The 288358-nt window shown below is 42.6% G+C and overlaps 2 protein-coding genes and 2 long non-coding RNA genes across 5 annotated transcripts; 3 read left to right on the forward strand and 1 right to left on the reverse strand.

Annotated features, from left to right (window-relative positions):
* Positions 1 to 7046: 7046 nt before the first annotated feature.
* LOC132531091 (uncharacterized) lies at positions 7047 to 15480 on the forward strand. Its single transcript, XR_009544009.1, has 6 exons — positions 7047 to 7097; positions 7897 to 8322; positions 8696 to 8834; positions 9354 to 9940; positions 12462 to 12929; positions 15326 to 15480. It is a non-coding gene; the product is annotated as an uncharacterized LOC132531091 (long non-coding RNA).
* Positions 15481 to 15928: 448 nt separating this feature from the next.
* Positions 15929 to 23296, reverse strand: LGALSL (galectin like). Its single transcript, XM_060168642.1, has 5 exons — positions 22799 to 23296; positions 21937 to 22008; positions 21708 to 21796; positions 20877 to 21054; positions 15929 to 19032 (listed from the first exon to the last, which is right to left on the reverse strand). Exons 1-5 carry the CDS (start codon positions 22832 to 22834, stop codon positions 18889 to 18891), a joined length of 519 nt encoding a protein of 172 aa, XP_060024625.1. The 5' UTR covers positions 22835 to 23296; the 3' UTR covers positions 15929 to 18888.
* LOC132531090 (uncharacterized) lies at positions 22109 to 76413 on the forward strand. 2 transcript variants are annotated; one of them, XM_060168643.1, is made up of 2 exons: positions 22109 to 22673; positions 76162 to 76413. In XM_060168643.1, exons 1-2 carry the CDS (start codon positions 22255 to 22257, stop codon positions 76217 to 76219), a joined length of 477 nt encoding a protein of 158 aa, XP_060024626.1. In that variant the 5' UTR covers positions 22109 to 22254; the 3' UTR covers positions 76220 to 76413. The 2 variants fall into 2 exon arrangements, 1 of the variants encoding a protein (XP_060024626.1); XR_009544008.1 differs by lacking the exon at positions 22109 to 22673 and adding an exon at positions 57713 to 57841.
* Positions 76414 to 84486: 8073 nt separating this feature from the next.
* LOC132531214 (uncharacterized) lies at positions 84487 to 205145 on the forward strand. The gene is made up of 13 exons (XR_009544044.1): positions 84487 to 84623; positions 106489 to 106550; positions 114577 to 114654; positions 124746 to 124807; positions 130209 to 130305; positions 182832 to 182968; positions 184488 to 184738; positions 184835 to 184875; positions 186080 to 186142; positions 192997 to 197506; positions 198041 to 198211; positions 200133 to 200282; positions 204950 to 205145. It is a non-coding gene; the product is annotated as an uncharacterized LOC132531214 (long non-coding RNA).
* Positions 205146 to 288358: the final 83213 nt, after the last annotated feature.

A 288358-nucleotide genomic window follows, 5' to 3' on the forward strand; every position in this document is an offset into this window, starting at 1 on the left:
TTCTCCAGAGGTGGTCTCATCCACTGGTTTGCCCAGCGCAGCATGCTGCACCGCAAGGGGAAAGAAACAGAAGAAAAGTCACAGTTCAGAGAGATCAACACACTTTTGGAATTTGGAAAGCTGATGTATTTTTGCAGGAATTGCCAAATTTTTCTGTAAAGTTCTGGATAGTAAATGGTTCAGGCATTGTGGGTTACTGTGGGCGCCGTCAAAATTGTTCAACGCTGCCATTATCACAGGAACGCCGCCAAAGACAATATGGGCATGGCTGTGTTCCAATAAAACTTTATTTACAAAAACAGGCATGGGTTGGATTTAACCCACAGGCCGTTTGCCAGTCTCTGGATTATTGGTTCCATGGCAGCAGGCCAGAGACAACTCCAAACAGGAGTTGGGGAAGAAGGGCTGAACAATGGAGTCAGGGACTGCTATGTTCACTAGCATTTCCTTTTCCTTATGGACATGTAGGTGGCCTATATTTTCCCAGCCTCTCTCATAGTTAGGTGGGGCTACGTGACTGAGTTCTGAATGCTAGTGGCATATGAACGGAAATAAAGTCTGCCATTTTCAGGCCTGGATTCTTAACAACATCCCAGGAGATCTCCGTGTTCTCACTTGCTCTTCCCTTATCTGCTGGCTGGGTACAGAGGATCCGGTGGAGAACTCTGAGACTCTGGAAGTAAGATATGCCAAGTGGCAAGAGCACTTGGTAGAAGAAACCTAGGTTCCCAGATAACAGGGTGGAGCACAGCTTCCTTGCCAACACCCTTGAACTTTGACAGGAAGTGGGCATTAAATTTTTATTTTGCAAATCACTGAGAATTGGGGGCCTGTTGATAGAGCAGCCAGGGTTATCGACTGTAATACAGAATCCAAGGATCATGTTACTTTGTGGTACAGCAACTCCCCTCTGAAAACCCAGACATTGAATACAACATGCACTTTTGAACATGTGGTGAGGGTGGGATTGAAATCAGCAGAATTTTTTGAATTTGGGGATTAAAAAAAAACAGTCAGAACCTGAGATCCTGCCCTAACTGCAAATTCAGGAGTCTTTTAAAAGGAGTTTTCAAATGTTTTGTGTAAAATGAATCTATCTGATTTTCATAGAAGCTTTGTGAGCAAGGGTATTCATTAGAGCTCTTCAGTTATGAGAAGCCGAGACCATTTAAGCTAGCATGAGTAAAATTGGGGAATTTATGGTAAAAAGATAAAAGCATTTGCTTAGACTTGAAGATAGGCATAAAGCTCAGCCTCAGGCCAGGCCAGGCCAGGGTTCAGGAACTGGAAATCCGTCAGGATTGTCTCTCAGCTCTGCCTCTCCCAGCAAGCTGCTCTGTTCTTCTGTAGCCCAGCTTCTTCTCTGGCCAGCTTCCTTTCTGGCCAAGCCCAGAAACTAAGGTTTTTCATTTCTTCCTTTCAAAAAATCAACCCATTCATCTGTCGATGGACATTTAGGTTGCTTCCATGTCCTGGCTATTGTAAATAGAGCTGCCATGAACATTGTGGTACATGACTCTTTTTGAATTATGGTTTTCTCAGGGTATATGCCCAGGGGTGGGATTGCTGGGTCATATGGTAGTTCTATTTTTAGTTTTTTAAGCAACCTCCATACTGTTCTCCATAGTAGCTGTATCAATTTACATTCCCACCAACAGTGCAAGAGGGTTCCCTTTTCTCCACACCCTCTCCAGCATTTATTGTTTGTAGATTTTTTGATGATGGCCATTCTGACTGGTGTGAGGTGATACCTCACTGTAGTTTTAATTTGCATTTCTCTAATGATTAGTGATGTTGAGCATCCTTTCATGTGTTTGTTGTCAGTCTGTATATCTTTGGAGAAATGTCTATTTAGATCTTCTGCCCATTTTGGATTGGGTTGTTTTTTTTTTTTTTGATATTGAGCTGCATGAGTTGCTTGTATATTTTGGAAATTAATCCTTTGTCAGTTGATTCATTTGCAAATATTTTCTCCCATTCTGAGAGTTGTCTTTTCATCTTGCTTATGGTTTCCTCTGCTGTGCAAAAGCTTTTAAATTTCATTAGGTCCCATTTGTTTATTTTTGTTTTTATTTGCATTACTCTAGGAGGTGGGTCAAAAAGGATCTTGCTGTGATTTATGTCATAGAGTGTTCTGCCTGTGTTTTCCTCTAAGAGTTTTATAGTGTCTGGCCTTACATTGACAGATGAATGGATAAAGATGTGGCACATATATACAATGGAATATTACTCAGCCATGAAAAGAAACGAAATTGAGTTATTTGTAGTGAGGTGGGTGGACCTAGAGACTGTCATACAGAGTGAAGTAAGTCAGAAAGAGGAAAACAAATACCGTATGCTAACACATATATATGGAATCTAAAAAAAAAAAAAGTTCTGATGAACCTAGTGGCAGGACAGGAATAAAGATGCAGACCTAGAGAATGGACTTGAGGACATGGTGGTGGTGGGGAAGGGAAGCTGGGACAAAGTGAGAGAGTAACATTGACATACATACACTACCAAATGTAAAATAGATAGCTAGTGGGAAGCAGCCGCATAGCACAGGGAGATCAGCTCAGTGCTTTGTGACCACCTAGAGGGGTGGGATAGGGAGGGTGGGAGGGAGGCCCAAGAGGGAGGGGATATGGAGACATATGTATACATACAGCTGATTCACTTTGTTATACAGCAGAAACTAACACAACATTGTAAAGCAATCATACTCCAGTAAAAAAATAAAATAAAAAGGTTGGGATGTATTAATAAAAAGAGTAAAGTTAAAAAAAAAAAATCAACCCAGACTGAGCCTGAACCTCCTGGTGCTTATTCTAAAATCCCAGGAGAGGAAGTCTGATTGTGCCTGGGTGAGGGTGGTGTCCACTCCCAGTCCAACCAGCTGTGGCCACGGGATATAAACATGGCCCATCCTGGGGCGACTCCCCATGCAGGTAGACAGGGCAGATATGTTTTCCTCTTTTCATACGATTAGACATACAGGCAGGGCAGACGTTCCCACAAGGGAAGTGTGGCACAGAGACGTTAATGACTTTCTGAAAGCCACCCAGACGCCTCAGCAGGGCTGGTACCACAGCCACCCTTTCTCTTCATCCCATTGTTCCATTTCTCACCACAGGTATCCTGCTTTCCACAGAAATTAGTAATGCCTTTTGATATTTAACAAAAGTATAGCCTTCTCCAAAAGCAGGTCTTGCTTTCCCTACTGCCCTGCCAAAGCTTTTGCTTGGTTTGTCATGACAAGCAGGAATAGGGTGTGGGAGAAAGAGGCAGGAGGGCCACGGGTTTCAGCACTGCAAGGTGCTTTGTAGACTAAAACGTTTGGAGAGCCTCTGGTATAACTCACCTTCTGGACTCTAGACTGAAAATTACCTAAGTAGTATGATTAGTACTATTTGTACTATAGTACTAAATAATACAATTAAAAATTTAAAAAAATTGTACAAGTATTAGTAAACCAAAAGTTCTGGTGGACAGGAATCTTATCTCTCAGTTCCAACCTAGCACAGGCCTTGATACCTAGTAGTTACTCAATACATATTTGTTGAAAGATTGAATGTATTTATGTTTCCTGAAGAAAAATTAATTAAAAAAAAGAAAGAAAAGAAAAATTAGAACGTACTGAGCAGTAAAAGGAAGACAATAAAATTTACACATAATCCCACAACTACCTCTTGAAATGTGTCCTTCATACATTTTTACAAAAATAAGATTTTATGGTACATACTATTTTGTTTGTTTCCTGCCTTCCTCTCCCTCTCCTCCCACCTTTCTTTTCTCCTTTCTTTCATTTTACAATATTTTGGGGCATCACTTGTAGTGGCAGCCTAGGTAAGATTCATCTTATGATCACACTTATTTATTGAAGCTGCTCTCCTTTAAGTTGTTTCCAGCCTTTTCCCTATTCTAAACAGGCTGTAACGTATTCCCTGGCATCTCAGTCTTTAGGCATATCTTAGACTGTTTCCTTGGGGTAAGTTCCTGGAAGTGGAATTCCCAGCTCAAATGGCAGATGCACTTTTGATGCTTTTGATACTTTTTGCCAAATGTCTTGCCAACCAGGCTCTCCAATGCACGCTTCTCCTAGCGCTGTTTGAGAGTGTCTCTTTTTAAAGGTCTGATTTTTAAAAAGTGTTCTCTTCTGCTTTATCAAATGCTTTTAGGAAGCCTGTCTGTTCTTCCTGTCCAGGTGAGACTCCTGACTGGAAAGACTGGCCCGGGCATCTTGGTGCTTCAGGAGGCTGTGTGCTGGCAAGTCCGTGGGAAGCTTGTCAGGAGGGCTTTAATCTGGAACAGCCTCTTGGCCCATCAGCTGCCCTTTGCATTTCAGAAAAGGAACAGAAGAAAGGAAGTCTCAGTGTCCACACTCTCTGAAGCTTACAAAGTGTTGTTTGACAAGCAGAGAGATTTCTTTTTACAGTGTTTTCAGCAGAAATTGAACCCTTTTGAGACCAGAGGCCACAGGATACTATGGCTACAGGTATTTCTCGTTGATCAAGTGAGTGTAGCGTGAGTCCGAGGACCACACAAGGCTGCCACCTGGCTCCTTCCCACCTGGGAATGGAGGTGAGCCTGAGTCCTGCTTGGGCCAAAGCCCTAGATGACCAGGCTCATTACCAATGACCTGAGAATCACCAATGAACTGAGAGCCAGAATGTGTTACGCCTGATGACAAAGCCTACATCTTTAAAAATAATTTTTTAATATCTTTATTGGAGTATAATTGCTTTACAATGGTGTGTTAGTTTCTGCTTTATAACAAAGTGAATCAGCTATACATAAACATATATCCCCATATCTCCTCCCTCTTGTGTGTCCCTCCCACCCTCCCTATCCCACCCCTCTAGGTGGACACAAAGCACCGAGCTGATCTCCCTGTGCTATGTGTCTGCTTCCCACTAGCTATCTGTTTTACGTTTGGTAGTATATATAAGTCCATGCCACTCTCTCACTTCGTCCCAGCTTATTCTTCCCCCGCCCTGTGTCCTCAAGTCCATTCTCTATGTCTGCGTCTTTATTCCTGTCCTGCCCCTAGGTTCTTCAGAACCTTTTTTTTTTTTTAGATTCCATATATATATGTGTTAGCATACGGTATTTGTTTTTCTCTTTCTGACTTACTTCACTCTGTATGACAGTCTCTAGGTCCACCCACCTCACTACAAATAACTCAATTTCGTTTCTTTTTATGGTCAAAGCCTACATCTTAATGCACACTCACACTGAGGATAATTTAATCATCACAGTGACCAAAATCAAGGCCACAGAAACAGTTCATAACATGTATGAGGTGTCCTAGGTCACACGGCTAGAAACTGGCAGTTTCAAAAGGGGGAATCAGTCTCCTGAACCTTTGTTGTTTGGCTTTGCCACTGCCCTGTGCTGAATATGCTCATCCTCTCTATCCTTGATTACACCATCTTCAACAGAACCAACTCCAGAATGAGAAAGCTAGGTCCATTTATTGAGTACTTACTGCCAGGGTGACTGGTGACTTTCTAAACAACGGAGGCTCCATCAGCCTGGATCTTTGAATGAAGATGATGCAGAGCCCAACACTCTCCACCGACCTGAGAGAGACATGTAGTGATGAGCATGATGTAAACCTTTGTGTTTTCAGTCACTAAAACTCAAGGGCTGTTTATGGCTGCAGCACATGGTCTAAAGTGAAGAGGGCCGGGGGAGTGGGTGGGCTGCGATGGAGAGAAAGTTCCCTAGCAGCAGAGCCAAGCCAGGTTCCGCTTGGCCTTGGTGTCTACTACTACCCACAACTCCCACATTAAATTACTGGTCTGTTATTGGAAGGAGGACACTCATCCTCTTGGGCGTGTGGTGGTGAAGAGGCGGCCAGAAACTGGAGGGTCTGGCTGTGAGGACAAGAGTCTACCTCGCAGAACCATGCGTGCCCCAATAGCAGGTATGTGGCACTGCAGAACTCAGTGCCCCCTCTCTGTTCTCCTCAGCCTTCGTGATGGTCACAGATGCCGCAGGCTTGACTCTGCAGTTCAGCCTCAGTTCAGCTTCCTGCCCACCAGGGAGCCAAATACATGCACTGTCCCTCCTCCACATGGACTGTTCAGGTACCTGCTTCAGCGTATGAGTGCGATCCCAATACATTTAGGGGAACTTGGGGTCCAGCATCCTCATCCTCCTTATTGTCCCCACTCCATTCCTCTCATGGTCCATATTCCCATTTGCTGACCTAATATGGAGGCCCTTATGGACTCTTGCCCTTCCCCATTTCATAGGGATGAGCAGTCCTCTGCAAGGTGGAGAATCTCAGGACCCATGGGTGAGTCATCCCTGCAAGCCAATGGCTGTTGGGAGTGTGGGTGGTGGGCATGCCTCGCAAAGTTGGCCTTTGGCACCTGTCTTTGGATAACCATGTCATTCTTAGATACCACAGATGATCAATTTATCTCTATTCACTTAAAACATACTTTCTGCTGGAAACAGCTCTATGGATCTGAACTGCCTGCAATTCTTCCATCAGACTACTGTATTTGCATACAGCCTCCCAAGGTCACCAGACAGTACTTCATCTCAGCCCTTCTCTTTTTTGGGCATCTAACTAAATTGAATAGGCCCTTCTCTATTTCTGCATCTTTTTTCCTTATGCTTGAAGCAAAATTCAGTTTCTTGGAAGGTTGCCTTCATTATCCTCCCTAAACTGGGATAATCCCTGGAAAACACGTGAAGTATCTGGAGTGCCCAGCTCCCTGCCTTTCAGTGCCTCTCCAGCAGCCTCGGAAACTCCCATCTCACCTCTACTTCTCATGCTGCCTTCTCCTGCTCCTGGTTTTTCTCCTGCAGAGTCCTGGCCTAGGAAGCAGGATTATGGCAAACTGTGATTTTAAGCAGTTGACTTCATCTCCCTGGGCCTTAGTTTTCTAAAATGGCAATATCTGATCACTTGAAGAATGATCTATGCCTGCTGTCAGTTCCCTCTCTCACCTCAGAACCATCCTTCTAAGTCCCAGTCCTGCAGGGCGAATATGCTGTCCTTCCAGACATTTTCTTTGAATTCTTCCCAGGTGCCTTCTAGAGGGAGGGCCACGTCTCCAGAGTGACTCTCCTGGTGGGAACAGCACACCCTGCATCAGGTGGGTGAGTGATGTTGTGGAGCCTGACTTTGTGGTGTCCACCACTCATTGCAAGCAAGCAGCCGCCCAGAACTTGCTAGTCTCAGTGGTGCTCTCCTGGTATAGACACGCCACTTGTACAACTTCATGCATAAGTAGAAGTTTTCCCTCTTTTAGGCCATGGGTGGAGTGGGCTGGACCTTGATCCTATTGCAGTGTGAACACAGATCAACTTTCTCTTTAACTTTCATGGTGGTGTCTCATATACAGAGTTGTTCATAAAAGCCTGTTCAGAGCACTCCATCCTACCCTTCTGACCTAAAAAGTGTCCAGTGTTTTGTTCCTTGCTTAACCAGGGAGTTACTTTTTCTGGGAAAGAGAAAATCTGGCCCCTTTCTCCTCTAGAGCCCTGGGTGGTTTGTCATAGGTTCTAGAATGGCTTCAGAATAGAAGTGTGTGCTCTTTGGGTTAAAGATGGAAGCCATTCAGGTGAATGGAAGGCAGTCTGAACCCCGGCGAATGCAAACCGTCTCATAGTCTCACATTTGCAAATGGCCGAACGTCTACCCAGAAAGTAGGATGTGACAGCCTGGTTGAATAATCAAAGCAGGAGCCTGCCCAGTGAGGAAAACCGTAAAAAATGTAAATGAACAACCCCCCTCCCCACAAAACACCATAACAAACAAAAAACAAAACAAAACCTAGAAAACCCAAACAACAACAATAACAAGACGGGATGATTAGTAAGGCTCTCAAGATTCCCCAGAATCACAGCCGAGCAAGCTCATTCAGGCCTAAGTGGTTGTTTTGCCTCTAGCAGTAGCTGCTGGTGACCCTCCCTTCCTGAACTGATTCCTGCCCAGTGTCCTCAGAGAGCCCTGCTCAGGATCCCAGCAAGCAGTGAAGAGCAAAGCCACACCGTGGACAAGCCCCCTGAGTGCTCTGGACTTGTTTTTCTCATCGGCAACAAGAGAACCTTGCCAGCTCCACCATTCAGGTAGCCTCAGAACTGCTAAGCTGAGGTCCAGAGTATAAAACATCAGGTGAGGGAGACGTCACTCTGATGTAGTTCTAACAGCAACCATTTATGGAGCTCTTATTACACACCGGGCACTCTGCCTTATGAAGCTTCTTTTGCTTAATCCTTACGAGTGTCTTGCAAAGAAGATTTGTGCAACCCCATGTTACAGAAGAGAAAAATGAGGGTCAGACTTGTCAAAACTTGTACAAAGAGATCATAGAGCTGGTAAGTGGTGGGATCTTAGAGCTGGCAAGGCCCTTCTGTCTGTCCTAATGCTCTTTCCCTTTGCACAGTACCTCTGAGTAAAGAGAAATTGATTCCCCTCAAAAATGTTTCCAGATACAAAGAAGGCACTCATTATGGAGCCCCAACCAAGCCTTCAGATGACTGCAGCGCTGGCAGGTAGTTTAACTGTCACATCGTGAGACACCCTGAGTTAGAAACACCCAGTAAAGCTGCTCCTAGATTCCTGACCAGCAGAAACTGTATGAGATAATCATTGTTCATTGTTGTTTTAAGCCTATAAATTTTGGGATAATTTGTTGCCCAGCAGTAGATAACGAATACTGCATCTGTCTACTATTCATTCATCTGACAGACATCCATTTATTATTTATTGTGACAAGCCCCAACCTACGTGCTTGGGATGCAGTAGTGAACACGATCAGTATGGTACCTGCCCTGACGGAAATGATCATTTGGCAGGAGAGATGAACATTAAGCAAGGAGACAAACAGGTAAAAGAACATTGAGAGCCAGGAGGCATCTTCTTTAAAATTAAGTTGTTGGGGAAGTTGCAGAGGAAACATTAAACCTGAGTCTTGAAGATAGAAAGAGCCAGAACGTTCTGGCATTTTCCTCCCCACCCGTCTTGATGTCCTCACTTTTTGGCTGCCTTGAGTTCTTCTGGAAAATGACACAGGGTGTTAAAGAAACTAGAAATTGAAATGATAGAGAATTCTTATTTCTCTTAGGGGCAGAATCTCCCCTGTGGAGGAAATGACCTTTGCTGGATGAATGCTTTAAAAATCCCCCTGGGAGAGCTGGTACAGGTCAAATAGCTCTGCATAGGAAGGGAATTAGGGAGATTTAAGAAGCAGCCAAGGAGAGGGTTGGAGAAGGCTACAAGCTAAAGAAGAATTTGGGGAGAAAAAATATCTAACAGGGATTTTTATTCCTTTGTTTCTCAAGTAATGTGTGGTAAAATGCTCTTCCTCCCAGTAAAATCTCTTGCTTTCTGATGCTTTCTGGAGTAGGTTGGCTTTTTGAAGATAAGACAAAGGAGAATATGCCTTCCTTCAAGACTGACTTCAGGTCAACCCAAGGCTGTTCACAGGAGACCAGCCACTTACAGGTTAAACAAACACATAAACACAGTGGTGTTAATCATAAAAAGAAAAAATGCTTCTGATCATCACTGCAGTTCCGAAATGGACAGCTGTGCCCCTGACGCTCGTCAGTGGCATCAGTGTCACTGCTGACAACTGTACAGAGGTTGCTGAAGGCTGAGGCCCAGGCAGGTGCTGCAGCAGCTGTCAACGCTGCTGGCATCTGGCACCATGCCTGGCACTTAGGAGAAGCTCAGGAAATGTTGGCTGAATGGGTGACTGAATGCTGCCTGCGCTGCCGCTGCCTTGTCCTTCAATGCTCCAGGGAGTGGGGTTCACGGGGTGCAGGGTGTGTATTGTAGCCCCTTGTTCTGAGATTCAGGAATGCCTCCATTGAGCTGGGCCTGGGACAATGTCAGTGACAACACAGAAATGACCACAGAGCTGCCACTTTCTTCTGAAGCTTGCCTGTCTTCTTGAAACAAACCACCTTGTGGACATTTTTTTCCCCTGGGGTGAGTTCTTTCCCAAGGGCACCTTGGTCTCTTCTATGAATAGGCCTCCACTACTCTACTAGCCTTGAGGAGGTGCCTAGACTTTCCTGAATTTGAGGGTGAACATGGCTTAGGTTCAAACAGGAACTTCTGCTACCTACAATATTCCCTGAAGATCTAGACCAAACATAAGCCCAACAGGGCCTGATGTTCTAGACCTGAACTGTCCAATATGGTAGCCATGAGCTACATGTGGCTCTTTAAAGTTGTTAATGAAAATTAAGTAAAATTTAAAATTCAGTTCCTCAGTGGCACTAGCCACATGTGAAGTGCTTCATAGCCCATATTGGACAGTACAGATTATAGATAGAACCTCTCCAACACCACAGTTTTATTCAACAGACCTGTGTCTAGAGCCAGAGCTCATAAAATGGATTCTGCTATCAAAGAACTAACCATTATGTATAAACAAGAAAACTATTCACTAGGGATAAACAGAAGTCTGTCTCTCTCATGGGTTAGGCACAAAAGTCAGCATATAAGGCAAAAATGGCTTCATGTCAAATTTTCCCTTGAAAAATCCCTTAGGAAAATGTCACTTTGGAGACAAGCTCTCAGTAAATTCAAGACTGCAGTACTTCATCCAGCGTTGGAGCAGAAGAAGAAGGATCTGATTTGTAGTTAGGAGCAATGCACAAGAAAGATCAATGGTATCTGTGAACACGGGTGTGACACCGCAGGGAGCTAGCCTTCAGCTGTGAGAGACCCAGAAGCACCTGAAGGCACATCTGAATCACATCTGCATTCTCAGGCTCTCTGCTACTTCCATGGGATGACGGGTGGAATTGCCCACAGCATTTAAGGGTCCTCTCTCTCTCTCTCTCTCTCTCTCTCTCTCTCTCTCTATATATATATATATATATATATAAAATTAATATATTATTAATATAAATATATATAAAATATATATTTATATATATATATATATATGGTGTTTTTTGTTTTATGCTTTGGTGCCAAATGTGTAGAGGTGAAGTTGAGTACGTTAAACATATTTACAATACGATTTCCCCACACACATTCCATGAGGCCGTCCGTTCTTTGCTGGGGGCTTGGTTAAAGGAAGGGACTCCCCTCCACCAGAGACCCATGTGTTTTGTAATTAAAGAACACCAGGTTTCTCCTTGAACTCTTTCTTTGGGAGGCCAGAATTTCAACTACATCACTGAACTTTGGAAAACACAACACTGGCCCTCAGATCAAACCTGAAGTTGTTCTATATACTGGGGTGTTTGGGGGCAGCACAGAGGGCAAGGGGCATTCAGGCCCTTGGAAGCCCAGCTAAAATCCTTTAGACCCAGATGCCCTCCTGGGTCACCCCAGCGAGCGGCAATCTCTGTCCCCGGGAACTCCTGTAAGGTGCAATGTTCTGCCCGCTTGGTCTGGTCCTATATATTGACAGTCATCTTTATGTATATTTTATACATACAACTGTCTTTCCAGTTTGATCATAAATTCTTCAAGGGCAGATGGCATAGGTCTTTTATCTCTTTTTATAACCTACAGTGTCTAACACGGTGCCTTCATATAAAAGTGCTCCATTCCTATGTAGCTTCATTAGCAACAGTTACGAGTGATTCTCTCAGGATATGAACTAACTCTATAGACATGCTTTAAGAGTACCAAGTACATGAAAAGGCCAGTATTTGCCCTTTCAACTTAGGAAGGTGAATTTTTAAAATCATTTATTTAATTTTGAAGTTGAGGATTGCAAGGGGGTTCCCAAGTCAGGAATTTACATCATTTGCAAAAGCAAAGAGAATGTTAGTTGCCTTAAAAAACCCCAAACGGTGAGGTAACCTCAATATTTGACATTAATCAAAGCCTTACCAAAAAAGCAGATCTGTTTCTAACCTTCTTAAAGAAAGAGACTGTGGTCTTGTATGTGGTTTTTTGTTTTGTTTTGTTTTTTTCATTTGAGGATTTAAAAAAAGCGGATAAATGAATGATTAATTAGAATCTTAGAGTAACAGACCACACAACTCCAGGAAGATTCTCATTTGAAAAAATTATTTCTTTTCAGTAATTTCTCATCATGTTGTGCATATCTTCCTTGTTCACCTTTTAACAACATTAAAAATCATTTTATGCTGAACTAAATATCGTTTTTATTGCATTAGGAGAAACCCATGCTTTCTAATGTTGGAACAGCTGTAATAATTCAGAGTAAAAAATCTCTGAGTACGTTTTACAAACATCATTCTAAATATTGCCTAATACACTGCTAATTTTGGCTAGATTTTAAATAAAATAGGCTTCAATGAAATGATATGAAAAGCATGTTCCAATGGATTAGACACAGTCTCAAGGATTAACTCTTTTAATGCTGTTTCATTACAAAATCATGGAAGAGTATTGTAGAAATTGGTATCATGATTATTTTAACTTTGGCCTTATCAGCTGTAAGAAATGTTTTACTCCGTTGTCACCTATGGCTCTCCAAACACAGCGTCACAAGTTTCATTATTTCCATTTCCCACAGGAGGCAAATTAAGACTGGAGATTTAAAGTGTGCACCTGGGACTTCCCTGGTGGCGCAGTGGTTAAGAATCCGCCTGCCAATGCAGGGGACACGGGTTTGAGCCCTGGTCCGGAAGGTCTCACATGCCGCGGAGCAACTAAGCCCGTGCGCCACAACTCCTGAGTCTGCACACCACAACTATTGAGCCCGCACACCTAGAGCCCGTGCTCTGCAACAAGAGAAGCCACCGCAATGAGAAGCCTATGCACCGAAACCAAGAGTAGCCTCTGCTCACCACAACTAGAGAGAGCCCGTGCGCAGCAACGACGACCCGACGCAGCCAAAAATAAATAAAATTTATAAACAAAAAAAAATAAAGTGCCTGCCTGAACACACACAACAAATCCCTGAGGCCCAGGTGCCTCTTCCTTCTCACCTTATCACAGCCTCACTGCTTCTCTTCTTCCCCTTTCAAGACCAACTGTTCAGGTAAGCTTTGATTGTTTGCATCTGTCTTTTTAGAATTAATGACAGAATACTGACAAAAAGGGAGGTGCTGGAGTTACTGACAAATGTTTATTATTGTTCTTACTCATGAAAGCTTGGAAGGTCCCCAAAACCCCATATCATCCCCAAGGTCTGTGGCTGGCTTGCCACTTCCCGGAGCCCATTATTTAGAACTGTCTGTGTTGTCCTATCAAACAACGATGCCTCCTTACGTTCTGTGTTTGCTCACCTAGTCACCATCTTTCCCTGGGAGATGGAAGTGTATATCCAAGCAAGAGAAATGGTCAACAGCTATTTCTTCCCCTTCTCTCTCTCTCGGTTGAATATTGCTTCGGCACCTTGTATATACCCATTTAAATTCATTATGAAATATATGCCTTGCAAGACAGTTCTTTGCCTTTTGCAGGAGACTTTTTCTTTTTTAGGAAAAAATCATTGTGAAATTAACATGGTGATTAGGAAGCAAGTTAGGCATGCAGTACCTTGTACAAACTCAGCTGCATTTAGTGAAAGGAAGACTTGAAATTCATTTCCGAAATGCTGTGAAAAGCTCATTTGGGCCATTACCACTTGCCCTCTGCCCTCTTCACAAGTTATAAACCACCTTGTGTATGTGCCTTGCAGAATGTTTGGGAACCACCGTGGTGATTCTGCAAACGAATAACTAATTGAAATGCTTACGAACCTTAATCTTTCTCAGAGAATCCACTACTTACAATAGGTGTCAGGGTTCTACTGAGATCCTAAACCAACCCCAATAAGGAGGATTCTTTACAAAACTCGACTGAAAGGCACTTCCTTTTACTACAGTGTTTGTATTGAGGTAGGGGCGGGAGTGAGGAGAGGTTACATCAGGGGTGAAGACACTTAGTTGTAAAGTTATAATGAAAGTTGCATGATTGTCTTTTGGCAGAGCAGGATGCCCCAGTGTTGAAATGAAATTCCCACAGAAAGATATCCACAGATCAGAATCCCACAGCCTTGGCACAATTCAAGTTTGAGTCAGTGAATGTTTTTGGAATTCGCAAAGTCAGAGCTGCTTAATTTGGGATCTGGGACCACCAACACCATACAGGGTGTTTCTTAAAAATACAAACTCCTGAGACCTTCTCCAGACCTACTGAAACATAATTTCCCTGGGTGAGATTGGACTTCTACTCCTGGGTGATTCTTAAGCACACTAAAGTTTTTTTTTTTTTTTTTTTTATAATATTCTTTAATTAAAATCTCCTTGGGAGTGGATGTGCATTCACGTTTGTTGCAAACACACACACACACACACACACACACACACACACACACACACTACAGCTAGTACAGTGTTCTGCACATAGTGAGGATCTGACATGTGCAGTTAAATGAGAAATTATATGCTGTTAAGCTCTTGTAAAGAGGTAGCACCTTGCATTTAAGTAATAAAACAAAAAATGAAAATGGTGTCTTGAAAATTTAAAAATCCAAATTTTTAAAAGTGTTTTTAGGGCTTCCCTGGTGGCGCAGTGGTTGACAGTCCGCCTGCCGATGCAGGGGACACGGGTTTGTGCCCCAGTCCAGGAAGATCCCACATGCCGCGGAGCGGCTGGGCCTGTGAGCCATGGCCACTGAGCCTGCGCGTCCGGAGCCTGTGCTCCGCAACGGGAGAGGCCACAACAGTGAGAGGCCCGCGTACTGCAAAAAAAAAAAAAAAAAAAAAAAAGTTTTTAAAATTTTTATATTTTTTTGGCCATGCTGAAGCACACTAAAGTTTAAAAACACCAGGGTCTGTTTCACTCACTGATGTATCCAAGTACCTAGAATGGCAATTGACAGAGCTCAATAAACACCTGCTGAATGAATGAAGGTCCTAAGTGTTTGTGGCACTCGGAGGCTCCAGTTATACATATCTTCCAGACTGTCTAATTCAAAATGCTGTCATAGGACAAGTATAATGTTATATCCCACAGGGGCGGGGGAAGCTCTCCTATCTCTGCCCAACAGTCTAAGCAAATTGTCCCCACTTTGACAGGACTTTCCCTGCCTATACTTCACTGCAAAAGCTGTGACAAAGACTGGCCTCACAGCTTTGCTTCCTTAAAAAATAAAAATGAAAAAAAAAATAAAGGAAAGGATTAATAAAACCAACTAAGGTATAAGTAGGTACCCTAAATCCAGCATATTGAGTAAATTATCTCCGCTAAACCACCCATAACTGAAGCTAGGCAAAATTCTATAAGCCAGTTTTATTTGTAGTCAAAATAGCTAAGGGATCAAGTTTCCTTCCTAATCATTCAAACCACAGGAAAGAGAAGGCAAGAGAAATGCAATATTGCTTTTGTATATACACTGTTGTAATAAGACTATATTAATGATTTATTAAGAACCGACTGCATCCTTAACAGGTGAATGAATAAAGAAACTGGTACATCCACACAATGGAATACTACTCAGCAATAAAAAGGAAAAACTTGATACACACAACGTGAATCTCAAATGTATTACGCAAGAAGCCAATCTCCAAGGATTATATATGGTATAATTCTCTTCAAATGTCATTCAGGAAAAGGCAAAACTACAGGCAGGTGGAATGGGTCAGTGGTTGCCTGATTAGTGCTAGGAGTGGGGGGCAAGTTTAACTACAAAGGGGTAGCCCAAGGGAATTTTTGGGGGGTGATGGAAGGATTCTACATCCTGATCGAGGTGATTGTTACGTGAATCTATGCATGTGTTAAAACTCGTAAAACTGCACACCAAGAAAAATGTGAATTTACTGTATGCAAATTATACTTTAAAAGAACCCATTGCACACACAACATGAACTCATTAGGTCTCTGAGGGCCCTCAGACACTTTCCTTCCCTTGATCAGTTTATTAATGTTGGCAACACACAAACAAGTGGTCTTGGAGTGTGTGCGTGAAAGTGAGGGAGGATTGCTCTACCATACGGTCCATGCTAAGTACATTACACCCTGTGCCAAATTTAGCACCTTATAAACTGGAAACCCTTTTGTAGAAAATTCCTTTATTATAGTGCAAATAACTTTCAGCAGTGACATAATAATGTAAGAACACATTTAGCAACATTTTACACCACGCAGTAAATAAGAAAGTGTTTCTTCGAAAATATGTCATCATAGGAACATTATTTCTACATTGATAATGTAGCTGGAAAATGCCAAGGCTGTTTCTCTCAAGGCAACAGGGCTCCCTCCCTCTTTTTGGATATTTGCTTTTTAATACAAATGAAAGGACTTGCCATTTTAACAAATCACCAATAATTCTAAGAGTCATCTCTTAGGAGGTTTTGAACTGAGGTTGGCAAGATATGAAATGGGGTTTCAAATTAAAAAAAAAAAATTAAGACAATTCTGGGATAGCCCAGAAAGTAGAAGTCACTTCTATTAACTTTTAAGTAGATATATACATTCACTCCAATTTTGATGCAGAAATGAACAGATTGTCTAAAGCCTGCCTATTATTCCCCCAGAGCCTGATTGTTATCTATGTTCCTTGGTTTTGGTCATATTGCAAAATTAGGGCTCTGGTCAGAAATAACACCTTACATACCCAAATGCTTTCCTGTGAAGCTTAAAATTGCACTTTCCATCCTGAATTCCCACCTTAGACCTCGCATGCTGATGAGAGGATGTGAACATTGTTTCCAGTTTACAGCTAATGATTAGTACAGCTGGATTAGCCCCTTGCTAATTTAACTATACCTGAATCAAATCATCACATCATTTAGATTAATTCCAGTAGGCTTAACCAAGAGGTTCCCCATACAGAAATGAAGGGTTAACAGTGAATCTTTACATTAGGCTGCTTAAGGGCTTGGCTGCTAACCAGTTAGCTGATAGGTAGAGAGAACAGTGTCAGTTCCAAACAGTTACACTCCCAACTCCTCTAGTTTCCGCTGAATTATGCAGTGGGTGGGAATGGATGGCCACTCAAAGGAAACCTCCTGTGGGGGTCTTCCACCATAAGGAGAATCAAAACCCCTACCAATATATTTCAGGGTGCCCTCTAAGTCTCTCTACAAACACACATCAAAACCTAGTGGCTCTACAAGCTAATCACAGGCTCAAAAATAGCCGGAGCCACAGAACAGCCCTCCTGGCTGAATATGGCTGCTTAACTCAGCTGGTACATATAGCTTTTCAATACTCAGCCAGCCTTGTTGGATAAAGCATCTTCTTATATAACACAGTGGAACTGTGCTAAACAGTTTAAAAGTTGAGAAGAATCCAAATATATCACCTATAAAAAATTCATGATTTTAGTTTGCTTTTTCTTAGACTTTGGTACCGAAACACTGTCTACATTCTCGACACATGAATATGACATGGTCACTTCAGTGCCTCTGCATGTTGTGTAAAGAAACTCAAAAGCAAAGCAGGAGAAGGACGTGTCATAACAAGACGCAGTATGCTCTACAGACAAAACCTAAATTATATATAAATACACACCCCACCCCAGCACCCCCTCTTCTCCCCACCAGCTGACCAAAGCAATGCCAAGGGTCCTTCTCTCCAGGGCCAGTAGAGTTTGTGAAATCCAGCACCCAGGACTCCAACCATCCCTTGCTGTGCGGTGACATCTGTATCACTGCAGGCTTCTCCTAGAGACTCCCTGCTGTCTAACCAGTTCCACAAGTACAGGGAAACACCTAAAGCTTAATTGGGAGCATTCACACTATTGGCTGGACTCAAAGACCTAGAGTCCTGGGAGTTAATTTTTCAGATAAACTAACTGGATCATTTCCTAATTTGGATCCTGTCTTATCCTAATATCTCAGCAGAGCCAACACAGTAGGAAGCACCCTCTACTCCGAAGCTCCAAAGGCATTGCTTAGGGATATCAGTGAGGGTCACATAATAAAAGTGATACAATGAGCTAACAGCTTAAGTTGATATAAATTATTTCCGGGTAAGTTATTTGGGGCCATTTGCTTCTGCTTTCCATTGCATTCCAGAATCATTTTCATACTGTACTTTCAAAAGTTTATATAATAGTCATTTAAAAATTGTCTATGCAATCACTTCTTACGTGTTTTCAATTAGCTTAATAACAACTTAACGAGCTATTATGTAGGTCTAGGGAAAAGTAGTTAGTCTTAAGGAAGCCAATACGGTGCTAATTCACAGTAAGGAGAAAAAGCAATGTAAATAATCATCAATAACTTGAAAAGCAGTCTTATGAAACGTTGCAAAGCTTTCCCAAAAGCACTTACAGCAATTTATATCAAGATATCCTAAGTTTAGGGGTATGGAGGATAAGACTCAACTCTTTAAGGTAGAAATTCACCTTTATCATGATGGAATAGGTAATTTTCCCCCCAGACCTAAGATAATTGTACATTCAAAAGTTCGTAACTTGCTGTTCTTGAGACATTAATCATTCTCTCATACACTGAGTAGAAATAAATAACTACAAGAAAGCTTTAAAAATCTGAATTAACATTATGCTGTGCAACAAAACAAAACAAAACAAAACAAACCTTGAACAACCTACATTCTATGTTAAATACCCTGACTAAAATGTCGGTTGTGCTACACAATTCCACTTCAGTGCAGAAATGAGTTGACTTCTGTGTACCGTCTTTGTTGTTGTTGTTGTTTTAAGTCTTTAGCACTTTTGTTCTAAACATCAGCTTTGAAACGATGAATAACTTACTACCAAATCACAAATCCAGTTCAGTTTAGTCTGAATAAAATCCAGCGTAAGCGTATTACTTTGTTCTGGAAATAATGGCTCGGTGTCTTTGTTCCGACAGCTTCCTAAGGGCAAACCACCGTTGAAGTCATTTTGGGTTTAAACCGCACAGAAAGAAGAGACAGTGAAGTTTCCCTTTTCGTTTTTGTTTTCTTTTTAAGTCTTCAGATCTTGCTAGGACACTTCTTCCAGACCAACAGTCATACAGTTGTGGCACCTGATGCTATCTGAAACAGACGTGGTTTAAACAACGTCAGCCAAGCTTAGTGATCTGGAGGTCCCCGTTTATCTTTATGGTGTCGATTGCAGATAACGTTTGAATGCGGTGGTAAAAATCAAAAAGTTGGTGTCCATCCACAAACACTCTGAAACGTGGGTGCTCACAAAGGATTTCCACCTGGAAGAAACAAAATAATAACCTCAGTTCATAATTTCAATGAACCCTGCTGGGGAAAACGAACAAACAGTACTTCATTTTGGAGAAAGGCAACATCCTCAGTGGTTCTCAAACATGGGAGTGCACTGGGATCATACAGAAGGCGTGTTAGAACACAGATTGCTGGACTCCACCCACCAAAATTTCCATTTAGTAGGGCTAGGGTAAGGTCTAAGAATGTGCTTTTCCATCAAGTTCCAAGATGATGCTGGTGTTGCTAGAATAAGGAACACACTTTGTGAAGCACTGCTCTACACTATTCAATGTCCTTTAAAGATTTAAAATTGCTTTACTCTTTCTCCCTTCTCCTTGCATGCCAGAAAGTGATGGAAAGTGGCAGAGATTTATTTATACGGCACTTAATGTCTCCATCCTCATCCCCTGAACAATTCTATCCCACCTTCAGAGAAGCCCCTCGCAAAGCAGAACTGGTACCCATTAGTAGCATGTAATAATAGTCTAGACACCCCTAAACACTAAGCAGAGAGAAGGTTACACAGTAATTACCATTCGACCAAGGATGTGTAATTAACAAGGCCTTGCTAAGCCAAACAGAAATACTGATTCCATATGGTAAAAGCTTTTTCTTCCTCCTTTTTTGAAACTTAAGTAATTCACCATAGAGTTTAATCATTGGTTCTGTGCTATGTATTTATTAAAAGCATTTGTATTCATCATGCAAGGAGAGACTCCGTATGTGATATTAGTCACATTTAATTCATATTATTACTAAAATTATATCACCAAGAAGGGGTGATTTCATTTCAGTTTTGTTGTTGGGGAGCACTATTCCTCCTGGCAGAAGCTTTGGTTACTCACACTCACGAGCTCTGCATTAAGATTCACCAGTAAGAAACTGACACAGTTCAGGGGAGCCTCAGGGTCATTACCATTCTAGAGAAGGGTAGGGGTGTCTTCCCCAGGCTACAATTAGAAGGGCAATTAGTCTCTATTCTATCATTGATGTGACAGTCACGGATTCTTGCTTTCCCAGACTGTAAGATGGGAAGAAAAAGTATGACTTATTCATAGGCCCCTGTAAATTTTTAGACGAGGAGCAACAGGTTAAGGGTAGTTCTGCTTTGTTAGGTGTTTATGCAACAGGGAGCTTTTAACTGGGTTGTCATTATTGTGATGTATGTTAACAAGGTGTAATGTAGACACTTCATCACCAGGTCTGACATGTCAGTAAATTCTTTCCTAACACATTACTGACTTGCATCTCTTACTTGGTATTGTCCTTCATAGAGGAAGGTGCTGCTAATGCTGCTTGATTGAAATGGAAGTTTGGGCTGTGCTTCCTGTCTGACAGATAGTGGGGAGCAAATCTATACTCATCCAGGCCCAAGGGAAGGAATCTGTCAGCCACAGAGACTGTGACAGTGAAACAGACTGAGGCTACTTAACCCAGAGAGGGAAACAAGGACATGACTAAGTCCTCACTAGCAAAGGGAACAAGAGAAAATAAAATGATAATCAACTAGATTCTTAAAAAAAGACATAACTGATATGGTTTGGTGCTACTTAAAGGTTGAGAAAAAAATGAGGAAAATTCTAGATACTTATTATTATTTATTAATCAAATATATTTTGGGACAGGTGTCTATTATATGCCTAGTACTATGTTAAATACTACATAGAAAAGTATTTATTTTTAACAATATAGACATGTAAATATGGGTTTATTTACACATATTGGCTAAATAGAATTGCAAAAATTCTGGCTTAAAGTGTTCTTGGCACATACTAGATGAGAACATCACCATCCTGCCAGTGGTTGGAGCGGAAGCACTCGAGGCACTCACCCTGAATGGTTGGTCTGGGATGAATGGGAAGTAAGGGATCGCTGACTGTTCTTCACCCCTTTCCCCAGATATACAAGAATTTCTGAGTAGCTGCCGATCTGTGAACACAGCTTTGAGTTCAATTGCCACATCGGCGGGAGGATCCTCCGAATCACCACAGGTCAGGCTGATGGCAAAGCTGAAAAGAAAATCATCTCACTTATTCACGGTTGAGCAAAACAACATTAACAATGACCCAGGCTCCCATTTCCTTCTTCTTCTTTGGATTTGTCAGCTTTTAATGGGCCACTACTCTTCATATGGGGGCAGGCGTTGGGGGGTTTAGACTATGGAGAAATAGGATTACAATCAAACTGGTTTGTTATCCAGAGGAGGCCCTGGTGAAAACTTCAGTGGAGAACTAACTGTAGACATTTCATATACCCCAAACTACCCACACATCTGTGTCTTAATCCATTTCAGAAGACTCAAAAACAGCCCCATTAATTGACCAGGGGAAACGATATCTCGTAAAGTTTGGGTCTCATTTATATTGATAGTTCTTACTCCAAACACCATATTTGGAAAAAAAAAAATCCTTTCGCCTCCCTAAGGGTCAAAGAGAAAATGATGTGGGTCTATATTTATAATCTCTGATATAAATAGCTGTCTAGAGAAATGATGGCTGGGATTCATACACATTCTTTTCATGGGAACATAGTACTTTCTTGGCACTTCAAACTAGCAACACTGGCCACAGGGGTGGGAAGAGGAGGGGCAGTAAACCACAACAGGAGTGGGCAGGACCTTGTAACTGCCTGATAGGTCTAGGTGACAAGGACTCTGCCTTACCTCTCAGGGTTGAGGTCTACGATGCCCATCACTAATACCTTCTTGCCTGGTCTCATGCCACCTTTAATGTGCCCACAAAATGGCACGATCTGCAAAGGATGAGAGGAGAAACAGAAAGTTTACAGCCTGTTAGGGAAGAGCCAAGGCCTCAGATCCTTAGGACCTGACCTAAGGAAAGAAGAAAGAAGAGGGTACAGGCAGACACAGAGCACAGAACAAAATCATTTACCAGTCGTGGGAAGTACACGTCGGCTTGAACTGGAGAGCCCAAGGAGTTGTTTAAATGCCCATCATCTAGTTTCTAAAAATAGAAGCACACAGATTGGCTTTCCAAAAGCTTTTGGAGGGGGGTGTTAGAGGGAGCGGGGAAGAACCTACACATATCTGGAGGAATCCAGCAGTCCTCCATAGAACACAGGAAGCCTCTGCAAAAGCTCCCACCTCACAGCCCACTGAATAACCGCATAAACTCCCGGAACAAAACCCGTCCTTTCCACCAGGTAGCTAAGCCTCTGATGATCCTCAGACCCTTCAGATCTAGATCAAAATGAAGGTCGAGGCCCACTGGGGAGCCAGAGCCCCGCGCCGAGGGAGGGAAGGCCCCTCTCCAACCGCAAACGCCCATGGAACCGCCGTCGCCCAGGCCTGTCCTCGGGGACATGGCTGGAGTGCAGCGGCCGCGCTCAACTTCTCTCGCGAGCCCCTGGCGCGGACCCATTTCCAAGGGGGAAATCCCCGGAACGGCGCGGGGCGGGCGCGGGGCGCGCGCGCCGGACACACACAGGCGCACACTCACACGTGCAACATGCACACACCTGGCCGGAGGCTGCACAGCGCGGAGGGAACTGTCGGTCACCCCCCACCCCACGGGCCGCCCCCAACACCTCCCCTCAGCCAGCGGCCCTCCAGCTGGGGCACCCCTCCGGCCCCTCACGTCCGCCGCACACAGCCGGCTCCCGCTACCAGGTACTGGGGCGCCTTCTCACGCGTGGGGCGCGGGGCTGGGCCTCTGCCGAGCCGGAGCCGGAGCCGGCGAAGGGGCCGTGCGGGCTGCGGGAAGGGGGCGCCTCGCGTGTCCCCGCCGCACTCACCACCACTGCATCGCTGTCGGCCACCGACCCCGCCATCTTCTCGCGCAGCGCGGCGGGGTGCGCGGCTGGCGGCCGGGCGGTGGGGGACGTGGGACACGGCGCGCGGGCTGGGCTTCAGAGGCGGTCCTGCGCCGGGCGGGGGCGCGGGTCCGAGACTGGCTCGTGCGCGCACACACACACGGGCGCGCGGGCGTGCACTCCCGGGGGCCCGGCGCCGACCCGGCTGGCGGGGCCGGGGGGAGGGGAAGGAGAAGGCGGAGGCCGGGAAGGCGGCGCGGGCCCAGAGGTCGGAGGTGGCCGCCGCAGCCCGGACCGCGCTGACGAGTCGAGGCTGCTTTCTTCCTCGGGGTGCTGCTGCCCGAGGAAAAAGGAGTCGAGGGTGCGCCGTGCTGGCCCTGGGCTGCATTTAAAGGCTGCCGGAGCCCGGCTGGGGAACCGGGAACAGGGCGGGGAGCCGGCTGGGCTGCAGCGGCTTGCTCAGCTTGCCCTGTCCCTCGGCCATTGGACGGTGGCAGGAGGCTGGGGCGGGAGGGACTGGCCTACCAGGGTCGGGGCGTGCGGGAGGGCGGGCGCCCGGTCGACACTCTTCGGCGGCAGGGTGGGTGGGGCTGGGGCCTGCCAGGTGACAGGTGCTGGTGACATCACCGCTCCTCCTCTCCAGCCACCTCCCCGCCTTCCTTCTCAGGTTGTGTCTTGGGGCAGGTGGGACAGTGGAGGGCGAGGTCAAGGGAGGATTGGAGGTGGAGGTGATATTCCAGAGTTCGAGATTTCTTTCAGAGAATGCCAACAAAGAGCGAGGAAAGATTCATTCGGCTTTCTAGGGTAGAAAGATAATGAAAGGCTTGCATAAATAAATATTTGACCTAAAAGCAGGAGGCAGAGAGGACTCACAGTAGGGACTTTTATATTTATACAGGAGATGTACAGAACACACCTCCCTCCCCTGTGGAAAGATGGGCAAGTCTGGGGGTCCCTGGAGGCTCTCTCAGGCAGGGGTCTGGTTAAGTCTTACCAAATTGAACTGGGCACAGTGACTGCTCTCAGAAAGTCTTCATTGGGCCGATTTTTACAAGTCACCTGTCCAGTCTAGGCTAGTGAATTTCACACTGAAAATCTCCTGATATCCTTTGTGGAGTAATTCCTAGGGGGTCCACCTCTCTTTATTCCAAGGCACAAATTCCTTTATGGCGTTTCCACAGTAGGACGATTATGTAACTTCTCAGGTAAAGCTGTATCAACATAGCCTCTATTAGGTGACATCTTGGCTTAAACATTCCATTGTGTGAATCACCCTGGTGTTTTATACTAATAAGCAGGGAGCATGTGTGACCTGCTGCAATCCCAGAGGGGCCCTCAGAGGCTCCCTTCCTGCCACTGTTGCTGGCTGTGTGGCCTGGAACATCACTGAGGCTTTTGTGTCTTAGCTTTCCCTTTATGGACCAGAGCTAATCATGGTAATCTCAGTTGAGTAGGGAGAATTACCTGCACACGCTTGTAAACCAAAGTCATATCCTTTGTGTGCTCTGAATTTGAGTGCAGCACAAGTGGCTCACACTTTTGCTCTTGTTTACCAGTCTTAGCTCAAAATCATACCTTATTGATTATTTTAAAATGTTAGGCAGTCATAGGAAGCAACTGACATTTTGAAAGCACACTTTGATATATCTCAATTTCTGAGAGTTTGGTATAGGGGACACTCATTGAAGTATTTTTTTGTCATTAGCTAAGCTAAGAGTGACAGAATACATCATGGTGGTTAAAGAACGTGTGCCCTAGGTTCAAATCCTGGCTCTACAATTGACTAGCTGGGTGATCTTGGACGTGTTACTAAACTTCTCCGTGCCTCAGTTTCTTCATCTGTGAACCAGAGATGACAGCAATGATGACAATAGTGCCTATCTTGTGTTATTAGGAAGATTAGGTAAATTGGTTCCTGTACCTTCCTTAGAATAGTAGCTGGCACTTAGTAAGCGCTACTCTTCATATGTACAAACATCTTGAGGGCTTGCCATGTACCAGGCACTGGGGAATACAGGGGGGACATTTTTTTGTGCTTCTACTTTATTATTATTTTAAAATTGTTTTTTAAATTGAAATATAGTTGATGTACAATGTTGTATTAGAGTCAGGTGTACAGCAAAGTGAGTCAGCTGTTCTTTTTCAGATTCTTTTCCATTTTAGGTTATTACAAGTTATTGAATATAGTTCCCTGTGCTATACAGTAGGACCTTGTTGTTTATCTATTTTAGATATATTAGTGTGTATCTGTTACTCCCAAACTCCTAATTTATTCCTCCCTACCCCTTTCCCCTTTGGTATCCATAAATTTGTTTTCTATGTCTGTGGGTCTGTTTCTGTTTTATAAATAAATTCATTTGTATCTTTTTCTTAGATTCCACATATAAGTGATACCATATGATATTTGTCTTTCTCTGTCTGACTTACTTCACTTAGTATGATAATCTCTGGGTCCATCCATGTTACTGCAAATGGCATTATTTCATTCTTTTTTATGGCCGAGTAATATTCCATTGTATATACATAACACATCTTCTTGATTCATTTATCTGTTGATGGACATTTAGGTTGCTTCCATGTCTTGGCTATTGTAAATAGTGCTGCTATGAACATTGGGGTGCATATATTCTTTTCAAATTAGAGTTTTTATCTTTTCCAGATATATGCCCAGGAGTGGGATTGCTGGATCATATCGTAACTCTATTTTTAGTTCTTTAAGGAACCTCAGCGGGGATTTTTTTTGTTGATCTTACATTCTAATGGCAAAAGGCAGTTAATAAACACATAAATATATAATATGTCAGGTGGTAAAAGTATTAGAAAAAAATAGTAAAGCAAGTAAGGTGAAAGAGAGAGGTAGGAGGTGGGGCGATGCTCTTTACAGTGTTATCAGGGAAGCCACCTATGGTAGAGTGAGTTTGAGGACATCTAATGGGAGGGAGGGAGTGGGGGAGGCATTTGGAAGTCTGGAAGAAGAGGTTGCTGGCAGAGGGAACTGCAAGGGCAAAGTCCCCAGGGTGGAGTAAGGGAAGAAAGTGTTGGGTGCAGCTGGGGTGCAGAGGCGGAAGAGGTAAGTAATTAGAAATGGAATAGGCCATGTAGACACTGCGAAGATTGGCTTTTCCTTGGGAGAGGTGGGAAGATATTGGAAGTTTCTGAGCAAAGGAGTGACATAGCTTGCCTTCTGTTGTGGATGTATCCCTCTGGCTGCTGTGTGAAGTGGTCTCTGTGAGGAGGGCAGTGTGTAGGAGGCAGGTAGAAGCAGGACTTAGGAAGCTCCTGCAGCAATCCAAGCAAGATATAATGGTGGCTTAGACAACGGTGGGAATGATGAAGATAAGAGAAGCTGTGCGCCCTTGAAAAGTCCTAGCCATTGTCATTACATAGCTCTGAGAGTTCAAATTGACTTCTAAGCCTCAGTTTCCTCACCACAAAATTAAGAGGTTGGGCTCATTCATCATTCCTTCTTAGCTCTTAGAAAGTTCTGGGGCTTCCCTGGTGGCGCAGTGGTTGAGAGTCCGCCTGCCGATGCAGGGGACACGGTTCGTGCCCCGGTCTGGGAAGATCCCACATGCCACGGAGCGACTGGGCCCGTGAGCCATGGCCACTGAGCCTGCGCGTTCGGAGCCTGTGCTCCGCAACGGGAGAGGCCACAACAGTGAGAAGCCCGTGTACCGCAAAAAAGCTGTGTAAATGCCACCTAAATTTAAATGGTAGGTGCTGCTGAATGAAAATAATCTTGGGTTGAATCTTTCAATAAGTGGTTTTGTAGGGTGAAGAATAACCCTTTGATTTACATTGTCAGTGGAGTTGAAGATACTTGGATTGCTTGAGATGTTCTTTACATTCCTAAAATTCTTAATTTTAGGAATGTAAAGAACAGGAAGGTACTGAACCTGCCCAGAACATTTTAAACTGGAAAATTGCCTTTTATTCCAAAAATGCTTTGTTCCTTCTCAGTCATTCTATAGAATAGTTCATTTTCAATATGGAGAGCAGGGAGAAAGCCTAAATGAATTTTTTGTTATAATTAAAGCTGAGCAGAGTCAGACTACCCCTGACAGGGAAATTCATTAGCAAATAAATGAATTATAGAGCTTGAATTTTTAAAAAGTTGTAGAGAGAAGGACAGGCAAACTTTGCTCTGGGCTTTGATTATGGGCATTTTTGTCTAAAAAACATTAACCAAGATTGTGACCCTTTTATGAAATGCAACAGTGAACTGTATTACTGCTAGAAACTACTAAAAAGGCTAAAGAAAGTCAGCATCGAAAAAGAAATATACACAGGTCTTTGAAGATAGACTTTGCTAAATGATCTTCCCAGATGAAAATAGTAGATCACGTCCTTCTCTCCTTCCCATTTAATATGTTTTATTCAAATGTAGGCATGCAGAATTTCTAATACTGTGGGGAGAATATGGCATTGACGTCAATTCGGCAGCCATGTTATGAGCATTGTGCTGTGATACCCTGGACCAAGAAGAGATATATGAAAATGCATGGGTCTTGTCCTGAAGAAGGTCACAACTCACTCTGGGGACCAATGTAGAATGCAGTGGGTAAGATAATAAAGGCCTCAGATCTACAACCTGAGCACTGAGCGGGGAGAGTCACTCCCATTGGGAGGATTAAGGCAGCTGTCTGGAGGAACTGGCATATCTCTGACCACAAGCACGGCAGCCCCTTCCACCATCCCACCAAAGCAAGTCTGCAAAGACTGCACAGCAGCTCTATTCGTGGCCCGAATTCTAAACGCACTCCGCCTGGTCTGGTCACCAGCTGAACCCCTGTTTCCAGAGGCTGGTTTTGTCTCCTGCCCTGGTCCGGGTAGATATGTGCCTTCTTCCTTTACACTGTGACTGTGGGCCCGGATCCCCGAGGCCTGCCTTTGACTTTCAGACCACTTGTTTTCTGCGTATATATACACATTGGCAGCAGCAGGGTTTCTCGTCCTCAGTGCTATTGATATTTTAGGCTGAGAAATTCTTTGTGGTAGGGAGCTGTCCTGTGCATTGTAGGATGTTGAGCACTAGATGCCAGTAGCTGCTCCCCGGAAATGGTGACAGCCAAAAATTCCTCAGACATTGACAAGTGTCAAATGTCCCTGAGTGGGGTGGGGAAAACTTGCCCCCAGTGGAGAACCAGTTATCTAAAAGGTGCTTTAAGATTCCTGTTACTCATATATATGATATGAAATCCATCTGATCTAATCTGGAGTAGAAACCTGCACATCAGAAACATTTGCCTTTTTATTTGGCAAGTCATTGCTTCCTGATATTATGGGAGCACTTTACAAATGGTTCCACAGAGAACCCCCTACAATGAAGGAGGACCTGTGAGGACCCCTGTGGATGTAGCTGGCAGCTCAAAATGTCTGTAATATTGAGAAATTTGTGTGACTTTTGCACTCTGTTCAACAGTATCGCCATGTTTATTTTTGATATAAACATAATGTGCTCCCCACACCCATAAATACAGCAAAATTAAAGCATCTAAATGTTTACCCTGTTCATCTTGTGGCTTGATTCCCTCCCTGCCCCAGACCCCAGAAGGTGGCTACAGCCCACTTTGAGGAAAAAGATAATGCACCATTTCACGGGCTGGTCAGGCTTTCATCTCTTCATAATTGTTTTCATCAGGCCAGTCTCTGCTCAGGATAAATATTCACGTAGGCAGAAAATATACAAACTCAGCATTCTTTGGTTACCTCGTTAGGTAGGAGGTCAAATAGTTATCAAGCTATTTTTCTGTATTTCAGTACATGATTAAAGTTCTTAATTATTCTAGGAACTATGGTCACGGTTATCAAATATTATTTTAGACACACACACAAATTTGTGTTGTACCAGTGTAATTAGGGGACAACCATAAAACTTGGCAGTCAATGCCAGTAGCTAACATTTCATTATTTTCAGTTTATTTATGAGGAAGCTAGAACCAGACTCCTGCTTGCGTTTTAATTACTTAGCACAGGAAGGACTGATTGCAGAAAACCTCCAGACTGAAAAGGGTACTAATGAGCCCATTTCCCAGGAGGAGTTCAGGGCTTCAAAGGTATGCACTGCTTCCTACCCTGGGGATGTCACTGTGGGCCCTTTATCATGTCTGAGATGTCGCAGGAGCGCACCCCGAGCTGGCTTACTCCTGTGGAAGGTAGCAAGAACCCTCGCCCAGAAAGAAGCACAAAAGAATGCTGCTTCCAGTCTTTGGAACTGGCAGCATGAATGAAAGATATTTTAAGATACAGGGCTTTGTGCTGGGACTGAGAGCCAAGGATGTGCTTCTGTGCCTCCTCTCCAGCCTTACCTTTCAGCAATTCCAAGAGGCAGATCTGTGCTCAGCCAGCCTTGTACCAGTAAGGAATGGGACAGACCTACGTGGCGGAGCCCCGGGCCGCATTTCACTCTTCTCATTATGCTTGATGTTTCTGTTTTCATCTGCTGGTTTATAGTCCTCCTTTTTATTGCCTCTGTGATTTTACTTTCTTGGTGTCCAGTGGCGTAATGGATTTCTTAGTTTGGTAGTTTCGTGGAAACTCGTGTGGCTTGGCTGCGTGGAAGGAGACGAAGATTCAGAATTAACAGTCTGCTGGAAATCCTGACTAATGGGCAGGAAAACTCAGGAGTCAGGCTGCCAGGTGGTCATTTGATTTTTAGAGGAAATGTGTTTGAGTGACACAGATTTCTAGATTTCTTAAAAGGTGAACCACACAGAGAAGGGATTAACACAGACAGCTTCTGAACAAACCACCATCCAGGAGGGACCTGGGAATTTACGCTTGGCATCCAAATTTGACTAACCAAAGAGATTCAGAGAAAACAGACTTCATTTATTTATTCAACAATTCTTTATTGAGCTGGGCTCCATTTTAGTTGTGATTATGATCTTTTTTACTTTCTTAAAAGAGGCCCAAACAACCATATACATATTTGGACTTAAAATACTTGCCCTCCTTTCCCATATGAGTTTCTTCAGGGCATCTCTACTTCCTCATATTGTAGATTCCTCCCTGCACACTGCCTGTTCCATCTGACAATATTCAGAATGGGTCTAAGAGCTCCGCTGCCAACGTGGCAGCATAGCCTCAAAAATAAATATAAAGTGTTTTGAATTCAGAGGCTGGTTTAATTCCACCTCCAAATGATTAATTTATTCCATAGAGAAAGATTAATTAAAGAGTTGAAGAAAAAAAAAGAGTTGAAGAAAATATTCTAAATTGCAGAAGTTCAAATTGGTAATCTACACTGATTAAACTCATCACATTTCATTCATTCACAACCTTGGCCTTGGTTGGCTCAGTGTTACTCTTAAACTTAAGAATTAATCGGAACTCTATAAATTCAGGGGGCTTTGGGGTTAGGCATGATTTTTCAAGATTGCCTGGTGTGTGTTTGTGTATGTGTATGTGTATGTGTGTGTGTGTGTGTAAGGCCAGTTGGAGTGGGGAAGGAGGGAAAATTCCACCTTTTCTTAAAAGCCAATCCCACCAGGAATAGATAAAAGTAACTTCGGGGGCTTCCCTGGTGGCGCAGTGGTTGGGAGTCCGCCTGCTAATGCAGGCGACATGGGTTCGTGCCCCGGTCCGGGAAGATCCCACATTACGCGGAGTGGCTGGGCCCGTGAGCCATGGCCGCTGAGCCTGCGTGTCCGGAGCCTGTGCTCCGCAACCGGAGAGGCCACAACAGCGAGAGGCCCGCGTACCGCAAAAAAAAGAAGGAAAAAAAAAGTAACTTCGGGAGAGGAAGCAAAGTCGTTGTCTGTGCTTGTTTTTGATTCCATTGATTTTAATGCCAGCAAAAACTCCATCAAGAGAAGAACCTCATACTTTTTTTTAGATGAGTGAGGCAGAGATACAAGTATTAAATTTTTATTCTTTGACACTTTCTCTGCTAACAGGGGTTCTCCTTGACACTGGTCTGGAATCTTCCCTCACACGACTCGATTCCCGGCCAGTTATGCCCACTTTAGACATCAGCCTTATGGGCACTTTCCCCAGTAATGCCAGCTTCTCCCCTCGATAGGCTCCCCCACTTCATTGCCAGCCCAGACTCCTCCCCACTCCTTCCATTCGCTCTGGGCTCTCCTCTTGGGCAGACTCCTCCTCCACAGCATGTCTTCAGTGAGTAGACTCTCACGAGCCTGAAAGAGAAAATTTAAAACAGATAAACAGATTGCTTTTACAAATGGTCCTTCTCTGGAAGGCAGGAGTTGCTGTTTTTCAGGAGGCCAGTATGCATCGTTTTCTCTCTTAGTCACTGTTGACAGACTGGTGCCATAGCCAGGACAGGCCAGAAAATGTGTCATTCATTTCAAGCCAAAGTGATACAGCTAACAGTTATTCTAGAGAAGCTACAACTAACGGTTGGCTTTAGATGATTTATACAGATTATCCAATGTCAGGTGATATTCTATAATTAGAAATAAGAAGGGATGAGCTTAGTGAGAAGAGAGGATGGGTGGAATTTCTAAGTATGCGAAGGATGGGTGTTTCTTTAGGTCTAGTGGATGGTTTTAATCTACAATGTCGTTTATTCTCAGTGCCCTGATAGCAGCTTATAAAACAGCCACAGTTCACCCAAAAGCCCTTAGAAATTACTACACAGTGCTAAAATAAGGCATCGCCCAGGAATCTGAGAGTACCCACATCTTTTGTAAACTGTAATTCAACTCCCTTCTTCAATGTTGAGTTCATGTTAAGGCAGCATGGTCTCTTAAAAACATAAATCATGTACCATCAACCCTTCTTAAAATCACCTGGTGAGGGCTTCCCTGGTGGCCCAGTGGTTGAGAGTCCGCCTGCCGATGCAGGGGACACAGGTTCGTGCTCCGGTCCGGGAAGATCCCACATGCAGCGGAGCGGCTGGGCCCATGAGCCATGGCCGCTGAGCCTGCGCGTCCGGAGCCCGTGCTCCGCAACGGGAGAGGGAGAGGCCGCAACAGTGAGAGGCCTGCGTACCGCACAAAAAAAAAAGGAAAAAAAAATCACCTGGTGGGTTCTCATGGTATTTAGGATGAAACCCTAATTCCTTTCCATGGCTTTTAAGGCCCTGTGGGGTCTGGCCCTCTTTCTCCACCTTCTCTTGGAGGCCGTGCTCCTCTCCCTTGCTCACTCTCTTAAGCCAAAACTGGCCTCCGTGGGGTTTTCCCAACAGCCGAGCACACTCATTCCTCAGGGTCTTTTCACTTGCTGGTCCTCCTGCCTGGAGCGTGCTTCCCCAGGCACTTTTTTGGTTTCTTATTCTTAAATTCTTCACTCAAATGTCACCTTCTGTGAGAAACCTTCCCTCATATACGCCCCTGCCAGGGTTCTTTTAGCGCATCCTCATCTTCTCCACTTCTTACCTCAGTCTTTAATTGTCTTGTTTATTACCTGGTGTGATCTTTCCATATCAGAGGGTAAGAGCCTTGAGAGCAGACTCTTGTCTTTCTAATTCATGAAGTGAAGTGAAATTGGGAGCAAAGATTTATTGACTGAATGAATGAATTAATGAATAATGCACAGCCACACATCTGCAGATGAAATAAAACCTCAGAGCTGTTGAGGACTCCAGGGTCCCAAGGCCAGAGTCCACTCATTTCCCTGTTACACAGCCTGAGAACAATCCTCTTTGGGTTGACATATAAAGACTCTGCCCTGAGATGTCCTTTCCACCACTGAGGAGTCTTGATTCTAGATGCCATATGGGTTACATATAAATTCGTCCTAGACATTAGGCAAGGTTTTTGACCCTAAAGTTTAAATGTTAACTTATAAAAATGAAAAGTTGAATTGGTAAGATCAAGTACAGGAAAGATAATAGTGAAAAAAAAAATCCCAAAGCACAAGCATAGCAATGTCAATAGCTTTATTAGCAGTATTATTGTTTCCTCATCCTGATTAGATAGACGCTTAGGCTCTTTAAAGTAACCTGATATTGAACATTAACTATAGCTTCTTCTCTAAGAGGGGTGAGCAATGAAGGTGCTGCCTTTCCCGATTACTTATTTAATTTTATTTAACAAGCACTTGTAGAATGTTCATCAAGCTCCAGGTACCTTTCTAAATACTTGACAAATGCTGTCTCGGGTTGAGTTCATTGGAAGCTATAGTGGAGACAGAGTTTGGGGTGTAAGGTGCTTATTAGGGATTAACACCTTTGAAGAGGAGGCAGAGAAAGCAAGAGGTCAAACTGCACTACAGGCTCAGGGAGTCTGGGAACCAGGCAGGGACTTGAGGCATGTGCTGCCTGTCAGAGTGTCCTGCATGGGACTGGAATGGCCTGCCTTTCTACCCCCACCTCGTTCAGGCATCAAATGTGGGCTCCCCCAGGAAGGGCATGGCCTTGGGCAAGGCTGCTGTGTAGCGGAGGCACACTGGAGTTGCTGAGAGCTGGAGTTTGTCTGCTTCCCATCCTCCCTGCTTCTGGGCAGCAAGTTCTCCCTTGAAGTGCACCTCTGGGTCTGCTCAAATATTAACTCATTTAACCCTCGTGATAACCCTAAGAGGTAGGCCCTTTTATTAGCCCCATTTTACAGATGACAAAGCTGAGGCATGGAGAAATTAGTTCACTTGCCAAACTAGGTCAGGTAGCAGAGCTTAAATTTGACCCTGGAAGTGTGGCTTCAGAATCAGAGTTCTTAACTGCTCAGCTATTCTGTCTGAGCTGTTGCTTCATAGAAACTGTTGATGATAGCCTAAGAATAATAACAGTGACAATATTGGTTGTTATTTAGTTATTTCTAAGGTAGTGTGTGCATGCGTGTGTGTGCGCGTGTGTTTGCCTCGTATTGGTGCATTTCTTAAAAACAGCATCAAAAGAATGATCATTTTGGGTTGCCTACCGTATTTGAATATGAAATCCTGCCTGTAAAAATCTAAGTATCCAGACTAGATGCTGAGGGGTAATGACTGGGTTTGAATTCCAGTACAAGGTAGCCTGTGCTGAAATTCTCATGTTGGCCTGGAAAAGGCCAACCCCTTTGGAGTTTAGGTCAAGAGAATTGAGTAGATGGAAGAAAAGCTGTAAAATACAGGGCAAGGCCAACCAGTTCTGTGCTCTGCCAGTCACAGGAGTGAGGTGTTAGTTAGATAAGGGCCTGAGGGAAAAGCAGGTGACACCTTGGGAAGAAGGTAAAGAAGGAGAGGGGAATTTAACATATGTGAGCAGGGTGGGCCCGGAGTGCTCTTGAGAGGGTCTGGAAGACAGTCCAACACTGAGAAGAACCAGGAGGGCCGAAGAGGAGGTAAAAGGAGTCCAGGCTGCTCCTAGAAGGGAAAGAGAAAACCCAGTGGCGACAGAACATTTTTTCCATCCCTGTTTTTGGACTTATACATATACATGATCTTTTAAAGATATTTAAAAACCATTTCCCACTTTACATAATTAGATTTCTTAGTTCTAAAGACCAGGCTTAGGTAAGGAAGGAATCCAAGGATGACAAGTTTTATTTTGGATGATGTAGAATACATATTTCCCCCGATTTGCAATTCTCTTTTTGTCTGTAAGAGTCCAGGCAATAGAAGTCATTATCCTTTAGACTTTTCATTCCAGTGGGATTAACTGGTTTCACATTCTTTTTCTGAAGTTTGGTGAAATCCCCTCTTTAAACACAATAGAGAAATTCTGTTTTAACCCCTCACTATCTTTATTTGTATATAAAAACATGTTCCAAAAGGCTGGAACAACATCTTGGTATTAAGGGCTCTTTGCAAAAATAGTCAGCAGGGATAAAATTCAGCAACAGGACATGTAAACTTCCCAGCAGACCAAATGTGTCCTCTGAGCCAGAAGGATTAAAGGATTCTACCTGGGATATTAATAAAGGTCATTCTGGCTGCTGAACTGATTACGTCGCTATTGTTGACCCTTAATGTTAACAGGTTTTTTTCCCATGTCACATACTCTATCTATGGATATTTCAACACAGTTTGCCCATTTTCGTAACACATAATGCCGTCTTAGAAACTTACTCTGCAGCCCACAGAATAACAATGCTCTAAATAATTCACAAAGCAAAGCAAATATGTAGATGTTAAAAAGTAATTTACAACTGCAGGAGAAATCCCTGGCGGTTCAGTGGTTAGGACTAGGTGCTTTCACTGTCACAGGCCGGGGTTCAATCCCTGATTGGAGAACTAAGATCCCACAAGCCGCGTGGCTCAGCCAAAGGAAAAAAAAAATGTGATTTACAACTTCAGGAGAACTCACGATGCCAAGTACGGTTCTTGCTTAGAGTACATACTCAAACTCATCTATTACGCTGTGCCAAATTGGGAGGATTTGTATCTGGAGCATAGTATATTTCTAACGCCATCCTCTTGAAAATGAGCATGGTTTCAGAGAAACTTAGTTGTTTCCTGGAGTTAAATGGTTTGTATTTGGGTCGGGGGACAAATAACTTCTTTCTGAACTCCAGGATTTTATTGAAGAACGTTTTCCCCATACACGACAGGCTTTATGAAGGCAGAAGCAGGAATAAGTGTGGAAGGTCAACCGTTGAGTGGTAGGGATTGGAGTGATGGGAGGGAGAGGAGATATCTTGGAATTCTTCATGCTCCCTATTGACCCTTTGACAATTCTGACTTGCCTTTCTGCGGTCATTTCTCAGCTGGGCATCGTGCATGGGGCCCAATGAAAATAAGCCCTATTTTAGGGAGCACTCAGAAGGTGGGTTGTTTTAGGACATCGAGGTGCCTGTATTCAATCTTTGGACACTGCATTTGGAATCCACTTCTTCTAGGACATCTGTCTCTTCCAGAAGCTGAATTCAGTATCAAAAAGTGATCTATTTCATAGACTATACTCACCAGGAAAATCAGGACACATTCTTGTGAAAAATCAAAGCATTTGACTATTTAGAGGTGAAATTGCTTGATTATAGGGTACTTGCATCTAGCAGTTTTATAGGTGCCGCTGGGCCAACTAAATACATTTTCTGCTCTCATGTGTGGTGCATCTCCACTCAGCTGAACCAACCCTAGGATAAATTTATTTTCTTCTTCTAAAAAACAAAGACAGAATGCAACATCCAGGTCACCAAAATTCAATCTCTAAAAGATATTTGGTCACAGATAGATCTAAAATCAATTCGATGGGCATCTGATATCGACCCTTGGCCCTGTGCCTCTCCCCTGTGATGCAAGCCACACACACACACACACACTCTTCAGCCTGGTGTTGTCCTAGAATTAACTGTACACCTCTTTCATGAGATGACATTCAAGCCACACAAAGCAAGGTCAGTGAGTGCTGGAAGGGAAAGTGAGCATGGTTCATAAAACCAAGAGGCACTTATCATTTAACAAGATTAACAAGTGCTGTTGAAAAGAGCTACCCGGCCTGAGTCACAGAGGGAGAAGGATGCCAGCTCAATTCTCTGGGCTTGGCTGTCACACCACATGAGTGCAAAGCTCCTGAAAGCCTTGCATGAAACTGCAATAAAGCAATTTGGAAAATGATTGTATCTTTTTTTTAAAAAATAAATTTTATTTATTTATTTTTGGCTGCGTTGGGTCACACAGTGACAGTTCGTTGCTACACACAGGCTTTCTCTAGTTGTGGCGAGCGGGGACTACTCTTTGTTGCGGTGCGCGGGCTTCTCGTTGCGGTGGCTTCTCTTGTTGCGGAGCACGGGCTCTAGGCACGCGGGCTCAGTAGCTGTGGCTTGCGGGCTCTAGAGCGTAGGCTCAGTAATTGCGGCACACGGGCTCAGTAGCTCCGCAGCATGTGGTATCTTCCCAGACCAGGGATCGAACCCAGGTCCCCTGTGTTGGCAGGTGGATTCTTAACCACTGCACCACCCAGGGAAGTCCCAATGAGTGTGTCTTTAATGATTATTTCTTTGGGATCTTTACAGAAAGAATGAGTCGTTCCTTTTCACTGGCCCAGTTATTTGCTGTTAACATTTCTTTTGTCTGCCTTGTTAGGAAGTTATGTCTGAAGCTTGCCCAAATTCTTAAATCCAAGTCATTTAATACATGGTCAGCTCACACTGGACTCTTTTAAAACATCTTCTACTAAAAAACTATAGTGGATTCAGTAACAGCAAGGTAAGGAAGACAGTTCTTCCCCTCTTCATGCTGTGTGTCAATGCATGAATTAGTGGTATTCACTAAAAAACTTGTCACTCAAATGTCTATCAATCTTTTTGTCCCTGGGCAAAAGGAGTTCTTCCAGATCAGCTTTTATAACAACTTCAATTTTCAGAACACACTATGCTTTATGTTTCGTTTGCTGAAAGTTTATTTTAAATGTTTAGTGACTAGAAGATCTCAGGAATGTTCAGTAATCCTTATGTAAGCAATTTGCTAAATGTTATATATAGAGAAGGAACTCCTGAAGATAAGCTGGGTGTGTGTGCACATTGCAATACAGGCAGGTAAATAGAACCACACATTTATTTAGATGCTTTTTAGATGCCTGATTTTTGGGGTTATATCCATATAGAGATTACAAGAACTTTGCCTGCTGGTGCAGGTAGCTTGGTGCTTCCTTTACATCAGACACTTCCCACTGATTACCTAATATCTATCCCCCCTTTTTCTCCTTTCCTTACAAAAAGAACCTATTTGAGGTGAGCGGCTACTTGCCAGCTATAATGCTCTATTCCCCAGACTTCCTTGTTGTCAAGGTAGTCATATAATGTCCGTGTGATTTCAGTGGAAGCCTCATTGATGGGGCATTCAGAAAAGCCACTGTTTTCCCCATAAAGAGCTGGCCAGTGCCTTTAGTTCTTTGTTCTCCCTCCTTCTTTCTTACTGGAGCATGGACATAATGAGGGCAGAAGCTACACGCTAATCATGGCAGAGCAGAAAGTTAGGAGGAATCTGGTCCTTGATGGAATCAAGGACCCTTGGATGGCTAACCTGGAGTGCCATCCCCGCAATTTTTATGTAAGGGAAATAAGCTGCTTGTTTTAGGCACTGTAATTTGATTTCTGTTTCACGTGATGGAAGCACTCATACACGTTGCCTAATTTCCTTATCATGGGTGCTTCTCTAAGGAGCCTGGTTCGAAACAAGGGTGGCTCAGTTGTCCCAAGAAGTCACTGCATTTAGGGTTTGAGGGAGATCAAATTTCAAATATCCTGAGGATTTGATTAACCACGAGAAAGAAAGAAAACTCTGAAATTCCTCTTTTAATCCTTAAGTTGTTTTCAGTGGTCCCTGTGACCCAGAAGTCAAGGAGTTATTTGTCTGATGGTCTCAACTTTGCAGAGATTGAATGGAAGAAGATAACTTTATGGAGTCTGTCTGAGTAACTCCTGGTAATATTTATGTCATTATTTCCCAACAATCCAATAAGTTTCTCTAGTAAACAAATAAGAATATCAAGGACAAAAGTCAGTTCCATACCCTGCAGCACCAAATAATCAAGACTTCCTTAGTGTGTACACATTTGTGAACGTGCACGTGAGCGTGTGTACACATGCATCGTGGATACCATTTTTTGGTATAGAAGGGAAACCTGGCCTTTTTTTTCTAGTTAAAGGTCAGTTTAAATTGCATAAACATACATTTTAGTTTGGTAAGTAGAAATGGGCCTGTGATTGAGAGGACAAGAACCCAGAGTGGTGGACTTCTGTTTGACTGTCATGATAAAGCCCTTTCTACCTCAAGAGAGAAAGAACAAGATGTGTTGATAGAAGAGTGAATGGTTCATTCTGGGTAGGGTATTTGGAAGCTGTGCGTGGCAAGGCTGGAAAGGCAGACTTGCGTTTGACCACAGGCTGACTTGGGCCAGGTTCAGGAGTTTGGAATTCATCCCGTGCTAGCCTTTCCCAAAGGCTTTCTTAGAACCCTAGAGCAATGAGATGTTTCGCAAAAGAAAGGTTCCATGGTCAGATACATATATCTCTCCTTGAACATTCACAATGTATAATTGTTTATTAAAGGCTGAGAAGTTCTGCTTTAAAGGAACAGGACTCCTCCCACCCGCCTTCCGTCATAACACCGGATAGCAGGAAGGTGCTGCCGGGGCAGTGGGGAGCCATTGGAGTTCTTGAATAATGTAAGCAGATGCTTTAGAAACATTTCTGAAAGCAATGTACAACCTGGATCAATATTTGGGGAAGAGGGTGCTTCAAGAAAAAACTAGAGGCAAGGAATCAGTAAGTCAGGCGCTCCTCAACCTGTCTACATATCAGAATCACTTGGAGATTAAAAAGAAATTCCCAACTTTATTGTACCTCGAAGGGTTCTGATTCAGTAGGTGTGCCTTGGGCCTGGGAATATGTGTGTATATGTACTTCTGATGCAAAAACTAGTGAATTTATGAGTCCAAACAAATTGTGAGGATTATGACAGTCCAGTTGAAAGTTTATGAGACCAGCACTTGGAGAGAGGCAGTGGGAATAGGAAAGGTGGGGAAGGATGCAATAAGCAAAGTGAGGCCAGAATCTACGTGCCTTGGCAAGTGATGGAATGTGAGGGAGGAACAGGGAGGAATTCAAAGAGGTTTTACACCTGGGTCACTGGGGAGAATGATGGTATCATAATGGAGGTTGAAGGTTAGGGGGTAAGAAAGTACTTTGAAGGTAGAGGATGCTCTGGTCTTGGATGTGTTTAGGTTGAGACGCCAACATATGTGAAGGCCTACCAGGCAGTTGGAAATTCAGGTTTCAAATGCAAGAGAACGAAGGGGTCTGGATCTACAGAGAGATGGAGTTACAGCTCTAGGGATAGTTCAGTGTTCTAAGGGATGAAGTCTAAAGAGGGGGAAAGCCAAGAATAGAACTGTGGAAATGCCTTCATTCCAGGCTCATGCTCTTGGGATTCAACAGGGATGGTCAGAGGAGAACAGTCAAGAACTGTACTGTGAAAGTAGGGGAAGAAGGCCTGTAGAAGGGTGCATTGGGTCAGGGGCCAGATCTTATAGCAAACAGTGCTACTGCAGGCTTTATGGCTGACTCTCTGCTCCACTTCTTATTTTCATGGTGTTCTTGAGCCAGTTTACTTAACCTCTCAGGGCCTCAGTTTCCTCATGTATGAAATGAGGATTACATTGCATCCATGCTATAGGTAAGTGCCAAATGTAATACCATGTAGTATGGTATATAATGGTGTATAATAGAGTATATTATATTACTGCAATACATACTATATTGTATACATATTATTATCTTAGTGAGGTATCCTTTGACCCCTTAAAAATTAGTTATATAGACAAAATCAGTGAAATGAAGAAATACTCAACCATAATTCTATCATCTTAAAAATCAATTCTTTTTATTTTAATGGTTCCATTTTAGTCCTTGATCACATGTATTTATCATTTTACATAGTTATAGCATCATTACAGTTTTGAAGTATGCTTTTGAACTTAGCATTATACCCTAAGAATTTCCTCTCATTTTTAATTTTCTTATCATTAATTTTCTTAATTATCATTTTCTTTACTCAACAGTTTTTCAATCAGTAGACATCTAAGTCATTTCCAATCTTGTTTTCTGCTTTATTTTAAATAATTATCTAAGTAACTTAAACATTAATATAGCCCTTTAATTTTTATAAATTATCTCCTCTTAGATGAACTATCAGTGGCAGAATTATTGTGTCAAAGGGTATGAACAGTGAATGATTTTCAAAATATGTTGCTGAGTGGCTTTGTAAGAGTTGTATCAATTAACACAGTTTCCAGGGGTTATACCTGTTAACAAAGTATGAGTGTACCAGTCCCTGCATCCTCACCAGAACTAGTAATCTCATTATCTTTTATATTTTTGCCAGCATAATGGGAATTGACCAGCAGAAAACAAAGTTCATTGTTGCTTATTGTTTTGATAACAATTGAGGCTAAATATTGAATATTTTCCACATGCTCATTTTACTAATTGTACCTCCTCTCATAGAGAAATCCTGTTGATACTTGTTTAAAGGTAAACTTGTTGATCACACATTTGTTCACTTTCTAAAATGAAAAGCTTATAGAAGTCGCCCTTGGAATGTTGAAAGAAAACACAGAATTGGGTAGGATATTATGTCAGTCAAGGTTTTACTCTTCAGCATGGTCAGGAGTGCTTAATAAAGGGGATATTTTCAAAGGTGTGATGTGCCAAGGGAAGCTAACAGGGCATGGTGTAGTACCCAGGACTAGCAACAATGGCACCGTTTCTAGGGGGGACCCAGATAGAACCCAGAGACCGCTGTAGGAAATGGCTGCCTGCCAGCTGTAGACCTTTCAAAGGGAGACACAGTCAATCCATGGTGACCCAGCAGAAAGGGAACAGGAAATGAATATCCTGACCTTGATGAGTTCTACTCACTCTCTGATTTCCTGGGGTGCTTCCCACTGACCCAGTCCAACAGCCAGAGGTTAGTTAATGCAATCCGTAAAGGTCAATCTCCTGAAGCCCTCAGCAGGATGAGAAAGAGAGGTAAATGGATATGGAAGGACAAATGGAAAATATTCAGCATAGGTATTATGGCATTAAGATATTTTAGAGTGGCCGGTAATATGAGCCTTCACAAATAGATGCAAGACGATGGATCTGAGGTCTGACTTAATTCAACTTTTGAATGTTATTAAAAATCATTTAATTTACATAATTAAGCCTTCAAGTGGAAACAAAACAGAATGTTAATGCCATTACTTGATTTGTTTTTAAGGAATCTGGATAGGAGAATTTATGCTTCACTTGAAGGAAGTTTTATTAAACCAGAGTTTCAGAAACAAGTAAGAAAGAAGCATTCTAAATCATAGAAGTCAGTAAGAAAGCAAAAGGATAAGCAAAGGGGAAACAGTCCAGGAATGTTAAGAATGAAAGGGATTATATTGAGTCTACCAAAAACTTTTTGATTCAGTAGGTTGATGGGTCCTGGAACTTTGTAATTGTAACAAGGGCTCCAGCTCATTCTGATGGAGCCAGTAGACTGTCGTTTAGAGCAGCTGGACAACAAAAGCTTTAGAAAAAAGCTTCAAAATCTACAACCTCACAGATGTTAGTGGAATCGATCCAAATGGAAATGGAAAACTTGAAAATGATAAAACAACTCACGGGCAACAGGGATTTCCTTGCATTAAAAGCCAGCGCTTGGACCCACAAGTGTATATGACAGTTAATAACAGTGATGGTTCTAACATTAAGCACTTCCTACAGGCCAAACCCTCTGACAAGTATTTAACATTAATTTTCTCCCTGAATCCTCTTAACCTCATGAGGTACTATTAGTATATACATTTCATAGATGAGGAAATATAGGCTTATGAAGACTAAGCGTAAACCAGAGGACACACCACTGTCACTCCTCAGGCCCTGAGGTGCCTAGCCTGTTTGCCTTCTTCTCTCTACCTTTCAGAGTTTTCTCATGTTTGGTTTACATATAATATCCAGAGTTTTTAGAAGTACCTAGTGGGAGGAATAGAGAACAGTATGTCTACTCCGTTTCCCTGGAGGCAAAAGTACTTTAAAATATGTTTTAAATAAAAAGGGTCATCATATTTCCCTCCAGCAGAATTACTATTCTCATGCTTCCGTAACTCCCCAGTCTTTGGCCATATATAAAAGTACTTGTGTAAAGTTATAATCACAGTTTCTAGCATTATGATGGAGCAGTTAAGACCTTGGACTCTGGAGACTAAGATACTTGGGCCTGAGTCCCAGCTCCACAACTTACTAACTATGGGTTCTTGGATAAAGACCACATGGGGAGCCTGGACTTCTACCTCCACCTAGTTATAATTAGGTACCCATCCCCCTCCTTGCTGGGGTGGTATCAGAGGAGGCCTAGAGAAGAGTCAGGACTTTCACCATCACACAGCAGTGATGAGGCCATCGCCACCACAGTGTCAGTGATGACCATGTGAGGACCTGGAACTCCCACCCCTGCCCAGCAGTAACAAAGAACACCGCCCTCCCTTTTCACTGGCTGAGTGAGGGAACCTGGACTTCTACCTCCACCCAGGAGTCATGAGACGGCATTCCTCTCTCACCTGCTAGAGTTGTGTCAGAGAAAGCTGGCTAAAACAGGTTTAAATGAGATCCAGTCTCATAACATAATATGAACACGTCTAAGATTCAATCAGAAACCACTCGTCGTACCAAGAACCAGGGAGATCTCAAACTGAATGAACATAGATGTCAACACTGGGATGACAGTGATTTTTAGAATTATCTGACAAAGATTTTAAGCAGCCATGATAAAATGTATTTCAACAGCAATTATGAACACCCTTGAAAAAGTGAAAAAAAAAAAAAAGAAAACCTCAGCAAAGAAATAGAAAGTCTCAGAAAAGAAATAGAAGCATACAAAGAAGAAACAAATGAACTGAAAAGTACAAAATGAAAACAAAAAACTCACTGAGTGTACTCAACAGCAGAATGGAAGAGACAGAGGAAAGAATCAGTGAATTGAAAGAGAGAACAATAGACATTACCCAGTCTGAATGACAGAGAGAAATAGACTGGAAGGAAAAAAATTAATAATGCAAGAAAAGGAAATAAAAGGCATATGGATCAGTAAAGAAGAAATAAAACTGTCCCTATTTGCAAATAACACGAGTGACTGTGTAGAACATCCCAAGGAATCTATACAAAAAAACCTTCCCAGAAGCAGTAAGTTCAGCAAGGTCACAGAATACAAGATGCACATGATACAAGATGCAAAACAACATGCAAAAATAGATTGTATTTCTATATGAAATATAAGAACCATGGTCACTGAAATTAAAAATACAATATTATTTATAATTGCTCAAAAAAAGAGAAATGCTTAAGTGTAAACCTGATACGATACATTCAGGACTTTATAGTGAAAACTACATAGCACTGATGAAAGATATCAAAGAATATCTAAATTAATGGAAACATGCCATCTTCCACGGATGAGAAGATTCAACAAAGTAAAGATGTAAATTCTCCCCAAACTGGATACAGGCTCGGCGCGACTCCTATCAAAATCTCAAAAGGAGCTTTTATAGATACAGCAAGAATATTCTAAATTTTAGATCAGAAGGCAAAGGAACTAGAATAGCTAAAATAATCTTGAAAAAGAAGAATTAAGTAGGAGGACTCAGTCTGCCTGATTTCAAGATTTATTATATAGCTACAGTAATCAAGACTATGTGATAATGGTGAAGGAACAGAACAGAGAACCCAGAAATAAGCCCACACAAATATGTCCAACTTATTTTGGAGAAAGGTACAAAAGCAGTTCAATGATGGAAAGATAGACTTTTCAACAAATGGTGCTGTAGCAATTGGACATCCATAGGCTAAAAAAACTGAACCTTGACTTAAGTTGCACATCTTTTACAAAAATTAACTTAAAATGGATCATGGATTTAAAAGTAAAATATAAAACGATAAAACTTTTAGAAAGAAACATAGGGTAAAAGCTTCCGGATCTTGGGCTAAGTAGAGAGTTCTTAGACTTGTCACTAAAAGCACAATTCATAAGAGTAAAAATTGATAAATTGGACTTCATCAAAATTAATTTTTGTTCTGCAAAAGGCCCTGGGAAGAGGGTGAAAAGACACATTACAGAGTGGGAGAAAAAATTTGCAAACCACATATCTGACAAAGGACTAATATCTAGAATATATAATGGGCTCTTGAAACTCAATAATAAAAAAACAGAGAATCCAATTAGAAAATGGGTAAAAGACATGAAGAGACATTTCACTGAAGAAGACATACAGATGGCAAATAAACATCTGAAAATATGTTCAGTATCAGTAGCCATCAGGGGAAGGCAAATTAAAACCGCTGTGAGACATCACTACACATCTATCAGAATGGCTAAAATAAAAAGTAGTGACAACACTACCAAATGCTGGCAAGGATATGAAAAAACTGGGTCCCTTGCTCATTGCTGGTGGGAAAGTCGATTGGCATAGCCACTCCAGAGAACAGTTTGGTGGTTTCTTAAAAAAAATGACATGCAGCTACCATACAATCCAGCAACTATACTCCTGGGCATTTATCCCAGAGAAATCAAGACATGTTCACACAAAAACCTGCATATGAATGTGTAAAACAGCTATATTTTATGTAAATGCATGTTCAAGTCCCCTGGACTAATCTCTTTTTAATACAATTGACACCTCTTATATAGAAATTCTGGAGTCACTACTTCTGCCTTTGTAGGCTGAAAGCGAGAAAAAAATATATAAAATAAAACCAAGTGAAGACTTCCGGGAAGATGGCGGAAGAGTAAGACTCGGAGATCACCTTCCTCCCCACAGATACACCAGAAATACATCTACGCGTGGAACAACTCCTACGGAGCACCTACTGAACGCTGGCAGAAGACCTCAGACCTCCCAAAAGGCAAGGAACCCCCCACGTACCTGGTTAGGGCAAAAGAAAAAAATAAACAGAGACAAAAGGATAGGGACGGGTCCTGCACCAGCGGGAGGGAGCTGTGAAGGAGGAAAAGTGTCCACACACTAGGAAGCCCCTTCGCGGGCGGAGACTGCCGGTGGCAGAGTGGGGGAGCTTCGGAGGCGGAGACTGCGGGTGGCGGAGACTGCGGGTGGCGGAGTGGGGGAGCTTCGGAGCCGCGGAGGAGAGCACAGCAACAGGCGTGCGGAGGGCAAAGCGGAGAGATTCCAGCACAGAGGATCAGGGCCGACCGGCACTCACCAGCCGAGAGGCTTGTCTGCTCAGCCGCCGGGGTGGGCGGGGCTGGGAGCTGAGGCTCCGGCTTCTGTCGGAGCGCCGGGAGAGGACTGAGGTTGGCGGCGTGAACACAGCCTGCAGGGTGTTAGTGCACCGCGGCTAGCCGGGAGGGAGTCCGGGGAAAAGTCTGGACCTGCCGAAGAGGCAGGAGACTTTTTCTTCCCTCTTTGTTTCCTGGTGCACGAGGAGAGGGGATTAAGAACGCTGCTTGGGAGAGCTCCAGAGACGGGCGCGGGCCGCGGCTGGAAGTGCGGAGCCCAGAGACAGACATGGGCCGCTAGGGCTGCTGCTGCCGCCACCAAGAAGCCTGTGTGCGAACACAGGTCACTATCCACACCCCCTTCCGGAGAGCCTGTGCAGCCCGCCACTGCCGGGGTCCCGGGATCCAGGGACAACACCCCCGGGAGAACGCACGGCGCGCCTCAGGCTAGCAGCATCACGCCGGCCTCTGCTGCCCGCAGGCCCGCCCCGCACTCCGTGACCCTCCCTCCCCCCCCAGCCTGACTGAGCCAGAGCCTCCGAATCAGCGGCTCCTTTAACCCCGTCCTGTCTGAGCAAAGAACAGACGCCCTCCGGCAGCCTACACGCACAGGCGGGGCCAAATCCAAAGCTGAGCCCCTGGGAGCTGTGAGAACAAAGAAGAGAAAGGGAAATCTCTCCCAGCAGCCTCAAAAGCAGTGGATTAAAGCTCCACAATCAACTTGATGTACCCTGCATCTATGGAATACATGAATAGACAATGAATCATCCCAAATTAAGGAGCGGTGTGGATGAAAGGCTCTTGGTGCTGCAGCCAGGAGTTAGTGCTGTACCTCTGAGGTGGGAGAGCCAACTTCAGGACACTGGCCCACAAGAGGCCTCCCAGCTGCACATAATATCAAACGGCGAAAATCTCCGAGAGATCTCCATCTCAACGCCAGCACCCAGCTTCACTCAACGACCAGCAAGCTACAGTGCTGGACATCCTATGCCAAACAACTAGCAAGACAGGAACACAACCCCACCCATTAGCAGAGAGGCTGCCCAAAATCATAATAAGTCTACAGACACCCCAAAACACACCACCAGACGTGGACCTGCCCACCAGAAAGACAAGATCCAGCCTCATCCACCAGAACACAGGAACTAGTACCCTCCACCAGGAAGCCTACACAACCCACTGAACCAACCTTAGCCACCAGGGACAGACACCAAAAACAACAGGAACTACGAACCTTCAGCCTGCAAAAAGGAGACCCCAAACACAGTAAGATAAGCAAAATGAAAAGACAGAAAAACACACAGCAGATGAAGGAGCAAGATAAAAACCCACCAGACCTAACAAATGAAGAGGAAATAGGCAGTCTACCTGAAAAAGAATTCAGAATAATGATAGTAAAGATGATCCAAAATCTTGGAAATAGAATAGACAAAATGCAAGAATCAGTTAACAAGGACCTAGAAGAACTAAAGATGAAACAAACAATGATGAACAACACAATAAATGAAATGAAAAATACTTTAGATGGGATCAATAGCAGAATAACTGAGGCAGAAGAATGGATAAGTGACCTGGAAGATAAAATAGTGGAAATAACTACTGCAGAGCAGAATAAAGAAAAAAGAATGAAAAGAACTGAGGACAGTCTCAGAGACCTCTGGGACAACATTAAATGCACCAACATTCGAATTATAGGGGTTCCAGAAGAAGAAGAGAAAAAGAAAGGGACTGAGAAAATATTTGAAGAGATTATAGTTGAAAACTTCCCTAATATGGGAAAGGAAATAGTTAATCAAGTCCAGGAAGCACAGAGAGTCCCATACAGGATAAATCCAAGGAGCAATATGCCAAGACACATATTAATCACACTGTCAAAAATTAAATACAAAGAAAACATATTAAAAGCAGCAAGGGAAAAACAACAAATAACACACAAGGGAATCCCCATAAGGTTAACAGCTGATCTTTCAGCAGAAACTCTGCAAGCCAGAAGGGAGTGGCAGGACATATTGAAAGTGTTGAAGGAGAAAAACCTGCAACCAAGATTACTTTACCCAGCAAGGATCTCATTCAGATTTGATGGAGAAATTAAAACCTTTACAGACAAGCAAAAGCTGAGAGAGTTCGGCACCACCAAACCAGCTCTACAACAACTGCTAAAGGAACTTCTCTAGGCAAGAAACACAAAAGAAGGAAAAGACCTGCAATAACGAACCCAAAACATTTAAGAAAATGGGAATGGAAACACACATATCGATAATTACCTTAAATGTAAATGGACTAAATGCTCCCACCAAAAGACACAGATTGGCTGAATGGATACAAAAACAAGACGCATATATTTGCTGTCTACAAGAGACCCACTTCAGACCTAGAGACACATACAGACTGAAAGTAAGGGAATGGAAAAAGGTATTTCATGCAAATGGAAACCAAAAGAAAGCTGGAGTAGCAATTCTCATATCAGACAAAATAGACTTTAAAACAAAGACTATTAGAAGAGACAAAGAAGGACACTACATAATGATCAAGGGATCGATCCAAGAAGAAGATATAACAATTGTAAATATTTATGCACCCAACATAGGAGCACCTCAATACATAAGGCAAATACTGACAGCCATAAAAGGGGAAATCGACAGTAACACATTCATAGTAGGGGACTTTAACACCCCACTTTCACCAGTGGACAGATCATCAAAAATGAAAATAAATAAGGAAACACAAGCTTTAAATGATACATTAAACGAGATGGGCTTAATTGATATTTACAGGACATTCCATCCAAAAACAACAGAATACACATTTTTCTCAAGTGCTCATGGAACATTCTCCAGGATAGATCATATCTTGGGTCACAGATCAAGCCTTGGTAAATTTAAGAAAATTGAAATTGTATCAAGTATCTTTTCCGACCACAACGCTATGAGACTAGATATCAATTACAGGAAAAGATCTGTAAAAAATACAAACACATGGAGGCTAAACAATACACTACTTAATAACGAAGTGATCACTGAAGAAATCAAAGAGGAAATCAAAAAATACCTAGAAACAAATGACAATGGAGACACGACGACTCAAAATCTATGGGATGCAGCAAAAGCAGTTCTAAGAGGGAAGTTTATAGGAATACAATCCTACCTTAAGAAACAGGAAATATCTCGAATAAACAACCTAACCTTGCACCTAAAGCAATTAGAGAAAGAAGAACAAAAAAACCCCAAAGTTAGCAGAAGGAAAGAAATCATAAAGATCAGATCAGAAATAAATGAAAAAGAAATGAAGGAAATGATAACAAAGATCAATAAAACTAAAAGCTGGTTCTTTGAAAGGATAAACAAAATTGATAAACCATTAGCCAGACTCATCAAGAAAAAAAGGGAGAAGACTCAAATCAATAGAATTAGAAATGAAAAAGGAGAAGTAACAACTGACACTGCAGAAATACAAAAGATCATGAGAGATTACTACAAGCAACTCTATGCCAATAAAATGGACAACCTGGAAGAAATGGACAAATTCTTAGAAAGGCACAACCTGCCAAGACTGAATCAGGAAGAAATAGAAAATATGAACAGACCAATCACAAGCACTGAAATTGAAACTGTGATTAAGAATCTTCCAACAAGCAAAAGCCCAGGACCAGATGGCTTCACAGGCGAATTCTATCAAACATTTAGAGAAGAGCTATCACCTATCCTTCTCAAACTCTTCCAAAATATAGCAGAGGGAGGACCACTCCCCAACTCCTTCTACGAGGCCAACATCACCCTGATACCAAAACCAGACAAGGATGTCGCAAAGAAAGAAAACTACAGGCCAATATCACTGATGAACATAGATGCAAAAATCCTCAACAAAATACGAGCAAACAGAATCCAACAGCACATTAAAAGGATCATACACCATGATCAAGTGGGGTTTATCCCAGGAATGCAAGGATTCTTCAATATACACAAATCAATCAACGTGATACACCATATTAACAAATTGAAGGAGAAAAACCATATGATCATCTCAATAGATGCAGAGAAAGCTTTTGACAAAATTCAACACCCATTTATGATAAAAACCCTGCAGAAAGTAGGCATAGAGGGAACTTTCCTCAACATAATAAAGGCCATATATGACAAACCCACAGCCAACATCGTCTTCAATGATGAAAAACTGAAAGCATTTCCACTAAGATCAGGAACAAGCCAAGGTTGCCCACTCTCACCACTCTTATTCAACATAGTTTTGGAAGTTTTAGTCACAGCAATCAGAGAAGAAAAGGAAATAAAAGGAATCCAAATCGGAAAGGAAGAAGGAAAGCTGTCACTGTTTGCAGATGACATGATACTATACATAGAGAATCCTAAAGATGCTACCAGAAAACTACTAGAGCTAATCAATGAATTTGGTAAAGTAGCAGGATACAAAATTAATGCACAGAAATCTCTGGCATTCCTATACACTAAGGATGAAAAATCTGAAAGTGAAATCAAGAAAACACTCCCATTTACCATTGCAACAAAAAGAATAAAATATCTAGGAATAAACCTACCTAAGGAGACAAAAGACCTGTATGCAGAAAATTATAAGACACTGATGAAAGAAATTAAAGATGATACAAATAGATGGAGAGATATACCATGTTCTTGGATTGGAAGAATCAACATTGTGAAAATGACTCTACTACACAAAGCAATCTACAGATTCAGTGCAATCCCTATCAAACTACCACTGGCATTTTTCACAGAACTAGAACAAAAAATTTCACAATTTGTATGGAAACACAAAAGACCCCGAATAGCCAAAGCAATCTTGAGAACGAAAAACGGAGCTGGAGGAATCAGGCTTCCTGACTTCAGACTATACTATAAAGCTACAGTAATCAAGACAGTATGGTACTGGCACAAAAACAGAAATATAGATCAATGGAACAGGAGAGAAAGCCCAGAGATAAACCCACGCACATAAGGTCACCTTATCTTTGACAAAGGAGGCAGGAATGTACAGTGGAGAAAGGACAGCCTCTTCAATAAGTGGTGCTGGGAAAACTGGACAGCTACATGTAAAAGTATGAGATTAGATCACTCCCTAACACCATACACAAAAATAAGGTCAAAATGGATTAAAGACCTAAATGTAAGGCCAGACACTATCAAACTCTTAGAGGAAAACATAGGCAGGACACTCTATGACATAAATCACAGCAAGGTCCTTTTTGACCCACCTCCTAGAGAAATGGAAATAAAAACAAAAGTAAACAAATGGGACCTGATGAAAGTTAAAAGCTTTTGCACAGCAAAGGAAACCATAAAGAAGACCAAAAGACAATCCTCAGAATGGGAGAAAATATTTGCAAATGAAGCAACTGACAAAGGATTAATCTCCAAAATTTATAAGCAGCTCATGCAGCTTAATAACAAAAAAACAAACAACCCAATCCAAAAATGGGCAGAAGACCTAAATAGACATTTCTCCAAAGAAGATATACAGATCTCCAACAAACACATGAAAGAATACTCAACATCACTAATCATTAGAGAAATGCAAATCAAAACTACAATGAGATATCATCTCACACCAGTCAGAATGGCCATCATCAAAAAATCTAGAAACAATAAATGCTGGAGAGGGTGTGGAGAAAAGGGAACCCTCTTACACTGTTGGTGGGAATGTAAATTGATACAACCACTGTGGAGAACAGTATGGAGGTTCCTTAAAATACTACAAATAGAACTACCATATGACCCAGCAATCCCACTAGTGGGCATATACCCTGAGAAAACCATAATTCAAAAAGAGTCATGTACCAAAATGTTCATTGCAGCTCTGTTTACAATAGCCCGGAGATGGAAACAACCTAAGTGTCCATCATTGGATGAATGGATAAAGAAGATGTGGCACATATATACAATGGAATATTACTCAGCCATAAAAAGAAACGAAATTGAGCTATTTGTAATGAGGTGGATAGACCTAGAGTCTGTCATACAGAGTGAAGTAAGTCAGAAAGAAAAAGACAAATACCGTATGCTAACACATATATATGGAATTTAAGAAAAAAAAATGTCATGAAGAACCTAGGGGTAAGGCAGGAATAAAGACGCAGACCTCCTAGAGAACGGACTTGAGGTTATGGGGAGGGGGAAGGGTGAGCTGTGACAGGGCGAGAGAGAGTCATGGACATATACACACTAACAAACGTAGTAAGGTAGATAGCTAGTGGGAAGCAGGCGCATGGCACAGGGATATTGGCTCGGTGCTTTGTGACAGCCTGGAGGGGTGGGATAGGGAGGGTGGGAGGGAGGGAGACGCAAGAGGGAAGACATATGTGAACATATGTTTATGTATGACTGATTCACTTTGTTATAAAGCAGAAACTAACACACCATTGTAAAGCAATTATACCCCAATAAAGATGTTAAAAAAAAAAAAAGATGTGGCACATATATACAATGTAATATTACTCAGCCATAAAAAGAAACGAAATTGAGCTATTTGTAATGAGGTGGATAGACCTAGAGTCTGTCATACAGAGTGAAGTAAGTCAGAAAGAGAGAGACAAATACCGTATGCTAACACATATATATGGAATTTAAGAAAAAAAAATGTCATGAAAAACCTAGGGGTGAAACAGGAATAAAGACACAGACTTACTACTAGAGAATGGACTTGAGGCTATGGGGAGGGGGAAGGGTAAACGGTGACAAAGCGAGAGAGAGGCATGGACATATATACACTACCAAACGTAAGGTAGATAGCTAGTGGGAAGCAGCCGCATAGCACAGGGGGATCAGCTTGGTGCTTTGTGACCACCTAGAGGGATGGGAGGGAGGGAGACGCAAGAGGGAAGAGATATGGGAACATATGTATATATATAACTCATTCATTTTGTTGTGAAGCTGAAACTAACATACCATTGTAAAGCAATTATACTCCAATAAAGATGTTAAAATGAAAAAAAAAAAAAAACCAAGTGGTACTTGATTTGAAGACTTGATACTAAGGCCTCCAGGGAAAGGAGAAATTATACACTCTGTGAACCCCAAGGAATTACAGTGTTGCTGTTGTAATCATTGCTCTAAATCTGGACACTACTGGACATAATTCAGAGTACTGAAAAAATAGAAGGTTTTAAAAGTTTAATGAATATTTACTGAGCATGTACTATGTGTGAAGCATGAGATTTCTGCATTAAAATAACCTGTGTACCTAATAATTATCCCCATTTCACAGATGAGCAAATCTGGTGCAGAGAGGTTTAGATTTAGGTACTGCTCTGTGCCAGGCACTTTGATATTCAGCCATTATCTGATTTCATTCTCACAGTTAGTCTTGGTCAAAGTTTCCAACCTCCCGTTTCTCAGGTCTTTGGTCATCATTAAGAAAAGTATAATGGGAATGCTCTGAAATTAGACCCCAAAATTAGGACCATGAACCTTGAAGAGCTCTACATTAAAAAGTACAAAACAAGGGGTTCTTGAAATATTAATCTTTGTGCTGTTCTTTCTCCCCTTGCATTCTGGGTTCTTCTTTTAGTGGGCTTGTTATAGTAAGAATACAAAAAGAAGAAAATACTGATATTGAGGTTATTATAAACTTCCAAACCAGGTTTTTGCAAATCAAAAGATAGGGCTCCGAGGACCTAGGTGCACAGAGTTTATGCCATGGCACAGACAAGAAAGGTGAGAAAGGGGAAGCCATCCTTTGCCCAGCCCCCACTCTCCAGGGAGACTACTCGGGGATCTCCTGCCCTGGAGGGGGAGAGAGCTGGGGTGCCTTGCTACGAGCGCCATCCTGCACCATTTGACTGGGAATATCACTTGTGTGCCAGGCAGGTCTTCTCCTGTTATTATGGGCTGAACTGTGTCCCCTCCTCTCATTCATATGTTGAAGCCCTCAATTTGAAGATAGGGCCTTTAAAGAGGTGATTAAATTAAAATGAGGCCATTAAGGTAGGCCTTAATCCAATCTGACTGGTATCCTTGTAAGAAGAGAAAACACAGACAGAAAAAGAGATACCAGGCATGTGTGTATACAGAGGAAGGACCATGTGAGGACACAGTGAAGAGGCAGACATCCACAAGCCAAGGAGAGAGGCCCCAGGAGAAACCAGGCCCGCTGACACCTTGATCTTGGACTTCTAGCCTCTAGAACTGTGAGAAAATTAATTTCTGTTGTGTAAGCCACCCAGTTGGGGTATTCTGTTACGGTGGCCCTAGCAGACTAATGCACCTGCTATTTGGCGAGGGTCTCCCATCAACCATGGAAAAGAAGACTTCCCATGGCCAAGACATTTGCTGAGCTCCATCTGCAGCTCGGCAGACTCCTTCAACAACAGCCCGGGGCGCTTGTAAGTCCCCCCCACAACAGAAGGTCCTTGGCCCTGAGAGGGGTGAGGATGGTGTGGAGAGGAAGATCCATCAGAGGAACTGAGGTGGGGCCGAACTGGGGTGGGACGGAGTTGCGGGGAGCTTTCCTGGTTCCAGGTGCAGAAGTTCCTCTTGGTGGGCAGAGCTGCGTCTCTATGGAAAATGATTAACCTGATTGTGAAGCAGCCCGAGCTCCTGGGAGACGAGGTTGAGGGGAAATTAGTTTCTTTCTCTCGCTGGGCCCAGGATTCAAAAGTTGACTTGATGCGGACGTGCCTTGTCTAAGCAGACTCAGGGCGGCCGGGAGGAGCCGGTGATGAAATGGCCAGTGACTGGCAGGGCTTCTGAGCGGCACCATCCATGGAGAGACCCATGGGTTTGCCTTCCTGAGGCGTCCCAGGATGCCTTGGATAGAGGATCCAATGAGAGGCCGGCCTCCTGGATACATGGTTCAGGGGCTCAGACACTGTCTCTTGGGCCCCAAAGTGAAGGGTGGCATCTGAGTGATGAGAGGTTTCCCGTGGCCTACATTTTCTCACTTTGCTCTGCGCCTCAGCTGCCACAGCATCTTTATCCTTAGAGTTTTGGGATCTGGATTTGGTGCTCAAATTGAAAAATAAATGACGAGACTGCATGTGTTGGGAGCAAAAGGAAGCCCATGGTTTTCTGCATGGGTAATGAGAGGAAGCAACAAATTCCTTCCTTTCTTTTTCTTTAAACTTAAGTCAAAACAACAGTCGCACAGATGAGTGTATGTGTGTGACTGCGGCTGAAGTCTCAATCAGAGTGGATCTTTCTAAAACTCTAGGAGAGGCACAGTGAGGGCTTCCCTAGCACTGAGATGGGAGGAAAAAGCTCCAGCCTCCTACTTCTGGCTAAACCCCATCTTCTTTGCCTATAAAATAGAGGGGTTGGATTAAATGATTGCAAAATATTATAATTCTAGGATTTGTAATTTTACTTCGGTTCTTACAAGTGTTTAAGTCAAACCCTACATATCACTGTGTTTCTCTTTCCAAAGGTTAAATGGCTGTATGTGCGTGTAGTGTGGGTGTAGTGTAGTGTGTATGTGCATCATGTATATGTGCTGTGTGTATGTGGCCTATGTGTGCCACGTGCGTGTGTTGTGTGTACAGTATGTGTGCGTTCGGTGTGTCATGCGCTATTTACTCTTGCTGTCCAGAGTGACCCCCCATTTCCCCATCTATGCTAGATTTCCAGATCCTTCAGAAACCCTGTCTCCCACCCCCAGCCAAATAAGCAAGAACACATGTGAAAAGCCTTTCTTATTCCACTGCCTCTTGAGATGCAGCCAAACAGCTGGAATTACATGCTTTGTAGAGAACCAGGGACGTGGCATGGCAATAAAAAATTCAGTTTGTGTTTGAAAACCAAATTCCTTTTCCCAAACCTGAGAGGACAAGAGAGGGTAGAGACTGGGCTACCTCTTGCTGGCAGCTAAGGTGTGTGTGTGTGTGTGTGTGTGTGTGTGTGTGTGTGTGTGTGTGTGTGTGTGTGTGTGTGTGTGTGTGTGTGTGTGTGTGTGTGTGTGTGTAGGGGGTATCTTACATTTAAATCTCTGTCTTTTCTAGTGTTCCCCCATTTACACGTGTATTTGCATTTCAGGCTCCAATTTAAAAGTCAGCCTCTTCTTTCCTCTGCATCTCTTTCTCTAGTTCTTTTGTTCTTCATGCATCTCTCCAGCCCCCCTGCTTCCTCTTTTGCCTTGGAACAGCATGTCAAGCTCCTTGTGACAGCAGCTCAGTGTTCTTAATCTGCTGTGTGGAGGGGGCCCCAGATTAAAGCAAGGAAGGTTAGAATGGCTTATAATTGCTAGGATGCTGGGCGTCAGAATCTTTAACACCTCCACCTTCCTGGCCACAGAAGGGTTTCCTTTTGATTCTGGGGATGTACAGAGCTGCCAGGGTCCAGCTTGCCATTCCACGTGTGTTCCAGTTCTGTATTGCTGCTTAGCAAGTCACCCCAAATTAAGTGGCTTGAAACAACAATCATTTGTTTTGCTCATGAATCTGGGATTTCAGCATGGCACTTGCTGGGGTAGCTTGAAGGTGAGGGGTGACTCCACAGTTGGGGGTTGGAGTCATCTGGAACTCATTCATTCGCGTGTCTGCTGTTTATTGCTGGCTGTTGGCTGGGACCTTAACTGGGACTGTTGGCTGGAACGCCTTCATGTGGCTTTTCTATGAGACTGGTGTTCTCACAGCTTGGTGGCTGGGTTCCAAGAGAGAATGTCTCAAGAGATAAGGTGGAAGTGCATGTTATTTTTATGACCTAGTCTCAGAAGTCATTTAGTGTTACTCTGTCATAATCTACTGGCCAAGGCAGTTACAAAATTCTGTCCAAGAGGGGGTGACATAGACCCCACTACACATTAGGAGGAGGGTTCAATGTCATATTGTAAAAACAGCCTGTGGGGTGTGTGTGCATTCGCGCACTCTTGTAGTGTACTATGTACTCTATTGTAGTAATGTAGTGTATATGTGTTAAGTGTATTAAGTGTAGTGAACATGCACTATGTTGTGACAGCTGTGTTTGAAAGTTCAATCTACTACCTCTCTTTCCACATTCACCATCACTTTCTTTGCCACTTATAGTCCTAGTGGTTTAAATTTATAGACAGAGATGGAATTTGTAGTAAGGTTTGTGTAACACATGGATGTTAAAGCTTACACTTTTGCTTGAATCATGTAGTAGGAAGAATGGCCTCGAGATGGACCCCAAGATTCTGCCTCCTGGTGTACACGCCCCTCCCCTTAGGAGTGTGGGGGACCTGTACATATGATGGGATTTTACTGGGGTGATTAGGTTATGTGAGATGGCAAAGGTGAAGGGATTTTGCAGATGTAATTAAGGTCCCTAATCAGTTACTTTGGGTTAATAAAAGGGAGATTGCCCTGGTGGGCATGACATTATTAGGTGAGTCCTTTAAAGGACGGTCAGGTCTTCCCTAAATTAGAGAGAGATTCTCCTGCTGGCTTTGAAAAAGTAAGATGCCATGTTGTGAGAAGGCCATGTGGCTACAATATGAGGGTGGCCTCTAAGAGCTGAGAGCAACCCCAAACAACAGCCAGTAAGAAAACAGGGGCCTCCGTCCTACAACTGCAAGAAAATTCTGCCAACAACCTGAGTGAACTCAGAAGAACTCCAGATGAGAACATAGACCAGCTGACATCTTGAGACCCTGAACAGAGAACCTAGCTACTCCATGTCCAGGCTCCTGACCAACAGAAACTATGAGATGACAAATGTGTGTTGTTTTAAGCCACCAAATTTGTGGTATGTGTTATACAGCAATAGAAAACTCACACGAGGCGTGACCATGAGCTCCACCGGCAAGAAAACGTTATCGAATGGGTAATTGGAGAAACACTCAGCAGATCTAGTAGCGAGACTGTGCACACGCTGTAAGACCCAGCTCAAATGTCACCTCCTGTAAGATCTTCTTGGAGTCTCTTCAGCTAGAAGTAATCTCTTGCATCTGAAATCCTATAGCTTGTTTGTCCCTCTTTTGTGGTACTTCTCATATTCTATTTGTGTGAAACCAGTGAACATGTTTTGACTCCCTGACTGGATTGTAGGGTCCTCCCGATGGAAATTGTGTCCTATTTTTTGGCACCAAGGTACTTAGCATAGTTCTTTGTGTATCAAAAAATGTTCTTGATAATTTATTAGGTAATTTTCTCAGTGATGGAACTTCAACTTCTTTTTGTGGAGGCAGTCTAAGAGTACATTTTGAAATAAGGAAATTCAAGAGATGGTATTCACTATTGTTTTAAGGCTGTTAGTTTAAAATATCAAAACTAGCCAAGCATTCTGGCCGTCACTGCAGTCAGTGAGAATGTTTCTGTCATTTGAGATTCTGAAATTAAGCCTCTGAATGTTCATCCAATAGACTCTGGTTCCCAGGCTCTGAAACTCTCTGCCAAGACAGAATCACAGATCTATCTGAGTAATCTTTATTTTTATCCTGAAAACGGAGAAAAGAACTTCCTAAACCACTGGGACAAGCTGCTGTTCAGCTGTTACCCCTAGAATCAGGACCACTATGTTCATGCAGGTAAGGATGACATTTCTTCTTAGAGCACTAACTACACGTCTATTTAGAGAAACACATAGACTTTAGGTTCTCTTTTGAATTTAGTCTGGGGACACTGAACGCAGAGGAAGAAGAAAGGCCAAAGGACATAAAAAAGTCACGCTTTTCATATAGCAAAACTTCTGTAGCAAAAGAAGCCAACAGTTCCTGGGGGCTGGTTGGTTTGAGCCCCAGAGGTCTCTCATGTCTCAGGGGTGTGAGAACCTGAACACCACAGGGTACTGTTTTTGGCAAGCTTGATTACTAATAACAAAAAGCATTGCCATTAATAGTCTTCCTTGTAGCTCTTATAAAAATAGAATGGTATTACTGTGAGGGTTTCTTTGGGTCAAGTTGTTAGTCAGGTCTACACTTAACGTGCTTGAGGGGAGCACCAGCTGATTACTCTGGGCTCAGGAACACCTTTCGAGGACTTCCAGATCTGGGCCTTATAAAAATAGTGAATAGAAACACTGCATTTGTACTGCTTCTGAGAATTGGTAAAGAGTTTCATATACATTATTCCACTAGGAAAAAGCTGCCCTCTGCTAATAACTTGGTCTACCAGGGGCAGGTGAAGTTCAGGGACCATGATTGTTAAGGCCTCAAATGGCATCCACTTTGTTTGGAAATTAGGAGTGTGTGTCCTGTTCTGGTTGCCAACCTCATGAGGCCCCAGATATCTGGAGCTGACAGATCAGATCACTACTAGTTATCATCAAGATGGTGTTAAAGGCCTGAGTCAGAACTTAATCACACCAGCTATTCTCTGGTTCACCCTGTGGTTATCCCCATGGTCAGTAATGAAACTGGATATGACAGGTCCAGCTTTTACATTTCATATGGAGGACAAGTAAGCATTTGTGAAATCTACCGGGAATTATTTTGCAAAACTCCTGGTATGGGATCTGTGGTCTATTTGCTGTTTAGACTCTAGATAATCCTTGAGCCTCACTAGGTATTTATCCTTATAAATGGTTGTAAGCTAAAGGTGTTAGGAAAAAAGACCACAGTATTGCGTACAAGCGTGTGAGTGAGTGTGTGTGTGTGTGTGTGTGTGTGTGTGTATATCTGGTGGGAGGTGGGACAGTAAGAAACTAAGAAGAGGGCTTCCCTGGTGGCGCAGTGGTTGACAGTCCGCCTGCCGATGCAGGGGACACGGGTTCGTGACCCGGTCCGGGAAGATCCCACAGGCCGCGGAGCGGCTGGGCCCGTGAGCCATGGCCGCTGAGCCTGCGCGTCCGGAGCCTGTGCTCCGTAACGGGAGAGGCCACAACAGTGAGAGGCCCGCGTACCGCAAAAAAAAAAAAAAAAGAAGAAAAGAAACTAAGAAGAGACCTGGCAGCTGCCGCTCCTTTCCCAGTTATATTGGGAGATGTGGGGACCAAGAGGAAAGAGAAAGTGTAGGATTCGAGAAATAAGAAGGTTGGGATACTTGAACTAGCCCCATCCACCTCTGCCTTAGCTTCACTTAGAGAGGTTTTTTAAAACGTAGATATTTAGACCTAGATTTAATGAATTACAATTTCTGGGAGTGGGGCCCAGGAAACTGCATTTCAAACAGACAGGTAATTTTGATGCACTAGTTTGTTTGCAAACCACTGGAATAACAAATAGATTACAAGTAACAGTGTAAAGAGCACTGGATGGGGAGTCAGGGTGCTGTGTTTAAGTTCTGCCACCAGCTTGCTGTGACCTTGTGAAATTCACTTTGCCTCTTTGGGTCTCAGTTTCCTCATCTGTAAAATGGGTGGTGGTCCAAATAAGTGGTAACATTCTATCCAGCACCCACATTATAATTCAAAGACTGTCTATGACACAAATGTCTGAAGCCACTCAGGGGTTCTATGAAGATCACTATGCAGGTGCAGGGAAGCAAGACACTGGGAAAGAGGCACGGGTATGAGAGACAAGTGGGGAGAGAGTCTCATGCAAAGGGCCTCTCCGTTGGGGGAATCCGCGTTTTGCGGGGCTTGACACATGTAATTTGAAGTGTCCTCTTTAAGAAAAAGAATGCAAAATTACCATGAAAATTTAGTATAAAAGCGAATATTTGCTTATCCAGAAAAAAACCATAATATCTTTATTAGTTTGTTGCCTGACATACCTTTGTAATACTTTTTTTCCTATAGCTTTGGTCTTCATACATTTTGATTTTCTCTTCATGTGACAATAATTTTACACTATCACTTTATTTGGAGAAAATAGAAAGACAATTGTCTTTAATGTGTTTGAAATTTTTTTCTAAGCTATTGATAGTTTAGCAAAGTTTCTTTCAGCTTCACAACTCATTATTGGTCATGTTGTATACAATGTTAGGATTATAGTCAAATCTGGGAAAACCTTAATCAAGCTTCTTTCGTATTAGAGCTGTAAGAGTTGGAAGAATTTTTCCATGTACTAGCTTCCACCTTTTAATCCTTGTTTTTTCTCCTTTACCTGGATAGTTCTGGTGCTGAGCACTATGGTGCTGGTGCCAGGTTCATAGCACAATGTCTGTCCCCTCTGCACCTTCAGGTTGGGACACTGGGTGAGCTGGCAGAGAGGGCTGTCGAGGCCATTCTTACAGTGGGACGGCTCACCATCACTGAACTGCACGTGGAAATGAACACAAACATTCCCCTAAATGCACACCAAGTGTATCTCCAACTTGAATTCTTCTCAGCGAGATCCCCCAAATGCCCATGAGCACTCCAGGGCTGCCTGACCTCTGAGGGATGCATGATAGAGGAGGAGGGAGAGTGGAAAGAGACTGTCATCTTAAATTATGGTTGTCAGAACTATATATATTTATATATGTATATTTTATTGTTTGTAAGTTATATAGTATATATTTCAGGTGGACCCTGTGACTTGTATATAATATACATACTATATGTATCAATGATATATAATATATATACACACTATATATACAACTGTTATATATCATACATTAATAATATTATATATTATACTATATACATACACCATATAAATTGGTATACACACATATATATTGCCAATTTTACAAAAATATATGGGCTGTATGATCCCATTGCTAGGACCCTTCGAAAGCCAGGGAGGAGCCAGTGCAAGGGGAGTCCCAGGATTTTAGAGCTTCGTTAGCTTTACAGTAGATCCACACCTGCTTTGATACTGGGACAGAGACCAGGGTTGATTGTGGGAATCACAGGGCTGAGATATTTCCCCAAGGGTGCGGAGAGTTTTGAAAGGCTTGGGCACATACCTCTAGGGTGAAGTGCTGTGACTCTGACTGCATTGTTGGTATGGAGTTCATCTGTATTCCTTTCCTCTTCTCCTCTCATCCCCCCACGTAGGAAGGTTAGTGTCACGCCTGTGCAGGTAGCTGAGCCGACATTCCACAGTTAGTTATCCTCGCTGCCCCGCTCCCCATGAAAAGGTGGAGGTTAATCTTTCAGAGGAGTGGGGAGGAGAATTCTGGGATAAATAACGTATTTTGGAAAAGGGCTGAGAAACAGAAGCACTTCCTTGGAGCCCACTTAAAGAGAGCATGGGCAAAGCTAGATTGTCAGCAGAGGATCCTGCAGAGAATACGGTTGGCTGTGTCATGTTAGGAGCAGAGCAGGCAGGAGGCTTTAGCAAAGACATAAGAGGGAACTCTGCTGGGGGATGGAGGAGTGGGATTGGGCAATGAAGGTGCCTGTCTGGGTGATTGACTTCAAGAGGCAGGAGGTAACTGGAGACCTGCCAGAATCCTCAAATATGTGAATACCCAAGAGTATACACTATACACATTGTGGAATGTGGACACAAAGGCAGTAGAGAACAGTAAAGTCCCCTTGCAATGCGGTTGCTGCACAGTTGGCCAGGTTCACTCACACTAGCTAAGTGACATTCTGGAGCACCAAGCTTCCAGAGGGAGATAGTCACAAGTGAGCCTCATGCAAAGGACACCTGCATCACAGGCATTCTGAATTATGAAGGACTAGTCAAACCCTCATCATTAAATTAATACCATGAGCCTGCTTTATAGTTTTGCTCAGAATTCTGCAATGGCTTCCTTTTGTAACTAGGGAAGGAGCAGTGTGGGGCAGGGAAGTGTACCTCAGCTGGGGGAAGACTGAGGTAATATACTAGAACCCAAATCCTGGGAACCCCTCTTCGCTGGAGGCTCAACTGGATGCAAGACTGGTGAACGGAGGGACACCTTCTTCAGAAGGGATCCTTCTTCAGAATTCTTGCTCTCGTTTGGTTTTCTTCTTATTTTTAAAAATTTCAAATCAGAGAATATAATATATACAGTAAAGTGTTTATAGAGCATTAACCTTATGTGTACAGCTCAATGAATTTTTGTCTACATGTATATGCATGTGCCCACTACTCAGATCAATATATAGACATTTTCAGCATCCCAGAAAGTAACCCTTGCTCCTTCCTAGTTAATTATCCTTCCTTTACTGTAGAGGTAACTAATATTCTGACTTATATTACCATTGATTAGCTTTTCCTTTTCTTGAACTTCATAAAAATGGAATTATTCAATATATTTTCTATATTAGTATTCTACTGTGGTATAACAAATAACCATAAATTTAGTGGTTTAAAACAACACACGTTTATCATCTCACATTTTCTGTGGGTTAGGAGTTAGGGCACAGCTTACCTGGGTTCTCTGCTCAGGATCTTACGAAGCTGCAGTCAAGGTGTTGGCTGGGCTGTGTTCTCATTTGATGGCTTGATGGGGAAGAAACTGCTTGCAAGCTCATTCAGGTTGTTGGCAAAATTCACTTCCTTGTGGTTGTATGACTGTTTGCCAAAGGCCACTCTCAGTTCTTAGAGAATACCTGTAGTTCCTTGCCACACGGCCCTCTCACAGGCTCTCTCACAATATAACAGCTTACTTCATGGAAGTAAGGGAGAAGCTCTCTAGTTTACAAAGACAGAGTCTTGAATAAAATAACATAATCATGGGAGACGTGGTATCCCATCAATTGTGACATATATTATAACCTAATCAAAGAAGCAGCATCCCATTACCTTTGCTGTATTGTATTTGCTGGAAACAAGTCACAGGCTTTGCCTGCAATCACAAGGACAGGATTGTATAAGGATGTGACTTGTTGGGGGGGGAGGGTCACTGTAGAGTGTGTCTGCCACATTCTGGGTTTTTTTTAAAAGAAATTTATTGATTTATTATTTTTATTTTTGGCTGCATTGGGTCTTCGTTGCTGTGCATGGGCTTTCTCTAGTTGCAGCAAGCTGGGGCTACTCTTCGTTGCAGCGCGCAGGCTTCTCATTGTGGTGGCTTCTCTTGTTGTGGAGCACGGGCTCCAGGTGCGCAGACTTCAGTAGTTGCAGCATGTGGCCTCACTAGTTGTGGTTCATGGGCTTAGTTGCTCCACGGCATGTGGGATCTTCCCGGACCAGGGCTCGAACCTGTGTCCCCTGCATTGGCAGGCGGATTCTTAAACACTGCGCCACCAGGGAAGCCCCACATTCTGTTTTGTGTTTGACTGCTTTGGTTCAACTGAACACCTATGAGATTCACCCATGCTGATGAGTGTATCCATTGTTCATTCTTTTCCATCATTGTGTAGTATTCTTCTACATGAATAGACCACTATTTCATTATCTGTTTTCCTACTGATGGATGTTTGGGATGTTTCTACTTTTTGGTTATTATGAATATAGCTGTTGTAAATATTCTTATACATGTCTCTAGATGAACGTGTGCATTTGTTTCTCTGGGATTTATATTCAAGCATGTTTAGTTTTTTTTTTTCCCCTGTAATTTAATTCATTCAACACTTATTTACACTAAGCCCTTCTTGTTGCAGTTTTAAAAATCATGACTTAGGATCAGGCTGGAGGATTAAAGAGGGGTTGACTTTTGATGTGACAGTTATGATTCACCTCCTCCCCCCTTGCCAAGGGCGGTGATGATTTGATCCCTATTTTATGGAAGCTTTCCTGATGATTCCTCCCTCCTCCACCTTTTCTTTCAGCAGCCAATAAAACGTAAAACAGCAACCACCCACCCTAACCCTGAGACACTGCATTGTGGTTGCTAATCTGGTTTCAGTGGGATACAGGTCTCCAATACTCAGGGACACCACTTTTTGTGCTTTTCTCTGTGCATGGTTTTCAGCCTTAGAGTCTTAGACAACAGAGGAGCCCTATAGAAGCATGCGGTATCCTCCAAGGGGCTAGAGCCTAACTCTGTAACCTTCGGAGGACTGCCAGAGTCAGGCCCCACTCTCTGAGGAGCCTTTCGCTTTACAGTGCAAGGAAATGGAAAGATTCAGTCATATATGAAAGGAAAGTCCAGGTAATGAATAAAACTTAGAAATACACAAAAAGAGGAACACATCTGCCTTTCCTTATAGTTTGGAGTTGAAGAGGGAGGAATTAGATCTCTGACTAATACAACCAGGGTGAATGGTGGTGCCATTTACTGAGAAGAGGAGGGTCAGGGAGGAGCATATCTGGGGTGAGAAATAAAAAACTCTTGATCTATTAAATTTGGGATGCCCATTAGACATCTGAGTGGAGATGTGGAATAGGCAGATGGCTATAACAAGTCTGAAGATCGGGGGAAATGTAAGAGCTGGAGGTATAAACTTGACAGTCATGTGTATATTAGTGGATTTGAAAGCCAGGGTGTGAATGAGCTCACTTAGGGAGAAAGGGCAGAGAAAGGAGTTGCGAGCCTTGGAAGACACCACATTTGGATATATGGCAAAAGAGGAAGGATCAAGAAAAGAGACTGAGAAGGAGTAGCCAGCAGGGTAGGAGGAAAACCGGGAGTCTATGGTGTCAATCAAAAGAGAAGAAGGTTTAAAGAATGAAGAAATGGTCAACTGTGCTGAATGCTGCTGAACAGTTGAGTGGGATGAAGATAGGAGAGTGTTCCATAGATTTGCCTACGTGGAGGTCGCATTGCCCTTGGCAAGAGCACTAGAGCAGTGGTTGCTGAGACAAAAATGAAGTGGATTCAGAGTGAATGGGAAGTGAGTAAGTGGAGATAAGATGTGTAAATATTGGCTCTTAAAAATTTGGTTTTGCAAACAACCCAATCAAAATATGGGCAGAAGATTTAAATAGACATTTCTCCAGAGAAGATATACAGATGGCCAAGAAGCACATGAAAAGCTGCTCAACATCACTAATTATTAGAGAAATGCAAATCAAAACTCCAATGAGATATCACCTCACACCAGTTAGAATGGGCATCATCAGAAAATCTACAAACAACAAATGCTGGAGAGGGTGTGGAGAAAAGGGAACCCTCTTGCACTGTTGGTGGGAATGTAAATTGATACAGCCGCTATGGAGAACAGTATGGAGGTTCCTTAAAAAACTAAAAATAGAATTACCATATGACCCAGCAATCCCACCCCTGGGCATATACCCAGAGAAAACCATAATTCAAAAAGACACATGCACCCCAATGTTCACTGCAGCACTGTTTACAATAGCCAGGTCATGGAAGCAACCTAAATGCCCATCAACAAATGAATGGATAAAGAAGATGTGGTACATATATACAATGGAATATTACTCAGCCATAAAAAGGAATGAAATTGGGTCGTTTGTAGAGACGTGGATGGATCTAAGAGACTGTCATACATAATGAAGTAATTCAGAAAGAGAAAAACAAATATTGTATATTAACGCATATATGTGGAACCTAGAAAAATGGTACAGATGAACCAGTTTGCAGGGCAGAAATTGAGACACAGATGTAGAGAACAATATGGACACCAAGGGGGGAAGGTGGCTGGAGGGGCGGTGGTGATGGTAGTGTGATGAATTGGGAGATTGGGATTGACATCTATACACTTATATGTATAAAATGGATAACTAATAAGAACCTTCTGTATAAAAAAGTAAATAAAACAAAAATTTTAAAAAAAGATTTTAAAAAAATTTGGTTTAGGAGAGGAGTAAAGGATGAGGCAATAGCCAGAGGGGTTGGACAGCAGAGAGTGAGGAAGAGATTGGTGTTGCAGGAGAGGGAGGAGAGACATGAAGGATTGAAGATCTTCTTGGGGAGGACAGGATGAGATCATGAGTGCCCCTGGAAAGACTGGGCTTTGGCAGGAGGAGGGATACTTCCTCCTCACATATTGGGTTGGAAGGAGATGCTGGTGGATTTAGGCTCTGATGCCTTCCATTGTCTCAAAGAAGCAGGAGTCAGGACATGAGCTGTTAGGAGGAAGAGAAGGGAGTTGTTGAGAAGAGAGAAGAAGGGAGGAAAAGAGCCAGTTTAGAGAGTGCTGTATTGGTCTAGGTCTTGCAAGAAGTAGATGCCAAGACAGGAGTAAACATGCAAGGATTTTATTTTATTTTATTTTTTGCTTTTTTTTTTAAACATCTTTATTGGAATATAATTGCTTTACAATGGTGTGTTAGTTTCTGCTGTATAACAAAGTGAATCAGCTATACATATACATATATCCACCTATCTCCTCCCTCTTGCATCTGCCTCCCACCCTCCCTATCCCACCCCTCTAGGTGGACACAAAGCACCGAGCTGATCTCCCTGTGCTATGCAGCTGCTTCCCACTAGCTATCTATTTTACATTTGGTAGTGTATGTATGTCCGTGCCACTCTCTCACTTCGTCCCAGCTTACCCTTCCCCCTCCTCGTGTCCTCAAGTCCATTCTCTACATCTGCTTCTTTATTCCTGTCCTGCCCCTAATTTCTTCAGAACCTTTTTTTTTTTTTTTAGATTCCAGTTATATGTGTTAGCATACGGTATTTGTTTTTCTCTTTGTGACTTACTTAACTCGGTATGACAGACTCTAGGTCCATCCATCTCACTACAAATAACTCAATTTCGTTTCTTTTATGGCTGAGTAATATTCCATTGTATATATGTGCAACATCTTCTTTATCCATTCATCTGTCAATGGACACTTAGGTTGCTTCCATGTCCTGGCTATTGTAAATAGAGCTGCCATAAATGTTGTGGTACATGACTCTTTTTGAATTATGGTTTTCTCAGGGTATATGCCCAGTAGTGGGATTGCTGGGTCATAAGGTAGTTCTATTTTTAGGTTTTTAAAGAACCTCCATACTGTTCTCCATAGTGGCTGTATCAATTTACATTCCCACCAACAGTGCAAGAGGGTTCCCTTTTCTCCACACCCTCTCCAGCATTTACTGTTTGTAGATTTTTTGATGATGGCCATTCTGACCGGTGTGAGGTGATACCTCATTGTAGTTTTTTTTTTTTTTTGCGGTACGCGGGCCTCTCACTGTTGTGGCCTCTCCCGTTGCGGAGCACAGACTCCAGATGCGCAGGCTCAGCGGCCATGGCTCACGGGCCCAGCTGCTCCGTGGCATGTGGGATCTTCCCAGACTGGGGCACGAACCCGTGTCCCCTGCATCGGCAGATGGACTCTCAACAACTGTGCCACCAGGGAAACCCCTCATTGTAGTTTTGATTTGCATTTCTCTAATGATTAGTGATGTTGAGCATCCTTTCATGTGTTTGTTGGCCATCTGTATATCTTCTTTGGAGAAATGTCTATTTAAATCTGCCCATTTTTGGATTGGATTGTTTGTTTTTTGACATTGAGGTGCATGAGCTGCTTCTAAATTTTGGAGGTTAATCCTTTGTCAGTTGCTTCATTTACAAATATTTTCTCCCATTCTGAGGGTTGTCTTTTCGTCTTGTTTATGGTTTCCTTTGCTGTGCAAAAGCTTTTAACTTTCATCAGGTCCCATTTGTTTATTTTTGTTTTTAGTTCCATTACTCTAGGAGGTGGGTAAAAAAGTATCTTGCTATGATTTATGTCATACAGTGTTCTGCCTATGTTTTCCTCTAAGAGTTTGATAGTGTCTGGCCTTACATTTAGGTCTTTAATCCATTTTGAGCTAATTTTTGTGTATGGTGTTAGGGAGTGTTCTAATTTCATTCTTTTACATGTAGCTGTCCAGTTTTCCCAGCACCATTTATTGAAGAGGCTGTCTTTTCTCCATTGTATATTCTTGCCTCCATTATCAAAGACAAGTTGACCATATATGTGTGGGTTTATCTCTGGGCTTTCTCTCCTGTTCCATTGATCTATGTTTCTGTTTTTGTGCCAGTACCATACTGTCTTGATTACTGTAGCTTTGTAGTATAGTCTGAAGTCAGGGAGCCTGATTCCTCCAGCTCCGTTTTTCTTTCTCAAGATTGCTTTGGCTGTTCAGTGTCTTTTGTGTTTCCATACAAATTGTGAAATTTTTTGTTCTAGTTCTGTGAAAAATGCCATTGGTAGTTTGATAGGGATTGCATTGAATCTGTAGATTGCTTTGTGTAGTAGAGTCATTTTCACAATGTTGATTCTTCCAATCCAAGAACATGGTATATCTCTCCATCTGTTTGTATCATCTTTAATTTCTTGATCAGTGTCTTATAACTTTCTGCATACAGGTCTTTTGTCTCCTTAGGTGGGTTTATTCTTAGAAGGATTTTATTAGTAGAACCATCTGTGAGAGAAAATGGGGAGGGAGCCAGAAGAGGATGGGAGAGCTGTAAGACAGTGATGCAGGTCTGACTCCAAGTCAAGAGAGAGGAAAGGAAGGGTGGGTAGAAGTGTACTAGACTGCCATGAAATCTAGAGAACTTTCAGTAGGCCAATGGGAAGCCAAAATTGGCCATCAGAGGAGTTCCCTGTTTCCTTGTTGTCCCTGCTGAGCTCAGCCATTGGGAAGCAGCACCTGGGAAGGTGGTCTTAGCTACAACACAGTGATGGATTTCAGAGCACAGCTGCTGGGGCCTTAGGCTAATTATGCTCCCTGTGAGGCATTCTCATGACTGCAACAATGGGGAAGATGAACTTACTAGAACAGATGTAGTCATGCTGCCAGGCAGTGTTGGGCACCCATTTGAAGTTTGTGATTATGAATTTAAAGTGAAAGCCAGGGCTCCCCTGGTGGCACAGTGGTTAAGAATCCACCGCCAATGCAGGGGACATGGGTTCGAGCCCTGGTCCAGGAAGACTCCACATGCCACAGAGCGACTAAGTCTGTGCGCCACAACTACTGAGCCTGTGCTCTACAGCCCGCAAGCCACAACTACCCACATGCTTCTACTTCTAGAAGCCCATGCATCTAGAGCCTGTACTCCACAACAAGAGAAGCCATTGCAATGAGAAGCCCGCACACCTCAACGAAGAGTAGCCCCCGTTTGCCGCAACTAGAGAAGGCCCATGCATAGCAACGAAGACCCACCACAGCCAAAAATAAATTAATTAATTAATTAATTTAGAAAAATAAGGTGAAAGCCATCTTTCCTTGGAAACTCAAATTTAAACGCTTCATGAATGCATGGCTAAGCTCTGTGGCTCTAGTGGACAGTTGGCAACTTCTAATGTGAACAAAGTTTAGGCCAACATCAGTGTGGCTAGTATTCCATGGGTGAAGGTTTGAGATCTTGACTTCTCATTGGTTTGTGTTCTGGATTGGTCCCAGCATATTTGTTGAGACAAAGTTCATTCCTTCAGTTGTACTGCCCCAGCCCACCTTCGGACAGAGATGGGATTGTCATTGTTCAGGAGAGTCATGGTCAGCTATTTAATTCTCATAACAGGTGCCAACAGATATCTTCTGACAAATTGATTTTTATAAATATTTTCCCAATAGCAAAAGTAATATACGTAGAAAACTTGGAAACTGCAGTGTCTGTCATCTGCCCATATTCCTCAGTCCGTCCTGGAGGTCCCCTACAGTTGATGCACAGTTCCCTTATCTGTCAGTGACTTCCTTTCTTCAGCATCTCTGTCACCTTTGGGAGGACTTTATCTTCTTGAGGCCACAGGGTCCTGTTTGGCCTCCACACAGGGCAGGTCGAAAGTGCCGGGGAGTTAACACCTCAGGAGCAATCCTCAACAATGGGGATGAGAGTGGGTAGGTAAATACCCCAGCTGTCTGAACCTTAGTGCCAGACAGCACTGAGGTATGTTCCACATGGCCTCTCAGAGAGTCCCTGGGGATTTCATTCCAGTTGCTTACACTGGCAACCCACTCACCAATGCACTGCTTTTTGGCTTTCTTCCCTTCTCTGTTTCACTTTCCCACTTCCCTTCTAGTGCTTCCTGGGATTATCTCCAAACATACTACCTGCACCCAAATCCTTGTCTTAGGAGTGAGGAGAACCCAAACTATGCAAGAGCAAAGTGGTAGGAGTCTACTACCTAGAGAGAGACAGTTAACATTTATACTTTCCTTCTACTCTTCTCTCTCTCTCTCTATCTATATACACATTTTTCCACTTAGAAGTAACCAGTTAATATTTTATATCTTTCCTTTTCCCAGGGCTTCATGCTATACATCATATTTTGTTACTGAATTCTTATCTAACTGTAGTATTACGGACATTTGTCAGATCGTGAAAATTATGATATAGAAAATAATCGTTAATGACTTTCTAGTGTTTCTTTGGATATGTGTTAGATTGATTTTTAAGATTAATGATTTGCTTTTAATCAGTAATAGAACATTATTCTAGCTGGGTTCTTTTCAAATAATATAACTTCTAATTATGTATGACTCAACTTTTAACAAATATTTACAGAGGATTGCTTGAAAGATATGCAGTCCAGTCTTTAGATAAGGTAGATCTCATTCGTGGATCCACATCAGGTAAGTCTTATACCATGGGTAAATGTGTTTGGCTTTCCTCCTCTATCACCTGACAGAATTGCTGTCCTAAATTGAGCTTTGGAATATCTGTCACCCTCAGTGACCCTACGGAAATTGCCATAGAAACTTAGTGTTGCTTGGATTTCTGGAAAGCTGTTGAGGGCACTGGGAAACTGCCCTTTATGAGGACTTGGAGGAGAAAGATCACTAGAGTCTCAGAACAAAGAAGAGTAGAGTATTCCTGAGGAACTGGGTTTTGATCTTTTGTGCAATGTCAATTTTGTTACTTTCACATTTTCATTTTTGCTGTGTTTCATAGGAAGCTCACAACCTAATTTAGAGCCTACTTTTGAAAATTTTATAAGATCAGTTTAAATAACTGAGTACTGACTTTCCTTCTACATGAATCTCCTTTCTTCTACCTCTCCCCCATTTTCTCCTTATACCTTATTTCTTTATCAAATTTAAAAAGATTTTTTACAGTGGGTAGATTTTGTAAGTCACCTGAAAAAATATTTTAATGATATGCGGTATATCCCCACCATTCGTATCATATAATGATATGCATATTTAATGATAGGCGGTATATCCCCACCATTCCTTCCTCTCTTGTGTGGCGTCTCAGAGACTATACTTCTGGGGTATTTTTGGAGTGGGAGAGCAGTGAGGGCTGTCCTAAACCGTCATCTCAGCCAGTTCAGACGGAGCTCAACAGTTTCAGGACCCACGTGCCCCTCCTCCCTGGGGTGGGCTCCTCCCCCTGTGGTGTGGCCCCTCCCACTACTATGTGACCCCCCCGCCCCCCGTCCAAAGCACTCAGCCAGCTGTTGATGTGTAACTTCAACCCTTTCTGCCCTGGCGTGGAGATCTGCTGGTGGGAAGACACTGAACTGGCCGCAGGTGCGGGCATCATTTCTGCCCCGCCTCCTAGTACTCAACATGCTAGGCGCTGGCAGTCTGTCATGCAGACTCTTCCGCAGGCCGCCTGCATCTCCAGCCTCCCTCTGTGCCATCCCCCACGTCGGTGGTGGTGGGGGGGCTGGGGGGGCGGGGCAGGAGAAGGCCCCCTTGGGAGGGTTGTCATCTGCCCACCCCTCTCTCCCCTCCTCTTCCAAATTCAGTTCCCTAGAGCCTTCCTTATTGATTCTCAAGAGCATCGTTTGGAAGAAAGGGAAAAATACCCCAAATGAATATTAACTATGTTTTTCTCTTTATATTTCTGCTAAGAGAATCATAATTCTGGGCAATGTGCAGGCTTCTGACTGAAAAGGAGAGAGTGAATAGAGGAAGAAAAGCATAGTAACTGATTTATCTAGATTTATAGGGGTGAAATATATGCAATATGTATTTCAAGTGTGTATACATTTAGAATAGATATTTTAGTTTATTTTATAGATATCTATATGTGTATATGTGTGTGTGTAGTATATATGTATGTATGTATGTGTGTGAGTGTATCTCTCAGATCTGATTATGTCATGCTTTAAAAGCCTTCCATAGTTCCCTCTTGTAATAGGACAAAGTCTAAACTCTCCTTGGCACCTCCTCCATACATACCCTCCTCCTCGTCAGGCCACCCCCACCCCCACACGGCAAATACTCTTTGGCCTGCTGTGAACCTAGCCTTTTTTCCTGTCTAAGCCTTTGCACAAGTTATTCACTCTGACTACCCAGCTCCCGGCTCCCTCCCCATCAGGTGCCTCCCTTGGAAAGTTCTATTCATTTATCTCAAATAAGCTCACTGTCCCTCCTGAGCTAAGCCTGTTGAGATCCCAGTGCCTAGCACAGTGCAACCAACACTGGATGAACTCTCAGATCTCCCCCATCCCCAGGGACACTTGAGTGCCTTCCTGTCTGCCCCAGACACTCAGCTCACTAGTCCCTCCGTGAGAGCATTTCTTAGGTGCCTGCGTCTCCCATTACAGCCCTCAGTGCAGGGCCCATGCTCCTCCTCCACAAGAGCATTCTCAGCATCCTGCACAGGGCCTGGCACATGGTTGCCACCCTGTGCATGCTCCTTGAATGAATGTGTACTTATAGATCACTATCCACGTGACAGAAAAGCTGGAAACTGAAAGCAAAATGTTGAAGGCCTTACCCAAGAAGCAATAATCAGGAACAGTGGTAAAGGCTCCCACCCAGGTGACTAGTTCACTGTGGAAAACTTAATTTGGTTTGCAAAGACGTAGACACCACCACAGCTCTCAAGGAAGGCAGTGGCTGTTTCTTTTTGGGTCCCCCCCTCACCCCCACCCATCGTCATGGGCGACCTGTGGGTATAATGGATTCATAGTTCCTGTAGCAACCAGAAAAGCAGCACCAGGGAGGGAGGTCAGGGGCCCCTCCCCTGGTCTGGGGGAGACTCTCTAACTGCCAGCTGCCCCCCAGACGTGAGCAGGGGGTTCTGCTGCTGCTGGGTCCAGGGCCCACCCGTCTAAGCTTCAGATGGCTCGCGTCCATACACGTGTTGGGGAAATTCAAAGCTACACTTCCAGTTTCCCACTCCCATTAGCCGTTACACTCTGGGCAGGTTTTTCGGCCTTCTTGATTGCTAGATCTGGGCTTCAGGCCTGGTGAGCCCTGGATGCACCTATAAGATTGCAACAGGGTCAAAGGATATTTTCATACTCTGGGACTGAGCAACCTTCTAATTATTCTCTTTGTTATCATTTTGCTGACTTCCTGTTCCTTCTTTCCTTGTATTAAATTTCTAACATCTCTCAGTGCATAAGATCCACGACAGCACAATACTGTGAACAGCAGCTGGTACATGGTAGATATCTTGTTGGACAGAAAATGAATGAATGAATGGCTGTGTATTGGAACAAAATGAATGAAGGCTGTAGGTACTCCTTTGGTTGTTTTTTCAACTGGACTATCTCCCTGTAATCTGTGCTGGCTTAAGTCTTGCTCTGTCTGAGGGCTAGATGAGCTGGTCTAATTCTTCTGGCCTCAGGATTCTAGGACAGTGAGGCAGGGGGAGAAGGAAATGAGGGGCCTGAGAGAAGAGGTGGCTGGAAGGCCTTTCGGGAGCCTCACTGCCCAGTGAGATTTCTTCTGGCAGCTTACCCCCATTGGCTGGGGGCCTGCGCCTGCCCACTCCACGGAAGGAGCTTGGCTGTGGTTACACTGTCAGGCTCCAAAGTCAAGAACAGTGAAGGAAGGAGGGGCCTGCTCTGTGGGGCCAGGGGTTGGGAGGGGGGTTGAAGGGCAAGGAGTCCAGGCTCCACGTGGCATCCGGTTTTAAACGACTTTACTTAGAAATAGAAGAAATCCCTCCGGAAAATGGGAGGGCTCTGGCATGCTGCCCAGGCCTGAGGAACAGTAAGTTCCTGCCAACTTGTGACGGAAGTGGGGGATTTGTGGGAAGGGCAGAGGGAAGAGGGCATTGAAGGGAGTGGACACAACCCAGCAACATTTTTCCTGGTTAAAAACCCTGTTCGGAGGTAAACATGTTTCTGAAAATGAAGAGGGTTTTTATTCTTCCAGGCCAGCCTACTTCCTAGGCTGGGAATAATGCAATTATTCCCAGGTGTGTGTGTTTGTTTTCAAAGGACTATTATAAACTATTCACGGTCCCTGCCTGAGAATGCTTTGGAATAACGGAGTGCAAAAATCAGCCCCACCTCTTCGTGTTTCTGAGGCATGAACATGCCTTCTAGATTTTCTCTTCCAGGACAAGGCTGGGAAACTCTTCTGGGAAGCTCCTTTCCAGCCCATTAGAGCCAGAGCCAATCATGGCCTCTTCAGGGCTTTTTTAGGCTGGGGAGGGTAAGGGATACAGACGTGCAGACAATCTGCCTTGGCTGACTGCTCCGGCAAGGTGAACTCAGGGAAGGAAAGCTCTGAGGGGGGGCAAGGGGCCTTGATGAAGAGGGAGAAAGGAGTTACACATTTATAACTGCAGAGAGGTGTAAAATCAACATGGTTCCAACGAGACCCAAAGTGGATAGTCTGCAATAATTCATTCTCCTGTCCAGAACCCCAACCCACAGCTGTCCCTGGCGGGTTGGGGCATTTCATAATCTCTTTGACTTCAGAGCCTCATGGTGGCCTCCAGAGCCAAGGGAGCCCCCTCTTTTCAGGAAGTGGACTGTTAATCTGGTTCACTGGGAAGCCCACCTGGAAAACCTGTGTGAGGGCAGGGGAAGGCAGAGGGGGAGGAGTGGATACTTTTTAAACCCACCCCCTTCACGAGGCTTTCTGAGAAGGTGGATCGTCTATGCTGCTATAGGAACTCTCAGGTGTTGGTGGTGGGAAGGTGACTTGGTACAACCACTTGGGAGAACTTGTCGTGTTATACAGGGAAGACGAAAATGCAAAACCAACCCAGAAATTCCATTCCTAGTTATTTGTCCTAGAGCAGCAATTCTCAAACCTTTTGGTCTCAGGACCCCTTTTCACTCTGAAATATTGTTCAGGACCCCAAATAACTTTTGCTTGGATGGGTTATATCGACCAATATTTACCATATTAGAAATTAAACCTAAGAATTCAAAAACTTATTAATTCATTTAGAAGTAACAATAAAAACTCATTACACACTAACAAATAATGTTTATGAAAAATAAACATATTTTCTAAAACAAAACAGTGGGAAGAGTGGCATTGTTTTATAGTCTTGCAAATCTGACTTAATAGAAGACAGCTGGAATTCTCATATCTGCTTCTGCATCTGTGTGTTGTGATATCTCGTGTGGTGGAAAACTCCACCATTTACTTATGAGAGCTTGAGAGTAAAAATGCCAAAAAAACCCTTTGTATTATTATGAAAATAGTTTTGACTTAACAGACCTCCCCTGCCCACCCCCCCCACCCCCCGGCTGAGATCATCTCAGGGGCTCCCAGAGGTTCTCTGCTATTCCAGAGAACATTTCTTACTTCTATCCCAGTAGATATATACGAGCTGTTCAGAGTGGTATTATTCATAACAGCAAAAAGAAACTCAAATGTTTATAAATAGTAGAATTGATAAATAAATTGTGAAATATTCATAGTATTGCTGAATCTCACAGACAATACTTTACAAAAAACAATAAAATATGATTTCATATTTATAGAGATCAAAAACATAAAATATATTATTCAGTGATAAAAATATATGGCAAAACCTTAAAGAAAAGCAAGAATAATGTTTATCTCTGGGGAAGAGGGAAAGGAATACCACTGCCAAAGGATATACATGAAGTTTCAGAGATATTTCTGTTTCAGTTATGATGAGCTAGTTATGCTTCAGTAACGAACAGCCCCTGAAATCTCAATGGGTTGGATACAACAGAGGTTCATTATGGGCCAGCTAATAGGGACTCCACCAATTGGTGTGTCTCTAGTAAGTGTGGTGGGGGGAGGGAACATGACAAGGCATGCACTGGCTCTTAAAGGCCATCCAGGAGAGGCACTTGTTGCTTCTGCTTACATCCTATTGGCCAGAGCAAGTCACATGGCCATGTATAACTTCAACGGAGTGGGGAAGTGCCATCTGATCATGTGCCCAGAAGGAGGGAAACTGAGACATTCGGGTCATTTGGTATTGTTCTATTTCCTTAGGACCATTTGGCTTTAAGTGGAGTGGTAGGTTCATAGGTATTTGCTTAATTGTTATATACATATAAATTTATAGATAAACTTATGCTTATTATTATATACTATATATGTATATATGTCTTATTTAAATATATATGTATCTTTATTTCTTTTTTAGGTATAAAATATTAGAAAGAAATGAACAAAAAGGGAGAGAAAAAAGAAGAAGCCTTTAATTGTGATGTACAAATTCATATATTTGGATAAAGGAAAATAGAGACCAAGAGAGGAGAGTGTGAGAGCTAAATTGAAAAACATTTGGAATTCCTGGAGCGGTGGTCTTTAAACTGGGGTAAGCATATTCCCAGGGTCCATGAACACATACTAAAAGTTTCCAATACAGATTCTATTAAAGAATTAATTTCTAGATGCTCACTTCCAGATGTCCTCTTTACTGAAACTCATCTCCCTGAGAATACTCCTGTGTTTGAGCTATTCTCCTTTCCCCTTTCCTCTTTTCAAAGTGTCCTTTTCCCATGTTTTTTCAGAAGAAAGATGTGGTCCATCCTGTCATTTTGTCATTGGTAAAAATCTCCAGACTCCAACCAAAGAAACAATTCAAAGTACTGGTTCTAGCTGAGAAAGTCAATTACTCTAAAGATAGGATTACAAATCCGTTTGCAAATCAGATATTATCCCATCATTTTAACAAAGGTGGAGGAGAAGCTAATGAACATTTAATAATATCACGTGATAAATGATTAATAATAATATTGTCATTATGCATGAACTCGGAAAGGGTTCAGAGAATCAAATAATACCACTACAATAAAATCCCTCCATTCTGAACAAGTTTTCTTGGCACTTATATTTTTAAAAGTGAAAAATTAAAGCTAGAATGGAGGCTGAACCCACTCTCATTCTAGAGAGAGTAGTATTCATCCATGGATATATGGATAAAACAGCACCAATGCTTTCTCATTAAGACAAGCATTTCCTAATAAAATTCTTTGGGATAATAGTATTTTATCAAAATATTTAGTAATTGTGTGATATATTTATGTTATTTTGATGAATTGTGTGTTACTACTAATTGTAATGATAACTCATTCTGGAAGAAAATCTTCATGCTGTAGACCAGCGCTGTCCAACAGAACCTTCTGTGATGATGGAAATGTTTTCCATTTGCTCCATCCAATATAATTTCCATACATCACGTGTGGCTATTGAATGCCTGAAATGTGGCTAGTGTGAATGAGGAACCGAATTTCAATTTTTATTTAATTAAAAAAATTTTAATAGTCACATGTAGCCAGTAGCTACAGTATTGGACAGCACAGCTTTAGAGCTTTATGGCCACAGAAAAGGAAAAAAATTAAGTTTGAATCTGTATACATTTTTGTTTTTTTGTATTTTTAATTTTTTTTACATCTTTATTGGAGTATAATGTATACATTTTTAAGAGAACTATGACAAGGTGATTAATAAAATATTTAAATCATAAATTTATGTTATATTAGGGTAAAGTTCTATGGGGAAGAGAAATGGAAATACAAATTCAAGGAGATAAAGAAATAATGTAAAATTTCTGACTGTTAAAGGAGAGAGCATTCATGATATTTTTAAAAGGATGATGGAGGGTATCAGTTACTTTAGTGTTTAAATTCTATTTGGATACATTTAAATGAGTGACAATAGTAATTTTTAAATGTTTAAACTATTAAAATATTTCACATTTACAATGGGCTTTAATCTTTTGCAGTTACTTAAACTTAAGATGAAAAATTTTAGATACCAACATAAAAATGTTTGAGGGGAGTGCATAGTGTCTCACGATTCTTTTGAGGGATATGAAAGCAAAATGCTTGAAGACCCCTGAACTAGATGGTGTTCATTGTTCCTTTCAACTCTTTGGATTTTGTGCATGTGGTCTAAGAGATCACTCTAGGGAGTGGGCACTGTAAATAACATAGGAAAACAGCCCCAAAGGTAAAGGTTCCCTTACAAACAGGAGTCCTAACAAAAAAACAAAATCCAAGCAAACAAACCAAAATACAAACTCCTCTTGTCTCTCTCTTACGCGCACACATGTACACACACACACACACACGCACACACACACACACACACACACACACACACACACACACTCCCCCCAGCAGACCCCACTTCCACACTGGGAATTCTGGTGCAGGCGGCTCATGAACCACACTTTTGAGAAACATGGTCTTGATTAGCAACGTGGGGTGGTCTGGCCAGTGAAAAATCTCCGGAGGTGGGGCAGCCTCAAAGAGGATCATTAAAGATCAAAAATTCCTTTTGAAGTCGTTTGAATTGCTGCAGCCTAAACCCCCTTGGTCTGAATAGAACCTCAGCAGACACACACAAAGGCCTCCCATGGGTGGTTGGTTTGGTTTTGGTGGAAATTGAAGCAAGGGCCTGAGTTCCACATCTGGGTGCAGACCCAGGACAGTGCACGCAGGTCGCAAAGTGACTCGAACTGAAAGAATCCGGCAGAAGCAGAAACTAGGAAGCAGGGGTGATCCCAAGAACAGAAGTCTACTCTCCCCCTCCCACCCAAGGCAATAGCCTTCTCATGGAAGTGGGCCTTAGGTTGGGGTTCACATGCTTTGCGTTTTGTGAGGCAGGATGAGCCCACCTTGGTTATCCTCATTCTCGCATGGCATCCCTGCAGTGTTGCTCAACTCCAGGTGTCAGGAATGGTTCAGCCCATTTCCAGTGGCAGCAGGAGGGCAGGAGGCACAGAGGAGACTGAGCAGGCAGGGCTCTGAATGACCTCAAGTCACCACAGCCACCACCCCACCCTGGTGCTGAAGGGAATGGGAAAATATTCCTGTGACCCAGTGAGTGCTTCCCATGCAGGTGAGCGCTGACAGCCGGAGAGGGGCTGCTGGGTCATCCTGGCAAGTGAGTGGTGGGGAGAGTATCGTTACGTTGTGGGACTGGGATTCCAGATTGGCAGCTCTGACTCAGCCTCCAATTGGCAAAAGTCAATGGGCCTCCCTTTCCCAAGGGCTTCCATTCTCAGCTGGGCCCTGCCCAGGTCAGGCAGGCGGGAGGCCTGGTGCTCAGCACTGGCCCTGGGACCAGCTCCCAGGAAGCAGCAAGGGACACAGGCAGCCTTGGCACCATTTTAAAGGCTGGCTTCATACGCTTATCAGTGGGCTTTTGTATAAGGCCCAGGCTGAGGTTGCATAAGAATGTGCAAAATGCCAGGGAAGTCAGAACTGCTTTTTAAAAATAAGGCTCAGACCCTAGGCAAGGTGCTTCCACACCACTTGGGCCTTAGTGAAGGAAAATGCAAACATTAGCCCAGAGGTGGAGAAAGAAACAGACACTACCCTGTAGGAAAATGGGGGGATGACTCCAAGAGACAGGGGATGCAGAGAAAGGCAGGGTCGGCACTTTTTTCTATGACTGTTGTGCCATTTGTCATCTCTGAATGCCTCAGAGCCTGGTGTCACATCACATGGTGAATGCTCAGGATAAGCTGAAAAGAGCTAAGAGTCAACAGCAGTGCTGATGGCCACTATGGAGAGAATTCTGGAGATTTGAAGCTATGGTGACAAGGACAGGGAGGCATGCATGCATTTAACAAACATTGAATCCTTGAAAAAAATCTAGAAAACACAGTCATTCTCAACCTTTATTTTAACGCAACTCACATGACCTTTACCTGCATGAGTCACCCCATAGACACTGCCAGATTTTGACACAACCGTCAAATTTGTGTGCAATCCCTGCTCTAGCCCGCATTCCATCTCTTCCTCTCCAGCTTAGGAGCTCAGGAAGAATGCATGTAAGAGTATTGGCATTATATGGTAAACTTGAATTGCTCTAATTCATTAAAACAGTAAATTCTTTGCAAAACTGAGAATGAAATGAAGTTGCATCTCTTTCATCAGTTCTATTACTTTGGCTCCAGCTTCATCCCCTCTATTGTAAGGATGACCTTCTCTCTTTCCCCAGGTCACTTGTCCTGCGATAAGCCCAAGAAGTCCAGGTTCCCAGGATGATTACCTGGAACCCAGTGGTCACTCCTGGTCTCTTGGGCCACTGGTGCCACCTCAGATGCATGCCTTCAGGCTGGGGGCTCCTCAGTTACTGCCAAACCCAGGGCTCTTGGGTGGCCGCCAAAGCCAGAGGGGCCAGAGCCTGGGCAACAGCTTGTACGGTTGCTGCTGTTGCTGCCAGTTTGTAATTCCATGACCTTGTTTGAGCCCCAAAGCCTGTCCTGGTTGCTCACACCTCCTCTAACCCTGAGACTGGGACTTTTCTTGTTGCTGAACAAGTTTGTGGCACAGCCAGCAGCCCTGGTGCAGGTCCCACTGGCAATTGTCCTTTGAGCCCAGGACAGGACAATCCCTGGCCCCTCGAATGCTACGCTCAGCTAAAGCTACTGCCCAGCTGGAGCCATGGGGAGCCACTTCCCCTGGGCAGGCTGGGCCAGGACAGCATATGGGGACAGGTTCCCGTGTCTGCCCCTGGCTGACTGAGGACCACAGTTCCATTCTCCTCTGCATTCCTACAGCCCAAGCCCACAGCCAGTTCCTATCACTGAATGAGTTATGTGTCTTTCAAGGAGACAGACTCCTCTGGGTTTCCTTAGTAACAAAGTCCTTGGAATCCATCTCATAGCCAAGGGGTTGTGATTCAGTCTTTGAGAACTGCTGAACTTGGAGATGGGCCCTCAGCACAAAGATCTACTCATCCCTCAACCAAGCCAAGCTCTGAAGGCATCCTCCGTCTTGTTCTCAGAGGACCGTGTCTTGTTCTCAGAGGACCGTGTTGCAGTGGTATCATGCTGTGACATCAGCCATGAGTATCGGCCGCAGGTCATGTTAGTCAGCGTTCCACTAGCTTCTGTAACAGTTAAACCCCGATTTTAGTGGTTTAACACATTAGAAGTCTACTTATCACTCATGTAAGAGTCCAGTGGCAGATTCCCAGTCAGCAAGTGGCTTTTTGTCATGTGGCTATTGCCATCATGTGGCTCTTTCCATCCTAGGACCTGAAAGTCCTCTGCATCTAACTGGCGGATGTAGAGAAATCACATCCTCTTCTTTTTTTTTATTGTGATAAAATATACGTTAAATTTACCATTTTAACCATTTTTCAATGTACAGTTCAGTGGCATTAAGCACATTCACATTGTTGTACAGCCATCATCACCATCCATCTCCAGAACTTTTTCGTCTTCCCAAACTGAAACTCTATACCCATTAAACACTAACTCCCCATTCTCTGCTCTCCTCCAGCCCCGGGCAACTATCATTCTACTTTCCATCTCTATGAATTTGGCTACCCATATAAGTGGACACATACAATATTTGTACTTTTGTGACTGGATTATTTTGTTTAGCATAATGTCTTCAAGTTTCACCCATGTTGTAGCACCTGTTAGAATTTCCTTCCTTTTTAAGGCTGTATAATATTCCATGATATGTGTAAACCACATTTTGTTTATCCATTCATCCGTTAATGGACACTTGGGTTGTTTTTACCTTTTGGCTCTTCACACCCTCTTCTTAGCCATCTTAACCTGCAAGTGACACCTTTCATTTGATCACATTCCTTAGGAGAACCTATTACATGGTCCCACCTACATACAAGGAAGGGTGGGAAACGTAGTCCCTGGCTCGGTAGCCACTTCCCAGAAGTAATTAAGCCTGTGGAAGGTGAGGCACAATTTGTTGGTGGACAACTAGCCGTCCTTTCCATCCCTTCACCCTTGGACTTCCTATAACAACTATTTAGCATGGCTCAGGAAAAATGTCTTTTTTTCCAGTTTCAGTTCCTAACAGGACGAAGGTTTTGAAGTCTAAATGCGCTTTCAGTAAATAACTGTAGTAACATTTGTGTAGTCTTTTGCATTTTTCCATGTCTTTTTCATATGGTGTAGTGGTTCTGATTCTGTCTCTATTGCTTTCTCACCGGCTGATATTTATAGAGCCCGCAGTGCTACAGTAAATCCAATAAATAGTAATTATTAATCTTCACGGCAACGTGAGGTATGATTATCTCCCCATCTGTACAGATGAAGATACTGAGGCTCAGAGAGATTACGTAACATGTTCAAAGTCAGCCAGATCGTAAGTGGCAACTCCATCTCTCTGTACCTCCTGCTTAGGGAGCCATCCTCATGGATTTGAGAAACAACCTTGATTTCCTTCAAAGGACACTTTGAGCCCCCAAACCAAACTCTGCCCCCAGAACACCCTCCTTGCACTAGAACTGATGGACTGTCTCCTGCAGGACCCAAGCTGAGCCCCTTTGGAGAATGTGGTAAGAGAGGGAGGAGAGCCTGTCCTGTGTTCCTGGTCCTGAGGAGCTTCCCAGGGCCCTTGGAGCACAAAAAATATCTTCCAATGCTGCTGCTCTCATCACTTTCCAACAACATCCCTGGAGCATCTCCCATGTTCCAGGCCCCAGGGATGTTCATAGGGATGCGAAATGATCCCTCTCCTCCAAAGAGTACATTGTCCAACCACCATGAGACAGACAAGGGAACGAATGCTCTCATATCATATGACAAGCAATATAGGCAGACAGAATGCTGCTGTGGGAATTTGGACGAGGGAGGAATGAATTTTGCTTTGTTGTGGCAAGCTACAGCAAGAAGGTGACATCAGTGGTGGCTGTAGACAGCTGGGAGAGGATTGGGGAGAGCTCTTTTAGATACAAGGGACAGTAAAGTCTCGATGGTGTCAAAGAGCATGGTGTGTTTGAGGATAAAGAGTAGGTACTCTGAGGGTAAAGCACGAGTGGAGACAGGGTGGAGGAAGAGACTTGGGGAGATCGGGTGGGTAAAGGGCCATGATTCTGCAGATGAGGCAAGGAGATTATTAACTGGGGGCTAATACCACCAGAGCCATCTTATACAACGCTTCCTCTGGCTGGGATGAACAATGAGAAATGGAGCTGGTCACCCATTTCATTCCAACCGCACTCATTCTCAGAGGGCAGGCTCAACCCAGCCATCCTGGGGTCATCCCAGACACCACGTACCAGGGTCATTCCGAGCAAAGGCCAGCAAAGAGACCACCTGAGGACATCTGTAGTCCCATAATGACCCTTCTCCCTTAGTCTATAGGTGAAGGACTCGTGATAGACGTTCTCTCCCTAGTTGGCTTACAGGCCCAGACTAAGCTGAATCCTAAGTTGGTTGTCTTGAAGCCAGGGTCTCTATCTGATACCTGCAAAGACAGGATTGAAGCCTGGGGCATGCCAGGACCACTATGGCTTCTCTCCTGCCCCAGGGACTGAGTGTGGAGAAGGAAGCAGAGGGAGGCAGGAAAAAAGGTGGGGGAGGTGACAGAAGTATAGTGTCAGAACCCAGTTCACCATCCACGGCAGGTACTCACCAGCACCCCAACACATGAGGCCCGGCTTTCGCACCCCCCTTATGTCAGAATGGGATTCCCAGACACGTTTCTCTAAGTAATTTACAACTAGAGGTGGAAAGCAAAGGGATTCTGGGTTGACAGTGAACCTGTGGTGAGAAATCCAAATCTGAAGGCAGCACCTGCCCCGCCTAAGAAGCCGAAGCCCTTCTCGCACGGAGGCTTTGGGCCAGAGATGCTTTACTGAGAACCCACCTGTGCCAACCCTGAGGGTACAGCGATGAAGGGGACATGCTTCCTGCCTCCAAGGACTTCACAGTCTGGTGGCAAAGGCAGACAGGTACACAGCTCCTAGCCTCCCAGGTGCCATGCATTGTGTAAACTGTGATGAATTCTAGTCTCTTCAAATGGAAAATCTAATCAAGGTACTGGGTTATCTGGGTTCCCCTTCCACAAACTGGCCCTCAGTGGGATCATGTCTAATATTATGAAAGACACACTATATCATCCTTAACTACTCATAAATGACCCTGTCAAACGGATACAAAAATCTATTCAGAAAAACAACTCAGATTGTCTCATCAACACATGTCATTCTGTTGGCAAAGGCTGTAATTAATTATTTTATTTTCCTCTCCAATTTTGTTCTAGTCTTCAAATGACTTTATACAGCAAAGTTCTGGATTCCTTAATTCCCCTGAGCCCTGCCAGGTCTGGGGCTGTGGTAGTGTTCAATGGTACGGCTGCTGAAACATTCAAAATTCAAGGCAGGCCCATGACTGGGCTTCATAAGAAACCACAAGTCTAAGCTGCTGATACCTTAGCAGAGCAAGTTTTTTAAGATCCAGGATCTATTTTGAAGGAGTGGAATAGAGGAATTTAAGAAATGACATTGATAAGGATAAAAGGATCTTTGGATGAAAGTTATAGGGAAGTGGGTTTGGGCTCAAAACAAGGAAGAGTTTACCATAGTTGGAGCCATCCAAGACTGGTGGAGGTAGTGGGCTTTCTGTTGTTCACAGAGGCCAAGCAGAGGTGTGATGACAGTCAGAGGTTCTTATACTGGGTGGGAGGTTGAATGAGATAAACTCTACAGCCCTTTGTGCTGAACTTAAGTCTTCACCCTGCTTTCAGCTGATGGAATAAACCTGGCCTGGAAACATCACCTCTCCTGGGCTCCATTTTATCATTGCTGAGCTGGAAAGAGGGAGCAATTGTCAGATCCCTTGCTGGCCACTGTGGGTGAACCCCAGATCATTAACCCTGGACCTCAAAGGTGAGTGAGCATAGTCTTGGGATCTCTGCATCCTCAACTCCATCTGGTGACTCCGAAGTTCCTTCAGTCCTCAACACTTGAGACCAGAAAGCCTGGTTTGTCTTGTTCTAATTATTATTTAGATGACTATTTGGCTCACTCCTGAGCAAGGCTTAAGTCAAGTCAGACCTGTTAATTGAATCAAGGTTATATAATCATATTTGGGCATTTAAATGCAAACCAGTTATGTTGGAGCCCAAGCATCTTATATACAAGGAGGGAGTTCTATTACATGTCAGGAATGTATGATAATACACAAAGCCTAACCCCGAAAGTGGAGGGTGGAGTACTCCAGGGCACTTCTGTTTCAATGACGTTGTTGTAATAGTTATTGCTCTGGGCACGTTCTGGGAAGATACTGGAAACATCTCAAACAAGTATGACATTGACATTACCCCATCTTGTCAAACCCATTACGTTTGGAACGTGCCTCTCTGTAGCATTTGTCTTGGCATATAAATGTGTTATCAAAAATTGTAGGAGGCATTACAAGGAGCCCTCTCATGGCCTTTCGGGTCCTCAGCATTCCCTCCTCCTCTCCCTTGACAAACATATGCCATAGGACCCAATTAGGCATTTCTGTTTTTCACTTGGGCCTCTTTCTAGTTTCCAGGCTGAGTCTAAAAGCCTCCAAATCTTGAAGTCCTCAAATATTAGCCTCCTCTGCAAAGAGAGAGGAAAACACGGAGGAGTAGGTAGGGAAGTCACTGACGAGTTGAAGGGGGGACTAGTAACATAAAGCAACACATCAGGAAGAAGGCACCAGACTCAAGACTGAAGTGTTTGTCCCTAAACGCTCTAAGATTCATCCAGGCATAATAGCCTTGTGGGGCCTCTAGCTCAGAGGCTCTCGTATATTCATCCAAGCTCCATGCTTGGATGGTGAGATACCAGATGCCTGTTTTCTGTCCAGTGTTAAGAACTGAGCTGGCAGGCTTTGTCAGGATCACTCAGCCTGAAAATCAATCAGATGCCATCAGTGGAGATGAGGAAGAGGCATTTTCTGCTCTCACATTTTGTCTATTTCTCTGACACGAAAGCATCAGTTGCCTCTGAAGAGAAGCATTCTGGGGAAAGTTTCATCTTCACCACCATCCTGGTTAGGGAGCTCTTACAGCCTTAGAATTGCAAAAGTCATGGAGGGGCCGCTCGCTAGAGGTGGGGACCTTGCTGCAGGTTTCATCGTAAACACATGGCTGAAATGTGTCACACGTGGGCAGGCATGCTAGTGTGTCCAAAATCAGCCTCTAGCCAGAGGACACTGACTTCAGCAAGACCAAATGAAACAGAAAGCTGATTTTTTCCAATAGGTTTCATCAGACCCACAGAGGACTAACCCTAAACCTGATTTTGGATTACGCTGTTCTTGCTAGGAATTATATTAAATGATTCTGTCTGGAACTGAAGGTCTTGATAGACTGGGGTAGCTTCTCAGTCTTTTGAGAATCCGCTATCAAGGGCTCATACTTATCCCAGGTCAGCCCTTAACCCCCTCCCCCGCAGGGCACCTGTGACACAGGCAAGTGCGTGATGTCTGGCAAGGCTGGCAGGATTGTTAACTTTAGGCGAGAATGTGGGTGTTACCACGTCAGAGTAGATCTGAGAAAATATTCCAAACCAACCTGGCCACACTGGGAGCTCAGTCCCTAAGAAAGAATCAAGATAAGGGCGAGCATCTTACCTCTGAGAGGGCAGTGCAGGGTAAAGGCCACGCCTGCAAAGTGCAGAGCTCAGGGAAGACGGAGGCTCAGCTGGGCCCTGCTCAGTCACTTGATGGACTTCCATAAATGCTACACTGGAGACTAGGACGTGTGAAGTAGGAAAGAACACCATCTCTGCCCTGAGCTCTGAGATGGTGGCTGTAAGCCCCCAAGATGCCTGCAGAGCTGAAAGGTGGCCTACATGTTGCTTGGCTGAAGGATAATGGACTCAGGCCTAAACTTATTTGCCTCATTCACCCAGAGAGCTCTGACCAGGAGCTACTTTCAGATGACATAGATCCCCACAAGGCACTTGTCTCTCTCCTGTGACACTTCTAAGAGTGACTCTTGCCACATGACTGTAGTGACAAGTAGAGCTTTTCTCCAATGATGCCATTGAGAATTCCAAACTTCCCCAAAAGGAAAAGGCTGTGACTGGGAATACAGACTTCCCAGTGTATCCCACTTCTTACACTCCCAGACCTGTGGGTATAAAAGGAAATCTTAGAATGATGAGTATCCTGAAAATGAAAAGAAAAATACTTTTCAAGTTATGAAATCTAGTTGTTATCATTGCTAGTTTTAAATATGTGGTGTCGCTTAAGTTTCTAACACAGGAGTTGACCAGATTCAGAGTTCGAAGTACCTAAGTGGTTGTTTTGGAACAGGTGTTTTAAGGACATTTAGTGGAGAATATTGGGGCAATAGGTTGGTAGTCACTTTCGCAGCAGTGCTCTGAGGTCTTGGGTTTCATAAAAGATAATTTCTCCTTTTAAGGAAAATTGAGTCTAAATGTAGTTTTTCCTTCCTCTAACTCCTTATTTCTTAATCCTATCCATTCTTCAAGACCTAGCTCAAATGCCACCTCCTTTCATAAGCCTTCCATGATTAACTTTAGTTGGAATTTCCCTCTCCCTTGTCTAACTCCCATGGCCACTTTGATCTACACCTCTTTGATGGCCACTTTCCACTTTCTATAAAGTAAGTTACACACTTGTTTTATGTTAATACATTTCAAAAGATTGAAATCTTACAGAGTATGTTCTTTGACAGCTATGGAATTAAATTAAAAATTAATAAAATAACTAAATAATTCTAAGTATTTGGATATTAAATAACATACTTCTCAATAACCATGGGTTAAAGAAGAAATTTTAAGAGAAATTAGAAAATATTCAAATTGAATGTTAATGAAAATTCAATATTACATTTCAAAATTTATAGGGTGCAGGTAAAGCAGTGCTTAGAGAGGAATTAATAGCACTAACCTGATCATATTAGAAAAGAAGAAAGGTTTAAAGTTAAATATCCCAATTATCACTTTAGAAAGAAAAACAAATAAGGAAATTAAACCCAAAGAAAGTAGAAAAAAAATAAAGACAAAAAATCAATATATTAGAAAACAAACTGTAGGGATTTTTAACAAACTTGAAAATTGGTTCTTTGAAAAGTTTCACAAAATTTATAAACCCCTAGCAAGACTGATCAATTTTTTAAAAAGAGAGAAAATACAAATTACCAATATATGGGATGGAAGAAAGGCTATCATTACCAATCCTACAGGCATTATAATGGTAATAGGGAAATACTATGAACAACGTTATGCCAATAAAGTTGAAAACAGGTGAAATGAACAAATTCTTTGAAAAATACAACTTACCAAAATTGACACAGAAGGAACAGAAAATCTAAATAATCTATGTTTTATAAAGAAATTGAATTTCACTGTAAGAAGCTTGCCACAAAGAAAACCCTATGCCTAGATGATTTCACTTGCAAATTATTGATTAAGGAAAAAATATAAATCTTGCATAAACTCTTCCAAAAAGGGAGAAAAAGGAAAAGTTTTCAAATTCATTTTATGACGTCAGCATAACCCTGATATCAAGACCTGACAAAGGCATCTAAGGAAATGAAATGACAGACCAGTATACCTGTGAACATAGACACAAAAATCCTTAACAAAATATAAGCAAATGGAATGCAGCAATACATAAAAATAATAATTCATTGTGACCAAGTGGAATTTATCCCAGGAATATATATAAAATGCATAAAACCCCTCTTTAGTAAATTTTCTTTGAACTTTTAAATGTATGGACATTTTTTATTATATTGGTTTCTAGCATCTGTTAAGAACCAATCTCAGGAGTACATAAAACCTCTTTTACTATTTTTGTAATTTCCTGTGTCTATAATTATTTCAAAATAAAGAGTAAAAAACAAACTAATCAAAAACAACAACCAAGTTTAAGAACACCATAACAAATCTTTATTGCAAAGTTATACTTGAATTAAGTATTGCATTTCTTGTGGAAATCAGCTCTATTACAAAATTTAGAAACCATTTAAATATGGGTTTGAAATATCTGCATATTGAACAATACTTATACATGTATGAAATAACATTATTTTCCCCAAACATGTTCTTTTTCTTTATTTCCCATATTTAATCCTAGTTTTAAATGCCATTTAATTTCAAAATTATCCTATCTTCGTAAGATAAAATCTGAAAATTTAATAGTTTATTTCTTTTTGAAACATAATTTTCAAGCCATAACTCAGGGAGGGGTAAAGCTCTGAACGCAGGTCCAGCTTGCTGACTTCTGTAAAAGAGGCCACAGCACAGCATCCCCCCATATTCCCTTCTGAACTGGCCCCCTGCAGTGGCGAGAGTAGTTTGTTGGGTCATCGCTGTGATCTGGTGTCAGTGGAATTGGGGGAGAGAGTGGGAAGATGGGAATGGGCCCTGTATTTGTGGCTAAGGTTAGTTGGACTTCATACTCCAGGCAAAAGAGAGTCGCTAAGGCTTTTAACAGTGAGAAACACCATTAATCTCTGTTTAGGAAGGTACCACATTTCATCTAATCTAAGGTACCTGATTGTGTAACCTACCATTATTATGAGTACCTACCATTATTATGAGTACCTTTAAAAAAGAGGAAAGTGCAGCTCAGAGAGATTAAGTCACTTGCCCAAGGTCACACAGGTAGAAGCTGGACTTTGAATTCAGGTAGTCCATCTCCTGAGCCAGCACTCTTTACTGCCACACTATTATTCACACTCACAAAAGGCAAAGGAGGCTGCCAACACTGTAGGGATGTCAAATAAGATTAGGTCATCCATGCCCGGCACAGGAACAATTTGTAAAGGGAACAGTGTGGTGGGCAGAAACCAGGTTGCAGCGGGTGGCGGAGGGACTGGGTTTGAGGAAGTAGAAACACCACGGTGGACCTCCTTCATGAGGTGCAGCAATTAAAAGGAGTTGGTGGTTGGATTTTTTTTTTTTTTTAGTGTTGGGAAGGACTTGGGCGGCCTTATTGGTTGAGGAGAAGGAGCCAGGGCAAAGAGAAAATAACCAAGGCCGGGAAATCTGCGGAGGTAACAGGAATAGGAACAGGAGTGGAGGTGAAGCCTGGAGGAGACAGGGGACACGTCCTCTTAGGCTGAACACATGGACCCAGGGCTCTTTGGAGATACCGGCACGTTTACGGGAGCAGGAGGTCGAGGGGCTCATACACTATTTCCTTGGTGGAACAGGTGGTGAGGCCATTAGCTGAGAGTGAGGGAAATAGGGCCTTGATGATGAGGTGCTTTGGTATGGTGACTATGGAAAACAGGAAAGAAAGGGACAAGGAGCTATATACCCCACATTCCCCCAGGAATGTCCTCCAAGACTTTAGCCATATTATGCATTTCCAACTCATTCCACAAAGCCACCTCTGACCCCAAATGCCTGACTCCTCCTGGCCCATCTCATCCTGAGAGGAACAGTCCACATCTCACCTGTGGGAGTAGCTTGTGGACATGCTTGGCTGGTGCCATGGCATTACTGGAAAGCAGATTTGGTTCCTTTCTTTAGGAGGAGCGATTAGAAAAGAGTATAGTTTCTAGATTCCTAGATTGAATCCTGGCTCCAATATGCCCCAGCTGTGTGACTTGGAGTAAGTGACTTAACCTCTCTGTGCTTCAACTCCTAATCTGTACAACAAGGACAAAAATAGTGCCTATCTTATAGGAGTGTTGTGAAGATTAAGTGAAGTTATATATATGAAACATTTTAGAACTATGCCAAACACATAGTAAGTGCTCAAAAATGTAAGCTATTATAATGAGATCTTATTCTGATCTCTTATCCTAGTTGGCCTTGAAAGAGGCAGAGAAAGGTCTGGCTGAAGGTATAATGGACCAATACTCATGGGAAGGCTCTAGAGGTCACTTATTTTTTCAACCAGCCAATGCAGATTTTTCTCTAGCTAGTGTCCTATCAATTATGTGCCAGATGCCAACGCAGGGTGCCTGGCTTGCACTGACTGCTCTGGCCCCACCCCTCCTCTCTGCCATCTCCTCTCTAGCGTCCAAACATTTCTCCCTTTCTCAGGCAGAACAGTTTTCCAACCCTAATGGTCCCAGGAGAAGCTCAGAGTCTGCTTTTAAGTGCCATGTCGATGAATTTCTTCCCTCCAAATTCTTTTCTCCTTCATATCATTGTGATTAACTCCTTTATGTGTGTGTATATTTTTTCTTTTGAATGAACTTTCAAAGAGTGAGATCACATCTTTATTCCTATGGCCGCTTTGCTTTCTTAAGTTGGCTGTACTCAGTCACAACATCCAAGGGATTTTCATACACAACAGTTAGTTCTCATCAATATGTAGACCAGGAAAAAAGACCACTCCTGAGGGCACCAGCCTGGCCACTCTTAGACCATTTCCCTGAAAGTGATGATACTTCTCTAGACTCGAGGTGACCGTCCATCTCAAATGTGTCATCGTCCACATTCATGCATTCCACAAGCACTAAGTGTCCACCCGGAGCGTGGAACTGTGCTGTGTGCTAGGCTGAGCGTTACAATGGTGTGCAACCAGCATGGTGATCTCTGCTTTCTGGCAATGTGACCCATGCATCTTCCCCCTAAAGTAACCACTACTATGACATCTGTCACCATAGCTTAGTTTTGCCTGTTTTGGAACTTTGTATAATGGGATCATAGAGTATGTGTCATTTTGGGTCTAACATCTTCTACCCAGCATTACCACCATGAGCTGCACTGTATTGCTCCCTGTAGCAATGGTCTGTTCTTTTCTATTGCTGTCTAGTAATCCATCAACCAATTATACCATAATTGATTTATGTACCCAAGCTTTTATTTGTTACTCCTTTACTGGATTGATGTGAACAGATGAGAAATAGCTTATGAGCATGGAGGTAGAGAGAAGCTTGAGGAAGTTCATTGTTAGGAATTCACAGAATTGAAGGGGATTTTTTGAACTCTCAGGGGCCTTGAACTGGATTTTGGGGGAAACTTTAAGTCTCTAGGGAGAAGGGATGCTTCTGTGTTATACTGACTGTGTGGCAGACCCTCTGCTAAGTGTTTGACCCTCTTTACTTCAGCTAGTCCTCAATAACAACCCCTCTAAGTATTATTAGCTGCATTTTAAAGATGAGGAAACTGAGGCTCTTTGAGTTAAATGACTTTCCCAACAACTGCAATACGTATGTAGAAATATGGGGAAGCATAATTAGAAATTTTAAAAGTTGAATAAATTTGTAGATAAGATTGATAATTATGGGTACAAAGACTTGAAGGGATAGATATATAAAAGATTCTTCTTAAAGTTCCGTTAAAGATTAGTGAAATCACAGAAACTTAAAATTTTCTTTCACTATTATATTGATTTTTCAATGAAAAAAAGTGATTTGGAGGGCTTCCCTGGTGGCGCAGTGGTTGAGAGTCCGCTTGCCGATGCAGGGGACACGGGTTCGTGCCCCGGTCCGGGAAGATCCCACATGCCGCGGAGCGGCTGGGCCCGTGAGCCATGGCCGCTGAGCCTGCGCGTCCGGAGCCTGTGCTCCGCAACGGGAGAGGCCACAACAGTGAGAGGCCCGCGTGCCGCAAAAAAAAAAAAAAAGAAAGAAAAAGTGATTTGGAAAAGCAATTTGAATCCTTCTTTGCACCTCCCAAACCACCATGCTCAAACTTTGCGACTCAACTTAGCCTCCTTCACCTCACTCTACTTTTCTCTTTCCCAGTCTTCAGATCAGATAAGACTGCCTATCTAAATTACCATATGACCCAGCAATCTCACTACTGGGCATATACCCAGAGAAAACCATAATTCAAAAAGACACATGCACCCCAATGTTCATTGCAGCACTATTTACAATAGCCAGGTCACGGAAGCAACCTAAATGCCCATCAACAGACGAATGGGTGAAGAAGATGTGGTACATATATACAATGGAATATTACTCAGCCGTAAAAAGGAACGAAATTGGGTCATTTGTAGAGACGTGGATGGACCTATAGACTGTCATACAGAGTGAAGTAAGTCACAATGAGAAAAACAAATATCGTATATTAACGCATGTATGTGGAATCTAGAAAAATGGTACAGATGAACTGGTTTGCAAGGCAGAAGTAGAGACACAGATGTAGAGAACAAACATATGGACACTAAGGAGGGGAAAGTGGGAGGGTGGTGGTGGTGGTGGTGGGATGAATTGGGAGATTTGGATGGACATGTATATACTAATATGTATAAAAGAGACAACTAATAAGAACCTGCTGTATAAAAAAATAAATTAATTAAAAAAAAGCCTGCCTATCTAGTTTCTCCTGTGATCTTACATTCTCTAAATATACTTACACACTGTTTTGTGAGATGAGGCTGCTTTTTGGAGTGTCAGCTCTTTGCTTAGGAAGCCTTGCTCTGGTTTGATAATTTTCTGCTTTACACTCATAAAAACTACTGGGACATTTATGGTTCTACATAAATAAAATCATTAGCACCCTGTTGTGGAGATGGGCCCCTCCCCACCTCTAGCATGTGAGTCTGGCTTGTGCAGCCTGGTGCAATGGTCTTCAGAAACCTCCGACATCACACAGAGACCGAATCGGCCCCTTGGCACATCACAGCTTCTGAGACGCGGACAGGCAGCTGTGCCACTGGCAAACCTCTGTTTTCTAGGTTGATTTGCCCACTTATTATTACAGATATTGACCCAGCTGTTGTAATGAAGACATGACATAACAGAGACTTAAACCAGGCAGAAGTTGATTTCTTTCTCCCCTAAGCAATCCAGGATGGATAGAAGGGCTCCATCTTGTTGGGGACCCAGGTTCCTTCTATTTTCTCGCTTTGTTAAACTTCAGTTATTGCCTTCACCTGCTTTCTCCAAGGTGGCCTGCCACCATATCTACATCCCAGCCAGAGAGATGGGGGAAAGGGGTAAGGAGGCCATGACCCTCCCTTTAACATCCTGACCAGGTACTGCACCCATCAACCCTTGCTTACGAGGTAGAGCTGCACTGCAGGAACATGGTCACAGAGAGTAGTGGTTAAGCACTTGGACTCCAGGGCCAGGCCACTTGGGTTTGAATCCTGGCTATACCACTTGATAGCTAGTTCACCGTGGACAAATTATCTATTTATTCAATGCCTCCGTTTCCTTATCTATAAAGTGAGGCTAGGGCTTCCCTGGTGGCGCAGTGGTTAAGAATCCGCCTGCCAATGCAGGGGACATGGGTTCGAGCCCTGGTCCGGGAAGATCTCACATGCCGCGGAGCAACTGAGCCCGTGCGCCACAGCTACTGAGCCTGCGCTCTAGAGCCTGCAAGCCACAACTGCTGAGCCCACGTGCCACAACTACTGAAACCCGTGCACCTAGAGCCCATGCTCTGCAACTGCAACAAGAGAAGACACCGCGGGCTTCCCTGATGGCACAGTGGTTGAGAGTCCGCCTGCCGATGCAGGGGACACGGGTTCGTGCCCCGGTCCGGAAAGATCCCACATGCCACGGAGCGGCTGGACCCGTGAGCCATGGCCGCTGAGCCTGCGCGTCCGGAGCCTGTGCTCTGCAATGGGAGAGGCCACAACAGTGAGAGGCCCGCGTACTGCAAAAAAAAAAAAGACACCGCAATGAGAAGCCCACGCACCACAATGAAGAGTAGCCCCTGTTCACCTCAACTAGAGAAAGCCCGCACACAGCAACGAAGACCCAACTCAGTCAAAAAAAAAAAAAAAAAGTGAGGATAATGATGATGATAATAATAGTACTTTCCCCTCAGCATTGTTGAAGCTTAAGTGGGCTATTATGTGAAGCTTTACATTTATATGCAAGTTAAATTTATATAAATTATATATAAATTTGTATTTCAAATGTGATGCTTAAATGAGCTATTATGTGGAAAGTGCTAAGAATAGTGTCTGCCATACTATAGGAGCTTTATGTATGTATATACATATATACATGTATACATTAACTAGTATTATTATGGAGGCTTTTTTTTGGTGTAGCATGAAGTCGTGGTGGTGGTTGTTGTTGTTGGTGGTGATGATGGTCATAATGATGGTGGTGGTGGTGATGGTGGTTGTAGTAGCAGTGGTAGGAGATGAGGAACCAGGTCATGTAGGTCCTCATATGCTATGGTAAACAGTTTGGAATTTATTCTGAGTATAATGGGAAACTGTTGAAACCTTTTGAGCAAGGCAGTGGGGTGAACTGATTTATAATTTCAAAAGATCTCTCCGGCTGCTGTGTGCTGAACAGACAGAAGAGAAGCAAGAGTAGAAGCAGGGGGATTAGTCAGGAGGCCCCTGCAGTGGTGCGGGGTGGCTTAGACCAGAATGCTAGTGAAGGAGAGGGTGACGACAGTCAGGTGTCACCCAGAATGGGTCAAGCTCATTGGGGTCATCACACAGCCTTTGCATGGCTGTTCCCGAAGCCTGGAAAATCCTTCCCCCAGAACATCCACTGACTCACCTCCATCCCTTTATTCATGTCTTTGTTCAGATATTGCCCCTCCCAGAGGTCTTCCCTGACCATCCTAGCTAAAACAATAAATTGCCCTACCCTGATGTATTATTCTTTATAGTACTTATCTAAAGTCATGTGATTTATTTTTTCACTCACTTGTTTGTCTCTTTCCCCCACCCTATAACATAGATTCTGTAAGAGAAGGGACTTGCTTATCTCCCGCCACACCTGACATATTTTAGGTGCTCAATAGATGCTTGTTGAATGAATAAATAAGCGAAAATTCAAAGTGCTGGTGAGAAGGCTGGAAAGCATCACCTCCAGAGGCAGCTGCACTCGCAGGAAGAAGGAGCCATTGTATCAGCCACCCCTGCTGGGTGGGGGTAGAGAAGACATGTAGGTGGTTTCAGTTTAGCTCCGAGGTCAGGCTTTATGATTTATTTATTTATTCGTACCCCACCTCATTCCACAAAGGATTAAATGTGGCTTATAGGAAATGCACAGTGCTTAGTGAAATATAAATGCAGAATAAAATTAGGATGAGGGGAAAGACCAATCAGAATAGATTCTCTGGACGACAGGGTCTTATACACCTGAGATATCTGGTAGCAAATGTATCTCTGAGTTTTCTGGTGGCCAAAAGCAGAAGGCACTAAACTTCCTATGAAACTAGGTAAGGACACAGAAATGAAAGTAGGACTGTGGCTGGTGGGAGATTGTCGGTGGTTCACTGTGGATCTCATTAGAGGAGCTGGGTTGGTGGACCCGGTCTTACATTTCCTCTTGCTCCAGTATTTTGGGGGTGGAGAGGAAGAGAGGGCTGGGAGGGAGGAATCTCTTAATGTCTATTTAGGTCTTCTGCCCATTTTTTTGTTTGTTTTTATAAATTTATTTAGTTTTGGCTGCGTTGGGTCTTCGCTGCTGCGCGTGGGCTTTCTCTAGTTGCAGTGAACTGGGGCTACTCTTCGTTGCGGTGCACAGGCTTCTCATTGCAGTGGCCTCTCTTGTTGCAGAGCATGGGCTCTAGGCACACGGGCTTCAGTAGTTGTGGTGCATGGGCTCAGTAGTTGTGGTGTGTGGGCTGTAGAGCGCAGGCTCAGTAGTTATGGCACACGGGCTTAGTTGCTCCACGGCATGTGGGAATCTTCCCAGACCAGGGCTCGAACCCATGTCCCCTGAATTGGCAGGCGGATTCTTAACCACTGCGCGACCAGGGGAGCCCTGCCCATTTTTTGGTTGGGGTTTTTTTTTGCTATTGCGTTGTATGAGCTGTTTGTATATTTTGATAATTAAGCCCTTGTCGGTCACATGATTTGCAAATATTTTTCCCAGTCTGTAGGTTGTCTTTTTGTTTTGTTTATGGTTTCCTTTTCTGTGCAAAAGCTTATAAGTTTGATTAGGTCTCATTTGTTTATTTTTGCTTTTATTTCTGTTGCCCTGGTAGATTGACCCAAGAAAGCATTGGTACGATTTATGTCAGAGAATGTTTTGTCTATGTTCTCTTCTAGGAGTTTTATGATGTCATGCCTTATATTTACATCTTTAAGCCACTTTGAGTTTCTTTTTGTGTATGGTATGAGGGTGTGTTCTAACTTCATTGCTTTACACGTGGCTGTCCAACTTTCCCAGCACCACTTGCTGAAGAGGCTGTCTTTAGAGATGTATTCTCTTGAAAGAGATCACATTCTAGGAATGTGGTGATTTAGACTAATGAGTTTAAGATAAGACACAATCAGAAGTGTGTTTCTGTGCTTTCACTATAAAATTCCTATCAATAATTTAACATGACTAGAAAACAAATTACTGTTTACATTCATCTGCATACTCTGAATAAAACTTCCATTTGTGGTCATCATCAAGGAAGCACAGAACAGCCTTTGAGAGAGTGATTGGCAGCTGGTGGCATGATGAATGATGCAGCATCATGAGTAATGATATAACCAGTATTAAACAACAGTATTAGGGAAGTAAGAAACCTGTACTGTTTAATTACAAAGGTTTCCAAAGCACCATGGAACTGTGAGAAATAATTGTGTTGCTACCCTTTTGGGTGCTTGAACTTTACAAAGAATCTTCGGGTAAGCAGCTTTACTGATTGAACGATAAGCACAAACAGAAGTACCTCTTTCCTACCCATTATTCTAAATCTTCATGGATACATGGCTATATCTAACACGGACCTGTGAATTTAGTAATACGTTTTTAAACCATATGTTTTTTATAGACAGAGACCCCGAGGGGTGGCCCTGGTATCTCCTCTTATCTGTGCCAAGCTTGTTGCCTTGGTTCAAGAAGCAGCTGCCCACAGCCAGGTCCCCCAAGTCTCTCATGAAACCATTCTCCTCAATTCCTGCAAGTGCCTCTCAGCACCAGGAAGCCCATTCCCGTGATGATAGTCCCCAAACCAAGGAGTACTCTTCGCCAAAGGTGAAAAGAAGTATCCACCTCTAGAGGCTAAAAAACCCCTGGCACCTTTAAGGTAATGGTCATTTTCCAGGCTCTTAGCCCCGCCACGAGCCCACCCCACTTCCTTTCTTGTCATTCCAGTTTTAAAATCTTTAAATCAGCCTCGCCACTCTGTGTATGATGAGTGTGTTATCGACAACTTTTGAAGTCAAAAACATTTCTCTCAAAACCTAATCACCATCTTGCAGGTATGTAACCTCAGGACATCTACTTAACTGAAGCTTCACTTTCCTTTTATATAATATAAGGACACTTCTCTTTATTTTGGTCTGAGAATGAAATGTGTTAACATTGAACTACCTAGTACAGTGCCTGGCAGAGAAGGCTAGATGTGTGATTAACCTCAGTCCCCTTATCTTTCTTCTCTTTAGCGACAGCAACTTAAATTGTTTCTCAGCAGGTGAAGTTTGCCTATTTGGATTGTGAAAAACACACTTTCCCAAAGGTGTTTTACATCCTCTGGGCTCCACTGGGTCACGTTGTAGAGCAAGTGCTGGGTTGGAGGTTCAGGGCTGTAGTTGCAAGGGAGGAGGGAGAACAAACCCAGACTGATTGTTTTTGCTGAAGCCTCCTGAGACAGAAGCAGAAAAATCACTGCTAATTTAGAAGGTTCAAAGCCAAGCTCATGAAACTTTCCCATAACTGCTAATAAAAGTCTTAATGAGGAGAAAACAATCATGTTTTGGGAGACAGATTTTTCTACAAATATAGAGGTTCTCCAGGTTCAATATTCTCTCCGTGACAGGACAGGATGGAGGGCAGAAGGATTAGAGCTACAGTAATAACAACTCTCATTAGTTCAGCACTTGAGGGCTTAACAGCGTTTCCACCACACTTGGTCCTACAACTGCGTGAATCAAACAGGCCACGTATTATCTTCATCCCCAAAGAAGACTTGAGCCCTGGTGTCAAAATGCTACTCTTTCTGTTCTACCCTCTCCCCAGCATAAAGTTCTTGCATTCATTGGTTAGGAGAAACTGTTCTTTTTCCGCTTGTACGGCAAGCTCAAGAAGACAAAGACACACTGAGAAATCAGCCCACTTCTTCATGGACCTGGTTTCTAACTGGGCTTGAGATATAAGTGTGCCTTCACTGCATCAGACAGACTGAAGCTGGTGAGGGGAGTGTACCTGGCAGGCACTTTCTACAATTTTGTTTGAGCTCTTCTCTGTGCTGGGCACTGCCCCCAGCTGCAGTGCTTAGTTCCAGCTCACAGCCTAGCAGGGCCAGACCCGACAAGGGGAAATAAGTATTACATAGGAGAGCAAAGGGGAATTGGAGCCAGGCTGGTCACGAACTCCACCTGCCATTTCTTAAGTCTGCAACAGGATCAGGGGGATCTTTTCAGGCTCATCTTTGTTCACCTTCCCAGGAGAGAGTCTCATAAGAAATGATCTTGCTGGACACTGTGGGAGGAAAAGAAAGACCAGGCCGAGTGGATGGGCAAACCAGTATTGACAGTTCTGTCCAGCGCGGCTGGGGCTACTGTTCATTGAGGATGGAGAATCTGAGAAAGCACGTGGGCATTATTTTCTCAATGACAGGGATAGACTGTTGGTCTCTGATTCTATTAGACCGACCTCAGACAGAAGGGGGAGAGATGAAAAGAGAAAGACGTTGTCTTTTGAGACTGCAAAGATGAGAACATTTCTAGGCAGCGCATGAGGGAAGCAAGGTTGCCAGGTCAGAAGCTAGATTATAGGGAGCCTTTGTATGAGTTAGGAAAAGGTGTCCCTTCTAGGTACACAGCCCAGTGAGCAAAGAGGGGTTTTGTGCAAAGGAATAAAAAGGATGCAGTCTCATACCAGAGTATATGGCTTGGCAAAGAAAGCTCTGGCTGAGTTTCAGCCTCCACTCATCCCTTCAGCAGGGCAAACTTGTGCAGTATGCCACCTACACAATAGTCCACAATGGCCCTAAGGGTCAACTGAGTTATTACTGAGAGAATCTGAAGTTACTGCTTTTCCTGAATGGAGAGAAATGTATCACTAGGAACTCTACCTTTCCTGCTGAAGATTTTCGCAGCCTACTCTGAGGCCTGAGTTTGGCTGTGGGAAGTATCAGTGGAAGTTCTGACGAAGGAGGAGGAATTGTACACTACCTTAGGACCTTCCCAGACTGAGAGGAGGAAGCACGTTCCTGGTTCATGATGGATAAACACCCACGAGTGGAGGATAAGCTCCAATGAAGGCCACACCTAGCATCACCCAGGGAGGGAGAATTGCCAAAACTGCAGGAATGAGGAAGAAGGCAGGAGACAGCATCCCTCTGGGGCCAAGGGAGAGACTCCTCTCCAGAGGTGAAACAGCTGTTCCTCTCCTGCGCAAGGCTGTGGAGGGAAGCAGCTGCATTCTGCAGGCAGCAGGTCACAGTCTCTGAGCAGATGTGGAGTGAGAGTCGAGATGATTTGAGCAGGGGAGGGGCCCACCACTGTCAGCCAGGTCTCAAGGCCCTGTGGTGCTCCACGTTCTTTCTCCCAACCCCACCACTTTTCCTGTGACCTGAGCTGGTGTTTATCTGGGTCAGGCTGCCAGATAGGGCTTTACTCAAGCAGGAAAACGCAGGCACCCCAAAGTCTGGCTTTACAACCGGCCTCAAGGCCCGGTCACCTGCCTCGACCCAGCTGGCCTTGACTGAGGTCAACGCACGGTTGAGAGAATACAGGAAGGGTGTGTGTGTGCATGCATGTGTGTGCATGTATGTGTGTGTGTGTGTGCAGGGGGTGATGTGGAATCTCCAAAGAGGGAGTCCTAATCACTGTGTGTCTTCTCATCAGAGTCTTTGTACCTGAAACTCAGGGAACATGGCTCCTCAGGTGAGGTAACCCCCGTGGGAATCACCACCTCCTCTCACCTTAGTGTGCCATGGTTGGCAGGAGTAGGATTTATTGAAGGAAGAAAAGGCTCATATTCAGTGTCTGTCCCAGTTGCGGGCTGAGGGCTCTGCAGGTGGCCTAGAGGGGTCTGACCTTCAGTGAGCAGACTGCAAGGCAGTGGCCCCAGGTCTAGCTCCACTGATGAATGGGAGACCCAAGAGGACTTCCTCCTCAGTGTTCATCTTGTTTCTCTCCCAAGAATATTCTCCCTCACCTTTTCTCTATCCTTCAGGAGTCACCTCGTTTCCCCTCCTCTGTTCCCGATAACTTGAGCCCCTCACATGCGTGTGACATGGGAATGAGCAGGGCAGGAGAGCAGAGTCCCTTCTCTGAGAGGAAGGCCCACAGCCACCCCAGAAGTCGTAGCTATGTGCAGTCGTAGACAGGCGCTCCTGTGGGAGGGGTGAAAGTCGGTCCACGTCCCTGCCCTGCTCTCCAGAAGCTCTCCCTCTTCCTTTAGGGGTTCTTTGACCCACAAATGTCCCTGGAGCCTCAGGCTTGGCGTGGTGTCCTGTCAGCTCAACTCAACTCAGCCTCCCCAGAGATGTTGCTGGAACTTCACAGCCACACTGTCTTAAGTCTGGTTCCTGGGAGCAGACCCTGAGATGAGGTTTGTGCGCACGTGATGATGTGTGTGTGCACGAGAAATTTCTCGTGGGAGCAGGGAAGTAGGCAGGGCAGGGATATGGATATGACCTGAGATGAAGCCCAGCTCCAGCCGGGCCCCGAGGAGCTCCGGAGTGGAAATCATCCCTCAGTGTCTGTACCACCTTTAGGGAAGGTTGCTGAGCATTCATCCTACAGTCATCCACGGCTACAGGTGACCCTGGCGATGGGGTTTACACATTCCCAGGGCTTCCAGCTCCTGAAGGAGAAAGTGGCTCCATTAGCCCAAGGGCGGGCCTTTAAGGAAGCCACAGGTGCAGGTTGTTAAAAGCAAAGCCCGCACAGAGGGATCTGGGAGGATGGGGTGGAGCACTGAAGCATCATCAGAATACTCAGAGCCCCTGCGAATCGTCTGCAATGGGTGGGGCCTGGGAGCAGACAAGGGGCTCCCACACTGGTGGCTGGGATGGCCTGTCAGAGTGGAGAGATTGGGCACAGCTTTTGAGATCACCACAGGCACCCTTTCAATATCAAGCTTTCAGTGGAACTAATGGATTTTCAGGGCAGAGTCCAAGGCGTTCTTTGCCAGAATTATAATTCCCCCTCCCACTCTGCTCTGTCGCCTTCCTCTTATCACCTGTTTTCTTCATTCTTCTGAATGCCCATATCACATACTGTCTGTGCCACTCTTGGGGCTGCTCAGGTTGCCTGGCATCCTTATGGGGGAGCTCATAGCAGTGGTTCAGTCACAGGCTTTGGAGATGGACTTGGGCTTGGACTTGGACTTAATGCTCGGCTTAGCCACTTACCTACTGTGTGACCTAGAGCAAGTCACTTAACTTCTCTGAGCTTTACTTTCCTCTGTAAACTCTCGTAACAGCAGTACCTGCTTCAGGTGTACTGTGAGGATGAAAACGGGTCATCCGTGTAACGTGCGAAGCACATATATCTGGTGTGGTCCCCACTTCCTAAATGCCAGCTACCGTTTTGAAATGATAGTCGTTATTCTTGTGCGCAGATACGTGTTCCACAGTACACTGCGGTCTCCTTGAGGGCAGGCGCCAGCTACGGTCCCCTATGTACCTAAGTAGGTGCTCATACATGCGTGGGGTTTAAACACAGAAAATTATGGGCAAGGAGAGAATACAAGGCTTCGGGCCCCACAGTCAGTTTCATAACAAAGCCCAGGATTTCCATGTTCCTCACGTGAGACCTACTTCTCCGAATTCAGGGCCCGGCATCTGCCAAGAAAAGTGCCCCCTGGCACCATGCTGCCTTTTTAGTACCCCAGCACCAGGGACGTGAGGAGGGAGGGCTGCCAGCCCTCGGGTAGGGAATACAAGGCTGTGAGCCAAGAGGCCACGTTAGAGGCTGATGTCCCCCGACCCCCTGCCCGCCCCAGGCAGTGAGGGAGGCCTCCAGCGTCGCGCTCTCCCCAGGACATTGGTGGGCCCAGAGCAGAGAGGGAGCAGGCCTGGCGTTTCCAGCACTGGCTGCCCTCCCCCAACTTCTCTGAGTCGGGCGCTGCCTTCCCGGCCTCAGTCCTCCGCCGGCCACTGTTTACACCGCGGAGGAGATGGAGCCGCCGGCCACTGTTTCCACCGCGGAGGAGGTGGGGCCAAGCGCTGGGGCCACCGCTCTGCGGTGGGAACAAGGCTTCGCTTCATCCGCGGCCCCTGCCAGGGGAGGGGGAGGGGGAGGGGGAGGGGAGCGGGCGTGCGTCCTGCTGAAAATAAACCCAGCCGGGCCTAGAGAACCGGGTGATGGGGCTGGGGCGCTGTGTGAGGAGTTCAGGGTGGACAGGGGTGGGGGTGTTGGTGGCAGCAGGTTCGTCTTGGAGGAGATTCCAGTCATTCTGGGTGAGTGTCACAGAGCCCGGGAAAACTGGGGCTGTGAACACGGAAAGGCAGGCACATGAGATACGGCCGCCTGTCGTGTGACACGCACGCTCAGTGGGAGGAGGACTGCAGCGCTCGCTCGCTCTCACACTCACATCGTCTCACACTGTCTCACATATTCTCTCACACACACACTCTGCCTCACACACCCATACACTCTCACACACTCGCACACTTTCATACACTCTCATACACACACTCTCATACACACATAGTCACACACTCCCTCACACACCCACACACTCTCATACACACACTCACACTCTCATATCATACACACATGCACTCACACACTTTCACACACACACTCTCACTCTTTCACACTTTCACACTCATACACACTCACACACACACTCACACTCTCACACCGTCTCTCTCTCTCTCTCACACACACTCATCAATGTTCAAGATAGAGGGTGACAGGTGGCCACTAATATGCTCCTCTACCTTTCACGTTCTCAGAAAACCAAGTAACCCATAGTCTCTTTCTGTGTCCACAGAGGCTGGTCTAACCCAGATAACCTCATTCTGTACCTTGTGCCGGAATGATGTTAGAACTTACCCGCTCAAGGCCTTCTAGGAACAGCGGAAAGTTAAAACTGTGGGGAAGACAGTGGGAAGTTGATGGGCCAAAACTTTTGCAGTTTCATGGACAATTTAAAATATCTGAAGAAAATTAGAGGGCTCTCTCTTTAGAGAAATGTGCTTAAAGCCTACAGATGCAATACCCCATATATAATTTCAGGGAGTCATGGGCCCTGCTCCCCAAGACCCATCTATCAGCCCTGGGTTAAGACACCCCATTCTGAAGGATTCAGTCCCAAGGAATGGAGCTGCCTAAAACCAAACACAAACAATGCCAGCACCACCTCCTACCACACCCAGAGACCTGAGCTAGATGATGTCATCCTGAGACTCAGAGAATGACAGGTGACAATGTCAAACCAGTGACACATCCCAAAGAGAAACCATCCCTCACGAAACACTTGCTTCCACGGCATCTAGGAGCTTTCTCAGAACCACCCATTTGGTTGCAGACCTTCCAGCGTTCAGGGAACCACATTCCTGGGCCAGTGGGAGAGCAGGCTTAGAGTGGCTGATGAAACGTTCTTGGCGGACAGTCCCCAGCCATAGCAAATAGGGAGCTAACCTACTGTGGTGAGTTTCCTGCCCTGTGGAGGAGGCAGCAGCAGAGCAATTCTACACGGATTGCCCTGCTTGGGAACCTGGGGACCAAGTCTGGAATGTACTGTGTTGCAAAGTACACACCCAATGTGCAGCAGGTGGTGTGGGGTCTCTGAAGGTGAACTTGAATGCCAGGGCATGGTATCTGGGGGCAGCCATCCACTTCACCTTACTTGGGACGTGCACCTATGCATTGAGCTAACATTTATTGAGCGCCAGGGTATACTGGACATAGAGAAGCAGATGCAGTGACACAGCCCCAGTCTTCAAAGTACTCACAGTCTACTGGGAAAGAGAAATCTACACTGAACATTACAGGAAGGTACCATGTGATAGATGCAAGCCCAAGGCTCTCTGGAGCTGAAATCCTACTGCTAGAAATCATCTGTGGTGAAGAAAAACCTTGTGAAGCTGGTGCCAGTGTGTCCCAGAGTTGAGCTCTCAAACTTTGCTGTGCATCTGAATCACCTGGGAAACTGAAAACCAGGCCACACCCAGGCCATGTAAATCAGAGTTTCTGGGGAAGGTCTCCGCCCTTAGCACTTTTTAAAGCTCCCACTGTAATTCCAGCATACCAGGATGGAGAGCTATGGGCCAGAGCTTCACGGCCCCTCTTATGTGGCCTTGCACCAGAGAATCCCCCTTGTTGGAAACTTCATGGTTAATGAGTTAGGACCTTAGGGGACAGCCACGGTGGGAGATGGACAAGTGAGTAAGATGACACACAAAAAAGCTTTCAAATGTTGTTTTATGTTCGTGTAACTAAGGAACCTGCCCACTACTAGCCTTTTCAGTGTCCTCAGGCCTTGAACCCAGAGAGATTATGGTTTCCCTAACTTACATCTAAGGCGCAGAACTAATTCTTCTGTGACTGAATGGCAGTGAGAACATCTCTTTCCTTCAGGGGAACCCTCTCTCAAGTCCCACTGAAAGGGTATGACCTGGCCCCGTGGTCCCAGCAAGGCAATCATCATAGTTTATAGAACATTTTCCAACATTCCAGGAAATATGTGGGAAGTGGACTTTTGTTGGTATTGGTATCATGGAGGTCATGATTCAAAATATCATGGAATTAGTAGGAAAAGGGTAAATAGTCCAATAGAAATAAACCCAGGGAAAATGACACACAGCTGCCTATCAGGATACTGTACACATGGTGAGTGAGGATAGAACTCTAGGTCACACACCCAAACCACACTTCTCTCTCTCTCTCTCTCTCTCTCACACACACACACACACACACAGATTTTAGCAGCAGGCATTATCACCCAGGATGAAGACAAGAATAAATTCCTTTAATTTTCAAATGCTCAGAAATGCAGATCAGCCCTGGTTTTGGATTGGTTGGCTGTGAGACATCCTTGAGACACTGACCAAGGAGAAGCCACAATGGCAGGTAGTTCTGTGAGCCAGTCTTGGACTGGAGAGATCTCGGTAGAAATTTGGGAGTCAACAGCATAAAGAGGGAATTTCAGTCCCTGGGCACTGATGAGATGACCCAGGGAGGGCATAGGTAGAGGCGGACAGAGGCTGAGACAAAACCCTCCATTTGTCCCAACATATGAAGTTGGATGGAACAGGCTAAGCAGATGGTGGCAGGGAGGGAAGAAGGAAGGAAACCAGCAGATAGGTTGACCCGGAAGCCAAACCAGGGTCCAGGAGGAGGGAATGGTCAGATCAAAAAAGATTAGGACAGGGCTTCCCTGGTGGCGCAGTGGTTGAGAGTCCGCCTGCTGTTGCAAGGGACATGGGTTCGTGCCCCGGTCTGGGAAGATCCCACATGCCGTGGAGCGGCTGGGCCCGTGAGCCATGGCCACTGAGCCTGCGCGTCCGGAGCCTGTGCTCCGCAACGGGAGAGGCCAAAACAGTGAGAGGCCCACGTACCGCAAAAAAAAAAAGAAAAGATTAGGACAAAAACACAACCATTGCACTTGGGCAGTCACTGGGGACCCCGAGACGGGTCATTTCAGTGGTGCCATGAAGGCAGAGGCTTCGGCAGTGGGCAGAGAAGTATTCTAGAAATTTGGGTACGATGGGAAACAGGGAGGTAGGGCTGTAGCCAGGGGATATGAGAGGATGGGAATTTTTCATGTGTATTTTCTTTGTGAATGGGAATGATTCAGGAGAGAGAGAGGTATCAAAGCAGCAGAAAAAGAAGGACTTCACTCCTTGCGGAGTGAAGACCTTGGGAAGATGAGGGGAATCGTCCCGTAGGACGGAGAAGCTGACATTTGGTAAGATGAGGGATATCTAACTGTTCACGTGCAAAGAAGGAAGTTAAAGTTTATTCAACTTTGCTGTGAGGGAAAATATTTCTTGATTCTTTTCCCCCCAGGTGGTGTGTGTATATTAGGTGAACCTGGGAGAAATCTCCTCTAACAGCAAGTGGAATGTAAGGTAAGTGATTCAAACTCTCCTGCCCTGAGCTAATCAGAATTTCAAAAGGCATATTTGGATGTCCTGTATTATATCAGAATGGTACGGGTGAAGCATGAGCTGTTCATCACTATCTGGGTCGAACTTATTAAACTATAGAACTCTGAGCTCTCTTTAATCCATAAGATGAAAACAAATATTTCCAGACAGCAGCAAGAGTACAAAGGAGCATTCCATCAACGTGACCTCAAAATCATAGAGTTTTAGAAAAAGTATAGCAAATGTCATAGTCCAACAGTCAGGAAAGCCAAAGCAACACCCAGATACTGTTATTGTCTAACCTTATGAGAGAATGTTCTACGCTTTACCCCACTCACTGACAGAAGAATAGCCAATAACCCTTGAGAATTCATGTGACAATTATTTATGAAAATGTGTTAAAGTGTTCCTTCGGACATAGCACACGAGATATGTCCTGAGATATGGTATATCTTTGGAAATGGACTGTTGGTGATGAAATCAGTCTTCCAGAGAAAAAGTTGTTTCTTTATGTTTCTTCTCAAAAATGGAGGAAGAGATATCCAGGGAGACAGAAAAAATATGCGGAGAAATACATTATTTGTGTCAATTCTTGAGTGCCCATAGTGAAGCAGGTGCAAATAGGCACTGCACAAACAAAAGAAGGGGGAGGCTTGCCTGGGTCTGAGGAAAACAGGGACAGTGCTTGGGATCTTGCTTCATCCGGTAATCTCCCTTCAGAACCCACCCTGCAGCTTCTCTTTCCTTCACGTGGATTTCCTTCAGCATTTAGGCATTTGATCCTTGTCATGATTTCACAGCCTGTCTTTCCAGAGACATTTCCTGTTCTTTGAACACTGGCTACCACTCATTGTCCCTCCTCCTCAACAGAGGGTTCTTACTCTTAAATTTGCCTCCGCAGCAATCACCACTTTTTTTTTTTTTTTTTTTTGCGGTACGCAGGCCTCTCACTGCTGTGGCCTCTCCCGTTGCGGAGCACAGGCTCCGGACACAGAGACTCAGAGGCCATGGTTCACGGGCCCAGCCGCTCCGCAGCATATGGGATCTTCCCGGACCAGGGCACGAACCCGCGTCCCCTGCATTGGCAGCCGGACTCTCAACCACTGCACCACCAGGGAAGCCCGATCACCACTTTTTGAACGCATTAATTAACACTAGTTGGATTGAACCAAAAAACATGTCTGCTCTAGGCTAGGTAATGCTGCCCGAGGGTGGAACCACAAACTCTGCTTGCTTTTTCTTTACCCTGTAGTCTCTGTGTCCTCCTAAATTTGAATTAGACTGAGGGCTCAGAGAGAGCAGAGGGGTTCACTCTACTCAGGACTTACTGTGGCGCCTGGGTGTTCACACACCACCCAAGTTTTCAACAAAGTTTCCAAGGCCTTGTGAAGGGTGGGAATGAGTGGAGAAGTCTGGGAGGGGCCTCTCAGCTGAAAGCCAGAAGGAATTGAAAGTTTGCCAGCAGGCCCTAGAGGGTGTCTCAGTGGGCAACAACTTTATAGAGAAGAGTGGTGAGTAGGCATGTGGCCAAAAGAGGCGTGAGGAGAAGACGCCTTCCGCACATTATAAAGCTAACGTGGCTTGGTGGTTCAGTCAGCATTTCTCCCCAGTTCGTATTGAGATCTCTTCCAGCCTGGCTTCCGCTTACCCTCCAACTCTGGGTCTTGTGGGACCCTGGCTCTAAGAGGGTTCCTCCCTCCTACTCTCCCAGTGACCTCCTCAACCATAACCAAGAGAGCAGAGGAAATCAGTCACCTTGGGAGCAACTGATATCTTGAGGGTACATGGTGACCACAAAAACAAAGAGCTGTGTTTGTGGTTTGGAATGTCATTCCAATGGCGAGGATGCGTGTAATCCCGAGTATGCAGAAGCTTGCTTGCGGTTCAATGGGGACAGATTACAAACTCCGTCATGTGTTTCTAGGAAACACTGATACCCTTTTCTTTGGGGATGATTATTATTAGACCAAGATGCCAACCATGCTGACGGCCTCAGACCTGTTCCCCATTGGCTTGGCTCTGGGGTATCTAGTAGCACTGACACTAGATGCTGTGCCAGTCTGGAAGAGAAGCCTGGATGCCTGTGGGCTCCGGTGGCACCTGAAAAGATGCTGGCTCCATGTTGCCAGTGTCAACCACATACACAAAATGTGACACATGTGACTCTGCTCAGCCCTCGTCACCAGCTGGATCGTCTCATCCAGAAGGAGCTGGGTGGGTCCCAGTCTAACTCATAAAACCTATTCGAATACTAATTTTAAAGAAGCCGCAATTGCCAGTAAATGAGTAAAAGTTATTGCCTATTTGTACGTGAGGAGGAGAGTGTGGAACAAGGGTGGGAGAAAGGCTTCTCAATGTTTACCTTTTTACTTCTTTTTGAATTTTGAACCATGTGAGCATATTATATGTTTTAAGGCAAAAGAATAAGAAAAACCTCATTATCTCAGAAAGTTTCTTCTAGTGAAGAACCTCCAAATGGTGTTTCTTAAAGTTGTTTGGGGTACAGAAGTACTAGTCATATGTTCTGTATCAAGGATGTGCTATGTGCCCTTGAACTCAAGGTGACTCCTCCCCAAAGGTCAGAGACTCCCACACATCAAGCAGTGAGGGTGGGATAATGTCTCCCCAGTTCCCAATAATCTCGTGGCCTATAGAAAGGTGTGAAACGGGACGAGATGACTTCCTGAATCCCCAATCCTAAAGGGCATCCCCAGAGAGCCCAAGGGTTTTTTGTAGACCCAGGGGAGTAGTAATCGGCAGGATTACCCAGGTTTGACACAGACACACCCTGTTTCCCCATGGAGACCAGCGGATGTGGCTTATTTACCACCCAAGCCATGGGGGCCGTGTTGGAGTCCAAAGCAGAAGGAAAGCTCTGTGCCCCCATATGTACTTGTTAATTATTACTTTTTTCCAGAACATCACAGTAGTTGAAAAAATATTGAAAGATTGGAAAGTAGGTACATTAAAACTCACATTATTTTAAGTTTGAATATTTGATTTATACCCCAACAGAATTTATTCTGATTTCAGTTCTGCTTAATTAATTTAAAATTATTTAAGATTGTCATTTAGTCAAGAGAAACTGTCAAACATGACAATTCTCTCAATTAAAAATGAGAGAAGCAGATTTGGAAAATATGACTGATGAGTTTGCTTCCACTAAAGCCAGGGACTTACATTTTTCCTTTTGCCTCAGGCTCCAACATATTACGGCCCCGTAATAGTCTTTGTTCATCTTGGATTTTTTTGCATTAATTTTTATTTTTTAAAAATATGGCATTAGGGCTTCCCTGGTGGCGCAGTGGTTGAGAGTCCGCCTGCCGATGCAGGGGACACGGGTTCGTGCCCCGGTCTGGGAGGATCCCACATGCCGCGGAGCGGCTGGGCCCGTGAGCCATGGCCACTGAGCCTGCGCGTCCAGAGCCTGTGCTCCGCAATGGGAGAGGCCACGGCAGTGAGAGGCCCACGTACAGCAAAAAAAAAAAAAAAAAATGTGGCATTAAAATATTATTTTTCTTGATGACTGAGTTTTCTGGTGTCCCCTTAAATTTTGCACTGGAGGTGAGAGCTTCACCCTAGTCCTGACCCAGTTAACCACAGTGGCCCAAAGGCGGCCCTATGGATTGCTTCCTAGATCGATGTTGTCAGACTTGTATCTTCATTCAAATCCTACACAACCATCAACCGTCCTCAGTGCCCATGACTGAGGAGCCACTTGCCCTCAGAGAACTTGTCTCTGCATCACATCCTCATGATTTAAAGTGCTAAGCCCTGGAACCATCTTCAGTTATTCTTATTTTTCACGTGTAAAGCTATTCAGAGGCTTGCCTGCAGTTGTCCTTCAGCCTTTGGCTATATGGAGCATACAAATGTAATTCCTTTAATCTCTTGCAAGGCCGTTAATCATTTATGCACACTTAGCCTGATCTGGTGTGCCAGTGGGACCGCATCCTGACGAGGCAGATTACAGGAGTAAAGAATGACGCCGACAATGCAAGAACAACTGACGCCCACCTCCTTCTGAGCCCCAACCCCCTAACACCATCCGCATCCCTCCTCCTGATGCTGCCTTGGGAGAAGGGGCATTACAGTGACTCCTTTGCATTTTCCCAGCTGACACCTACCCCCCGACCCCCGCCAGCCAGATGTTTTACAGCTGGAAAAGAGGGTGGGCAGTAAGTTTCCTTTGTAAAGAGCTGTGGTATGAATATATTTTCCACATGCTGAATCATGAGGCTATCGGTGCCCTTGACCCCAGCTCCAACTCTTTGGCTGACTTAGCGGGTGGGGTGGAGAAGTGACTTTGATCTAGTAATTTAAGTTACTCTTGCCTCGGTTTTCCTGTAAGGAGAACACTTACTCCCTTCTGCAGGCAGGGGACGGACTCATTTACCTCTCACAGTCTCTTCCAACCACAGGATTCTATCAGGCTATTTTTAGAATCGTCTGGACAGAGCTGCAGTGTGACATGAGGCTTCTAGGGTGTGCAGAGTCAAATGAAAATGTTTACGGGTGTTTGGGGGCACCAAACCGTCTCTGACTGTCTTTCTGTTGTCATTCAAGTTTACTAGGGTTATTTCTCTGAGCATTTCTTTCTGCTAAATGTCTCTGTTTATTTTCCTCTGTCTGTTCATTTCTTTAGCCTTTCTCTCATGTTTTCCATCTTGACTAGGTTCCACTTACATAAAGGCAGGGAAGCCTCATTCCTGCTGGTACCCACCACCATGACCCACATCGAATCAGGCAGAGCTGGTTGGTTCCCAGCCTGCTCTTTGCTACCTAGATGGGCCATTGGGCAGATGACCTAACCAGTCTTTGGGCTCCAAATTCCTCTTTTATAAAATGGGATGACAGTATGTCACTCATGGAATATTGCACGGATTTCGGCAGATCAAGTACAGAACACAGTGTTCAGCATCGAGTGAAGAGTAAAAAATATTAGCTGTTTAGTGAATCAGTGAGCCTTTGCATGATAAAAAATATAGTTGCACAAGAAATACGTGTGTCCCCGATGCATAAGTTCAAATAATACGGAAGTATACAGAGTCAAAAATGAGAGTCCTTTCATTTGTTGCCCCTCCTCACTTCCCTCCCTTCCTCAGCATTAATAATAATTCTTTCTTTGTCTCTCTTCTTTTGGGAGGAAGGAGTTAATTATCTGATATGTAAATATAGTCCTACTGTAAAGATCCAAATGTTCAGAAGCAAACCACCTCCCCAAATCTGAAGAAGTTCCCCTTCATCATCTCTTTCACTCTTACCTCTGCCTCTGGAGGTAAGCACTCTCGACAGAGATTATCCCCATCTCTAGTCTGTTAATTTACATGTGTAAAATATAGATACTATATATACGCATACACATATATACACATACACACTTATACACCTTGCTAAAAATACGTCTTTTAAAAAATATTTTACCAGGGATGGTAGGCCACTTCCAATTCCATCTTAGAAAAGTGAAAACGTGCCGGTCACCCAAGAAAGCCCTGGATTAATGTCCCTGGTACTTTCCTGCAAGGGGGTGAGGGTGATTTTTGTAAAGTACCAAGGAACCAGGAACACAGCTGTAAAGAAATCAAAACCTCTGAATACAAGCTTGGCCTTGCCCTTTGAGGTGGACCACTGCGAATGTCAGAGAGGGGGTATTTGGGACATTAGGGATAGGAGAACTTGCTTCTCCTCTGGATCAAAGGTTTCCTGAGCAGAAAGATGAAGCATGCCACCAAGTCCAGGAAAACATTTTTCTCAGGGGAATGATGAGTAAGATTTTATCTATAATCCATAAAAGAGAATGGGATGAATAAGTATACTAAAGATTGGTTATCAGCCAGTAGACCAGTGGTTCTCAACCCATGTACTGTGATGTCCATTCACAGGTTTGCTACCATATTTTTATTCATATGTACAATTTATTTTTGCTAAAACACAGGATGCATATTACTACAGTGCTATTTGGCAGGTAAAACACTTTGTCAAGGAAATTATCTAATGTCACGTCAAGTGGAGTACAATTCATTGCAAGTAAGAGGTACAAGGCATGATATAATAACAACCTAGAACCAAATGAAATTTGTGGATTTACTAAAACATGGGAGAACAACACAGGCTAGAACAACATAGTGGTTAAAGGTTCAGACTCTGGAGCCAGCTCCATGGGTTCAAATCCTGCCTCTTCCAGTTATGGGATCATGGGTGAATTTTCCTGTGTGTAAAGTAGGGGTAATACTACCTAAACCATAGATTGTTAGGAAGATCGTAGTATTTCTAACATGCTCAGAACTTTCCTGGCACATAAATATTAGCATTATCTACTAGATTATACTACCCGTTATTCACTATTCACTTAATAAATGCCTGGTATCTATTATATGTCAGGCATTATGCTAAGCTCTGAGGATAAGTGGTAAGAAAAAAAGAAACCACTTGCCCTCATGGACTGGGAGAGAAAACATTAATTAATTATTACACAAACAATATAAAATTGCAACTGAGATAAGTGGTGGTACTTGGAGCCATGAGAGCTGGTAATGACCAACTGGGGGCAGGCCTTCTTGAGGAAGTGACATTTACATGCTATATGATGCATTCACCAGGTAAAGTTTCACTAAGTAAAGACGGAAGGTCAAAGACCAAATATATATCTCGTATTATAAATCACAGTGTCACAGGCAGGTAGAGGTTAGGGTCAGAGACATCCTTGAAAGGGCTGTAGATTCTGGGGGAAAAGGTGACAGATGGCCTGGATAAAGATTGTGGTGGAAACAAAATAAATGGGGCACACCATTTCCTTTCTTAGAAGAACCTCTGAAAGGAGACCTATGTACCCCACTGCCTCTATGGGCCACATCCATAGAAATGCAACTAAGTCCAGGGTAAACCCGTCAGCAATATCTTCTCAGCGCTCATGGGTTCTGAGCAGGCATCAGAAGAAATGCAAAAGAGAAGCATGTGTTCTTTGGGTAATGTCTGTTTTCTCTCTTGGAGCTCCTGTTTTCGCCAGCAGCAGGCATGCTCTTTACAGTACTGTAGGCAGCAGGTGTGAGGGTGCAGGCAGGGCCATGCTGCACAGTCATGAGCGGCTGGGAGTTAAAAGCCTCTAAAATCAAGACTAGAGCCTGTACTCACATCTGATTCATTCAGTGTGCTTCTAGCTCCAGCTTAGCCTACACAGAGCCGGGTGTGGCAGCCAGGAGAGAGCTTTTAGGTTGTAGATAAACAGGGCTAGAATAAATAAAGAAAATTTTTTAACATCTTTATTGGGGTATAATTGCTTTACAATCGTGTTAGTTCCTGCTTTACAACAAAATCAATCAGTTATATATACATATGTTCCCATATCTCTTCCCTCTTGCGTCTCCCTCCCTCCCACCCTCCCTATCCCACCCCTCCAGGCAGTCACAAAGCACCGAGCTGATCTCTCTGTGCTATGCCGCTGCTTCCCACTAGCTATCTACCTTACGTTTGGTAGTGTATATATGCCCATGCCTCGATGATGGGGGAGGAGAGCTGTGAATAGCAATTCCACCCGATCCTGTCACCAGATGAAGACCTGCTCTGAGAGAGGAAGGTGTGTAGGGGTTTGTTATGTAACTGTATGTAAACCAGTGAGCACAGTGTCTGGCGTTTAATCTATTTAACTTGATAGGTTCTACTTATCATTATCTTCTATGCATAGAACTGAATCGTTTCACTTCATTTAAGATCTTGGGCTTCGCTGTATGCCTGAAACTATCACACCATTGTTAATCAACTATACTCCAATATAAAATAAAAAGTTAAAAAAAAAAAAGATCTTGGGTAAATGCTTGTGGTGTCAACTTTTGGAGGAGGAGACTTCCTACCTAGTGTCTGATTCTTTCCTGGCTCCTGAGGCCCACATCAGTGCTAGGGTCTCCTTGCCTTAGAGAAAAGTCAGACAGGGGCCCCCAACACCATCATTCTCTCCCACATGGTCTGGCCTGTACCTCGGAGTAATCATTTCGTCTGTCTCTCCTCTCACCAGGGTGCTCAGGGCAAGAGAACTGGGAGAACTCATCAGACTATGAACAGCCAGCCAAAGGGGGCATTGCTCGCCTCTGAGGTGAGTACTATTATTACCCCCATTTCACTAATGAAGAAACTGAGGCTTAAAGAGGTTAAGTACCTGGTAAGTGAATAGAGTAGGAATCTGACATAAGCTGTCAGACTCCAGGGCTCATGTTGTCAACACTATTTATCCAGCTTTTCCAGGAAACCACCAAGGCTAGCTGTCCCCAGCTTTCCTTTTCCTGTTCCTAAGCAGCTGAGTGTATCTTAGTAGCTGGGGACTGCAGGGTATTAAACAGGAGATTGCACACATCTCATCGACTAGTGTGCCTGGACACACACAAGCTCTCCCCGCCCCGGTTCTCAGCACCAGGGATGCATTCTGGGTAACAGATCCCATCCTTCACCCATCTGCTTTGACTGAACTTGTGGCTGTTGGTGAGAGGTGGGTAAAAGAAGTATCCACTTACCCATTCATCCAACAATAGTGATAGAACACCTACCCTGTGCCAAGCTCAGTGCAAGAGGCTATGTGCCAGAGGAGATAAAGGCAGGAACAAAACCCCTCTCTTCTAGGAGCTGACAGCCCGGTCAGGGGCGAGAGACAAGCAAATTTCATGGAAATTCTCATGGGGGTCACACCGGGTTGGGTGGGCACAGGACGGAGCAGGGTGGTTCAGGAAGGCTTCCTGAGGGCCTGAGCTGAATGCTGAGAGGAAAGTGAGTACGTGAAGGACATTCCAAGTAGAGGGATCATTGTGGTGAAATAAACAAGAAGAAATGGGAAGCTATGGAAAAGAAAAAAAAAGCAACAAGGCATGGCTAAACCAGTGGTTCTCAACTGAGGTGATTTTGTCCCCCAGGGGACACTTAGAAACATCTGGAAACTTTTTTCTTTCTTCTTTTTTTTTTTTTTTTTGCTTATCACTCTGTGTGTGTGTGTGTGTGTGCACGCCTGCTACTGGCATCTAGTGGGCAGAGGCCAGGGATACTGCTCAATATCTTACAATGTGCAGGACAGCCCTCCACAACAAAGAAGGATATCTGGCCCAAGATGTCAATAGTGCTGAGGTTGAGAAATCCTGGACGAGATCAACAAACATAAAAACAAACTATAGCACTTTGATCATTAAAAACGTCATAGGGAATTCCCTGGGGGTCCAGTGGTTAGGGCTCTGTACTCTCACTGCCTAGGGCCCAGGATCGATCCCTAGTCGGGGAACTAAGATCCCACAAGCCACGCAGAGTGGCCCAAAGAAAGAAAAAAGGAAATCTGTAAAACAAAACAAAAAACCTTCAAGGCACATGAATAGACAGACCAATGAATATATATATTTTATGAAGACTATAAATACATTTAGTATATGATAAATGTGGCATTCCAAATCCAGTGACTCTTCAATAAATGGTGTTGAGATTCCTGGGTAGCCATCTAATAAAAAATTAAGTTGAAGCCATACTTCACACCATATACCAGAATAAATTCCAAATGGATTCAGCATTTGAATGTTGACAAGAGAACCACACAGGTACCAAGAGAAACCATGAGAGAATTCTTTTATAATCTTAGAGTGGGAAAATTATTCCTAATTATGACTCAAAAACCACAGGCTGTCACATAACAAGCTGATAAACTCAGCTGATAAAAGTTAAAAAAAAATTAGAGCTTGTGCACACCAAACAAACGAGCAAACCTGTATAAGCAAAGTAACACACAAGTGAAAATCTGCAAAGAATATACACAACTCAGCAGAGGGCTGATCTCCTTAAACCGTGAAAATATAAACAAACCTCTAAAGAAAAGATTTATAAAAATATGGGCAAAGGATGTGAAAAGACAACACTCAGAAAAAAAAAAAAACAAATGGCTGTGTGCTGAGATGCCTCTTATTTTTTTAAACCTATTAGCTTGGCAAAAACCCAAGTTTGGCTGTGAAGACATGACATTCCCATCCATTGCTGGTGAGCATGTCCACTAGTACAGCCCTTAAAAGGGTAATTTAGCAATCCTCATCAAAATAAACGCATACACCTTCTGACCCAGCAGCCCTGCTTCTTAGAGCTGACCCTACAGGGAGAAGTATTTGGATGCATATAAAGTGACATATGTACATGATTATAAATTGCAGCAAAAGATTAGAAGTGATTTAAATGCTCATTAATTGAGAACTGGGTAACTAAGTTAGGGGTCAGCGAACTCTCATTAAACTGGCCCTCTGCGTGCTTTTGCAGGGCCTGCAGCTGTGAATCGTTTTACATTTTTTAATGGTTGAAAAAAATCAAAAGAAGAATTCTATTTCATAACACATGAACATCATATAAAATTCTAACATCAGCATCTATAAGTACAGGTATATGGAATACAGCCGGGGCCCTTTGTCTACGCACCATCCAGGGCTTCCTTTACACTAGAGCAGAGAGGGGAGTGGTTTTCACAGAGACTGGATGGCCCACAAACCCTCAAATATTGACTCTCTTGTCCTGACTATCCTTGACTATCTGGTCCAAAAAAGTTTGCCAGGTTAGAGTATATCCAAGCAATTGATTACCACAGAGCTATGAAAAACAATGAGAAAGCTCTTTATGAATTGCTATAGAAAGGTTTCTAGGATATTATTACTAAATTTTTAAAACACAGATGTAGAAAGTGTCAATTACATTTATCATTTGAGTAAAAAAAGGGAGAGGAATATGCATAAAAATTATCTGGAAGGAACTACAAGAAATTAGTGAATAGTGGTGCTTAGGGAAGTAAGATATTATATGTGTGTGTATTAGTATTACCTACTCAAAAAAGTAAATTAAAAATTATTTTTAAATACACACTGTGCCAGATGAGAACATGGATTTAGGCCACTGCAAGTGCTTGGGCCTGGCTGGAACAAAGCTTGTGAGTGGGGCTGGGGGTGAGAAGGTTGGAGAAGTCTGTGGGGCCTGATAGGAAAGGGCTTGTAGCTTGGGCCAAGGAGTTTGCATTTTCACATATCCAAGGACAAAGAAAAACAGGATCAATTTATGCTTTAAAAAACAAGATTCTGGAAAGCAGAAAAGGGTGGTTGGACAAGGCTTGGGCCGGTAGGGAGAGAAGCGGGTGGACTGGAGGTAGGGGATCAGTGGCTGCTTCTGAGGGAGGACCTGGGAGGCTGGGGACCAGGAGTGCAAGGGAGGCTTACTTTTACTGTAAATGTTTTTGTCAGATTTATGCATGTGCATTCCTTTCCATGTGCATTTATTTCCTATAGAAATCATTTTGTTTATTTTTAAAAGGAAAGCCCTTCAGACCAGGTGTGATGAGGCCTGAACTGTGTCAGTGGTGTTGGGGGTGGAGGCGGTGGGGGGAGCAGGGAAGAAGGGGAAAGTTAGGAGCAGAGTTGCCAGGACTGACTGGAAGTGGGGGTGATGGGCCTGGAACTGCACCCACACCTTCGAGGACCTGGGGAACAGAACCTTGTAGGGAGGAGGGTTGGAAGGTAGAAAGTTCACCTGCCCCAGGTGACTTCCCTCTGACTTCCTGAGGCCACAACACAGGCATCTGGAAGGTACAAAACATCACCCAGGCACTCTGACCCCAGCAGGATATTTATAGCCTGGACATGAACTGGGGGCAAGCCCCATGTTATGCAGATGATAAGGTCCAGCCCAGGCCACCAGGAATCCCAGCTGGTCCCTTCCTCCCATCTCCTTCCAGCCCTGCCAACCCCTTCCCTTCTCATAGCTCCAAAGGGAAGCCCTGCACAACCAAGCTAGGATATTCTCTAGAACTTCTGTGAGTCAGTAATTTTCTTTTTATCTGTACATGCTATATATGCCCCAATGACAGTGCACCACAAGCTCTTTGGAGGCAAAGACTGAAAGGTCTTTGTGACCTCACAGAGGCACACCGTTTCTTTTCTGTATGGTAGGTACCCATGAATGTGCTGTTTGGCTGGTTGATGGGGACTCCCCAGTTGTCTTCTTAACAGCACTGCCAACATACCCGCCCTCCCAACACATTTGCCCTCCGACTCTGCAGAGCCCCACCTCCACCGAAGGAAACTCTCGCTCGTCCAAGAAGTCAAGGGTCTGCTCAGTGTTCACCCCACTTTGTTGGTTCTCCACATTCAGCCCTCCTTTGCCCAGGTAGTACCACCCAAACAGAAACCCAGTAGCCAAAAGCTGTCCTTAAGCAAGTGTTCTGTTTGGCCTCTTGCACATGGAAGGGAACATAACAGTGAAAATGATAATAAGCAACAATGATCATCACTGTTTCAAAGAGACAACATCAGTGCCAGCAGTTCCAGTGAGACCCCGGGGTGTCAGTCACGTTATCTGCAAACAGAAAATGAAACTCACCTGCCTCTGTGGGTATAAAGAGTGCTTATAATGCTTAGAAAACTGGAAATACTTTATAACTGCCACTTATTGCTATTGTTCATAAGAGCGTTGTGATCACAGCAATCAGGATGCCAGTATGCTCTTGATACACGTGAGGGTCAGTGCAATGAAATTAAGCGGGTACTAAATGTCAACCTCAGCTCAGAGCCCTGGACAGAAAATAAACCCATAACTCAGCTCCTGGGGCCACTGAAGATGGATGGTCTCACCCTTAGAGGGGGTGGGGCCTGGAATGTAATGGACTGGGGTCAGGGTCAGAAGTCCCTCAGCTCCCTTCCCAGAGGGAAGGGCAGATTCTGGGCAGCTCACAAAGGAGCATCATGGATCTGCCTCTTTTTTTCCCCCCACCTCCTCCTAAGGGAGAAAGTTCTTTTCCTTCCTGCCCCTCTGGGCAGAGCTGAAATTGAAAAGACCTTCTTGTTCCTAACAAGTTATATACATAGCTCAGCAAATGACTGCTGGGTCTCCAGCCTCAGGGCTGGGAGCTGCCTTTTGCAGCCACCCCGACAGTTGTCCCAGTTAGCAGAAAAGCCAGGGGCGATCTTCTGGTGGCCCTTTATGCTTGTGGCATAAACTGAAATAGCGTCCCACGTCTCTGGGAAGGAGAGGACCTCACTGCAGAAATAATTTTCCAGAAAGGGATGCGGTGTTAGCTGCCTGAATAACATGGGGTCCAGCGCCACCTAGTGTCTACTGTGGGGCTTGACGCGCGTCCCGCTCCTTTGATAGGGTGTTTTGGAAACTGACTGTAACCACCAAAGGGACTGAACTGAGGAAACACAGTACAGAGCACAGGGTTGTCCTCAAGCCCACGACGAGGGTCTATGATTTTGGTGGGAGAAGCTGAAAAGTTACAATTCTAATGCGTCATAGATGGGGGTGTGGGGTGAAGGAATGGGGGTGTCTTTCTCTTGGAAAGAAGATGAGGTGACTCTCAAGTAATATTTAGAGTCTTATTCCCAGAAGATTGGCTTGGGTTTGTCTGCTTGAATATTTTTGCTCACACTAAGGAAAAAAATACTGGTGCTATTTTATGACTTTTATGCTTTTCAAACTAGGTTCTCAGTGTTCCCCCAGAGCCAGCATATGGGCTATTTACACAAGTCCTTGCAAGCTGTCTCATCACTGAACCCACTCCTACCCCTTGCTAATGTCTTTGTGGGACAAGCAGTCTCCTTTTATTATCCTCCCCCTTCCTGGCTGCTTCAAACCATCTACTAATCAAAGCCACCATTTGCTTTTTGCTGTACATCGTTCATTTAAACCTCAGCACAGCCCAGAGAGTGGATGTTAGTATTCTCATTCTATATGTAAGAAAACTGATCCTTGGGGAGGTTAAGTGACTTACCCAGGATCTGTCAGCTAATAAGCAGAGGTGCGATTTGAACCCAGTTATTTAGCTTCATATCTTTTGTTCATTTCACCAGAGTATTCCATCTGCACCATGAGGGGGTAGCCAGCTAGTGCAGAGGAAGCTACCGTATCCAGGAGGTTCTGCAGAAGTCAAACACCCCTCCAGCTCACAGGACACTTCCTACTTTGGACCAGTCCCTGTGACCCCAAGGCTTGGCTGGACTCTTGGTGTTAACACCCCTCCTTCCTCACAGCATCAGTCCTGCTGCCTCTAACCCCAACACAAACACTTCCGCAGACTACACTCCACACTTGGAACCAGCCCAGAGGAATAATGAGAGCAAAGAGCAGGGATTTGGCAAACGTTCAGATTGCCAGGAGAATCGTGGATTTGTCTGCCTCCCTGGGTCTTGGCCTCATCCAGTGGAAAACTGAGAAAATTCCCTGCTGGCTCCTCCCTTCCCCTCCTCCCCCACCCCCTTCACCACTCTCCACCAAATACACACACCCTCCAGAGGAAGGTTAAGTAAGGCCACTCTCTGGAGTCCTCTGAAACAAAATTGTTGCTTAAATATACAGATTCAGAAATAAAGTTTAAATGGGTAACACACTGTAGCAGGATACAAACGCCGACCTCCCCAAATGGGGTCAATGTCCAGGCTGCCGGCAGCCCGTGAGAGGTGGTTTGGGGTATTGGAAGGAGCACAGGATTAAGAGAGCTGGACTTAAATCCTCAGTCTGTCACCCCCAGCTGAGTGACTTTGGGCAAGTTGCTTAACCTCTCTGAACCTCAGTTTCCTCATTTGTAGAATGAGGGCAATTTTTAAATTACCTACAAGGTAATAGATGAACAAGTGCTTTATAAAGGCTGCAGGGTCGGGGGTAGCATATGAAGGAACGAACAGTGGGCATTAGCAGGATTTAGTTAAGAGATTTTTATTCGCTTGGCCCTTTCCTTACTGCCCCCCTACCCCGCCATCCAAAAAGAGAGACGTCTCTTACAAAGTGTATCTTAACACACACGCGCACGCACACACACACACACACACACACACACATTCTCGCAGTCTCTGAGGGCTCATCACTTTTTTAGAGCTAACTGATCTTGGAAAACAGCTTTTCCAATAAAGACCCAGTGGCCAGGGACTGCTGGATGTGCTTTCTTTAGAGGAAGCAGGAAAAACAGAAGCAGGAAGATCGATGGCAGCACATCCATTATTTGCAAGAGGAAGGCCCAGAAAGGCTATTTGCTCTGTTGCCGGCTAATAAAGATGGACGTTTGTGGCCAGCACAGGAGCAAATGCGTCCACAGCAGCCCAGCAGAACTAATGCATTCAAGGGGAGAGGAATAAAACCCTGAGGAGGAGCTGTTAGAGAGCCGGAGGTGGGGTGTGTGGCATCCTCTCTCCCCCTGGTGAAGCCAGCTTGAAAACTTCTCGATTTCTTCACACGCTCCACTTCTAATTTAAGGCGTCTCCACCCAGTTTGGAAAACGCTGTGCCTCTTGCACAGAGGGAGGAAAGAGCTTCCTAAGAGAAACTCAGGAAGAACAAAGACCTCATTAGAATCCACCACTTATTCTGACTACGCATTCCCAAGAATCTCTATTGATGATCTCAGGTACAAATGAAGTGGTAATTAAGGATACGATGCAAATGATTTTCAGCTTAGTAACTCTCCTTGTAATTGAAATTTACTAAATTAAGTCTGAGATTTTTTTAAACTGGGTCTTTAAAAAAAATTCCCACAGCTATAATACCCACTCTCCTCCCTGCCACCCACCCCTCTGTAATGTAATTACTTTAAAAAAAGATCTACCGTGGGGTTGACAGTGCACTGCCTATGGATATGTTAAAGTTGGCGCTCGCTCTCTGAAATGCTGGTCTCCAATAAACAATCCCCAGGAAGCAAATGAGGAGGGGGCCTTGCATCAAGCTGCTGTTGTATTATCACACATGGGACAAGGAAACTGGACGTAGGGCTGGTGGCATTGGCAATGCTGGACACAAATTTCTCAGCTTCTCTCTCCTGGTCCTTTCCTCTGATCTGGAGCGAACTGAGGACGGCTCAGTGGAAGGAGTGAACGATTATTGCTTTATTGGGGTAGGAGAGGAATTGGAATCTTTCCGAGGTCCTGACAAGGGTGCTGACTCGGGAGACGGAGGGTTTAGGGAAGATCAGAAAGCCGTCTCTGTTTTCTTAGAGGCCAGAGAGCCCAAGCTCAAACTGGAATAGCCCTGGGACACCTCCAAATCCTGTCCCCTGCCACCTGGTGCGACCACCGCTCGCCTTAGCTGGTTTCTTCCGAGCGGAGGGCCATGCCCACCAGGCTCAGTCAGCCGGGTGGGAAGCGATAGGAGCCTTGTGGCCTGAGACCGGCACCCCAGAGGCGCTCCAACCTCCCATCCTCACCCCCACTTTGGCCCTTGTCCAAACAGTAAAGAGGACTGAAAGTTGTCCGGAGGATATCTGACCTTCCAGAAGAGCACGTTAGCTGTTTCATTGAACTCAGATGAAAACACCTGTTTGCCTTTGAAATCAAGCTCCAGTTTCCTCGAGAGCAACCAGCAGAATTGATGTGGGAGAACAGGACCGAGTCCCCAACAGCTGCCGCCTTCGTTCTCTTCCCCTCCCCTCGCCGCCCCACCCTCTGGGCACACAGCTTCCTGAAACACCTGGAGCTAATTGGCCCTCACAGTCCAAAAGTCCAAGGCTGCAGGTCCATCTGAGAACTCAGTAAAATGCAGCTCTCTGGCAGGAAGCACAGACTGAAGGAAAATGCTTCCTCCCACTGACCCCACCCCTTTATTTAAAACAAAAAATTAAATGAGATATAATTGATATGCAATAGTGTATTAGTTTTAAGTGTGCAACATAGTGATTCGATATGTGTATATATTGTGAAATGATCACTACAATAAGTCTAGGTAACTTCCTTCACCTCACATAGTTACAATTTTTTTCTTGTGATGAGAACTTTTAAGATCTATTCTCTTAGCAACTTTCAAATATACAACACAGCATTACTAACTATGGTCACCGCACCGTGCATGACATCCCCAGGACTTATTTATTTTATATCTGAAAGCTGTTTTCTCTCCATCAGTTCCCATCACTAGTGTTTGAAACTTTAGTAAATGTTTAACCAAACAACTTCTGTTGGCAGAGACAAGCAGCAGAGTTGTTTCTGGAGAGTGTAATAGGTGTTTGTTCCATTAGTAAATCAGATTTAAAAAAAAGACAGGCAATAGCAATCTCGTCTACAGATAAGCTCGCACTTAAAACACTGGCCTGAAGTAACATGGGCGTGTTTTCTGTTGGGTCCCAGTGCCCAGTATGGGGCCTGGCACATGGAAGGTGCACAGTAAATATTGGCTGGATGAATGAGTGAATAAATGACTCATGGTCACAAACTTTTAGTAGCTTCTCAATGGTACAGGGAAAATGCCCTAATTCTAGAATCTGGTATTTAGGATCCTGCAATCAGACGCCAGCCCACCTTGCCTGCCTGGCCCCCTCAGACACTCTCTGCATGCTGACCGCACTAGGCCAGACATCAGAGTCACCTGGAGGGCTTGTTAAAACACACCCAGCAGGGGCGCACCCCTGGGGTTTTTGAATCAGCAGATGTGGGGTGGGGTGGAGGATTTGCCTTACTAACAAGTTCCTGGATGCTGCAGGTGCTGCATGTCAGGAACCACACTTTGCCCACACCTCTCCATTGCCACTAAGGGCACCCCTCCCCCCTGCATCCCTCCAGTTGGTCAAGGTCAAATGCTACCTTGTCAACAAAATTGAATAGGCGAGCAGAAACTGCTCCTTGACCCTTCCACACCTCCTAATGCTACAGACCCCTACGCCCTCCAGGACACTTCTTATTTTATCTGTTCAGCTGTATCTCCCTGACCTTGCAGGTCTACAGCGCCTGCTTCCCTTGCCCCACATCTGCCCGATCTTCTGCTTCATTCTCCACGTTTTGGAATCCCACTCACCCTCTGATGCCAGCAGAAACCCCACTCTCCCGGCCTTTCCAACCTCTCAGTAGAGAGCGCCACCCCGTGGACTTGGAACCTTATCTTCCACGATACACTGACTTCCCCAGTGCATCAATTTCCTCACCTCCCTCACTCCGATGGAGCTCCTTAAAGGCAGGAGGCAGGTCTCAAGCCTTTTCAACTCACCCCTTAAGGGCCTTGTGCAGTGTGACCTTATAACCGGAGTGAACTAAAGACATGTTCCTTGCGTGCTCAAATTCCTTCCGCTTACTGAGACCTTAATAGGGAACTTAATAAAGTATCTGATACTGCACTCCCACCGGGGATCCAAAGGTGACTAAAACACAGAAAGTGCCCTGGTATTAATATCTGTTTTCCAGTTTAAATGTCACTGCTCATTATGCCCACTTTGCCTTTCTTCCAGCCCCTGGCCTGGGCTGTGACTGACCTACAGAGACCACTGGATATCCTTCCTCATCTAAACAGGTGAGGGGTCCCCATCACTAAGACACAGTTCAAGTTCTCGGCTTACTTGTTGTCTCTGAGACTCGGAAGGGAAGGGTGACTTTCGGTGGTGAGTCAAGTGATGTGACTCATCCAGGACAGGTGAGAGGCAGATGAAAGGAGACTTTCTGCAGCCTGCTGAAACATCAGTGACTAAGACGCAGGGAATGTACCAAGAACATTCTCAGTTCTCAGTTGTGGGCACCTGAAAGGGCGGTGCCTCACCCCATCCTCCTGTCGTTCGGGCTTACAGCTTCATGCCCTCACAACCTCATGATCCTAACAGTTTGTTATAGAAACCCAACTTAAGCAAAAGGGGAACGTTTTGCTCACCTTTGTGTCTTGACTCAGGGAAGCTCATGGAATTGAATAAGGAGCTATTGCATAGGAACCCGGATTTAGGGACCAAAACTGGTCCCAAGTATGCCAGGACCCTCTCTCTGTCCACCCAACTTTCATTTCTGCACATTTTTTGCATGTTGGCCTAACTCTCTCCTGCCACAGGTGGGAGAAGGGGTACCACGATCAGCCCAGTCTGGGTTCCACGCCTACCAAGGCCATATGGGAGGGGGGACTGTTCCCCAAAGGAGAGATGGGTGTCAGGCAGACCAACATCAGAGATCCACTACAAATAGTTATGTCTTATAACATTCCAGGCACTGAGTTAAGTGTTTTACATACATGATCTCATTTGATTCCCAAGCTGATTCTATGAGGCAGGTCCTATATAAGACATTTGCCTTTCTTTATTCTTTCTTTTTTTTTTAATATTTATTTATTTGATTGTGCTGGGTCTTAGTTGTGGCAGTCTGGCTCCTTAGTTGCGACTCGCCCACTCCTTAGTTGTGGCATGCGAACTCTTAGTTGAGGCATGCATGTGCGATCTAGTTCCCTGACCTGGGATCCAACCTGGACCCCCTGCATTGGGAGCATGGAGTCTTAACCACGCGCCACCAGGGAAGTCCCTGCCTTTCATACAAATGAAAAGGCACGACACAAATTGTAGCTAGGTCTTTTCTGCCAGCTCCAGTGCTGGGCTTGGGACACTCAGAAAATATGGTCTGGAAATGAGAACACATTTTCTTTGGAAATAAACACATTGCTTAGGAAGAGAACCTGTAAACCAATGTTTTAACTCTGGTTGTCTCTATATCAGTAGCTAAGAGGCTAAGACAATAAATGTTGTTTATGTTTCCAGTTGTTAATTCTGGATAACTTAAACCTCTCTACTAAGCTACCAGCTCTCTGTGAACCTACATTGAAGGGAAGTAAGTCTCATCATGGAAGATCAAAGGGGCTTCCTTCCCTGTCCCATCCAGTCAAGAATACACATCCTTTGCGATAACGTTTAAAAGGACAGTCAGATTAGATCAGAATAAGGCATGGGATTTTCTCTCCAGCCACAGGATATATGCCATCAGGAGAGGTTTTCATGGGTCCTGGGACCCCACTCAAAGAAGGCCCTCTCCTCTCTGCTTTATTTCTATAACCAGTTCTTACCTGTGCTTCCTCCAAGAAGAAAGGCTTTGAGACTTGCTCACAGCTTTACCACTAAGAGAAAATGGATCATAACATACCCTGGTCACCGCCTGCTTGAGAGGTCCTGTGTTCCACCAGGGGTGTGGCTCTTTGGGTCCCAAGATTCTCCAGGGCTAAGAGCAACCTCTCCAGTGTTCGTACTAGACTGTGAACTTCATGCAGTTGCAGACTTGGCCTCTTAGGTTCACCATCGCATCCTGACTCCCAGCACAGTAGCTGGCACACAATAGGTGCCCAATAAATGTTTGTTGAATGAATGAATGATATTCCATTCTCAAGTGATGCCTCATGTAACTACTGAAATTAGTTGGTAACGATGAGCCAGGGTCACTGTGCTGGCCACTATAGTTATAAGCAGAGGGGACCATCTTTTTAGTTTCAAAATAAGGACCCAAGTTTGTCAAAGACACCCAGCACTGGTAAGACCTGAGGGTCCTACTACTTTGGTTTTCATCAATGCAAATGCCAACTCTTTTGGTAAATATTTTCATAAATTCTCTATAATATTCTGCCATGTATTTGTTCAATATAAACATACTGGCCACAGACTTCAAATCTGGGGCAAAGAACATTCAACTGAAGTCAGATGACCAGAGTTCACCAGTTCTATCTCCACTAGCAAGAGCTAGTTTTACTGAACACTTACTATGTGCCTGGTGCTTTTATGCATGATCGCATTTAATCTTCAAGAAAATACTATGTAAATGATGCTATAAACATCTCCATTTTACCTATGAGTAACGTGGGGATTCTAGGGCATGAATACATAGTTCAGTGCCACATAGCCACATGGTAACAAGGGCAATCGAGGCTATAATCCGTCTGTCTGACTTCCATGCTGGTGTTCTCTGCAGCAGTTCACACTGTAGCCTTGCAAGTCATTTCACCTCCCGAGCCTCACTTTTGTCTTCTTTCTAATGGGGATAAAAATCATCTCACGGGATAAATATTATGTTGCTACATTGTGTAAATTGTAAAGCACCACTTACCTTTTAAGTTAACGTTGTTATTGTTCCAGATTCAACACGAAGTGTTGGAAGCTAGCAGTACACTGATAAATGCTTTTCTTCCCCCATAGTCATCTTGCCAATGCTTCATTCATCAACAAACTTTACCAAACACCTGCTCTGTGCCATTCACACAAAGATGAATGAGGGTGTCCTTGCCCCCAGGGGGCTCACAACCTTATGAGCATTTCCATTGCTTAATGAGGCTCAAGGTTGGATCTACACTCACCCCAGGAGTCACCATTGCCTGATAGCATTCTATTCCTCTGGAAGAAAGGCAAAGGTGAAGTTTGAGCCTAATGGTCAGACCCCTCCTACAAATGATGGTACAGCAGATTGTTTAACCGGTTCAAATAGCTCCTTGCTTTCCTGGCCACATGACCTTCGGTAAATTACTTGACCTCTTTACAGCTCAGTTTCCTCGTCTTTTAAGGGGGATGATAGGGACAATTTTTAATAATATGTGTACAGAGTTTAGTTCAGTGCCTGGCATGTAGCAACCGTTAGCTGATGTGCAGCCAAAGGCAGTGGGAACAGCAATACTGGCTGCTGCGGGGACGAGCGTATGAGCATGTGAAAGGGGACACAGCGGCCATTGCCTAGAAGGAGGGCAGATCCTTAAGGAAGGGGGAGGGAGATGCACCCCCTCCTCAGTGAATCAGGAGGGGGCATTTGGAACGAAGCACCATTAGACAGCCCTCCCTTACACAAGGTAGCCAGAGAAAAGAAGGGCCAAAGCGCCAAGTAATAAAATGGGAATGCCTTTTCCACACTGAAAACTATTGTTTGTTGGCAGGTAGGGAGTATCAGGTATTTGTGTTATGCTTTCAAATTCATCATCTCATTAGATCCTCAAAACACCCCTTACCCACCAGGCACACAAGAAGAAAATGATCACCCCCATTTTATAGATGGTGAACTTGAGATTCATGAGGTGAAGCCGTTTGTTTGAGGTCACACTGTTAGGAGTGGTGGAATTGAACTAGCATCCAGTGCTCAGTTCAGGGTTCAACACCATCTTCCCAAGCAAATCTTTGCGGAGAAAACTTGAAAAAATGTGGACGCACATCTGAGTCACCTGGAGGAGCTTTAAAACTCCAGATTCCCAGGCCTTCCTGAGACCTACTAAATAAGAATCGATGTGTTACAGGAGCTCAGGAAGCTCCCTCGGGGGAGCTGATGCAGTTGGGCTGGCGAGGTGGACTGGTGTCTGGAAGCCAGTCGCAGAAGCAATAATGCTGTGTTTCTGGCTATAAGAGGGTTTGGAGGCATACGTCCGGCTGCTTTGGCCAGGAGAACTGCAATAGCCCACCAGCTGGGGTTACACCCATCAACAACGCTGCCACTTCTCTTGCCCTGCCCCGTCCACTTTCCGACTGCAACTAGCGTGAGCATGCCTCTATCCCCCACTGACCCACATGCTCGCAAATCCTGCTTAAACCCTCCTGAGTTTTCGCAGACCCCTAGCCTGACTCACAAACTGCCTGATTCCACTGCATTATCCACCACTTTCTTCCTCACAAGCCTTCCTTCAGTCCCTAGAAATGCAGAGATCCCCTCCTACCACAGGGCTTTTGCACTGCTGCCATCTGCAATGCCTAGGGCTCCCCATCCTACTGCCCCACCCCTTCCTCTAGTTAACGCCGCCTCCTTCTAATCTCAGCATTATTTCATCAGGGGAGTCTTCCTTAACCCCCATCTAGGGCAGAGTCCTCTGTTACATGTTCTCTTAGAACCAAGTTCCTTTCCTCAGCACTTCTTGTCACTGATTACAATTGTGCGTGAAGAGTGTGACTATTTTATTTAGGTCTATCTCCCTTCACCACCGGCTGTGGAGAGGCGAGATCTTGGAGAAATCTGTCTCCTGTCTGCCCTGCTCATCAATGCCTTCTCATTGCTGGGGACTCAGCGAACACGTGTGGAACCGTGTTCCATGTATGTCTTTAATAGAAGACATGATTTGTATAATAGGACGGGCCAGCAGCCTGCTGCCTCCACCTCACCATCCCCAGGAGGTGGGACATTTGAAAGAGGCCTGTGTGATGAAGCCATTTTGACATTAGTGCCCCGTCAAAGTGCAAAGTCTCGAGGTTTTATTGCCAAGTGACACACACAGCAGACACTCCCGGCTTTGTGCTGTTCATAACCCCCAACCCTGACCCTGAGGGACTCCCACAGTCTTCTTGATCTCTGTTTGGTTTGAATTTTTATGAGGTGAATTATTTTTATAACCAGAAAAGGCCATAAAGAGAATTTTTAAAGTCTGCCAGAACTGGGTAAGACTCTAGGGCTACATTAGTTTTGTCTCTAAAAAAATCATAAGTTGGGAGGAAGCGTAATGTATTTAATGTATGTCTTTAATAGAAAGTATTTTTTAAAGCCCTAGAAATTTAATTGACGTTTTTCTGGGCATTCTGAAGTAAGAAAAAGAGATAATGTTATGGTTCAAAGGTCCTCATTGTCCCCCACACAACAGTGTGTTGTTACCTTTAAGGGATGGAGCAGAGAATTTGAGAGGCGGACCATTAAGATATGAGCGAACTCTCAGAGAAGGGGCAATTGCTGTCTGTCTGACTGATGGCACCTGAGATGAGCAGAACAAACACAGGAGCCTGGTTCTCTGTGCCAGGTGGTGTCAGCCCTTCCCCCTTTAAACTCCCCCTTTCTTGGCCCTCACTTTCCTCCACTGCATCCTTCCCTATCCCCTGCCTCACCCCAAACCCTGCCCTGCAGAAAGGAAGGCCAGGGATGGAGTGAGATTATTTGATTTTGCACAGCATTTGTTACTTTTTAAAGCCTGAAGATTTAGTAGGTGTTTCTGTTTGGCTCTGTTAAAGGATAAAATGACTGCATTTGAATTTCACTCACCCGAGATGGTTCCTCCCCTCTGCCTGCAATGACCCTGGATTCTGGCTCACTTCTGGCTTCTTACTGGTAAGAATCTCTTTACTCAGTTAGTAGAAAGAAATATCAGATAGCTGTTAAAGAATTCATGCTTTTAGTTGGGTCTGGAGGTCACGGCAAAAGGCTGCTTTGACAGGAGCAGAGCAGTTAATAATGGCAAGAAGGTCAGGGGACCCAGCCCCAGCTCAGTCAGGCAATTCTTATCTCCTTTAGTGTCGGTGGCTCTTACCAAGTGACTTTTCTCCCTTTATCTCTGATGGGCCAGATCTAATGGTATCCCACCTGCTCACCTGTCATTGAGTTTTTTTTTTTTTTTTTTTTTGCGTTATGTGGGCCTCTCACTGTCGTGGCCTCTCTCGTTGCGGAGCACAGGCTCCGGACATGCTGGCTCAGAGGCCATGGCTTATGGGCCTAGCCGCTCTGCGGCATGTGGGATCTTCCTGGACCAGGGCACGAACCCGTGTCCCCTGCATCGGCAGGTGGACTCTCAACCACTGCGCCACCAGGGAAGCCCTGTCATTGAGTTTTGAGCATTGGAATGGGAGTGGGTGATAGAAGGAAGAAGTTTTAAGCACACCAGATTTTTGGAGAGTCAGAGGAAACAGTTCTTCCTGGATTTAATGATCAGGTGGGCTGGGAGACTGGCAGGCAGTTGAAAAGAAATGTGGTGGACTGGTGTACCCTCCTGGTTCTTCTCCGCAAGACCACTGTACAGAAATCTGTAGGAGTTTATGTGACCAGCCCTTATTCTGAATTGTATATGTCTACCATTTGATTATGATTCTATTGGATGTATCGATGGATGAATAACAGCCTTACTCTCAGTATTCATCCACTGCAGCAGACACTGTCAGTGCCTTGCCCATATTATCTCTACACACCAAAGGCTGCTTATTTCGCATACCTGCCACTCTGTCTCTGAGAGCCTTTGCCTGGCCAGGGGAGCACATTAGGCCTGGCAGCCAGAAGAGGAGAGTTAATGTTCTAGAAGTAGCCCTCAACCCATGGTGGATAGGGACTTGGTGGATAACAAGCCCAGTTGCCTTGCATCTCAGTTGGGGTGACCGAGACATGTTTGCATGTTGCCCTCAGTGGTAACTACCGAATTACATATCCTTTAGAGCCTTTCTTTCCTTCCCTGTATCCCTTCTCCATTGCCCTTCCAATGTTTCCTGGGATCACCTTCCAAATGAACTACTTGTCCTGGAATCCTTGTTTTGGAGCACGAGTCTGTGGGAACCCAAACTAAAACCTCCAACTTACTGATTGCTCTGACATATGACTGAACAGTCCCCAGGGGTCACCCTTAATCTTCTATCTGCTTCCTAAAAACAAGAATAATCTAGTTGGAAGAATAGTGACATTTAGCCTCGTTGGAATAGTATTAAACCCTGTCAAAGTGCAAATTCACTAGGTTTTATTGCCAAGTAATGTGCACAGCCAAACTTCCCCACCTTTGAGCTGTCAGTAACCCCCTCCCTGACCAGAGGGACTCCCACAGCCTACTTGATCTCTGGTTTGAATTATCATGCAGTGCATTATTTAGCCCACACCTAATTGGAATAGTATTAAACTCATTCTTAATTAATTCTCTCTGGAAACTCTCATCTTATTAAGTATTTAACAGAACTTCAGTTTCATTACTGAAGCTGATCAGAATCTGTTACTTAAGGACTGAAAGGAGGACGAATGTCAGACCCACAAGCCCATTTTCCTGGTCAACCTTCTCTGATGACATGGTTTTCCCATCTCTAAGGCAGTCATGTTTGTTAAAGGAACAGTCCTTTTAGCTTTTCTCTGATTATTAAGTTTCTAAATTCTCTACAGCTCCTCAGAAAACTTTTGATAGTTTCAAGCAACACTTTAAAGTGATGATTCTCTGCCCTAGGTGTGCATTGGAATCACCCGGGGAGCTTTTATTTCCAGGGACTCTTGGGACCCATGCCAGACCAGTCAAATGGCGGTGTCCGGGCAGCAGTAGTTTTAAAGTTCTCCAGGGGGTCCTAATGCGCAGCTAGGGCTGAGAACCACTGATTTAAGGGGCAGAGCTTCTGAGGCAATGAACACCAGCTGCCCCGGGAGCTGCAGCTCTGGGCAAAGCAGAAAGGGTTAAGAGTGTCATAGATGGCAGCCTCACGTGACAGCACACATCCTAATAATCCAGTCTCTGCATGTGTGGCCCCTCCACGCTTCACTCCACCTTCCACTCACGCTTCGCTCCCTGCACTTGAGCCAAGAGGCATCAGGAAGCCTCTCAACGAGCCGCCCACGCTCTAAGGAGAAAACATCCACTATGCAAGGCAGTAACCTTTTGTTCCCATCAGAGAGGAAAGAACTCTGCTCCCCAAGGAGATTTCAAATCAGGAATTTTATTTTCTCATTTGAAAGTTTGTGCCGTTGAGCCTCATGCATTTTCATTTCCCTATCTTCCAATCTGGGTAATTTGTGCTCCTGGCTGAACCTTCGGGTATTTTCTCAGCCCTGGTGGATGTGGCTGCTTTTATCCCTGGGGCATCATTCTAGAGTAGGAGTTCCTCATATTCCCAGAAACAAAGAAATCAAAAAAAAAAAAAAAAAAAAGAAAGAAAGAAAATGGAGCCTACAAGCTGTGACATCAGTCTACGCCTGGCCTCTATTAAGCCTGGCCCTTAATGAGCTTAGGGCCTTGGAGGACTTCTTTAAGCTTGATAATGCTCTCTCATAAAACGTTAAGAAACCACAGTGACCATTTGGGACTTCAAGCCAAATGATAACACAATTTAATTAAGTTGGTCCGTGAACTTTCCAAGATGTTTGTGGATTTTGGTGTGTACATGCATTTTTCTGAGGAGACAGTCTCGAATTTTCATACGGGTAATGTGACCCCACAAAGTTTAAGAATTAGCGATTTCACGCTTCCTCCCTCTCTCCCAAGAGCCGAAACACAGATGTTTGACCTGAGGGACTAACGCTGAAACTTTCAAACACCCTTGGCCTCCTCCCTCACCCCTTTACCATACAGGGGCTCTGGAATGTCATAGCATGTAAATTCCTGGTTTAGAGAAAGGGGATATAATGTCACAGAGCACCTAGAAGCAAAGGGTCAAGGAACAAAGTGCCCTGGCTCTGAGGGTCCAGCAGTCCTTCAGCATAAAGACCTGGCATGGATTCTCAGGTGGCCCACGAGGTTCCCAGCAAATATTGTCCAAGACAAATGTACCTGAAGGCTGAAGGCCGAGTTAGTCAGAATAACCTCCCTCTCTTCTGGAAGTAAGTGGGGTTATTTTCTTTCCATGAATTCTTCAAAAGGCTTGAGAATGTGGTCATCTGTCACTGTCAGGCTTTCCCTTGCATCAAAGCAGACGCTGATGAGTGGAGGGAGAGAGAGCTGGAGCCCTCACCCTGGCAGACACTTCACTCCCTCACCTTGGCCAAGTCTCATCTCCTCTGTTTTGGGGAAGTGATTAATGATGTCTCCCCATCAGGGTGGTGGCACAGGACTTTGTAACTAAGTTCCATAGAGGGGAGGGGAACCGTGAGTGTGGATGAGGGCATGGCGGGTAGGGGGCACATAGGGAAGCGACATCTCGTGACTGTCTACTTGTGCCAGGCCTGTGTTAGATCCAAGGATACTGCCGGGTGAAGAGCTAGCTGCAGGGCATGCTCAAACGAGGGAGCAACCACAGCACAGAGCCGTACTGGACAAAGTCCCCAACCCCAAGGGACTTACTCTTGAAAGGGGCAGAGTAAATCTTTATACTGCTGGTGACAGTGACTGCCAATCGTGCCCCTTTCTCTTCTAGCAGCACTGTCCGGTAGAACCTTCTGTGATGATGAAAATGTTCTATATCCACCCTGTGCAATGCCGTCACCATGAGCTACACGTGGCTGTTGAGCATTTGCAGTGTGGCTAGGCTGACTGAAGAACTGAATTGGACATTTTATTTGATTCTTTTAGATTTAAATAGCCACATGGGGGTAGTGGCTACCAGTATTGAGCAGTGAAGTTCTGGAGTAGCCCCAATTTTCAGCTGGGCACACGGTCACTTGAAATAAAGACTGTTTCACAGCCTCTCTTGCAGGCATGTGATAATGTTTTGGCCAATAGATGTGAGGGCACGTGGTGTAAGTGACTTCCACATTATGCCCTAGAAGAAAACGGCTTCCCCTGGCTTTCTACTCCTTCTTGCTGGGTGGAATGGAAGGTAACCATGCACCATCTGGAACCAGGTGATGAAGACAACACCTTAGGGACAGCAGAGCAATCAGATAGAAGGAACCTGCATCCCTGAGGATGACTCCAGGTAGCAGAGTCCCAAGTCCAGCTCAGACGTCTACGTGTGGAGAAGCTAAGATTCGATTCTTTTAGCCACTGTTATTGTGGGTCTCTGACATCGAGCTGCACCGATATCCTATCCTAACCAATATACTGTCCTCCTCTCTCTTACAGAGATTGTGGGGAACAAATGTCCTAGTTATAACTTTGATCATGCGATTGCAAAGCTTCTGTCAGGTCTTCATGCAGCTTAAGGGCAGAACCCCGAAGTCAGAGACCTCTGCTTAGCAAAGCACCTTGGTGAGCTGGTAGATCTGCAAAGGTAGACGTGAGCTTAGTTGGGAGCAAGGGATGGAGAGCTAGATGCTATGCATGAGAAAGAAATCAAAATCCGGAGAAGACTGGCCCCTACAAAGGGAAGAAAGGCCTGGAGAGAGGAGAAGGGTGCACCTGAGAAACAGCATCAAGATGGGCCCAAGGGATGGAACGGCCAGTGGGAAATTTCCCCAGGTGGCAGTAATTGATGGGCTTTCACACCAATGAGGTCTGTTGTTCCTGTTGTTCCTGTAACCGCTCCATTGCTCCAAACACTGTTCTACGCCACTGCTTCATGTTGTGCTTTGGAGAAAATGAAGGATTTAGGGCAGTGTCCAGCCTGGGACAAAACAGTGGGGAGAATGGAGCAGTTCTAGGAGGCAAGACGCACGGTAGCTCAAGAGTGCAGTGGAAGCAAGAAATCTGAAAAAAGAGGTGACTAGGAGACAAGTAAGCTCCTTGTGGGGAGAGGCACGCTGGCTTCCACCACATGTGGGATGGGGTCCTTGCCACTCTGCTTGATGCTGGAGAAAAGTGTCACCCCAGAAGTCTGTATAACCTGTGACATCCAGGCAGCTGACACTGGGTTTGTGGTTTCCTGTGGCACTATCTTTCCTCCTGGCCAGCTCCCAAACACCTGACAGCCAAGCAGAGAAGAGAAACAAATGTTTTCTTCATGCCTGCTCTGCACTGGCCTGGATGAAAGGAGATATACTCCTCTTAAATCTAGAGCGCACAGTCATTAGGAAGAGTGAGAAAATCTGTAATTGGTCAGAAGGCCAGGATGGAATGATGAACCTGGTGTTTGGAGACATAGGGAGCAGGACCTTGGGAATTCTGGATTTGAGATGGGCCAGAGCCCTACGTCTCAACTGGCTCCTGAGGCAGAGCATGTAATACTTGCAGAAAAATGTTTGCTGTTGTTACTGCTAATAGTAACACTTGTGTTCAACATCCAAATATACTCTGTTGACACTTGCTCAAGTGATGGAATTTTAGGAGCTGTACCTGGGGCAATAGAAAGGTGACCGTTTTCTACGGTAACCCTCCTGAATACGGTCCTGTCATTATCTTTAGTCAGGTCAAGGCATAGACTGAAGGTTGGGATCAATTGGGAGAAAAACATTTGGGGATAATAATCATTGATGTTTATTGCCTTCTATGTGCCAGTATTATTCTAAACACTGTATAGTCTATATATTCTTCACAACAAGTCTAGGATGCTTTTTTTTTTTTTTTTTGCGGTACGCGGGCCTCTCACTGTTGTGGCCTCTGCCGTTGCGGAGCACAGGCTCCGGATGCACAGGCTCAGCGGCCATGGCTCACGGGCCCAGCCGCTCCGCGGCATGTGGGAGCCTCCCGGACCGGGGCACGAACCCGTGTCCCCTGCATCGGCAGACGGACTCTCAACCACTGCACCACCAGGGAAGCCCTATGATGCATTTTAACAGATAAGGAAACTGAAGCTAAAGCAGATTAATAACTGGTGCAAAGTCACACAGCTAGTAAGTGGTCTGGCAGGGATCTGAACCCAGGCCAGCTGCCATCAGAGTCCACACACTTAGCCACTACCATTTTCTGCCTTTTTGCTCTGTGGGTGTTGTACTTGGGCCTTGGGTGCACACAACCCTTCAGAACCATTCAGAGCCCTCCCACGAGCACAGAACCTAGAGCAGAGGGCCATAACCTCAGATGGCAGATATCCTGGGATGAAACCACATGGCTATTAAGGTGCAGCTTAGAAGGTTTTGTTTTTGTTAGCTACATACATCTGTTTATCAGCTCATAAAAACAGTGTTTCCAAAGCACTTCTGTTATTTGATGTTTCAAGCAGTTTGGATACCAGGCAAACAAGAATTTATTGTAATTCGAACAATGAAGGGTCATTTTTCAACCTCAATTTTAACTTTACTGAACTTGTAGCTCCCTCATCTTGTTATTTGTTGCCTGCCAAAATAACGACACCCATTTTTATTAACTTTTCCATTTAGTGGGAAAATATTTCATTTAAATATACATGGATAGTAGTTCTATTGAATACAAACCTTAATGAAGCTCATTTTGGAGCATAGCAGAGTATCTGATTGAAGATTGTATACATGGTATATTTCTCTCTATCCTTTCTTAGGTTAATAAATACCTAGAGACCAGCTTAACTGTCAGCTTGACTCTTTTATCACATACCTATCCAAGTACGTAATGATTCTGGAAGACAATTTCTTCTATTTTGAGATAGCATCACTAATCCTAGAATTAGAATTTGAGGTTTATCTGATACTGACTTTGCATGGTCAAAAAATACTTTGGAGGTGATGACATTAATTTTTAAAGAGGGAGGTCCAGGATGGTCATCCTGTTATATAAAATCTGTATTTTAAATTTGTAATACGTCTTAAGTTCTGTATTTTGGCGTATATTGAACCCATATAACTCCATTGGTAGAAAGCAAGGAGAAGGTTTTAAATTTTTCTGTTGTATTAGCAGTTACATCAGATGTTGCAAAGGAGAAGATAGACTTGAGCAGCTTGTAAAAGTAATGCATTTGATTTTCATTTTGTCAGATTCGTAGAGTGATTTGAGGATTTAACCTCATCCTAAAAAGGCTCTAAGTGAGAAGCATGTCAGTTGTATTGAAAAGGGCCTCAAAAGACCTTCTCCCTGCGGGATTCAGAACTTGTACGGTATCATCAGCTAATGTCAGTGCCACTGGTGAAATCTGGTTTCTCAGATAAAACAGGATCCCAAGAAATGACATTTACAAAGTGTGCGTCTAGGCAGTTTGGAGCAAGAATTCACACTGCAGTCCTCACTGCTGGCACAGACCAAATTGTGAACATTTTTAGCATGAAGAGCTGGCACTTAGCTCTGACCCCTGCGGCTAGAACCTGTGAAGAAACAGATAAGGGGTTGTACAGTTTGCTGCTAATAACCATGTTCTCTCGACACCGTGGAATTTTGCACAGAATTACCCAGAAGGCATACAAAAATGCTCCTTACTTCAGTAAAACCCCCTGTGAGTGAAAAATACATAGTGATCATTGGAGAGATTGGAGTTTCCTTTTTCTAAAGTTTTTGGAGCAGACTCTTAAGTTTCTTCCCACCCAGGGAAAAACTGCTCCAGCACTTAGGCGGAAAAAAGTAAAATTTGTTTGTTTTCAGTGTGAGTCATGACAAACCTAGGGATTAGAAACTTAGGAAGAGGAAAACTTATCTGAGTGAGGATAGTAGCCAAAAACCTCAGAGCAGCGTTGGACAAAAGATCCTTTTCAGACGTGTGTGTCTGATGATGTTGGGATACCCTGCACCCAACTACCCACACTTTGTTGGGCTACACGATGCCTCAAAGGCTCAAACCAGTCTCCTTTTAGGCGAAGGCACATCTCCACAAAGTCAAGTAAAATGTTATCTGGAAGAAGGGATGTGTTTATCCAACATTGCTGATTTTCAGACTCTCAGAGTCCCTAAGGGAGAGACTAAGGACGGGTACGTTTGGAATGTGGTACTGAGTGGAGAAGGGAAAGGGGATCCAGTAATGGGTTCAGAGCATGAGATGGGCAGTGCCAGGCATGAAGGAGGACCTGGGTAGCCCAGGAAGCCTGGGTGCCTACGTTTTGGGAATAGGAGGTGAATAGAAGCAGGTCATCCCTGGCTGCATCTCCAATGAGTCCTCATTGACTATGACACAGGTATACAGATACTTTAAAACCAGCTTTTCATAAGCTGTTGTTATGCAACACTTGTCCTCATCAGTCACAAAGCCTCAAACCTCGCTGCACCACACAGTGGTGTGACTCTTTCCGTCATGTCTACGCAGTTCTGGTTTCAGTGTCTCTGCCGATCACAGGCATTCTGGATTGTTCCCTTCCAAAGTGCTCTGAGCACAGGGGCAGCGGGGGTACCTGAAATCAACAGAGGTTGAGACTCATTGCAACCATCAGCCCTGACCTGCTCACGTGGATTTTCCTACCAGAGCTGCCCTTAATACCTAAATAACCAGGCAACGTTTCCCCCTCCGGCCCCACTCCACCGCCTCCTGCCCTCTAATAGGGGCAGGAGGCGAGAGGAAAAATGTCAGTGAGTCTGAATTATCCTCACCCAGGACAATAAGCCCTGTAATAATCAGGAACCGTTGGGGTTCCCCTAGATATTTGTTCAGCATCCTCCCTTCACGCTCTGCTTCGCAGATGCATCACTCATCAGGCCCTGAGTCATGGATGATTTACCAGCTTTTTTACCAGTCGCATTACTTCACAGTGGGTGGAAGCTTCCAACTGGCCTGTAGCCCTCCGAGGCTAAAAAACAAGCCTATTTTCTACCACGTTGAGCTTTTAGGCTCTAGCAGTTAATATACCTGAGCCCCAAAGGGCGTCCTTAAAATAGGGGAGCTCCAGATAGTAGCCCTGACCCATAGACTGATCTGTTTCTGGCCTAAATTTTAAAAGTCCAAGTCTGCCTTTCCCCCTCTTTCTGGGAAGCTGACCTAAACAAGTAAGGATGTGCTATAAATGTCTTTCAAGACTTGACTTGTAGGTTCTAATTATAATTAAGGCGATAATAATATTACTTTGTATTTTCACTGTGCCTTTCTTCCAAAGTGCTCCAAGCACTCTCAGCTGTGAGAGTCCGTTTGTGTCTACTTGCAGATTCTAATTACACCTTCTTTGGATTCTGGTTCTGAACTAATTTTCCTTCCCAGAGCCTGGGGCACAAGGTTCGCATCACCCGGGCTAACTTTCCTGGGTGTTTGGCCTGCCCTCCACCCTGTTATCAGATGGAGGAGCTTTTCACCTGGTGGCTGAACCTGACCTTGCAGGGGGTAGGGTTCAGAAGCGCTGCGTGACTCCGTCCTGTCCCTTCCTGCCAGGATCTGGGAGCCTCTCCACTGGTGCCCTCATTTCCCAGACTCCCCGGTGCCAGAGTGAGCTCGGCTTCCTGCCTCTGCCTCCAGGGACAGGCCTCTCCTTTGAACAGGCTGCAATCCTAAGCCTGCCCTCAGTGGTCTCTGCACCCTCCTTGTCCCAGCTCCAGGGCAGGGATGGGCTTGGGCCTGCTCATGTCCCGGCTACTTGGTGCCAGTGTGCCTGGGGGGCAAGTGTCACCCAGAAGCTTGGTTTTGTCTTCTGGGATCCCTTAAAACTCGTACTGTGGGTTTTCCCCTGGCCCTGGAAGGAAACTCAGGCAGGCCCTCTGACTTTTCTGGTCCCTCTTAGCTAAAAAAAACGAGGCCTGTGGTCATTTAAGTCACAAAATAGAGTCTCAATCCAGAAATAAAAATGTCCAGTCCTATGTAATAATAAAAACTCTGAACCAGATTTAAAGTTGAGGTCTCTCCTGGCTTCTAGGTCAGGCCAACCATGGGAGGGAGGGCAGCTGTGGTTCACTTTCCTTCCCTACTTCTTCTATTCCCTTAAACTGCTGACTGCATTTTCTGACCGCCACCCTCCCAAACACACACACACACACACACACACACACACACACACACACACACACACACACACACACACACAGAGTTGGAGGAAAAGGGAGGTCTGGAGAAGGGAGCAGGAAAGTTCTAGGAAGGGCCTTTTCAAGACTTGGCCAGTATTACAGTTCAGTCTTCAGAGACCTCCACCCGTCAGCATCCCTGGGTTCTCTCACCTGTGGACCCCTGGACAACAAGATCTAGATCCCAGCAGTTGCTTATACTCCCTGGAAATTCAGTGATATCTCTGCTTCTCTCAGCTGAGGTCCCTTTACCCCACCCCTAGATGACTCGCGGGGCAGCATCCAAGTCCCCATGCTGGTTTTCTCAGCATACATGGTCTGCTGCCTGCATTCTTTGACCCACACCCATTCACCCAATCCTGTCTCCTCAGTCTGCCATCAAGGCGGCTAGCCAGTCCATGTAGGTTTCCCAGGCTGGTCCAATCCACTGTGTCCCCCAAACTGAAGGTGACACACGTTAGGTTCTCCATAAGTTCCTCTATTGTGAGGGGAAGCATGTGCATCTCTTCCACTTGTGTGCAAGGATGATGGAGGTCCTCAGCATACCATCAGCTTTCTCTAAAATTCTCAGTGAAAATCTTGCCTCTTAACTCACTTTCTTAAGTCTACTTTTAAGTTGGATGTTGAGAGGACATTAAGAATAATCTAACTGTTTTTTTCTACACCTTTGTACCTAATTTTTGAACTTTGAACTTTGTACCTCATGTTGAATTGTGGTTTCTTTGGATGTAGCCCAAATCTGGTAGGAGAGGGATGCATGAGCAGAAATCCTACCTGGCCTCCCTTTGGGATTTTAACATCACATGGTCCCAAGAGCATTTCCAAGTTAGAGCTTTTATGAACCAATGGTGTTAGTCTCTGAGGAAAATGGAACTAGGGTTTCTGTATGTGTTTCCTTGTGAAAATCAGTATAGCTGGTCCTCCTTGGCCTCCACCAAAGTGTACTTAGGCTTTCCAACTAGGGCAAGAGACCCATGGTATTTGAGTCCATTTTACGAATGTATCTTGTGAATGCCTGATACCCAGAAGCAGTTTATCCCATTCAGTCTCAATTCACTTCCCTAATTAAGATAGCTCTTGTATGTCTTGGAATACCTACCCTTTCTATTAGTATCCTCTAGGTGTCTAAAAGAACAATTTGGAGAAGCATCTAAACATTTTGAAAAATGATGGTCAAAGACAGGGCCCAGTATATTACTAATGTCCCTTCCTTATAAAGGTAACTGTATGATAGAACACCTACTAAATTCAGTACCAGAAAATATTTCTATCCATACTTTATTCTTACTCATACTTGTAAGCTTCCTTTTGTTTGCCAGTGAGGAAATATATAACCTGATGTATTTCTCATTTTGCTTTGCCTACCAGGAAGCTCAGAACTAAATTGAATGTTCCATTGCAGTAACTAATTCATTCCAGGAAGCTGGTATATCCATCTCATTCCACTTTCATTTGGTTTCCATCATTTCTTTCTCTCTTTAAATGTTTTGTTATATTTTTCTATATATTTTAACATTATAAACCACCTTCAGTCCTTTTCTTGAGGTCATCAGGATACAAATCCTAAATAAACATGAACAAAACTTATATTTGTTCATTCCTTCAAACGTATTTGTTGAGGGACTTCCCTGGTGGCGCAGTGGTTAAGAATCTGCCTGCCAATGCAGGGGACACGGGTTTGAGACCGGGTCCGGGAAGATCCCACGTGCCATGGAGCAACTAAGCCCGTGCGCCGCAACTACTGAGCCTGTGCTCTAGAGCCCACGAGCCACAACTACTGAGCCCACGTGCCACAACTACTGAAGCCCACGCACCTAGAGCCCGTACTCCACAACAAGAGAAGCCACTGCAAGGAGAAGCCCGTGCACCTCAACGAAGAGTAGCCCCTGCTCCCCACAACTAGAGAAAGCCCACGTGCAACAACAAAGACCCAACACAGCCAAAAAACATAATAAAATAAATAAACAAAATGTTATAAATAAATATATATATATTGATTGATTGATTGATTGATCACCTTCTACGTGCTCAGCATTTTGCAAGTCTTTCCCCAGAGGTGGAGAGGAGATGGCACCACCAGCTGCCCTCCCTGCTCTTGGAACTTTAGCCAAACTGTAGAGAGAGAAACAATGGAGAGCAAGCAGATCTTCCCTCCCCTCATAGAGCTCACAAGGCAGCAGGTTTGCATGCAGGGGGAGGGGCACTAGAAACTCAGGGCCCGGGGTCAAGAACCTGAGAAGGAAAGTCAGGAGACGATGGAATTATGGATGGAGTTATGGAAGCGAAGGGAAGTGCATTTCCAAAGAAGGGATAACCCTGCTACAAAGAGACCAAGGAAGACAAGAGCTGTGCCCACTCAGAAACAAGGTCATTAGCTACTCTGTCCAGAGCAGTTTCACTGGAATATTGGACGGGTGATAAAGAAGTAGAGACAGCAAGTGTAGACAATTCTTTCAAGAAGTTTGGCTGTGGCAGAGAGAGATAGGGTGGTTGCTGGAGGAGGGTGTGATGGCTGTGCTCGGAGTGGACTCAGCCCCAACAGGGAAGACCATCTTGATACCTTCAATGATTATTTGAATTTCTGTTGAGTTCCAAGTCTTCTTGTGCTTAGAGTCAATACCAATTTCCCAGAAAACAGAGGGTGCCAGGATGCCTGGGCTATCAGGTCAAGGAGACAAGGAAGGGTTCAGGCACTTGCACTGCTAGCTGGTTGGCTGTCTTCTCTTCTCTTAAATATCATGGTGGCTGTGGCTAGTATCTTCCCTGAGTACCCAAGATCCCAGGAGCATCTAAGGACTCTATTCCCGACTCTGACGTCTGGCGCACTTGGCTGCCTGTCCACAGCTGGCCTCCATCCCAGCCTTCCAAAATCTGCACAATCAACTCCTCCACACAGCAGAGGGAGAGGGGTGCCAACAAGCCCCATGAGCACAGGAAATATTATTGCACTATTGCAGCCCTGGGTTCAAGTCCCACCTGGCTCTGTTCTGGTTGCTTTCTTTATTTACCCTGCACTAGCTTGATTCATCTTAAGGATGGCTCCGTTGACCTAGGGAAGCAGTCTGCATTGTGGTTTTTTTTTTGTTTTTTTTTTGTTTTTTTTTTGCATTGTGGTTTTAATGTTGTGAGCCTAAGAAAAGAGCCAGATATCTTCAAGGCAGACAGAAGGCCTGTGCAAAGCTTTTCCAAATTTGCTCTCCAAATTGATGAAAGAAAGGCGGTGACTTTCTCCGAAATCACAGTGACGCCATATGTAATGACATGACATTTCACCTCCCCTTCCTATTCTGTCATGCACTTACCTTGTACATCATATCAACATTCAATCAACTCCCATTTTATAATGAGATTTTTGCAATTACTTGCATTTCTTGCTTTTTCTTGGCTGCTAGCAGGATCATATTTTGGGTTTATTTTCAGATATAGCAACTTTCTTGACTTTTTCGTTGGCATCATCCCTTGTCCACTTTCTTTGGCTCTTTTCTTACTTTGCTCATATTTTATTTAGTTCCTAGATGTGACACTTTTGGAAGCTGCTTTATATCTTTTTTGAAAATGAGGTAGAGAATCAATAAAAATCAATAAACGATTATGCATCCCTTTGTTTTGTGAATTCATTCTACTTTCAGCTCACACTCATTTGTGGTATAGGAGGGACCCTTAACCTGTTTTCAGCGATAAACTTGCTATTTCACTGAAGACTTCAGGCAGGTGTGTGTGTAGCCAAAGTGTAGAGAAGAAGGAGAGGGCTGGGCAGTGGTAAATGGCTTAGAGATCACCCGACTCTGCTCAACAGGCCTCAATTTCCTTGCTCTGCACACTCTGCTCCTAATTTCCCTGTTTTATTGGTTGGACCAAAAAACTCCAGAGGGAGCTGTGTCTATTCCTCAGTTTAATCCATCTCTTGAGCTTTTGATTCCAATGGTTTCATTTTTTATTCTAAGACTTTCAATTTGGTTCTTTGTTATTATTTGTCAGTCACAGAGTCAGTTTTTATTGTTATAAAGTTATATGTGCTCATTGTTAAAAGAGGCAAATAGTCCTGTAAGGGGATCCTGTGTTCTCCTCCCCAGAGAAGTCACTTTCAGCTCTTTCAGCTGATTGTTTGGGGTTTGCTCCTCCATCTCTAAATAACACATTGTGTTGTTGTTTCTCGTCTGCTTATTAGTTTGTTTTGGTGGGCGGCATCATGTTGCAATCCCACTGTAGAAAATAAGGGTTTAGTTCTCTTTCATCCTCATGCCCCACCAGCCACCCATCCTGCTCCATATTCCATCCTTTCAAGTTTTCTCCTTATTTAATTAGATTGATTCATTGTTTAGATTACCGTGGTTATGTAAACACCTTTGATTGCTGGGCCCTGTAATGTACTAAGAATGCTTTTCCTTTCCTGTAACAGTTTTTGATTTCCATGGCATCAGTAACTACTTTTCTCAATTGCATAGTTTTCTATGAATTTCTCTCTCATTTAACCCCAACCCTCTAACAGTTGTTTCAGCCTCCTCTTAGCCTGTTCAAACATATCAGGTATCCCATCAACCTTGTCTTTTTCTTATTAATTCAGAGATTAATTAGAATTCGTATTCAAAATACTAATTTACGTATTCAAAATACTAATCTTTTGCTACTTACATTTCTTTCAAGTATCTTCTCTCATTTTATATCTTGTTTTTCACTCTTTTCGTGACATGTTATGGTAAATACATTTTTATGTATTCAAATTATGAATGTTTTCTATTTTTACACATTTTGTGATTTATGGAAATTTTCCTTACTCAGTGTTCATAAGAACATTCTACATTTTAAATAAAATGTTTGTTTTGCCTTTTCAATCTACTTAGAATTGATTTCTTTGTGTGGCATGATGTAAGAACTCTATTTCTCCTTTTTTTTTTTTTTTTTGGTATGTTGACCAATTGTCCTAGCCCCATTAAAAATTTCTTTTTCTTCTAGTGTTATTGAGATATAATTGTCATACAGCACTGTATAAGTTAAGGTGTACAGCATAATAATTTGACTTACATACATCATGAGATGATTACCACAGTAAGTTTAGTGAACATCTATCATTTCATATAAATACAAAATTAAGGAAATAGAAAAAATAAATTTTTCCTCGTGATGAGAACTCTTAGGATTTACATATATAACATACATCTGTGTTAATTATATTTATCATGTTGTACATCAAGTCCCTAGTTCTTATTTATCTTATAACTGGAAGTTTGTGCCTTTTGACGCCTTCATCTAATTCCCCCTCCCTCCCACTCCCTGGTAACCACAAATCTGATCTCTTTCCCTATGAGTTTGTTTGTTTGTTTGTTTGTTTTAGAAGTATAATTGACCTACAACGCTGTGTTAGTTCCTGGTGTACAACATACTGATTCAATATTCCTATACATTTCAAAATGATCACCAGAAGTCTAGTTACCATATGTCACCATACAAAGATATTATATAACTATTGACTATATTCTCCACATTGTATATTTCATACCTGTGACTCATTTATTTTGCAACTGGAAGTTTGTATCTCTTAATCTTCCTCACTTATTTCTCTCCTTTCCCTACCTCTTTCTCTTTTGGCAACCAGCTATTTATTTTCCGTATCTGTGACTCTGTTTATGTTTTGTTATGTCTGTTCATTTGCTTTATTTTTTAGATTCCACATATAAGTGAAATCATACAGCATTTGTCTTTTTCTGTCTAACTTATTTCACTTACGTAATACCCTCTAGGTCCATCCATATTGTCGCAAATGGCAAAATTTCATTCTTTTCTCTGGATGAGTAATATTCCATTGTATATACATCACATCTTCTTTATCCATTCATCTACTGATGGGCACTTAGGTTGCTTCCATATCTTGGCTATTGTAAATAAGGCAGCAATGAACATAGGGGTGCATATATCTTTTCTAATTAGTGTTTTTATTTTCTTTGGATAAACACCCAGGAGTGAAATTGCTGGATCATATAGTAGTTCTATTTTTAATTTTTTGAGGAATCTCCACACTGTTTTCCGTAGTGGCTGCACCAAATTACATTCCCACCAACAGTGCATGAGGTTCCCTTTTCTCCACATCCTCACCAACACTTGTTATTTGTTGTCTTTTTGACAATAACCATTCTGACAGGTGTGAGGTGATATCTCATTGTGGTTTTGATTTGCATTTCCCTTATGATTAGTGTTATTGAGCATCTTCTCATGTGTCTATTGGCCATCTGTGTGTCTTCTTTAGAAAAATGTCTATTCAGGTCCTCTGCCCATTTTTTAATTGGGTTTTTTAATTGATGTTGAGTTCTTAGTATATTTTGGATATTAACCCCTTGTTGGATGTATTGTTTGCAAATATTGTCTCCCATTCAGTAGCCTGTCTATTCATTCTGTTGATAGTTTCCTTTGCTGTGCAAAGGCTTTTTTTTTTTTTTTTTTTTTTGCGGTACGTGGGCCTCTCACTGCTGTGGCCTCTCCCGTTGCGGAGCACAAGGCTCTGGACGCGCAGGCTCAGCAGCCATGGCTCACGGGCCCAGCCGCTCTGCGGCATGTGGGATCTTCCCAGACCGGGGCACGAACCCGTGTCCCCTGCATTGGCAGGCGGACTCTCAACCACTGCACCACCAGGGAAGCCCGCAAAGGCTTTTTAATTTGATGTAGTCCCATTTGTTTCTTTCTGTTTTTGTTTCCCTTGCCTGAGGAGAGAGATCCAAAAAAGTATTGCTAAGACCAGTGTTAAAGAGCAAACCGTCTATGTTTATTTCTAGAAGTTTTATGGTTTCAGGTCTTACATTTAAGTCTTTAATCCATTTTGAATTTATTTGTCCCAGCTCCTTTTCTGATCATCCCATTCCTTTCTTTACTTATCTGTAACGCTTGCTCTGTTATGAATCAACTTGTTCTCATACAGTGAGTTTATTTCTAAGTTCTCTTCCATTCCCCTGGAATGGTCTCTTTGCCTATCCCATCCCCATCAATTCTCCCCTCCCCCAAGTCTTCATTGCTAGAGTTTTACAGTCCATTCTTGCCATCTGGCAAGGCAAGTCCTCTCCCTCCTTCTTCTACTTCTCCCTCTTCAGGATTACCTCTCCTTTTTCTGGCCCTTTGCCCTTCCATATACATTTTATAAGCAGCTGAGATTTTTCTGCAGAATATCCACAAAATATTCCCATTAAAATTTTGATTGAAACTGCTGATAAACTTGGGCAAATTGATTTTCATATTAGTGAATCTTCTTATCCTTGAGCCTGATTTATTTTTCATCTTGACGCCTTTTAAACCTATCTTTTACTGAACTCATATTTTTACATCGAGGTCAAGACAAGTTTTTAACAGTAGTATCACAGCTTGGGTTTCCACATTCTGTAGATAATATGAGATTAGATCTCACCTTATACACAGTACAACTCCCATTCACCTCTGACTTTGAATTCTCTTTTTGCTTCTGCAACTTGGTGATTTTCCTTTCTTGACTTCATGCCTATTTATATATTAAAAACACTTTGATTATATTTTATCCAGAAGTTCTTAAGTGTTTGGAGTGAGTCAAGGGCTTCCACTTGTGTGTTTATCATCTTTAGCTGAAGTCCTCCCTAACTCTCTGCCACTTTCACAAATGAACCAGAGCTTTGGAAATTCTGTGATGAGATGTTATGACTTTCTAAGATTGGCCATGTCCATCTGGGCTAATTCTCATCCTTCTCCTTTGCGGCTTCCTTACTTGTATGAATTGCCAACAAGAGCACATCTAATTCTTCAACGTTCTGATGACTTTTAAGAAGCATTTAATTATAGTAGAAATAAACCTATTAAGAGCTGACTGTTAAGGTTGTGCATATTTTATTAGTCACTTCCTCATGGATGGAAAAATTCAGAAACATCTATGGTAATAGCCAATAGCAGAACTTTTCTGGACTGCAGATCACAGGTCTTCATTCTCTTCTTGAAGTAAACAAAAATGCTCATTAACCCCAGAGGCTATCAGACAAATACCCATTGTGCTGACCTTGCTTGACTCCTTTTAGAAACGATGCATACCATTAAATTAATCTGCAGAGCTGTGATCCCAGCCAGCAACTACAATGTCAGTTTTCAGCAAGCTCTTGCTGAGTAAGAAAACAGAAGATTTAACCACGTTGGTAAGAAAGTCAATGTTTTAGTTACAGGGCCACGGAGTTGTGTTGCTGGCTGCCTTCTGCAGAAAAATCACAGGCAAACATACTTCCTTTCTTGAGATGATCACACTCAACAGACCCACACTCTCTCCCCAGTACACAGTACAGTCAAGTGAAATATCTCATAGATGAGTTGGGAAAGTTCTCTAACAGAGAAGCGTAAGCAGAGGATATTTCACAGAGAATTTAAAGCACGGTGCTATCTTGAAGGGAACAGGAAACAAAGAATTAGAAGACAGATTTCTGTATCTCAGTGGGCCCAAGTGAATTTCTGCTCTGTGGGGCTAGATCTTCATTTGGTATCAGAATGAATGGGATTCTGAGAGTGTTCATAACTCTCAAAATAAAAATATGACAAAAGAGTCCTAAATTCCCATGGTAAGATGATAAATCCTGTTCAAAAATAATAATGATAATGATAATGGAGTAAAAAGGTGAATTAAGAGGGAAATGGCCCCATTGGAGGGAGATTACCTGGTGTTTGGAGGAGTAGAAGCTGAAGCAGCCCTGCCTGGCCCCCTCCTCCCTTCCAGGAAAAGAAGATAGTCCCTGAGCCCGAGAAGGGAATGATGGTTTGGGCTCCAGGAGTCTTTGGGACGCTCAGGTTAATAGAGTCCCTGCTTCTTTGCAGTCACCCAGAGAGATGTCTCAGTCTCAGAGGAGAATAGCTAGGAGGTAAGCTGGAGGGCTGGGGAGGTGGGGGGACTGGGGTGCTAGGGGCTCTGGCTTCCAGCCCCTGCAAACACTGTGAACCTAAGCAAGGAGTGGAGGCAGCAGTACAGCCCCCCTCTGAGTGCTCGGACAGAGAACACATCAGCAAGTGACCAGCGTGGGCTAAAGGCCAGAGAGCCTCCTGGTTAGTTCTGCTCTGTGTGAGGGTCCTCAGACCTTCTCATGACTTGAGGAGAGTACGCTAGCCCCAATAATGAATAAGATGTAGAAAGCAGAGGCTCAGGATAAGATGTAATTTGATTTAGAAAGTAATCGGGTAATTCTGTACCCAAGTGTGGTGTTTGAAAACACCTACCTACCACCAAAAGCCACTTTTTTTTTCTTCGCACTTATATGCGAGGCATGGAGCTAAATATTCACATGCTTAATTCTTACAAAAATCATTTCAATGTACATATTACTATCAATTTAGACATGGCTTTGAGGGAGAGCAACGTCTGACACCCTACATCCTAGAGGGCAAAACTATTTAAACTGTTGAAAACAAGGCAGTGTATGGATTTTGCTGTGTAAGTAACGTAACATGTGACATAAATCACATTTCTACCTGTTCTTTGTGCAAAAATTGCCAGCTTTCCATTAAGATAAAATATAAAAATGAAGAAAAACAATGAGTACTCTCCTAGGAGAGGATGAACAAGATTCAGCAGGATCCTGGATTTTGGAATAACTAACCCACTCAAAAAAATGAGCGTTTAGAAGCATGACCATGCACGGGCTGCCCCCCACCAAAATAAAACCCTCCAGTCGTGGCTTCTTCCCACTTTACAAATGAGGGAAATGAGTTGCAGAGAGGTTAAGCACCTGCTTAAGGTCACACCGCTGATAATGAAAGAGACAGGAATTGAACTCAAATTCATAGGATTTCAAAGTCTATGAAATTTTAGAGTTGAAGTCAATCCTTCCCTTTCCCTACCTCCCCATGATGTTTTGATGACCTTCCTTAAGATCTGATCACTTTCTTTCAAGATTACTCATTCTCTGTCAGGAAAAAGAATTGCATCTTGGCCCCCTGCAATGACATTCCAGGTTGGAAGCAAGAGAAACAGTTGCAGAAGCTGCACTGATATCCCTAGAGTTTTCATTCTTTCTTTCTGGAAGGAAGGTGGTGTTGGAAGCACACAGAACTACAATGTCTTCAGCTTACTGCTTCCAAAATGCAGTTTCAGAGCCACTTCCGTCCCCCCCTCCTCCACCCAGAGCCAGCCAGACGTCCTCCCGCCCACCTACCATGTGCTGGCCATGTGTAGTTAAGCTGCCTGTCCCTAGCACCTCAGCAGCGTGGCAACAGCTTGGGCCTATCAGTAATCGGCTGCAGAAACCTCGCTGCTCATCAGCACCCCTGCATCTCGAGCTAGAAATAGCCCTGGTGTTTCCATGTATCATAAAGAGCAGAACAGGGGTGGATGTGGGTAATTGTTTTTTTTTTTTTTTAGAAAAGCTGTTTGATACTAAACAGTTTTTCTTTTAGGCTGTGTACATGAGTTCTTTGCTGTGTTGATAGAGCCTCTGCACATTTGGGGAAAGGAAGCCTTATGCTGCCAGCCAGGACACAGACCTGGGCCTGCAGCCTCATAGCCCTGCTGTCGACCATCCCATCCCCCTTCGTCTTCAGGGAAACGGGGTGACTCTTTTCCACTTGCTGACAGTTTTGGTTTTAGACGTCCTCTTACAAATCTCCCTGCTCCTACTAGGAGACAAGCCCTTATCACTCTGAGAACTGGGTGTGCTGGAGTGGGTATGAGCGGTGGGTGCGGGCAAACAATGGTTCACAGAGAGTGAGGCCCTCAGAGTGGGCAACACTCCACCTCTCTGCTTTCTGACTGAACGCTAAAGGCAGGTTCTTTCCACACCCTCCTTTATTACTTTGTCAGTCTTCTTCAGAATGTGAGGATTCCTCACTAAAGGGCTACCTCCTCCTTGGGGCCCCTTTGACACAGCCTCTTGCCCGAGTTCATTGTCAGCGAGAAGAGGTTGGCTAGATTTCAGCCCCTACTTCCCCCTTGTCTGGGTGCCTTGTGGAGGATGTGACCTGCACAGCCATACAAGGAATCTCTTGTCCTCTCTGCCCACCTCCTCCTGCCAGTCTAAAGATGGGCATTTCACACATCCACTTCTTCTTTCCACAGTCCATTTCCTCAGGGTCAGAGAATCAGCCGCATTCTATGAACCCCCCTCTCCTGAGCAGTTTTAATCTGAGAGCTACCAAGAAAGGAAGGGTCCCTAGACGCCAAGGATCCACATTACAAGGGAGGATTCTTGTTACCAGGTTGTTAGCTCAGGCACCTGTCACAGAGCTTGCAATTTTCAAACACTGTGGGACGTTAGTCACCTAGCTTTCAAAATGTAATTGCCTGATTCTCCTATAAAATCTCCTTTTCTGGAGTAGGATATAATAAGGGTTAAATAAAAACAGAAGAAAGACAATTCTAAGTCTTGAATAGACTGAAAGCCCTTTATTCATTCTTTGTTCACCAAATGTGTATCAAGTGCCCATTGTGTGCCAGGAACTCTGCCAGGTGCTAGGATACAAGAGTGAACCAAAAAAGACATGATTCCCGCCCTTATAAAACTGACATAGTCAGGGAGAGAGAGATTAAACAAAGAATCCTACAAATGCATATAATTACAAGCTGTAAAAATTCTATGAATGAACAGTACTCACTGCCCTTGAGGACAGAGAGTATGTCTTATTTGTCTTGGTATTTCCAATGCTTTTTACTTAGTAGGTGCTAAATGAATAGTTGTAGAATCAATGGATGGCGGGATGGCTACAGGAAAGAAAGAATGATTGTATAGCATAAGGATCATTGAAAAGTACATCATTAATCAGATGTTGTGAGGATTGAGAGCCATTACTACTGGTCAATTTTCTCACCTTGGTTATTAAACTTTCATTGTAATCTGAGATGATCAAATCTCTCTGCAGGTCAGCTGTAAATTGGAGTGGTACACAGAGTCCCAGGCATGCGTTATCTCCTCACCAGACCTTGTTTGTTACTCTCTGAACTATTTTGACTAAATGTACATTTCTGGAAACAAAGTAATTTAAATAGTCCTTCAATAAGGACGGGCAGAATCTGCTGCAGGTGCTGTGTGATTTCTTTCACCTTTAGTCTTCATAGCCTTCTTTAGGTTTTCCTCTGGGCTTATGTCATTGTGGTCATCTCTGAAGCTCTGATTTCTACTTGTTTTGGTTGAAGACTCTTTGGTTACATGATACTGAAACACAAAGGAACTAAAATATTTGTAATTAAGGAAAGGGGAAATCTCCTAGGAGTGTCAGTTTAGAAAGTAGGCATAATGATTCTGTCTCTCTCTCTCTCTCTGAAACCATGATGCGTCTCATCTCTTCTTTGCTCTGTTTGTCTTCTCCATTCTCTTTGTAGGCTGCCTTTCTCTGCAAGGCTCTTGTTAGGATTACATTGAATCTATAGATCAAACTGGGAAGGACTGACATAGTGACAATACTGAGTCTTCCTATCCATGAACGTAGAATATCTCTCCATTTATTTAGTTCTTCTTTGATTTCATTCATCAGAGTTTTGTGTATGGATCTTGTACATATTTTATGAGGTTTATACCTAAGTATATCTCTTGGGGGATGCTCATGTAAATGGTATTCTTTTTTATTTCAAATTCTACTTGTTCATTGATTCTATATAGGAAAACAATTGACTTTTGTATATTAACTTTGTATCCTGCAAACTTGCTATAATCACTGATTAGTTCCAGGAGTTTTTTGGTCCATTCTTTGGATTTTCTACATAGATGCTTATGTCATCTGTGAACAAAGACAGTTTTATATCTTCTTTCCCAATCTGTATACCTTTTATTTCCTTTTCTTGCATATTACATTTGCAAGGATTTCAAGTACGATGTCAAGCATGATGATAAGCATGACGTTAGCTGTAAGGTTTTTGTAAATTGTCTTTATCAAGTTGAGGAAGTTACAGCATTTTCTAACACATCAATTTTTTTCTACCTTTAATTACAGTTATTTCTGTTAGCATCTTGCCTCCTTTGACTTGAGCTGTTCTCATTGGGTCTAGCACAAGGGCTGGTTCCTATCTATTCTTGGCACTCAAGGACCTGCGTACGTTCTTTGGGAGTATACCCCATAGGTAAGAAGCTCTGGAGTTCCCTGCTGAATCATGGAGTCCTTTGGGACAGTCCCTCTTCCTAGGACACTCTATTGGAAATGAGGGTCCAAAGGGAAGTTTGTTGTTGTTGCTGCTGCTGTTGTTGTTATCCAGGGGTTACAGGAGATGGCGCTGGCCTCCAGAAGCTAAGATGTAAGGAAACATTCCAACTGCTGAGGATGTGGGGGACAACTGAATGGGATAGAGGAGTGCCTCCCAGACATCCAACCCCTGTGGACAGCATATGAGTTAGAAGATGCACAGCTTGAATCTAAAATAAAGGACTGTTTTGAACATTCTTCTGGATGTCGAGCCTGTGCCTGGCCAACTGAGATAAACCATGGTACTCGTCTCTTCCTGTTATAGTCAGTAGATTTGTCCCGTTTCCCTAGAAAAGAGGAAAAAGCCCGGGGAAAGGGAACAGGAAGAGGGAAGAGAAACATTCTGTTTTGCTATGCACATAACCAGGGCATACAACCTGCACAGCTGTGCAGAGTGTGGCCCACCAGGGCCGATTACCAAATGACTGCCACATCAGGGTTGGTGACTGCTGTGTGCTGAACCTTGGCCAGAGAGTGGGTGTCATATAGGTTATAGAATGTCTAACGCCACTTCACACCCTCCTCTCCCTCTGCCACAGCCACCCAGACCTTTCGTCCCCCAGTATGCCACGTTCCTTCTCACAGCCAGGACTTTGCACATGACACCCCTTCCTCCTCCATTCTCCTCTCCTCTTCACCTAGGTAATTCCCACTGCTCTCTTAGATTTTAACTTGAATATTGCTCCTCAGGCAAGTCTTCCCTCTGATAGACATCCATGGCACTGTGCCCTCTCCACCCCAGCACATAATACTGTAGCAATTTTACATTTGTCCGATACTGTCTCCCACACCAGAATGTGAAGTTCCCCAAGGGCAGTGATTGGTTCTGTTTTGGTTCACAAGGCAGCTCCTGCCCAGCACAGTGCCTGGCACCTTGGAGGCCCCTGGTAAATATTTGCAGAGTCTACATACTTGACGTGGAGGCTGGGAGGCTTAAGCAGGCAGCCGCTACTGGGAGATGGTGGGGAAGCTGATGCCAAGAGGGGAGTGTGCAGAGCCAAAATCCAAGTCAGGGTGTGGGAGACTGTGGAGCAGGGTCAGAACCCAGAGAGGAGAGCCTATGTCTAGTAAAACATGGAGGAGCCCCAAGGCAGCTCTGGGGAGGCAAAGTACAGATGCAGAGGGTCAAACTGACAGCGATCAAAGTGGGGAATAGCAGGCTAAGCAGGCGAGTGGGAGGGGTCAGCAAGCAGAGGCTGCTGCCCAGGGCAGGTTTCTGCATGCCTGGGTGGGCAGACCACATTTAATGGGCAAAGGTTAAAGAGCAGGTAGAATGTCATTAGAGACTGTCTAGAGCAGTTCCCAATCCTGGCTGCACATTTGAACCACTGGGGGTGTTTTTTAATATAAAGACCCCAGGTCCATGTCCAGAAATTCTGACGTTTGTTTTCTTCCTAAAGGGAAGGAGAAGCTATTGAAGATTTTAAAGGTGTGTGTGTGTGTGTGTGTGTGTGTGTTGATGTTTATTTGGATAACAGACTGGGGAGACCGGTTAGAAAGTTATTAGGCATATGAATCAAGAATAGATATTTTGCAAAAGTATCCCATATGTTTAAAATATGCAGTAGGGCTGGGAACCATTGTTCTAAAACGATAGTCTTTTTTTTTTTTTTTGGCTGCGTTGGGTCTTAGTGGCGCACGCGGGATCTTCTTTGAGGCAGGCGGGATCTTTCATTGCGGCGCGTGGGCTTCTCTCTAGTTGTGGCGCATGGGCTCTGTAGTTTGTGACACGCAGGCTCAGTTGCCCTGTGGCGTGTGGGATTTTTGTTCCCTGACCAGGGATCGAGCCTGCCTCCCCTGCATTGGAAGGTGGATTCTTTACCACGGGACCATGAGGGAAGTCCCACAATAGTCTTTAATCTTGGCTGCGCATTGCATTCATCTGGGGAGATTTTAAAACTGTTGATGCCTGGACCTCACTCCTAGAAATTCTGATTTCACTGGCTGAGTGTTGCCTGTGCATGGGGATTTTTTCAAGACCCCTCCAGATGTTTCTAATATGCAGCCAGGGTTGAGAACCACTGCTTTAGAGACTTGCCTCTCAAAGTGTGGTCTGAAGACCAGAGTACAGATATCATCTGGGAACTTGCTAGAAATGCAGAATCTCATCCCAGACCTACTGACTCAGAATCTGCCTTTGAAGGAGGTTCTCTGGGGGATTCTTGTATATATTAAAGTCTGAGAAGCATTGGTCTAGAGAAGTGATTCTCAAAGTGTGCTCCTGGGAGCAGAAGCAGCAGCAGCACTTGAGAATTTGTTAAAGGTGCAAATTCATTGGTCACTGAATGAGAGACTCTGAGGGGTGGGGTTCAGGATTCTGTTTTAACAAGCCATCCAGGTGATCTGGTGCATGCTAATATTTCAGAACTATAAATCTAGAGGGATAAAGCAATGTTTCAGACTGTAGTCCACTGGGGAATCTGGCCAGCTGAATGTTTTAGAGGCTTACAGGTTAACTCAGTTCCCTAAACTCTGTGTGTAACTCTGGCTTCCAAATCCAAAAGACTGAGATGAATAACAGTTTGTCTTCTGTGAGACCCACCTTCCTCCCATCTTGGGACATTTCCAGTCAGAGCAGGGATTGACATTTTTCTCACAATCTCTCTGATCTCCCACTCAGGATCCCTACCACAGGCTACAATGACTCCTGCCCCAAGACTGACTTACTGATGAGTTGCATATGAAACAAGGAAAAGATGGGGCAGACCAAGCAGGGAAGGGGAACAGCACAGCATGGAGACTCAAAGGTGCAACCCAAGAACTAAGGAAGCAAACAAACACTTCCCTGCTCACAGGAAGTGGGTCTTCTCTGTGGCCCAGATGCACAAAGTGAGACCTGGGGAAGTGAGAGAGACCATTGCAGTTGACTTAAGGAAGGAGAGTTCTCCCTACAGGTGCATTTCTCTGGCTGCTCCCCTCTGTGTAACAATGTGCAGCTACAGGTGTGATTTGTCACAAAGTATCCAACTCTTTTCTTGTGACTTTAGCCAGGCTTTGGGCAGACAGCAAGCAGTAGTAAGAGTGTAGATTTTTTTTGTGTGTGTGGTACGCGGGCCTCTCACTGTTGTGGCCTCTCCCGTTACGGAGCACAGGCTCCGGACGCGCAGGCTCAGCGGCCATGGCTCACGGGCCCAGCCGCTCCGTGGCATGTGGGATCCTCTCGGACTGGGGCACGAACCTGTGTCCCCTGCATCGGCAGGCGGACTCTCAACAATTGCGCCACCAGGGAAGCCCTAGAGTGCAGATTTTGACAATGGAAGAGGGGGCTAACGTCTCACACTAATGAGATCAAGGGTGGACCTTCCCTCTGTTCTCTGTTTTTGTGGATTTTCAAGCAGTGTTCAGAAGGATCTGTAAATGTGCTTCAGGGACAGGATAGAGGGCTGAGTCTCCACTGGAGTGTTTAATATGGTACGGGAAGAGGTTCTGTGTCCTCATCATCCTCCTCCCCTTGTAGGAAGTGGAGGCTTGGTGAGACAGAGTAAAGATATAGATACTTTGTTAGCATAAGAATGGGGTCATATTAATGAGGTTCATATATTTCTGTGATGGGATAATTGAGATATTATTCTGAGGTTTGTTCTTGCTATTTTTTTTTCCTCCCACATTCCAAGAAGGTAGCTGGGCTCTTTGAGGTTCCTTCTGCCAGAAGAATTTTCCAAAACTGGAAAATAGGCAAGAGAGAGTAGTGCTAGGTGTTAAATGCAGTGCTTGACTTGACTTTCTGCTTCCTAAGGCAATTTTACAACTCTGTAGGGGTGAGGTTAACGTATAGATTTTTATTGGGTAGAGACACAAATAATTTCTGTCCAGCAGAACAGATAACCCCCAAAGTCATGGTTTATGGCCCTGTTGGACGTTAACCAGTTTTGTATCTAACCCAGCAATCTAATAAGTTGTGTATAGATACGAGGTTCTCAAATGCTCTTTAGACTAGTCTTAATGTCTTACCAGTTCCCTCATAAATTGGAGTTGAATGTAATGTTTGACATGTGTTCATGCCGTATTTACATGAGACTCATGCTTTTCAATCTTTTGAAAAGTTTTCACTCCTTCAAAAATGGTTTATATTACAGACAAACTCTTTTTCTGGCTTTTGTTTTTCAAAACCCTGAGCTGCCTCTGAGTTTATGCAAAGTGGGGAGGAAAAGAAGGCAGAAGTGGGGAGACAGAGTTGGGAGATTCCCCAAGGCTGGGAAGGTGATGGTCCCACAGACCCTAAAGAGTCTGGGACAGAGTCTGGGACAGAGTCCCAGAAGAGAAGCAGGATTTCCAGAGGGAAATGCTAAACAGGGCAACTAGAAGGCTAGAGCCTAAGCATGGCGTTCCCAGCCTCCACAAGATCCAAGTACAGAGCAACAGTTCTGATTAAAGTCACTGGATTGAAGGGGCCTTGAAAAGGGACCAACGTGAGCTAAACATCTGAGGGTCTTTGGGGATCTTTACACCACCCTAGAGGTATTAAGATCTCAATGACTGAGCTCAAATTTCCTGCCAGCCCAGTGGACCAGAGACTTAGAATCAGATGGAAATAAAGCAAATAAATGTGACATTTCTCAGGTGTCTGTATAACGGAATAAGATTCCTGCCTGCTCCATTAGCAGGAGAAAGATTTGTCCTACGACTTGAAAGTGTCTGAAAGATCCCAGAACCCTCCCACAAAGGGGAGAACAGAGCACCTGGTAAGGAGGTGTCCCTAGTCCCCTGGGGAACCTCATCAGCCACTTCAAATCCATCACAAATGCTTGAAAAATAGCTCTAACCTTCCTGGAGGGGCAGCAACTTGTCCACTGAAAGGTAGGCTCAATCGAGTGTGCAGTCATGGTAATCACTCTAGGGTGATTTGAGAGAATGCTTGGGAGGGTCCCTGAGCAAAAATACCAACCTCAGCCCCTAACCGTCCTCAGTCGTATCTTTATTCCTTCAAGTCTTCAGATTTTCAAATATCAGTACACGTATTTCTGGGAAACCATGAACCATATAAGTGTTTGTATTTGGTGTTTCCACGTGGTTCATTGAAAATACCTGGATCAGAAACAGCTGGGGAACTTGACAAAAATGTGTATTCCTGCACCCTGCCCCAGGCCTATTGAATCTGGTCCTCTGGGAATGAGAAAAGGGGCAGGTTGTCTGTATTTTTAAACAGGTGACCCAGGTGATTCTGATGTCCTGTCAATTCTGAAACCTTCTGGGATGGAGTTAGGGGAAGGGCAGCAACTTAACAATAACCATGTGGTGCACGGGTCACTATCCTGGGGGGCAAACCACAAGGAATAGCTTCCACTGTCCATGTGACTCTCACCTGGTGTGAAGGGTCTGTGCGTATGGGCTGATGTGATTTCAGAGGAAGAGGAGGTCCTCACCCCATCAGGCCTCTCAAGCCTTGCTATTTAGAGCGTGGTCAGAGCAGCATCAGTGTCAGCGTCACCCTGGAACTTGTTAGAAATGCTGACTCTCAGGCCCCACCCCAGCTCTATGGACTCAATTTGCATTTTAACACAATCCTCTGGTAATTCTCTTGCACATTAAAGTTTGAAAAGCACCGGCCTTAGGTGAGCGGGGACACTGAATGATTTTGTGTGTTGTAGCAGATGCCCTCTCCGGGCTCTGCCAGGAGCCCGGGTCTGCTCTTCTGTGTGGTTCTGGGGCTCAGCCAGCCTGGGCCTCCCACCGGGCAGCCAGAACCATCCCCGTCCCGGGCTTCGGACCCTGCACCGGGAAGGTGAGGTCAGTATGGGGATGCCGCCGCGTCTCCCTGGTTCCCCTTCCCAGGCAGCCTGGAGCAGTGCCCACCTGGTCCTGCGGCTGCAGGGCCGCTCCCCGCGTAGTGGTCGAACTGCGAGGCGGTACGAGCAATGAGTGAAACTGCACCGCACCCCTTTGGCTGCAGCTGTGTAGGCTAGAGAAAGGGGGCGCAGGGGTGGCATCTCTTGGCCCTTCCCCTGCAGGCTCCCGCAGAGTTTGCTCCTTCTGAAACCGTTCCCAGCTGCTCAGCGCTCAGCCACACCATCCTTTCTCTTCAACGACGCCTGCCAGAAGACTCGTTACTCTGCTCCCAATATGTGGCTGGCCAGGGGCCAGGGTCTGGCTGCTGACAGACTGACTGACGGCTTAGCCAGCAATGGCTTCCCCCTCCACGAGCACAGCTAGCACCGCCTTGCCACCCCGTGGGCGTGCCTGAGGCTTCTCCGGCGTGGCCTGCAAAGGCTTCTTGGCGCCACTGTCTGTGTCACCACTTTCCTACCTGCTCTCTCCCTTTCTCTTCTTTTCTTTTAATTCATCTCTAATTCCTTCTGTTTTTATTTCTCCCCAAACCCCCGCAATCCATTGTCCCCATCTACACATGCATACACTTCACTACCCCCAAAGCTACCCTCCTTTAACCCCACATAGCCTTCTAGCCACTGCCCTAGTTTTCTCTCCCCAGACAGTAAAACTCCTCAGAACAGTAGTCTTCATGTATTATTTATCATTCCTCCTTTCCATTTGTTCCTTTACTCAGGGCAACTTGCCTTCTATCCACATGTCTCCACCCAAACTGCTCTTACAAAGCACCCCATGCCCACCATGGTGTAAATCCAACCATCACTTCAGTCTTCGTAGTAGAATTTGATATAGCGACACACCCTCAGTGCTTGTCTCCCCTTGCATCCCAGACTCTGCTTTCTTCCAAGCTCCTCCTGGGCTCCTTTTGTCAGCTTCCTCTTCTGTTCGACACATAAATGTGTCATTCTATCTGCACTCAGCTCTGGCCCCTCTTTTCTTTTCTCCCTGCCTTTTTTCTAAAATTTAGGGCCTAAATTATTTCATTATAGAAAAATAAAGTCAGGTTTTTTTTCTAGAGCAGCTCAGTGTGGGCTGAGATTCATCCCTGAAGAACAAGCAAACATAAATCTCAATTTCTAACCGCGATAAGTACTTTGAAGGAAAAATTTAAAGAGAGAGAGCCTAGTAGAGCACCTAATTCATACTGATGTCTACTGGGGGAGGCGGAGGGGAGGCTTTGCCAAGAAAGCAGCATTTAGGCTGACACCTGAAGGATGAATGGGAGTTAGGCAGGTGCAAAATAAAACAAAATAAGAAACAGCAAAGGCTAAAACTGATGACATCCACATCCCTACCTCCAACCCAGATTTCTCTGTGCTCTGTTTATACCTTCTGGACATTTCCATGGGGTTGTCTCTCAGGTATCTCAAACTTTTTACATCCACAACAGAAATTTGGATTTCTTCACATGTACTTGTTTTCTTTCAGACTTCCCCTCCTTCAGTAAATGGCTTCATTTTCCACACGTTGCTTAAACAGAAACCTGACAGTTCTTACCACTCACTTTCCCTCATTCCCCAGATATACCCCAATGACAAGAACTGTTACTTCTACACTAAAACATATCAATAATCCATCCCCTAGCTCCACTGCCACCAACCTGGTTCGAGCCACCATCTTCTGTCACCTGGATGACCGCAGTAGCCTCTCAAACTGCTCTCCTAACCTGCATGCAGGCCACGCCCCATCCATTCTCCATGCAACAGCCAATGTGACCTTTAGGAGTTGGGAAGTGCTTGAAATCCTTCAACAGCTTCCCATGTCACCTGCAATACATGCTCTATGCAGGCATGTGTGAGCTGGCCCCTGCTCATCTTCCCAACCTCAGCTTGGGCTACCTTCCCCTCACTCACTGCACTGCACCATCATGGCCATCTTTCAGTTCCCCAAAGCCGTTCCACTCTCATATCTTGTCACAATTCCGGTGACTAAGACATATTTATTCTCTAAACCATTGAGTTCCCATTCTCCAGAATCATAGAAACTTATCTAAGGCAAGTTGGAGTTTCTCTGGCAGTGTCTAACTTCCTTGACGTTTAAGTTGTATCAGGTCACTGGGTTGGTGACAGTCCCTTGGTCTTGAGTCACCTGACCATGAGGGTGTCCACTGAGACATCCTTTGTTCTCCTAATTGTAGGCCATGGAAACCTGTTGGTCATCACTGAGATGTGTTCCTGGTCTCTTTGCCTCTTCACAAGTGGTCCGGGCTCTCCTGTGGCTTTCATGTCTCATTTGGGAGCCAGGACTCTGCCTGGCTGTGTAAGAACTGTTTGTCCAGACTCACTGCACAGCCATTCCTTAGCTAGGGTCTTGCTTCCTCTTGACCCACACCCTCACCTCCCACAAGATCTTCAGGACTAACAAAATCTCTGGCCTATTTATGTCCCTTCCACTTCCCCTTCCAAGGCCTGGGGTAACTTATCTAGTCCAGAGGAAACACTGCTCTTCTGAAACCCCACATCTCCCAAATATTTTGGCTGTGAATGGAGTCTGTACAGTCCCCTAAGGACCATAGGGCTATTGGAAACCAAAGCAAGAAAGACTCATTTCTTTCTGTTACATCTGCTGTAAAGCAGTGAGTACTGAGCACCTTGGCTTGAGGGATGGGCAAAAGGGAGAAGTAATAGGAACATAAAACACCAGTAAAATTTCAGGAATATTATTCTGCCCCATTTCTTCAGTGTCCACCTCTGTCACTGTATTAGTTAGAAACAGCACCAGTAGTGAATGGATAGGTGATAGATGACAGATGGAATGACAGATGGAGCGAAAGAGAGAGACAGACAGAAAGAGAGACAGAGTTAGTTTCAGGAATTGGCTCACACAATTGTGGGGGCTAACATGTCCAAAATCTGCATGGTAGACTGGAGACCCAGGGAAGAGGTGATGTTGCAGTCTTGAGTCCAAAGGCAGAATTTCTTCCTTCTTAGGGGTTATCAATCTTTTAAGGCCTTGAACTGATCAGGTAGATGGGCAGGGAGAAGGAGGGATTGGCGTTTGCTTTGCTGGTGGCCGAAGCACAGGCTTATTCTGCTTTGTAGGTGATCCTATATGCCTCACTCCATGGTGGTGTGGAGTTAATGGAAAATCACGCAGACCCCTAGCCCACCTGCTTATGACAGCTATCATAGCTGTGGAATTCCTGGACCAGTCAGTGGCCAAGTCCCAGTCATGGTCCTGAACCTCCTCGATGTCCAACTGCACAGGGATACAGTCTGAATCTTCTAGCTATGTTTTTTGAGCTATAGCTGTGTACGTGTAACTCACATCCTCAGCTACCTTCTAGTATTATTTTTATAGCAGTCAATATACAGTCAAGAGATTCAAGTAGGATCGGGGGCCAGTACGTTAATAATCTCTGGAAGCAAAAATGGGAATTGAAGTAATTAATGAGAGCAAAGGCAATAGCTACTGGGGTCCATTTACAACCACATGACCCTCTTCAAGGTCCACTCTGCTCTGAGTGCTTTACCTTAAATCCTAAGGGGCAACACTCATTCTGTTTATGTTACATATTATGTAACCAAATAACAAGAATCAGGCAATCCTGGTTTCAGATTTCACCCAGTCTCCCCTACCCTGCTCAGTGAAATGTACAAACAAGACTAGTCTAACACCCTGATGTCTATAACACAAGCAAGTATGGTAGGAATGGAAAGATCATAAGTATTCTGTGAGTTCTTGAGGAAACAGCGGGTCTGATCAGATGATTATCAGCTTTTTTACTCCTCCTCCAAGGAAGTGAGTTGAAACATTTTTTAAAACGTGTTTTTTTTTTATTAATTTTACATTCCTAAATGTTCCAGACATTGGAAAGAATTGAAGTAGACAGATTTTAAACATTCACAGGTTGATGCATCAATGTGGTTTCACCTTTGACCATTTAGGGGCAGCAGGTATATTTGTGTTCTGTCCAACTAAAAACTAAGTCATTTTTCTCCTTCCACTTTCTTCCTCCAAAATTCTGAAGGCTAAATCTAGGTTCTATGAAATAGTGTAGCTCTAATATTGAGATTCAAATTTAGTCAATTTTTATTTCCTCGGCGTAGGTTAGATACTGAACTACTGAATGGTCCAGTTTTTAAGGTAAATGGTTTTTATGTTATAAAGAACATTTTAATCATCAATGTACATTCCAAATTACAAGAACAACAATAATAAATTTAAAAAGACATAAAATAGCTGAAATCTATTGGCTAAGATAATTATAAAACTAGTCTAGAAAATAAAATATGACAAAACTATATAATTTCTATAAATGATATATTTTTTTACTTGTTCTTTACTTGAGGCAAATAGCTGATAAATTAATTAGATCTTTAATACAGAATGGGGATTTCAATTTGTCTCCCTAAGTTTGCAGCAAACAGATTAATTCCTCTTTGATGTCTTTATATTCACAAATGGAATATGTATGATAATACATCACATCACATATATTCTGGGTTTGCTTTTAATAATGGGTACGATTAAAATTCTTTAAAACCATTCTTTTTGGAAGTGCTAGAGTTGGAAAGAATTGTGTTCTGTCTCAAACCACTTAACAAGAGTTAATGAGAAGGCCCTGAACCAAGATGGCAGAGTAGAAGGAAGTACTCTCACTCTCTCTTGCAAGAACACCAGTATCACAACTAACTGCTGAACAGTCATCGACAGGAAGACACTGGAACTCACCAAAAAAGATACCCCACATCCAAAGACAAAGGAGAAGCCACAATGAGATGGCAGGAGGGGCACAATCACAATAAAATCAAATCCCATAACTTCTGGGTGGGTGACCCACAAACTGGAGAACACTTATACCACAGAAGTCCACCCACTGGAGTGAAGGTTCTGGGCCCCACGTCAGGCTTCCAAACCTGGGGCTCCGGCAACACGAGGAGGAATTCCTAGAGACTCAGACTTTGAAGGATAGCGGGATTTGATTGCAGGACTCTGACAGGACTGAGGGAAACAGAGACTCCACTCTTGGAGGGCACACACAAAGTAGTGTGCGCATTGGGACCCAGGGGAAGGAGTAGTGAACCCATAGGAGACTGAACCAGACCTACCTGCTTCTGCGGGAGGGTCTCCTGCAGAGGCAGGGGGTGGCTGTGTCTCACTGTGAGGACAAGGACAGTGGCAGCAGAAATTCTGTGAATTACTCCTTGGCGTCAGCCCTCCCAGAGTCCGCCGTTAGCCCCACCAAAGAGCCCAGGTAGGCTCCAGTGTTGGGTTGCCTCAGGCCAAACAACCAACAGGGAGGGAACCCAGCCCCACCCATCACCAGTCAAGTGGATTAAAGTTTTACAGGGCTCTGCCCACCAGAGCAACAGCCAGCTCTACCCACCACCAGTCACTCCCATCAGAAAACTTGCACAAGCCTCTTAGATAGCCTCATCCACCAGAGGGCAGACAACAGAAGCAAGAACTACAATCCTGCAGCTTGTGGAACAAAAACCACATTTACAGAAATATAGACAAGATGAAAAGGCAGAGGGCTATGTACCAGATGAAGGAACAAGATAAAACCCCAGAAAAACAACTAAATGAAGTGGAGATAGGCAACCTTACAGAGAAAGAATTCAGAATAATGATAGTGAAGATGATCCAGGACCTCGGAAAAAGAATGGAGGCAAAGATCAAGAAGATGCAAGAAATGTTTAACAAAGACCTAGAAGAATTAAAGAACAAACAAACAGAGATGAACAATACAATAACGGAAATGAAAACTACACTACAAGGAATCAATAGCAGAATAACAGAGGCAGAAGAACAGATAAGTGACCTGGAAGACAGAATGGTGGAATTCACTGCCACAGAACAGAATAAAGAAAAAAGAATGAAAATAAATGAAGACAGCCTAAGAGACTTCTGGGACAACATTAAACACAAAAACATTAGCATTATAGGGGTCCCAGAAGGAGAAGAGAGAGAGAAAAGATCCAAGAAAATATTTGAAGAGATTATGCTCTAAAACTTCTCTAACACGGGAAAGGAAATAGCCACCCAAGTCCAGGAAGCTCAGAAAGTCTCATACAGGATAAACCCAAGGAGAAACATGCCGAGGTACGTACTAATCAAATTCGCAAAAATTAAAGACAAAGGAAAATTATTGAAGCAGCAAGGGAAAAAAGACAAATAACATACAAGGGAACTCCCATAAGGTTAACAGCTGATTTGTCAGCAGAAACTCTACAAGCCAGAAGGGAGTGGCATGATATACTTAAAGTGATGAAAGGGAAGAACCTACAACCAAGATTACTCTACCCGGCAAGGATCTCATTCATATTTTTTTTTTCTCATTCATATTTAACAGAGAAATCAAAAGCTTTACAGACAAGCAAAAGCTAAGAGAATTCAGCACCACCAAACCACCTCTACGATAAATGCTACAGGAACTTCTCTAAGTGGGAAACACAAGACAAGAAAAGGACCTACAAAAACAAACCCAAAACAATTAAGAAAATAGTAATAGGAACATACATATCAATAATTACCTTAGGGCTTCCCTGGTGGCACAGTGGTTGAGAGTCCGCCTGCCGATGCAGGAGACACGGGTTCGTGCCCCGATCTGGGAAGATCCCACATGCCGCTGAGCAGCTGGGCCCTAAGCCATGGCCGCTGAGCCTGCGCTTCTGGAGCCTGTGCTCCGCAACGGGAGAGGGCACAACAGTGAGAGGCCCGTGTACCGCAAAAAAAAAAAAAAAAAAAAAAATTACCTTAAACATGAGTGGATTAAATGCTCCAACCAAAAGACACAGGCTTGCTGAATGGTTACAAAAACAAGACCCATATATATGCTGTCTACAAGAGACCCACTTCAGACCTAGGGACACATACAGACTGAAAGTGAGGGGATGGAAAAAGATATTCCATGCAAATGGAAATCAAAAGAACGCTGGAGTAGCAATACTCATATCACATAAAATAGATTTTAAAGTAAAGAATGTTACAAGAGACAAGGAAGGACACTACATAATGATCAAGGGATCAATCCAAGAGGAAGATATAACAATTATAAATATATATGCAACCAATATAGGAGCATCTCAATACATAAGGCAACTGCTAACAGCTATAAAAGAGGAAATTGACAGTAACACCATAATAGTGGGTGACTTTAACCCCTCACTTGCACCAATCGACAGATCATCCAAACAGAAAATTAATAAGGAAACACAAGCTTTAAATGACACAATAGACCAGATAGATTTAATTGATATTTATAGGACATTCCATCCAAAAACAGCAGATTATACTTTCTTCTCAAGTGTGCACAGTACATTCTCCAGGATAGATCACATCTTGGGTTACAAATCAAGCCTCAGTAAATTTAAGAAAATTGAAATCATATCAACCATCTTTTCTGACCACAATACTATGAGATTAGTAATGAATTACAGGGGAAAAAACGTAAAAAAAAACAACACACAGAGGCTAAACAGTACGTTACTAAATAACCAAGAGATCACTGAAGAAATCAAAGAGGAAATCAAAAACTACCTAGAGACAAATGATGACGAAAACATGATGATCCAAAACCTATGGGGTGCAGCAAAAGCAGTTCTAAGAGGGAAGTTTATAGCTTTACAAGCCTACCTCAAGAAACAAGAAAAATCTCAAATAAACAATCTAACCTAAAGGAACTAGAGAAAGACGAACAAACAAAACCCAAAGTTAGCAGAAGGAAAGAAATCATAAAGATCAGAGCAGAAATAAATGAAATAGAAACAAAGAAAACAATAGCAAAGATCAATAAAACTAAAAGCTGGTTCTTTGAGAAGATAAACAAAATTGATAAACCATTAGCCAGACTCATCAAGAAAAAGAGGGAGGGCTTCCCTGGTGGCACAGTGGTTGAGAGTCTGCCTGCCGATGCAGGGGACACAGGTTCATGCCCAGATCCAGGAAGATCCCACGTGCCTCGGAGCGGCTGGGCCCGTGAGCCATGGCCGCTGAGCCTGCGCATCTGGAGCCACTGCTCCGCAACGGGAGAGGCCACAACAGTGAGAGGCCGCCCATGTACCAAAAAAAAAAAAAAAAAATGAGGGAGAGGACTCAAATCAATAAAATTAACAATGAAAAAAGAGACGTTACAACAGACACCGTAGAAATACAAAGCATCCTAAGAGATTACTACAAGCAACTCTATGCCAATAAAATGGACAACCTGGACGAAATGGACACATTCTTAGAAAGGTATAAGCTTCCAAGACTGAAACAGGAAGACACAGAAAATATGAACAGACCAATCACAAGTAATGAAATTGAAACTGTGATTAAAAATCTCCCAACAAACTAGAGTCCAGGACCTGATGGCTGAACAGGTGAATTCTATCAAACATTTAGAGAAGAGCTAACACCCATCCTTCTCAAACTCTTCCAAAAAATTGCAGAGGAAGGAACACACCCAAACTCATTCTATGAGGCCACCATCACCCTGATATCAAAACCAGACAAAGATACTACAAAAAGAGAAAATTACAGACCAATATCACTGATGAATATAGATGCAAAAATCCTCAACAAAATACTAGCAAACAGAGTCCAACAACACATTAAAAGGATCATATACCATGATCAAGTGGGATTTATCCCAGGGATGCAAGGATTCTTCAATATACACAAATCAATCAATGTGATACACCATATTAACAAATTGAAGGAGAAAAACCATGTGATCATCTCAATAAATGCAGAAAAAGCTTTTGACAAAATTCAATACCCATTTATGATAAAAAAAAAAAAAACTCTCCAGAAAGTGGGCATAGAGGGAACCTACCTCAACATAATAAAGGCCATATATGACAAACCCACAGCAAACATCATTCTCAATGGTGAAAACCTGAAAGCATTTCCTCTAAGATCAGGAACAAGACAAGGATGTCCACTCTCACCACTATTATTCAACATAGTTTTGGAAGTCCTAGCCATGGCAATCAGAGAAGAAAAAGAAATAAAACGAATACAAATTGGAAAAGAAGAAGTAAAACTGTCACTATTTGCAGATGACATGATACTATACATAGAGAATCCTAAAGATGCCACCAGAAATCTACTAGAGCTAATCAATGAATTTGGTAAAGTTGCAGGATACAAAATTAATGCACAGAAATCTCTTGCATTCCTATATACTAATGATGAAAAATCTGAAAGAGAAATTAAGGAAACACTCTCATTTACCATTGCAACAAAAAGAATAAAATACCTAGGAATAAACCTACCTAGGGAGACAAAAGACCTGTATGCAGAAAACTGTAAGACACTGATGAAAGAAATTAAAGATGATACCAACAGATGGAGAGATATACCATGTTCTTGGATTGGAAGAATCAATATTGTGAAAATGACTATACTACCCAAAGCAATCTACAGATTCAGTGCAATCCCTATTAAATTACCAATGGCATTTTTTTTACAGAACTAGAACAAAAAATGTTAAAAATTTGTATGGAAGCACAAAAGATCCCGTATAGCCAAAGCAGTCTTGAGGGAAAAAAGTGGACCTGGAGGAATCAGACTCCCTGACTTCAGACTATACTGTAAAGCTACAGTAATCAAGAAAATATGGTACTGGCACAAAAACAGAAATATAGATCAATGGAACAGGATAGAAAGCCCAGAGATAAACCCACACACCTATGTTCAACTAATCTATGACAAAAGAGGCAAGGATAGCCAATGGCGAAAAGACAGTCTCTTCAATAAGTGGTGCTGGGAAAACTGGACATGTAAAAGAATGAAATTAGAACACTCCCTAACACCATACACAAAAATAAACTCAAAATGGATTAGAGACCTAAATGTAAGACCGGACACTATAAAACTCTTAGAGGGAAACATAGGAAGAACACTCTTTGACATAAATCACAGCAAGATCGTTTTTGATCCACCTCCTAGAGTAATGGAAATAAAAACAAAAATAAACAAATGGGACCTAATGAAACATCAAAGCTTTTGCATAGCAAAGGAAACCATAACAAGATGAAAAGACAACCCTCAGAATGGGAGAAAATATTTGCAAATGAATCAACGGACAAAGGATTAATCTCTAAAATATATAAACAGCTCATGCAGCTCAATATTAAAAAAACAAACAACCCAATCCAAAAATGGGCAGAAGACCTAAATAGACATTTCTCCAAAGAAGACATACAGATGGCCAAGAAGCACTTGAAAAGCTGCTCAACATCACTAATTATTAGAGAAATGCAAATCAAAACTACAATGAGGTATCACCTCACACCAGTTAGAATGGGCCTCATCAGAAAATCTACAAACAGCAAATCCTAGAGAGGGTATGGAGAAAAGGGAACCCTCTTGCATTATTAGTGGGAATGTAAATTGATACAGCCACTATGAAGAACAGTATGGAGGTTTCTTAAAAAACTAAAAATAGAGTTACCATATGATCCAGCAATCCCACTACTGGGCATATACCCAGAGAAAACCATAATTCAAAAAGACACATGCACCCCAATGTTCATTGCAATACCATTACAAAAGCCAGGTCATGGAAGCAACCTAAATGCCCATCGACAGATGAATGGATAAAGAAGATGTGGTACATATACACAATGGAATATTTTTCAGCCATAAAAAGGAATGAAATTAGGTCATTTGTTAAGATGTGGATGGATCTAGAGACTGTCATACAGAGTGAAGTCAGAAAGAGAAAAACAAATATCGTATATTAACACATATATGTGGAACCTAGAAAAATGGTACAGATGAACCAGTTTGCAGGGCAGAAATTGAGACACAGATATAAAGAACAGACATACGGACTCCAAGGGGGGCAAGCGGCAGGGGTGGTGGTGGTGGTGGTGTGATGAATTGGGAGATTGGGATTGACATGTATACACTGATGTGTATAAAACTGATGACTAGGGCTTCCCTGGTGGCACAATGGTTGAGAGTCCGCCTGCCGACGCAGGGGACACGGGTTCATGCCCTGGTCCGGGAGGATCCCACATGCCATGGAGCGGATGGGCCTGTGAGCCATGGCCGCTGAGCCTGTGCGTCCGGAGCCTGTGCTCCGCAATGGGAGAGGCCACAACAGTGAGAGGCCAACGTACCGCAAACAAAAACAAAAACAAAACAACAACAAAAAAAACTGATGACTAATAAGAACCTGCTGTATAAAAAAATAAATAAAATTCAAAAATTCAGAAAAAATAAAATAAAATAAAATTTTTGTCTGCTAATCCCCCCCCCGCAAAAAAAAAGAGTTAATGAGGAAATTAAGAGTGCTATGTGGTGATATTTGTCATAACAGGTACCCATTGGTGGTGACACCTACAAGGTTTCCCATAATCTCTTAGGCAATAAAAGAAATGTAGGACTGAGTGATAGTTTACTATTTGAAAATATTTTATTTTATTTGGGACATTGATGGCTTTCCCTACATTCCTGCATCAACATATGAAAAATTGAGGCAAAAGTATCTTTTTCATGTCAGCAAGTTCAGTTTTCTAAAAAAATTATCAGTTAAATTTCTAATTGTTAGAATAGTACCAGCTCCAATTAAAATGTAATACCCACAGTTTTCAGTTTTCATCCACTTAGGGAAACATGTAAAATGAAAACCAATTTCAAAGGGAAAAAGAACAATAAGAAAGTCCCATTCAAAATGGAGCCAAGTCATCTGGAATTGGGTTGGGTTCATTTTTGGTGGGTGGCTCTCCCAAGTGCTTTCCTGCCATCTCCTTCGGCATTCCTTAACTCCACTGGGGGCTGGAAAGTAAGTATGGATTCCACTCATAGGCTAAACACTAGAATAATCTGTACCACCAAGTTAGAAAAAGGAAACCCCTCAGTATTCATGCTGAGGAAACTACATACGAGGTGAACTACTACTGCTGATCTTCTAGCAAAACAGTTGAAGTGTTATTTCCCAAGGCTATTTCTCTTAAATATATCTATGTATGAATATATATATTCATACATAGATATATATATATATGCCATCTACTCACTGTATCCTCACATGGCAGAAGGGGCAGGGGAGCTCTTTGGGGTCTCTTTTTATAAGCATATAATCCCACTCATGACGGCTCCACTCTCATGACTTAATCACCTCCCAAAGACCATCACCTCCAAATACCATCACACTGCAAATTTGGTTTCAACACGTGAATTTTGCAGGGACACAAACAGTCAGTCCATATATATGGCAGGCAGCACCTACTGCCCAAGGTGTGTTAATGTTTCTTCCTAACCAGTAAACTAAGGTCTCTAAGCTTACTAAGGTCAGCTTGTCATAATACATGTATCCTTCCTATTCATCAGTAGGTACTCAATTAATGCTTCTTTAAGGAGGAAAGGACATCTCACAGCCCAGCCTCACTGGTTCACAGAACCGTGAGAGCACCCCTTGGCTCTCGGGATGTCCCCAGATCTCAATTCTGGGGACACCCTAAGGCCAGTTTGTAGTGAAGCCCAAGAGCTCACTTGGACTGCCCCTCGCTGACCCAGATGGAAAACCCAGGTCAGTGAGCCATGGCTGGCTTCCAGAGCTGGAGAATGAGACAAACCACAAATCTCATGACTCAATGATCTTCCATGTCGGGGGTAGATGAGTGTTTCTGGCCCTGGCTTGGTAGGATCCCAGGGAAGGATGCAGTTAATTCCCTTTAGTCACTCTGGGTCATAATTTCCTAAAAGATAGACCCAGCCTGAGGCTACAAGAAAACAGAGGCAGCTTTGGGCCCATCTCTGAGAAACACATTTCAACTTATCTAATCCATTTTCCCTTTGGGTAAGCAGCTTCAGCTGGCAGCAAGCCTCATTTCTTTTCTCTCTGCTGGAACTCCTTGATTTTAGGCCTTTGTCTTAAGCTGTGGCAAAACTGATCTCTGACTGCACAATATGACTGAGACTATTGAGTCCCATTAAGCCCAGTGGTGGTAATAGATCAGATATCCATGTAAAGAGTTAATCCCTGACTTGTCACCACAACTTCCTTTAGACTATTATTAATATTGAAAAGAATAATTCTTCTGTATACCATCCTGGTCTCCACTTATTTAGGACTTTTAAAATTGTTGTTACATAATGAGGTGACTTAAATGTGAAGGCTTCTGGGACTGGTTTTTGTCATTTATCTCTTTGTTCATGTTTGTTTCCCCTTTGGCACTTACCAGAAGAGTCAAGAACTAGAGAGGAAAACCCCAGTGAGTTCAAATGATCCAAAAGGGACTAGGATTTACTAGAACCAAAGGCTTATTGAAAGAGTTACAAAGGAAAGCACAACGCTGAGATTGTGTGTGTGTGTGTGTGTGTGTGTGTGTGTGTGTGGTGTGTATCACAAGGGCAGAAGGAGAGAGGATGAGAGAGCAAAATGGCCTTGTGTGGGGTGGGCAGGTGGAGGTGTGACGTGAAATACCTGTGACCAGACACACACCTGGCAGATTTGAAGCCTGAGAGTAACACACATGCTCCCTGTTACCCATCTCCTGGTATTTCCTCAATTAGCATCCAGCCTCCCACACTTCTTCCTGTGTCCTCTCCTAACCTAATTAGTAAAAGATTAAATTTCTCCTGAGTAAGTGGCAGAATCTCTTCAGGTGTAGTCTCTTTTGGCTAGGACCAAATATATAACATTACGGATAGCAGTAGGAATCCAGTAATTAATTTAAAAACAAGTCAACATTCAAGATATATGCAAAAGTCCCTAAAGCTGTAGGCCACATTCCAAATAGGGCTTTAATGGCTACAGGCAAGCTTCGGGTCCTGCTCCCTCCCAGTCTAGCAGAAGGATTTTCCTTAGCTAATAAGCATTAATTGAGCACCTACTGATGAATAGGAAGGATACATGGATTATGACAAGCTGACCTTAGTCAGTTTATAGACCTTTATTTACATGTTGCTGTCGCTTCATCCTTGCTGCTAAAAACCTGGCCCAGGCTTATTACCTTTCATCTGGACCAGAACTGAAAATAGTTTCCATCTCACAGGCCAATTCCAATTAATTGGTAGTGGCTACTAGAGCCCTATGTTGAAAAGGATTTTGTGTTTAGCAGGAAAGAGTGTGGTTGACCGTTAATGGTGATCGCCATGGGCACAGGAGGGAAACTGCAGCATGCCCTCTGATCTACACTGTTGCATTAGCCTTCTAAGGGGTATGATTACCTCTATTTTCTTTCAGGAAAAGGTTAACTTTCTAAAAGATTATTTGAAAACATCTTATCAGAAAACTTCAACCCTACTCCACCTTAGCAACTCAGACCTGTTCTACCTGTCATCTATCAATCTCTCTATCATCTATCTTTTTCACATCTATTCCATATTTATCATCTCTTTCTATCTCTCTGTCTCCCCTCTCTTTCTCTCATCACACCCATCCCTTATTCTTTCAGCTCCATCACCCCTTTCTCCCAGTTCAGCTGCTGCTCATCTCTACTCTTTTCTCTTAATCCATCATTGACAACATGGCTGGACCTCAGGACACAACTCTTCTGTCACTCTCTTGTGAGCAGCCTCAGCCTCATTGCCCCCTTCCTTTTGCTGTGTCAGTCCCACAAACCCTTTTCTGTGGATCACCCCAACCATTTTCCTACTTTCTTCCTATGTGAGGGCCCCTGAGTGTGGCATAGGAATTCACAGTCTTGTGGTTTGGGTTTGACAACCCATGTCCTCTGACCTCAACTGGGTTCTCAGCACAGCCACCCTTTCACAGGTCCTTGATCAGCATCCTTTCCTCCCCTGATTCTCCCAGCTGCCATCTTAAACCTTCACCACTACACCCCAACCATGGCCACCTTTCTCTCAGCAGATGACCAAGGCTTCTGTTTTAGGCAGTTTGGGCTGTTATAGCAAAATACCATAGACTTATGGGTGGCTTAAAAATAGACATTTATTTCTCACGGTTATGGAGGCTGGCAATTCCAACATCACGCTGCTTGCAGATTTGGTGTCTGGTGAGAGCCCTCTTCCTGGTTTGCAGATGGCTGCCTTCTTGCTGTTCTCTCATGTGGCAGGGTGAGAAAAGGCTCTGGTCTCTTCCTCTTCTAGTAAGGACAGTAATCCCATCATAGGGACTCTACCCTCATGACCTCATCTAAACCTAATTATCTCCCAAAGGCCCCACCTCCAACATATCATCACATTAGGGATTAGGACTTCAACATATGAATTTGGGGGACATAAACATTTAGTCCATAACACCTTTTATTTAATGAACTCCCTCAACACCCACCCTTGAAACTTCAGGCACGTCTGCAGTCACACTCACCTTCCAGCTTTCGCAAAGGAAAAGCTGGATTCTCTCCTGCCGAGAGCCTCCTCTGGGGCTCTGGATCCAATCTCTCCTGGGCCTTTGCTCTCTACTTTTTACTTCTTCTCCCCACTTCTGGTCCCTCCCTTGCAGCCTAGAAACATGATCAGGTCTCTCCCTTCTTAAAACTTCTCTCCCCAACCTGCCTGCCATTGTCCCTCTCCCTCACAGCCAAGTTCCTGGAAAAGTCCATTCCTTCATGACCCCATCCACATACCTGTCTTACCTGTCCAGCTTATGGCAGACTCTGTCACTTTTATTGGCTTTCCAGATACCAGACCTTCCTCTTCTCCCTTGATTTTTCCTCCTCGAGCCCTACACTTTAAATGATGGGGTAACCTGGAGATTTGAAAGTTGGTCTGTTCTAACACCAAAGGCTGATCCTGTAAGCATCATGCCATGCTCTAGTCCTTTAGGAGCTCTCACCATATGAAGAGTGAGCATTGTCACACCAGAGGATAAAGAGGATGGAGAAGGTACCGCTGTTTCCAACAGAAGGAGAAGTATGAAGAACATTCACATTCCACAAATTCCTAATCTGCACTGCTGCTTCTGTAGCATCCTCTTTAACTCTGGCTAAAGAATGTGTAAAATGTGAATTTCCTGTTTGAATAAGATGCCTGTATTTAACTGCAAGTATTGTCACAAAAAGGGTACCTAAGTACCTGTTTCCAGGGAGGGCAGCAGCCGGAACTCACCTGCCTGCCTGGTTCAGGGACCTGGAACGTCCAAGCGACCACCAGCGTTTTGCGCCAAAGAGTATCTGAAGGAAAAGGAAGACTTTTCTCCAAGTCCTGGACTTTGCGATTAGGATCCTCATGTAAAGGAGAAGAAGAAAGATGAGACTCCCGAAACTCCTTTATGAGATGGAGAACTTGCCCTGAGTGGGAGGGGTTGGGCTCAGGGTCCCAAAAAGGGTGAGAGAATCAACCCTGGCCCCTTTCCAACTGGTCTGGTTGGGACTGGTCTCTGGTTCATCAGACAGACATCTGATACTAGCAGGCCTATGCTTTCTGAGGCCCATGGGGAGGACTGCCTCTCTACGGGGCCACAACCTCAGACCTGGGGCGGGAACACCCCAAGCAGCTTCTCTGAGCTCTGGCAAACGTTGACATCCTGGGAAACCAGGTGGTGCTCGAAATCAAATACCTCTTTGTAACTCAGACCCTTGATTTCTTTCCCTGTGGCTGGTGAGGCCCAGGAAAAATGCTCCCCTTGGAAGTGAAATCCAGAGATAAACAACTGAGAAGCTCACCAACCGGCTGGAGAAGTTCCACTTCCTCTGCAGAGAGTGGGTTTTGGAATAATAATGCTCTATTTCATAAGCTACATTCCAGTTTCAAGAGCCCAGTGACTATAACCATTCATCTCCATAGACAATTAGTCTCTCAAAGTTCTTTTCAAGCGCCGGAGGCTCTTGTGTCTGCCCCACAGCCTCTCTGGATGAGGCTGTGCCATAGTGAGGTAGGTCCCAAGATGTGAAAATATAATCAGACCCAATATTCAAGAAACCAGAATGCTAATTTCCTAAAGTGCTTAGTCACTTTTAGCCACTGATTGCCTCCTCTGTGATTGGGCCCAGTGTGAATCTGAGTGAGTCATCTATCGGGATAAGTATATACAGGAGAGACCAGCAGGACTTTTTACCAATCTCAGGTCTACTGGCTAATGAATTTGGCATCTGGGCAGTGTTCCTTGTACCTCATCATTTCATTCATTTATATATATATATATATATATAGATATATATAGATATATATATATATATATATATATATATATATATATAGGAAGCGGGCTTTCAGACACCAAATGTGCTGGTGCCTTGATCATGGACTTTCCAGCCTCTAAAACAGTGAGAAATAAGTTTCTGTTGCCTATAAGCCACCCAGTCTATGGTATCCGGTTACAGTGGCCTGAACAGACCAAAACAGCACCTCTGCAAACTATCCACAAGTTCCAAAGAGCATGCAAGATATATATAGATATATAGAGAAGATATATAGAGACATATAGAGAAGATATATATAGATACATAGAGAAGGAAATGCGTGAGGTTCAGAGAAAGAAGGAAAGTTTCTTGAGGATGTGAGCTATGAACTGATTCTAAATACAAAGCAATGAATTGTTTTAGTTTTTAAAATAACTTTGGAATTTTTTTGAATATTTATTTATTTATTTAGGCTGCTCCAGGTCTTAGTTGCAACATGCAGACTTCTTAGTTGCAGCATGAGGACTCCTAGTCATGACGTGCATGTGGGATCTAGTTCCCCAACCAGGGATCGAACCCAGGCCCCCTTCACTGAGCGTGCAGTCTTACCCACTGGACCACCAGAGAAGTCCCAACTTTGGAATTTTTAATTATAAAACTAACTGTTTATATTAGGAAATACAGGTTAGAAAAAAAAAAGTTTAAACTCCCAACTACCTCACCACCAAGAAGTAACTGTTGGGCATCACCCTGCAACCCAGGCCCCATTTTTTCTACCCTTCCCCTCCCTTTCTATCATTCGGATCTACTTCACACCTACAAAGCATCCTCATTAGATTTCATTTCACAAAATGTTTTCAATGCTAAAGCAAGTTTGAAAACTACTGCTAAACACCAGGGTCAGATAAGCCTCCCTGAATCCTGACTCCTTTGTATCAGGGTCCTTCTGATCAGCCTCCAAAGGCAACCTCCTTAGCTTGGTCATTTGGGGCCTCTGCTTCTGGCCACCGTCTATCTTTGCACCCTGGGCACAGCTCTTCTATTCAAATATTTGCATTCATTTGCAAACATTTTCATTCAAAACCTGAGTTTGTCTAGCTTTATTGGCCTATGTGTCACAGCAATAGCAGCTTCCTCCGTTGCTCCACCTGAGTGCTGCGAGATCTCTGAGGCCTCTCAGAGTCACACCCGGAAATTTCACCCCATGCATTGTTTGACATGTACTCACAACATGCCACAAACACACGGCCCCTGCCATGTTCTTCCTTTCCCATGCCAGCCACCCTTATGCCCCACGTTTATGCTTTTGGCCAAGGCCACCACTCCTGTATGTACCCTCCACAAATACTGTAATGTCTTTTCTCTCGATGAGCCCAAGACTCAACCCTCAAGGTGCCAGCACTGTGTCCCCTGGAGTCCTTAAGGCACAGGTGGTAGGCCAGCTTGCACCCCTGGACTCCAGGGGACACTACTCACAGCTCTATGACTCAGATCCTTCCTCATAGCAGCTCCTTGGTCATCTGCGCTCTTTCAACAGGCTCAGACCAGAGTCCTTCCCAGTCTCCTGTCCCTGACCCCCCACAGGGCACCCTTGACAGTCTACTCATGCAAGTGCACATCCGAGAGCTATGTGTCTGGCTGTACTTGGATGTACTCAGAGGTACTTGGATATATTCTAGTCTTGCTGGTAGAAAGAGTTTAGATTCAAACCAGGAATCCCACTACATTCCCTTTAAGACCCTCAGACTTAGCACCAACCTTTATCAAATCTTCTCTGTCTCAGTCTAAATAAACTTATAAGCCTCTGTAGCAATCATGGTTGTACAACTAATTTGAAAATTAATCATGTTTTCGCTTGTGACAACTCTTTTCTTTTCTCAAATTGGTGTTAAAATTTTTATTGTACTAGAAAAAATATATTTTAAAGGAATATCTTTCTGATTCTGAGGATATTGAGCAAAGATATTCCCCTTCTCTATTAGTCCTTAAGAACATAGGCATAGCTTGAATAATTTAAAAGCATCAACATTTCATGTTTATGTCTTGCTCCGTCATTGATATAAGGACCGTGGTTTTGACTGCTTTCCATTTGTAACCATGCCTGGTATTCAGTGGGCACTCATATACCAGGTGGTTCTTTCATTTTAGAGAGGTTTAAGGTTATTATTTGTACCTTAAAATAGCAGAGGATAAAAGACAAGACAAAGTAAAAGAGGACAGAAGAAGTTATACAAAACAAAAAATTCCAGAAAGAATAACCATGGAAGAAAGCTTACTTTAGCATTTTGGTGATAGGATAAAAGATTCCTGAGGTAATCTCCCTTCTTGTAGGTATTGCTTTAAATGCACATATTGAGTATCTCATTCACCCATCCCACAAATACATATTAAGCACCTACTGTGTATCAAATAGACAACACCCCTGCCCTCCAGAAACTTCCAGTCTAATAGAGAGAGGCAGAGACTAAACCAGATCCTTTCAGACTGTAGTAAGTACAACGAGGAAATAAATAGAATGGGGAGTAAGGATGCAGCTCCTTTAGATTAAATGGTCAAGGAAGCTTTTCTGAGGAGGTGATACTTAGGCTGAAACAGATGGTTGACAAGGCAACAACTACAGGCAGAGTCAGGAAAAGAATGTTCCCAGAGCTACTACATGCAGTCCCACAGGTTGTGCACTGCCCATGCGCTCCATTCACATGGACAACAGTGGCATCCCTGAGAGTTGTGCAGCGCAGCAGCTCAGAGTATTTCAGGCACATGTAAGTCAGTTCACTTGTATAGTTAATTTCCTTTGCTCAAGTTGACTTGCACATCTACTGACATGCACCTAGTCCATCTGGACACAATGGCAATCAAATTAACCATGTGATGGTTCAGACAAGTCAAGAAAATGACCCTCAGCAAATTGCAGGCTGGACTCGATCGATCGGCTTATGACTATATGTTCTCCACTTCTGGAGACATGGGAGATGAGCCTAGAAATTAACACAGTTCAAGTGGGAAAAGCTTGAGGTCATTTTGGGAACCAATCCATTGTCTACTCCTATAGTCATAATGCCAGGAAAAGGAAAGGTGAGTAATTGCTATCCAAGCCTAAAGCTGGTTTTCAGGGTGAGAACTCCTCCCTCTTCAGGAATGATCAAATGTGAGGTTTGGAAAATAGCCTTTATAATTACAGACTATACTATTAAGTGCACGGCAAATTAATCATTTGACTCCGTGGCATGGTGGTATCCCTTAATGACAGGTTAATGGATTCCATGCTTAATTTTAAAAAAAAAGGACCATTAGACTTCTAGTAAAGTCAATACTGTAGCTCTTTGCTGGCCACAGATCCCCTGTTAAACTGGCCTCAAAAGCAAATGTATAGAGAAACTTTGAGGTTCCGAACTGGTTTAATGGGTTTCACAGAAGGGGTTCAAAGGGGTTCAAAGGTAGCTTTCTTGTCAATTTACAATTAGGCAATGGAGGCTTAAATAGAGCTCATATGCTGACCTCAGGCTGCTCTGGAAATGAGACATCTGGAAACTGACCCCCTGTTCCCTGAATCTCTCAGCTGATTCTACTTCCTCTCTGAACTGTGCTCATCAGTGTTTGAATCTGTCCAAGTCAGTTCTGAAGAGGAAGTTCCAGTCTCTCCTCCCCCCACACGTCTGCGTGTAGAACGTGACAGGAGTTCAGGGGGCGGGGAGCTGGCAGGATCAGAGGGCAGGATGGGGCAGAAGTAGTGCTCCTGGGCAGGCGCTGAGAACAGAGTCATGCACAACCAGGCGAAGAAAAAATGCAGGCCAGCTTTGGCAGGGGGATTATTCAAGGGCTTCCAGTTGTGGAAAGCAGGGTGGAGGTGTCCATCCACCAGCGCCAGGTGGAGCAGGGTTGTTCTGGAATATCTGATTCAAAATAGGTGGAAAGATGGGTCAGGATTCAAGACCTAAACATTGAGGGTTGAAGGACTGTAGGCTCCACATAGCTACCTAGAGCATGCTTGCGATCTTTACATATGAATCGCCTGGAACCTGGCTAAAAATGCAGATTCTGATTCAGTAAGTCTGGGGCTCTGCAGTTCTAACGAGTTCTCAGGTGATGCCAATGCTGCTGGTTTATGCATCACATGGAATACAGGGGCTACAGCACAGGGCAGGGTCCCTCCTCCTTTTCTCCTAACCATCATGGGCCCTAGAGGAACCGGGAAGCCTGGAGATTGGGCAATAGCACCACTCTTGCCCAACAAAACTGCTGACAGGACACAGCAGCGCAGAGGCTGGGAGCAGTCCAAGCCCTCTCATGCATTCCAGGGCAGGGGCTGAGCAACTGGCTGCTGGCTGAGGCTCAGAGCAGAAAGAGCCTGATCAATGGACATAAGAAAATTAGCAAATTAGAAACAAAGATGGGTTATATTTGGTGAATCAGAGGGAAAAGCTTAAAAATCTCTGTCCCTTTTTAACACCTCAAATAAAAGATCCTCATCACTCCTACCCACTGTGGTCAGTGCTCTGACTGAGGTCCCTCTGCAGAGTGGAAGTCGTCAAAGTACGTTGAACAAATGCTTACCCAGGCAGAGGGTGGGGTTTATGAGCTGTTGCTCTCTCGTACTAGGATAATGAAAAGGGAAGATTTCCTCCAGGGCCATTTTCCTGGGCTCTAAATTGGGTGCTTAATGTATGAACTTGGCTATACGATAGCACCCTGTTGTTCAATTAAACACTAGTTTAGGTGGTGTTGTGAAGGTATTTTGTAGATGCTGTTGACATCTACAATCAGCTGATGTTAAGTAAAGGTCTTGACAGTCTGGGTGCCTCATCCAATCACTTGAAAGGCCTTAAGAGCAAAAGAGGTTTCTCTGAGGTAGAAATTCCACCTGTTAAGTGCAGCTTCAGCTCCTGCCAGAGAGTCTCCAGCCAGCTGCTCCACCCCACAGACCACAGACTTGCCATTCCCCACAATCATGGAAGCTATTTGCTTTAAATAAATCTTGTTCCGTATACATTTGATCCTCATTATTCACAGATTCTCTATTTGTGAATTTGCCTACTTGCTAAACTTTATTATAATGCCAAATTAACACTCACAGTGCTTCCACAGTTATTCCTGGACACGTGTAGAGTGGTGAAAAATTTGTCACCTGATGCAACTGTTTTTCCAGCTGAGGTCGAACAACGTGACTCCAACTTCTTGTTCAGCTCTCAGACTGTAAACAAGTGTCCTTTACGTGGTCTATGTAGCGCCATGATTTTCATATTTTTGTGCTTTTTGTTGGCGATTTTGCTGTTTACAGTGGCTCCTAAGCATCTTGCTAAAGTGCCGTCTAGTGTTCTTAATGCCAGAAGGCTGTGATTTGCCTTGTGAGGAAATATGCTTCATTCAGACATCAGTTATAGTGCTGTTGGCTGTGAGTTCAATGTTAATGAATCAACAGTGTATATTAAGTAAGGTGTCTTTAAACAGAAATACAGATAAAACAAGGTTATATTTTAATCGGTTGAGGAGAATGTGACCAGAGGCTCACAGGAACCTAACCCTGTATTTCCCCTAGGAACAGTGGCTCAGTATTTCCTAATGCAGTGTTTGTGGGGACTTTATGGGACATAACTACCATGAATAACGAGAATTGACTCTGTGTGTGTGTGGTGGGGGAGGGCAGCATGCACGTGGGCATCCGCACTACTGGTTCTGTTTCTCTGGAGGCACCCGAACTGATGCACGTGCAGTACCACCCTCTCCTCCAGGGCTGGCTGTGCACTGCACAGATGATGAGGGCTTTTTGTCCTTTCTGCATTCAGATCTCTGACAATATTCTGCAGAAGGAGGAAACCAGTTCACTATAAACCATCTAGTGCATGTTAACAGTCCCCTTTTAAAAGCAGTTTTTCCCTTACTGGGTCATACTTAGGGACACAAAATATACACAAGCCCTATAATTTGGATGGTATTCCATCTCCCTGATAAAGATGGTATTCCATCTCTCCTCTGCTAGATTAGGTAATAGCTAGAATGCATTTCAGCATTTTTAATGTAATTTGGATGATAAGCCCCAAATTACTTTTCCAATATAAACCAATCAAGTCGATTCCAGTTTGAGTGACTTTACCAAAAATAAACTTCTTTATGAATGTATAAAAAGATAATTAGACTGTCTCCAAGGCATTGGGCCTATTCCCAACAATGGAGAGAAGCCAGCATGTCTCAGAGTGACATGCAGGCACCAATTTAACAACCCACTGCCCTTCCTCTCCCCACCCCAGTGGTCAGCTGTAGTCTTCTCAGAGGCTGTGGTTATGATTCTCACTTGCCTGGTCCACAGCTGCAGGCTCCATTGCTAATTCTAAATTTGTCATCTTCCATGTTGCACTGTCTGACACAGAAGGAACTGGCAAAGAGGAGTCATGTCGTAGTCAAATCCTACCCCGCTCCTGGAATACCACCCAAGCTCACGCCCTGCATGGCGTGAGTCAGCTGTGCCAGCTCTGTAGATACCGTGTGCTTTTCCCCACGTGCCCACTGACACCTGAATGAGGCTTGAAAAGGCTTATAAATAATTCTCTTTTTCCTTCAAGAACACGTCACAGCTAAGACTAAGCACCATGTATCAGCTTCCACTGATCCTGAAAGAAAATACTGTTTGAAAAAAGCTTCTTTCATGCACAGCTTCAAGAAAATCAGAACACCATTCACTTCTCAAACCACCCATAAGGTAATTCAAGTGTCAAAAAGTGTTCAACGCAAACAGAGGAAGGGGAGAGGGAGCATAATACAGTCTGAGAATCAAAGGTGTTTCCCTTTCAATGTTCAGCAATTTTCATGACATGTGAATAGTATTCTAAGCTGTTAAATGGTAGAATGGGAACTGCCTTGTCCTGTGACTATTTTTTTTTTTTATAAATTTATTTATTTATTTTTGGCTGTGTTGGGTCTTCGTTTCTGTGCGAGGGCTTTCTCTAGTGGCGGCGAGCGGGGGCCACTCTTCATTGCGGTGCGTGGGCCTCTCACTGTTGTGGCCTCTCCTGTTGCGGAGCACAAGCTCCAGACGCGCAGGCTCAGTAGTTGTGGCTCACGGGCCTAGTTGCTCCGCGGCATGTGGGATCCTCCCAGACCAGGGCTCGAACCTGTGTCCCCTGCATTTGCTGGCAGATTCTCAACCACTGCGCCACCAGGGAAGCCCCGTCCTGTGACTATTGAATTGATACACTAAGTAAGAATGATATACTAAATACAATTAAAATGAGTATTACCCTTCCACCAAATAAAAAATTGTAAAAATATATGTAGTAAACAAACTGACTGAGTCAAATTATTTCGACCAGAAAAAAAATGTCAAAAATGGCTAAACAGGACTAACTCTTATGAAGTTTGGCTTATAGGGCCCATCTCTCCCTGTGGCTCTTTGTCCTACATTTTCCCACCCTTCTGGTCACCTCCCTTCCCCCACGCCAGGTGTCAGGTCCTCCTTCCCCTGCTCTCAGCTGGTTGCTCCTTTCAAAAGGATTCAATTAAGTCAGGGGTTGGAAACAACAGCCGTCAGGCCAAATGGAGCCCATCTCTTGTTTTTGTAAATGAAATTTTATAGAAACCCGGCCATGCTTATTCCTTACCTCAATGGCTGCCTCTGCCTTACAATGACAAGAGTTGAGTAGCTCCAACAGAGACCCTACAGCCCACAAAGCTTAAAATATTTACTATTTGATCCTTTATAGAAAAAGTCTGCTAGCCCCTGAATCAAGTCCCTCGCACTAAGGTATTACAGTTTTAATATGTTACTTCTCCAGGAGAAGAGATCCATTACTTGGATTTTAATAGGAGGTAACTTCTTAATTTAAAGAAAGTAATGGCTAATAGCAGGCTTTTACTCATCGGCAGTGGGATACTCAGGAGATACTTTGGGGTAGGGGCATTTCTTAAGTTCAGTTACTATCTATTCCACCTGCCCATCAACCCAGTTGTGGGACCACCTACTGAGGATTTTGATAAAGGGTTACAATTGTTTGGAGAAAGACTTGAAAGCGAGGTCGGTCTGAAAGCAGTTTGGGACTGCTGCAGCTGGCATTGTGGAGAGGAAAACACACAACCCAAGAGATTATAATTTGTCTCCGCCTGACTCAAATGTTTTTTCTTATCACTTAAAGACTAACAAAAACATTCTGAGGTCCAGTTAAAGAGAGTCAGATTCCTGACTTCGGTTGTCCCCTAATCTTTTGCCTTTTTACTTTTCACAGATATCTAACTTCACAAAAATAAATCTTCTTTATGGCACACCGAAGATTTTCTCTCTGAAGTTCCCATGAGCGGTGTTATTTATCTATAAAGAAGTCTCCTCCAAGAAAGCAGCAACAGCGAGCTCATGGTGCAGCCTTTCTTCCAGAACAGAGGGGCTCGATTCTCACTGGCATTATTAGGCAGACTTCATGAGACTTTGAAGTGGCCGCTGTACCAAATGGAAACAGAGCATCTGGTTTCCCATCTCAAGGTGATGCACGGGATTGATGGTCACTCCTAACATTCGTTTGTTCAGTATATTACATCCCAAAATGTTCTCCTAAACATTCTCTTGTTTAATCCTCAGGACAATCCTTTGACATGAAAATTGTCATCCCCTTTTTACAGGTAAGGAAATGAAGGATGTGAAGGGTTAAATGACTCACTTTGGATCAAACAGCTGTTGAAGGTGGATTCAGAAGAAAAAGTCAGGTCTTCAGAGTCCTCTCAGGGTAGGGGTTTATTCTCTGAGCTCATGCTGGAGGAAACCGGGGGCCTCGTCAAGAGCAGTGAGACTAGTGCAGTCGTTTGTGGAAGTCTTGAAGGTCACGGTTTTGTCACTCTTCCGGTACAAGAGTGGTAAGTGGCAGCCTAAAGAGGTAGAGGCTTCATTCAGATGTGCCTATGAGCTGCCCAAGGTGAGCACCAGGATGTCATCCCACACGGCTCCTGGACCCTCCTGGGACGGGGCTCATATAGCACTAGCACTTCAGCGGGGCTTTGTGCAAACTAGAAAATGGCAGGCCAATTATACAAAGGTGTTCCTTCCCTCAGCTGACTCAGCCCTGGGCCAGGCCTCAGCTCAGCAAGCTGAGTGGGCTAGATCCAGCCCCTGCTCGAGTCCCTCACCCAGAAAAGGCATCATTGCCCAGGCACAGCTGGTACAACCATCCTGGGCCCACACAGTTCAGAGAGCTCCCTTCACCAAGAGGGGATGTTTCTCAAAAGAAAGATAACCTTACTGAGAAGAACTGAATCCATACGGGACCATAAACACTGCACAGTTTACCAAGAAGGTGCCAGTTACAGTCTAAACTTAGTATGGTTTGGGTAGTGAGGACAGTCTTTCTGAGCTGGAGAACTAGAGCTGGTCCCAGTCCAGCTCATCTCCCTTACCTGGTCCTCCCTCTTAGCTAAGCCCCTCTCTGTATCCCACTCAAGTCCATTTCTCCCATTAATTTAAGTGCTGCCTCACTGAATGGAAACTTCCTTGAACTGGAGGGAACACACAGCTAGCAGAAGGGTGTAATTATTCTTTGTGAGTGGATGGGTGGCCACCCCCTTCAGCATGTCTCTGTCACACCAAGGCAGGCAACCCTGCTGGGCTAGGACATCTCCTCCAAGACTACACATTTCCAAGACACCAGCTGCCATCAGAACATCCTGGGTCTCTCCCCATTCCTCCTCTAAATGTTCTTGGGAGCCCATATCATCCTCTAGGCCACTGGGCAAAGTCCAGCTGAGCTCATTAATCATATACACTCACCTTTCCTTGCTCAGAGATCAAAGGCAGCAAGAGCTCACAATCCTCCGTTGCATTGTGTTTTCATAGGATTTGAAGGAAGAATGGATCCAAGAGCAAAAAGGCAGCTCCACCTAACCCTGGGAAGGACCGGTAAGCAACTCAGGGTGCAGCTACTAAGAAAGCAGGAGGAAAGTGAGCTGGAAGCTACTCTTCTTCATGTAGGAATGAATCCTCAGACTAAAAGTTTCAATTTACACTGAACACATTCAATTTTTTAAAATTAATTTTTATTGGAGTATAGTTGCTTTGCAATGTTGTGCTAGTTTCTTGCTGTACAGCAAAGTAAATCAGTCATATATATACATATATCCACTCTTTTTTCGATTTCCTTCCCATTTAGGTCACCACAGAGCATTGAATAGAGTTCCCTGTGCTATACAGTAGGTTCTCATTAGTTATCTGTTTTATACATAGTTGTGTATATATGTCAGTCCCAATCTTCCAGTTCATCCCACCCCCACTTCCCCGCCTTGGTAACCACACGTTTGTTCTCTACATCTGTGACTGTATTTCTGTTTTGCAAATAAGTTCATCTCTACTGTTTTTCTAGATTCCACATATAAGTGATATTATACGATATTTGTTTTCCTCTTTCTGGTTTACTTCACTCTGTATGACAGTCTCTAGGTCCATCCACGTCTCTGCAAATGGCACAGTTCCATTCCTTTTTATGGCTGAGTAATATTCCACTGTGTATAAATATGTACCACATGAACACATTAAATTTAAAGGTGCCTTGCCTTGCACTTATACAGTGTGCCAAAAGGGGTGCTGAAATCATTTCCAGTCTTGTTCTGATAACTGCTACCACCATGGTCCACATAAAAATGGTTGAGCAAGTGAGTATGTTTCAACTTGCCATCACCTTTTCTTTTTTTTTTTCCCCGCCACCACCAACCGCCCACCCCCCACTTTCCCCCCTTGGTGTCCATACATTTGTTCTCTACACCTGTGTCTCTATTTCTGCCTTGCAAACCGGTTCATCTGTACCATTTTTCTACATTCCACATATATGCGTTAATATATGATATTTGTTTTTCTCTTTCTGAGTCACTGCACTCTGTATGTTAGTCTCTAGGTCCATCCACATCTCTACAAATGACCCAATTTCGTTCCGTTTTACGGCTGAGTAATATTCCATTGTATATACGTACCACATCTTCTTTATCCATTCGTCTGTCGATGGGCATTTAGGTTGCTTCCATGACCTGGCTATTATGAATAGTGCTGCAATGAACATTGGGGTAGATGTGTCTGTTTGAATTGCGGTTTTCTCTGGGTATATGCCCAGTAGTGGGATTGCTGGCTATAAGGTAATTCTATTTTTAGTTTTTGAAGGAACCTCCATACTGTTCTCCATAGTGGCTGTATCAATTTACATTCCCACCAACAGTGCAAGGAGGTACCCTTTTCTCCACACCCTCTCCAGCATTTGTTGTTTATAGATTTTCTGATGATGCCCATTCTAACTGGTGTGAGGTGATACCTCATTGTAGTTTTGATTTGCATTTCTCTAATAATTAGTGATGTTGAGCAGCTTTTCATGTGCCTCTTGGCCATCTGTATGTCTTCTTTGGAGAAATGTCTATTTAGGTCTTCTGCCCATTTTTGGATTGGGTTGTTTGTTTTTTTAATATTGAGCTGCATGAGCTGTTTATATATTTTAGAGATTAATCCTTTGTCCATTGATCCATTTGCAAATACTTACTCCCATTCTGAGGGTTGTCTTTTTGTCTTGTTTATAGTTTCCTTTACTGTGCAAAAGCTTTTAAGTTTCATTAGGTCCCATGTGTTTATTTTTGTTTTTATTTCCATTACTCTAGGAGGTGGGTCAAAAAATATCTTACTGTGATTTATGTCAAAGAGTGTTCTTCCTATGTTTTCCTCTAAGAGTTTTACAGTGTCCAGTCTTATTTAGGTCTCGAATCCATTTTGAGTTTATTTTTGTGTATGGTGTTAGGGAGTGTTCTAATTTCATTCTTTTACATGTAGTTGTCCAGTTTTCCTAGCACCACTTATTGAAGAGACTGTCTTTTCTGCATTGGCTCTCCTTGCCTCCTTTGTCATAGATTAGTTGACCATAAGTGCATGGGTTTATCTCTGGGCTTTCTATCTTGTTCCATTGATCTATATTTCTGGTTTTGTGCCAGTACCATATTGTCTTGATTACTGTAGCTTTGTAGTATAGTCTGAAGTCAGGGAGTCTGATTCCTCCAGCTCTGTTTTTTACCCTCAAGATTGCTTTGGCTATTCGGGGTCTTTTGTATTTCCTTACAAATTTTAAGATTTTTTTTTCTAGTTCTGTAAAAAATGCCACTGGTAGTTTGATAGAGATTGCATTGAATCTGTAGATTGCATTGCGTAGTATAGTCATTTTCACAGTATTGATTCTTCCAATCCAAGAACATGGTATATCTTTCCATCTGTTGGTATCATCTTTAATTTCTTTCAACAGTGTCTTACAGTTTTCTGAATACAGGTCTTTTGTCTCCCTAGGTAGGTTTATTCCTAGGTTATTCTTTTTGTTGCAATGGTAAATGGGAGTGTTTCCTTCATTTCTCTTTCTGATCTTTCGTTGTTAGTGTATAGGAATGAAAGAGTTTTCTGTGCATTAATTTTGTATCCTGCAACTTTACCAAATTCAATGATTAGCTCTAGTAGTTTTCTGGTGGCATCTTTAGGATTCTCTATGTCTAATATCATGTCATCTGCAAATAGTGACAGTTTTACTTCTTCTTTTCCAATTTCTATTCCTTTTATTTCTTTTTCTTCTCTGATTGCTGTGGCTAGGACTTTCAAAGCTATGTTGAATAATAGTGGCAAGAGTGGACATCCTTGTCTTGTTCCTGTTCTTAGAGGAAACGGTTTCAGTTTTTCACCATTGAGAATGATGTTTGCTGTGGGTTTGTCATATATGGCCTTTATTATGTTGAGGTAGGTTCCTCTATGTCCACTTTCTGGAGAGTTTTTTTTATCATAAATAGGTGTTGAATTTTGTCAAAAGCTTTTTCTGCATCTATTGAGATGATCATATTGTTTTTATTCTTCAGTTTGTTAATATGGTGTATCACTTTGATTGATTTGTGTATACTGAAGAATCCTTGTGTCCCTGGGATAAATCCCACTTGATCATGGTGTATGATCCTTTTAACGTGTTGTTGGACTCTGTTTGCTAGTATTTTGTTGAGGATTTTTGCATCTATCTTCATCAGTGATATTAGTCTGTAATTTGCTTTTTTTGTAGTATCTTTGTCTGGTTTTGATATCAGGGTGATGGTGGCCTCATAGAATGAGTTTGGGAGTGTTTCTTCTTCTGCAATTTTTTGCAAGAGTTTGAGAAGTATGGGTGTTAGCTCTTCTCTAAATGTTTGATAGAATTCACCTGTGCAGCCATCTGGTCCTGGACTCTAGTTTTTTGGAAGATTTTTAATCACAGTTTCAATTTCATTACTTGTGATTGGTCTGTTCATATTTTCTGTGTCTTCCTGTTTCAGTCTTGGAAGGTTATACCTTTCTAAGAATGTGTCCATTTCTTCCCGGTTGTCCATTTTATTGGCATAGAGTTGCTTGTAGTAGTCTCTTAGGATACTTTATATTTCTGTGGTGTCCGATGTAACTTCTCGTTTTTCATTTCTAATTTTATCGATTTGAGTCCTCTCCCTCTCTTTCTTGATGAATCTGGCTAAAGGTTTATCAATGTTGTTGATCTTCTCAAAGAACCAGCTTTTAGTTTTATTGATCTTTACTATTGTTTTGTTTCTATTTCATTTATTTCTGCTCTGATCTTTATGATTTCTTTCCTTCTACTAACTTTGGGTTCTGTTTGTTCCTCTTTCTCTGGTTCCTTTAGGTGTAAGGTTAGATTGTTTATTTGAGATTTTTCTTGTTTCTTGAGGTAGGCTTGTATAGCTATAAACTTCCCTCTTAGAACTGCTTTTGCTGCATCCCATAGGTTTTGGATCGTCGTGTTTTCATTGTCATTTGTTTCCAGGTATTTTTTGATTTCCTCTTTGATTTCTTCAGTGATCTCTTGGTTATTTAGTAACGTATTATTTAGCCTCCATGTGTTTGTGTTTTATACATTCTTTTCCCCCTGTACTTTATTTCTAATCTCATAGTGTTTTGTTCGGAAAAGATGCTTGGTATGATTTCAATATTCTTAAATTTACTGAGTCTTGATCTGTGACCCAAGATGTGATCTATCCTGGAGAATGTTCTGTGTGCACTTAAGAAGAAAGTGTAATCTTCTGTTTTTGGATGCAATGTCCTGTAAATATCAGTTAAATCTATCTGGTCTATTGTGTCATTTAAAGCTGTGTTTCCTTATTAATTTTCTGCCTGGATGATGTGTCCATTGGTGTAAGTGAGGTGTTAAAGTCCCCCAGTATTATTGTGTTACTGTAGATTTCCTCTTTTATAGCTGTTAGCAGTTGCCTTAGGTATTGAAGTGCTCCTGTGTTGGGTGCATATATATTTATAATTGTTATGTCTTCTTGGATTGATCCCTTGATCATTATGTAGTGTCCTTCCTTGTCTCTTGTAACATTCTTTATTTTAAAGTCTATTTTATGTGATATGAGTATTGCTACTCCAGCTTTCTTTTGATTTCCATTTGCATGGAATATCTTTTTCCATCCCCTCACTTTCAGTCTGTATGTGTCCCTAGGTCTGAAGTGGGTCTCTTGTAGACAGCATATATATAGGTCTTGTTTTTGTATCTATTCAGAGAACCTGTGACTTTTGGTTGGAGCATTTAATCCATTCACATTTAAGGTGATTATTGATATGTATGTTCCTATTACCATTTTCTTAATTGTTTTGGGTTTGTTTTTGTAGGTCCTTTTCTTTTTCTTTTTTTTAACATCTTTATTGGAGTATAATTGCTTTACAATGGTGTGTTAGTTTCTGCTTTATAACAAAGTGAATCAGTTATACATATACATATGTTCCCATATCTCTTCCCTCTTGCATCTCCCTCCTTCCCACCCTCCCTATCCCACCCCTCTAGGTGGTCACAAAGCACGGAGCTGATCTCCCTGTGCTGTGCAGCTGCTTCCCACTAGCTATCTATTTTACGTTTGGTAGTGTATATATGTCCATGCCACTCTCTCACTTTGTTACAGCTTACCCTTCCCCCTCCCCATATCCTCAAGTCCATTTTCTAGTAGGTCTGGTTCTTTTCTTCTCTTGTGTTTCCCACTCAGAGAAGTTCCTTTAGCATTTAGAGCTGGTTTGGTGGTGCTGAATTCTCTTAGGTTTTGCTTGTCTGTAAAGCTTTTGATTTCTCTGTCAAATGTGAATGAGATCCTTGCTGGGTTGAGTAATCTTGGTTGTACGTTCTTCCCTTTCATTACTTTAACTATATCTTGCCACTCCCTTCTGGTTTGTAGACTTTCTGCTGAGAAATCTACTGTTAACCTTATGGGAGTTCTCTTGTATGTTATTTGTCGTTTTTGCCTTGTTGCTTTTAATAATATTTCTTTGTCTTTAATTTTTGTCAGTTTGATTACTATGTGTCTTGGCATGTTTCTCCTGCCTGGGACTCTCTGCGCTTCCTGGACTTGGGTGGCTATTATTTCCTTTCCCATGTTAGGGAAATTTTTGACTATAATCTCAAATATTTTCTCGGGTCCGTTCTCTCTCTCTTTTCCTTCTGGGACCCCTGTAATGTGAAGGTTGGTGTGTTTAATGTTGTTCCAGAGGTCTATTGACTGTCTTCATTTCTTTTCATTCTTTTTTCTTTATTCTGTTCCATGGCAGTGAATTCCACCATTTTGTCTTCCAGGTCACTTATCCATTCTTCTGCCTCCATTATTCTGCTATTTATTCCTTCTAGTGTATTTTTCATTTCAGTTATTGTATTGTTAATCTCTATTTGTTTGTTCTTTAATTCTTCTAGGTGTTTGTTCTTTAATTCTTCTAGGTCTTTGTTAAACTTTTCTTGCATCTTCTCAATCTTTGCCTCCATTCTTTTTCTGAGGTCCTGGATTGTCTTCACTATCACTATTCTGAATTCTTTTTCTGAAAGGTTGCCTATCTCCACTTCACTTAGTTTGTTTTTCTGGGGTTTTATCTTGTTCCTTCATCTGGTACATAGTCTCTGCCTTTTCATTTTGTCTATCTTTCTGTGAATCCTATCACCTTTTCTACACCCCTCCCTTTAAATCTCTATTTTCTTCCATAATTCAGATTTGGGTTTTCATTCTTTTGTTATAAGGTTTGGGGTGTAGTTATCTTTTTTATGACATAATATTATATGGTGCAGATAGTGGCCCTAGATCCCTTACCATCAACTTTTCACGAGTAATGAGGTATCTAGAGAACTTTGACATTTTACTGTGCTTTCAGGAGTATATCCTACTCCAGGTTAGATTGCCTTTCTTGTATTTACCTGCATCCATTCAGCCAAGATTAGGTAAAATATAACCAAAGTATGTTTTCTGATGACATAAGAGTTTGTGAAAACAATTTATAAGAGGGTTGTGGTTTTTTAAAATGATTTTACAAAAAACAGCCTTTTGATATTATGTATAAATACAGTCACCAATGGGAGAGTAAACTCTACTCCCCTTTCTGTGATGACAGCAGCTGCCATAATAATTGTGCTAAAACTATCCGATAGACAAGCCAGTGGTGTTCAACTAATCTAGCTGCATACTATGAATTGAAGACTATATTAGAAAACAACCATTACTAGAAAATAACTGACTGGAATACAGTCAAAATGCAGAACAGAGAATTTTGTCAAGGTTGCTGCTTTGTAACCAACCAGAGATAAACTAGAATTTATTGATGTGCTATTGCACGTCACAAAATCCGAGGTAGGAAAAATAGATAAATATGTAGTTCTGGAACATATTAACAGAGAGTGTCTTAGTTAAGGCTGCTATAGCTAAGTATATAGACTAGGATGCTTATAAACAGTAGAAATTTATTTCTCACAGTTCTGAAGCCTGGAAGTCTGACATCAGGATGCTGGCATGGTCAGGTCCTGGTGAGGGTCCTCTTCTGGATTGCAGACTGTCATCTTTTCCTTGTAACCTCACATGGTGGTGAGCAGAGAGAGGAGGCAAGCTCTCTCATGACTGTTACAAAGGCACTAATCCCATTCCTGAGGGCTCCATCCATATGACCTCATCTAATTCTAATTACCCCCCAAAGGCCCCACCTTCTAATACTATCACATTGTGGGGGTAGGCTTTCAACATATGAATTATGGGGAACATAAAATTCGGTCCATAGGTGGAGGGCATCCAGGAATATTAAAATACAGCAAGCAAGGTTTGATCACTTCACCCCTAGCACACTACTGGACAAAGAATAGGTGCTCAGAGAATGGCTGTTAAGGTAAATCAAGTTATTCTTTTCTGTAAATGGTGTAGTTATATATCTACAAATTGAGTAATTTGTGTGATGATCTAGAGGCAGATCATATTTCACTGTCAATTTCCTTCAAAATATGTTAATAAATATTCTTAGCCAATAGGCCATTTCCAGAAGAATGGATTTATATCACCAAAAAGCCACCAATGGTGCAAAATTACTGAATTTTTACTATCACCAAGGAAGAGGGTTTTAATTTCCCAAACTGGAAATACTAAGGAAAAAAAACCTCTTTCAAGGCATTTTTGGTATGGAGAGAATTTCAAGAAATTGTCAAATAGGGTAAAGGTGGGAGGAGTCCTACCTAAGACTCACTTCCTGTAATTCATACAGTTCCCAGACTTTCCTCTCCTGCAGACACCCGCAGGGCAGCTGCTTGCATTTGAAGCCTGCCGGCTTCCACGAAATGCTCCTGGCTATGCTCTGTGGCCGGGTGTCCCACTCTGACAGGTCAGTGTACAAAAGCTGTGAGCAAACAATGGGGCCTTTGCTTTTGCTTTCAAGCTGTCTGGGGGAAAATGCTGACGTGTCTTGCTACCCGTTCCTGTCTCTGTCTTCCTGTTGATCTGTGTGTGCTTTTATAACCTCCTCACTTATGACTCATTCCACTTCATCCCAAAAGAATAATGGAAAGGAATAACGAATTCAGACAACCTGTTAGTACCAGTTCAGGTGAACCTTAAGTAAGGCAGCCCAGAGTCAAAATTCTGGATTTAAAAAGATGATGGACAAATTATGGGGTGATTGTTTACACTAAAAACAGTTTTGGAACACAGAAGGATAAAGCTGTGATGGAGTCTTAGAAATCATTCATTGCCCTCACCTCTGATTCCATAGATGAGAAAATCAAGCCCACAGAGGAAAAATGACCAGGCCAATGACCTCATTCCTAACTCATACTTTTCAGAAAGGAAAGTTTTGTCACAGGAATTTTCATTTTTTAGAGCAAGCAAAATATGATTTCATTTGAAAATATTTATCTTATAAACACATTCCTGGGAAAATACCTATGTACAGTGAAGGACCATGGCTCATGAAAAAGAGTGTGAATTTGTGTGGTACCATATTTATATATGGGGTTCTAAACCCTAAAATAATGGACCCTATTCCACATGTAGAGCAGTTTTCATACTTTCTATTAACAACTTATGTTTGAGATAAATACATATTATGAACAGAACCACCCAAATAGGCAATTAATGAACATTTTGGGGTTATATATTGACATAAATATATTTTTAAACCTTGAGAGGAGACAAAGTATTAACAAAGTCAAGGTCACCTCATTTGTTCTTTTTTTTTTTAATTTATTGTTTGCTGCATTGGGTCTTCGTTGCTGCGCACGGGCTTTCTCGAGTTGCGGTGAGCAGGGGCTACTCTTCGTTGTGGTGCACGGGCTTCTTGTTGCAGTGGCTTCTCTTGTGGCAGAGCATGGGCTCTAGGCATGTGGGCTTCAATAGATGTCCCACGTGGGCTCAGTAGTTGTGGCTTGCGGGCTCTAGAGCGCAGGCTCAGTAGTTGTGGCGCACGGACTTAGTTGCTCCGCGGCATGTGGGACCTTCCCGGACCAGGGCTCGAACCCATGTCCCCTGCATTGGCAGGCGGATTCTTAACCACTGTGCCACCAGGGAAGCCCTACCTCATTTGTTCTTGGTAACCTTGATGGGCATCCTCTCAGCTGCCTTCTTAACACTTTCTAGCATCATCCCTACAACTTGCCTGTGATTTTTCAGGTAGCAGCTGTGTGAGCAACTAGTCACACGCATGTCCACAGGCTTGTGTGCACGCACACACACACACACACGATGCTTCTAGGAACAAAAGCTGGCACAGAACATTAACTCAATTCCATAGAAAGGAAAATGCTTTTCTTTCTTTCTTTTTTAAACCTTGGTGCAGTCACCCTTCTTAGGGGCACGCTGTCAGTCTGGGCTTTTGTCCTGCCCGGCTGCTGATTTTTTAATGCATGCTGAAAGTGCCACTCCTGCAAACGCACTCCATGGAGGCCATTTTGGCTTGCTGCCACCTGCCTTCCCTGGATTAAGAAGCGCGGATCCATTGCTATTATGGAGCCTGAAGCAGAGCCAAGAAGAAATCTCAGAGGGCCCTCTCCCCAGACATATGCGAGTAGAATAAAAATGAGACACAAATGATGGCACGAAGCCTCCAGCACTCCTGGGGCAAAGTGGGGGGCTGTGTTGTAGGCTAGGAGGATGTTCTGGTTCTTGGGAGAGAAATGAAATGAAAACATGTTATTCTTTACATATGAAGTTCCTTCAGACCTCTTATCAACAGGGTGGGCCTTTTTCTGTTGTTTACTCTCAGAGAGGGACTTGGAATTCCTTATAGCAAACGTACACATTCCAGGCTGTCAGGGCTGAGTTGAGAAGTGTCTCCATGACTTTCTAGTTACCCAGGGTGCATATCCTGCTAATCAGGTAACAGAAGGAGCAATCAAATACATTCATTTATACTAAAGTGTTAGAGACTTGATGTGTTACTCCTCCCAGAGGTACCTACACTCCAGAGGTAGCTGCCTTCCAGAGGCCCGTGGAGAGCAAACAATATTTAACCTAAAGGAATATACAGAACTAATGGTAGAAGTTCAGGCATGAGCACTTTTAAATTGCCCTACCCAGGAAACCATCTATCAATATAAGGGTGGATCTAAATATATGTCTGATGCGGTGACAGGAAAAAAAGGGAGTGTCATACATAGCAAACCTAGAAGGTTAAGTCGTGACTTCTGCTATTTTTTTCTTCCTCCTTCCCTTACCAATCATTCTAGCCCTCGTAATGGTTCCTGCAACTTCACACGTCCAATGCCTTTGCCCCATGACTAAACCAGTTCTGAAGACGCAGCAAAGCATGTCACATGTTTTATTAGTAAAAATAAATTCAGTGCTGAGTTCAGTGCACAGTGAAATTAGGCGTCAGAAACAATGGCCCAGAATAGAATAAAATAGCAAAAGGTTCAGGGGAAAATGTCAGGCTACACAAGAGCTATATGAATAACACGCAAAGCTGCAGGAATCACTAATGTTTTTATGAGAAAGAAGGATACTTAAGCTATGATGCTTGATTGTTTTTTCCTTTTATTATGAGAGTAAAAAGTGAAAAACAATCCATTTGGTTGTATCAGGGTCAGAGAATTTACCAGATATTTGCTGACCAACAGCCTCTCAGGGTCTGTCATTCCTTCAGTTCCCTGCATCATCACCTTTTACTGTGCTTTGGCTCCAGCAAGACACAATCAGAGCGATTCTACTTCAGTGCAGTGCCGGGGCGGGTGGAGTGGTCCACCCCAGAGGCCCATCCAGGGGTTCATGGCCTGGAGAACACTTAAAAAACAACAATAAAACCAGCTAAAAAGCCAGTCTGCTTTCTATTATCACCATGGCAAGCAATTCTAAACAATGTCAGTAATAAACTGCTCTCTCTTCACCAAAAAAAAATCTTTTGTTGGTCTAGTTTCCAAACAATTGCTCTTAAGTTTTAACAACATAAATGTAAGCTTCAGTTTAGCACATTTTTATTGCTTTTCCTTTAGTAAACATATTCTACATGGAAGTTGATTCAGAGAATTAACTCTGTGCATTTATTTTGAGAGTGAGTACATAAGAAAGCTTGCTTTGGGCACAAGTGTCCAGCCTGTCTGTCCTTCAAATTCCTGCATTCAAACAATTGATTCACAATAAATAACGATAGCACAGTGATTGTAAAGACAAACAGAACTTGAGTTACTTCAATTCTGTCATTCTCTTTGACCACTTGGAGTTTTTATTGTGTTTAAAGTTTCTGGGGTTTATTGTGAAATGGGATTTTTATGCATTTCTCCCAAATGTAGCCTTATGTTGAAGACTTCCTATTTATTTAAACTGTTGTTCATGTGAAAGAAACCTTCCAAAATTAAAATTTCTAATGAAAAGTATTCTTTGATCAAAAGTGGATCGACACATCATGAATATGGGAAGAAAAACAAGTTTGACAAAGTCACTGACAAATTTGTAGAAGTTAATTGCAAAAACAGACACTGTAACATTATTATTCATTACTGTAAAAGACCAATAGGTAGGTCTAAGTTTTCATCTCTTTCTTCAAAAATACATTAATGAAATTGAAAATATTACTTCCTAACTCTTCCTTTTTTAGATTGTGATGTTTATTTTATTTTTTTAATTGATATGGCACAAAGTTTCATAAAGTAAAATTTCTTTAATGACTATTATTATTGGTTTCATTGTGTGATTATTACCAAAAATAATTTTGTCATGTAGGAAGGAGGTGTTAGAAATTATCAGCTCTGGGTGTCACATATTAGCCCTAGCACCCTAATCTGTTATATGTTCTGTTTGAGGGCTCCCTGACTCTCTCCCTCCCACACAGCCTCATTCCCATCTCCACCCCCACTCCCCCACCCATCACTCCAAACAGGACCTGTTAGTCAAGTGTTGGAAAAAGGTAGATCAGATGTACTTAAAATAATTCATCCTTCCTCCCAGGTTCTTCCAGCTTTCTCCCACTTTTTCTTGTAGAGAGGAAGTTAGGTTACAAAATCAGAAAGGTTAAAACTCATTCCTCTACCCTCTTTTCCCATTTGTTGAGGGCAAAGACGAGCAGAAGACTGAACCTTCAGGACCTGCCTACCCACCTGAGTGAAGCTGGGGAGGGAATGGGAGTGAGGATTCAGCTATAGCACAAGCCCTGCTTGGACTCTCAGACCCCTGTGTCAAGCCATGTCCAGCCAGGAGCACTCAGTGGCTTTCCTCTCTGGAGGTGAGTCTGATGACCCAAGTCTTAGCACCCTCCTGAGACCACGAGAATACTTGGTCCTGAGATGCAGCATTAATCAGCACTGCTTGAAGCCCACATCCCTCCTGCCCTCCACACTCAGGCCCCCAGCATCACCTTTATTCCCACAGAAAGAAGGGAGTTTACATTTCAATCCACGCACATCTCCCCAACCCCACCCCAACTCTGGTCAGCCTGATGTCCCTAACTCTGAATAATCAACTCAAAGCAGGAAGGAAAATATTTCCCACCAAAATTTAGCACGGGATTATCATCACTCTTCGGTTCTCAAAAGATTCCTAAGTCATCCAACAGCGATTCATTATGTCATTAAGTGTCACGTTTCCTTCATGTTGGAGACGGGGAAAAGTTATGATACTTATTTTTCATTTTTACTTACAAAATGTAATGAATTCCACTGATGACCTATTTCTAAAATGCACCAATCAAAGGAAATTGTAAAGTTCACCATAGTAACAGCTCAGTGTCAGTCACCCAAGCGAGAACCACACCACTTAGGAGGCCCCCACCAATCGCGGGGCAGAGTATTGTTACCATCTCATAGCAACCAAGGGATCTGCATGGCAACATCAGTTGCTATATAAAAGAAAAATTAGAAACAATATTCTGCTAGGGAGAAATAAAGGTATCTACTGCTAAGTCATACTTGAGTCACGTTTGTGAAGACCCATCCTAAAATATCCACCTAAATATAGCTCAGATAATACTTGTCAGATCCAAGAGTCCATGTGCTAGGAGCCCAACCACCACCTGCAACCACCTGAGAGTGGAAGAGAGGCAACTCTCCATAGAACAGACGGTCTCTGAATAGGAAGGGAGAGAGTCTTTGAATACTAGGAACTGTAAGGCATATTGGGAGGGTAGATTACCCATGAATCATCACATTTAATCCCGTGAGGGAGGCAGGGCAGATATTATCATTATCACTCAATTCTCCATCTCCCCCCGACCCCAAATCTGTTCCTCCCCCAGCTTTCCCATCTCCATTAATGGCAACACAATTCTTCCAATTGTTCATACCAAAACCCTCAGAGGTCTCCTTAACTATTTTCTTTCTCTCATGCTCAATCCAATCCATCAGCAAACTCTGTTCTGCTTTCAAGATATGTCCAGAATCCAGCCACCTCCACAGCTATGCCTTGGTCCAAACCACCATCCTCTCTCGCCTGAGGCAATAGCCTCCTAACCTGTGTCCCTGCTTCACACCGCTGCCCACCTACAGTCTATCCTCAACACAGCAGCCAGAGTGACCCTTCCAAAACATAAGTCCTTGGCTCATGACTCTCCAAGGACTTCCCATCCTCTCTCACAGTGAAAATCCAAGTCCTCACCGTGACCCACAAAACTGCACACAGTTTAGCTCCCTCTTGTTTCCCTCTGCACTATTGTCTGCTTTCCTCACCAGCTTCAGTCACACTGGTCTCCCCACTGTTCTTCCAGCACAACAGGCTCCCTCCTACCTCAGGGCCTTTGCACTAGCTACTTCTCTGCGTGGAACATTCTCCCCCCAGATGCCCTCAAGCCTCACTCCCTCACTTCCTTCAAACGTTCACTCATAAGTCACCTTCTCAGTGAGCCTCTGTCTGACCTATTTTTAAAACTGGACTCTGTACCCACACCCTTTACCCACATCCTCTAACCCCCTTCTGTGGCACACTGGGTACCTAGAACAATGCCTGGCACTTACTAAGTACTCAATAAATATCTGATTATGAAAAATGGAAGCACTGTTTTACAGATAAAGTAACTGGGCTCAAGAAGCTAAATGATTTACTCAAAGGCTCACAGCCAAAGCATATTAGAACCCAGACTTGAAGCTAGATTTGCCAATGACTCCCCAAACTGTGTTCTGCCCACTCTACCACATTTTGGTTTTCTTTTCCAGATCTACCATCTCTTCTAATAGGTGTCATGAATGCGTTAATTCCCCGGGAAGGGAGGAAGGATTGCTGGGCTGAAGGCATGGCCAAGGCAGGAGTGTAGGGTGGAGGCGAGCTTCCCCAGAGCCTGAGTGATGCCCAAGGGACACTTGCAGGTGAGTCAGGAAGTGTGGCTGAGGCCATGTCAACTGCCAGTGACACCCCACTGGTGGTGACCTCCCCCGCTTCAGGCCCCCTTCTTGGGGGTAGACCATTCAGCATTCTTATCCCTTTATTCACTCAGGTCAAAACCAAGGACTTAAATGGAATTTTTAGTCTGTAAAATGTTTCATCAATTCCTGCTACTTTGTTCTCAAAGAGTCTCAGAGTTCTATTAAGTGTACATTGCATGACTGGTTGAAAAAACTTTTTAAATCCAGTTACCAAATATGTTTTTTGGTATATACAAATAATTCTGGGTCTTGTTTTGTTTTTTAAACAGAAACCACCTAGTGTTAAGGGAATATATGGAATGTCTTTTGATTAAAACTATGCTAAAATGCACCCAATATAGGAGCACCTCAATACAAAAGGCAAAATGTCTTTTGATTAAAACTATGCTAAAAAGCATGCAACATAGGAGCACCTCAATACAAAAGGCAAATACTAACAGCCATAAAAGGGGAAATAGAGAGTAACACAATCATAGTAGGGGACTTTAACACCCCATTTTCACCAATGGACAGATCATCCAAAAGGAAAATAAATGAGGAAAAACACAAGCTTTAAATGACACATTAAACAAGATGGACTTAATTGATATTTATAGGACATTCCATCCAAAAACAACAGAATACACTTTCTTCTCAAGTGCTCATGGAACATTCTCCCAGATAGATCATATCCTGGGTCACAAATCAAGCCTTGGTAAATTTAAGAAAATTTAAATCATATCAAGTATCTTTTCCGACCACAACCCTATGAGACTAGATATCAAGGAAAAAAACTAAAAAATACAAGCACATAGAGGCTAAACAATACACTACGAAACAAATAACCAAGGGATCACTGAAGAAATCAAAGAGGAAATCAGAAAATACCTAGAAACAAATAACAATGAAAACATGATGAACCAAAACCTATGGGATGCAGCAAAAGCAGTTCTAAGAGGGAAGTTTATAGCACTACAATCCTACCTCAAGAAACAAGAAACAGCTCAAATAAACAACCTAACCTTACACCTAAAGCAATTAGAGAAAGAAGAACCAAAAAAAAACCCCAAAGTTAGCAGAAGGAAAGAAATCATAAAGATCAGATCAGAAATAAATGAAAAAGAAAAAAGGAAACAGTAGCAAAGATCAATAAAACTAAAAGCTGGTTCTTTGAGAAGATAAACAAAATTGATAAACCATTAGCCAGACTCATCAAGAACAAAAGGTAAAGACTCAAATCAACAGAATTAGAAGTGAAAAAGGAGATATAACAACTGACACTGCAGAAATACAAAGGATCATGAGAGATTACTACAAGTAACTATATGCCAATAAAATGGACAACCTGGAAGAAATGGACAAATTCTTAGAAAAGCACAATCTTCTGAGACTGAACCAGGAAGAAATAGAAAATATAAACAGACCAATCACAAGCACTGAAATTGAAACTGTGATTAAAAATCTTCCAACAAACAAAAGCCCAGGACCAGATGGCTTCACAGGCGAATTCTATAAAAAACTTAGAGAAGAGCTAACACCTATCCTTCTCAAACTCTTCCAAAATATAGCAGAGGGAGGAACACTCCCAAACTCATTCTACAAGGCCACCATCACCCTGATACCAAAACCAAATATGTCAAAAAAAAAGAAAACTACAGGCCCATATCACTGATGAACATAGATGCAAAAATCCTCAACAAAATACTAGCAAACAGAATCCAATAGCACATTAAAAGGATTGTACACCATGATGAACAGGGGTTTATCCCAGGAATACAAGGATTCTTCAATATACACAAATCAGTCAATGTGATACACCATATTAACAAACTGAAGGATAAAAACCATATGATCATCTCAATAGATGCAGAAAAAGCTTTTGACAAAATTCAACACCGATTTATGATAAAAACCCTCCAGAAAGTAGGCATGCAGGGAACTTACCTCAACATAATAAAGGCCATATATGACAAACCCACAGCAAACATCATCCTCAATGGTGAAAAACTGAAAACATTTCAACTAAGATCAGGAACAAGACAAGGTTGTCCACTCTCACCACTATTTTTCAACATAGTTTTGGAAGTTTTACCCATGGCAATCAGAGAAGAAAAAGAAATAAAAGGGATCCACATGGGAAAAGAAGAAGTAAAGCTGTCACTGTTTACAGATGACATGATACTATACATAGAGAATCCTAAAGATGCTACCAGAAAACTACTAGAGCTAATCAATGAATTTGGTAAAGTAAATGCACAGAAATCTCTTGCATTCCTATACACTAATCATGAAAAATCTGAAAGAGAAATTAAGGAAACACTCCCATTTACCATTGCAACAAAAGGAATAAAATACCTAGGAATAAACCTACCTAAGGAGACAAAAGATCTGTATGCAGAAAATTATAAGACACTGATGAAAGAAATTAGAGATGATACAAACAGATGGAGAGATATACCATGTTCTTGGATTGGAAGAATCAACATTGTGAAAATGACTCTACTACCCAAAGCAATCTACAGATTAAATGTAATCCCTATCAAACTATCAATGGCATTTTTCACAGAACTAAAACAAAAAACTTCACACAATTTGTATGGAAGCACAAAAGACCCCGAATAGCCAAAGCAATCTTGAGAAAGAAAAACAGAGCTGGAGGAATCAGGCTCCCTGACTTCAGACTATACTACAAAACTACAGTAATCAAGACAGTATGGTACTGGCACAAAAACAGAAATATAGATAATGGAACAGGAACAGGATAGAAAGCCCAGAGGTAAACCCACGCACATATGGTCACCTTATCTTTGATAAAGGAGGCAAGAATATACAATGGAGAAAAGACAGCTTCTTCAATACGTGGTGCTGGGAAAACTGGACAGCTACATGTAAAAGAATGAAATTAGAACACTCCCTAACACCATACACAAAAATAAACTCAAAGTGGATTAAGACCTAAATGTAAGGCCAGACACCATAAAACTGTTAGAGGAAAACCTAGGCAGAACACTCTTTGACATAAATCACAAAGCAAGATCCTTTTTGACCCACCTCCTAGAGAAGTAGAAATAAAAACAAAAATAAACAAATGGGACCTAATGAAACTTCAAAGTTTTGCACAGCAAAGGAAACCATAAAGAAGACCAAAAGACAACCCTCAGAATGGGAGAAAATATTTGCAAACAAAGTAACTGACAGAGGATTAATCTCCAAAATATACAAGCAGCTCATGCAGCTCAATATCCAAAAAATACAGTCCAATCCAAAAATGGGCAGAAGACCTAAATAGACATTTCTCCAAAGAAGATATACAGATCTCCAACAAACACATAAAAGGATGCTCAACATCATTAATCATTAGAGAAATGCAAATCAAAACTACAATGAGGTATCAGCTCACACCAGTCAGAATGGCCACCATCAAAAAATCTACAAACAATAAATGCTGGAGAGGGTGTGGAGAAAAGGCAACCCTCTTGCACTGTTGGTGGGAATGTAAATTGATACAGCCACTATGGAGAACAATATGGAGGTTCCTTAAAAAACTACGCATAGAACTACCATATGACGCAGCAATGCCACTACTGGGCATATACCCTGAGAAAACCGTAATTCAAAAAGAGTCATGTACCACAATGTCCATTGAAGCATTATTTACAATAGCAAGGACATGGAAGCAACCTAAGTGTCCATCGACAGATGAATGGATAAAGAAGATGTGGCACATATATACAATGGAATAATACTCAGCCATGAAAAGGAACAGAACTGAGTTATTTGTAATGAGGTGGATGAACCTAGAGTCTGTCATCCAGAGTGAAGTAAGTCAGAAAGAGAAAGACAAATACCATATGCTAACACATATATATGGAATGTAAAAAAAAATTTTTTAATGGCTCTGAAGAACATAGGGGCAGGACAGGAATAAAGACACAGACGTAGAGAATGGACTTGAGTACACAGGGAGGGGGAAGGATAAGCTGGGACAAAGTGTGAGAGTGGCATTGACATATATACACTACCAAATGTAAAATAGCTAGTGGGAAGCAGCCACAAAGTACAGGGAGATCAGCTCGGTGCCTTGTGACCACCTAGAGGGGTGGGATAGGGAGGGTGGGAGGGAGACGCAGGGAGGAGATATGGGGATATATGTATACATATAGCTGATCCACTTTGTTATACAGCAGAAACTAACACAACATTGTAAAGCAATTATACTCCAATAAAGATGTTTTTTAAAAAAACTGTGCTAAAAACTAGTAGTGGTATGCCCACATTTTCTACCCTGATTCTGAAAGTGGATGATAAAGGGGTGGAGGATGAGATAAGTGGGGAGAGGGGAGAGACCACCCCACCCACAAGCAGGGCATGGAGAGGAATAAACCTGAAGCAAGAACATCTGCTTCCATGACTTATGTTGGTGATTAGATAATGCTGGTATAGACACAAACACCATCAACAATCTTGTTGGGTACAAATGGAAGAAAAAAAATAGTCATGATTCTTCCACCAAGAAACTTGAAACATGAGACAAAATCAAGAATAATAGTAGCTACCCCTTTTTGAGCATTGACATTGTGGCAGGCATTTTGTGAAGTACCTTCATACAGTTTTACCTTTAAATCTCTCAGCAGCCCTGGATGGAAGGAGTTATCTCCCTGTTTTGCAAAGTCAGCTCAGAGAAAGGAAATGACTTGTCCCAGGTCATGCAACTAGAACACGACAGAGTTGACCCACTTGCCTCCAGAGTCCTTGTTCTTAACTGTTACATCGCATCTCCTCTCTTCAATAAGATGAATTCACGTGGTATTTATAAACATGGAAGAAATATAATTGGAGGTGACATAAGGTAACATTTTTTTTTTTTTTTTTGCGGTACGCGGGCCTCTCACTGTTGTGGCCTCTCCCGTTGCGGAGCACAGGCTCCAGACGCACAGGCGCAGTGGCCATGGCTCACGGGCCCAGCCGCTCCGCGGCACGTGGGATCCTCCCAAACCGGGGCACGAACCCGTGTCCCCTGCATCGGCAGGCAGACTCTCAACCACTGCACCACCAGGGAAGCCCAAGGTAACATTTTTTAAAAGCCTCAGCAAAATTACTGATTCATTTAAACCATCCAAGTAGGCAGAGTTCGGTAGGTCTGTGGAGGCCCTGAAAGAGCCATGCCCACAGTCCTGCTTGTCATCTCAGTGACAACGCCATCATCGCCTCCATTTAATGCCACAAAGTTAGCTCAATACCGATAGACAAGGAAATGCCAGTGCCTTGCTCACAAAGGTTCAGGTTGACAAAAGTTGTAGAACACAGGTTGTTCTGTAATTGATTCCCTGTTGATATAAAACTCACAAGTAAGATGTTTCATTACACTGAGAACTCAGGATGGCTAGGTTTCTCCACATAGTGGGGGAACCAAGGGTGGGTACCAAAAGCAAATGGAATTTTGGGGGATGGAATGTTCCACTGAAACTGGTGGGGAGGAAGGAGTGGACTTGTGTTAAAGTGACCACTACTTCTGCATCACATTCTTTCTAGTATTTTGCCTCAAAAGCAAATCTAAACCTCAACAGACAAAAATAAAAGACCTGTTATGGATTCCTGATTTTAAAAAAAATCTAGCCTAACTTTACACTTGAATGTGAAGTCAACATGCTGTAGAATCTGGCTTTTTGACATAATCCAGGGCGGTTTCTACCCGGACTAAACTTTCTGGCTATTTAGCCTGCGAAGCGGACGTTCCTCTGTTCAAAGGTAGTTGTAGCTGCATTACCTAATATCAGGATCACCTTTTAGCTCATTTCTATATTTTTCAAGTAGCAACAGCTCTTACCTTTATGGTAAAGGTACCCTTGACCACCTGGACCTGAATGTCCTTAGCATTTGTTGTTTGGACCAAGCATTAGGCACTCACGTATTTGCAAATGTTGTAGAAGGCAGTGTGACCTAGTGGAAGGGGACTCCCAGCAGTGGGAAGGAACTGGCCCTTGCCACGTGGAGACAGTGCCTCCAGTCTCATGAGGCCAGATTTGGGATTCATGGGCTCTAAGCACAACCTAACATAGCAGCAATCATTGAGATGTTCACCAGGTTAAAAAGAGACAACAGGTCCAAAATGGAGTCACTTGTGCTAAGACCCACATCAGCAAACCAAGACTTAATACCCAACCTAATTGCAGCCTCACCTCCTCCCAGGTAATCTTAAACCGGTCCATCTGGAATTTCCAGGTCTGTACTAGTGAGGTAATCCACATGATAGACTCCTTCTGTTCCCCAAAGAAAGATGAGGTAATCTGCTCTTTCCTTGTCCCTGCCCACTTCTATAACACTCTCTTATTTTGTACGGCTCCTCAGAATACCTTTCTATTTGCTTGATGGGATGCTGCCCGTTTCATGAATTGTTGAATAAAGCCAGTTAGATCTTCAAATTTACTCCACTGAATTTTGTTTTTAACACCCTGTACTAAACTTTCAATCAAGTCCTACCCCAAATTGCAGCCTGGTTTCAGCTGTGCCATGGGGAATTAAGGAAAGGGTCTGTGTCAGGCTTGGGATGGAGTAGCAAAGAGGAAAACAGTAACCTCTCTCCCAGTGCTACAGATGGAGTCTGGTTGGGGCAGGATGGCTCAGCCACGTGGCTAGAGAAGAAACTATTGGTTCTGTTTCTAAACACACAGGATCCCTCACATTCAGGACCTCTAAGAAATACCTGGGGCTATTTGTTGAGGGTTAGCTTCCCATAGAGCCAGGCAGAGGCTCAAAGCCATCATAAAGTGGGCATCAAATGTGACTCAATTTTGTGGTCCCAGACTGCTAAGGTCTATATGTATAGGTCACATGAGTGTTTCTGTTCTGGTTTACTTTAATTGCCTAAATACATTAATTAATTCATTCATGTTTGTGGAGCACCTACTCTGGGCCAGGCACTGTTCTAGGCACTGGGGATAAAAGAGTAAGAACAACAAAAAAAGACAAATCTGACTTCATGAAAAAGTCCCTGCCTACACGGGGGAAGAATACATTGCAAGGTACATTGTGTGCCTTCTAAATCCTAATCAGGAATAGAGAGGATTATCGATATTTTAATTTTTAAAGCTATGATTTAATTTAAATATGGTTTTGCTATACTGTAAGGAAACCTGATTCAGTCCTTTAAAATTAGGAGGATTTAGTAGATGTGGCACATCAGGAAGCTTTGGGAGCACATCTTCACCCTAGAATAACTTTCTGAAAAGAGAAAGGACCCTCTTAAGATTCTTAGCTCTTCTGTATCCCTACCTCAGTGGTAACCATTGAGATTTCCTCTTGGCTCATAGCCAAAATCTAAATACTATCTTGGCCACTCACATCTGAAAAAAACAGAACAATAAAGTCCTCAGAAACAGACAGTCTTTAGATATTTCTTTTGAAAAGAGCACTAGAATAGAGCTTCTAAATCTTCTAATTGCCATTGCTGACGCAGTCTGTTGTAAAAATACAATAGTGAATAGGCAAGGACTGGAAAGTTCCAAATTGTCAAACATCGTTGAGATACTACAAATCATCTGTTTTAAAAAAAATATGGCTGTCAGAGCCCGTGATCCTGATTACCAAGACATCTGTGACTAAATAATGCTGGTTATGGAAATTGTTGAAAAGTTATAAATAAATGTTAAGTAATACAGTACAGCTAATTCCCCAGGTGTTGTTTCTCTTCTCAAGTAAGGATCTACATGAACCAAGTGACAGCATACAGCTTTTCTGTGGGTGTAAATCTCTAGAGATATTGTTCACTCACATTTGCTTATGTACTTTTACTTTATCAGTCTCAATAACATTATTATTTCTTGCTTTGTTATTTCTTCTCTCTAATCCACATCAGTAGCCTGTTCTTATAAATAATTCAGCATCCGTCTGGGCATTTGTTTGCAATATTATCTTATACTATGTTATGTAGGAGGAGGGAGGCTGGTAATGCTTAAATATGGGGAAGTAACGTTTCTTTCAATCTTCCGTATTTGCAAAGTGGTTCTGTCACATCCTTTGCCTGTGAATTTGCACTGAACTTTCTCTTCCACAAAGTCTGGTTTCATGGACTCAAGCCTGCTGCAAAATTTGATATAATTGACACTTGATAAGAGGGTCCAGTCTAGTCAAATATGCCTGCAAAACAATCTACCATATTTTTAATTCCTGGTGAACTTGCATCTATTTATATATTCAAAGAGGCTTTGAAGGAAGAAAGTCGGATCATCTGTACCCACTATGGGGCAAGCAGAACCTTTTTCTCCCCCAGAAAAATAATGGTGATCAAATGCTGTCTTTGCTCCATCTTTGTCTTTGAACAATCTTGCTGGCTTACTTCCCACAATACATCCTGCATATACTTGGAGGTATTGGGAAGTTCACCATAATTGCAATGGACATCCAATCTAAATAGAGTTAAGGAAGACAAACTTTGAAAACAGAAAGAAGTCCATTTTGAAGAAGCGATGCTTATACTTCTCTTGACTGCCAATGATTAAGAGTATGCCTTTTCTAAATTATGAAAATCTACTGGAATCCAGGTCAAGTGTTGACTCAGAGCCCTTTGCACATGCTGTTCCCTCTGCTTGGAATGCTGCTTCCTTCCCATCCACTCTACCCCAACTTCCAATCTAATGTCAGTTCACCCTTAGGATCTTAGCTTCCCTGACATCTCAGCAGAGGCTGAGTGCCCCCACCTATGCTAGCATGGTACTCTCTCTCCACTTTGTAGCACTGTCTCCCTTTTTCTTTAGTTGTCAGTTGATGTCTGCTTCCCCCAATAGGCATAAAAAAGCTGTAGGAGAGCAGAACTGTATCAGTCTATTTATCACTGGCTAGCCATTTCAAGGTAGTTGTTCAATAAGGATTTGAATGGATAAATCAATGCATGTGAGTGAAAATAACAGTATCATTTGTATGTTTGTTTACTACTTGTCAGGCTTTCTGCTGAGTATTTCACATGTGAGAATGAATGAGTGAAAGACCTTCAAAAACGAGCACTAAGAACATTAACATCATCTGAATGAATAGTAGATCTCCTCTTAAACAAGTTATGCATGAAATTTTTTGTTTATATAAAATTTAGGGGAAAGTTTCAAAGTCAGTATTACATGATTTACCTAACTTACAAACCAAGGAGAAACTCAAGTTTTATGTGTAAACTGCTAAGAGCAAAGCTTGGGAAATACCATCCAGGATGATGTACTTTTTTTTTTTTTTTTTTGAGGTACATGGGCCTCTCACTGTTGTGGCCTCTCCCATTGCGGGGCACAGGCTCCGGACGCGCAGGCTCAGCGGCCATGGCTCACGGGCCCAGCCGCTCCTCGGCATGTGGGATCCTCCCGAACCGGGGCACGAACCCGTGTCCCCTGCATCGGCAGGTGGACTGTCAACCACTGCGCCACCAGGGAAGCCCAGAGTAATGTACATTTTACTCAGACATTCAAAGAGGTATGTGGACCCCAAAAGAGTTAAAAATGAATGCTGTGTGTACTATTTTGTGAACTGCATTTTTCACTCAGTACATCTTGATCATCTTATTACATCATCAAACTTTCCTCTGCAACATCTTTTCAAGTGGCTATAAGAATTCCATTGCATGCATGTGCCATTGTTTATTTAACTCTTCGTCTAAGATAGGGCAACCTAAATGTTAGGTTACCTCCAATTTTTTGCTATTATCAACTCGTAGCTAAATCTTTGCATACGTCCTTAATTATTTGCTTCGAGTAAATTTAATATTTTGAAGGGATCAAATTATAGGGGCCAATATTTCCAATTGTATTTGAGAAGAACATGGATTCACACATATTTTACCCAGGCCTGAGATCATACTCTTCCTTTAATTCACAGAGCACAAACCTAACAACTTCAAAACATTTAACAGCATTAACAACACTTAGCATTTTAATTTACATTCATTGAGTTGCTTTATTATTTCTTCATCTAGCCTCAATCAAAGCAGCAAAATGTTAGCAATGTTTAATTAAAAGAAATTCTAAAGGAGCCATCTGGGAATGGCAGGACCTTGGCCTATGGTACATTCCTGACAGTGAATATTTAAAATACTTGTCATGATATTTCTTCTAATTCTGGAGAGTTTTTAAATGTATGCAGTTGATAATCTTACAAAGCAATCATGAACCCCTCCACTATGTTTCCAAGAAAAATCTCTAGTTTTCTAGACTACTAAGTATTTTAAAAGGTCAAAACTGAAGACTTTTGATTTCTTACCTCCTAAAAGGCAAACCAGGCTATTTGATGGCATGTGTGGTCCAAAGAGAAAAGAGCTTCTAAAATTAGTATGAAGCCCATCCTACTGTGACATAATAATGAATAGAATCACTGATTTCATAACTAATAGGACTCAGGGACTATGGGAAAGTCAGCTTGGCTGACATTCCTAGAGGAGTGAAAGTTCCTCCAAAGTTAATGGTAGAAACAAAAGATTAGGAGCCACGATGTTCCCACCTAGAGGAAACCTTATTGTACAGGATGCCTTTCAGCAGTGGCCGTTCTTGAAGGGCAATGCATCTCAGATATTGAAATGCTATGGGATGCAGTAAAAAACAGTACAGCTAATGAACTTCACTGAACAACTTCATCTGTGATAGCTATTTGCGACGTCGCACATTCTGGCATGTCAGTCATTACCTTGAAAAGCTTTTTAAAAAAAGTGATCCCAATCTCAGAAAACACAAATAGATCCCCAATCTGTAAAACCCTCCCTGCTATCTTTAATCTTTCAAACCTACATGTTGTCAGGTAAATTTAATGGGTAAGACAAAGCTCTTAAGATGTATTTGGATCCCTTACAATTGAGATCTGATAATCTAGGGACTGGGAAGAAACAGCCCAACAGACAAGAAATTGTTTCAAAAGTTTTATCCCATTTTCATATTTCTAATAAAATTTGGTTTCCAGAGATGATACCAGAAGAAGTAGAAGAGTGGCTTTAACAGTATTCCTGTGGGTTTAGGGTTTTTTGTTTGCTCGTTTTTGTTGTTGTTGCTTTGAGTTTGGGACGTTTTGTTTTGTTTTGCTTTGCTTTGCAAGTTTAGGTATTTAACTGTTGTTATTCTTCCAAAGTAGTAGTTCTTCTCCCTTTAGTCCACTGCTTCAAGTCACTGTACATCATGTTTTGAACAACACCTACCACAAACCAAAAGCTTTATGAAATGGACACTGCTCATTTCCATTGAGGAAATGGAGCATTAAGACCCACTAGGGAGCTAATGATCCTCCACCAATGCTTTTCAGCAGTTTTGCTCTTGGTCCACAGGGCTGCTCATTCTTCTTAGGATATACTCTTTACATATCTTTGATTATGGTACAGATTCTTTGAAGACCTTCCCCTGGTATCCCTAAGACAACTAAGTTTCTGAGACATTTGCTACATTAATTAATGCCACTCAAGCAGTAGAGATTAAATCATCCCAGGCTTCCAGCCAAATGGAGACTCTTCCCTCTGCTAGGTCACCAAGAAAAGGAACAGAAGCAAATGTACACACATGTAAAAATACCCATCAATTCCAGAACTGCTCACAACACAGTCCCAGAAGGCTATCTTGTTACTAAAAGATCCCAAATGAAAATATAAGAAAACAGGTTCCCCCCCAAAATAGGGTAAAGTTTCAACCTTTGGAGAGCCGGCTCCAGACAGGGTGAACACGATATTGTATGTGTTCACAGCATACTGTTATCTCATGGGCTGGCACAGAGACCAAGGAAGATCTGGCTTGGGAATCTCAGGAATGCTGTGTCTCAGGCTCATGGATGCACTTGACAGAGAGCCCAAACACATGAAAGTTCTATTGTCATGATCGTGATCTCACTGTGGGAAGACTCAGTGTTAGGTCAGGTGCCACATTTGAAATAAAAAAAAAGTATGTGTCTCTGAGCTAACAGTGTGGACCTGTATGGACCATGCCACGCTCTAACCCAGAGAATCAAGACCAGTTTAGTAGAGCAGGAAGAGGTCATTTTCCAAACTGGTTGAATTCTAACAGAATTTCCTAAAGGACAAGAAGGAACTATGCTATGTTTCCCTGCAAATAAAGTAGAGTGAGCAAGGATGAAGAAGCACTCAAGAGTGAGTCTTAGCACACAAATTAAAGAAACTTGTAGGTGGAGATAAAGGCATTCTTAGAGGTGGCATGAAGTCTCAAAGGGGTGCAGATGAAGGAAATGTTTAGAATAGTGCATCCACAGGCCAGGCACATCGTGCCTCCACCTACTCTGCAACTCAATAAATGTTTATTGAATTGAATTAATATGATTCTTAGCTCCACAATGTAATCCAGGGCCTAATTAGCTAGTCCATGCAAGTCTTCAGGAAAGATCATTCTTAATATGTCTCCATTTTATATTTGGAGAACCAGTGACATGAAATGGTTAAGTGACATCCTCAGGTCACCCTGTGAGTTAGAGGCAGAGCCAAGACGAGAACCAGATGCACAAACACCCACCGGCCACCACTGAGCTGGTCAGCCACTCATGAGGCCACTTGCTGAGGAGGGAGGAATCCAAGATAAATGGAATTTGAGGTCTACACTCAGAGATTTTTCAGTTCCCTCAACAGATGAAGAAACTTGAATTAACTCATCAAACTCTCCCAGGGGCTGGCTCAGGAAATTGGAACTTCCAAGATCAAGTGATAAATTATGGAGGAAAAGCTCTAAGATGGCACAAGGAAGACTAACTGAGGAGTGGCAAGGTCCCACAGAAAGGGCATGCGCTCTGGAGGCTCTGAATCCAACTCTACCACTCACCAGCTGTGACCCGAAGCAATTTACTAACCTCTCCAAGACTCAGTTTCCTCATCTATACAAGGAAAATTGTAATGGCCATCTTGTAGAGCTGATGTGGATACTGAAGATGTTATATAAACCCCTAACATAAGGACTAGTCCATAATAGGCACTCAGAGACAAACAAAATGCTAGTTACAGCCATGATTCCGCAAAGAACAACAGAGCTACATACATTTAGAGGACATGTGAATGTTTCCACCGACTTGATGAAAGGAAATGTAGAACCATTAATAAACACATGGACAAGACATTCAATCTGCAGATCACAAGGATAATTTTTTCAGTGTGGGAGAAATGCTGTCCAGCAGCTTATGAGCAGATGTCACTCTGGAGTGGTGCCCTTGACACAGGGCAGGATGCCTTTCACTGTCTGTTCTCCTCCCCCTCACTCTCTGTTATGGCTTTTAATGTATAATGTATGATGAACATCATACATTATGGTATATGGATATATGTATGAACATCATACATTATGGTATATGGATATATGTATCCATATACCATACAGACTGCATGTTTACTACAGACTCCCAAGATTGAGGGCAGATGTAATAGGCACTTAAATTTGCCCAAAGACTTAAGAAAGGGTTAAATTACTTAATGCTGCACCTAATGGTAGGATTTGTGACAAAATTGGCTGCTGAAAATGCATTTGGGGATTCTCACCTTCCAAACCCAAACTGCATTAAACCAGCATGTTGAGCTGCATTTGGAATTTTATTTGACAGTATAATGGTTGATATTATCTATACCTCTGTATCAAACAGAAACCACCCCCTTTTCACATGGAACTGATTTCAAAGGGAGTTACACTTCTGAGGGAGAGATACTCCAGAAATCTGGGCCCGGGAGCCTCTGAAACTGCAGATGTTAAATATCATCTGTGTTGAAAGAACCTCAGTGGTCTGCTGATAGCCTTGATATATGCACCGGTTACACCTCTCTTGACCCATGAAGGTAGTCCAGGTGCCATTTAAAGATCTGAAGTAGGGGCTTCCCTGGTGGCGCAGTGGTTGAGAGTCAGCCTGCCGATGCGGGGGACACGGGTTCGTGCCCCGGTCCGGGAAGATCCCACATGCCGCGGAGTGGCTGGGCCCATGAGCCATGGCCGCTGAGCCTGCGCGTCCGGAGCCTGTTGCTCCGCAACGGGAGAGGCCACAACAGTGAGAGGCCCGCGTACCACAAAAAAAAAAAAAAAAAGGATCTGCAGTAATAGGGTGACCACTTAGAATAATTTTAGAATTATCTGCAATGAGCAATCACATGAAGAAAAACAAAACAAAACAGAGGATAGTGAAAACAATCGACTCCTATAAGCAAGTTTAAAATCTTCGCAACCTTCTCACTCCTTTAGGTTGATCTAAGCCAGAAGACTTCAGGTTGAGGAAAGCCAGGAATATAAAAGCCAGGGTAGGATTTAAATTAAATTTACCAATTTATGGTTTCCTTTAACATGATCAAAGCTAAACTTTCCAAGGGAAGTTTTCTCAGTAATAAAGGCAAAGCCATTCCACCTTCAAAGACTTTTTCATGTCTATCCAACAGCTTTGATTGCACAGTACCCTGTTTTCTTCAGAAATTAAATTTCACATTTGTAAATTTTGATCGACAAACTCGTGCTAGTTGCCCAGATTCATGCTCAACCCTGAATGGCCTAGGGGGACACTGTGAAGTTAGGGAAGTTTGTAAGGGCTCTGCCTTCTCTGCCTTCCCCTAAATGTTGGGGTTTCACTCAGCTCCATCTTCCCATCTTCCACCCTCTTCTTATCTTACTTTTCATATATCCAAATACCTACTGGACATCTCTGCCTGGATATCCTATTCTCAAATTCATCATGCATATCAGGGAGCTCTTCGTCTCTACCAAATGTATTCCTCTTCCTCCTTTTCACTTTCTTTTACTGGTGCCAAGATTCATCCAATCACTCAGGCCAGAAACCTAAGCACAACATAAGAGCACAGAGGAGACTCCAAAGATAATAGCACTTTACTGCAGGGTAGGAAATCAGGGAGGTATTTCAAGGGGCATAATGTTATTAGAGACACACCAAAATGACAAAGAGCATAGCATGGGTATGATTTGTCAGGATAGGATGGGATCTGCCGAGATCATAAACTCCATAATCTCAATGGCTTTTCTTCTCATTAAAAAAAATAATCCAATTCTAGTTGGTCCGCGTTCCTGCAACAGAAACTCGGGATCCAGTCTGCTTCCATCTTGCAAACCACTGTCTTAGATTCCTGCACTTCCTGAATTATAGACAAGAGAGGATGACCACAAAGAACTCAGATCCCCTCTTACCTTCCTTGAACCAGAAGTGTCATATCCCTCTGCCCACTTTTCTGTTGTTAAGAATTTGCTCATTGTCCTAACCTAACTGGGAAATATCTTCTTAGCTGCCCAGGAAAATGAAATGAAGTAGTGAACACAGCACTGTTTCCAAAACCACATGTTTAGGAAACCATAGGAAGACTGGAATACCTGGAAATCAATGGGGGGTGGTGGGGGTAATACGTCTTGTGGAGAAATAAAAGGGTGGGTGGACAATGTCAGAAGAGATAGGAAGGTAGGTAAAGTCAAAGCCAGCATAACTAGAAGGACTGGGTGGGGTTCAGAGCCTGAGTGCTGTGCTGTGGATAATGGGATTTTAAAGATGGGAATAGTGCAAAGACAGGAAGATGGGGTCGATGGAGAATCCTAGAGCAAAAGCTTCTCAAACTGAGACACCCCAAGGAAAGCGCCAGCTCCTGCTCCTAGGGCCTGCCTGAGGTTCCTGTTGCTTTAAGAGTCAGTGGAGTGCAGACTAGGGTCTGGGACTCAGCCTAAAATCAAACAAAGGAAAGAGCGAGTTGCGGTACTGTGATCATTATTGCTGCACACTGTGCTTCCTCAAGGGGATTGGTTCCCACACTTCCCCACTGGCACCCCCCTTCTCAGCTGCATCCCAGCTCCCACTGCAGGCTGACCTCTCTGTTCCTCCCTGTTTCCTCTGGGTTCAGCCTGACTTTCTTCTTGCCTTGGGTGGATGTGGTTTCTTGCCTCCTTTGCTTCTCATGGAACTCTGCCTCCAGCAACATGTACTCTAGCTGACTTCCACTGTTTTACACTCAGCTGTCTTCTGCCAGTCCTGTCCAGTCAAAAGACAAAAGAACAACAACAATAACTAACACTTACTGAGTGTTTAATACATGCCTGGAATTGTACAAGCATTTTATATTTATGATCATATATAGTAGATAATGTATGCAACCACTGTACATTAATATATAAGTATATATTATACCCGATTAATATTAGACTATTTTATATTACAGTATCATATTTTATGTGTATACATAAATAAATCCAAAAATGAAATTTCATCCTCAGACCGCCATGATGTAGGTGGTATTATTACCTCCTGTTATGATACAGTTGAAGAAACTGAAGCAAAAGCAGTTAACTTGCCACATTCATACAGATTGTAAGTGGTCAAACTGGAATTTTAATTCAGGATGTCTGTTTTTTAACCCCTACTGCTATACTACTACTAAATAAAGATGATGGAGAGGAGGGGAGACAGACAAGATGGCTTGATAATCTTAAAAACAAACACAAAACCAAAACAAAACTGCTGTGAGGAACAGTTGTGATTAGTCCTGAGAAGGCAGAAGAGTCTCCATCAGAGAGAATTGCAAAGGAGGAGGTGCCACCAAAGGATAAAAGCCTCCAGTTATTCACACAAGGGATATTTGTTTTCTTAAAAAGTGACAGACTCCTGGAGAGGATAATGCCTGAATTTTTGTCAATGGAATTTCACAGGCCCTGGCAGGTGGGTGGCAGGGAGATTTGAGCCCCTCCAATGACAGCTCCTAGGCCCTGCCTCAGAGAAGTCCATTCGTCTTGGCAAAGCCCCTCCCACGCACGCACAATGTGCGGTCTCGAGCCGGCGTGAGGCTGGACATCTTGTCAGCCCCCCACACAAAATGAGAACTGTTGCCCCGGCACGCAGCTGGCGCGCCCATTCGGCAGATCCCAGCTGCCTGGAGTCGAGCACGCTGCGGGGCCACGCCCCTAGATGAATATTCATGACCGCCTGCGCTCAGAGACCCGGATTTCAAAGCCTCTAAAGGGATTAGAAGGACGGTGGGGGCTTCCAGATAAGGAGTCAGAAGGAAGGAGGGAGCTGCGCTTAGTCAGGGCTTGCCTTTGAGGACTACAAAGAGGAGAGAGCACATGGAAACTGAAGTCCACGGTTGCTAATCTAGGCGAGGTAAGATTTATAAAGGGAGCTCGCTGCTCCTTGTAGTTTATCGTTTTTCAATGTCCCTCCACACCAACAATGTGCAATTACTAGTGTTTCACAGACAAGCTCTCTTTGTAGCACTGGGAAGCATGAAAACAACCGAGAGTAAGCTTTTATTAAGTGCTTGCGTCCTAACTCTTATCCAGGAAGCAGCTCTGTGTTAACACCGGACCCCTCTCACACAGGGTCCTGGCAGGTGTGTTAATTTGCACGGTCTACCGATCTTTTGACGGTTATATGGGTGTCAGGCTATGTCATAGGCTAGAAACTTTAAACTTTCAACATACATATACTCTTAGATCTAGTTGGGACGTAATCAGGGAATTAACCACACCTGTTAATGGAACCAGGTTCGGCTGCCCACTGCTCTTAATATAAGCCACTAATTCAAGAGGCAAGTGTCAATAGAAAGGAAACGTGCTTTAATCAGGAAAGTTGGCAATCTGGGGAGATGGTGGCATGGTGTCCAGAGACCAACTCCGAAGATTCTGCTCAACCATGACAGTTTTTTGTGGTTGTTGTTGTTTTGCGGTACGTGGGCCTCTCACTGTTGTGGCCTCTCCCGTTGCGGAGCACAGGCTCCGGACGCGCAGGCTCAGCGGCCATGGCTCACGGGCCCAGCCGCTCCACGGCATGTGGGATCTTCCCGGACCGGGGCACGAACCGGCGTCCCCTGCGTCGGCAGGCGGACTCTCAACCACTGCGCCACCAGGGAAGCCCCATGACAGTTTTTAAAGGGAAAAATGGGGGTGGTGGTGAAGAATCTCAGTGAATCGTCGAGGCAGGAGGTTCCGTTCATTAAACGCAGCATCTTTCTCCCTTTAATGCAGACTGGCTGACTCTCTCTCCAGATGTTATCTTGCCTGAGTGATCTGCCCGCAGGATTGTTTTAGGGGCACTGTTGGGGTAGAAACCTAGTCATTTTTTTTAAAAACTGCTTAATTCTTCATTCGTACTTCTTTTTAATCTGGGAAAAGAATCAACAGGTTAGGCAAGGCATGGTGTGCATTCAGGAGAGCATGGTCAGGAGTTAGGTTAAATTGCCTAGTGATCTCATTCCTATAATTAGGTTCTTTTAAGGTTAGAGGGGTACAGAAATGGGCAAGCAGGAAAGGGGCAAAAGAGCTGCTTTCAATTCCCTACTGTCAAACATCATTTCATTTCTGTGGGATTAGGGCCAAAGATGCATCTTCTGTAACTTCTTCGTGCAGACATAGGGCGCCGTATTCTCAGAGTGGAAGATGTCAACATGGGTCTGTAGCATCTCTTTGCTGACTATTTTAGTTGCCTCCTTACATAGATGGGCAGAGCAAGCTGCAATTATTTTGATGCCCATAAAGATATAGATTACTATAAGCAATAATGTTAATCCTATTCTCTGAAGGCCAGCTCTTGGAATTGTGCTAGCCATAGGTTCAGTACTGCTTAAGTTGGAGCAGCTTATGTCATGGCTTCAGTCTGGTCATCATGCAGTTATCAGCAGTTTTTTTTTTTTTTCTTTTTTTGTCCTCTCGTGGCAGTTACAGTATCTGTAAAACGACTCAGGAATGTGCATCAGACACCAAGTCTGTGACTCTGTTGTCTTAATCATCAACTGCTCGGTTTTGTACTTAGGGAGGGCCCTGCAGGGTTCTGCTGGGTTCCTTATCTATTAATACTCATATTTGGCTCTATTATTTTTACTGACGGAGAAGTTTCCCAGCACAGATCATCTGAAAGAGTAGATAGTACCCAAATGCATTTCACTGACTTGTAATACAAGTTGGGCTTTCGGGAAAGTGCACTCACTGTCTTTTGTTATTGTTGGGGCCATAAGAGTTCACTTTAGAATTCACTTAACAGAAATTGCTGGAAACTTTGTTGAGTGCATCTATTCCATTAATCCCTCCATTAAGAGAGAGGCTCTGCTTTTTACCTACAAAGTGGAAGTGGAAAAAATAACAGTATGGAGAAGAAATTTTAAAAAGACAAGGGAATATGGTGTGAAAGTACTTAGCTACTTTAAAGGAGGGCAACCCCCCAACCCCCAACCCCACTTCCATCCCAGAGAACTGGACACATATGCAGATGTAAGGGTAGAATCACTGTGAGCAGCTGTGAGATCTTATGGGAAGTAGGACAGGGACCAGACCAAGGACACAGACAAATGTCCCAGTAATCATGGATTCTGGAAATTATAGACTGATAAACTTGCCATTAATCCCCAGCAAAGTTCCAGACTGGATAGTTAAGCAGGCATCTCATGAACACTTTAAAACAGATGACCACTAGGAACCAACAAGAGTTCACCAGGAACTGGTCAGGAAAAGTTTATTTCCTTTTTATTTATGTATTTAAATGAAGTGCTTGACTGGTATATCAGAATGCCAAAAATAAAGAACATCTTGACAAAAGGACAGCCTATTTATCTCCTCCCACCTTTATTTATTTTTTTTTCTGTGATGGATTCAGGTTTCAAAATTATCAAATTGAGCATTTGGCAGCCAAAAGAGAATAGACTCTAGAGATAGAAAGAACTGAATTTGAGTGCAGGCTCTGCAACTTACTAGATCTGTAACACTGGGCATCTCTGAGTCTCAGTTTTCACAACTGCTAAATTGGAATGAATATCTACTTCTAGATATGAAAGAAAACACAAATAGAGCATGCAGCACGGTACTCAAGAAAGGGCAGTTATTATTAAGATACAATTTAAAAGGTAAACATTCAAATATGAACTCAGGAAAGAGAAGAACTGAGTGAAGTAATTTATATAAAAATAATTTTTTTTTATATTTACTGTAAGCTCAGTGTGAAATAGCCAAGTAACATGTTTCAGGTGCAAACTAAAGCTTATTAATATAAGGAAGTGTAAGTCAATAAGAGAGTCCCAATTAATTCCAGTTGGTCAGATCCTACCTGGAAGGTAGGACAAAATTCTTTGTCCCTTTCTGATTAGCAAACTTGAAAGGTAGCAAGGAAAAATTAAACAACATCCAGGATGGTGGAGACCCAGAAACCACAATATCTGAAAAATAACTGAAAGAAATGGTGTTTATCTAGGAGAAGAGATCATATAATAGCTATCTTCTCATATTTGAAGAGCTATGATGGGGAATAGGGTATTAATTTGGTCTGTACAGGTCCAAGTAGTAGAATTGGGACAAATGATCGGAAGTTGCAATGATAGAGTTTGGACTCAACATGTAAACTGTTCAACAATGCAGTAAGCATTCTTGAAAAATAGCAAGCTCACAGTTACTGAAAATATTCCTGTAATAGACAGAAGCCAGCACTCAAAGATAGTGTAGAAGAGATTACTACACTGGAAAACAGAGTGGCCTAGTCTTAGATCAGAGTTAGTAATATACCACATATATGCCACCACCCCGAACCGTGGCAGGCATGACTAATCAATGAAAGTTGTTTTTCCCCACTGAGCTAAACTCAGCCTGGCAATCCTTTTCAATGCAGTGCTCCAAAACCATCACCACCATTTCTTCAGAGTTGACAGCCCACCTAACCCAGATGAATCCTTATAGTCTCTAAAATCCGATAACTTAGAAATTTCCCCTATAGTATAACTACAAAATATGTCTGTAAATTAACTGGAAGGGGAGCCACAGTTAAGTGCAAAAATATTTCCGGATATCTGTGTATGTGTGTGCGTTGATGTCTGTATGTGTACCTTTGTGTGTGGGATATATGTGGGATAGAACATAGATGCTTTGGTCCTACCCTAAAACAGAAATCACATGAGGGAAATAACTCATTATGCACAAGAGCCCTTTAATAGTGAATCCCAGTTGGGACATGCCAGCAGTTAATGACACTGCTTTATGAATACCCACCCCTTTCTTCTGTACAAAATTCAAAACTTTTCTTACCCTTTCCTACCCCTTAAAAAATTTCAAATTCACTTTGTATGTTGTAACTTTTGGGACATCAAGGGCAAGTTGATATTAAAAAAAAAAAAGAGAGAATTTGGAGGGTTGGCAGAGTTAGGGCTGGAGTACCTAGTAAACCCTTAAGAAAAGGGAGAGTTATATTATTAAGCAGAAGTAACCAAAGAGAGGTCAATAAGAGACTAAATTACAATGTCCAAAGATATAGCAAACATAGAGTCCAGGCTAATGAATGGTCAGCAGGAACCTCCTAGAAGGGGCAACAGTTGAAGCCAGGTGGGTGGTAGCTCAAATTTTGGCTCCCAAGCTGGAAATCAAGAGGAACAAAGAACCCAGCCTAACTCTCAAGGAGAGGAACAAAGATGCAAAGACAATCATTTGGTGAAAAGATAATCTTTTCAATAAATCGTGCTGCAATAATTGGTTGTCTGTATGCAAAAAATAAAATCCCTCAATCCATACCTCTGACCATATTTCAAAAATTAACTCAAAATAAATCATAGACCTAAATATAAAACTTAAAACTATAAACCTCCTTGACAAAGTTTTCTCTCTCAAAAAGATTAAGCTATTTAAATTTTAAAAGTGAGTCTGTTTAAAATATATATATAAGTAAATAAGAGTATATATAAGTAAATAAGAATATATACAAGTGAGATGCAAATATGCAAAAATGAAGGTGGCATCCACCACTGCCCTTTGTCACACCTCCTCCAAGGGGTGAGGAGGGTAGCCTAGCCCCATCCAGGCAGGGTGGTGTTTAGTGCAGAATTCTAGTCTCAGGAGGAAAGTCGACGTGCAAACTAGGAAACTCTACTGGAACCCTGTCATGTGGGTGTGGGAAATTTTGTTGGAAGAGAGTGAGAGGAAGCTGCTGTCTGCAGCCTAGAACTTCCTAGCTCCCAGGATCTGGAGTCCAGGAGATAGGAACACGAATCCTAAGATGCCACTAGTCAGTGCTCCTGTGGTTACTTTTAAGCAGCCTGGCCTGACAAATTGGGCTCAGCTGGGCAGGCCAGACCTGAGAAGTAAAGCTATCAATACCTGCAGCTAAGTGAGCTGAGGAAGGCAGGAACTGAGGAAGGTGTGCGCTGCTCATCTCACATCTTAAATTCCTGGACATTAGATTATGACACCAGTTACAACATCTTCCTTTATCAGGATCAAACTCCAATATGTCAAGAATTATAAAACAGGTATGTAACAAATATTGTAAGGGACCTCCCTACCTCACCAATTGATTTTCTAAGAAAGTGACAAAATATTCCTTCTTTACCCATACAATTCTTATAAAGGCAACATGTTGTAAAGCTTAAAAGCATTAGCTGTGGTGTCAAGTTGCCTGGGTTTGAATCCCAGCTCTGTCTCCAATTAGATGTGTAAGCTTGGCCTGGTTTCTTAAACTCTCCAAACCTTAGTTTCTTTTGCAAAATGTAGATTTAAAAAAAAAAAAAAAAAACCCTCCCAGAGATAGATGATGGTGCTTCTGAAGGTGTTTGTTTTATGGTGCATTTAACACAGAGTAAGCACTCAGAGTTACAGAGCTGGGAGGGGACTTAAAGATCATCGAAAACCTCTTATCTGCTGCACTCAAAGAGCGAGGCCCAGAGACACTGGTGACCTACCCAAAATCCCATAGCTAAATTAGGGTGCAGACCTGCTTTTCAAAAATTGAAGTACTGTCATTTTTCATTTCAGTTTCCTTTCCTCCCTTGGTGGTTAGGATCATTTTCCTGGTACCTCCTCTTCTTATGCCAGGCTGAGAACAACTTGCACCATATTTTACTCTGATTTTCCATGCCTTCACTGTGACCCTACATTCTTTTAGCACTCCTACATTGTGAAAACCGAACACCATCTGTCATTTGATCAGTGCACAACAGTCCCTTAAGAACTTAGTAAATGCTTTTTCTATGAAGCATCCTTTCCTTTTAAGCATAATGCAATGTTATAATTTAACTTTCAAGACCCACTCAGGAGAGAAGGGATGATAAAACAGGTCCATACATAAACAGTCTCCCCCTGGGCAGCATGACTATAAATATACCAGGATGTGTCCTTCTTGAGCTAACAACAAATTACCTAATGATCTTCCACTTCCAGGCTTTTAAGAGCCCTTCTCTCAGAAAGAAAAGATGGTGTGTTGGTTTCTACATCATCTCTTCATATAATGGGCATAAGCTGTTATTCCATAAAGATCATCTAGTCACACAAATGAATCCAGTTGGAAACCTCCTTTTCCTTCGATTTTCGCAGTGTCTATAGGGTAGAGTCATAAACTACAGCAGGTTTTACTAATAACAGCTCACCAGAAGGACACGCTATTTGGAAATTAGGTCACATCTTAGGGCTTTCTGCCAGACTCACACACAGGAATAGTAACATCATTGCCAGAAGTATCTTTGAACACAAAGCACAACGACAGATAATGTTGTTCTCCTGGGCGATGCTGAACAGCTAGATTCCTTACAGGGTCTTGGAGCAGAAGTTTCCTGACAAAAATAAAGGAGTTGAGGGGAATGCTTTCAATGTCTGCCTTTCCAAAATAGTCTACTCCTCTGTCCATTTTCTTATTATATTTATATTCCCTGTGCCGAAAATGCCTGGCACGGAGTAGGGGATTAAAACATGTGGAATAGGGAAATGAACCATCTATTTTCTTTCTCTTCCTCTGTTATCCCATCGCCATATTGCTTCAGAGAAACAAATAAGGTCAGGCTTTCCCAGTGAAGAGCTCAGACTCTCCCTCTGGGTTCTGTTCCTGATGTTTGTGGGACATTTGGTCAGGGTGACATGTTATCACGTGGCCTTTGAGTGCTCAGCACACTGTCCTTGTCACACACCACATGTCCTTCCTACCTTGGAGAGGGATGAGTTTAAAATCCCACTCCAGGTAACCCTGGGAGCATGCTAGAACTGTAGAATCTCAGGTCTCACCCCAGAATCAGAATCTGAGCTTTAATGGGGTCCCCAGGAGACTCATGCACACATTCAACTTTGAAACGCACGAGTATAAAGCCTGCTTGAATGATGGATCCTCCAAATACTAACTGCCTGCTGGTCTCTTGAGATGTATAGCCTCAGAGTACATTTTGAGTAGACAGTTGTTTTCAGAAAGGAAAGAAAGACAAGGAGCCCACCAGACTGCTGGTGCTTGCAAATTGACAGCAGTCGTTAGATACATGGCAATGGCAAGGGACGGAGCATCTGCTTCAGGGGACCAAGGCTCACAGTGGGCCCAGGCAAGCAAGCGCTATTCACTTCTGTACATCTCAGCCAGACTTTGAAACTATCCAGGGCCCCTTGCCATTTTTCGTCTGTGTGTTTCATAAAAACTGTTGCCAAAGCATTTCAAAACTTAAAATTACAACTGAGTGCCTAGTTGTCTATTAAAAGAATAAAGCTCCTTGGGGGACACAAATTTCCATTCCAGAAGAAATCAATGGAAAATTTTAATCTGTCAGTGATAAATCATTGTATGTATTGATTTCCATGGCTTTTAGGGCTCTTAGCAGCAACAAGGGAAAGGCTAATCTTTCTGGAATGTGTGTGCACTTGGAGCATAGCCCCAGGGAGCAGGGAGTTTGCCCGTTAGTCAGGAGTGTGTTATAAACAAATTATAGGCAAAAATTCCTTTAACATGATAGAATTCTCCGTTTCACCTACTCTTTAGCATTTATAAGGCAGACAATACCAGGGATGGAACAAATGTTTAACAACCATCTGCTTTGCATGCACAGTTGGACAGAGCAATTCACATGCAGCGTGGTGCTTTAGTCTTTCTTTTAAAATACTGCCAGCAGCATTGTTCATGAAACCCTCTCCTTCAGTGCAAACTTGAAAAAAAACAACCAAAAAATGTGCCGTTCCACTGTTCTACTGGTTCTGTTTTAAGAGACTGATACACAACTGCTAAAGAATGGGAGAGAATACTGGAAACATCTATGATATACATTCCTTTGTAGATTGAATTTCACCTCCATATATTCATGGAGTTCCCGCTACCCATATGCTTCCCCCCACCCATCTCCACTGGTTAAAAGCCTACTTATTCCTCATAGAGTTCCTCTGTGTACCCTTCTCAGAGCTTACAAATTAGAGATCTCTTTGCTTCCTTTGTATTCCCATAGCAAGTTATGTGATCTTCTAGTACACCATGGAACTCCTTCTACCTTACATTAGAGTTATTTGACCTGCTTTATCTCTACTTCTACATTGTATGCTTCTTTAGAGCATCTTATTAGATCTTACTAATCTTTGGGGCTTTTCATCTAGCACAAGCCTTGACCCATTGTATGTAGTCCTTAAGTGGATTTTGATTTGAACAAATGAGCGTTCATTGAGTTCTCATTATCCAGTGTCTCATAGACCAGTGTGACCACAGAGCAATCAATATGGAAAAGCAAATATTAGGGGAAAAGCAATGAAACTCCACTAAGGTCTTAATTCTCTTTGTCAACCAGTCAACAAATATTTAACTAGCACCTATTGCATACTTGGAAAGAGGAAATTATAAAACAAGGAGGAGGACGTTGACAATCAGGTTATGAAGACAAAATTTTCAGGGCAAGTAAAAGGCAAAACTGAAGCAGGCAGTTTTATCCATCATCTTTTCTACACCATCTGTCCCCCTCCCTATGATTTCCTACTGTCTTCAATTTCTCATCTTGTTTACTATGTCCCTGTATGTGCATCTAGTGTAATACTTATCACTCCATATTATCTTTAAGTCAGGAAAGTAAGTTTGAGCCTTCAAGTATGTCTTTCCCACCAATGACCCAAGGACCAGGCCTGAGTTCTTAGAGAAAGGAGCTGAGAGAGAATTTGAAAAAGGCTGTGATCACCAAGGACTTAGAAAGAGAAAGGGCATTAGGACCCAGAAAACAAAACGTAGCACCCAGTGAAGGGCAGGGCATTCTTCCCATTTCTGTGTGGAAGACAGCGGGTAGCAGTGAAATGTGGAATGAAGGACTAACTCTTTTTCGGCTTCATTCATTCATTTTATGTTCATGTATGTCTTGAGCTGCTAGTAAGTGTCTGGCACTGTTGTGGACCTGAAGAATACAATACTGAAGAAAATGGACAAAGCCCCTGCCTTCCTGGAGCTCAGTGCTGCTGTGATGACCAGGAAGCACCATCTGCAGAAATTTATGTTCTTTTAAAATCTGTCCCCAGAAAGGAGGGCAACTGTCTGCGATTGAAAAGAAAATATGTCTCAGCCATTCTCTTGGCCCATTTTCCTCCTGTCTTTTAGCTCTGCATTTGTTTACTGGGTTAAACTTGCCTCTTCCTTTTTGAAGCAGGGCAGTCTGGAAAACAATAAGAATTCTCTACTCTGAACTGTTTTACAGACGCTGGCTGCCAGTCAGGCTACCTACTACAGAGATTTACCCCCTGTTAGGTGGTTTTCTAGAATTTTTTTGAAAACAAAGTTAAAAGCTTTAAACTAGTGTAACATAGTATCATTTTCCTTCACCATTAAAGAAAAGTTTTGAAAGTCAAAAACAAAAACAAAAAAACCCAGGCACCTGACATCTTTGAGGCTTGAAAGCAGCAGAGAGGAGACCTGAAATGGAAACACATAAGTGGTTAGTGTGGGAACCCATGTCAAAAGCCTGGCAGGAGGCTATGTTCCCACATATGTAAGTGGGGCAAAGCTTGTGAAATTCGGGTTATTTGTACTCATGGACTGGTGAAGCCTGGACAAATTTGGGTTACATAGTAATTTATTTATTTTCTCTCCTTTTAAACTATGAACACACTGATAATAGGGACTTTATCTCACGAGCACCTAGAAGAGTTAAAGGTGCATATTCGGCATAGCTTGGTGCCTAATAATTATGTGAGAGAGGAAAGGGAAAAAGAAAATACTCTATGATTGCAAATATTTAAGATGGATCTACTTTTTTGCAAATGGCAGGAATTCATTCAAAGCCAGACCTGATGACAGTGCGATAGATCTCCATCAACATCAGATATTAAAATAAAGTGGGGAGATTGGAGGAATTCCAAAGATGCTTTGAGAAATGGCGGCATTGCTGGAATATAACTTATAGTTGCAACTGCGTTTAACAAACTACATTGGGTGTCTGAGCAGTGGTTATGTGTGCTAAAATCTTTTTGATATTTTATAGTCACACCCCCTGTGTCAAGTGCTAGACTGTGTGTTATTGATCATAAGACCTGCAGGAATTCAAAAAAGAGCTCATTATCAGGGAACGTTGTCATCTGCCAGTTTTTAAAAGAATCAGTATTACAATCTTGTCACTGGAATACTGAACTTAAGAAAGGAAGATTCAAAAAGAAGAAATAATATAAAACTGATCAGCATTTTAACCAAAAAAAAAAAAAAAGAGTAAAATCATTAACGGAGTACCCAAAATGAAAATCTAAAAAGAACGGTGAAGATGCTTTTGTTTATAAATAACAGAAATAAACCCTGGCTGGTTTCAGTAACAAAGAGGACTTCATAGAGAGATAATAGCAAAGTAATATTTAGCCAGTTCACCCCAAGATGACCGTTGTACATGTTCGTGGTTGGTTGGTGTTTATGCTGTACCCTTTGTTAAATATTTTGACCATCTGCTCTGGACACTGGAGATTCTCATAGACTCCAAGGGCAAGATGCAGCTGGCCCTCAGAAATGAACTAGGACCTGTGTATCATATATGGTAGTTTGGGCAACAAGTAACAGAAAACTGACTCAAACTGGCTTATAACAGGGGTTGGCAAATGATGGCCTGCAGGTTGGTCACCAGGTGTTTTACTGGAACACATTCAGAGCCATTCATATATGTATTTCCTAAGGCTCATTTAGAGCTACAATGGCAGAGTAGATTCGTCAGGACAAAGACTTTATAGCCTGCAAATCTTAAACTTTTTACTGTCTGGCCCTTTAAGAAAAACTTTGATGACCCCTGACTTCTATAATAGGTCATTTATTATCTAAATATATTTGATTCAGTCCAGGGTGGGCTCAAAAATGCCATCAGGGACTTCCCTGGTGGTCCAGTGGTAAAGAATCCGCCTTCCAATGCAGGGGAGGTGGGTTTGATCCCTGGTTGGGGAACTAAGATCCCACATGCCACAGGGCAACTAAGCCCATGCGCCACAACTACAGAGCTCCGGCGCCTCAACTAGAGCCCGAGTGCCGCAAACCGCAGAGCCCATGCACCCTGGAGCCCGCGTGCCACAGCTAGAGAGAGAAAACCTGTGCACCACAACTAGAGAGAAGCCCACGTGCCGCAACAAAGAGCCCACGCCGCAACAAAAGATCCCATGTGCCAGCAACTAAGACCAGACGCAGCCCCAAATAATAAATAAATAATTTAAAAAATGCTATCAAAGGCTCACACTTTTTAGAATTCTTCTTGCTGCCATCTTCGTGTTGCCCTCATCCCAGGATGGTCGCCTTCATAGAGGCAAGAGAGCTGACAATGGCAGTCAGGACTATGTGCTTCCTTGTTCATCTCCAGCAGGAAAAAGAGTAAATTGCCCCCCCTAGAAATGGAATATAACTTTTCAATCAGATTGGGCCAATATAAGAGGCATGCCCATCACTGGATCAATAGAGTTGCCAGGGGATTGTCAGGCACATATTTTTTTCAGCCGATCTATAACCCCCTCTAAGGATGGGGGGAGAGGGGGTTTCAGAACATCAGCATTGCTTAGAAAGGAGAAAGTGGAGGGTGGATATTAAGTAAGCAAGTAGCAGTGCTGAGACAACCAGGCCTGAGAGGACTTTGGGGAACCTAGGAATCTTCTCTGCCTCCATCCCTAAATCTCTGCTTCTCTCTCTTTTAATTAATTTTTTGGCTGCATTGGGTGTTCGTTGCTGCACACGGGGCTTTCTCTACTTGCGGCGAGCGGGGGCTACTCTTTGTTGTGGTGCGCCGGCTTCTCATTGCAGTGGCTTCTCTTGTTGCGGAGTACAGGCTCTAGGCATGCAGGCTCAGTAGTTGAGGCACGTGGGCTCAGTAGTTGTGGCTCGGAGGCTTTAAAGCACAGGCTCAGTAGTTGTGGTGCACAGGGCTTGGTTGCTCCGAGGCATGTGGGATCTTCCTGGACCAGGGCTCGAACCCATGTCCCCTGCACTGGCAGGTGGATTCTTAACCACTGAGCCACCAGGGAAGTCCCTCTGCTTCTCTCTTTGACTCTGATTCATTGTTCTTTCCCACTGTAGCCTGTTTTCTTCTACTTCTCCCAACACCTGCTGGAAAACAAAGCTGCCAGTAGCTCATGTGTTTACTACTATAGTCTTATACTCCAAAGAGACTAATCTCTTTTTGTCCTTTTTATTTTCAAGTTCCTGGGGAAAGCTTTTGATTGGCCCAGGCTGGGTCAGGGGCTTATCCTTCAGTCAAAGGTGAGGTCATGGGGCTTCCCTGGTGGCGCAGTGGTTGAGAGTCCGCCTGCCGATGCAGGGGACGCGGGTTCGTGCCCCGGTCCGGGAAGATCCCACATGCCGCGGAGCGGCTGGGCCCGTGAGCCACGGCCACTGAGCCTGCGCGTCCAGAGCCTGTGCTCCGCAAAGGGAGAGGCTACAACAGTGAGAGGCCGCGTACCGCAAAAAAAAAAAAAAAAAAAAAAAAGGTGAGGTCATGTTCTAGAGCTTGGAAACTCTCACTATAACTAAGTAGATGGTGGCAGAGAGAGGGTCAGTTCTGGAAAATGGTGTCGGGCAGATGAGCCAATACGTGTCTGCTACAGTATGTTTATTTCTTCATGTGAGATTAAACAGTCCATTATTTTCCATTATAGGTGATTGTGTACATGAGGATTAGTTTTCATTTTGAAAAACATAGACCCAAAAGAGCAGTCATTTAAACAGGATAGTTTATCTTTGTTTCATATAAAGCTGCAAAGGTAGGCAAGCTGGTATGACATTTCTGCCCACTCATCTGCCGTGTTGCCCTTGTCTTCATGAGCCAAGATGTCAGTGAGAGCTCCTGCTAGCGTGTCCACAATTGTAGCAGCAGGATGGAGGACGGGACAAAGAAGGGGCAAGAGGTACATACCAACTGTCACTTAAGGAAAGTTCCAGAAGTTGCCATATAAAACTTCCACTCAGTCCTTTGCAAAGGAAACTGGGAAATAGCCTTTTTTTTCCCTCTGAACAGCTACATGCCCAGCTAAAGAATCAGGGGTTCTATTACTGTGGAAGAGAGGAGAGCACATATTAAGGGACAAATAGCATAGTGATCATGGTCTCTGTATAGTGATTATTCATTTTTAGAATACACAGGCTTTTAAGCTAAAAAGGTTTGTTTTCAACTCAAAGAAAAAAAAATAGTCCTCATTAAGAAGCATAAAGGAGAGTTTAATAATACAACTCGTGTCTTGTACACCCATATTGAAATTTAAATGCATTAAAGTAACAGAAAAATATACAAAACACAGCCATTGTTTGCTTGTGCATGTATGACCTTTGACTAAAGGCAAAGCTGTGTCCTAGTGAAGAACTATCTCCCAGACTATGACAACCAGTTCATGTCATTTTAGACAAAATTCTGTGGAATTCTGTAACTGTTGTTACAGATTAGCATTCCTTAAATTCAGACTCAAACTTAGAAACATGAAATGCTGAAACGCTATTATTTAAGCCCAGGAAGCTTCTGGCTAAGCTATCAAGATGGAAATATCCAAAATGACCAGGTGTATTTCCTCAGCTGAAAAACGGGTTCTCAGTTCTACTTGCTGTGATGATAGCTTGAGACGGCTTCATCAGAAGATTTGTAACTTGCCTTTCAAATTATGATTGATGGACCTACCCTTTTCATAGCCAGTTTCCATGGAAAGGAGATTCAAATCATATTTTCCATGCTGCCATGGTCTGTCCTTAGTGGTGACTGTACAAGCCTGACTCAGTTCACTTAGATTTAGAAAACAAATGAACAAAGCCTATGTCTCTTGCTTGTGAATGAATGGGGAATAGAAAAAGGGATTCTTTTAGTACCTGAAAAGTTCCATCAAAACCAAGCTTCACTGCAGAGGGTGTACCAGCGTTCAGGGCAACACCCTTCCTGCAGTCAGGGAGTACAAGAGCATGTACTCAAGTATTATTTGGTAACAAGAATAGAACATTATTCTGAACAATAAAGTGTTATTCAAATTCTACCAAAGTACACAGATGCTGTAACATGGTAATTATTCTAAGAAAGAGTGTTTAATTTAGAAATTACCTAACCTTTTTGGTTTCTATTTTTGATGACATTTGTAATCTAAATTAGCAACAAACCTGTGTCTCTCAGGCTTTTACATCAAACACCAAACCTGATTCACAATTTTATTTTAGGATCAGCAACCCATTTATTAGGGTTCAGTCTGTCTCAGAGATTTAGGGCCAGTCTAGGCCCAGGTAATCTGCAGATGAAGGGTGGAGAAGCAAGGGAATTAGTGCCCTTATCTTCAAGCAAAGCAGAAGAGTGACCATGTCACCATTGGACTGGCATCCCCCCTGTGCTGCTTCTAGACCTCTGGGCAAAAGAGGAAGTCACAGAATGGCTGATGTTTGCCAAGTGTTGAGACTTTGGCCTCTCCCTGTGAACCAACAAAATACCCATAGTGTAGCACAGGGCCTGGTACAGACAGATGCTTGAAAAATTATTGCCAAAAGAATGAATTAATAAGTGGGTTTGCAGAGGATTTAAAACTTAAGTACAACCAACATCAGACTGATTAGTTTATTGGCTCACAAATGATCATAATGGTTAGATGGAATTACAGGTAGTTTTTTTAATTGTCCAAACTTCCTATAATGTTATCATATTCCTATAACTATCGTATATTCTTCTAATGCTTTTGATTAAAAAACCCCAGTAATTTCAAGCCCTAGTGTTAAAAATTGAGTGATGAATTTTGATCTATCCAAACAAAGTTACTTTAAGTAATAGGACTGCCATTATAAATAACAGACAATTGCTTTTTTTAAATATAAATCAATTATTTAATCATAGTAACAGATTCTGTCTATCATATGCATAGCACAGTTATAGCAAATCCACTTAAACCTTCCCTGGAGTGGGGAAAAGAGCATGGGTGAAAACTAGAGAATAAAATAGCATATGTTATTTTGGGCCTTCCACTGAGAAAGACTGTGAGATGAATGACCCTATTTTAACCTCTGTACCCACCATGTTGTCATTTATGAAGTACCCACCATGTCGTGGTTAGTTTACCAGGAAACACTCAAGAGCAACCTCAGAAATTTTGTCATTAGTACATGTAGTCTGCCTCATACTACTGAGAAAAGTACATCTTGAAATGTCTCAAAAAGGGAAGTATTAATATAAACATGTAACAGCTATGGTGGCCATCAGACCTCGACCAATGGTGTCATTGCTTTTACCCACAAACCAACTGGCTGTCAGAATCCTTCCCACTTTCATCTGAGAAAACAGATCACATGAATTTTAAGGCCCTTCACAGTACCATGAACACTATGAGGCCTGCCCAGATGGGAACTATGAATATTATCGTTCAAAGACAATATAGAATAAATATTGAGGAGCTGTTTTGACCATGAGCCCTGATAAATTCTATCCTTCACCTAAATGCCTTTCTGATGTCTTCCTAGCAGTAACACCCAGGTTATTTGAGTATTTAAAAGGAGGCTTACCAAAAAAGAAGGGATAGAAGGACAAGATATTTTATCAAGTTCTTCAAAAGCAACAGTTGAAGTGAACAGACTGTTGTGGGTGCTTTTAATTTGTGAGTTTGTGAAGTTATATGCTCAGTTCTGTCATTAAGAAGTAAGAGATAAAGATCCCTTTTAAAATCACTGAACCAACATGGATAGGGTCTTTACAGACTTTTCTCATACCTGTCATTTCTGTCTCTGAAGATTTGAATTTTCATTCATTTAAAAATATTTACTGATTTCCTACCAGGCAGCTAACACTGATCTGGTGCTTAGAATACATCAGTGAACAAAATAAACAGATCCCTGTCCTAATGGAGACTACATTATAGGTGGGAAGCAGAAAATAAACCATAAATACAGTAAGTGATTTCAATAGACATTAGAAAGGCATAAATGTTATGGAAAATGGAAATAGTAAGAGTAAGAGTTCAAGAGTGCTAGATGTGAAGAGGGAAGGAAAGTTCAGTTGAAATAGGTGGCAGGGTGGCCCCATTGAGAAGGTGAAAACCTAGGGAACATGTGAAGAAGGTGAGGGGGCGGGCCATGTGGCTATCTGAGTAAAGCTTTCCAGGCCAAAGGTCTGAGGTGTTTGAGGAACAACAAGAAGACCAGCATGGCTGGAGGGGAATGAGTGAAGATGAAGTTAGCAGCAGTTGAGGCCAGAAAGGTGATGAGGAAGCAGGTCATCTGGGTTGCATAAGCCTTTGAGGGGACTTGTTTTACTCTGAGTGAAATAGGACACCATTGCGAGGTTTCTGAGCAGAAGAGTAGCATGATCTGACTTTATTTTTGAAGTATTTCTCTGACTGAATTCTTGAGACTAGCCTGTAGTAGAAGCAAGGGGCAAGGGTTAGAAGCAGGGCGACTTGTTAAGCAGTGATGGCAATTATCCAAGAGAGAGATGACAGTGGCTCAGACCAGGCTAGGAGAGGTGGAGGTGGTGAAAAGTGGTTGGATTCCATATATATTTTGAAGGAGGAGCCAGCAAGACTTGGATGTGAGAAAAAAGACAAAAGAAGAGTCAGGGATGACTGTAAGGTTTTTGTTCGGAACTAATTAAGGATAGAGTCGCCATCCACTGGGGAGGTGTAGACTGTGGATGGGGCAGGCTTTAAAAGGAAGAATGGGAGTTTGAGTCTGGACTTGTTAAGTCTGAGATGTCAAGTCGGCAGTTGCATAAATGTCTGGAGTTCAGAAGAGGAGTCTGGGCTGGAGATACACTTTTGGCAGCATGTAGATGATATTTAAGGCCATGAAACTGGGTGAGATCACCAAGGGAGGGAGAAAGGAAGAGAAGAGGCCTAAGAAGAAGACCCTGCAGCTCTCCAGCGTTATAAGGTCAGGGAGGAGAGGAGGGACCAGCAAAGGAGACTGAGAAGGAATGCCCAGTGAGGAGGAGGAAACCCAAGAGAGGGTGTGTCCTGGAAGCAAAGTGAAGAAACTGTTCCAGAGTAGAGGGAGAAACCAGCTATGTCAAATGCTACTGACACACACCTACGCTGAGGCCTGAGAACTGACAGATGGACCTATAAAAGTACAGTCATTGGTATCTCTGAAAAGAGCAGTTTCAATGAAGCATTCATGGGAGACATATGTTTGGAGCAAGTTTTAAGAGGTAATAAGAAGAGAGACATTAGAGGAAACAAATATAGATAACTGGTTAAAAAATTTTGCTTAAAAGAGTACAAAGAAATGGAACTATGGCCCTCATTTTTCTTAAATGTTTATTCATGTATTAATATGAAAAATTAATAATTTCCAAATTAATGCCCTGTTTTCTTTCAAGCAGGCAAACGTGTCCTAAACATGGTTATTTACTATGGAGTTATTTAACAAACTATTAATATTACTCTTAGTATAAGGTCATTTCAGAGATTATAAAATAATTTCTGCTATAAAAGACCCTTGATGCGTAAGATCCAGCAATCCCACTCCTAGGCATATGTCTGGAAAAGATGAAAACTCTAATTCGAAAAGATACATGCACTCCAATGTTCAGAGTGACACTATTTACAATAGCCAAGATATGGAAGCAACTTAAATGTCCATCGATAGATGAATGGATAAAGAAGATGGGGTATATATATATATATATATATATATATATATACACGCACAATAGAACTACTCAGCCATGAAAAAAAAGAATGAAATAATTCTATTTGCAGCAACATGGATGGACCTAGAGATTATCATATTAGGTGAAGTAAGTCAGACAGAGAAAGACAAATATATGATATCACTTATATGTGGAATCTAAAAATAATGATACAAATGAACTAATTTACAAAATAGACTAACAGACATAGAAATAAACTTACGTTTACCAAAGGGAAAAGTGGGGGAGGGATAAATTAGGAGTTTTGGATTAACAGATACACACTACTATATGTAAAATAAACAACAAGGACCTACTGTATACTATGGAGAACTATATTCAATATCTTGTAATAACCTATAATGGAAAAGAATCTGAAAAAGAATGTAAGTAAGTAGGTAGATAGATATAGATATACATAAAACAAAATGAGGAGACAGAGGAATATGTTCCAAACGAAAGAACAAAATAAAACCCTAGAAGAAAAACCCTAATGAAATGAAGATAAGTAATTTACCTGATAAAGCTTTCAAAGAAACAATCATAAAGATGCTCACTGAGTTCAGGAGAAGAATGGAGGAACTTAGGGAGAACTTCAACAAAGACTTAGAAGATATAAGAAACAACAAATCAGAGCTGAATAGTACAATAACTGAAATAAAAAATATGCTAGAGGGAATCTACAGCAGATTAGATAATACAGAAGAACGAATAAGTGATCTGGAAGATAGAATAATGGAAATCACCCAACCAGAACAGCAAAAAGAAAAAAGAATTTTTTAAATTGAGGAGCATTTAAGGAACCTCTGGGACAACATTAAGCATCATAACATTTGCATTATAGGGATCCCAGAAGGAGAAGAAAGAGAGAATGGGATAGAAGACTTACTTGAAGAAATCATGGCTGAAAACTTCCCTAAACTGGGGAAGGAAACAGACATCCAAGTACAGGAAGTACAGAGAGCTCCAAACAAGATGAACTGAAAGAGATGCACACCAAGACATTAAAATGAAAATGGAAAAGGTAAAGATAAAAAGAGAGTCTTAAAGGCAGCAAGAAAAAAAGCAACTAATCACATACAAGGGAAACCCCATAAGACTGTCAGCTGACTTTTCAGCAGAAACTTTACAGGCCAGAAGGGAGAGGCCGGATATATCTAAAGTGCTAAAAGGAAAAAACTTACAACCTAGAATACTCTGTTTGGCAAGGTTATGATTCAGAATTGAAGGAGAGATAGAGTTTCCCAGATAAGTAAAAACTAAAGGGGTTCATCACACCTAGACAGCCTTACAAGAAATGTTTAAAGGGTCTTCTTTAAGCAGAAAAGACCACAACTAGAAATAAGAAAATATATGAAGGAAAATCTCACTCATAAAGGCAAATAAATAGTAAAGGCAGTGGATCAGCCACTAAAAAGCTAGTGTGACAGTTAAAAGACAAAAGTAGTACAATCAACTATAGCTACATAGGTAGTTAAGGGACACACAAAATAAAAAGATGTAAAATACGACATCAAAAACATAAAACATGGAAATGGGAATAAAAACGTAGTGCTTTTAGAATGCCTTCAAACTTGAGTGACTATCAGCTTAAAATAGCTATAGATACGGGTTGATATGTATGAACCTCATGGTAATCACAAACAAAAAACCTGCAGTGGATACACACACACAAAAAGAAGGGAATCCAAACCTAACAATAAAGGAATCCATCAAACCATAAGTGAAGAAATTAATATCAAAAAACCAACAACATGACTAAAAATTAGGCAGAAGATCTGAATAGACATTTTTCCAAATAAGACAGATGGCCAACAAGAACATGAAAAAGTGCTCAACATTACTGATCATCAGGGAAATGCAAATCAAAACCACAGCGAGATACCACCTCACACCTGTCAGGGTGGCTGTTATCAAAAAGACAGGAAGCAGTAAGTGTTGGTGAGGTTGTGGTAAAACGGGAGCCCTCGTGCGTTTTTTGGTGAAAATGTAAACTGGTGCAGCCACTATGCAAAACAGTATGGAGGTTCCTTAATAACCTAAAAATAGAACTACATAACATCCAGCAATTCCACTTCTGGGTATTTATCTGAAGAAAATTAATTCAAAAAGAACTCATGCCCTTATGTTCACTGAAGCACTGTTTACAGTAGCCAAGATATGGAAGCAATGTACGTGTCCATCAATAGATGGATAGATAAAAAACGATGTGAGATATATATATACACATATGAAATCTAAAAAACAAAACAAACAAGCAAATTAAAACAGAAACAGACTTATAGATACAGAGAACAAACTGGTGGTTGCCAGAGGGGAGGAGAGTAGGGGAACGGACAAAATAGGTGAAGGGGATTAAGAGGTACAAACTTATCTATTTAATAAATAAGTCACAAGGATGTAATGTACACATAGGGAATATAGTCAATAATATTGTAACAACTTTGCATGGTAAGAGATGGTAACTGGACTTATTTTGGTGATCATTTCATAATATATAAAAATACTGAATTATGTTGTACACCTGAAACGAATATAATATCTCAATATAAATAAATAAAAAATAAACACATAAATAAGGTTTACTCCCCTCTCCCACAACAAAGCCATAACTAGGAATCAGACAGACCAGTATCTGAGTCCCAGTCTCTCAGATTACTTACTAGGTGGCTTTGGGTCAATCATTAACCTGCCGGGGCCTTGGTTTCCTCACTGGTAAAATAAATGAGAATCATTTTGTCTACCTTCATGGGTGAAGGTCAGGTCCGTTAAGGCAGGTAAATCACTTGGCAACTAGTAAACTCTCAACAGTTGGTAGCTGTCAGAGTTCACTATTTGGATGAAGAGGATATGGTCAGGAGCCCTCCTAGGCAGACCCGGGAGAGGAGATGCTGCAGCAAAGCGTGCAGTGGGAAAGGGGTGTCCAAGCCAACCATTGGGAACTCCCAGGATCTGCCATATCAGTCCTGGTACTGCCCTCCAAACCCTCACCCGCACTCATAACTCCTCTGGTGGAACTGAAAGTATATGGAGAACTTCGCAAATGTCAACTGTGGCTAATAATCTATCCCACTGAGAAACTCATAAAAGAAAACACACACATACCCGTGCACACAGAGACAGTAATCTAGCTTCAGAGCAATCAAGAAGGTTATTTTCCCTGGGCCAGAGCAGGGTCAGAGATATTCTGGGACCTGTCCTCAGGGGAATTATTTCTAAGGACCTTGATAAAATGTACAAAGTTGGGCAGAAAATAGCAAGGTGAAAAGCAGCGGTTAGGTAGAGGGTTCTCTAAGAGAAACAACTAATTAATTGGTTCAATTGGAGCTTCTTTTATATATTGATTCCTACTCCCAGGTCAGCAGCATCACTTTCCAGGTGATGTGAAGATGGTGAATATACAGCAAAAGGGCCTGGCAGGTATACAGAGCTAAGCTAACAACTGTCGATACTGCCCGTAAAATATTTTCACTCCTGGTTTTAGGGGGGCTGCTTCTATACAGGATCCTTTCTACTACTCTGCTGGTAATAGCACCTCAAAGATCTATGAAACAAATCTGAAGTTGACACATTTATAGCTGAATGAATATAGGCTTTGGGGTTCCACAAAATTGGAGCTCTCCTAATACCAGCCAGGAAAATGTGGCTAAATTACCTAACATCTCAGAGCCTTGGTTTGCTCATCTGTTAAATGGGCCTCAATAAAGCCTACTTCTCTGGGTTGTTGCCAGGATCAAATGCGAAATGTATGCAACACCCAGCACCATGCGTGACACGCAGAAAGCACTCAAGAAGTGGTAGAGTATTACCATTAAGTAAAAGGACTGATGATTCTTTAATGCTTTCTTTTAACAAGAGTTTCCATCCATCCCCAACAAAGGAAAGCTACTCTAATAAACCAGTCATTCATGTGATTTGTGATTTCACTGTCCAACCCAAGTTCCTGTGGAATGTTTAGTGTAATCCAGTTGAACCCTAAGTAAGGTCCCTGGGCCTGATCTTCAAATCCAGTATCACTATGGCAAAGAACCGGAAGAGGGGAGAAGAGTAACATTGTATCAAACATGCCCTCTTTCCTTTTTCCTAAAGCCTGTTTGTCCCCTTCTCCTGATGGCTCTTCAGTTCCCAGAGAGCAGAAACTCCTGGGAAACAGGAAGTAGCAAAGGCCTGTGAGAAAATCCCCAGACGAAGATCAGCAATAAATCTCTCCCAGCAACAGTTTGGTCAGAAGAGGGAAATTCCCCACCAGCCCTCAAAAACAGCCCCTCAAGAAAGCTTAGAGGAGGTTAATTTGGGAAATCCCCTCAGAGGCAACAGAACAGAAACGGAAATCTGCTGCTTAAGAGATGTCTGAAAGGAGTAAGCCAATTAGTGGCTGTCTGGGGAGCGCTCTGTGTTAAGCCGAACTGCTGCTGCTACCCTGCTTCCACCTTTTCATCCTGATCCTGAGGGCAACCCTAAAGGGACGCAGTTGTCAGAGCCACTTGACACCCACTCTTCCCAGATTCCCGTCCCGTTAGGCCCCCCTGTAAACTCTCCATACCTACGGTAGAATATCCAGCCACCGTTGTCATTCTGAGTTTCCTTTAGAGCCAGGAAGCAACAAACCCTGGGGTTTTACTGAGTTCTAATTTGAATGTGGCCTTGGGGTCACGTCTCTTAGCTGCTGCTAAGCTCCTGTCGGGGAGGAATCCTTCCCACAAAGAAGAAAAACAGAATCATAGAAACCTTGTCCCTTTGAAGGGCTTAGAATGGAATGTCCGCTGATGAGCGGGAGCAGAGAAAGTATATAAACACTGTTGGAAAGGGGCCTGGGAGGGAGGGGGACGGGGACTGTCGGCTTATGGCTCATTGATCTCTACGTGCACTTGAGGCCCACGTCCCAGCTCACCACTAAGCATGCCCCTTCCCGCAGGACTTCCACTGGGTGTTTGTTTTTTGTTTTAATTTTTATTTTATACTGGAGTATAGCTGTTAACCAACTATACTCCATTGGGTGGTGTTTTTTTTGATCTGTGATTTTTTTTTAAATTAATTTATTATTTATTTTTGGTTGCATTGGGTCTTTGTTGCTGCGCGCGGGCTTTCTCTAGTTGCAGCGAGTGGGGGCTACTCATCGTTGTGGTGCATAGGCTTCTCATTGCAGTGGCTTCTCTTGTTGCAGAGCACGAGCTCTAGGTGCGCGGACTTCAGTAGTTGTGGCACACGGGCTTAGTTGCTCCGCGGCATGTGGGATCTTCCCAGACCAGGGTTCAAACCTGTGTCCCCTGCATTGGCAGGCAGATTCTTAACCGCTGCACCACCAGGGAAGTCCCTTGATCTGTGATTTTAAATGACCGTTTCAGGAAGATGACAAAAATGAGATTTTAGTAGAATAGAGAGAGGAAAGTAGACTTCATGACAGCTGAAACTTTCTTTACTGTATACTTACCCCAAATAGATACAAAATTTTGGAAAAGAGAAGATTTTTAAGGAGTAAGTACTCTGTGTTTAAAATCCTTTAAAATATTATGCTCCGCTAGAGTATGTGCCCTTTTATGTAGTCAGGACACACCATTGTATGATTCACAATTACCGGTTCCACTTTAAACTACTTTTTGGCTCCTGGAAAACGACCCTGCCAAAAATCACTTTCCTGGTACTTTCAAACAAACATGGTTCTTATTCACTTCAATTCATGTGGCTTTGTTAAGATTCTTTTTCCAGAAATTGTAAAGATTCTTAGCCACCTACTTTTCTCCATGCTTGGAATAAGCCAGAAAACTCCTTTTTGGGTTTGCATGTTTTGAAGCAATTAGCCTAGTCTTTAAATTCATTCTGTACACAGAAATAATAATTACAGTAGTTGCATTGAAATGATTATCCTACACTTGAAAATTCTAGATAGTCAACATACCCTCAAGAGGTATTATTCCATTTTTTTCATTTGGGAGCCTAGGAGGTATTTAATTCTCACTTTCTAGCAAGGCCAAAGAATATTCCTGATTTCAGGGTAAACTTTTCATCTGTTCTCAGGGCTACTGTAGTTAAGAATGTGAAATCAATTAAATGATGCGCGTCAGCAAAAAACAGCTCTTTAATGCAGGCACAGATGAAACAGATTCCAACATGGGTCTGAGAGTAATAAATAAACTAATAAAAAAGGAAACCAGGGAGCAACTTTGATGGAAGTAAGCTGTTTGCCTTTGCCCTAGAAAGTTTATAGTGTTTTAAACAATTGTAAACATGTCAGTATACATGGATACTGTTTCCATAGCAGCATAGCCACAGTTAAGAGTTTCTCCAAACATACCCAAAAGGAAACTAAAAATAGCTTGTCTTCAATATCAAAATACGTACATATACATATTCAGACAACAGTACACAAAGTAATGTGTAATTAGAAGTTCTGCAGACACCAACCTTTCACAAAAGCACATCGCAGGTGACTTTAAAAACTAATGAGTTCAGTACGTATAGGAATGGGAGAGAGACCAAAGAGTCCAAGAGACGGAAAGACGCCACCTTGAACTCTGAGATCAGAGGCTCGTGACCCCAAATGCCTCCAATCGTTGCTTTTTCTGCTCCACCTGACACTTCCCTGGCCCCCAAGGGCTCCTGTGTCCTATTTACCTTTGGCTCCTATAAAACTGGGGTTGAGTGTATGATACATATTATTATCTCCATTTATGGCAGGATTCTCTCATCTTCTTAAGTTTTCTAGCCAATATATTTCATCCTCTCAATAGAGATTGAACAGTAGTTGCATTTTAAAGAATAATGTAAGACCAAATGCCACACTTTCGCAATGAACTTACTTCAACTGACATATAGAGACAGGAATAGTGATTCCAAAATGAAGACAGTGTGTCAGTATACTTTTTGCAGCTTTGCGGTTTGTACTTTTTATTTATAGTATATCCAAGAATTACAAGTATTTTAAAAACATCATCTAGTGGGAAATAGTCTTGCTAGGGTATATGCAATTTGTCATCTAAGCTGGGACACTTTTGAGAGTGAAAGAGAGTATTGTTTATAATTACATTGGGGAAACAGGTGTAAACCAAGACTGCCTCAGGCAGGCCCAGACAAATGGTCACACAATATTACACCCAAGAGTATAAGCATCTTGAGGGCAGGGATGAGGTAGGTTTATTTTTGTACTTCAGCACCTATTGCAGTGCTTTATACCTAGAAAGAACTCAATAAATTCTTGTTAAGTGAATGACTTGTCATTGGATTATATTCTGTAAAACTTTAAAAAGTATTTTTATACATAACACTAAGCTGGGCATATTTCTTTTTTTTAGTCCACAGTCTATGTGTCAGGGTTAAATAAAATCCAACATAGCTCTGCAGGTGAATCTCTCTTCTCCATCATCCAATCTTCTCCTTGAAAGTAAAGAGGATAAAACTGGAAAAGTAAAATATACCTATGAGTCATAAAAAATAATTCTATCAGTGTGGGATGATTTATGAAAGCACTGAAGGAGGTTTAGAGTATGGATTCAGATAAGAAGCAATTTCATACTCTACAATGGTTACTATCCTGGTTTCCTTTTCTCTGCCAGGAATGTTGGCCACTAGGGAGAAATACAGAACAAGTATCAAATGAGTACACTCCAACTAGGACGGATGCTGTTTGTCTTTCACAATGAGGAGCTGGGAGGAGTACTAGCCATTGGTGAATTCCCAGGAGTAATGGTAAGAGCCTCTTCGCCTTCTGCCAGGATCTCCCAGGAACACAGGGAATGTCTTACACAAGTCACTTTCCACTTGATGGACCCCAGTTCTTGGCTTATAAGCTGCATGAAAGGATTGCTGTGGAAAATAATCATAATATTCAAGAGAAGCACTTAGCAGTCTTCCTGTGAAAAGCACTGTAAGTCTCCCTACCCCTCCATGGAGAGGCAGCAGAGTTTGGGAGGCGATAGGGCCTATCTTCGGGACCTCAGGATCTCAGACTCTGCAGTCTTACTGTTTGTTTGTGTTTGCAAGCCAGATTATCCTACGGGATGTTGCCTAAACTTTTTGGGCTCCGGTTTCTTCATCTTTCAAAGAAGGAAAATAATAATTGTACCTTCTTAAAGGGTTGTTTGTGAGGTTTAAACAATATTCATGTAAAATACCTAGAACATAAATGTCAGCTGTTGTTTCTATCCAGCTCTATGTTTCTTTGGCCATTTGGCAAGAGTTCTACTGGGAAAAAAATTTAATTAAAGGCACACATTATGCTTTTATGTTTCTAATCCAAAGAAACCCAAATGTGTGTACCTAGTTCCAGAAGGAATCTTCGAGGCCTAGGCCACTTATAGACTCGATCCACATCCTATTCTCATCTCTCTCCCCAGAATTTGCTTGTTAACACCAAGGGGACTTTGTATTTTATTATTATTATTATTATTAACTAAATTCCATCAAACCCAAGCCAGTTTGTATGCTGGACCATAACCAGCCACTCCATTTCAGGGAAAGCTGAAAGCCTGCACCTAAAGAATGATATTTCTTCTTTAATATCTAATTTAGAAGCTAGAAAAACTGCAGAGAAGTGAGCTTCTTTACAGAATTATGTAAGGCTTTATATTTAATGAATTTCTGATGCCTGAGTGGAGGGGTGTGGGAAATGGGCTCTTTATATTAATCAAGCCATGTTATCTATGGAGAGTATGCCAGTTGGTTAAATAGAGCCAAATTCTGTTCTGTCAGATAATTATGGAATTTGACATTCATAGAGGTTCTTTTTTAATTCTGGGAATAAGAAATCTACGAACTCATTAAATTATGAAATGTTTCAACCCTATTATCCTAATACAATTACCCCATGGACTATACTGCCACAGGAAGTCTTTGGGACAGCTTCTGATGTTTAGAAAGACTCAACAATAGGAACTCAATTCATATAAAAACCACCACAGTGTGGTTTAAGAAATGAAATGAACATAAATCCATCTGATTTATAGTTACAGTTAATGATTCTAAGGAAAGATCCTGGTACTCACACTCAGCACAGAGTCTTTTATCCAACAAATCTATACTGGTATTCAGAGTGCAGAAGGGCAGGGAATTCCCTGGCAGTGCAGTGGTTAGGTCTCTGTGCTTTCACTGCCGGGGCCAGGTTTGATCCCTGGTCAGGGATCTAAGATCCCGCAAGCTGAGCAGCACAGCCAAAAAACAGAAATTCCAAGTGAAGAAGGGCAGAGGAAACAGGATCCAAACCTGCTTAAGAATATTTGGGGGCAGGAGAATTGGCCACAATATCTGTCTGTTCCTTTTGAATAGCAATAGCAACAATTCATCTATCTAGCAGTGTTACCATTTATTGCTTCCTTAGCCACATTGAGGGAAATCTAATTATTTCCCACAAAATAGGAGTTTCTAATGAAACTTTTATTTTTCAATGCATTTAATGAAGGTCTATGAAGGTCTAAATAGCACCTAGATTATCTTAGAGTCTTTAGAAACCCTGACTTCTTCATATCCTACCTGAAATGTTCACATGCTAATGAATGGAACCAGCACAGTGGAGTGGAAGTTGTCAGGGCTGGGAGTTGGAGAAATAGAACTCCTGTCACAGTTCTGTGACTTATTAGCTATGAACTTGGGCAAGTCATTTGGCAGTGAAATATTGTTGGAGAACAGGAAATTGACATAATCTCAGAATGTTACCCCACAGAGTATTTCTTAATACTCTTTAGGAAGAAGGGTGCCTGTACAATGGAGAAATCTGTCAGACACCAGCTTAACCTAAGTGATCAAACTTAACATCTCCAATAATGGGCAAACTGACATTATGTGACCCCATTCCAAGCCCTTAGCAGACATCATTAATGGTTCTCAGCATGGTTTCCCATGAAGCCAGGGCACAGACTCAGAATCTCTCTCAAGACCATTGGCATCATCCTAGAGAAGGTGTTTGAGAACCTAAACAGGGTGCTGATGCTGTCCTGCAAGTACTGGACATAGCATGAAGTGCTACTACCTCTGTAGTATTGGGGACCTCCAGGACATCTCCCAGGTGGCTCTGAGAGCCTCAGTAGATGAAGGATTAAAGATCCTGGGGCCTTGCAAATGGGACAGTCGAGATGTCAGACAGCTCTACCGTCTGGGGAGAAAATTGGGTGTATGTTTGTTTAATCCAAAAGAAAAAAAAGAAAGGGCTGTTATCAGTTGGTCAGGGCTGCCAAGTGAGATACAACTTATTTGCTATCAGATTATTTATGGTAACTGAGGTATCACATTTGAAGCCACTTCTTTGATTAGGGTCACACTTTCATATCCTACAGAAAGAAAATTTGCTGTGGGGAAAGTGGGCTGTGCCCCCACTCGGGCTTCAAAATTGTTCTCCAAAATTAAAATGTATTCATCTGAATACTCCCAATGGTGGCAAGTAGACATCTTTAGAGGCTGAATTTGTGCTTAAATGTCACCTTTCCCATCTAACAAACTGTTTTCTTCTTGTTATTTCTCTAGCTCAGCCCCTTGTTTCCTTTATACCACTTATCCCAAGTGGCAAGTATTTTTAAAATTTGTTTGTTAGCATGTTGCTGTGGGGATGGATGTGGTCTGTCTTCCCTATTATAACGTCAGCTTCAACAGAGCAGGGACTGTTTCTGTCTTGTACATCGCTGAATCCTCAACTTTTAACATGTAGCCTGGCACACAGGACACTGAATGGATATTTACTGATTAAATGAATCAATGGGTAAATGAATAGATTTGTTTTTTAAAAAAATATCCCAAGTTATTTAGAGTTAAGTCTATGGAGAAGCAAAACAAGTAATCAACCTTCCATGTCATGGCTAAAAATTGAGGTGACATGCTAAGTATTTAGTCCTAAGCGGTTCACAAACCCTAACCCTGGCTCTAAAGGCAACACTAAAACAAAAAATTCCAAAATGCTTTGAGCAGTGCTTTGCTAGGATAAGTATGTGTCTTCCAATATGACTCTTTGAAGGATAAAAAGTAATTTGAATGTATAAGTTGTGTCATTTTTTTTAACATCTTAATTGGAGTATAATTGCTTTACAATGGTGTGTTTCTGCTGTATAACAAAGTGAATCAGCTATACATATACATATATCCCCATATTCCCTCCCTCTTCAGCCTCCCTCCCACCCGCCCTTTCCCACCCCTCTAGGTGGTCACAAAGCACCGAGCTGATCTCCCTCTGCTATGCGGCTGCTTCCCACTAGCTAGTTGTGTCATTTTTTAAAACAAGTTTTATTCATTGCCTCGGAGTCCTACATACCTTGAATATCTTACATAACACATGGAAAGGAATGTTCTCTCTATAACCCTTGCTTTAGAGAACTCTCTGGTTGTCAGCTGAAGCTCATGAACAAAGTGTTCTTTCAGTGCTGAGCAAGACCACAGCTGAATAGCAGATCAGATTAACCAACGCCACCATAGCTGTAATGACATCCTTAGAAACTTGAGAGTCGTCGCTGAAAGAACAAAGATCAATATTTAGTTTCTTATATGCCTTCTGGGCATTCCATCACTTTTATGGCCTCCTGTTCTGCCAGTTCTCTCATCTTGAACTTCACTTTGCTCTTCTGGGAAAATAGACTAGAAATAATAGTAATACCAATGTGAAAGCACTTTCAACAAATTATAAAGTTTGAATCACAATGCTTGTGCTTTGTTAACACCAAGATTTGGCTTCTTTAAAAAAATAAGTCTTTTCCTGCTATATTTTCAAACCGATGTATTTTTTGGTATGAACCACATAGACTTTACTCTTTACTAACTACGTTTCAGGTGAAAGGAAGAAGCAAAAGTTACCTACTTATTTTATATTCCTTTAATACACTGAAGCCTGTAATACTAAGCAATGCACAGTCTAACTCTTGGTTTCAACTATTCCCAGATATAGATTTTACACACTGTTGCCAAGGCTTCAACTCACACAATACTCCAATCTCCCAATTTTCACACATTTATTTTAATTTTTTAATAAAACAAAGACGAAATTAAGACTAGTTTTGGAATAATAAGACTAGTTTTGCCCACCAAAATATTTTGGAATTGGAGCTGATGGTGTCATTTGGGAGTGTTGCTGGTGGGGGTAATGTGATATAATACCCTGTGCAGTGAGGATCTAAGCCCAGGCCTAGTCACCATCCACCTTTTCTTTTTTTTTTTGGCGGTATGCGGGCCCCTCACTGCTGTGGCCTCTCCCGCTGCGGAGCACAGGCTCTGGACACGCAGGCTCAGCGGCCATGGCTCACGGGCCCAGCCACTCTGCGGCATGTGGGATCCTCCCGGACTGGGGCAGAAACCCGTGTCCCCTGCATCGGCAGGCGGACTCTCAACAACTGCGCCACCAGGGAAGCCCGACAGATTTTTTTTCAACCTACTGGAGCATGATTTCATTTTTTTCTTATGACAAAATTCACTTTTATTTTTTTAAATTACTTCTTCTCAGGAGCCTAACCATCATGCTGAGCAAGAGAGATAAGAGTGCCCTGCTGGAGGTGCCTGGGGATTAGCTAGTTGGAGCCCCTGGGCATTTGTATCACTTTGGCTCCATCACAAGCTTTCCTTTCTACCTGTAATTCCCACATCCCATCCCACATACCCACCCAACCTGCCTATCTCCAAGGGCCCTGGAGCTCCTAAATGACCCTACCCTTTTCTTCCAGTACTCCCAAAAGAGTCCAGCCATGTAAAGGGTACAGCCTCATACAAAAATGAGAAGTGGAAATGTTTCTTTGTTTCTACTCTGTCTGCATCCTCCTGGTATCCCTCTCCTGTGGCATTCCATCAGGGAGGAGGGGGCAGGCAGAGGCAAGTGGTTCTAGGGTTGCAGGAACATAGGAATCTTTGTGGGATCACAAAGATTCATCTTTCTTTGGGCCTCAATCCACCTCCCAGCAACAGTTCCATTATGGAAGGAGGATGATGAATTTTGGGTGATCTCGTAACAATTTCAGCCACACAAAATTTCAAACTCCCTAGACCCACTGAAACTGAAATTGGAATGGCCTCAAAATATTCAGGATCTCATGGTTTGGTTTTATTTTTGTTGTTGTTGTTGATACCGATTCTACTGATTCAAATAACAAGGCATCAGCTACTCAGAAGATTGCTATGTTCCTTGTCTGATAGTCTACCCCATCTATCATGTTCCAAAGACCAAGTACGTAATTTTATTTCTTGATAGTTCAGAAGAAAACCATTAGTAATGATTTTCACAGGTTGCCTATTAATTTTCCCTTTTCACCTTGGGGTTATGCAACCACTAACACAGTTGTGTTTGTCTCCAAACCCCTGAATTTGCACATACAGTCATTTAGTTGCTTAACTACTCAAGTGGATAGAACAACAATTAGTCATTTACAAGCACAGATTTGTGAGTGGGAAGAGTGGCCTCACCAAAATTAGGGATGCAAATATATAGATTAAAATTGAAAATTGGCCTCAATTATCACAAATAGCTAGGTAGAAGTATGTAGTTGCTTCTGCAGTCAACTAATAACCTCTTTAGCACCGAATCCCCTAACTGACTGCCACCAACTCCCTAGCACAGGCCTCTACTTCAGCCATCTCTAACCTTCTGATAGTGGCCCAGATGCACAGGATATGGCCAGGAGCCCATTTGCAGCCGTAGCCCAGGGCTCCCAGAGAGTCACAGTCTGTCTTGCACCTTAGTGGTTTGTATACAGTTCTTCTCTCCCCTTCTAGATAATAGATTCCTTGAAAGCAGGATCCATGTCATGCTTTTCTTTCTATTTCCCATAACACTTCCCTGACACATAATCATTGCTTAATATTGTTGATTTGAATTGGGTCAAGTCACAGATGAATCTGGGCCCAAACCTGCAACTGAGGCCACATTCAGATGGTGCTTTCACTAATTAAGATGCTGGACACCCACGCTGGATCTGCTAGGTCGCGTGCCTCCAGACTACTAATCCCCTCCCTGTAAACCCTCCACTTCTGTCTTCCTTTTCACCAAAGATGCTGATGTCATTGGATCTTGCTTCTACTAGAAGAGGAACTCGAGAAGGAAAGGGAAATCTTTGTCCAGACCTCACCCTTAGCTTCCTTGTTTCCTTTCTTGGTTTCCATGTTGGTCGTGTGGCAACCGTAGGAAAGTTTTGGAGCTCACTGTGAGGTTCCTGAAAATGTGGGGAAGTTCTCATAAACCTATAGGCCTCCTCTGTAGTCTCTCCTTAACCTCATATTTGGAAGCCAAAAAGGTCACTTTGTTTCCTTCAGTTCTTCAGAAAACTGGAGCCTAAACCCAGACAGACCTGTAAGATTTCTCTACTGTGAGACTTTACAGATCCCAGTAGTATCTGGGAGAAAAACAGAATCTTGAACTTACAGCAAAGGAAGAGGAAGGGCACCCATCTGGATCTCACTCCTCAGTACAGAATAAGCAGGCTCGAGTCGGGTACCTCTAATGTCTTTTCCAGGACAGGAAGTAGGAGTCACTAGTATGGCCCACAGTGGCCATCATAATGGAGCCACCATCACCGGTTGGCAGAGGTGGGGTTTTCAACCCAAGCTTCTGTGAACTAGAACAATCACATTTAGCTTCAGTTTCGCATTATCCACTAATGTTTGTAATTCCCTCTAGTTATTTCTGTCTTTTCATTTAAAAATTCAAGAGTCACGCATTAGAGGGGCTGTGAGGAAGTAAGACTCCTTCACGTCAGCTCCCAGCAGGGGCCACCCAGAGGGAGCAGCTAGAGGCCAGGGATCCCACTGGTTACTTACAGCGGTGAAAGCAAGGGCCCAAGGGGGAGATAAAGGCTTAGGGGTAAGGTGGGAGGAGGGGAGGGTGTTATGGGGACAATTAAGTAGCTGGCAGGAGGCCAGTTCCCTTTGTGGTTGTCAAAGTGTGGTCCCAAGAACAGCAGCACCAGCGTCACTGGGAACTTGTTAGAAAGGCAAATTCTCAGGTCCTACTCCAGACCCAGTGAATCAGAAACTCTGGGGGTGGGGCCCAGCCATCTGTTTTGACAAGCCCTTGAGGTGAGTCTGAAGCTAGTCAAGTTTGAGAGCCCCTAGATGTAGAAAAACTTATGGTTACCAAGGGGGAAAGACAGGGGGAGGGATAAATTGGGAGATTGGGACTGACTCATACACACTACTATATAAAAAATAGATAACTAATAAGAACCTACTGTATAGCACAGGAAACTCGATTCAATACTCTGTAATGACCTATATGGGAAAAGAATCTAAAAAAGAATGGATATATGTATAACTGATTTACTTTTGCTGTACAGCAGAAACTAACACAACATTGTTAATCAGATATACTCCAATAAAAATTATTTTTTAAAAAAGTTTGAGGGGCTTCCCTGGTGGCACAGTGGCTGAGAGTCCGCCTGCCGATGCAGGGGACGCGGGTTCGTGCCCCGGTCCGGGAAGATCCCACATGCCGTGGAGCGGCTGGGCCCGTGAGCCATGGCCGCTGAGCCTGCGCATCCGGAGCCTGTGCTCCTCAACGGGGGAGGCCACGGCAGTGAGAGGCCCGCGTACTGAAAAAAAAAAAAAGTTTGAGAGGGCTTCCCTGGTGGTGCAGTGGTTGAGAACCTGCCTGCTAATGCAGGGGACACGGGTTCGAGCCCTGGTCTGGGAAGATCCCGCATGCCGCGGAGCAACTAGGCCCGTGAGCCACAACTACTGAGCCTGCGCGTCTGGAGCCTGTGCTCCTCAACAAGAGAGGCCACGATAGTGAGAGGCCCGCGCACCGCGATGAAGAGTGGCCCCCGCTTGCCACAACTAGAGAAAGCCCTTGCACAGAAACGAAGACCCAACACAGCAAAAATAAATAAATTAATTAATAAACTCCTACCGCCAACATCTAAAAAAAAAAAAAGTTTGAGAACCACTGAACTAGAGGCAGGTGACTCAACGGAGTGAGGAGCCACCCTTTGGGTGATACAAGAAAGTACAAAGTGGAGGCTCAATAAATGAAAATTTTCCATGCTCTAGTTTTTAGTCATCTTTAAAATTTTTCTTTTAGATCTTAGTAATATAAACATTGCTCATTTTCACAGGGGAGGAAAACAACTCTGCAGTCAAATTTGCTGAGTACAAAGTGAAAGGAAGTCCGCACCAAGCTGGCTAATTAAGGCCATGTAAGTAATCAAGGCAGGCAAGTCAAGGGCAGTAGGTCTCAGACTTGTCTTGGCTGGTTCTGCTGTCTTCACTGAGCACCTAAACCGAGCAATCAGCAATAACTTTTTTATTTTTCGCTGTGTAGACATTGATGAAATGTTCATAAAGTATTCTTAATTTATACCAGAAAGATTAAGTTATTTACTCAAGGCCGTATGTAGGGAAACTAAGTTACCTACCTATTCAGGATTACACCGTCACAAATGGGCAAGATCCAGACTTCAAGGTTCTGACACTAAACTTGAAAGTATCAAGTTCAACTTTTCTTTCTCTTTTAATTCTTTCCCTCCTAATGAATTATGGCAATTTAACTTATAACTTTAATTTTTTCTGTTTATGGAGCATTCACAATATTTGTCCTGAAAACACATTACCTTTTTATTAATAAGAAGAAAACTAAGGTTGAATGCAAACAATTTGGTAACGGCCCACTTCAGTTAACCAGTTAACCCATTTTGCTCCTTAGGCCACTGCCAATTGTATGAACTTGCAAAACCCTAGATTAAAACTGAGTTTCCCTATGATGCTTTCCTCAGAGTTAATTTCCGTCAGGGACCTATTAATCATAGACTAATTATAGAAGCCACTATACAATAATGACTTTCCAATAACTCCACTACTAGGTTACACTAGTGTAACTCCCCTAGGTTACACTATGAGGATAACTCCAGTGAAAATACACCAAAAATTCCTGACCAGAACTAGCCAAGTCTCCATGAAAATTTGTTTGCTGTAATTTTTTTAAAAATTTAATTGAATTATAGTTGATTTACAATATTGTATTAGTTTCAGGTGTACAACATAGTGGTTTGACATTTTTATAAATTATACTCCATATAAAGTTATTGTAAAATATTTGCTGTATTCCCTGTGCTGTACATTATATCCTTAATCTTATTTATTTTATACCTAGTAGCTTATACCTCTTAATCCTCATCACCTATCTTGCCCATCCCTCTCCCCACTGTTTGCTGTGATTTATGTTTTGTATATAATAATTATGCCTCCATGTTATTCTTGTTTTACATCTAAAATGACCTTGTATCAAGTGTTTTGACTCCCTTGGTAAGGTAGGTAGTAAAGATTACCCTGAAAGTTTGTTGATTCCCCCTCACCTCAGGATTTAAATAATAAAATTTTTAAAAAATTTTTTTACATTTTTGTCCCACTTCTCCTACTAGGCCACCTAGCATAGCACATTTACAATAATTTCTCCCCTGTGTTTGTCAAAAGCACATTCTGGTCTAGATCAGAATTTCAAGTCCTATGAATTCTTGACCATGTAGTTATCTGGAAGCTCATAGCTTCTTTCTTCTTCTCGTGGGCTTTTTTATCAGATCCCGCTGTAAATTGGTACAGAGGTCTGCCTTAAGCCAGCACACTCTCCCAAAGCCTAGATACAGGCTGACCCAAGACCTAATGAAAATGTATTCCTGCAGAAGAAAGGAACTGCTCTCGAGATGTGCACTCTTTTCAGGCTTTGCAACCAAATGTTTTGTGAAGTTCTTTAATTGCCTTTTTTTTTGAACAAGTGAGAGAGTGAGCCACTAAGTCTCCTATTATATTACCAAGTGAGGACAGATGTAAGGAAAGCCTTTTTTTTTTTCATTCTTTTTGTTAGTTGTAACACTAAATTAGCCAAATAATTCACACCTAGTGGCAGGTGTAATCCTTCTTAAGAACATTTCTTAAAGATCTCCAACCTTTCCCAGCACAGGCGTACGTGAGTTTACTCAAACTATGAAGTGATACCGAGTGGAAACTCTGTGTTTCAAAATAACCCTGCCTTGGTACAAACTGTAGATCAACTAATCAAACCAAATCATAAAAGCAAGCCTGAGCTACAGATAATAAGAGCTAATGTTTATTGAGCATTCTGAGGCGGGGGCGGGGTGCAGGTGCAAACCAAAATGTTTTCCATGTATTCATCTGCTCTTCTTAACAACCTGATGACATTTTACAAATGAGGACAGTGAGACCCAGGAAAGTTAACTTGCCCAAGGTCACACTGCTGGTGAGTGGCCAGGCCAGTTAACAAGACCTCTAATATATGGCTTGCAAAGATCTCCCCTCCCTCTGTTATTCCACTGCCTCCCGCTCGCCCTCCATCCCACTCCTGACTCCTTGCATTTTATCCTGTGGGGTTAGCCTGGCACTTTGGTTGCCTTCAAGCTCCTTTGTTTCCCCAAACCCTATTTTCTCCATAGCCATATCCCTGCCCCTGGCTGGAGTCATGCAGAAAGCCTGAACATCTGACACGCATTGGTTACGCCTCCTCCCTTTGGGGACTAATTTCACGCTGAGCTTAGTAATGTGTGCAAGAGCATTATCTCCTTCTACAAGCAGCAGCCCCTAGGGTAGAAGTGTATTCTCTGCCCATGGCTAAACTGGGGGAGAGCAAAACTTAGGGAAACTGAGGCACCCTAACATACAGGAGCAACTTAATTCCTCAAGTGGTTACATTAAAGATGAGACAAGGACAAGATGAATATATTTAGACTTGTGTTTCAATCTGGTGATTCTTCTATCATGCTGCCCACCCCCTTAAGCCTTTCTCCCCGTGAGGACCTCTTAGTGGCGAGTTGCCCAACCTACGTGCAAGCCAAAGCAGACTGGCAGAGCCCTACCAGGGCACCAAGCACCATTTCTAATAAAGACAGGTGGCTACTGCTCCTTTGTCTTTCCCCTTATCTGAGTGGATCGGAAGTCCAGGTGCCCCATAGGATACAGGGTGTCTGACCTTGACGACCCTGCAGTATTAATTTATTATGATTAACTTCCAAAGGCTGCAGGATAAAATAGAAAGAGCCTGTCCACGAATATCAAGCGTACTGTCCTCCTCTGCTCCCCACCCCACCAAATACTTGTGTCAAAAGCAACTGGAGGCAGCAATTGTTCTGTTCAACATTTGTCCAGCTGAGACCATCTTGGGGTCTGCTTTATCTCTGCCAGCTTCCAAATCCATGGGGAGTTTTAGGGTGCAACAATACTAGGGCACGTTTAACTTTGCCACATATGACTTGAACCATATCAAGGTTGTTATCCCAAACTTATCTGAGGAGTGTTTACTATAACATCTGGGAATTTTAGAGCTCATTTAGGGAAAGCTTTAACTGTAAGAATAAGCACAAAGCCAGGCTCCTGGTATAGCTGAACCGTGGCATAAATAATTTCCCTTTATTCCCAAGTCCACACAGATCTATGGCACCTGCCAAGTGCCAGGCCCTGAGCATGCAGAGGTGAGTGCCACAGACAAAGCTCCCGTCCTCATGAGACTTTACAATGGCTTTTCCTGGGAGATTCTCGGACATCAACTATGTAGTTTCAAAAGATTCAGTGAGAATTATTTTAATTTAAGAAGTACTCACGACAGCCGGTTTGGGGGCAACTTTTCCAAACATGCTGTAACAAAATTGGCAGTTTTAGCTCAATCACACCCTGTTCCTCAGACATTTGACTCAGATTTTTCTTTACTACAGTAAATCTGTGTTCAGAACGTGGAGAGTTGTAGGGAACAGCCACTCCAGCTCAATCTTAAAGATGAATTTTCAAGCTGGACTACATTTCCTAGAAGAACAAACCCTTTAAATATTTTTATTCAAAGAGGACAGTGTTGACAACCTCTAATAGTCAACTTGAATATTTCAATGGAAGCCTTTCTAGGCTTTTGTACTGGGATAACCAATGGAACTAATAGACTTAGGAAATGCCAGAACTTCTAATAATGAGAAAGAGAAAAAGAAAATATATACTCTTAGAGGTTTTCATAAGACTTAATTAGGCACTGGACACTGTCTCAGATTCTGAGTGACTTAATATATTAGGTGTTTTATGACTCATGCTTCATGTTATCCAACAAATATCTATTCCGTGTTCATTATATATCATGCACTAAATACTTTACTAGCTTTTTCACTTAAAATCTTCCAAATTTTGTAAATTTTATACATTTTTGATGCTGCTGTTTCTGTTGGTGTCTTACGGAACTTGTGCCTTCAGGTATATTTTTCTGCAACATCGCTAGAATTAGTGTTACAAAAAGACTTTGCATATTATACATCCCTTAAGTAAATATATTAATTTTCCATACAATCACTATTCTTATAAGTGTTTAAAATAAAAGTGAATGTGGTCTTCAAATGTTCATCCTTCCATTATTAACCCTCCCACTTTCAAAAATTCCTAATTATTCAAAGCTGCTTATTTCTCAGGTTCTATTACAGCAGCAATAAGTGGTTAAAAGAAAAGGTATTTTCCTTAAAGTTTTAAGAAAGGCCCTTTTCTATACAAAGTTTCAAAGAAATTTTAATGAAAGAAAGTCAGGCAGCACAATAATTACAAAGAATTCCTCTTTAGCGTCAGAGAGACCCAGGTTTAAATCTCCAAACCCCAGCTCTACCTCTTATTACTTATGTGACCTTGAGCAAGTTACTTAAGTTTCTAGACTTTGGTTTTCTCATCAACAAAATGGAAATATTAACTGTCCTCAAAGTTACTGTGAGGATTAATTAGAATAATACATGTATCCTGCTTAATCCAGGACCAGCATATAGTAAACTCTTAAGTGGTTGCTAATATTATTACCAGTGCATAAGGGCACCAACTATATGACAGGCAGTGCTGGAGATTTCATATATGCTATCCCAGTTAATCCTTCACAATCATGTGAAGCAAGAAAAAAATCCTTCCACTTTTATAGATTAGGAAGGTAAGGGTCGGAGAGGTTAAGTCACTTGCTGAAGGCAGTGTCTGCCAAGTCTGCCCAACTCCAAAGTCCATTTTCTTTCCCTGTGGAAGAAAATTGTCCTTCCCAAATTTCTTTTGTTGTTTCATGCAAGATATGGATCGCTGTTTTCAAGTTTGTATTATATTAATGCATAGCTACAAGAAACCACTTCTATCTACATTATCGTAAATAACAAATACATCTTTCACCATATTTAAGTCCTTTATCATCCAATTCAAGGTAACCATTTTCCCTAAAGATTGTATTGGCGTTTGGAAGAAACTCAGGGTCTCTACTTATGAGTTATAAACAGAAGGAGCAAATCTAAGGTGAAGAAATGTCTGTTTCTTTGATTCCCAGTGCTGGATGTGTATCTATTTTGATCCGAATTTGGATTTTAGTCATTGTAGCCCATCTTTGTACATTTCTTCTTTCATTCAATAAGCATTTATTGAATGCTGGATGAATTAGTCCTAAGTCCTGCCTTCAAGGAACTGAGGGTTCAATAGGAAAGATAGGATGTACAAAAAGACCTATAATACCAGACAAGACGTGATTGGTGCTAGAAGAAATGTAGAAATAAAATGCTAGGGAGTCTCAAGGATCACGGTTTCTTCCTGCTGGGAAGAGAAGAATCAAAGCTGGCTTTAGGGAAAAAGTGGCCTCCTCTATTAACTGCTCCATCGAAGTGCAAACTATTCATGAATTTGCTTCAAAATAATACCAGTGGTAGGGGTGTAGGGGTGTAGATGGAATAAGATTGGCCATGAGTTGGTCACGTGGAAGCTGAGTGATGGGAATACATGGGGCTTCATCACACTAGTGTGCCTCACTTTTGGATATATTTGAAATTTTGCATTATAAAAAGTTAAAGTATTCCACAAGATTATTTGCTTAGGTTATAACCTACATGCAAAAGGCTACAACATGTATTATATAATGGTTTGGGCCTGGAGGAGTGATTGGAAAGAAAGGCATTAGTGACCACTAGTGAAATGAGCTGAATTCTCCCCAAACCACTACTCCTCCCATCCTCCCCTCTGCACACAGAAGCCCTCTTAACAAGAATTCTTTCCTGTGAAAAACTGCAGGTTAGAAAGACTGGGTGTGGGATAATAACAACCTAGGGATCCCCTAGTAGCAATGCCTACCTCTGGGGAGGGAGTGAGCATGTATCCTGATGAAAAGACAGTCGTCGTGGGTTTTATAGAAACTTGAACTCAGCACAATCTAGTTCAGAGGCTTCAGGGTATCTGCGGACTTGAATTACTGAGCAGTGTCCCGTTACTTGTGGAGATCTTCTTACCTGTTGGTTCAGGGAAGAATACATGTTAATATTTGTAGGTGAGAGAAAAGCATTCAACACTACATTGACCCAAGAGTTCCTAGTGGCTCTATCCAACACACCCCCAGGAATGGTCCATAGGTGTGTTATGTAGTGATTTCTGTTAATTAAGCACGGGGTAATTTTGCTGTAGGCATGGCTGTAGCCTAAGTCATATGCTCTCAGGCATACCAAGAAAAGGGGTGGGGATGTGTGGAAATAGAGCTCAGCCATCTGGCAGCATTCCACAAAACTAGACAGATTCATGAAATACTGCACCGTGGGAAGTGCGAGATGCACTTTTTACACTCTTTTGAGGATGACAGAGTGTATTTCTCTTAGATATTCTATCTGGATATTTTTTTATCAAGATCAGAATGTTTTGAAGAGGCATTGCCACCCTGACTCTGAACCCCAAATTAAAATTACAGCAGGTAAAATTAGAGACTGTCACATGCTACTTTAATTCTGTGCTGCTGTGCTTTAGTGACTTCTCATTTAAGAGTACATAATTATTTTCAAATTATATATCATTTCATGCTTAAATTAGATTACCGGCTAGAAGTTCCAGGGAGATTGGAATTCTACATGCAAACTACATTCTGATGACTATTTTACTCCTTTGGATAGTTTTGTTTCCTGAACCTTCAGATCATCTATTTCACAGATGACCATCCTAGGGTACTGGGAAATATTTAGATGGAAGAGATCAGTGCTGTTTCATATGGCATGTTTACAGGAGACGCAGTTTGTCAATATCAGAAACTTAGCTAGTATTCAGTAAGAGTATAGGTTTCCAAGAACATCAAAATATTTCTTTAAGGAAACGTAATTTACCTAACGTCTTACTTCTAATTATACCCAGGGTGTGTGTGTGTGTGTGTGTGTGTGTGTGTGTGTGTGTGTGTGTGTGTGTGTGTGTGTGTGTGTGTGTGTGTGTGTGTGTGTGTGTGTGTGTGTTCTACACCTTATTTCAATAAAAGAGAAAGAAGCACTCAGTAGGGTCTGTACCTTTACATACTGTAAGACAGAATGACTTGGAAACTCCCTGGATATCCTATGATCAACTGCTCTACTTTCAGTTTTGACAGCTTTAATGCTTCTAAGCCACCAAGCTCCTGATATCCTTCTTCTTCTTTCTAAAGAGAAACAGTGATTTTGTTTACATGTGTAGTCAGTCTGATAATTATCTAAATTTGTTTCTACCAACCCTGCTTGATCTCTGTAGTGTCAACTGATAAAATTTTTCCCTTTCAAAGGGCCAAACATCTTTCAGATCCCAGGTCAGAGGTCACTCCCTTGTGGGAAATCAGAAGACTTTAAAGAGGTTGAAAAGCCTGGATTTCCTCACAGAAATCAGCCACATGGAATAATCTTACAACCATCACATTCTCCTAATTCCCACCAGCTGCGTGATTATTTGATTGGTTTTCATCTATTCCATGAGACAATATAAGCTCTGTGACGGTAGGGCCCCGGTCAGTTTTGCTCATCACATTCTCAGTGCCTGAAACAAAGAAGGTGCTCAAAAAATACTTGTTGAGTTAATGAATGTAAAAATATATAAAATGCATGAATAGATGAGTGAACTAAAGAAATTACTCAAAGAGGCTTTATTAGTAACACTTTGGGCGCTTCCCTGGTGGTGCAGTGGTTAAGAATCTACCTGCCAATGCAGGGGACACGGGTTTGAGCCCTGGTCCGGGAAGATCCCACATGCCACAGAGCAACTAAACCCGTGTGCCACAACTAGTGAGCCTGTGCTCTAGAGCCCGCGAGCCACAACTACTGAAGCCCAGACACTACAACTACTGAAGCCTGTGAGCCTAGAGCCCGTGCTCCGCAACAAGAGAAGCCACCACAATGAGAAGCCCGCGCACCCCAAAGGAGAGTAGCCCCTGCTCGCCGCAACTAGAGAAAAGCCTGAGCATGACAACAAAGACCCAAAGCAGCCAAAAATAAATAAATAATAAAAATAAATAAATTAAAAAGAAAACACTTTGGAACTGCACTATCCAACACAATAGCCACTAGACACATTTGGCTAGTTAATGTTAATTAATTAATTAAAATTAATTAAATTTAAAATCCAGTTCCTTAGTTGCCTTAGCCACATTTCCAGTGCTTAATAGTTACATATGGCTAATGGCTACCATATTTGACAGTGCCGACTGTAGAGCATTTCCATCCTTGTAGAAAGTTCTATTGGACAGCACAGTTCAAGTAATCCTAAAATTCTAGCCAAGGAGAATATTATTTTTCCAGGCTCAATCAACTCATTATTATTGCTGCTATTGTTAATATTAACTGTGTGACTTAAACCCCTTTCCTATAAAACTATTCTCTACTCAAGCATTAAACGTAAACTGAATATTTCACCTCTTTTTCTTCCAAAACATCAACAAATCATTTGGCTGCTTTGATCAGTAAGGGTCCAAGGACCTATTGTTCTGTATACTTTGCTAAGCACCAAAAAGAGTCCTTGAAATTGAGAAAATCCACTGTTCTAAAAGTGCACTTATTACACAGGCCAGGCTTCTATGCACTATGCTGAGAATAAAAATGGGAAAGATATAATGTGTTCTAGGAGTCATCATTAGTGTATGAGGAATTTGGATTTGTATTAATTTACTTAATTATGTTAAATGCATAATGGCACACATTCTGAAATTATGTGTTAAACTGGTATAGTGTTCCAAATAAATAATACTCGATATGTTTACTGAGATCCTTTCATTTCGACAATCAAGCATTTTTTAAAAACCTAAGACTCTAGTTACCACCATCTTATTCTATATGGTATAAGCAAATATTTTGCTTTTGAGAGCAGAGATTAGAAAGTTGCCAGGGGTTAAGAGAGCAAAACTATAACATTTATACTTAATTAAAAGTAATAATTTGACTCAAATACCCATTTAAGCAAAAGCATCTTTAGTTATGTAAGTGTTAGAGAGAGGATAAGAGAATGGTAAAGATGATATGGTGCTCAGATTCAGGTACACAAACCTGAAGGACGCCAGGAGAAATCTGCAAATGCAAACCCCTAGGAGGCTTTGTCTCTTGTAATAAAAAGCAAGGTTCTGTGTCTCTTTTTAGCAAGCTAGACTCTGTCTAATCCGATTTTTTCCGTATCTCTAAAAAAAACAAAAGATTCTATCCAATAAATACTATGGTTACTTTAACTGCACCCACATGTTTTAAGTTACATATCACACACTTTTGTCAATCTGTATCATAAAATACCAAAACCAGCTTTTGAACTAAATACATTTTACAGAACCATCACTTTCATGTCCCACGTTTCAGTGACCATTAATAAAAGTAATGAATACCAGCACTGTTTCTGACAGGTAACCACCTCAATGCCAAACATGCTTGTCAGCATAGCTGAAACATTATCATTTATCATATTTTAGTATCTTCAAGTTTTCATACCACAGGTGTTCCAAACCATAAGAAATCAAATATTTCCCTAATAGCACACTTTAAAACTTCAAGCCCTACAAACTAAAAAGTACACTATTAACCCTTTTTCAAGTGCATTTGCAGGGATTGCACCTGTGTCTACTTATGAACATTCTTAGATTTTCTGCTTTACTCTTTCAGTACTTAGCCCTTATATCTCAGGGTTTTTCTTTTACAAAATGCATGTCACATTTGGCAAAGGTGAAATTGTATGATTTCTCCACTTGGCTTTTGAGCAATTCAGATCTTACTTCTTAAAAGGTAAACCTAGGGGGTGTCAGAATGTCACACAGCAAGTTTATCCATAAAGAACTTTAAGGAGTTTGTTGGGTGGTGAGGGACCAAATGAGTAGAAAATAGAATTGGGAAGGTCCATGCGCCTTATCTCTGCTGACTTCTGTGTGGAAATCCAAGACCAGACAATCCCTTTGAAATTTGTGCTCCTAGAGACCATTATCTTGCACGTTTTGGAAGCTCAAATGCCTTGTAGGTCAAGGCATGTAACATCGATGAGTGAAGTAAGGCTGGATGACAGAAAATAGAGAGAGATGAGTGGGAACTGTGATAAGCCCCAACTGAAACCTTTTAAATTTTTGAAAAAAATGAGTACAATCAGTGGAGTTGCAAATTGAGTTTCTGCTTTAGGGGACAGCTTGAGCTTGGGGCAGGTCCGGGAGAGAGTTACTGGCTGGAGTAACAACAAACTTTGCATTCCAGTAAAAGTCACAAGGCCATGCTTTAAAAAGGGCCAGGGAGTCCATTTGGAGCAAGTTTTTCAAGTTTTATATTGCAAAATTATATCTAATTATGAACTAACTTTAACCTTTCCTCAACTTTTCTCCAACTCCCTCCCCAAATATCTCAACACATGTTGGCTTGATCAAGGCTGCTTTGCGCAACACTGCCACGTACTGAGTTCTTTCTGACCACTGGCTTTGTAGTCCAAACCATGGAGAGCAGATTTATAATTCGTCCAAATTTTGTGTGAAACAATAACAACAGAAAAGAAGTTCTAAGATCCTTTGTTAGTTTTGAAGGTGCTGTATTTCTAAAGATGATCTTCCGGGAGGTGGTACTCCCACCCTTAATGAAAACAGTGTTTAAAATGGGCTTACTCCACTCTCAACCGGTACTGTGTCTAAATTGTGTGTAATTTGGGGCAAGTAAATAATCTCTCTACTTCAGTGGCCTGATCGTTTACTGTGAATGATGATGATAGCTAGCTCATAGGGTTGTTATTAGCATCATATGTGTTGATGCATACAAAGGTCACCTAGTAAGTACTCAATAAATATCTGTTTTGTTGTTACACTTCCCACATCATTTACTAATTATCCTGAACATTGATGATGCTATGTCAATGACATTGAGAAATTTGGTCATAATGCTTAGGTGTAAGTGTGCAACATAAGAGGAAGTGGATTTAAAACAAAGAAGAAATGACAGTTAACATTTAGTGGGAGCTTACAATGTGTCAGACACTGTGATAAGTGCTTTCTTTACATGTTTTAAGTCTCATTTACTTTTCACACCTCCATGAGTTATGAACTCCTAGTAACTGCATTTTGAAAATTACTCACGTGGTGGTTTGTACTAAAAACCCTGGTTAAACTAGACCTAAGTTCCCCAGAATCCTCTTCCCTGTATGGTTCTGAGTTTGATTTGGCCAAAAGTGGAATTTGCATGAGATTTGGAAGGCAGAATAAAGCAGCAGCCATTACTCTCTGAAGGTCATCATGGTTAGATGCAGCAATGGACAGACATGAAGGTACCAGTAGGTTCTAGCTGTCTGCTCTCCTCCAGTTCACATCCTGCTGACTGGGGGGACCTCTGGCCCTCCTGATCAGACTCAACACCACCAGATGCTTGAATGCACACCTTTCGAGGCAACAGCTCCCATAGATTTCTCCACCAGCTCTCTACTCAGAGACCCATTCAGACAGTTGGACACACCTGCCTTCTCAGATGAACTGATGGGTGACCCCTCTGATCTTTCAACTACCCCTTCAGACCTCTGCTTCCCCAGTGCCCCCCACACTAGTGGTTCTGCTTCCCTAATTGAACCTTGACTGATACAAGGTAGTGGCGACATGGCAAGATGAAGCAGCTTACCCAGGGTCACTCAGTGCACGGCGGAGCCGGAATTGGAAGCCTTGATCTGCTTCCAGAGCCCATGGTCTTAAGAACCACTGGGCAGCATTGCCTTGAAGAGGGAGACAAGGAAGGAGATTGGGAAAAAAGAAAAGACGCAAGGCTTGAAGGTTATAAATAAGGAGAGAGGAAACGGTGAGAACTAGATGGGGAGAAGGGGAGAAAAGTGAGTAATCAAAGAAAAAGGGGACGGGATAGCGGGTTTTTTGGTTTGTGTGTGTTTGTTTTGGCCACGCTGCACCAGGCTGTTTGTGAATCTTAGCTCCACAACCAGGGATCAAACCCAGGCCCCCCGCAGTGAAAGTGCGGAGTCCTAACCACTGGACCGCCAGGGAATTCCCAATACTTCCTTTTTAGCTTAAAGGGGGAATTTTAAGCATTGCTAATATATGCCAGAGGACTGCTGGGTTCCAGTGTTCAATTGTTGAGGAAGCAAATGCCCTTTCGGTTTTACCCTTCTATTAGAAACTGAATCTAAAGTTTCATAAGAGGTTTGTGGGTTTTTTTCAACAGAGAACCTAATAATTTCTTAAATTCTTCACTCTCTTGTTTTAGCCTTTGTTAATCAATTTTTTAGAACCTTGCATAAATCAGTGGTAAATATGGACTTGTAAGCCAGCAACATTTATTACAGATTTTGTCCATGAGTTGAGAAATCAGATATTTTTATGCAACAGAACGATGACTAATCATTTAATTTCAGATCATCATTTTCAACTGGGGTAATTAACAATTTAACTGTGATATTCAACATGAGGGATGTGGCAAACTTTGCACATAATTCCAAAATAGAGGTGTGAAATATCATTTTCCCATGTGACTACTTGATTTACCCTAGATATTTACTATGAATAATATTACAGTTGCCAGGGAGGCATAGAAATTAGTTAAAAATCTTATTGGATTTTCTTTTCCACTTTGAAGCAGCTGATACTCTGAGTACAGAAAGTGCTCTTCAAATGTCCTGATGTTCATGCAGGCGAGAGGACATTGTGCCTGACTCTAAGGAGAAATCATCTCATCTCCGCCATCATCCCACATGACTGCCCGTGCACTGCTCTTGACTTGCATTTTAAGCATTGGTCAGAATGTTTTTGGCAAGACTGTGCCAGGATTACGGGTTTTATGAGAGGACAGGGACAGAAGAAGTCCTCTGGCCCCAAACCATCCCTTCTCTCCTTTAGGCCTGGTCCTCCCTCTAAGCTCCATGATGCCTCAGTCCCTAGTCAAGGAGCCAGGCTGCAAAGGGATAAGGGGACACCAGACTTGCTGTGACAACCCATTGCTCTCTTCCTGTCCCAAGATGAGGTTGAGAAGGGCAGGCTCAACTCAATGTATGGTTTAAAATGCAGTTATTTTAAAAGACAACCTCTCTTCTGGATTTCTTTCACTAGATTTTGATGAGTTCTGCCTCTTAAGAGGTTACCATAGGCCTCAGAATGACATCAGAAGGCAAATTTTTGATTTATTATTATTTATGTATATATATGATTATAAATAATATGGTTGCTAATTCTCTTATAATTAATTATCATTATATTATAATAAATAATTGTTCATTATTTACTATCACTGTGGAAACAAGGGGAAATATCAGTCCCTGGGAGTTTCTGGAGCGAGGCCTGGAAAAGCTCCTTTAGCCCATGAAGCCCAACCCCTTAAACCCAACCCCTCAGCAGCCAGCAGCACAGGTAACTGGCCACATGGAGCCCTAACCTTCAGCCTTTGTCTTATACCTCTCTGTATGCCCCCTCTCGTACTTCTTTTCCCTACCAGTTCTCAGCCCTCCCAGAGTCTGGCCTCCTGGGTTATTTTCTTATCTGTAGCCCCAGGCAGGACTCTGCTTACCACCTCCCTGGTGCTGACCTCTGCCTCTCCCTCTGTTCACAATTCCTGGTGAGACCCTGGGCTGCCACTCCTCAGCACAGACCCTCCCAGGTAGCAACTTCCCAGTTCATCCAACACAAAAGAGGACCTGAGCATAAAGGCAGAGAGCCGAGAGACATGGTGTTCCCTAAGTAAGCCTCAATTCTGGGGGCAGCTATTAACAGCTTACTCTCCAGTCCCTGCGTTATGATTCTGGGTGACAATATGGCCATCGTGGTGTCAACATTATGCTTGCACTAAGAGTTCCTCCAGATGACTGCGGGCTTTTATCTGGACTCTGAAATGCATGGCAGGACAGCTGGAAACAATGGACAGGAGATGTGACAGAAGATGCAAAACAGAGAGCAGACATTCAAAGATCAAGTGTATTTGCCTTGCCTGGGTCTATCAGCAGGTAAGGCGCTCCTATACCATGGAGGCAGCACCCAATAAAGACCCAGATCCACTACTTCATTCATGGCCTTCACTTGGGGCCTTTTATACTTGATTCAACTTGTACTCTGCTTCCACACTTGGTCTTGATCAACTGAAATTCTGAGCTTTTGACTCATCTCCTCAATGGTCTGAGTTGTATCCCTTGGGTTAGGGTTAGATACTGATCCTCTATTACAGGCTTTGATTTGCCTTCTCAGGAACACTTCAAACATGCTTTGTGGAGCACAGGTACCATGCAGCCCAGAACCAGCAATAATCCCTACAATCCCTACACCCACTCCTATATGGGACTCCAGCCCTCAGCATAGCCCAGTTTGCTCCAATCCCCAAGAAAGGGATTAGAACAATTGTCGAGTGAGTATAGTGAGGGAGACGGGGAAGGATTTACTAACATTTCTGAGCACTTTTTATAAGCCAAGTGTTTTTCTGGACGTTTTGTTCATAGTATCACCTTTCATTTTCATGATCCATTAGAATGTAAATTCCTTGAGGTCAGAGACGTTGGCTGTTGTTATCTCCAGTGCCCAAAACAGTGCCAGATGCATAGAAAATGCTAGAAAATATTGGTTGAGCACACCTATCACCGAGATCTTGATTTCTAAATGCCATTCCCCAATCAAAGGAGCCAAGGCTCTTTGGAGAGATGGCTGATTCTAGAGCTGGAGCAGAGAAAATAGAATACGAGCCCAAAGCATGTTGTAGTCCCAGAAAGAAAGTAGTGCTCAGAAAAACAAAAGGATGTAGGTGTGTCAGAGGGCCATAGGAACCAACCTGAAAAAGCTCCCCATGGCCAAAGCTAGAACAATTTGAATAGCAAGATAAATAACATGGCATTAGATATTACCTAAAATATAAAATATACACAAGTCCATATGAATGAATAAATGAATAAGAAACAACTCTTTCTTACCCAAGAACTCCAAATATTACATGTACCGCCCTCCAAGAGGTAGAGCTTAATTCCCTGCTCCACATTCCCACCCTGAGGACTGGCTCCAACCTGTACCCAGCCCTGTTTTCAGGGTTGATCACTCTAGCTAGACATTTACAGCTTGTAATGATCTTTTCCCAGTAGGTGACCCAAGTTAAGACAATTTTAATAACTATTTGCTTGTTTAATATAACCAGGTCAAATCCTGCCCTTAATATACACAATTTATATTAAATTGTTTGAGTATTTTATACAGTTATCCAAGGGCTGAGAAAATATTTTCTTTTGTGTCATATGATTTCAATAATAACTTATATTTATTAAAGGCCTATGAGTAAGCATATATGTTCATTACTGTAATCTCGTATTATTATCACTCATTTTTACAGATGAGGAAACTGAGTCAGTGAGGTTAAATGACTTGCCCACACAGCTAGCAAACGATAAAGCCAAAATTTAAACTTACTCTGATTTCTACACCTATATTTTTCCCACTGTGCCGTACTGCCTCACCAAAAATCTAAAAGTCCTATAGATACAGTATTCCATGTGCAAAGCACTATGAAAGCAGGTAGAGCTAAAATTATGCCTACCAATTTGTTTCAGTTTCTAGATGTGTGCTGTGCTTATTGTTTCTTGCCTGATGACTTACTTTCTCTACTTGCCTGACAGAGAAGGTAACAGATGCAGAGTGTGAGAGCAGAAGGAAAACAAAATGTGTCCTGATGCCAAAGTCAAAATTAACTGTAATAAGAGAGAAAAGTTGAAGAAGGCAATATTCTTTGTGATAGAGTTTAGTTTAGATCACCCATGCTTCTACAACATTTTGCAAATCATAGAAGATATTGGAATTCTACCTTGGTTTGGGTTTTTTTTTTTTTAATTGTTTCTTAAACGGAAATGGTTGCAGATTTTTAAAGAATAGTTTGTTTAATGTTCCTCGCTTATTTGCTCACATGCCTTTATTTCCCTGTTAGGTTCAGTGATCCATGGAGATCACCATGTCTTATTTATCACTTTATCCCAGTGCTTGCCAAAAAGTAGGTACCCCAAAAGTAATGACTGAGTGAAGGAACACATGAAGGAAGGAACAACAAGTAAATTATTATCTAATCAACAATGGTGCAAAGGAGATGGGGCATCCACGGCTGAAGTCTTTTCTCTCCCAACCAAAGAGTTCATTCCAGTCCTCTATCAATCCTCTTGACTTCAATCCTCTTGACTTCAGTTTACAGGGTGCTTAAAAGGCAGATTCAAATTCAGCTCACACCCACTGAGAACCTGCTATGTGTCAGGATCTTTCATGTACAATAATATTCCGTAAAGCATCTAATAACTCTGTAGCTATTTTTATCCCCATTGTTCAGATGAGGATTCTTAGGCTCAAAGAAGTGAAACGCTTTGCCGGGGGTCACACAGCTAATAAGGGGAAGGGTTGGAAGCTGAGCCTGGTCTCAATGAAAGATCAGCACACACTCCACTCCCTCACTGCAGCTTCCCCACAGTGTACCAACATGATGTCTACCATTTACCATATTTCTGTAGAATTTATGGCACACCTTTTTTACAACTTAACATTCCTGAAATAGGGATGCATTTTATAAATGAGATAGCCTCTTCAATTACTTGAGATGTGGTCATGGTTTCTCAAAAAATAAATCCACCATCCCCCTCCTGTATCATTACCTCTGACCAAGAGCTGGTGTTGGAGCCTCTATTCTGTTTGTAGTGTCAAAAGGAAGCTAAAAGAACCTAACTGCAATAATTTAAAGAACAGTAGGAAGGCATCTCTGATCAAAAAACTTTTCTGCATTGTTTTTATTTTGTCACTTGACTACCAGACATTCTTAATTTATAGTAGTTTAATTGGCTTATTTCCTTTTAATTCCAACTGAGATCACCTCAGAGGCAATGAGGGTTTTGATTGGGAATGGACTGAGGGCAGTTAGGGGGTTGAAGCCATTTGAGGGGGTAGTAGAGTATTTTGGGAAAGATAAGAAGGTGCCTCAGGGGAAAGTTAAACAATAGGGGCTGGCTTAAGGAGTGGAGTTTAAAATGGAATAAACATTTTAAGAAGATAAAATACAGTCCAAACAAAGATGACCATACATTAAAAAGAATATTTGTAAGAGACTGTGGCAGGAGGGTGATGTTAAGAGCAGAGGGAAGCTCTTATTTCACATTTACGAATAAGTTAACCAAATGCTCATGGTGAAGTGAAATGGTCCTTAACTTATATTCTGACACTAAAACCATTTAAAAATCACTGATTATTACACTACCCTAAAACAACTGTCACCTTTTGTGTCTTTTATCAACCAAAAAAAATTCTCAAAATTAAATATCTAGTTCTTGATCAATGAGTATCTAGGAGGCCAGAAATCTTGTGCATTTGACCCAGGGTCATTGGATCCACTTTTCCTCTCTCATCTAGGAAGTCTCATCAGCTTAACAAAAATTCTGTCCTGATGCAGAAGTCACAGGTCAATTTCCAGGTCAAGGCCAAGGCACTTGTGCAACTAGTTCTATGCCCAGTGGGCACAGCAGTGGAGTAATAGTCTCTCTCTCACTGACCTGAAAGGTCTGTATCCCAGTTTACTGGGCAAGCCAACATGATGCCTACCATATCGGCAGCACCATCTAACAGTCCTCTAACCTACAGTTCCTGTTGAGGGGATGGTAGGGAGTGTGAAGGTCAGGGGAGATCCCAAGCCTTTCCTTAAACATGGGTGGCCATGTTTTGTATCTCATGAACTAATCCCATGGCTTTTGCTAACTGGACTAGGGAAGGGCATCTGACTCAAGGAAAGCCAATTTGTAGACTACCCAGCAGCCTACAAAGTAATCTGGTACAAGAGCTCTTTCTGATGGTTGTCCAAATTGGACCGAGTTCTATCTCTTTGAAAGACGAATGATACAGAGATGCAAAGACACAATGATGCAAAGAAAGACAACTGGCAATTGGAAGTGGAAGAAGGAGACAGACACAGAAAGGAGCAGATTCAAAGAGAGAAGCTAAGTTGCTTTAGTGGTGGAACAGTAAAGATTGACAAGGACCCTGAATACCCTTCCAGTTCTATTTTCTGAGACAGCTGGCCATGGTTCCTATTTTTCCTGAGATGTTTTGTTTATTCAGATTTATCCTGAGTTTTCTTGAGCTCCAGTGCATTGGTCAGAACTGGCTAAGTTTTGTGGTGGTAACAGGAACACGAACATCTCAGTAGTTTAACACAACAGATTAATTCACTCTTCACAGAATCTGCTCCAGATCTAGGAGAATGTCTAGGGCCTATATCCTTCAACATTCCAGACTTCTAGCTGAAAACTCATCACTGGCTTTTAAATTCTTCTCCTACATGTGATCTATTACTTCTACTAACAGCCATTGGCTAGAGCTTATCACATTGTCCACTCAACTGCAAGGAAGCTGAGAAATGAGATTTTCCAAGTACTGAGAAGAAAACTGGAAATACGGGTGAATCAGGTACTTAACATATGGGATACCTTGTTACCGTATGTTTAACCTTTTCTTCGTGCCTTATTTTAATCATTTTAGCCCTTCATACACTTCACTGAAACCCATCAGGTAGTGTTACATTCATGTCATTTATTCACTTTGATTCACTCTCAGACACACCCAGCCACACCTCATGCCACTAGCAAATTTGATGCCTCATGATAAATAGCAAGACTTATAGCAAGCAGGGACTTGCACTGTTGAGTAGATGCTTTCAGCAGCCCTTTTTTTTTCCTTCTAAAATAAAAATAGTAGCAGAGGATGATGGATTGGTAAGGGGGAGGGAGAAGGTAATGAGAGCTAATGAGATCATCTCAGTAGGACCAAACTACTGTAATTTATTTCTTTGCAAATTATTATAAAAAGAGTAAGTTAAATCTGAAAAGAAAAAAAGAGAGTTAAAATTTACTGAGTATCTACTATGTACCATTGCCTCACACAGACATTATCTCATTTATCACCAAGCAATATCTATGGGCTAGATTTACTATTTTCCAGCTGATAAAACCAAGACATGAAGAGGTTATATGATTTTCCCAAAGTCACACAGTTATGATGACTGAGTATTCATTCCAGGTTAATAAATCCAGATCTCCAAATTCATGCTTTAACAATTTCACGAAGCAGAAGCAGCAGCAAGCCTAAAATACATTCTGGGAGAGACATTCCAGATTTTCTGGGGCTATTCCTAGAAGAAATAAGATTCAGGCAGGATTGAACTGATTTTAGGAAAGCCCCCAAGGGTTTTAAAGATGGTGATCTCATGCATTCATTTATGCATTCACTTATTCAAAAAGATTTAATGAGTGAGGATAAAAAGGAAGTGAAGATGAAAAGACAAGATTGAAAATCCCTGTTCTCAAGCTGCTCACTATATTTAGGCATAGCCCCACGAGTAAACAGACAATGATGATATCGTGGCATAAGAGCTATGATAGGAATAAGCAAGTGGTGTTGAGAGTCCTAACCTAATGTTACCATTCAGTTCCCTGTGAAACAGACTCTGAGATGGAGATTTATGTGCAGAAGGCTTGTTCTCATGATCAACACCTGAGGAGAGTGCATTCAGGGTGGTTTGTCACGCCGGTAGGAAGGAGTAACGCCTAAGGGAAAGCAGTAAGCACTGAGGTTTAGATGCAGAGCATGACGCTCTATGCTAAGGAGTTTGGACTTCTTCCTAAAGGCAATGGGAAGACATTCAAAATTTTTATTCAGAGAGTGATATAATCAGATTTGCTTTGTAGAAAGATCATTCTGGCAACAGGTGGAGAATATATTAGAAGAGGATGAAACTGAGGAAGGGAAGCAGACTCATTAGGACGCTGTGGCAGTGATCCAGAGAGAAGAAGAATACTTGAATTGACAAGTAGCAGTAGCAGCGAGAATGGATATTCCAGGGATTTTCAGTGGACAAAACTGAGAAACTTTGACATCAATTAAATGTTATGGGTAGGGAAAATTAAAAAGTCAAGAATGACTCAGAGGGGACTTCCCTGGTGGCACAGTGGTTAAGAATCCACCTGCCAATGCAGGGGACACGGGTTCGAGCCCTGGTCCGGGAAGATCCCACATGCCGCAGAGCAACTAAGCCCCTGCGCCACAACTACTGAGCCTGTGCTCTAGAGCCCACAAGCCACAACTACTGAAGCCCACGCGCCTATAACCCATGCTCCTCAACAAGAGCAGCCACCGCAATGAGAAGCCTATGCACCGCAACAAAGAGTAGCCCCAGCTTGCCGCAACTAGAGAAAGCCTGCACGCAGCAACGAAGACCCAACGCAGCCTAATTAATTAATTAATTTAAAAAAATGACTCAGAGGATGGTTCCATCCATTTGTTTATATAAATCTGGAGGGAAATATGCTAAGTTCAGTTTTGAACATGTTGTCCATAGTGCGTTCATGTGGAGGTCTCCAGCTACAGGTGTTTGCCCTCCTTGGGAGCTCAGGAGAGAAATCTAGGTTGGAGATAGAGTCGGAATTCACAGGTGGATGGTAGTAGAAGCCATGGGAATGGGCAAGATCACCCAAGGAGAATGCTCTAGAATGTACATAGACACAAAAGAAAAACAGTATTTAAAGTGGAGGGGAACCCACAAATAAATGCTAGAAATGTATCAGGAGAGAGGGATGTCTTGGAAGTGAAAAGAGAGGAGAGTATTAAGAAGTGCCAAGTGCAGTTGATGCCACTGAAAAATAAAGATGATTTTCCAGAGGAGTAGATAGGGGATCACTGGTGACCTTGGCAAGGAACATTTCAGTGACGTGGAGAAGACAGGGTGGGAAAATAGAGAATAAAGGAAACAGGGCTGAACCTTGAAGACATTATGCCAAGTGAATATCAGCCACCAAAGGACAAATACTGTATAATTCCCCTTAAATGAGGTACCCAGAGCTCTCAACCTCAGAGACAGCAAGTGCAATGGTGGTTGCCAGGGGCTCTTGGGGTGCGGGGGAGGAGGAAAAGAAAGTTATTGTTTAGTGGGTATAGAGTTTTAGTTTGAGAAGATGGAAAAGTTCTGGAAACAGGTAGCAGTGGTGGTGGCATAATAATGTGAATGTACTTAATGCCACGGAGCTGTACACTTGGAAATGGTTAAAATGGCAAGTTTTATGTTATGCATATTTTACTAAAAGGGAAAAAGAGAGATAATAAAGGAGTGAATGAGAGATGAGAAAATGGAGGGACTGAATATAGCCCTCTCTCAGGAAGCTTGAATGGGAAGAGAAAGAGAGAGAGACGGTGAGAGCTAAAAGGACCAGTGCTGTGAGCTGAGCGAGACAGAATGATGGTGAAATAGGGGCCTTGCGAGCTGCTGCTGACTCTCATTCTGGTGAACACTAAGGAAGGTTGAACGACATAACTAGAGAATGAATTTTGACCCTACAGGATGGCGGAAGGTCTTGCTCTGCCCAGAAAATTTAGTAAACCACTGATGCTCTCTTTAAGTTTAAAAAATCAACATCTAGTCTATTGTGACTGTCTATTTTTTGTAATTTATTTTTTATTGAAGTATAGTTGAATTACAGTGCTGAATTAATTACTGCTGTACAACAAAGTTACTCAGTTATATATATGTATATATATATATATATTCTTTTTTATATTCTTTTCCATTATGGTTTATTACAGGATAGTGAATATAGTTCCCTGTGCTATACAGTAGGACCTTGTTGTATATCCATTCTATGTACACCAGTTTGCATCTGCTAATCCCAAACTCTCAACCCAACCCTCTCCCACTCCCCTCCCCCTTGGCAACCACCAGTCTATTTTCCATGTCCCTGATTCTGTTTCTGTTTCATAGATAGGTTCATTTGTGTCATATTTTAGATTCTGCATATAAGTGATATCATATGGTATTTGTCTTTCTCTTTCTGACTTACTTCACTTAGAATGATAATCTCTACTTGCATCCATCTTGTTGCTCATTGTGACTCTCTTAAGCAGCTAATAGAGGCCACATGTCACTTCCATATTAAATTGGTCAATCGCATAAAGTAGTAAGTCATATATGATGAATAGACACGATGGTAATATTGTGATACGTTAAGTTTTTATTTTTCAATTACATGTTGGATGTAATGTTTTATTCAAGAAAGGGCAAAACATTTATAAATTTTGAAGCTCACTAAAATTTCAGGAAAGAGTATTGTCTAAATTTCACGAGTGTAGTCTAAAAGTTGCACTCTTAAACATTTCCCTATTTAATTAAATTTGAATTTACTATATGTTATTTTTATAGTATATTATTTAAAATACCTACAAGAAAAATATATTGAAGTCATGGGTTCCCTTGAGTCATAGGGGGAAAAATAGTTAAGTAAAAGAGCAAATTATTTTCTCCAGAGTGAAAAAGGGAGGGCTTCTGTTTAGAAGCACCACATTTAATTCACATACTTTTAGTTGGTCTAAGTGATCTCTGCAAATTATTATCACACACATCAGAAATAATGCTCAGACATTGCACTGTATTTGTTTCTGTCTAGACATAAGAAGTTTATGAATTACAAAAATAGGAATCTTTAATATATCTATTCATGATTATATACATATGCTCACAAGTGCTTGTGGAAGATTTGGCTGTTGGCCATAATTATGTGAATTCACATCATTTCTTAGTTATGTAAAGACACAGCACCAGGAAATCAAATATAAACAGAAATGTTCTCATTTCCAGTCCCCTGACTTGAATTGAGTCTTGAGCTTTCTGTGGCAGTTTTTAGATGCAATCTATATGAATATGTAGATGGTTTAAGAGCTTCCTTCATTTGTACGTGTGTATGGTCTTGTCTTTAAAAAATACCTTCAGGGTCATACTATGAGTCAGTAATGATGACACTAATATATAAATTTCTGTGTCTATTATATATATGTATAATTTTTAGGGGACATCTATATGCATTATCTCAAAAAAGAATTAAATTTAAATCTTTATTTGAGATGTAAGAAGTATGTCATAACTGTCACACAAGATATATAATACAAGTATGACACAAAGACAAGTATGTCTTTTTTTTTTTTTTTTTTTTTTTTTGCGGTACGCGGGCCTTTCACTGTTGTGGCCTCTCCCACTGCGGAGCACAGGCTCCAGACGCGCAGGCTCAGCAGCCATGGCTCATGGGCCCAGCTGCTCGGCGGCATGTGGGATCCTCCCGGACCGGGGCACGAACCCGTGTCCCCTGCATCGGCAGGCGGACTCTCATCCACTGCGCCACCAGGGAAGCCCCGACAAGTATGTCTTATGAGCCATCAATATCACACCACCTGTGTGTGCATGGGCATTAGGAAATTGAGGACATGCCACATTAAAAATGAAAGATGACATTGACCCCTGAAGTCTAGAACATGTGAACCAATTAAAAGTTGTAAGGAGAAAAAGGAAAGGAAATTAAAAGATTAGTCTTTTCTGAGAAGATGTCAAGCAGGTGGAGATAAGGTTCCCTTTCAACATTTTCCTTAATAAGCAAGAAATAGGTATGTCCTATCTTTATACTTCTGCTAAAATGCTTCCTTTCCTTTAAACGGGAAGAAAACAGGACATAATGTTCTTTTAATGAGTCTACTATCTGAGCCTCTTCTAGGTATGCAAAGTACCATTCTAGGCCAATTACTCAATTGTTGCTTTGATAAGGTCTGTCATACTAATTCAATATTTAAATGATTCCTTAGAAAATATAATGATAGTAAATGTTTTTAAAAGGAGAAATATATTCTCTTACATGTTTGAAATGCTGTCCTAATAATAGATGATGGACTCTTTTTAACTTACAGATTAATCAGTGTATATGCACTATATGAAGACCAAGGCTGGAAGAAAGAACTATCAGAGTATCTTTGGCATAAGAAATTTCATAAGTAAATCTCTCTGTGTTGTTATAAACTTGGATCATATTTCATAAAATTTCTGAAGTCCATCAGAAGAAAGACCTACTCAAAATCAGTTACTTTTTATTAATTAAATGTTCTAAGTTTCTAAATGAGTGTGGGACCTACCTTTACAAACTCTCTGATGTTCCTAAATATCATTAGGAATCAAAGTAAAAGTAAGATTTTCCTAAAAATATCAATATTAGACTATTACCCTATCTGGTGTCCAAACATTTTGAAACAAAAATCAATGCGAATGGCTTAACATGGTTTCAAAACATAATATTAACATTGGAACTGTCTTGGAAATTTTAGAAAAAGTAATTGTAGCTACACATCTTCCACTGTGTGAAAGCTCAGGAAGAAAATGTTTTGCTTTCTCTTATACTTTAAACTACATCCATTTCTTTCTTTTGAAAACCCCCCACAATTAGCAAAAGGGCTTGAACAGAACTTAACCTTTATTTATGATTATGTTTTTGTCATTGACATAAAGCGCCACTTTTGAGTGCACAAATGTATAGGTCTAAATTAAGTAATTATCTCCCACACATAGTTTTCTTGCAACACAGTAAAATGTTAAAGCTATTCAGTAACAAATAGTATTTTTGTTTGTTTGAATTGTCTATGATCATTAACCAACTGAAAAATTCTTAGGAGCTATTTTTACATTATTAAACTTCTTCATTAAAAATACACCAAACACCTAAGCAGGACATGGGACTTTAAAAGAGCATTCAGGTCGATACAACTAATGTGCAATAGATGAAAACATGATTTTCTTGAATTTCTAGGACTACTTTCCATAATTTTTTTTTTTCAAATGCTCCCTTGAATAGGCTGGAGAATAACGTCTTCTAACTAATGATTTGAGTTATCTGAAATCTGTTAGTTAAGCCAGGGGTCCCCAATCCTGGGGCCGCGGACCGGTACCACTCCGCGGCCTGTTACAAACCGGGCAGCACAGCAGGAGGAGAGTGATGGGCGAGCGAGCGAAGCTTCATCTACTGCTCCCCATCGCTCCCCATCGCTCGCATTACCACCTGAAACCCCCCTCATCCATGGACAAATTGTCTTCCATGAAACCGGTCCCCGGTACCAAAAAGGTTGGGGACCGATGAGTTAAGCAATAGTTGGCTAATTTTTTTAAAAGACAGAGACAAATATATTACTCCCAAATTACGTTGACTGTAGTTTTTAGCTTTTTTGCCTTTTTATAGCTCAGAGGGTACATTGTGGGTCATGATTATCATTATGAGATACAGCACTCTACATGGGAAAGTGTAGGAAACATAAACATTGAATTTAAGGTATGCCATGTATATTGTTCTTTAATGTAAACCCTTTGTTTACTTGGCACTGAATACCTGAATTTTAAGTTCAGAAGTCTTTGAAAAATACCTGGTGTCCTTTTTTGCTCACGAAAGTATGGTATGGGGGAAATTCAATTATTTTACCTTCCTAATACCTTGAATTCCTGATAAATTATAATCTCTCTTACCTTGTAGAAACGCTTTTTAGATGCTGCCTTATTCAGTATTAACACATAATCGAACCTGGTATTAAAGTGTTGGGACTATTTTTGTTGGGCCCTGTGACACAAAATTGTGTTAGCGTTTATTTAATATGCCTATTTGTACTATTTCCCAATATAGAAAACTTTATCTGGTTTCATTATAAAAGAAATATTCCAAAAAATTTCCAGATACTCGAAGCTCATTTCTTTAAATCCACAAATGTTTTATTTTCACCATGTCTATTTTTAGACTTTTAAAAATATGCCATACGTTTTCTTAGACAGAGAGTAATCAACATAATGTAACTGGTTGTTGATTATTCAGGTCTCGATTTTACACATTCATTATTGTACCATTTTTACATTTAACCATTTTATGCATTACCCAAGGCCCTCACAGGCTGATGTAGTGTGTTCAGGGCTGTTTCCTTTCATATAGAGTGGTCTAGGCTGAAACGCTGTCTATGAGCCTGTGTTTGAGTAGTGACGTGTAGGAGAAAGAAATTAAGCTTCCAACCACAGGTCCACTGTTGACTAGTTATGCAATTTGGAGAAATTTATTTAACTCTTTACAGCTTCAGTTTCTTTATCAGCAAAGTGCTTATGCTAACTTGCAGAATGGTTGCAAAGAGAGAGTTAAATAATAACTGTAAAGGGTCTGGTACTCGCCAACCCTCAACCTCCTTCCTTGTTCTGCTGTGTGTCAGTTCTTGCTCCTGCCATCTCTCTTCTCTTACATTTCCTTGTCACTTGTAGACTGTGACAGCAGGAAGCTCCTCAGATCTGTTCATCACTGTATCTGCCACGAATACCTGACGGTGTGGTCTCTGGTAAAATACCTGTGTTTGAATCCTGACCCTATCCATGTCTACTGTGTGCTCTTGGGCAAATTTATCAACCTCTCTCCACCTCAGTTTCCTTGTCTGTGAAATGAGGGGACTCATAGTACATACCTCATAGGATCGAATTAGCTATTTCTGTAAATATCCCTCCCACATAGTAAACATACAATAAATATAAGGGTCTGTAATGACTGGAGAAAAAAAACAATTTATTGTTTCTAATCTTCTGTGGCCCCAGAAATGAAATAATCAAGTTTATTTAAGTGAGTTTAAGTATTAGACCAATTTCTACTAATAAAGTTTGTGAGCTTTAGTATAGCTTTTTTTTTTTTTAAATAAATTTATTTATTTTTGGTTGCATTGGGTCTTCGTTGCTGCACTCAGGCTATCTCTAGTTGCGGCGAGCGGAGGCTACTCTTCATTGAGGTGGGTGGGCTTCTTATTGCGGTGGCTTCTCTTGTTGCAGAGCACAGGCTCTAGGCACGTGGGCTTCAGTAGTTGTGATGCACAGGCTTAGTTTCTCCATGGCATGTGGGATCTTCCCAGACCAGGTCTTGAACCCATGTCCCCTGCATTGGCAGGTGGATTCTTAACCACTGTGCTACCAGGGAAGCCTTAGTATAGCTTTTTAAACCTTTTTTTTTTCTTTTCTTTTCCTTTCTTTCTTTTTCTAGCAGCTCAGAAGTTTTATTCTTACCTCTGGGTTAGTGGGCCCTATTTTGATTGCTGAATAAATGATCTCAAGATAATTAGCATTTTTACCATACAGGACTGTGAGATAACCGATGTTTTTTTCCTACTATGTTATTTTAATCCATTTTCCCTGTTTTATTTATAGAGATAGATTTGAAGTTTCTTATAAGCTAACCAGTTTGCCTGTGTTGTCACATATAAATGTTTGCCTTTTATTCACATGGCCAACCGTGTCAATAGCCAAGGCCACAATTCAGCATGTCATCAGTAAAAATTCACAGCAGTTGTATTTCTAAATCTTAACACCAAACACATCTCATAATTGAATAGAACTGTCAGATATTTACATTATATATTCCATTTCTTTGTGTTTAAGTATCACCTATGTGTCTTCAGTTCTTAGCTCCATCGAATCCTCTAGTTGAATAATCCGTTGGAATTTGGAAATGGAGAGTAAAAATTGAGGGTAGATGGCTATTGTTGAGGAGTGAATAGTAACATTGTTTAGGAGAGCAAAATAATCGCTTAAGTGGTATACACTCATGGTTCAATTAAATCTAGAAATTGAATAAACAAAAGTTTCAAGTGAACCTCAAGTTATGAAAGGGATTATTTCTTATTTTGTATCAATCTCACTATACCTATAAAACAAGGTTTTTACTGTGTTCCTTCTTATGCTTATCAATCAAGACATAATTCGACTCTTGATCATAATATCAGTATCAATATCAGCAGAATTCTAATGGCAATTTCTTCCCTCTGTGTTAAGAGTTACACATAAGCTCTAAACAGGCACAAGTTATCATCAATGTGATAATTCTCTTCTGTTTCCTGGACATGTTTGGTTACCCATGAGATCGAAGGGACCACTTGAACCACACACTTGTTAGGTTTGGTTGCCCAGGATCTAGGTGCAGCAGGCTAGAGACTGGAAATTCCAAAACTTTCCCACGGAACAGATGAGAGCTTGAGGGACAGGGTATTCCTGGCAGGATCAGAACATTCCAGAAGGCATTTGGCATTTGCTCAGTGATTGCAACATAGCAGATATTTTTCCAAGGGGGAAGGTGAGAGGCAACAGTGACTGCCAGTGAAGACCATTCCCAAATCTCAGATCTGACTCTAAATTAGTGACAGGGTCACTAATCAGGCCCTTTGTGACTCTCGCAGCTTTACATGAGGATCTGTCTTCAGAGTGATTTGACCTATTCTGATTTTCTTATTACATATCACCTAGTTGTCAGCAACCCCTAGCCCAGTCTAACCCTCCAGTGTATTATCTGTTGGAATTTGGAATTGATGAGGGTCATAGCTATGGTTGAGGAATGGATAGCAAATTGCTTTGGATAGCAAAATAATCTCATAAATGTTATCATAGGGTTCTAACTGAACAATGAAATTTAGAAATGGAGTAAACAAAAGTTCAAACTGAACCTGCAATTACAAAAGGGCTTATTTTCTTATTTTATATCAGTCCTACTACTTCATGTGTACAGACAAGGTTTTCACTGATTTTTTTTACTGAATTTATTCTTCTCAATCAGTAAAACTACTTCTGAGTGACAGAGCTTTCTTGAATTCTAGTCTTCTGGGAGGTAAGAATTACTTTTCACAATTCTCCTAAATATTGTGAAATCTGGCCAATCAGAAACTAAAATGTAGATGTCTATCATAGTAATGATAATCTCATTAGCCAAGTTGCTTTCTTTAAAAGTATATACTACTGGTGGACTTTTTCAGCACCATTTTCCCCTCTATATCAAGAGATTATTTTTTTCATTTTCCAGATATAGTCTCTGAAATTCTTAAATCCAGGGAGAAACCAGTGAGTGCAAGCAAGATGTCCAATAAACAAAGGGAGACCCAGGCTAACACACCATGACTTAGGACAGACTATCGTGAGAGTGTGTAAGAGAGGGAATTATAGGAGAGTTTTACGGGAATCCTGGTTGAGGTTGGGAAGGAAACTGGAGTCTCTGATGTAGGGATACAAGTGTTGTGGTCAAGGGTAGTAAGATAGCACTAGAAGTGTCTCTGGGACTTGACTCAAAGAAATGCCTTAGTCTGGATATCTGACCTGGAGGGAAATTTTAAGGATGAGACCAAAGCAAAAGTCTAGTGGTGTATTTTCTTGGAAGTGTTGTCACCTCCCCCCCAAAATGGTACTAGTGCGTAGAGGTGGGAAAGGGTAATTGTTATGGTAATGTTTGGAGAATATGCTGTATCCCCTGTAGTATCCCGGGTAATGTTCTTCACTCCAGCATTGGCTTAGTATGTGAAGTAGAAAACAAAACATATGACTACAATTTATAGAGGTCTTGGGAGGAATAAAATCTATCTCAACATGTAAATCACAGGCATACAGTTTTATTTATTGTACTAATCTAATGCCACTAAGTTAATCAATCAGATTTATAACGAATTGTTCTCTAAGGTTCATGCCCACGTTGAGACAATTTCCTTTACCCATATGCGTTCTGCAATCACTTGGTCTATTCTTACTAAAGTTTCCCATACATATACCCTCAAGTCCAAGTCAGAATTGTTTTCCTTTTCATCGGCAAGGCAAAGTCTTTTCTGTTTGTGCCCCACCTCTACTTCTAGTAGTAGATCTAGTAGTGATTCTTCTAGTCAGCAGACATCCTCATTAGGTAGTATGTCTCTCATTTCCGCTTCGTTGAAATATCTTAGAACTGGATTTTTTGCCTTAATTAAGTACTCAATTCTCAGTCTTCTCTTTCTTTCAAGTCATATATTTGTTTTTTTGTTTTTTTTTTTTTTGCGGTACGCGGGCCTCTCACCGCTGTGGCCTCTCCCGTTGCGCAGCACAGGCTCCGGACGCCCAGGCCCAGCGGCCATGGCTCACGGGCCCAGCCGCTTCACGGCATGTGGGATCTTCCCGGACCGGGGCACGAACCCGTGTCCCCTGCAATGGCAGGCGGACTCTCAACCACTGCGCCACCAGGGAAGCCCCAAGTCATATATTTGGCTAGTTTTTTAAACACTTTTATATTTTTCTTTCTAGACCTCATGCCATTTCTACCTCTACATATGATATTTTTTTGTCGCCTAGATAGGATTCTTTTTTAGTAAAAATGTCAGCATATCTAAAACCCAATATATTTACATCTTCTATCACAGTGAGTCATGATAACCCTTAAATCTACACATATTTGAGGGTGGGACACCAAATCAAGCCCAAGACTCATGGGAATATAGTCCCATCAAGTTTGCTGAAAATAAGAAATTTATTCTTCTTTTTATCTGCCCAAATTCTGGGGATTCGGAAGAGATGACAATCCTGTTTTATATATACAGTTGATCCCTATTATTCGTGGAGTACATATTTGTGAATTTACTTACTCACTAAAATTTACTTGTAACCCCCAATTCAATACTCATAGTGATTTGCAGATCATTCATGAACGTATGAAGAACAGACAAAATTTGAGTCACCTGGTGCTCACATTAGTACCTAAGACTGAGAAAGGCAATGCTCTGCCTTCTTGTTTCAACTCTCACACTGTCAACAGGTGTCCTTTTTGTGGTCCATTTAGTGACAAATTTTTCACATTTTTATGCTTTTCGTTGGTGATTTCAATGTGTAAAACAGCCCACAAATGTAGTGCTGAGGTGCTGTCTAGTGTTCCTAAGTGCAAGAAAACTGTGATGTTGTCTTTGGAGAAGATATGTGTTAGTACAAGCTTCATTCAGCATGAGTTGTAGTGCTGTTGACTGTGAGTTCAATGTTAATGAATCAACAATTCATATTAAATAATGTGTTTTTAAACAGAAGTACACATAAAACATGGTTTTGTACTGATCAGTTGACTAAAATGTTGGGACCGGACACTCGCAGGAACTTAACCTTGTATTTCCTCTAAGAGCAATCATTCAGTATTTGCTAGTTCAGTGTTCACAGTGACTTTATCAAACATAACTATTACCAGTAATGAGATTCAATGGTGCATGTGTGTGTGTGTGTGTGTGTGTGTGTGTATTTTTCCATGTAGTAAAATTACTGCAACTGGCTAATACCTCACTAAACAGCATATTATAGTGTATAAGCCCCTGAAAAGTCCTGTAAGTTAAATCTAGTGACGTTTTATATATATATTTATCTTTTGATCCAACAATTGTATTTCTAGAAATCTATCCCAGAGTTACAGTGGCAAATAAAAGAACATCAATCACTACGAATCTTCTAATGGAAGTGCACAGCACCCCCTTTGATAGTCTTGACAAAATTGAACCTGAATCTGATTGTGCCTCTAGATCTAACTACTAGTTTGCAGAAAATGCAAAGGACAGAGGAATATGTGAAATATATGTGGATGCAATCAGCAGAATCCAGACGAGAGATTCTACTGGACAAATTACCTGGATTCTTTAACAACTAACAACTGCCATACACACACGCGTGCATGCGCGCACACACACACACACACACACACACACACACACAACTTGGAGCTTAAAAGAGACTTAATAATCACTGGTAGTTTTATACAATAATGTTCTTAGCAGCTTTATTCTCATTAGCCAAAACTTTGCATTAAGCAAATGTCATCAACAGGAGAAAAGATAAACATATGTAATAGTGATAGCAATTATAAGAAACAGATTGATCCAACAACAAGGATGAATTTCACAGGCATTATACTGAGAAGAAGCTGAACATAAAATAGTATAAAGTTCTAGAACAGGCACTAATCTAAGGCTTAAAACAATCAAAGTTGTGATTGCCAGGGAGGAGGTAAGAGGCGCAGGGGAACCATTTAGGGAGAAGGAAATGTCCTGTGTGATGACAGAGGTTTACATACATATATCCATTTGTCAAAACTGTACAACTAGGATTTGTATATTTAAATACATGCACATTTTACCTCAAAAGACTGTAAAAAATAATTGAATGGAAATTGGAGAGTAGGTGGAGGTATAGATGATACAAGAATGACAGACTGTTGATCATTGTTGAAGCTGGGTGTTGAGTACGTATATTATACTGCTTACTTTGTGTATGTTTGGAAATTTCCATAACACAAAGGTTTTATGTTTGTTTTTTTTAATAGAGAGAAACTTAAGAAATATAACAACCAATGGCATTTATATTCTTTTTTGGATCTCAGTTCATAAAAACTGTCTGGATATTTGAGGATATTAAGGAAATATTCAAGAGAGGGTATTTTTAGGTGTGATAATTGCATTATAATTATGTTCTTAAAATAAAGAAACCCACTTTTTAAGAGACACATATGGAAAAACAGATGAAATTATATGGCATCTGGGATTTGTTTTGAAATAAACCAGTGGGTGTGGTAGAGGTAGAGATGAAACGAGATTGACCGGGAGTTGAAAATTGTTGAAGCTGGATGATGGGTACATGGGGTTCGTTAGACTACTCTCTGTCATTCTGTATATTTGAAATTTTCTGTAATAAAAAGATTTCCAAATACTACATTTTAAAAAAAGCACTCCCATAAATTGAAAAACTCCAGGCTGGCTAAGTCTAGTCAAATGGATGGAACTGTATCTCTACTAATGTTCAATGCTGATTCTATCTGAGAAGAGACGGGGTAGATTGGGGACAGGAGCCTGGGCTGGTAACACTAGAAGGGGGCGTATGGTGACTCAGGTTGGGAGGCTGGGAGCTTTGCATGATGACACAGTGGGGTGGGGTTGTGAAGAAACTGAGCTCTGAGAGGTAACTGTGGAGGCAGGACAAGCAGGAGACACAGATGATTAAGGCAGGATGTGAAACTGCATGGGGGAATTATGTGAGAAAATATTAAAGCAATACCAGTTCAAGAGAGGTAGTTGTGAAGAATCAATCCTCAGAGAGGCAGAACTCAAATAGGAAATTTCTATTGACAAAGTCCAGGATTCCTGTACTTAAGTTTACAAAGAGATTAAAACAAACTAACACACAAACAGAAACCAAAAAAACTGAGGAGTTTAAGGAGTAACTTGCTACTTTACTTATTAAAGTAACTCAGAGGACTAGAGGAAACAAACATGGAAGATTGGGTTATGGGGCACCTACCTAGCCGGGAGGATGAAATAGGGAGAATTAAAGTGAGTATCGTGAGATTATAGTCTTATAACTTACCAAATTTAAATATGATTCTTTACCCAAGACCCTCTCCCAACCCTACCCTGGCTTCCCAGTATTCCCTAGCCATGTAACAAGAGTTTCTATAGTACCACCTGAGACTGTAATGCTTAACAGTCAACGTGTTTTTTTTTTTACTTGAATACTAATGAAGTAGTATTTTAGAAAGTTGGATGTGTTCTTAAAAGTAATGGTATAGGGCTTCCCTGGTGGCGCAGTGGTTGAGAGTCCGCCTGCCGATGCAGGGGACACGGGTTCGTGCCCCGGTCCAGGAGGATCCCACATGCCGCGGAGCGGCTGGGCCCGTGAGCCATGGCCGCTGAGCCTGCGCGTCCGGAGCCTGTGCTCCGCAACGGGAGAGGCCACAACAGTGAGAGGCCTGCGTACCGCAGGGGAAAAAAAAAAAAAAAAGTAATGGTATATGGCTAAGTATTTGAAATAGTTTTCAAAAATAATGAAAAATAGGTTCCTCTATCATGGCAGACTGAGCTAATTGGAGCCACCTTTTCTGATACAAATATATAGACATGCTGGGTAAATATAACAACAGAAACAAAAATGAAGCTTGAGAGAAAGAGAAATCCCTGCTGCCAGAAAAAAAAATGTTGTGTCAGGGGGAAGGGACTCAAAGTCAGAGACCTGAATCTAGGCCTGAGGGGCTGGGAGCCAGGGTTTCAATGCCCACATGGGGACAGGAGATGTGCCCTCCCACCTGCAGTGCAAAGGTTAGAACTGGGACTCCTGCTAATGCCAGGACTTCTAAATAGCTGCACAATCAGTGAAAAGGAGCTAGAAAAGTTTTGTCTACCAGACTAGAGAAGTAGCAAGCAGTTTGTTTTCTATTCTGAGCTCTGAGTAGAGAAAAAAATTCTCCTTGGAGAAATCTAAACCCAAAGCTCCATAATTGGTGACTGTAGGGTCTGGATTTTTACTACCTTTGTGATAAGAGACTCTCAAGTTGAGAAACTTTCATAAAAACTAGTCCAGGTAGTAAAAATATTATATACATATATATATATACAATATACACATATATACATATATATATGATAAAGGACTTGTAACTAGAATATATAAAGAATTTCTATTAATAATAAAAAGAAATTGTAATCGGAAAATGGGCAAGATTTTAACTTAAACTTTTCAAAGAAAGGATTCCCAAATGGCCAATATTCTTACAAAAAGTTGCTCTAACCATCAGGGAAATGGAAATAAAAAAGACAGTGGGATTCTACATACCCACTAGAATAGCTAAAATGAAAGTGACAGAAAATAGAGGTTGGTGAGAATGTAGATACATAAATATAAATAAGCATTTATTGTAAAAAAAATAACAATGACAGCTGACTTTTAGGGAGTTAAGAACAAGGTAGTACTAAAAACAATAATATGGAAGGTGGGGCAGGCAGGGTATGATCAGAATCTTTCTGAATTCCTTGTATTGTTTGGGAGCTGCTTTAAAATGTTGATTAAATAAGTATACCCTATTAAAAATCTAAGGGTAACCATTGGAATGATGGATATGGAATGTATAACCACCTAACCAGTCAATGCGGTTGGCATTTTGAGTAAGACATTTCTCCTTTGTGCAGTAATCCTGGCCCTGCCTGTGAAATGCCAATAGCAGTGCTCAGTCATTGTGAAAAACAAAAAATGACCACACACATTTCTAAATGCCCCCTAAGAGATCGGTGACACCACTAACTGGGAACCATGTTATGAGAAGGATAAAATGGGGGGAAATAAGGAAAACGTGAGCAGATCAATGGAAGCTAGGAAAGGGGTGGTGGAGGAAAAACAGGGAAGAATCAATTAAGGACATTGTCACATCCATTGGTTTTGTTTTGTAAACTCTTAGATTTAGAAAATATCTTAATTTGTTTTAAAGAACACTCATTTACCATCTGTATTTTTGCAAGGGTATTTTGTTTTGCAAAAAGATTCCCATTTCCTCTATCACAGTCAGAGGTACTGTCCTTTTCTATGAAACCTTATCTGCAAAAGATATCTACAACCTTATAGACAAATTTTCCACAGTAATGTATCTATTAAAGTCAATAAATTAATAATGGAATATCTCAAAGATTTAGAAACATATATTAATGATAATCCTTAACTGGTCTGAATATATAAAGCATTGGTTTTTCAACTATAAGTAATTTGTTGGTTAGACTCAGATCTAATCTTTTATTATTATTTTCTTTTATCAGGTTTTTAATCTTGAATAAGAAAATTAAAATTTTTGATAAAATATTTTTAAATTTCTTATATCCTTTCACTGTAAATATTGAAATACTCCAAAAGATACTGCTTTGGAAAAAGACACTAGGGACGTCTTAGCTGCCAAATGCAATGGGTTTTTTCAAACTTCATTTTACCCAACCTCCCCCATTCTAAAACACTTTCCTCCTTTGGAGTCCATGATAATGCATAATGGGTTTCTTCCTACTTCTCTGCTATTCCTTCTGTTTCATTCATGAATCTCTTTCTTCCTCTTGCCAGCCCTTAATGTTGGTATTCCTCAAGATTTTTTCCCTGGTTCTCAAGGATCAAGCTCTGAGCTCAGAGAACCTGGATATGAATTCTAGATTCACAATTTTGTATAGTTCAGTAACCTCAGGCCTATAAGCCCTGGTTTATTCAAAGTTAAAGTATTGTATTAGTTAGGGTTCTCCAGAGAAACAGAACCAATAATATACACACACACACACACACACACACACACAAAGATATTTGGCTTGCACAGTTATGGAAGTTGACAAGTCCTAAGATGTGCTGTCAGCAAGCTGGAGACCCAGGAGAGCTTATGATGTAGTTCCAGTCTGAAAGCTGACAGGTTCAAGACCCAGGAAGAGCCAATGTTTCAGTTTGAGTTCGAAGTCAGGGAAAGTTCAATGTCCATGCTCAAGGCAGACAGGCAGGAGGAAAAGCCTCCTTATTTGCAGAAGGGTCAGCCTTTTTGTTCTATACAAATTGGCCTTCAACTTATTAGATGGGCCCACACATTAGGGAGGACCCTAATGTAAAGAAGATTAGGGCCTTTACTCAGTCTACCAATTAAAATGTTAATCTGATGCAAAAACACCCTCAAAGACACACCCAGAATAATGTGTGTTTTTTTTGGTGTTTTAAAAAATTAATTTTAATTATAATGGGAAAATAGGAAATAACGATAGAACAACCTAAATGCATATGTAGCTAAACAGTATTAAAAAAACACTACAAAAAATATATATATATATTTTAACATCTTTATTGGAGTATAATTGCTTTACAATGGTGTGTTAGTTTCTGCTTTATAACAAAGTGAATCAGTTATACATATACATACGTTCCCATATCTCTTCCCTCTTGCGTCTCCCTCCCTCCCACCCTCCCTATCCCACCGCTCTAGGTGGTCACAAATCACCAAGCTGATCTCCCTGTGCTATGCGGCTGCTTCCCACTAGCTATCTACTTTATGTTTGGTAGTGAATATATGTCCATGACACTCTCTCACTTTGTCCCAGCTTACCCTTCCCCCTCCCCATATCCTCAAGTCCATGCTCTAGTAGGTCTGTGTCTTTATTCCCGTCTTACCCCTAGGTTCTTCATGACACTTTTTTTTTCTTAGATTCCATATATATGTGTTAGCATACGGTATTTGTTTTTCTCCTTCTGACTTACTTCACTCTGTATGACAGACTCTAGGTCTGTCCATCTCACTACAAAAAACTCAATTTCGTTTCTTTTATGACTGAGTAATATTCCATTGTATATATGTGCCACATCTTCTTTATCCATTCATCTGTTGATGGACACTTAGGTTGCTTCCATGTCCTGGCTATTGTAAATAGAGCTGCAATGAACATTTTGGTACATGACTCTTTTTGAATTATGGTTTTCTCAGAGTATATGCCCAGTAGTGGGATTGCTGGGTCGTATGGTAGTTCTATGTGTAGTTTTTTAAGGAACCTCCATACTGTCCTCCATAGTGGCTGTATCAATTTACATTCCCACCAACAGTGCAAGATGGTTCCCTTTTCTCCACACCCTCTCCAGCATTTATTGTTTCTAGATTTTTTGATGATGGCCATTCTGATCAGTGTGAGATGATATCTCATTGTAGTTTTGATTTGCATTTCTCTAATGATTACTGATGTTGAGCATTCTTTCATGTGTTTGTTGGCAATCTGTATATCTTCTTTGGAGAAATGTCTATTTAGGTCTTCTGCCCATTTTTGGATTGGGTT

This window comes from Lagenorhynchus albirostris, chromosome 13, assembly GCF_949774975.1.
Source record: "Lagenorhynchus albirostris chromosome 13, mLagAlb1.1, whole genome shotgun sequence".
NCBI classification, from domain to species: domain Eukaryota; kingdom Metazoa; phylum Chordata; class Mammalia; order Artiodactyla; family Delphinidae; genus Lagenorhynchus; species Lagenorhynchus albirostris.

What these genes read in the sequence shown, in the direction of transcription:
- LOC132531090 (XM_060168643.1), top strand. Translation starts at nt 22,255, where the DNA reads ATGAAGGTCGAGGCCCACTGGGGAGCCAGAGCCCCGCGCCGAGGGAGG. An exon ending in CAGCCGGCTCCCGCTACCAG is followed by an intron (nt 22,674 to 76,161) that starts GTACTGGGGCGC and finishes TTTCTTTTTTAG; the next exon opens with GTATAAAATATTAGAAAGAA.
- LGALSL (XM_060168642.1), bottom strand. Translation starts at nt 22,834, where the DNA reads ATGGCGGGGTCGGTGGCCGACAGCGATGCAGTGGTG. An exon ending in CCGACAGCGATGCAGTGGTG is followed by an intron (nt 22,009 to 22,798) that starts GTGAGTGCGGCG and finishes TTCTATTTTTAG; the next exon opens with AAACTAGATGATGGGCATTT. An exon ending in GTAGACCTCAACCCTGAGAG is followed by an intron (nt 21,055 to 21,707) that starts GTAAGGCAGAGT and finishes TTTTCTTTTCAG; the next exon opens with CTTTGCCATCAGCCTGACCT.